General features: G+C 40.5%; 2 long non-coding RNA genes and 1 pseudogene across 2 annotated transcripts; 2 read left to right on the top strand and 1 right to left on the bottom strand.

The window, feature by feature from the left end:
* Nucleotides 1-105118: 105118 nt before the first annotated feature.
* Nucleotides 105119-219695, bottom strand: LOC107129871 (uncharacterized). The gene is made up of 3 exons (XR_006698414.2): nucleotides 219016-219695; nucleotides 114759-114954; nucleotides 105119-105267 (listed from the first exon to the last, which is right to left on the bottom strand). It is a non-coding gene; the product is annotated as an uncharacterized lncRNA (long non-coding RNA).
* Nucleotides 163203-164241, top strand: LOC102120387 (little elongation complex subunit 2 pseudogene; annotated as a pseudogene).
* Nucleotides 219696-260091: 40396 nt separating the features above from the next.
* Nucleotides 260092-284379, top strand: LOC135970836 (uncharacterized). The gene is made up of 3 exons (XR_010586689.1): nucleotides 260092-260203; nucleotides 282893-283047; nucleotides 284027-284379. It is a non-coding gene; the product is annotated as an uncharacterized lncRNA (long non-coding RNA).
* Nucleotides 284380-288358: the final 3979 nt, after the last annotated feature.

The raw sequence follows: 288358 nt of genomic DNA, 5'->3' as shown, positions 1-288358 counted from the left end.
GCTTGGATGCTAGTAAGCACGTTACGAGAGCAAGTGTGAGACCATGGGTACAAGGAGAGTGACTTCCATGCCTAATTAGCAAAATGTGATGTGCAGTTTGAACAAAGGCCTTTCTCTATGCCTTTGAGTAGAATCCTCCAGTGAACTGGATCCCTGAGTATCTTAAAATTTTGGATCATCTGGAATTAGTAGACTTGGCGTGGGTGTTGACATTCTCATAATGAGCAGTATCTTAGCTTTAATTCCTAAGACAACAGAGCTAAGGCAAAGGCTTAAGGGCGAGTATTTTATCGAGGAGTGGAATCCAGGAGGCAGGAGAACAAAACAGGGTAGAAGGGAGCATGAATATAAAGATGCATTTTTAAGTTAGCCACAACTATTGGCAACTGGTTTCTTCGTTTCATTGATATCCTAAGGAAGTCTATGGACTATGTCTCAAGACTTTCTGGAGAAGCTATAGGAAAATGTGTATCCATTTTCTCCCAAGTTCCTTTGGTCAAAAGATTTCCCTAAAGGTTTAACTTCGCAAACCTCCAGGTAGCACATTCTTGAGTGCACAGCATCTCACCATGACATTACTCTCAGTATGACAACAGAAAAGTCTGGAACAGGAAGTCAGAGACGAACCGTCTACGGTTAACGAGAGCAGTTCCGGTGTCACTCACAGGAAGAACGACAGATCACTTTGTCTGGTCTGGGTTGCTGGTCTCTTGTGATGACTCACACCATCACCTCTAAAGAGTTGAACCCATACTTTCCTCCTCTTACTGGACCATCACTGCTGTAAGTGCCTGTTCATTGTTCTCACTGAGCAGATAAGTAACAGGAGATGACATGTTAGTCTTTTGGATACCACAACATTTGTCACTGTCTCTCATAATAACCTGAACTAATTACCTCCTTAGCCTAGTAGCTTCTTTCCTTGCCTCTGAGTACATTGTTATGAGAAACTCAAGGTAATCAGAAGGCAGTTCCAACTTGAAGTAACTTTATGTTGTGTGGAATTCTTTCTATATTCCCTATAGAAGCAGTTCCTTCTTGGGAACCATTATCCCTAATCCAGGAGAGCCTAATGTTGTGAGACTGGAAAACACAGTGATTCTTCCAGTGAAAACTCACATGTGATGGTGAGGGGGCAACTCTTTCACCCTGTGTCCTGAGACCTGTGTTTTCTGGACATGTCAGTCTCAGCACCATGTATTGACTGCTGGCTCAGTGAATATTCTGTTTTCTGGAGGAGAGAGTCTCGAACATATAGAGCAGTGTCCCAAGTTCCACATGAGCCAAACCTATTACAGGTATTTGACCTTTCTAGCAGTTGCTTCTTAGCCCTGGGCATCTGATGGTCGTGCACACATGTTGCCACACCTCCTTTATTCTAAAATGCACTCTTTGCCCTGAGCCTACATGCAGAATACCACAAATTGTTTCTTCCTCTGTAGGTTGATCGTAAGATGTCTCTCCTGATGCCTTCCTTAGCTGAGGAGAAGACACTGGCACTACAGAGGTATATGATACTGCACCTGGGCTGCTCATGGCTATAACTTACTTGTGTCTTCTGGATCTTTTCAGGCCTAAATCTGAATTTGTCTGTAGCAGGCAGACTCTAAGATGCCCCCATGATCTCCACCTCTTGGTGCTGAATGCCTTGTGTCATTCCATCCCCTGGAATGTCATTGGGACCTTGACTTGATTTTAATCAGTAGAATTTGGTGAATGTGATGAGATGTCACTCACATGATAGTTACAGTATATTACCCTGTTTTGCAGGCTGGCTTGTCCCAGAGGTTCTCCTTGTTGGCTTGATGACGTGTAAGTGACCATGTGGCAGGAATTGCAGGTGGCTTCTCAGAACTACTGGCAGCCTCCAGAAGCTGAAGATGGCCCCCAGTCCCAGCTGGCAAGAAGCTGGAGACCTTAACCCTGTGACTGCAAGGAAATGAATTTTTCCAACTTGGAAGTGGATTTTCTCCAGTAAACTCTAGATGAGAAAACAGTCTGGTCAACATCTTGATTTCTCAGCCATTGAAACCCTAAGCAGAGGACCCGGTTAATCTGTGCCCACACTCTTCACCCATAGAATCTGTGAAATAATACATGTGTGTTAAGATATTAAATTTATGGTGATTTGTTACACAACTATAAACATTAATACAATACCTTTTCCATCAAATATTGTATGATATATTGATGTTGCAAACCCTCAGTATCATAAATTAACAGATCTCAACATATCCAACTCATGATGAAAAGCTATGACTGGAAAATCACTTGCTATCCCGCGTTAGGGTGCTCAGTCTGTCAGGGGACAGTGCACGCTAAGGAAGGCATGGCTTTTATCTAAAACCCGATGGGTCTGTCCTGCAACCCTTATATTTGGGCTTGTCAGAGACTCCATGTAGCTTCATTTTCTGTTACAGATACATCTAGCATCTCTCGATTTACTGAGACATGTGGGCTAAGAGGCAGAACAGATTGTGCTACAGAGCCCTCTGTTTCTCTAGACTCCACTTAAAACTGATAGTTTCCAAGTTCTCAGTGTATTAGTCTGCTTTAATGCTGCTGAGAAAGACATACCGGAGACTGGGTATTTTATAAAGAAAAAGAGGTTTAATGGACTCACAGTTCCATGTGGCTAGGGAGGCCTCATAATCATGGTGGAAGGTGAAAGGCACGTCTTACATGGCAGCAGGCAAGAGAGAATGAGAGACAAGAGAAAGGGAAAACCCCTTATAAAACCGTCAGATCTCCTGAGACTTATTCACTACATGAGAACAGTGTGGGGGAAAACTGCCCCCATGATTCAATTACCTCAATTACCTCCCATAGGTCCCTCCTACAACACGTGGGAATTATGGGAGCTACAATTCAACATGAGATTTGGGTGGGGACACAGCCAAACCATATGACCCAATAAATAATGCTTCCTCCAAAATCCATGAAGATCTGGGCTTCTGCCTTAGTAACTGGAGCTGCAACATACAACACTTTCTTCCCTACCTGTGGCATACCTCAGTCCTCTAAGGATATCAATTTGTCAAGCCCCTGATTCTCCATGAGGTTTACCTACTATCTTCCATGATGCATGTATATTTCCAGGATATTTTTGGATTATTTATACTTTATCTTATCAAGGCTCACAAAGATGATGTCATCATCTAGTGAATCAGCATGATGCCTGCCTAATATCCAGATTAACGAAGTTCTCTGTAAATTGTATTTTGATAAGGAACAAGATTGTTAACACAGAACAGTTATTTTTTACTTCTGTCCTTACCAAGTACAGACAATTTGTTTTTGAACCTCCTTATTGATATACGTTTCTCCTTCCTGGGAACTACCCTCTGGACTCACTAATCAGTAGCTCCTCCCACTTGGAAACTATCTTCATCATCATGCCCCAGGCTTTTGTTTCACACCTGATAAAATTCCTTCACTTCTTTATCTTTATGTCCTTCTACCTCTAACTCGTCCTCATTCCAAAATACATCATCTCTTTTAATTTCATATTGTATGTTTAAAATTTATTAAATCCAGAACTCAAATCGTTAATAAAACAAAATGTGTTTTGCTCTATCCTCTTTCCTAGAGGGAAAGGAAACATTAATCTTAGAAAGCTGCAAGGAGTTTTTCTAATATAGCAAGAAAAATAAAGAAAAAAGACAAATTTCCATATTATACATATTGAACATTCATAGGCTGTCACTGTTGTTTTAAATATTTTCTCTGAAGAAGAAATAGTTTTACAGAGTAGAAATGGTCTAGGCTTTGGACTCAGACAGCCTTGGATTTGGTTTGTAGCTATTGTACAGATTTCATAACAGAAAGTTATGTTACACAATATCCCTGTTGAGTGGTTGCAAGAATAAATGAGATATATATGAAAATCCTATATCACATGGTAACATTTCATCAAACTTGCCATCTACCTGTGCATGTGTTCCCAATCCATATTATAATTAATTATCAAAGTTATACTGCTTTGTGTTTTTATAAGGAAAAAAATATCATTTCTTAGGGAAAATATGATTTTATTCTCAAATACCATGGAAGCTGTATAATTCAGTATTTTCAATCTAAAACAGATTAATAATCCACAATGCTTAGAAATGACCCTGAAAAAGTAGATCCAGAAATGTGACTCCTAGGATATCATTATACAGAGCATATATGTCTTCTCAAAAAGCAAAAACAAAAAAACAGGAGCCACCTACTGCATCTGAAATAAGGATTAATTTTTATTTTTACAGATTTAGAAGGTACAGGTGCAGTTTTGTTACATGGATATATTATGTGGAGGTGAAGCCTGAGCTTTTAGTGTAGTTTTCACCCAAATAGTGCACGTTGTACCCAAGAGGTAATTCCTCATCCTTCACCCCACTCCCACCCTCCCACCTTTCTGAGCCTCCAATGTCTATTATTCCACTCTCCATGTCCATGTGTACACATTGTTTAGCTCCCACTTATAAGCGAGGACATGCCATATTTGATTTTCATTTCTGAGTTACTTTACTTAAAGGCCTCCAGTTCCACTTAAGTTTCCGAAAAAGACATAATTTCATTATTTTTTATATCTGAGTAGTTTTTCATGGCATATATAAATATGTAAAGATATATATATATATATATATAACATTTTCTTTATCCAATCATCCTTTGATGGACACTCAGGTTGATTCCACATCTTTGCTGTCTTGAGTGGTACACATATGAGTGCAGGTATATTTTGATGTAATGCTTACTTTTCTTTGGTGTAGATACCCAGTACTGGGATGACTGGGTCAAATGGTACATCTATTTTTAGTTCTTTGAAAAATCTCCACACTGTTTTCCATAGAGGTTGCACTAATTTACACTCCCAACAACAGTGTATAAAGCATTCCCTTGTCTCCACATCCTCACCAACATATCTTTTTAATGTTGTAAGATAGTGTCTTATTATGGCTTTAATTTGGTTTTTCTCTGATTAGTGATATTCAGCAGTTTTTCATATGCTTGTTGACTATTTGCATGTCTTCTTTTGAAAAGTATGTGTTCATGTCATTTGCCTACTTTTCAATGGGGCTATTTGTGTTTTTTCTTCTTGAGTTGTTTGAGTTCCCTAGACAAGAATAATTTGGAGTTGGGGACTGGCTGCAAAGGTAATGGAAGGGCTGAAACACCAGCGAAATCACTGAGAGGAAACCCAGGTATCAGGAACCCCAGCAAGGAATTATTTCTCCAAGGCTAGAGTAGCAAAGAGAAGAGACATTTACCAGAGCTCAGGGGCAGGGATTATCTGGTTAAAACTGAAGTAACAGTGGACCTTTCTGGATGGAGCCATGGACAGATGTAGCCACTGTCTCAGACAGTGGGGAGAGGATAGGGTCAGGGTGGGTGGGCGGGAAGGAGTAGGGAATCTTTACCTCTTTGCCCTCTCCCCCTGTGCTTCACAATATGAAACGAGATTGAAGTAAACATTATGAAACCAGATTGAACTCTGGGCAATGCAGCCTTCAAAGACTGCATGAGAATAAACGCATTCCTAAACACAACCAGGAAATTCCCGTTAAGTGGCAATTGCATAGAGAGAAGGTAAGTAGTTTTAATTCCAGATGATGGGTTTAGAAATGTGCATGGTGGACAAATATGTGGACCTAAAATCAATTAACAGAGAGTTGATACTAAAGTTGGAGACCTGAATGTAGCAGTTGATGTTTTGATTTGTTTATGTTTATGTTCTGATTTTTCAATACAGAAATAAATGCTGACATTCTTGACACTTCACCGGGGCTTAAATTTTAAAGACAATTAAATTATCCATCTTTATATTTGGAAATGAGTATCTAGACGATCTTTTTTATTAGCTAATTTTAAAAATTATTTTAAATTGTGGTAAGAACGCTTTTAAGATCTATCTTCTTAACAAAATTTTCAGTGTACAATACAATATGGTTTCCTATAGGTGGAATGCTGTACAAAAGATGTCTAGAATTTATTCATCTTGCTTAACAGAAAATTTTCATCCATTAGTTAGTAACTCCACACAATATGGAGAGCAAGACTAAGTAAGTATCTGGAACCGTTGTGCTGTGCTGCTACAAATGAACACTGGACTTGGTGGTATGGGTAAGCTTTGATCATTACTGGTCAACATCTCTTTTATTGATTGATCAATATGTTTTTGATTTTGGCTATATAGTATTGATTATTTCATATTTTAGATTAAATCTATAACCATGATACTCACATATAGGGTACTATTTTACCATCAGAGCATTATTTTTAGGACTTTTATGGTGCGAAAATATTAGTGCTTTTCCTTCTCCAGATAATAAAAGATTTCAGCAACAGTTTTATATGTGTGCAAAGTTTTTGCAGACACTGACTGATGCCTATTAAAATGGTAAAACTCTCAACAGAATTTGGTGCAACCAAAAGGACTCTACTGTATACAGCAAGTGTACACTTTGTGGTTCTGCAGTTTCAAACTTTAAAGGTGGTTTATTAGAGAGAAAACTTCACAAAGGCAGTGTAGGAAAAGAAGTTATGAGGAATAAACCCAAATACCGGAAAGCTTAGTTTTATCATACACATTTAAAGAGTTTTGAAACAAAATCTAAATATATTAATTAATTATTAAATTTTCTTAGTGGCCAAGTAAATGTTTACACTAGTGCTTACAATCTGAGATGCTTATTTTTCTTTCAACAAATGCTTCTTGAATTCATGCTAATAGCCAGGTAAAATGCTTGGGAATTCAAAAATATAGACCATATTTCCATTCTAGACTGTTGTATATTGGAGAAAGTATAACAAAAGACTGAAATGCAAAGATTAAAATAATAATGAATGGTGAGCCAGCATTTTGGGACATCTATTATATTTCAAAAATTTTAATTGATAGTTGCATTAAAATATTTTAGCTAACACCCACAATAATACTGTGGATTGTCTTTATACTCCCTGGTTTACTGATGAGAAGCTGACAGGCAATAATTTAGTTAACTTGTGCAAGGACATACAGCTGGTAAGCAGAAGAGCCCAGAAACAACCCACACACATTCTGTTGTACTTCAACACGTATGTGACTGACCTCACTGCATTTCACAGCAAGACTTCTTAACACCATTACTTGGGTACAGATAAATTCAGTGAGAGTTTATATGAGAGATAACTGAGGTCTCAAATGTATCAGGTATTTTTCTATGTGAAAATAACACCATATTACAAAATAGAAAAATTTTTAATCACCATAGAAATCCTTTAAAATATGCTTTACTATCAATAATGGCTCATTTTAATAGTAAAAGTTGAGAATATCAATAATAACCACAAAGATTTAAAAATGATTAATACCCAAACTAGAAAATAGGAAACAGATAGATAGAAAACCCATTGGCTTGGATGTAAAGGGCAGTGCCTGGGGGAAAAAAAAGTACTTGTCAAATAACAAGCTGATAAAATTTAAAGTTTAGTATTAATTTTCTAGTTTGATATAAAAATAATAATTGATTTTGAAGAACCAATAATTTCTTGTTCACTCTGTTCAATAAAAAACAAACTGAAGCTACAAAAAAAGCAGAAAAAAGTAGAATTCAAAACTAAAAGCAAAGAACAAGGGCAACAAATGGAAAACAATAAAAAATATTATAGACAATAATCCAACTATATCAATAATCGCTTGGAGTATCAGTGGTCTAAATGCACCAACGAAAAGTCAGAAATTGGCAGAGTGGATCAAAAAATAAGACTCTATATTGTTTGCAAGAAATCCAATTTAAATACAAAGATACATATAGATTAAAAGTAAATAAATAGATAAAAATACACCATACTGACATTAGTCAAGAGAAAGCATGGGTGGTTATATGAATTCAGAGCAGACATTAGAGCTCTGAGGCAAACACTGATAGAACTGTAAAGAGAAATAAGTAAATTCACTATTATAGTTGAAGACTTTAACGTCCCTCTACCACAAATGTATAGAACCTGCAAGCAGAAAATTACTAAGGACATAATTAAATTTTAAAACACCATTAATCAACTGTATATAATGATCTATACATGTATAGATGTATAGACTATTTAATCTAATAACAGCAGAATACGCTCTTCTCAGACCCACATAAAATATTCACCAAAATAGATCATCTTCTGTCATAAAATACACCTTAGAAATTTTAAATAGTAGAAATTATATATCTGCTCTCAGACTGCAATAAAATTAAACCAGAAGTTAATAACAAAAATATTATACATGGAGAAATTCCCCAAATATGTAAATATTGAAGACACACTTCTAAATAACTTGTGAGCTAAAAGAGACTCTCAAGAAAATTTTTAAAATATTTTGAACTAAATAAAAATGACAACAGAACTTGTCAAAATTTGTGAGATGCAGCAAAAGCCGTACTCAGAGGGAAACTGATAGCATTGAATGTATGGATTAGAAAAGAACATTGTGGCTGATGCCTGTATGGGGAGGCCAAGGTGGGAGGATCACTTGAGACCAGAAGTTCAAGACCAGTCTGGGCAACATAGCAACATCCTGTCTCTACAAAATAGCCCTAACTATTTGGGATGATGCAGCAGGAGAATTGCTTGAGCCCAGGAGTTCAAGGTTAGAGTTAGCTATGACCATGCCACTGCACTCCAGCCTGGGTGACAGAGTGAGACCCTGTCTCTGAAAAATAAAATATTTTTTATTTTATAAATATTTTTTATAAGAAAAAGAAAAAAATAGAATAAAGGTCAAAATGAATCATCTCAGCTTTCACCTTAGGAAACCAGAAAAAGAAGAGCAAATTAAACACAAAGTAAGCAGGAAAAAAAAGGAAAGAATACAAACTAGGGTAGAAATCAATGGCATTGAAAACAAAATCAATAAAGAAAATCAATAAACCAAAAGCTGATTTTCTGGAAAAAAATCAATAAGAGTAATAATCCTCTGGCCAAGCTAACTAAGGACACAAGAGAGAGAAGACAAAATGCTATGATCAAGAATGAAGGAGGAAACATCACTTCAGATCCCATGGTCAGTAAAAGGATAAAAGTGGAATAATATTAATAACTCTATGTCCACATATTTAATAACCCAGATGAAATGAGCAAATTCCTTCAAAGACACAGTTTTCCAAAACTCACACAAGAAGAAATAGACAACCTGAATAGGACTATTTATTAAGAAAGTTTAAAAAATAATTTATAACCTTCTAAAACAAAAAGAATCAGGCCTAAGTAAGTTCACAGGTGAAATCTACCAAACACAAGGAATAAATTATACCAATTTTTTACACTCTCTTTTAAAATATAGAGGAAGAGGGAGTATTTTCTACCTCATTATGTGAGGCTAACATGATCTTAATACAAATATCAAAGATATTATAAGAAAAGAAAACTCCAGATCAATAGCTTTCATTAACGTAGATGCAAAATCCTTAACAAAATGTTAGAAAATCAAATCAAAGAGTGCATAAAAAGAATGACACACCACAACCAACTGGGATTTATCCCAGTTATGCCAGGATAATTTAATATTTTAAAATCAATTTATGTAATCTACCGCATCAAAAGGCTACAAAAAATCACATGATCATATCAATAGATGCAGAAAAAGCATGTGATGTAAGTAAATACCCACTCACAATAAAAACTCTCAGTATACTAGGAATAATAGGGGAATCTTTTCAGACTAATAATGATATTTACAAAAACATACAGCTAACATTATATTTAATGGTGAGAAAGTGGAAGCTTTTGTGCTAAGATGAAAAACAAGACAAGGATATTACCTCTCACCACTCCTTTTCAACACCATACTGGAAGCCCTAACTAATGCAACGAGAAAATAAATAAATAAATAAAACACACCGATAGAGTAAAAAAGCTGTCTTTGTTTGCAGTTGACATGATTATTTACGTAGAAAATCGAAAATAATCAACAACAATAACTTAATAACACCAACAAAACCTCCTGAAACTAACTTATCACAATGTTGCAAAACATAAAGTTAATATACGAAACCCTATTGCTTTCCTACATACCAGTCATGAACAAGTACAATTTTAAATTATAAGCGTAATACCATTTACATGAGCATACCCAAAATGAAATACTTAGATATAAATCCAAGAAAATATGTACAAGATTTTAGGAGGAAAATGACAAAACTCTGATGAAAAAATAATCAAAGAAGTAAATAAATAGAGAGATAGCTCATGTTCACGGATAGAGAGGCTAAATATTGACAGTTCTTCCCGTCTGAATCTATACATTAAATGCAACCCCAATCAAAATTCCAGCAAGTTATTTCAGTGTATATTGACAAACTGATTCTACGGAAAGGCCAAAGACCCACAATGACCATCACGATATGGAAGGAGAATAACGAAGCTGGAGGACTGATACCACCAGATTTCAAGACTTACTATAAAGCTGCAGTAATCAAGGCAGTGTGGTATTGGTAAAAGAACAGACAAATATGTCAAAGAAACAGAATGGGGAGCCCAGAAGTAGACCTACACAGAGCCAACTGATCTTTGACAAAGAAGCAAAGGCAAGACAATGGAGCAAAAACAGTCTTTTCTACAAACAGTACTATAACAACTGAACATCCACATGCAAAAATAAATAAAACTAGACACAGATCTTATACTCTTCACAAAAATTAACTCAAAATGGATTCTAACACAAAATTATAAAACTCCTAGAAGATAACATAGGAGAAAATCTAGATTAGCATGAGCTTGGCAATGACTTTTTAGATATACCAAAAGCATAATCTCTGAGAGAAATAATTGAAGAACTGAACTTCATTATAATAAAAAAGTTCTGCTCCATGAGAAGCACTGTTAGAAGAATCACAAGAGAAACCACAGATGGGAGGCCATATCTGGTAAGCGACTGCTATTCAAAATATAGAAAGAATCCTTAGATCTAAACTATAAAAAAACAAACAACTTAATTAAAAAATGGTCGAAAGACCTAAATAGACACCTAACCAAAGAAAATGTACAGATGGCAAATAAACATGCGAAAGGTGCTCCATATCATACTTCCTCAGGGAAATGCAAATTAAAACAATGAGATATTACTACTCACCTATTGTAATGGCCAAGCTTCATATCCATAACACCAAATGCTAGTGAGAATAAAGAACAAAGAACTCTTTCATTGCTGGTGGGAATGCAAAATGGTAGAGTCACTTTGGAAGACAGTTTGGCCGTTGCTTACCAAACTAAACATTCTTTTATTATTTGATACAATAATCACTCTCCTTGGTATTTACCCAAAGAAGATGAAAACATGTCTACATAAAAACTTGTACTTAAAGCAAGTCTATTCATAATTGGTAAAACTTAGAAGAAATTTAGAGAGCCTAGAGTAGGTGAATGGATAAACTGTGGTACATCCAGACAATGGAAATTTTTTCAACGTTAAAAAGAAATAAGCTATCAAGTCATAACATACGCAGGAAACTTAAATGCATATTACTAAGTGAAAAAAAAGCCAATCTGAAAAGGCTACATACTACATGATTCCAAGTATATGACTTTTTTTTTTTTTGAGACAGAATATCGCGCTCTTGCCAGGCTGGAGTGCAATGGCACATTCTCAGTTCACTGTAACCTCCGACTCCCTGGTTCAAGCAAGTCTCCTGCATCAGCCCTCTGAGTAGCTGGGATTACAAGCACGCACCACCACACCCAGCTAATTTTTGTATTTTTGGCAGAGACGAGGTTTCACTGTGTTGACCAGGATGGTCTCGAACTCCTGACCTCATTGATCTGGCTGTCTCAGTCTCCCAAAGTGCTGGGATTCCAGGCACCAGCCACTATATGACATTTTTTAAAGGCAAACTATGGAGACAGTAAAAATAATCAATGGTTGCCCGGGCTTAAGAGAGAGGGAGACTGAACAGGTGGAGCACAGAGAACGTTTAGTACAAGAAACCTACCCTGTATAATGCTGTGATTGTGGGTACACATCATTATACATTTTTCCGAGCCCATAGAATGTCTAACACCTAAGGTAAATTTGGGGTGAGAATGATGTGTCAATGGAGGTCACATTTACCACTCTTGTGGGGGCTTTTGATAACAGGGGAGGCTATGCCTGTATGGGGGGCAGTGGATATATAGGAAATCTCTATACCTCTGCTTAATTTTGCTGTAATCCTAAAACTGGTCTAAAAAATAAAGTCTGTCAAAAATAAAAAGCAAAGGCATCCAAGAGATGATGTTGAATTTCACAATCACAGTTTTCTCCCCTTTGGCAATTTGTTTGTGTCGGGTTTCACACCACGTTCTGGAAAACATCAATAATGACAGCCCTGAGGCTTTGATGAAATATGCAGTATCTTCTGCAGTCAGACGCAGATTTGCAGCTGTGAGTTTGCACATCACTGATATTTTCTTTATTTCTACAGAAATGGATTTAGTAAGAGCATTTTTAGATTAATTTAGCAAAAGTCACTAAAAGTTAGTAGCACAGTGTGTCATTTGAAAGTTCATGTCATGCCTGATGCTAGGTTTCAGGGTTGTTGTTTTTTTTTTAAAGTTCACTACCAGTTTCTTAGAAATATCAGCCCTCTTCATCAGTCACAGAAGATCAGAAATATCTACCAAATGCTTATTTACTGGGTTGAGCAAGTGTTAACCTCCAATCTTATAATTTTGTCTTCCTAAGAGAACACTACTGTTGCCTCTCTTGCATGACTGTGTGAATTCTTCACATTCATCAACCAAAAAACAGAGTAATAAGGTAGACCACATGCTCATTTTACTAAGTACTAAATTGTTTTTCCTGTGCTCTAAAGAATAGCTGATAATTAGCTGTCTCTAAATTTAATACTTGAGAAATGCTTAGTGCGAGGAAAAAAGGCAGATTTTGGTTTTACAAAAAAATAATTCTTCAATTATACATTCTTGTTTTGCCAGAGAACAGGCCAGGACAATTTACATTCTCGAAAGCCCTGGGCCTTCCATCTAAATAGCAAAGGTTAGACAGAAGGTTGTGACCCTTTTTGCTTGCTTTAGCACAATCTGCCCATGTGATAGAATTACAGCCTTACAAAAAAAATCTACAGGGAAAATAGCTCCAATGTGGAGCAGATGCTCTGAAGGACAGAGTGAAATTGCTTTTCAATATGTGCCGTTATTATAAAAAATAACTTCATTAATATCAGGTTGAGAAAATAATAATCATAATAAACTAATTTTGCTTTTTCTAACTCTAGGCAATTTTATAATTTAACTTAAACATATCAATACAAATTCTTATGCTTTTTTCTATATGTCAACTACATATTAGAATTATGATTTATATCTGATTATGGCCATTGATATATTTTACTTGACACAAAGGTTATTTTTTCTCTGATTTTGAGTTTTACAGAATAGTCTACATGCACATAAGCTCACACGTGTGAATATATGCACACATACATGTATCTACACACACATATGGAAATATATACATATATACATTTGATCCTTGAACAACATGGGGGTTACAAGCACACAGTTGAAACTTTTGACTCCTCAAAAATTTAACTACTGATGGTCTCCTGTTGACCTGTAGCCTTACTGATAACATAGCTGACTAATGCATATTTTGCATGTTATACGTATTATATACTACATTCACTATACTCTTACAAAAAACATGAGACTAGAGAAAAGAAAGTGTTATTTTAAAAAATCACAAGGAAGCCAGGCATGATGTCATGTGGCCTGCTTCAACATCCCAGCTACTTGAGAGGCTGAGGCAGGAGGATCGTTTGAGCCCAGGAGTTTGAGGCCAGCCTCAGCAAAATTGAGAGACCCCCATCTCAAAAAAAAAAAAAAAAAAAAAGAGAGTGAGAGAGAGAGAGAGAGACAAAGGAAATACATTTACTATTAAGTGGAAGTGGATCATCACAACGGTCTTAATTCTCATCCTCTTCACATTGAGTAGAAGAGGAGGAAGAAGAGGGCTTGGTCTTGCTGTCTCAGGGGTGGCAGAGGTGGAAAAAATCTGCATATTAGTGGACTATGCAATTGAAACCCATGTTGTTCAAGGGTCAACTGTTGGTAAATATACATATATATAAATGTGTATCTGTTGATGATTTCTTATAAACAACCATGTTCTCATACCACGTGCCTTCATTGACATTCAGCCAAGTAATGGTTAAAAAAAGTAGGATTTTCTACTTGGACAAATTCCAATCTTTTAGATGCTGCCATTAAAAAAAGGGCAGCAAGAACTCAAATGTATTTTATAAATGTATATTTACATATACAATATTTTGTAAATGTATATTTTATAGTTTATAGCTATATATATATATATATAACTATATGATATTTATATATATTTGAGATAGAGCCTTGCTCTGTCACCCAGGCTGGAGTGCAGTTGTATGATCACAGCTCACTGCAGCCTTGAACTCCTGGGCTCAAGCAAAACTCCTGCCTCAGCCTCCAGAGTAGCTGGGATCACAGGCGCGCCACCATGCCTGGCTATTATATTTTTATTTATAGTTTACAGGAATTTTGTGTGTTCTGGATTTTTGTTGTTGTTTTAAATTACTTTTTATTGTACATACTATGGGATACAACATGATGTTTTGACATGTGTGTACATTCTGAAATAATTAAATCAAGCTAATTAACATATCACATATACTTATTTTTGTGTTGTGGGAACATGTAAAACCCACTTTCAGCAATTTTCAAGGGTACAGTACATTATTGTTACTACATCCGCCAAATAGGTCTCCAGAATATATTTCTCCTAACTGAAACTTTGTACACTTCCACCAACACATTCCTATACCATTCTACTTTCTGCTTCTATGCGTTCGACTTGTTTCCATTCCACATGTAAGTGGGATCATGCAGTACTTCTGTTTCTATGCCTGGCTTACTTCTCTTAGAATAATGTCCTCCAGGATCATCTATGGTTTTGTGACTGACAGGATTTTCTCCTTCTTTCAGCTGAATTGTATCCCACTGTGACAAAGGGGCAAGGCCAGGGCTGAGTGGTATATGACAGTGTCCTGGGGGACCTGTCAGCAGAAGCATGCAAGGAATGGAAACGAAATATAGTTTGAAATGTACATAATTAAAAATTCTTCCAGTATTGAACGAATAAAGTATGAGTTGAAAATTTCCTCTCAAGTAATGGAAATTCTCTCTTTTCAGAAATATATGGTATAATAAAGCATATACAAAAATAAATACATTATCTAACTTTGGGGAAGATTTCATAAATTAGAATTTATCAGAATTCCTGCATGTGTAGGGCACAAATCTGGAGCAGTTCCAAAAACAGCGAGCATGTAAGTAACAAACCCTGTGTGAAAAAACGAGATCAGCCTGGTGTGGTGGCTCACGCCTGTTAATCTCAGCGCTTTGGGAGGCTGAGGCGGGGGATCACCTGAGGTCAAAAGTTCAAGACCAGCCTGGACAACATGGTGAAACCCCGTCTCTACTAAAAATACAAAATTTAGCTGGGCGTGGTGGCACATGCCTATAGTCCCAGCTACTCAGGAGGTTGAGGCAGAAGAATCGCTTAAACCCCTGAGGCAGAAGTTGCAGTGAGCCGAGACTGCACCACTGCTCTCCAGCCTGGGTGACAGAGCGAGATTCCGTCTCAAAAGCAACAACAACAACAACGAAGAAAAAATGAAATTTTCCTAAATTTGCAAACAATCCTTGAAATTTTTATGTTTCATTAACAAAGTATAATGTTAAAAGTACTTTTCTAAACAAGCACCGTTTAAAATAAATCAACCATACTAGTAGAAAAATAGAATTACCTTTCCTTTTTATAGAAAGTGACATTACAAAAGCGCTGCCATTGGAAGAGGAGATTAAATACTACTCAGCCAAAAACATAGGAAAAGAAGGATTATGGAACAATATCCGGCATAAACAACATAAAAACACATTATTTTCTAGGCTTCGTGAAGATTAGGTATTTGTTATCTTTTTAAAACCTATAATTTATTATTATTTCTCTTCTCATTCTAAAAAAATGTGCATTTCTCTATATAATTTGGCATTTATGGTTTTGTATGTTGCAAACTGTGTAAATACATCCTATTGAAACCAAATTGAACGTATTCTAATTCAATGTCTCATTAGCTGTATTCCAAACACACTTTTTCATATCAACTAACATGAGATGGGTGGAAGAGGGGAAGTCAGAGTGAAAAAACCAATTGTGGTTGAAGTATCTTATTTTGTAAATTTTGTAGCATTATCTGACTACGTGAAGGCGCTTGAACAGTGGAAGCACGTCCATGCGCTCCTCCTGCTCTGCCGACCTGCGCATCCGCCGGGTCTCTCCACAGTCCGCCGCCAGGTGCACCGTCACTCACCCGTCAGCGCGGTTAGTGCACATCAGGCTCTGTGCTAGGGGCGGGCTCGCAACGGCAAGCGAAACCAACTCTCTATGCTCACAGAGCCTTTCCGTCAAGTAGAGAGCAAGTAAACACGAAAATAACCGCGAGCTTTGTAAATAGTTGTAGAAGCTTTGCGGAAAATAAAACGTGGCGTGACAGAAACGACCAGGGTCATGCAACTTCGGATGGTCTCAGAAGGTGGCTCTGCTAAGATGATCTTCAGAGACTCCGTAAACTGAGGCTAAACACATAGACACCAGCCCTGGAGATGTTTGAGGAGAAATTGTTGCCAGTGGAGGAAACGGCAAGTGCAAAAGCTCAGGGGTGGGCTAGTTTTAGTGGGTCAGGGGGTGCAGGAACGGTGGAGTGGCCCCGGGCAGGAGATGAGGGCTGAGCACCAGCAGTTGGCTTTCAAGGCCAGGCTAGTAAGGTTTATGGATGTTATTCTAAATGCAGTGGGCTATTCCTTCTGAATGCCCCAAAGGCACTTCAAATTCAATCTATTTAAAACCAAATTCATCATCTTTCTACCACAGGTATATTTATGTTTCCATGTGGCTGGTGATCTGTCAAGAAAATCATCTCCCCTCACTTTGACAACCTAAAAAAGTTCCTATTCTTCCCTGATGTTCGATGCTACTCTATTACCAAATGCTATCGATGGATTCTTCCTTCTAAATGTCCTTCACTAGGGGCTCTTTTACAGGCCACGGCCCCAGCTCCAGCTTACCTGTCTCTTGCCTCCCTCTCTCACCTGGATCTCACCTCGCCTTGCTCTCAAGAGGCCACAGCTCCTAGTTTTACTGCCTTGAGTTCCGCCTTCCACAGCAGCTGCCTTGAGCTTCCAAAACTAGCATCTGTCACCTCTGTCTGAGTGTGGACTGTAGTCTGCACCCTCAGGCCTGGAATCCAGGAGCCTTTAGGTCTGCCTCTCACCTGCAGCTCCAGTCTCCAACCTGTCATACACATAAATTCTCCAACAAAACCTAAGTGCTTCCAATTTTCTTTATGCCCCTACTGTTTCTAAACCCGATTTTTTTGTGCATGCTGTTTCTGACATTTGGAATGACCAACCCCATAACACTTCCCGGCTGTGCCCCTGCAAAATTCATCCTTAAAAACTGAGTTTCAGTGTCACGTTTTACCAATTCTTCCCCTGAACAGTCACACTTGCTCTCCATTTCTCTCTCTCTTTCTCTCCATCTCTCTCTCATTCTGTCTCTCTCCTCTCACACACACACACGCACACACACACCACCACCACCTCCACTTGAGTCCTCTCTGCCTCTCTACCACCTCTGCTGTGTTCCGCAAACAGCATGACCAGAATCACAATCTCTCAGTGCTGATATCCCTTATAATGATTCTATACCCCTGCCTCAAGCTGTTTGTGATGAGGACCCTGCAGAGCTTGTGCCTGAGCAGTACAACTATCAATCATCATAATAAAATGTTAAGCTTACAGGGAATTTAAAGACCATTACAGTGATCCCTTTATATTACAAATGAGGAAACTGATAACCAGAAAGTTTAAGCAGCTAAGGTCACCACAGTGTTTTTAGAGCCTAGAATGGCCTCAAATCCCATAACTGCTGAGCTTTCAGGCACCACTTCCTTGTCTCTTATCTTTACTCCCATGGATGACACCTTAAATGAAGGGCTGATGGACAGCTATGGATCCAATTATTTTATTTATACCAAGAACTCGATCAATATTTGTAGAATGAATGAAAGAAACAACAGGATTTGCTTGTAATAATCTAGTTGATCCCATCAACAACTGAGGGTTACTATGAACTCACTTACTGCTTCCCTCATTAATTCTTTTGTGAAACGCTCGTTCACCACTTTTAACGTGTTTATATGCCAAATACCATACTTTGTGTAGAAAAGGAAAATCCAACAAGGAACATGGTCTTTGCACTCCAGAAAACCACAGAGAAATAGATACATAATCCAAACATTAAAGCAGAGTTAGAAGGGTTATAATAGAAGTGTGAATAAACCAAGTACACGAGTATTTTTAGAAAAGAGCAACAAAGTTTTCTAGAGAAAATAATATCTGAGCTACCCGTTTATTATTGCCAAGCACTAAGCTTGTTAACAAAAAGGAAAAAGAGGGAAACAAAAGCATAAATAATGAAACGATAAACCATTGTTGTTTACAGTCAGCTTGAATTAATCTCATCACTTATAACACTAATTTTTTATCATTCTATACAATTAAAGATGAGTCAGTGATATTCACATGCCCCTAACATTTAGAATTACTTAATTTTCCACTTTACACATTATTAGTCTAGTTTAGTGTTGAGCACTTCAGCTTTGAAGTTTAATTTTAATTTTCTTTCTGAACCCCTTAAAATTGGAATATGTCCAGAGTCTGTTTCTGATCCGCCTCTACTGATAGGAACAATATGATGACTTTACTTGCCACAAGAATGTTGCTATGATGAGGTTCTACAAAAATCGGTTCAGCAAATTGAAATAAAATACAAATTTTCTTCTGCACTTAAAATAAGACTGTATCCTGTTTCAGCATTTAACAAAGCCAGACAAACATTTTTCACTTGGTTTTTTATATTTGTTTGCTTGGTCGGTGTCCAAAGGTAATATGCACATGAGCTAAACCATTCTTGGTCATGAATTTCTGGAAATCTAAAAAAGAAATGATTTTTGGACATCACTAGCTTGATTTCCCAACATAAAAGTTTATAGTATGTGCATAAACAACCAGAAACTCTCTCCATATATTTGAGTTTGGCTTGTTTATTGTACAGAGAGCCTCTCATCATTCTTCAACAGTCATTTTAAAACAATTAATTCTCTCCCTTGTTCTTACTACTGAAGAGAAAGATGTTATGGCATTTTTCTTCCTTTAATGTGAGAACCTTTTCATAAAATTAAGAAATATTGTTGGTTCTAGTAATTAAACTTTTCAAAAGAACACATATAAATATATTTAATGTAGAAATAGAAAAGTATAACCATCATTAGATATGCAGCTAAGCTATATATACATATATAAAGCACATGTATATAATGTAAGCATTTATAATCATGTTCAAAATCATGTATCATAAATTTGCTTTATTATTTAAAGTCCTATGAAATGTATGGCTCAATATACCCTCACAACTCAGTTATTTATGTGAAGACACCGCAACTACATGACTTACCCAAGGTCACACAGCTAAGTTATTTACTAAACCGGGCTATGTTAAGACAATGTTTAGACCATGTTGTAGGTCATTTTTATATATGCAGATTTACTCCTTATGCACAATCTTTTGTTTTGTGATTAAATTTCCAAAGGGCATTTTTGACTTTTATGTTGGCTTAGTTCAAGTAGAAATTAATTTCCTCTTGACAAGTATTACGAGTTTTAAAATATTCCCTGTATACACATTTGCCAAAAAGATTATTTGGATTACATATGTTCATGGCAGAGATATCTAAGCTATTTTTTTTTATTGAGATGGAGTCTCGCTCTGTTGCCAGGCTGGAGCGCTCACTGCAACCTCTGACTCCATGGTTCAAGGGATTCTTCTGCCTCAGCCTCCCGAGTAGCTGGGATTACAGACACGTGCCACCGCACCCAGCTAATTTGTATTTTTAGTAGAGATGGGGTTTCACCACCTTGGCCAGGATGGTCTCAATCTCTTGACCTTGTGATCTGCCCACCTCGGCCTCCCAAAGTGCTGGGATTACAGGTGTGAGCCGCCGCGCCCGACCCTAAGCTTTGATCATGCGTGCATATCTTTATATAACTAGCACCGTTTGAAGTTAATGAGATCAGTATTCTATCATGACTTTGGGAAACGAGTTTACAACTTGTGGTTTTGCTGTGTTTTACATCTTACTTAAATATTATTTTGGTCTTATATTTTTAATCCTATGCGTTTGATAACTGTGTGAGACAATTTTATATAAATAGCCATATCAAAAAAAATCTCAAAACGCAACCAAATGGTACTAATTCGTGTAACTAAAAGTAGCTATTTTAATCTTTGCTATCGTGATCAGTATTTTAAAACCCAAGCCCAAGTGTGTGATTGACAGAGCTCCTCTGGACACGTCCCATGTGAGGCCACAGCTGTCGAAAGCCGTCAGAACGTGGCGACAGCACTTCTGGGGAGTAAGTTTCTTCATTCCTCAACGGTGGAACAGACCAAAACGCTGAAGCGTCTGGCAGGATATGTGGCAGCTGGAAAGTCCTCTAACCACACATTATAAAGCCCTTAAGAAGCTTGTGGTTTAACACACATATATCATTATTCTAACATCCACTAAAATAAAATTCAATTATACGTTACTGAATATTGACTTCATTCCATATCGGGATGATTTTGTCAAAATGTCCTCAAATAGTGTCCTAGAACTTCTTGGTATGCTAACCAGAAAAGCTGGAGAACAATTTACCTTGTTTTCTAGTTCAGTAAAGATTTAAATAAACTCAAAAACTTAAAAAGGGAAAATTCCCCAAAAGTGATTATTCTTCTCATTTTAGACTGAATTCTTCTTTTGTTAAAAACAATTTACTATTCAAAGAGTGCTTTATCTTTGCTTACAAAATGTAGTCTTCCTTTCCAGAGCAGCTTTGCTTCTAGAAAGGGAAAAGATTACAACGAAATAAGTAAAATATGCAAATATATGTACATGTGTGAGCATATGCATTCAGTATTTTGTTGCTCATTTTTTTGATGAGGAAGAGAAAGTAGATGAGTGTGTTTTAATCTTTTCAGCATCTCCACGGAAACACTTGATTTTCACCTAAGAAATCGTATCCATCCTTCATCCACCCAGATAAGGATATTTCCATTAAAAAAAAATAGAGGAAGACTTGGCATGTCCAGCGTAATGCCTTGTTTCACACGAGTGTTAAAGAAATCTGCACGGATGTGTGCAGCTGTTTTCCTTCAGTGCGTGTGGTTCTCAGCAGGGGCCTCCTGCAGTCTCCTTGCTGCTGACTTCAGAGGCCATAAATCACTCAGAGAGATGACAGTGCCATGAGTGAGCACTGCACACTGGGATGTCACTGCAAAGCTGAGGTGGCCGAGACGACGGCTTTGGAGATGAACTCTTAAGACTCAAGGCAGCCCTAATGAATCTGACCCTTACACCTTGTTACTCAGCTTTGGTGGCATGTTTACGCTGGTTGAGTCATCTAACTTTATTTTACCTTGAGTGCTTTTAGTATAACATGAAACAGTAGTTAAGCACTGTTAATTCTACGAAATAGTTCCTTATTCCATTTCCCTTCTAGTGGTTATATAACAGTTATTATAGTCTGTTTCTAAGATGCCTTGCTTTCCTCTTCATTTTTATTGGAATAACTAGGATGATAAACCCGGGCTTTTTCAATGAAAGAAATTCCTAAAATTTTAGGTAGCCTTATAAAGTTCAAAATAAGTAACTAAATAAAGGGTAGCATACGAAAATAGAAAAGGAAAGAGATAGTCATTGATAGAAAAATGTGTGCATACGTACACACACGCATAAATACACAGCCACAGTGTTACTAAAAGTCACCTTCTAGCTTAGGGTAGCTTTCCAAAAGAAAATAGAAACATTTGCTACTCATTCTATATACATAGCAGTTTTTCTTTTTTTAATATTAAAATTGTAGAGTTTTCTCAAAAGAATTACTGAAAACCAGTATCAAGACAGTTTCCTTTATAAGAGCAACTGAAATCTTCATGCCTGAATTGTCTGTAGCCAAATCATTCTATTTTCGATTTGCATATTGAGTCAACACAACAGTTAGCTCAGGGCTGTTTTATCTCAATGAAGCATGGGAAAGACAGGGTTTCTTTCCCTTAGACAAAGTGAGTCTGGCTGAGAGTAAGACTTTGTTTTAGTTTCATTATTAAGCAATTGAGAGAATTCCCTGTGACCTCTGTATCTCAGGAATAAAACAGACCTTCTCAGAAGACGACTATTCCCCAAAAGCGATACCTGGCTACACAGTCGTTCTAAAGCGCAGGAACCATATTTGTGTTCTTTGTAGCTCCTAGATGCCCAGTTCAGCTTCTAATAGATAGAAAGAGTGCAATTCAAAGTATTCCGATGATACTATACTTCCTGAACTTTCTCTGCTAGTTCAATAACAGTCAAGCTCTTTATGTCCTCGGGAAGCTCTGTTAAAAAGGCTTTTGCCATTACAGATGGACCTTCCAAGGCGGAGCTCCCCAGCCACCCTGGAAAATAATCATGACCACCTCTCTGTTACTGTCGATGACTATCCCATTTGTCTGTCTTCTGCAACATCATTTCATTCATTTTGTTTACGGATTATCTAACACTTCACACCCAATTCTCAGCTCTGAAAATAACAAAGATGAATGAGATACATTCTCTGAGTTTAAGGCATTCCTGGACCAAGGGACAGTCAGACCAAAACACATGACCAAAATCCAGTATTGTAAGTAAGGTGGCAAGCGTCAATCAAAAGACAGGAGGCAAAAAGACACAGAATACAAACCAAGATCTGAACTAGTGAGATGACTAGTTCTGTGTTAAAGGATGAAGAGTGATTATCCAATTAAGGCAGGAGAATGAGATAAGACATTCGAAATTAAGGAGAGAGCATTAGAATAAACGACACAAACAGGACCCTGTGAATCTGAAGTACAGACACAGTATTGAGTATAGAAAATCACAAATGTAACTGGCATATCGAACCAGCCACCCTTGGGATGAAAGTATCACACAGCCTCTTTACTGCTCATGAGTCCTTACGTTGACCTGGTGGGCCTAGTTCTTCCTCTGCTAACTGAAACTCAGATGGACCTCCTGATTTTCCCAGTCAGTTCTTTCAGTTAGTTATTCAAATGACATAACATAATCAAAATTTCCTGCTTGATTGACAGTTAAAACTTCTTCCTGTCCCCACCTTTGCTTGCAGATAAGGAGAGGGGTGTGCCAGCTTCTTCTCACACACGAGGTAAGGAAGATTGGAGTTACTTTTGAAGAAAATGTAGAGCCGTTGAAAAAAACACTTCAGAGTCATATCATGAGCTTTGAATTGATACATACGACTTCTTTGGAAAATGGATTTGGAGAAAATAAGACTAGAGGCAGAAAGAGAACTGAGGAAACTTTCCCACCTATTATCCATGCTAGATTTAGTGAGGGCCCGCCTCAGCAAGGCAGCAGTCATGATGGAAAGAAAGAAAAGTTAAGAAAATTGAAGGAAGCAAAATCTATGGACACTGGGTAAGTGTTTGGATGAGGGGAAACAAATATAATTTGAGATCGAAGGTAAATCTCAGGTTCCCAGTGTGGATGAATGGGTGGAATCTGCTGCCATCCACTTCTGGGGAAGCATAGCCAGAGGCAGAGTGAGCTCAATTTTAAACATGTTGAATTTGAGGGCACATGGAACAGAAGTAATAAAAGCCACTGGACACTTGTATGTATTAGAATAAACTACATAGTGGAAAATGCAGGCTGAGAGTACTGTATCAGTAAAACTGTAGTACAAATATATGTTTAAGGAGTAGCGAGAGATCGAGTGGTCTAAAAAAAAAAAGAAAAATGAGAATAATTAGAGGTTATGTTATCATACAAACCACACAATTAACTCCAACTTAGAAATTTATTGATTTTTAAAAAATCTTTAGCATCTCAATTCTATCAACAAGATTATTTATTCATTTTCATTTCACTGTAAATATCCTACATGTGTGATAAAACATTTTTTGTGAACAGATTCATCATTCCATAACTTTAAAAAATATATTGCAGTGTAAATAACGCAAGGAAAAATAACCTTGCTTTTTAAAAAACTTCCATGACTGCCTGATAAATATAAATTACCACCTTTTTTGGAGGGTGAGGGGAGTGTTAGTAACTGTTTTGTGCTCAGCACCTTTCCATCCTCTACTCTTTACCAGACATGAATTAAGCTATTTGAGAAGCTGGGATTTTTGTTTTTGCTTTCGTTTGCTTTCAGTTATAGGAAATCTGATTTTCTTTCCGGTGTTCTCTTGCACATCCTCATTCCATGGTTATATGTGAAGACCTTGGATTTATTTCCTTTTCTGGAATTCTATGTCATTAGGAACATAGGCTGCCTTGAAATCCTCACTGTAAAGTGTCATGTTGGTGGTGCCTGTTTGCTTTGTTTTGTTTTTTGAGACAGAGTCTTGCTCTGTCACCCAGGCTGGAGTCAGTGGCACAATTTCAGCTCACTGCAACCTCCAACTCCTGGGTTCAAGCGATTCTCCTGCCTCAGTCTCCCAACTAGCTGTGACTACAGGTGGGTGCCCAGCTAATTTTTGTATTTTTAGTAGAGATGGGGTTCCACCATACTGGCCAGGCTGGTCTCGAACTCCTGACCTTGTGATCCACCCAACTCAGCCTCCCAAAGGGCTGGGATTGCAGGCGTGAGCCACTGCACCTGGCCACTTGTTCGTTTTAAATAGTCTTTAGTGTTTTCTTTTATAAAAGAAAATCGAAAGCCTCTTTATCTGAGTAATTAAATGAGGTACAAGTTGCTGGTTATGAGAAGAGACATTTAAACTCTACAATTAAAAGCCTTTCTGGGATGAGTCAATTATTTTTCGGGTTGAATAAGTGTTGTAGGCTTTATTGCTATTAATGAGAATGTTATCAGCTTAGCACTTGAATTTTGATTCTAACTGTGTTTGTAAAAGAAATTCTTATCTTTTTCTTTATAATTTATTTGAATGAATTAATCGTTGTGAATAGAAACCGAAGCATTTATTTTATAATAGAACCTAAAAGGTTTATTTATCCAATGAGCTATAATAATGAGCCTCTACTATTTATATAAAACCTACTATTATTTTGTTCAGAGTATTCAAGGAATAATATACCAAATTTAACCATACATCCAGAAATGTTGAAGTACATTTCTATGTATATTATGGTATATTATGGTAATTTCTATCTATATTATGGTATGGTATTATGGTACATAGTATATGGTATCTATCTATATTATGGTATAGAATGCCTGGAGTGGATGAATGGATAGATAGACCAATAGACAGACAGATACAGATTAACCAGTATCAATCTATTATGGTATAGAATGCCTGGAGTGGATGAATGGATAGATAGGCCGATAGACAGACAGATACAGATTAACCAGTATCAATCTATTATGGTATAGAATGCCTGGAGTGGATGAATGGATAGATAGACCAATAGACAGACAGATGTAGATTAACCAGTATCAATCTATTATGGTATAGAATGCCTGGAGTGGATGAATGGATAGATAGACCGATAGACAGACAGATGTAGATTAACCAGTATCAATCTATTATGGTGTAGAATGCCTGGAGTTAAGGGGTTTAAGGACCCACTCCACTCCACTACAGCCTCATCTTGGCTAATGACATCTGCAGTGACCCTAATTCCAAATAAAGGCCCTATTCGCAAATGAGAAACAGGGTTTAACATATCTCGTGAGGGACGTAATTCAACCCATTATATGTGCATTTATCGAAGCTCGTCAAACTGTGCACTTTACCATGTGTGGTTTATTGTAGGTCAGCTTGACCAAAATAAGTGTGATAGGAATTTTTGAAAAAACACAAAGTTTTTATAAGCAAAATATATAATAGTAGGACAAACTCTAAATCAGATTTTTTAAAAGCCCTACCCTGCAGTGTAAGAGCATCACGTATATCACACAGAAGAAACTGAAAAAACAAAAAAAACATACAGGGCACAAAAAAAGAGTGACGCTATCAGAGATTTCCCCAGGAAACAAAGGAAATCTGTCAGGAAGACGGAGTCTCATGATTTTGTCCATGGGTGTCCCAGTACGTGTGTGATATAGGACAGGCTTACTGCTTGAAAAATCTTCAGCTAAAACACAACGCAAAGTTTTGAAAGCACGTAACAATACTTTATGTGTTCAAATCTCAAAGCGTCCTCTCAGGGCATAGGAATGGATTTCAAACTTCTACATAAAGGAAAGAAATAGGCATACTTAAGTATCTTTAAACATTAGCACCAGTAAAATAAGAAAGTAAATTTATATAGATAAGTTGGGCCCACAGTGACCATTAAAATAGTTGTATATAACTTTCTGAATACATTTTAGAATTTGGAAGAGTAAACTTTAAAATAATTGAGAGTTTTTCTTTGATCCAAAAATTTTAAATTTTTTTAGATACAGTATATTTAGAGAATGACTCATATCACTGAATGTGCCTTAATTAGACACCACCTGGAAAGATTAAGATTATTTTACACCAAACAATACAGAAATCACAAGAAAAATTAAATATAGGTAGTTTAAAGCATATTCCAAGCATTCTCTAGATTCTATTTCTAAGAAATATTTTACATCATAAATGATCGCTCACTTCCAAACTGGATTTGTTTTTTCTTCTTGGTCATTATTAGCCATATCTTTCCAGGTATAATTCCCAAGCCTTTTTTCTCCCCAAGACCAACTCTGTTCTAGTTTTACGACATGTTTGCATGTCTGCTGACTTAGTTCCTGACTGGTAGTTAATTTCTTATCTTACTACAGTCAGTCTGGCTTGGCTCAGTCATTACCGAGTCTGCGTCTGTACTCTGAGTCGGAAGGAAAGCCTGGTTATCTCCCTATCCCTACATTCAGCGCAGTGTGAGGCCTGGAGACACACTTTCTTCTGCATGAGGTGGCGCCGGGCTGAGCAGCGCTGGCTCTCGCCTGATTGCAGGCCGAGGGTAGAGCTAGTCAGGCTGGCCTAGGGGAGCCCGTGTGAGGGGCCAGCGGGGTGGGACTTCAGCACTCATCTCTGGATTTATCTTTATGAAACATCATTCCATGTTCCACGTGCCACTTTCACTGGGCAAAAATCTTGTAAGTGTTGTCTAAGAGTAAATGAAAAGAATATATATGTTATCTTCATCAGTCTTAGGAGACTAATTTTTAATTTATCATTCTTTTCTCTGTTCCTAGTTCTCCCAACGAAGCTTCAGTGATCATGAAAGTCAATTTGCTCCGATTCTTATGTGTTTACCAATGGTAAATAGTCCTGGGGGCTCTTTTAAGATTACATTAACTGTAATTATCTGGTCTCAAGTCAGGAAGACCTTAATTACTTTTGAAATAAGGTTCCTGAATTATACACATTGAACATACATCCAATTTATTTTACACACAAAACAACTAAGGAAAACATTCAGTGACAGACATACAATGTATAGTCGAATTTGGTATGCAGTGAATATTTTCAGCCAAGCTGATCCAGTCTCCTAGAGAAGACTCATCTTCTTTTGTCACCAGCACAATAGGTCAATGACCATATTTACATTTCTCATAAGGCCCCTGCTATGCTCTCCAAGAATCAAATCACCAGGAGATAGTAAACACTTACGCATAATGAGGTTTAAAAATATAATATTCTATTTATCTATTTCTTAAAGCAAGCTCGTAAGCTATTTCTGTGTTTTTTCACTAATTAAAAAAAAAATTAGGTACAGAGAGCTCAGGAATTTGTCTAAGCATAACATAAATTACAGCCAGTATTAAAACTAAGAGTTGTGGTAAGTCCTTGTATGAAGCCTGCAGTTTAATGTAGAACTAGAATTACACCTGTTGCTATAGGATACATAGGAAAGCAATTTTGTCTTTTTTTTTTTTTTTTTTTTTTTTTTTTGCCATCTTCATTGGGTTTCTAGTCCTCGTCTGCTTGTCTGATAAAAAGTTTGAAATTGAAAGATTAAATTTTATATTTTTCTGTTTTATTTTTGCCTGCTTCTTTTCTTTTTGTTTTCTCTTTCTGACTGCCTGATTTAGTCTGATAGCCGGCTATCATACATGCGTATGCCTGTGTGATAGCAAATGAGTGACTTTTCCTTCCTCTGGGTAGCAAGCATTTTCCCATTTGTTTTGTAGAAATGGGTCTCATGATGCTGCCCAGGTTGGTCTCCATCACCTGTCCTTAAGTAATCCTCCTGACTCAGTCCCCCGAAGTGCTGGGATTACAGACATGAGCCACTGCGCCCGGCCAGTATTAACCTTCACGTGTTTCATTTTAGATTTCCGTTCTCCCTTGGGCCACGTTTTCTGTACATACTCTGACTCAGTCACTTTGAAGTCTGCAAAGTGTCTTACAAAACTGCATGTGGCTCCTTTCAGACTGAGTCTTTCTTCCCCACGTCTCCCAGGGATAATTTCAAAACACTGATCAGAAGTCATAAGCTGGTGGCCCATGAGCCAAACCCATTCATCAGATGTATTTCTATTGCATGGTCACTGTAAATTGTATAGTTTTTTTTTTTCATAGTATGTTTGGTTGAATAATTTCACACTTAAAAATTAGGAAATTTCCCGTAGTAACCTGGCTTTTTCTGGAAATTTGTGAGATTCAGCAATACAGATTTTACTTCCCATGAGGCAGGAATCTTCTGCGGGTGAGTAGTGACTGACTCACAGCAAGTACGCATCACCTTATCACATTTATCACATACTCCAACAATCGCTATTTTTCTGACCTTGGCCCACTTCATTCACACATGACATGCCTGTTCAAGCAGCCAGTGGAAAGTGCACCGTGTGATTAATATGCATCTTGTAAGTGTTGTCTAAGCAGGTGTGTGGCAAATTCTCAAAGTTCTCTCTCCTCACTCTGAGTTTCACACTGGGAACTCATTTCCTAGGAAACGTGCCTTTACTCAGCCTCTCTTCTTTCTGCTGAGATGTGGTTATTGTTAAGCTCAGGGCTGGTTTCTGGCAAAATTCTGAACCTGTTTAAGTTTATATTATCCCCCTTCCAATTTCTATACCCCTTTGCAAACTATTTTAGTGTATGTGTATATATATATTACATAGACGTATGTATTTCATGTGTATACAAACTCACATTTTTTGTTTCTGTGTCCTAATATTTGAATTATAAAATAATGTTGGACCAGGAAAATACTTGATGAAAAGAGATAAATCACTAATAAACCTGAAGAAATATGGCAAGAGACAAAATGGTGGAGAGAGGACAATAGGTCTTCTGGAGTCTGTAAATGGTACATAAGACGTGAGTGCAGTTGACTACCTTGCTCTGAGTTTAAATCTATTATTGAAATATGTGGTTAAATAGGGTTAAATTAACCCAAAGGAAGCATCATAGCAACGTTGATGACCCAAATGTCGACATAAATAGTGCCCAACTTGTTTCCTGAGGTCAAGGTCCCTGATACCCATTCAAAAATTGTATTTAATGAAATGGAGTCTGGGGCCCTCTGAGGCCTTGAGTTTGCCATCGTTCCCTAGAAATGTCAATATAGGAGGAGCTTTAGAATGAAATGATCTTCGATTTGATTCTGAGAGTCATCCTCCTGCCCTGGTGCAGTCAGGAAATTCAGAAATGTCACAGAAATGATTGAAAGGTTCTGAAGTCGATTGAGGTTGAGATGTGCCGGGGTGGAACTCAGGCTCAACCATGCTCTGAAGGAACTCTGCCTCGGATGACTGTCCACTTTTAATTCAAAGGAGGTTTTCTCAGAGAGCTGATTTTCATTGTTCATCAGGCAGGCACATCATTTAGTGGAAACCAAGTGAAATTGTATCTGTGAGTCCAAGCATAGTCCTCCAGTGTTTTCTAGGATTCATCTAAAGACTTAAATTTAACATTAATGCAATTCCCTCTAGGATATACAGTTCCTCAATCTCGCAGAATTAGTCCAGTACCTGCTCTTCTGGGTGCCAGGATGCCATAGACACCCTGTAGTTCCTTTATCCAAATCCCATTACTCAGCAAAAGAGCTCAGAAATCACAAAGAGGGCTGGGCGCTGAGTGTGCAGGTCCACTGGATTGGGTTTAGAGGATGGGGATGGTGTCATGAGGCCATGAACAATAAGTCACAGGGAACAAGGAGGACAATCAGTAGTGATTACAGGAAATACCTCCTATGTCACGGGATCATGGGATGGGGTTTGTGTAGATGAGCCACTTAACCAGAAGCTTAAGGGACTTAAAGCCACATGCAAATTTCCTCCTCTTCCTAATCCTTCTCCTATTCCCCTGTTCCTATTCCTCCTAATTCTTCTCCTCCTAATTCTCCTCTTCCTCCTAATCCTTCTTCTCCTCCTCCTATTCCTTTTCCTCCCCACCCCCTGTTTCTTCTTTTCCTGTTTTTTCTTCCATATTGAGACCTCAGCGTTTATACAAATACTATACGAAAAGCCTAGGTTCCTTAATGAATTAGAATCCCAAACCTGAAGAGTAATGGGATTTGGATAAAGGAACTACAGGGTGTCTATGGCATCCTGGCACCCAGAAGAGCAGGTACTGGACTAATTCTGCGAGATTGAGGAACTGTATATCCTAGAGGGAATTGCATTAATGTTAAATTTAAGTCTTTAGATGAATCCTAGAAAACACTGGAGGACTATGCTTGGACTCACAGATACAATTTCACTTGGTTTCCACTAAATGATGTGCCTGCCTGATGAACAATGAAAATCAGCTCTCTGAGAAAACCTCCTTTGAATTAAAATGTGAAGGCTTTTATCGGTGTAAAACTAGCGGTTTATTAATTAGAAAGGTAAATATGGATTAAACATATCTACATTTAGATTACAAGACAAAATGACATCAAAGTAAGATAGGAGAAAGGAAAGTTCATAAAGCTCAGTTTGATTTTCCTTACGTGACTGAAATTTGTTTTTCTTACAGAATGATGAGGCCTCTTTTACTTTCCCATACACCGTGGCTGTGACTAGCAGAAGCCGGAGTCAGCCCTCTCCTATCTGAAGTTCTGCTCTTGGCCATGCGTCACACCGCATCACGGCAGGGTGCAGCAGCATCAGTTTCACCTGCCAGCCTCAGAGCCAGAGACCAAACCATTCCAGAATCTGCAGGGACTGAGTGTCTCTCCTTTTCCCAAGTCTGCCGTAGATCTGCCCGCCAGGATGAAGGTGGTCTGCCTTCCCGGACGGCCGGCCTCCTGCTGGCTCCCTCAGGCTGGCTTCTTTTAGCTTTTCCCAATGCTCACTTCTCTTTACTCTGAATGTTCAGGTGCACACCTAAACCCTCCCAACCTCATCTCCCCCTGGCCCTGCATTCTAAGTAGCAAAGCGTCAGCACTCAGCTGCTCTCAAGAGAGTTTTTCATGGGATCCTCTTTGATGCTTTTGATGAGATTTAAACAGTGTATAACAGTTTTTTAATTTTCTGTACAATTTGCATACAGCATTTATCTCCTCTTCTTTCCCTTGCCCTAAGGAACATGCAGTCCCGGCTGCAGTCTACACTGGCTCTAAATCTACCTTCTTGTTTCCCAAGGCGCTTCCTCCTGTCTACAATGGCTCTTATTACTACTTCTTTGGGATTTGACTGTAGATGATTTTGTAGAGCACTCGTGTAAGCAACTTGAGAAGAAACGAATGGAAGGAGACGATGTCTGAGGTGCAGGAAAAGGAAACGGCACAGAAGTTAGTGATGGCTATTAAACAAGTGATGGCTATTGAAACTTTCTTTAATTAACTGTTGAAAAAAAGCACCATCAGCTAAGAAAAGCAAAGGAGAGGAGAATATTGATTATAATCCTTTATTAAAATTATAAAATACTAGGTACAAATAAAATTTTATTTTCATCAGGACAAAGTGTACATAGAAATAACACATCATCTCTGACATCTTGCAGGCTAGGGAAGCAAAATGGACCTGCGTTCAAAGCATTCCCCTTCTATGTGTCTTTTTCATACATTTCATCTAGAATGTACATGTCCCGAAATAGAGATTTCAGGAAGTAGAGACCAAGATTTCAAGAATAGAGACCAAGAAGAATGATTAATTAGCTCAGATTATTAAGGGGTGGACTTCAGGCAACTTGGTTAATATTTTTTGATGATTACTTTTATTTAAATGTAGATTTACAATAGCAATGTGAACTGGAAGAAGAGGAGAACTTAATTTAGCATATTTTAAAAATCTAACACATCTATTCTTTACATGAATGACTTTTTCCAGTATTGGAAATTAAATTTTTATCTGTGGGGTGCAGTGAAACAGTCTAGAGCACAGTAGATAAGACTTCAGACGCTTTGCCAACTCAAATTCCCTGGATTTTATTTTTTTTCTTTTATAGTTTTTATTTTAGGTTTGGGGGTACATGTAAAGGTTTGTTACATAGATAAACATGTGAATGGGGCTTTGTTGTACATATGATTACGTCACCCAGGTATTAAGCCCAGTACCCAATAGCTATCTTTCCTGCTGCTCTCCCTCCTCCCACACTTCCCCATCAAGTGGACCCGTGTCTGTTGTTTCCTTCTTTGTGTTCATAAGTTCTCATCACGTAGTTCCCACTTATAAGTGAGAACATGTGGTGTTTCATTTTCTTCTCTTTTCTTTTCTTTTTTTTTTTTTTGAGACTAGTCTCAGCTCACTGCAACCTCTGCCTCCTGGGTTCAAGCAATTCTCCTGCCTCAGCCTCCCGAGTAGCTGGGACCACAGGCATGCGGCACCACACCTGGCTAATTTTTTTTTTGTATTTTAGCAGAGACGTGGTTTCACCGTGTTCATCAGGCTGGTCTCGAACTCCTGACCTCAGGTGTTCCTCGGGCTCCTAAAGTGCTGGCATTACAGGTGTGAGCCACTGCACCCAGCCTACTTTTATGTGTTTTTGTTTGTTCGTTTCTTCCAAGCTACCATTTCTCTTAATTATCTCCCTATTTTCCAGTTGAGATATATATACGTATATATACACATACATACGTGAGCCACTGTGTCCAGCCTCTAGTTGATATTTTTACTGATTTCCAATCGCTTACTTACTTAATCTCAACGGTCAGATCTAACTGGAAGTCAAATAGAGCCCGTGGACTTGGCAGCAAGCAGGGGCTACTAGCCACACCTTGGAGAAAAGTCAGCGGCCTTGTGCTTACAGAAGCATGTGACCAGGAAGCAGGGAAAAGATGCTTCATATCATGGCTGAGAAGATCCTGCCTAGTAGGCCTGGCGCGGTGGCTCACGCCTGTAATCCCAGCACTGTTGGGAGGCGGTGGTGGGCTGATCACAAGGTCAGGAGTTCGAGACCAGCCTGGCCAACATGGAGAAATCCCATCTCTACTAAAAATACAAACATTACCTGGGCATGGTGGTGCACGCTGGTAATTCCAGCTACTAGGGAGTCTGAGGCAGGAGAATCACTTGAACCTGGGAGGCGGAGGTTGCAGTGAGCCGAGATTATGCCACTGCACCCCAGCCTGGGCGACAAGAGTGAAACTTCATCTCAAAAAAAGAAAAAAAAGGGAAAAAGAAAATCCTACCTAGTAAAGTTCCTCGGTATTAGTACTAACCATCTTGATGGAGATCTGAGACAGAGAACTTAAAATCAGTGTTTCTCTACAGCATGTGAGGTTAGAGAGAAGCTGCCCTGTGCCCGCTTCTCCTGCTCTCTCCACCTCACATTGAAAGTCCTAGGGAAGAATTCTCATTAATAAGCCATGCCATTGGCAGTTACTCTTCAGTACTCTATATTTTTCTAAATTTTTAAATTTTACCCCTTTTGTTGTTTTAGGTCTTACCTCTATTCATAATACATAAAAATAGAAACAAAAATAAACATTATCTTGAATATCCATTTATATATCTCTGACATTTGGAATTTGCTTCTTTGAAAGCAATTAATGACATAAAAGGGCATTTGAAGTCTTATTTGGTTTTCCCTATATTGCTCCATGTGGACTAAATGTTCTAGTTTCCCTTTTATTTTCCACATCATTTCAAGGGCATCAAGTGAAATTGAAATATTGATTAAAAGTACATCATTTAAGTCCATTATAGAGACTAGTTACCTTTGCGGGTAGAATTACTCATTTTAAGTAGCTGAAGACAATCAGTACAGGAGACCATTTAGATGACTAAATTAAAATTTTAAAAATCGGAATCCCATATTCACATACAAATCTTACTCCTTTTATAAGTCAAGACTTACTTATATGCTTCAACTTGCCCTAAAGGTCTACATTTAGTTCATAGATTTTAAATAATTATTTCATTTTACCAATATCTCCCAAGAGGTCTAGCACTGCAAGAATATTTGGGGGTCTGTCCTGTAAAAGTCCGAACTTTACTACATATTCTTTTTCTGATTTAACCGCACAGATAGAGTTTTCTCTCTTTGAAACGGAGTAGAGTTCTTTCTTTCCCATAGCCAGGCTGGAGTACAGTGGCGCAATCTCAGCTCACTGCAATGTCTGCCTCCCAGGTTCAGGTGATTCTCCTGCTTCAGCCTCCCAGGGAGCTGGGACTACAGGTGCCCACCACCACGCCTGGCTAATTTTTGTATTTTTAGTAGAAGTGGTGGTTCACCATGTTGGCCAGCATGGTCTCGATCTCTGGACCTTATGATCCACCCACCTCGGCCTCCCAAAGTGCTGGAATTACAGGTGTGAGCCTCCACACCTGGCATATAGAGTTCTTTCAGAGAGGAATGTGAGTGTAGTTTTTTTATTTTAAAAGGGGAAAACCTACTATCACAGAATAACCAAGTCATGAGTCTATAGAATATTCCCTCAAAATATCACTATTGGTTAACTCTCATAATAACATTTAAATTAAATCTCTATATTAATGAGATATTATAAAGGAACACACAGATCTCTGTGCAGATAAATCACTTACATAGATTTTTCATGTCACCAGGAAAATAAGGAAAATCTTTCCTAACATATATAATTTAATTATGAGGCTTTGAGTCCACGAATAGAAATCAACTACCAAAAAACTATACTATCCCAGTAAAGTTACAATACCACAAAAGCTTTTACACAGTAAGCTTCATAATATAGCAGCCAGAATAAGCATACGTAAAATATTTTGACAAATAAAATTCCAATTCTCAATCACATTCAAAAGAATGTACCTACATTTTTTATGTCTTAATTTTAGTTGAGTGCTTTAGGATAACTATTGGGTAACTGGGATGCATGCCACTTTCTACTGAAAATGAGAACAAAGTATCCTACATGCCAGAGATGGCTCTATCACTTAAAACCGGAAAAAGCCTTAGACACAATAGACCTTTTTTCTAATGCCTGTGCATTGAATATCAACCACAAAAAAAGCTGAATTTTTACAAAATTTAAATAGGAAATACTAAGTATTCCAATAGGACACTTTATTTACCTGCATGATAATATATTTTATTTGTTATCGTATCATTAACTGACTTAAGAAGACAAAACCCAACTGATAATGAAATGCTTCAGAAAAGCCGTATCGGCCAGTAAAAGAAAGCTATTGGCAAACTTTTCAGAAACAGTTATTAGACAAAATTTTTTTCTTTCATATTCTGGTAATCAAATTAAATATTTGTTTAAGAAAATTCAGTTAATCTTTGAGAAAGTACCCGAAGGCAGGTCTATAGCCCACTCTGCAGAAATCAAATTACTCTGACTGAGAATCTGTCACAGTTTTCACATTTTTAATCATCCACAAACATTACTGACTCTTTGAACTTTATCAGTATTTCATATTTGACAGGTGCATTTTTTTTTAATTTTGGAAAGAGTCTAAAAGATATATAATCTTCTTTCCAGTAAGAGACATAGCTACATGATGCTGCGTTGTGGCCTGAAGACATTTTACTGATGCTTCTTCTGTGTTACTTGCTCAACTTATATAAAGAAGAAACATTTGAAAAGTCCATTTGAAGATACTTTTGTTTGTTCGTTTTTTGTTTTTGTTTGTTTGTTTGTTTTTTGAGACGGAGTCTCGCTCTGTCGCCCAGGCTGGAGTGCAGTGGCCGGATCTCAGCTCACTGCAAGCTCCGCCTCCCGGGTTCACGCCATTCTCCTGCCTCAGCCTCCCGAGTAGCTGGGACTGCAGGTGCCGCCACGCCCGGCTAATTTTTTATATTTTTAGTAGAGACGGGGTTTCGCCGTGTTAGTCAGGATGGTCTCGATCCCCTGACCTCGTGATCCACCGGCCTCGGTCTCCCAAAGTGCTGGGATTACAGGCGTGAGCCACCGTGCCTGGCCTGAAGACACTTCTAAACATTTAATTTTTGGGAAAAGCTAACTTATTTATGCTATTCATCACCATTTGTATAGGCCCAGCATCCTACTTAGAATTAACTACTAGGAAATGAACTTTCTTTATCACAATAAATGTCAACATGTTTCGTCTTTACGTTCATTATTAGAAAACTTGGAGCGAAATAAGGTATTAACTACAATAAAAGAATCTAAAATAATGAACTCGTTTATTTGCTTTTTGAAAAAGAATTTTCTTGTTTTTACCCAAAAGGCATATGTAGCTTCAAATATACTTTAAATTTTTAATCTATCCTAACACTTTTTGTGATGTGGACAGGAACAGTGTAATTCATTTTGGTATGTATTGATCCCCAATTCTTACATAGTACATACATCATAAATAAGTGCAAACATGCATACGTAAATAAACAGGACTATATTTCTGTAATGGGTATCTTTAGAGAACAGTTCAAAATATTAGGCTGACAATAACTAGAAAGAACAATAGAGCTACATACAAGTAGGAATTATGACGTAGTTTTGATAAACAGTAAAATATTGCTAATGTGCAGAAATTTATTATACAATAAAAGTGGCATTTCAAATCAGTGGAAGAAATGGTTTATTTTATAAGATAGATTGTAATAAACGAATTACCATCTGGAAAAGAAATAAAGTGAGATACATACCTCACACCTTGCCCTAAAATAAATTACAGATGTTAAATACAAAATATAAAGCTAAAAGAAATTGCAAAAAAAGAATTTTAAAGTTTGGAATTGGAGAAGGATTTTGTAATATGACAAAATGCTCCAATATATAAAATAAACGTGTTTAATTGCATAAAAATTAAAATCTATATAAAAATAATTCTATAAACAATAGGAAAAAATAAAACTTCGAAAAAATTACAACTTTTACAGCTATGGGGTTCATATTCTTAACGTGTCCAGCTTTCATGAATCATTTGGGAAAACACTAGTAGTCTGGTGAACAAATAGGAAGACCACATAGGAAACCTCAATCTCACTTATAAAGGAAAAGTTACAAATTAAAACTCAATTATATAACATATTTTATCTATCAGGTTAATACAGTTCACAAATATTGATGACATAGTGTGTTGGTGGCAGTTTGAGGAAAGCATGCACTTACATATTACTATGAAAATACAGATTTATATACTATCCACTGAAGCAATTTAGGAATATTTCTTAAAGTTAAAAATGCATGATTTCTTTTGCCTAATAATTTTGCTTCTAGGAATTTATCCTATGGATATACTACACACATTCTAAATGATGTCTGCACAAGATTCACTTGCAAATACTTTAAATGTTCAACTGGTCAAATCACTTATGATATATTTTTATAGCCATTTAAAAGTCTATGGTAACTCTTTCTGTGCTGTTGTGGAATAAAGAGAGAGAAGAAAAAAGTGTGTGTGCATGCACATGTGCTTGTCTTTGTGTAAACAGATAAGTGATAAAAGAAAGGCTGAAACTAACGTGTAGGATGAAATCATTTGTGTAAAAAAAGAAAGGAAAACAGAACGAAATCATGCTCAATATCTTCTCTAGGATGTAATTGTTTGGCTGGACTGTTCACCTGGCTACCAGACACAAGGAGAAAACATATTTTTTTTTTTTGACGGAGTCTTGCTCTGTCGCCCAGGCTAGAGTAAGTGGCGCGATCTCAGCTCACTGCAAGCTCCGCCCCCCGGGTTCCCGCCATTCTCCTGCCTCAGCCTCCCGAGTAGCTGGGACCACAGGTGCCGCCACCGCACCCCGCTAATTTTTTTGTATTTTTAGTAGAGATGGGGTTTCACCGTGTCAGCCAGGATGGTCTCCGTTTCCACCCGCCTCAGCCTCCCAAAGTGCTGGGATTATAGGCGTGAGCCACTATGGTTGGCCCTGGAAAACATACTTTTCAATTATGTGTTTTTATATCTTTAAAAATGTGTGCCATGTGTGAGTGTAGGCATGTGGGTATTAACTTTAGTAGTATTTCTGATCCTTACTTTTAGATATTTACTAAATGTTGTTTATTGGAATTTGAAATACATTATTCTTACTTGACTACATTTGTTTTGTTGTATACTGAAAGAAAATTTGATGCATATCCATACTAATAAGTCTTACGTATCAAAGGGTATCAAAATATTTTTATAGTAGAACAGATTTTTTTGTTTTACATGATACCTACGTAACTCAGGGAAACATAGCATAGAATACATTACCCAGTTATTGTTTATTATGTATGTTAACTACGGCAGGTCGCTGAAGCTCCATTTCCTTATTGTTAAATAGTTAAAACTTGCTCTAACACTTAATATTGTAGAGTTCAATGATAAATGTCTGTAAAACATCTTCATCATCTAAAAAGACATACAAATGAAAACTATTGTCATGAAAAATGTAAATTTTGTAGAAGGAAAATGTAATAAAGTGTATTAGCTTGTTTTCACACTGCTGATAAAGACATATCCAAAACTGGGAAGAAAAAGAGGTTTAATGGACTCAGTGACACATGGCTAGGGAGGCCTCACAATCATGGCAGCAGACAAGAAGGAGCAAGTCACATCTTACATGGACGGTAGCCGGCAAAGAGAGAGCTTGTGCAGGGAAACTCCCCTTTTGAAACCATCAGCTCTCAAGAGACTCATTCACTATCGTGAGACAGCACAGGTAAGACCTGCCCCCATGATCCCATCACCTCCCAACAGGTCCCTCCCACAACACATCGGAATTCAAAATGAGATTTAGGTGGAGACACAGCCAAACCATGTCATTCTGCCTCTGGGCCCTCCCAAATCTCATATCCTCACATTTCAAAGCCAATCATGCCTTCCCAACAGTCCCCCAAAGTTGTAACTCATTTCGGCATTAATTCAAAAGTCCACAGTCCAAAGGCTCATCCAAAACAAGGCAAGTCCCGTCCACCCATGAGCCTGTAAAATCAAAAGCAAGTTAGTTACTTCCTAGATACAAGGAGGTACAGGCATTGGGTAAATACAGTCATTCCAAATGGGAGAAATTGGCCAAAATAAAGGGGCTACAGGCCCCATGCAAGTCTAAAATCCAGCAGGGCACTCAGATCTTTAAGCTCCAAAATGACCTCCTTTGACTCTGTGTCTCACATCCAGGTCACGCTGATGCAGGAGGTGGGTTCCCATGGCCTTGGGCAGCTCCACCCCTGTGACTCTGCAGGATACAGCCTCCCTCCCAGCTCCTTTCATGGGCTGGTGTTGAGTGTCTGTGGCTTTTCCAGGCACACAGTGCAAGCTGTCAGTGGATCTACCATTCTGAGGCTTGGAGGACTGTGGCCCTCTTTTCACAGCTCCACTAGGCAGTGCCCCAGTAGGGACTCTGTGTGGGGGCTCTGACCCCACATTGCCCTTTCACATTGCCCTAGCAAAGGTTCTTCATGAGAGCCCCACCCCTGCTGCAAACTTCTGCCTGGACAACCAGGCATTTCCATACATGCTTTGAAATCTAGGTGGAGGTTCCCACACCTCAATTCTTGACTTCTGTGCACCCGCAGGCTCAACACCACGTGGAAGATGCCAAGGCTTGGGGCTTGCACCATCTGAAGCTATGGCCCAAGCTGTACCTTGACCCCTTTTACTCACAGCTGGAGCATCTGGGAAGCAGGGCACCAAGTCTCTACACTGCACACAACACAGGGACCCTGGATCTGGCCCAGAAAACCACTTTTTCCTCCTAGGCCTCCTGGCCAGTGATGAGAGGGGCTGCCATGAAGACCTCTGACATGCCCTGGAGACAGTTTCCCCATTGTCTTAGGGATTAACATTTGTCTCCTCATTACTTATGCAAATTTCTGCAGCCAGTTTGAATTTCTCCTCAGAAAATGCGGTGTTTTTTTTTTTTTTTTTTTTGAGACAGAATCTCACACTGTTGCCTGGGCTGGAGTGCAGTGGCGTGATCTCAACTCACTGCAACCTCTGCCTTCCAGGTTCAAACAATTCTCCTGCCTCAGCCTCCTGAGTAGCTGGGATTGCAGGCACCTGCCACCAGGCCTGGCTAATTTTTTGTATTTTTACTAGAGACGGGGTTTCATTATGTTGGCCAGGCTGGTCTCGAATATCTGACCTCGTGATCTATCCACTTCAGCCTCCCAAAGTGCTGGGACTACAGGCATAAGCCACTGCACCTGGCCAGGGCCTTCTTTTCTATTGTTTTGTCAGGCTGCAAATTTTCTGAACTTTTATACTCTGCTTCCCTTTTAAAACTGAATGCCTCAACAGCACCTAAGTCACCTCTTGAATGCTTTGCTGCTTAGAAATTTCTTCTGCCAGATAATCTAAATCACCTCTCTCAAGTTCAAAGTTCAACAAATCTCTAGGGCAGGGGCAAAACACCACCAGTGTCTTTGCTAAAACATAACAAGAGTAATCTTTGCTCCAGTTCCCAACAAGTTCCTCATTTCCTTCTGGGACCACTTTGACCTGGACTTCATTGTCTATATCACTATCAGCAATTGGGGCAAAGCCATTAAACAAATCTCTAGGGAGTTCCAAACTTTCCCACGCTTTCCTGTCTTCTTCTGAGCCCTCCACATTTTTCCAACCTCAGGCGGTTACCCAGTTCCCAAGTTGCTTCCACATTTTTGGGTATCTTTTGAGCAGTGCCCTACTCTACTGGCACCAATATACTGTATTGGACCATTTTCACACTGCTGGTAAATACATACCCAAAAATGGGAAGAAAAAGAGGTTTAATGCACTCACAGTTCCACATGGTTGGGGAGGCCTCACAATCATGGTGAAGGCAAGGAGGAGCAAGTCACATCTTACATGGATGGCAGCAGGCAAAGAGAGAGCTTGTGCAGGGAAACTCTCCCTTTTCAAACCATCAGATCTCATGAGACTTACTCACTATCATGAGAACAGCATAGGAAAGACCTGCCCCCATGATTCAATCACCTCCCACCAGGTCCCTCCCACAACACATGGGAAATCAAGAAGAGATTTGGGTGGGGACACAGCCAAATCATAACGTAAAGCATGTGTTCAGGATAGATCATGAGCAAAATTAATACAGATGTTCCTATTTCCCAGTTCCCTGATTCTGCCTCTAGGCATGCGTCCTCACACTGGCCATGCATCAGATGGAATCTTCACTGCACTACCTCTCTCTCTGTCTCTGTCTTAGGAGATCCTGAAGAACTTGGCTAATAAATTAATTGTACCTCTGTGTTTCTTTCAAACCTCTGTGTTAGGAAAAATAAAACAGGTTAATTCTATACTCAAGAAAAATGCATATTTTATTAGTCTGTTTTCACACTGCTGATAAAGACATAACTGAGACTGGGCAATTTTGAAAAGAAAGAAGCTTATTGGCCTTACAGTTCCACATGGCTGGGGAGGCCTCACAATCATAGTGGAAGACAAAGAGGAACAAGTCACATCTTACATGGATGGCAGCAGGCAAAGAGAGAGCTTGTGCAGGGGAACTCTCATTTTTGAAACCATAGATCTCATGAAACCCATTCACTATCATGAGAACAGCACAGGAAAGACCTGCCCCATGATTCAATCATCTCCCACCAGGTCCCTCCCACAACACATGGAATTATGGGAGCTACAAGATGAGATTTGGGAGGGGACACAGAGCCAAACCATATCACATATTTACTTATTAATAATGATGAGATTAAACTTCTTAATAAGACATAGTATCCCTTCTTCTATAATCGTGTCAGACTTCCAGGGGAGCTATTTTAGTGCAGGGGAGTCTTAAAGAATGAAGGAAGATGCGTGATTACCTTAGCTGACTTAAGAGGAACTACTTGCATGAAAGTAGTTAAGTTCTAAAATTGAAGCACATGTAGATAATTTTTGATACAAAAAATTTCTATATGAATATCAAATTTTCTAAATGGAAATGACCCAATGTGATGAAAGATTGAAACAGTATCACTATTTAAGTGTAACATGATTTTTAATGTCTTCCACGAAAATCTCATCTTACTAGTAATGGCCCTGGGGCTATGAGAAAGCCATACACAGTATTTAAAGTAAAATAATGTCTAAGTAATCTTATAATGTCTATTAGGACAAATTTTAACATAAGCTATACCATTTTAGAAAATCTGCAGAATAGGCTATGCACAGTGGCTCACACTTGTAATCCCAGCACTTTGGGAGGCCAAGGTGGGCAGATCACAAGGTCGGTAGTTCAAGACCAGCCTGGCCAACGTGGTGAAACTCGGTCTCTACTAAAAAACTACAAAAGTTAGCTGGGCATGGTGGCGTGTGCCTATAATCCTAGCTACTCAGGCGGCTGAGGCAGGAGAATTGCTTGAACCCGATAGATGGAGGTTGCAATGAGCCGAGATGGTGCCACTGCACAACAGCCTGTGCAACAGAGCAAGACTCCATCAAAAAAAGAAGAGAAGAGAGGAGAGGGGAGGATGGGAGGGGAGCGGAGGGGAGGGGAGGGGAGCGGAGGGGAGGGGAGGGGAGCGGAGGGGAGAGGAGGGGAGGGGGGAGGGGAGGGGAGGGGGGAGGGGAGGGGAGGGTAGAGGAGGGAGAGGAGAGGAGAGGAGAGAGGAGAAGAGAAAATGTGTAGTATATTACCAAGCTCTTAGAATAGTACTACTCCGTGAGTGCAAGCAGTATTACCATTGACTGGCGGCAACAGAGCTTCCTTTTGGTAGACAGAACACATCATAGAGTTCAGAACAGAATAAATGTGATTACATTGATCAGGTACATTCAAATTAAGTTTTAAAGTTTTAAATGTTTACTTTTCAGGATTGGCAGCATTTATCTGATGTGTGGAAGTTTTGTTTTAGGCAGAAGGGTCCTTGGAAAGAAATTGGTGATGATGTCCAAATGCAGGATGACAGAGACGCACTCTGGCAGAAACGCTGAGGTTAGCGCTCCACCAGCTTCATATACTGTTATGATATACGTTGTGTCCCAATGACAGCCTCCTTTTCCCTCATTCTTATATGCACAACCCAACTGCTTTTTACAACACCAGGCCAGAAAGGTCAGAAGAGCAACATTTAATGTGATCTAATGGTAGCAATTTAGATACTTAGCTAGTTTTCTTTGAAGGGAATGGGAATTGGGGGTCAAGGACGTTTAGCCTTTTTTTTCCACTTATATGATGCTACACCAGAGGTAAAACCCTGCCCCAGAGGATATAGACTCATTCGTGTAATAGTTACTGATCTCTGTAACTTAGATTATTGATTTCTGAATCACGTAAGACTTGGTTACGAAGACTACTGTGCTTATATTGTTATTTTCATCGTATCTAGTACCTCAGGTCAGTTTCTAAACAATCTCTGGCATTCCATTTTCCAGGTGATCCTTAGAACCACCAGCCAGCCCAGCATTGTTACTTATTTAATGTTCCTCTCTCAAGCAGGTGGGAAGATGAACATCTGAGTTGGTGTTAAACAGAAACAGAAAATAGAGAGTTAAGTTGGTGCTATCTGTATTTTGCTGTTGTATGGTAAGCGTTTGCTATTCATGAAAGATGTGTCTTGAATTTGTACATGCCATTATTTTAGAGCCCTACGATGAGTCCCTAAGAGCTTAACATGATTCACCGATGTAATGGGTCCCACCTACAGACCAGCCCATGGGTCACACCTACTTGGGGCATTCACATACATTATCACAAGAAACTTATTTAAAAAAAAAAACCTTGAGGCAAATAGTTTTAATACTATCCCAATTTACTTTGCAACATAGATCTTGGTGCTGCCTGTGAGAAGTAGAAAAGGAATTTTACATCCTAAAATCAAAGAATGTGTAACAGACTCAATATTCATTTTTTATTTTCAGAGTAAAGCAGTTATTTAGCTTCTTCTAGTGATGAACACTTTGAGAATCTGATGAACTAAAGTTATCAGATGGTCTGATGCTCAGAGCCCATTACCTCTAAATTATAAAGATCGATAAATATCCCCAAAGCTTAGCAGTTGACATTTGTATAACATTTTCTACTCTTGGAGGGCCCTAGGTCTTTGTTCTTCCACTAAATATCAGTGTGACCTCCAGCAAATCATTGAACTTCTATTTGTCTCCTTTTTCTTATCAAGAAAAGTATGTGTTAAATCCTTTTGGCTCTAACATTCTATGGTGTTATCTGCACTATCTTATTTGATCCAACATCCTTCCACTCCGCACCACTGTTGCGATTTCTGCAGATCCTGCTGACAATAACTCTTCCCTCTCTACGTCTGGTTCACTCTGTATAATTGAGAAATGACAGGATAGAAGCGAGTACTCGCACTCACACAGTCTCACACCGTGTTCCCTGGCCCTCATTTAATACATACTTTTTTCATTACTTGGCCTTATTAATAAACACATTTGTTTTTACCTTTTCTCAGCAACCCTAAAAGTTTTGCAGAATATTTCTCATTGAAATCTCGAATCCTGCTAGACTTCTGTGAGATAGTCACCTAGCTAGCAAGTAAGCCTGGCTATCAGCTCAGTATTCATTCCTTCACTAGCTAATGTCTGTATATTCAGTATATGAACAGTAAAAAGAGAATTTTTTTAAAAAAGGAAAATTTTGTTTCATTAGGAAGAAATAATAATCAGTCGATAAAGCTTAATACTTAAAAAATTTTAATGAACTACCATGTGAAAAATAACTTTTTTTTTTTTTTTGAGACGGGGTCTCTCTGTCTCAGGGCCTAGAGTGCAGCGTCTTGATCTCGGCTCACTGCAACCTCCACCTCTAGGACTCAAGCAGTTCTCCTGCCTCAGCCTCCCGAGTAACTGGAATTACAGGTGCACGCCACCACATCTGGCTACTTTTTGTGTTTTTAGTAGAGATGGGGTTTCACCATGTTGGCCAAGCTGGTCTCGAACTTCTGACCTCAAGTGATCCACCCACCTCGGCCTCCCAAAGTGCTGGGATTACAGGCGTGAACCACCGTGTCTGGCAAAAGTAACCTTTTTTTTTTTTTTTTTTTTTTGAGACAGAGTTTCACTCTTGTTGCCCGGGCTGGATGCAATGGTGCAATCTCTGCTCACTGCAACTTCCGCCTCCCAGATTCAAGCAATTCTCCTGCCTCAGCCTCCCGAATAGCTAGGATTACAGGCACGCACTACCATGCTTGGCTAATTTTTTATATTTTTAGTAGAGACGTGGTTTCACCATGTTGGTCAGGCTGGTCTCGAACTCCTGACCTCCAGTGATCCGCCCACCTCGGCCTCCCAAAGTGCTGGGATTACAGGTGTGAGCCACCGCGCCCGGACTTGTTTTTCACAGGCACTGGGATTACAGGCGTGAGCCACCGCACCTGGCCTTGTTTTTTACGGGCATAGCAGCATTGTGCACGTCTGCATTTTAGTTACCTGCAAATATATCTTGGCCTGCTTTCTATATCCTTACACAGAGAGGGGCCTTAACAATGTTTTGGCCCCTTTTTATATTCCAAGTAGGAAATGAATATGCTGTGATTTATGCAACCAGATTTTTTCTTCCCAGTGTGGGTACGGAAGCCGGCAGAGGCCTCTTTGGTGCTGTGATGCTCCCAGATAGTCAGTACGTTTGTAGGAGACACTAGATATCCCCTGCTAGACTGCAAGCTGGTATCGTGAAAGACAAAGCACCAAACCATAAAACGACATGTGGTCCACTCTGACAGCTTCCTCTCTTCTTGTACCATATTTGTATCCCTTCCTGGTGCAGAGTGTGTGCTGTCATGTCGTCATCCTGAATGTCAGTATGAATGTCATTCACGTTGTCATGAATGACATGTCATCCTGCGTGAAATCTCTGGCTGTGAGAAAGAGGGAGGAGTTGTAGCAAGTGCAGAGAGACACAACCGGGCTCTAGGAAGCCTCCCAACTTCTTTAAAGTGACCCAAACTGAGGATATGTTTCTGGTCCTGCTGGCTCCCACCAGACTCTGCTGGTCAGTGCCGACCCAGTAGCGAGGAGAGAACGCCAATGCTGATGTTACCCATTGTACACTCACCCGATTCATATGCTTTCGAGGATGCATTTTCCAGTCTCTCTGCTGTGCTGACACTTTGTTTATCACCCCCAGTTCTCACTAAGTTCTTATTGTTTCACTCTGAATTAACATCTTGGCAATAGGTTAAACAGGAAATAGAGTACAACACTGTAAACCCTGCTTCTGACACCAGCTCAAGGAAACATTCAGTAGCAGGAGGGTATGGGAACAAAAAAATTACTTTTGAGTATTTGCATATTTAAACTATACAAGTTTTCTGAGTTCCCCATTTGGACAAGCAATCCAGAATTATTGACATTTGACTCTTTGAATATTAAATCTAATCTTTTCTGGCCTAAATGGTCTCAAGATGTGAATGAAGTGTCATAGCAGTGATATAATAAATTTAGATGATTTCTATATTCAAAAGGCTAGAATTACTATGTGAGAATTACAATGTAATTGCAAGAATGTGGTATCAATGTGTGAGGCTAAATTTTATTGACAGACCTGGAAAACAGTTACAATAACCATGTAAATGTATATAATGAAAACGTTGACCTTGTTTGTAAAACAGAGAACATGTGTGACACATATGTGTACCAGGAATGTGCAAAATATGAAGAAAGTTGTTCTGACTACAAATGTTTAGAATGCATAACTTTACAGATTCATGTATTCAACAGAAGTTTCACGGGTTCAGGTACTGTACTCATATATAATTAGATATTGTTGTATTCTTAAAAGGCTAACATTTCAGTAAAGTGTTTTCTTTTTCATTTAGTTGGAATAAATTTTGTTTCCTTTGCCCCTTCTTGACTCCTAAAAAAAAGTCATTCCTTACAGTGAATCCATCCCTTGCACATTTTTTTCAAAGCTATTTTCAATACTATCATCTCATTTTAGACATTTACATGTGATATACATAGTAGGGTGTGTGTTTTCATTTTACAGATATAGAAATTGATGCCCAAAAAGTTATGTGTCTTGCCTGAGGCACTAAAATCAGTATTAGAACCTTATTTTCTCTTTTTTCTGCCTGAATAAATTTTCCACTGGGTTATACTGCGTTTTGGAATAGCATTTCATTATATATATAGAGAATTAGAATAGTATATGTATAGAGACCTTACATGTCTATCAAATATTATAGTTAAAATCTACTATTTGAGCTATTGCAATAAATAGTTTAGATTTTATTTATTCACTTCTCTTTCTCTCTTCTTGTATTTCTCATGTATGCCCCTTATACCTATATTTCTCTTAAACAATCCATTTTTCAGATAACATCTATGTTTCACTGTATACAATTTTATTTTCTTGGTTTCTTTCCCTCTCCTTCTGCTTTATCATTTTTTAAAGAAAAATCAAATATCCCAGCCTGTGTCTTATCTTTCAGCACAAAAAAAAAAAACTAAACAGTTGCACAACTATGGAATATTATGTGACTTTGATTGGGGATAGTATTTAGTCATATTTTAGAAGACAAAGATAAATGTTTTATCAGATCAAACAACCCAGGAAGTTGAGATAATATGCAGAGAAGTGTGCTTGAGATAAACACAATACATATTGTTACTAATGATACAACTAGATCCACAAGGAAATGCCTCCTCAGAATCACAAGATATTTTAAAAATCACACCTGTAATCTCCATTAGAAACAGATACCCATAACAGGATAAGCTGAGCTTTCAGTGAATTTTATGTATTTTTTCTCTTCAGTCACCTCCAACATCTAGGACAATATCATTTTTTACCTGAACTGGTTTCCCTAATTTCATTATTACTTGTCTCTAAAATATTTTTTATACTGGCCCTAGGATGACCTTTGTAAATTGAAAGGTGATCCTGTCACTCTTCTTCAGTTATACATCTCAGCATCAGGCCTAACTCCGTATTCAACTTTCCATCAGAATGACTAAATGTGTGTTGTGGTCATCCTGAACCAATGGCTTCCGCTGACTGGAACACCCTCTCTCTTCCAGGACCTTATGCTATCACCTCCTACGTGGACATCAGGTAATCTACAACCTTCTCTCTTCCAGGACCTTATGCTATCACCTCCTACGTGGACATCAGGTAATCTACAACACCTTTCTCTGAAAAATACAGCGCGGGTAGAGTGTGCTGGTAACACACAGAGTGATTCCCTGTCTTACTTTATCTCACTAATTGGGATTATTTGCTTGTCTTTGTACCCACTTGGCTATAAGCTCCTCATGAATACGCAATGACTTGCTCATCCATATATCATGGGATCTAACAAATACACATTCAATAAATATTAGATTAATGAATGAATGTCTATAGCTACATTTTATTTCACTGTTATGAACTGGGAAACCCTTAGCAATTACACTTGCTCTCAGCATCATGGACATTGTGTGTAGAGAATGTAGGTCACTTCTGGGCAGTTAAATTTGTGTGTATTTATGAGACAGAGAGAGAGAGAGAGAGAGGGAGAGAAAATGAGGAAGGGGTAAAATTAAAATAATACATATATAGATACCTTGTTTCATATGTATACCAAATATTATAGTTCAACTCTACTATTTGAGCTATAGAAATACATAAAATAGTTGTAGATTTATTCTAACTCTCAACTTTAGATGTATGTTATATACATTACATTTCCCAATATATATATATATTTTTTTTGAGATGGAGTTTTGCTCTTGTTGCCCAGGCTGGAGTGCAATCGTGTGATCTCATCTCACTGCAACCTCCGCCTCCCGGGTTGGAGCCATTCTCCTGCCTCAGCCTCCGGAGTAGCTGGGATTACAGGCATGAGCCACCATGCCTGGCTAATTTTGTATTTTTAGTAGAGATGGGGTTTCTCCATGTTGGTCAGGCTGGTCTCAAACTCCCGACCTCAGGTGATCCACCTGCCTCAGCCTCCCAAAGTGCTGGGATTACAGGCGTGAGCCACCGCGCCCAGCCTATTTCAGTTTTAATTATAACACAGAAGACACTAAAACCAAAGGTAATATTACATGAATTAATAATATAATACAATGAAATAGCATAAGACAATATATTTTAAAACAGGTATTTATGGCTTAATAATAGTATTCCTCGTCAGGTTTCTGTCAGGGCTGAACTGAAACTAGTAAAATAATGTCTAATTTATGGTAGAGCACTGATAAAACATTTTCGTGACTGATGATAAATTTGAGCTAGCTTCCTAAAAAACAAATTATTCAGCTACACAGTGATGTTCCCTAAGACCACGTTTGCGTGATCCTCGAGTTCACTACTAGAGAGACGCTAAATAATAATCAGGTCCTAAAGCCAGAGAAAGGCACTTAGGTTGCCATATATTAATAATTGGAGAACTTTAAGAATTACAGTAGAGGCTGAGCTTTAGTCATCCTTCTTGGGTAGGAATGGAAAGGATAATTAGGAAGGCTTCAAACAGTCTGTCTCTGTAAAAGTTTAGTGTCCTAAATGGGGGAGAGCAAGAGCATCGAAAGCTGTTTAATAGCTTCGGTGAACAGATCTAATCAAGCAAGTTTCACCCTCTGACACAAATCGGGTTTTGCTGATGAAAATTGAAGCTCCTTTTGCAAAGAGCATTTTGATTCTTGCATACTTTTCACCTGTTTGAACAAATCATATTGCTAAGTAGTGATGTACCTGCTTTAAATCACTTGGCCTTTCAAATTTCTTATTCATTTAGAAGCAAACTGGAAACCTTTTCAAAGTGAGCCGAAAGATAACATTTCAAATGTTTATATTAATTTTATAACTTTTCCATAAGTTATATACAGAAATAATAATATTCTAATATATATTATATATATATATATATATTCAAGGCAGAATCTTGATTTTATTTGAAAAACTAAGTCATTCAATTGTCAGAGGAGCCTTGAACCTTGCAACTGAATTTCTGAAATCTTGAATCTGAATTTCTGAAACGTATCACTATAGCTTCTACTGAATTATGTATGTCTTTCAGATATTTTCAACTAAACATGTTTACAGAATTTTCATTTTATTAGAGCAAATAAAACCCCTTATCTGAAGCTTTGCTTTTTGAGGTTTCAGTTGCCAGAAATCAGCATGGGCCACAAATAGGTGAGGACAGTACAATAGTATACTTTGAGAGAGGGAGACCACATTCATATAATTTTATTACAGTTTTTTATAATCATCCAATTTATTAGATACTGTTAGTCTCCTCCTGTGCCCAATTTGTAAATTAAACTGTATCATAGACATGTATGTATGAGAAAAAAGATAGTACACATAGGGTTCAATACTATCCGGGATTTCAGACAATTACTGAGGGTCTTGGGATGTATCCCCATAGATAACAGGGGGCTACTGTATTCTACTCCAAAATAATACTTATCAGCATTAGGAAGAACAAAATCAATTTGAGCTAATGGAAGGAAATCACTCACCTTCAAAATCTGGTTATCTGCTTTTTTACACTATTGGCAACTTTAGAAGTATGCTCCTGGTTTGTGAGCAAGACAGCAGTAAAATCAATTCCAACTAGTACTTGACATAACTCAGACCCAACCTGGAAATCTTACGAAGAGCATCCAGTCACCTCGAGCCAGGCCAGCTGCTAAGGGACCTTATCTGAGCACCAGAGTCACACTCACGTCCACGGGTCCCGGGTTCCGAAAAGTGTCTCTGCTACCTTGCGTGATCCACTCAGCACGCTCAGGAGCTCAGACCTATGAAGAAGGAAGCATCTTAAAAAGTCTTAAAAGGACTATTCATTCAAACTAACCAATGCTGGCCATTTGACTATTACACTTTAAGCTCTCTAATAATTTTGGATGATGTACAGAATGTTCAGACTTACTACATTTATTTAAAAGTTGTAGAAGGGCTTTCCACAGGTCCTCAAAAATAGGACAAGGCGATTTTGCAGAACCACTTCAGTAATTTTCACCACGGCACTTACTGAAAATATTCAGGTTGAGAATTGTTCCTGTGCTTTTCTAATAAACAGTAGTCTCTAGTACATAAGTGTATCCTTCTTTTCTTCTTCTGAAAAATATAGGCAGGAAGAGACCCTTAACAAACTCTGTGTGTGTGTGTGTGTGTGTGTGTGTGTGTGTGTCTGCATACACCTTAGAAACACCTATTGGTTTTAGTTTCCAGGAGTAAACTAACGCTGTGGAAATCAGTAAGTGATACTGTGGCATTCCCGTCTGACATGGGATGTCAGTTGAAAGCTTATTGGATTAAGCAACGATTCAAAGAAACACAAACACACGTGCAAAACACACTAAGGGAAAGAAGTAAAAAAGAAAAGAAGAGCAGAAATTGCTTTTCTGTCATATTTCCCATATAAATTAATGAGCTATTGTAAAGTTCCTAATGGATCTTTGGATAGTAGGTCTTATAATCCCAATAAAATATTTATTTCACTACGAGATTTGTTATTATTTTCCAAATTTACCAAGATTTTGCAATGGTGCTTTCTCTTGCTGCTTCTTGAATGTGACTTATGGCCTCTTTATTAAATTTCATGTATTTCAAATACATTGATAATTAACATTCAACTGATACCTGACCAAAATCTCTAAGTGTGATTGTCTATAGGAATAAGAATAGTATTTATTCTAGATCAATTATTTTTCACAGGATGTGATCTATTAAATGTTTGTTATTGCATTTCTTCCAAAATTATGAACGAAATGCCTGGAGATTTCCTGTTAGTCCAATTTTAAGAGTTGTGAATGTTTTATAAGCTACTTATTCTCTGCCTTTCTAATGCTACTAAATAGCTTCAGAGCACACTCAAGAATATTATCCTTCTCTTACTTCTGAGTTAGGATTGCTTAAACAAAGAGCTACACAGAGCAGTTTCGGAAGTACTAAAATCCTCCTTTTTTAAATTATTTATTTATTTATTTATTTATTTATTTATTTATTTATTTGGACAGAGTCTCACTCTGTCAACCAGGCTGGAGTACAGTGGCACAATCTCAGATCACTGCAACCTCTGCCTCCTGGGTTCAAGTGATTCTCCTGCCTCACCCTCCTGAGTAGCTGGGATTACAGGCGCACGCCACCACACTTGGCTAATTTTTGTATTTTTAGTAGAGACAGGGTTTCACTATGTTGGCCAGGCTGGTGTCGAACTCCTGACCACATGATCCACCCACCTCGGCCTCCCAAAGTGCTGGGATTACAGGCGTGAGCGACCGTCCCCAGCCTAAAATGTTCCTTGAGGCTAAAAATACTTCACCCTGCCCCATGTTGTTTTGAAGCTAAAATAAACTTCCTTAGCAGATCTGAAATGTCAGCATTGGTATGAGTCTTTCGAGAAAACAGGACATAGTGTCTCTAGAATGTTATCTAAGTAGAATAGATAGTGTATATGGGGATATCTGTATAAACTCTTCACCCAGATAGCCCACTCTAGCCGGGGGTGAGTCTAGCAATTAGAAAGCTTTTTGATATTTTGAATATAAATCCTCACATTTTCTTTTACATTCTCTATGTCTTTCTGTCTTACTTCCCTCTTTTTCTCCTTCTGTCTCCTAGTTCAGCGCTGTCCAGTCCTTCATTCCACCACCATGTGGCAAAACCCTGTCTCTACTAAAAAAAAAAAAAAAAAAAAAAAGTTAGCAGGGCGTGGTGGCAGGTGCCTGTAATCCCAGTTACTCGGGAGGCTGAGACAGGAGAACCTCTTGAACTCGGGAGGCTGAGGTTGCAGTGAGCCAAGATTGCGCCATTGCACTCCAGCTTGGGAGACAGAGTGAAACTCTGTCTCAAAAAAAAAAAAAAAAAAAGAAAGAAAGAAAGAAAGAAAGAAAAAGAAAAAAAGAAATGATAAGGGCAATGTATGGATTAAACTGAATGCTTAGGGATCCAGTTCCAGGAAGAAATGCAGGGAACAGAGACTGGAGGGCTCTGAAAACTGGGTGGTAGTTGACGCATTAAGGAAGACGGCAAGATTTTGAAGTACTACCAAAGTGGAGGAGAGCATCCTGTTTGCCTCCAGAATTCTCCGGCTTGGATTGAAGGCAACTTGGAGACGGGAGCCGCCCTTCTAGCTCTGGCCCCAAAAGCTCAGAGCTGGGAGGGCCATCCACCATCCCAAGTTCGCATTCGTCCCTCTCCTCTCTCAAGCCACGTTCTGCAGGGTGGGGACAGTGAACGCAGCAGGTGGAGGGAGCCTGAGCTCCAGGGCTGGGGACCTTTCTTTCTGCTGAGGTGGTGAGGAAAAGCCTGGCTTCCTCTTCTCTGTATCTCCTTCTCAGAGCAGCCGCAGTTGCAGGATGTGTACAGCAGAGCTGAGTAACTAGAAGCCCAGCTTTCTGGCTAGAGGATCAAAATGAGGAAAGGAGAAGCTCTGGCTGGGCAGATCCCAGAAAGGGAGGAGCTTGGGAAGACAGCCTCACAGTGTGGCTTGGGCAGAGGAACGGATCAATGGCACAGGATAAAGGAACTGGAAATAGACCTGCACAGGTGCATTCAACTGAATTTTTTAAAACGAAAATGCAAAGCAATCCCATAGAGGAAGATTAGTGTTTGCAACAAAAGATGCTGGGAAAATTAAACACTGTAGGCCAAAAAAGAAAACATACAAACAAAAAGCTAGACCTAAACTTCACCCTTTCTATAAAAATTAACTCAAAATAGATCATAGATCTAAATGTAAAATGTGAAACTACAACATTCCTAGAAGAAAACTCAGGAAAAAAATCTTCCTGTGCGAGAGTTAGACAAAAAGTTTTTAGACTTGACACCAAATGCACTGAAAGAAAAAAATTGGTAATACGGACTTCATCAAACTTTCAAACTTCAGTTCTAAGTAGGGCTTTGTTAGGAGGATAAAAAGTTAGCTATTGCTTGGAAGAAATATTTACAAATCACATATCTAAGAAAGAATTTTTATCCAGACCATATAAAGAATTCTGCAACCTCAACAACAAGAAAACAGGCCAAACATTTGTTGACACCTCGTCAAGGAAGGTATAGAGATAGCAAATAAGCACAGAAAAAGATATTCACCATCATTAGCCATCAGGGAAATGCAAATTAAAGCTACAATGGGACATAAATGCACACCTAATAAGTGGCTAAAATAAAAATACTGACAGTACCGTGTGCTGACAAGCACGCAGAGCAGCAGGCTTTCTCATGCACTGCTGATGGAAATGGAAAACGGCATAACCATTTTAGAAAGTGGTATGGCTGTTTCCTACAAAGTTAAAAACATACTTACAGTGCAATCCAGGCCTCCCGGGTATTTATGCTACAGAAGTGAAACACACAGTCACACGGGAATGGGAACACAGATGTTCATTGCTGCTTCACGTGTAGCAGCCCACAACTTGAAACCACTCAAACATCCTTCAACATGTGAATAAACAGACAAATTGTGATACAAAACAAAACAAACTATCAATGCAGACAACAACTTACGTGGATTTGTAGGGCTTTATGCTGAATGAAAAAAAAAAAATCTCAGAATGGTGCTGCCTGTATTACTCTACTTATGTACTTTTTTTTTTTTTTTTTCAGAGACAGAGTCTCTCTCTCTCTCCCCCAGGCTGGAGTGCAGTGGCATGATCTCAGCTCACTGCAAGCTCTGCCTCCCGGATTCACACCATTCTCCTGCCTCTGCCTTTCGAGTAGCTGGGACTACAGGCGTCTGCCACCACGCCCGGCTAATTTTTTGTATTTTTAGTAGAGACGGGGTTTCACTGTGTTAGCCAGCATGGTCTCGATCCCCCGACCTTGTGATCCGCCCGCCTTGGCCTCCCAAAGTGCTGGGATTCCAGGCGTGAGCCACTGTGCCTGGCCCTTACATACCATTCTTAAAGTGTAAAATTAGAGTGTGAACACCTAGCAGCTGGTGCCAAAGGTCAGAGTCAGGGAGGAGGTGTGACTGAAAGGACAAAGGATTATCTTTGTGCTGCTCCTTTCAGTCACACCTTCTCCTGAGACTGATAAAGCAGTTCTGTGCCCTGATTCTAACTGGGACCGGGTGGTGGCGGCTGAACAAATCTACAGAAATCTGTGGAAACATCTTTATCCAGAAAGATTTTCAATGGAAGACAGAAAAAGAACTATCCACGCAACACAAAAGACAGAAAGAAAAAACTGAACTTAAATGCTGTTGAAATCTGTATGTACATGTGTTAATAGTATTGTACCTATTAACAGCTTCCTCATTTGGACCATGCACTGAGGTCCTGGAAGATATTTTCATTAGGGGACATTGGCTTAAGAATACGCCAGAATTAAGTCTGGGCACAGTGGCTCATGCTTGTAATCCCAGCACTTTGGGAGACTGAAGCAGGAGGATCATTTGAGGCCAGGAGTTCTAGATCAGCCTGGGCAACATAGCAGACCTCATCTCTACAAAAAAATTGAAAATTAGCTGGGCGCGGTGATGAGTGATTGTAGTTCTAGCTACTCAGGAGGCTGAGGCTAGAGGATCACTTGTTCCTGGGAGGTTGAGGCAACCGTGAGCCATGATCACACACTGCACTCCAGCCTGGGAGACAGAACAAGTCAGTTTCTTAAAAAAAACAAAAAAAAGAATACACCAGAACTCAGTATAACATTTTGCAATGTCTGGGAGGCAACATATATTTCAAAAGAAACGCTACAATTTAAAAAAAAAAAAAAAAGGGAAAATGAATACTTAGGGACAAGTGAGAGTCTACCACACTCAATAAAAATGACTTTACTGAACAACAAGGTCACATTTTCAATTTTCATATTCCCCTAACACTTAGTACAGCAGCTTGAACAAAATTGCATTTAATAATATGTGAATATCAGAGAAGACCAGGTAATTTAAAATTAAATTGCCAACTAAATATCTTAGTAGGATACCAAATAGTAATTATCCTATTATCACCTTTTTATTACTTAAGTTTAGTTTTTTAAGTTTTACTACTTAAAATTATTAGCTTAATTATTAGGTTCCTTAAAGTCAGTATGTTACTACATGCTTTTCCATTTCTGAAAGAATTCTTCTTAAGAAAAAAAATTAGTTGAAAATTTAATATGTCTGCATTAACTAATCAGATAAGATAATCAAATTTTGTGAGGAACAGTTTACTCCTAAGATTCTAATGCATCATGTTAAGCTTTATCCACAAAGATTTTCAAAGGAAGACAGAAAAAAATCTATTTCATATTCAATATTCTGTCAATGACTCCATATAAACTCTGAAATGAAACATTTTCATTTTCAGACCATGTGAATAACTGGTTGAATATGGACACTAAACCCTGACCTCTGGTCCTTAGGTGTATTTCACGTGTTTCAGATGTGATGGATTGCCTGTTGAGTTCAATTATTCCTCCAACGCCTGTGGGATTCTTAAGAACCCTAACATTTGCAGGAAGTGACCTTACTCCCACTCCACCATGCAACAGCTGTCAGCGATGTTTCTGTGGCCCACTCTGTCAGACGAGAAGAGGATTTATCAGGTAAAACCTCTGTTGTTGGACAGTGAAATTGCAGGGCTTCATTCTTTTGAGACTCTTATTTTGGCATTAAAGAAGATTCCAGGCGACAATAACAAAGACAAGTGTTAGTGGTTACAATGTGAGATTTATAGATGGTGTCTACGTCCTGCAGTAGTGGAGACAGTTGGAAGATATATAAATCCTACAAATCCCACATTTTTGCTGTATTAATAAATATTTGAATGGGAACTAGGAAACATTTTCATTGTCAATTACTTGACATTAGACTGAAAATTCCTCATGGACAAAACCTCTTATGAATCCAATTGCCCCAGCCTTATGCACACAAAACGGCACTAGCTTGGGGGCCTGAATGGGGTTACAGTGGTGATCAAACTAATGAGAGGAAACCTGAGGGGAAGGGGGTCATCAGTGGCTTTTTCTCCCCAGCACATGAAATGTACATTTAGATCATACTGTTCAGTTTCAACTCAGGTAAGGAAGAGTAGCCTAGGTGAATATGTACCATTTCCATTAAAAAGTAATCTTAATGCTTCTCTTTCCTACCCCTGGTTTTCCTCAAGCATTTGGTGTTCTCTGTCTACCTGTCACATTGATAACTAAGCGATTGAAATGTATGGCACATGTAACTGGCACAGGTTTCCTTGACAACAGAGTAGGTCTCCTTCCTCATAGTCCATTCCCAGAATGAGGGTTCAGGCAGCAGCTCTCTAAAAATGGGAGTGGGGAGAGCAGGGGCTGTCACCTGTAGGGTGACTGACTGAAGAGCGGCAGCCTGCAGGCTGGGAGTCCACAGAGTTTCCAGTTTCAGGAGCACTTTTCTCTGCGGGCCAAGGCCTTGAGTGCATTTCCTCTTCAAAGAGAGTTGCTCTTCACGTGTTTTATTTTTGCCTTCTTGCCTTTTGAGGAAGTTCTGCATTACCTGAGGCTGTGCTCAGCCTTCTCTCAGAGTCCAACATCCGCACCAGGAGCTTTCTACACGTAGAGCACCTGCTTTACTTAGAGGACAATTCTCCAGGCTTCATTCTGCGGACACAGGCCAGTGGTAGCCAGGCACCATTTTGAATCAGTACCAGTCTTTGTCCTGTAATTTCTTTCTACAAATTTGAGTTATACTGCTTTACAAATTACATCTATATCCGCATGCCATTGACTTTATTTTCTGAAAGGCATTTCTAATAGATGCCTGGTATTCTATTTACTCTCAGTACCAAAGGTTATTTAGTCATGCTCCTGTTAGTGAGCACTTAGGACTATCCCCAATTGTATCATATTCAACATTGTAATGAAAAGCTTTTTATAGAAATAGTTGCCCATCTATAACTATTTCCTAGAAATGGAACTGTTGTTACAAAGTGAATGAACAATTTGATTGTAACACAGATTGACAAATTGTATTCTAAGAGTTTATACAAAGTTACCCTCCCACTAGCAGTCTAAGAGGCTCCCTTGTTCCCCATTTTCTTCTGTTCACTTCAGTTTGGATTTTCTCCCCATCAATTGTATCAGTAGAAAATAATATCACTTTATTTAGACTTTTTTATTTAGACTTTTTTATTACTTATGCAATTAACATTTTTGCATTTATAGGCCACTTATATACAATTTGTGAATTGGCAATGCTATCTCCTTTTTTAAATGGATAAATTATAGTTCTTTATACTGGTTTGTAAGAGCTCCTTATGGAAAAGAATATTGACACTCTCAGTCTTGTTTATAATAATGTTTGTTTAGTCAAGTCTATTTTTTTTTTTTTTTGCTTTTCTGTTTTAAAAATACGTATTTCACCAACATCCAGGCTGAGAGTGAAATCAAGAGCATAACCCCAGTTACAATAGCCACAAAGAAAATAAAATACCTATAGGCATACAACCAACCAAGGAGATGAACGATCTCTACAAGAAATACAAAACACTGCTGAAAGAAAGAAGGGATGAGACGACACAAATAAATGGAAAAATATCCCATACTCAAGGACTGGAAAAACTAACACTGACCCAATTGTCCTACAGACAGTGTTTTTTTTTTTTGTTGCTGTTGTTTTATTTTTTTTGAGATGGAGTCTCTGTCGCCCAGGCTGGAGTGCACTGGTGCGAGCTCAGCTCACTGCAACCTTTGCTTTCTGGGTTCAAGTGATTCTCCTGCCTCAGCCTCCCAAGTAGCTGGGACTACAGGTGCCACCACACCCAGATAATTTTTGTATTTTTAGTAGAGACGGGGTTTCACCATGTTGGCCAGGATGGTCTTGATCTCTTGACCTCTTGAACTGCCCATCTCAGCCTCCCAAAGTGCTAGGATTACAGGCGTGAGCCACCATGCCTGGCCTAACAGTTTTTTTGTTTTTTTGTTTGTTTGTTTTTAATAAACATAGTAATTGACCCTTCTGGGCTTAGAGCTTGAAACTTGTATTTGTTTTATCTGAGTTCCTTCCTGAGAAAATGACTGTCAGGCCTGTCACAAAAAGTATCAAAGAACTGAAACTCACTAGATCATGACATCCAGATAATGAGATGCTTGACCCCTCATTCATCACGGTTGCTTCCTGACACCTCCCTAGTTCCTGTTTTCTTACACAATATTACATTCCTTCCCTGCTATATAAACCCCTGGTTTTAGTAGGTCAGAGAGATGGATTTGAGACTGAGTTCTTCTCTCCTCTGCTGCAGCACAGGATTAAAGCTTCTTCCCTGGAATATTCGTTGTCTCAGTCATTGGCTTTCTGTGCAGCGAGCAGCATGACCTAGACTGAGCACCTGGTGTTTTGGTACCAAAACCACTACTGTCAAAATGGCCATATTTCCTAAAACACTACAGATTCAATGCCATACCTATCAAACTACCAACGTCACTCTTCACAGAATTAGAACATTCACTTAGAAAATTTACTAAAATTAGAAAACTATTCTAAAATTTGTATCGAACCAAAAAGAGCCTGAACAGCCAACGCAAGCCTAAGCAAAAAGAACAATGCCAGAGGCATCACTCTTTCCAACCTCATACTATACGATAAAGCCACAGTAACCAAAACAGCATGGTGCTGTAGCAGAAACAGACACATAGACCAATGCAACAGAATAGAAAACAAGCAAATAAAGCTACATACCTACAACCATCTGATCTTTGACAAGACCCACAAAAACAAGCCACAGGAAAGAACTCCCTATTCAATAAATACAGCCAGGATAACTGACTAGCCATATGTAGAAGAATGAAACTGGACCCCTACCTTTCACCTCATATAAAAATTAACTCAAAATACATTAAAGATTTAAATGTAAGACCTCAAACTGTAAAAATTCTGGAAGGCAACCCAGGAAACATTCTTCTGGACATCAGCCTTGGCAAATAAATTTTAGCTAAGTCCTCAAAAGCACTTGCAACAAAAACAAAAAATGGACAAGTGGGACCTAATTAAACTCAAGAACTTTTACAAAGCAAAATAAACAGAGAGTAAAAATCAGCAGAGTAAATGGACAGTCTAGGAAATGGGAGGAGATATTCGCAAAGTATGCACCTGACAAAGGCCTAATATCCAGAATCTACAAGGAACTTAAACAGTTGAACAAACAAAACCCAATTAATTCCGTTAAAACACGGGCAGACATGAACAGACACTTCTCAAAGAAGACATACATCAAATGCATGAAAAAATGCTCAGCATCGCTAATCAGCAGAGAAATCCAAATCAAAGCCACAATGAGACACCATCTCATACCAGTCAGAATGTCTATTACAAAAAGTCAAAAAAACAGATGCTGGCGAGATTGCGGAGAAAAGGGAACGCTATACGCTGTTAGTGGGAAGGTAAATTAGTCCAATCCACTGTGAAAAGTAGTCCGGAGATTTCTCAAAACTTAAAGCCACCATTTGACTCAGCAACCCCATTACTGGGTGTACACTCAAACGAAAATAAATCATTCTGCCAAAAACACATGTACACTCCCATGTCCACGGCATCAGTATTCACAATGGAATCCACACAGGTGCCCGTCAGTAGGAAACTGGACAAAGAACATGTGGTACATACACACCCTGAAATACCATACACCATAAAGATGAATAAAATCATATTCTTCACAGCAACATAGATGGAGCTGGAGGCCATCTAAGCGAATAAATGCAGAAACAGGAAACCAAATACCACATGTTCTCACTTATAAATGGAAGCTAAGCATTGAGCACATATGGACATAGATATGAAAAGCAGTAGACACTGGGGACTACTAGATGGTGGAGGAAGGAAGAGAGGAAGCGAGATTAGGTTAAAAAAGACCATCTACTGGGTACTACGCTCACCACCAGGGTGACGGGATCCACACTTCAAACCTCAGCGTCATGCAATAGTCCATTGCAACAAATCTGCCTATGTACTTCCTATATCTAAATTGCAAGTTGAAATTTTTTCAAAAAAGAAAAAACCCTATACAATAAAAAAGACATATTTAGTTTGAGATAAGTCAAATATTTTCTGGTATGTTAGTTAATTTAGAAAAATGTTTCACTGATTAAGCCATTCAAGTATTATTTTAGTTTTGCATGTGATATAAAAAAGGGACTCTGATGTATGTGTATCTTAAATATTTATCCAATTTCCTCTCACAGTTTATTAAATTTGTCATCATTTTCCACATGTCTAAAATGCCACCTGCACACTATACATATGGCATACATATTAATATTTTTCTAAACTGTATCTTAGGTTCCATTGACCTATCTATTCTCCAACTAATGACACTTTTAATATTGTAGGTTTTAAAGTATATTTTGCTAATTGCTTTTTGTTTTTGTTTTTGGAGATGGAGTTTCGTTCTGTCACCCAGGCTGGAGTGCAGTGGTACAGTCTCAGCTCACTGCAACCTCCACCTCCTGGCTTCAGGTGATTCTCCTGTCTCAGCCTCCTGTACTGAGTGCACGCCACCCTGCCTGGCTAATTTTTGTATTTTTAGTAGAGACCGGGTTTCACCATGTTGGTCAGGCTGTTCTTAACTTCTGATTTCAAGTGATCCACCCTCCTCGGCCTCCCAAAGTGTGGGATTACAGGTGTGAGCCACCATGCCCAGCCTACTAACTGGTTTATAATTCTTCTTTTATTATTCATCTTTTCCACATTTTTTCTCAGTTATCCTCTATTTTTTTCCACTTAATTTTGAGATTAGTTTGTCATCTTAAAGATCTAGTGTAGATATGAATTAGAATTGCATAAATATTAATTAATTTGGAAATAATTTACATCTTTAAAATATTGTCACATAATTTAATGGTGTGTCTCTCAATTTGTTTTACTAGTTGCATTTTTGTTATTAAAATCAGCTATTTTTTATATGTCTCAACATATTTCTTGTAAGATTTGTATGTATTTTATAATTTTACTACTATTGCAAAAACAGTTTCTATTCTCCCTTTATATTTTCTATTTCCTAAAATTTCCCACAAATTATAGTAATCTGCTTAAAATCTTGTCATGTGATATAGTTTGACTGTGTTACCCGAATCTCATCTTGAATTTTTACATGTTGTGGGAGGGACCTGGTGGGAGGTAATTGAATTATGGGGGCAGGTCTTTCTCATGCTGTTCTCATGATAGCGAATAAATCTCATGAGGTCTGATGGTTTATAAAGGGGAGTTTCCCTGCACAAGCTCTCTTCTCTTGTCCACCGCCATGTGAGATGTGCCTTTCACCTTCTGCCATTATTGTGAGGCCTACCCAGCCCTGTGGAACTGTAAGTCCAATAAACTTCTTTCTTTTGTAAATTGCCCAGTCTCAGGTATATGTTTATCAGCAGTTTGAAGATGGATTAATATATCATGGTTTTCCACTGCAGTTAGGAAATGATCCAAACTTCTTCCCAAAGAATGAACCCTGCCCACCTCTTCATTCTCAGACAACACTGATCTTCTCACTTACTGCTTCCAAACACAATAACCCACTGTGGGGCTGTACAACTCTTTTCCTTCAGGGTCTGTGCACCCCCCACACCTTAAGCCCAGTTGATCTTTTCCTAGTTCCTGTGGGTGTAACTCTCTCTCACCCAATGTCTCAACTTACAAGCATCTCACTATCAAAGTCTTTCCTGGCCACCTGCCTATATTAAACTTATTCCCCCAGTAATTCTTCATTATATCACTCTGTTTTTCTTCACAGTAACTTTTCAGAACTGGTAACTATAGGTTTACTTGCATATTTTCTTTCTCCTCCTACAGTTCACGATAAATGAAGCTAGCATTGAAAATAGGATTTGTGGAAAAGAACAAGACAGAGCAGGGGATATGGGGGGACAATAAAGCAAGACAGCCAGAATCTACAAAAATTAAAAGAAGAAAAAGTCAAATTATAGCAACACTAGTGCTACTCTATTAACTGTTCTTATGTTTTGCATGGTTTTATTGATGTTAGCATTGTTGGTCTGTATTTGGATTTGCTTCCTTAGTTTGAGTGTCTAGTTTTCCTTTTTTTTTCTTTTTGAGATGGAGTCTCACTCTGTCGCCAGGCTAGAGTGCAGTGGTGTGATCTCAGCTCACTGCAACCTCTGCCTCCCGGGTTCCAGTGATTCTCCTGCCTCAGCCTCCTCAGTAGCTGGGACTACAGGCGACTGCCACCACGCCCGGCTAATTTTTGTATTTTTAGTAGAGACGGTGTTTCACCATGTTGGCCAGGATGGTCTCGATTTCTTGACCTTGTGATCCACCTGCCTCGGCCTCCGAAAGTGCTGGGATTACAGGCATGAGCCACTGCACCCAGCCTTGGGTGTCTAGTTTTTCTCAGATGTTCTCAAGGGTCTTGTGGTTGGCAAAGCATCCACAGTTGCACACTCCCATACCTGCATGGCACACTCACGTAACTACACACAGACTCACTCCGAGCAAGAGAAAGAAGCGCAAAAGAAGGATGAAAACAACCAACAGAACAGAAGAAAGTACTATAATTAGGAAAGGAGAAGTAAGGAAGGAAGCAAGATGAGGCCAGTATGGATGAAATAAATGGGTGGAGAAAATTATGTGGGGGCGGGGGGTGGATTCATGATTCCAGTTCATCGTCAAAGGCCTGGAACAAGTCGTTGAATTCTGACTTCTGTCACTGAAGTCTATACTCTTAATAGATATGCTATTCTAGTTGTACATTTATTGATTTATTTATTTAGCAATATTTACGCATGGTATACTATCAAACTGTATAAAAAAAGACACTAATAAGGACCCATCCTGCCTTCCAAAAACTCAACTTGCCATGACGGAACTTTATAGAAAAAATGTTTAGGATGTTCGGTTATCATTTTACAGACATGTTTTGAGAACCTTGTGTTCTAGGCACTATGCAGGGCAGTAGAAATACAAAATGATAGATGACAGATGATAGACACATAGATAGATAGATAGATAGATAGATAGATAGATAGATAGATAGATAGATAGATTATACATACATACATAGATCATAGATAGATACATAGATGCATAGAGAGATGATAGATGATAGAAGATAGATAGATGATAGATAATAGATGATAGATCAATGACAGATGATAGACTATACATACATACATACATACATAGATCATAGATAGATAGATGCATAGAGAGATGATAGATAGATGATAGATGATAGTAGACAGATAGATGATAGATAATAGATGAGAGATCAATGATAGATGATAGATAGGTAGACAGATAGAATATAGATGATAAGATATAATTCCTGTCTTCAAATGACATACAGAGTGGCAAGAGCATAGATCAGGTTACACAGGAGAGATGAGAGCTCATGGGAGGAGCTGGGTGTGTGCTGGGTGGTATCCTCAGTGGCTTTCTTTAAAATAAGGGCTTTCTTTAGAATAAGGGCCTTTCTGACTCCGCAGTGTGACTTTCAAGGTCAGCAGGGTGATAACAGCATTGCAGAAGGAGGGGGAAGAGATGGCAAAAAATATACAGAAAATATAGTACACCGGGGACACAGAGGTATTTATTATTGCTAGAGACAGTTCCATGCATGATTTTAGGACAAACCAATGCACTAGAAATGAAGGCAGTGTCAGATGACGGACCCTCTTGCTGGACACACACAGAAATTCTGCCCTAACGTCTACTTATTAGTGAGACATTGAAGTCTTTAAAAAGTCTACCATTATGATCAGTGTTGCGTGAAACTTACCTCAAATCTTTCTCTGATAGCAGTGGGACGGTGTGTATCAAAAGGCTAAGACCAGGTCGGAAAGCAGGAAGCAAAGTTGTAAACATCATCAGACATTCGGGAGCTGGTCAGAGGGTGTGCACGTCTGAACTCAATGTCCACCCTCCCTTGCAGGCTGCAACAGTCTTAAAACGGTGCCAGTGGGTTCTCCAGAGCTACAGGTAAATGTGGTTTTGCCCTACACTCAAAACCCACTTGATATGTCTCCCTTTGTCTGTTAACTCATGTGTCATTTCTGTATCTCTGCTCAGACCTTTGAATAGCTGTTTGGCTGCACTGTGTTCTCCATCTTGCCTTTGCTCCGTAGATATCCCTTTGAATAATCTGTAGTTCTATGCGACCTCCAGGTAGTACCCTCTTACCCAATATCCCATTTCAGGAGGGAAACCTTATAGGTAATAGCATATAAAATTTTTTTTTAAAGAGAAGATCATTTCTTAAAAAGATACTAATGATTGGGGTATGAGGAGGTTGGTGAATGAAAAATGGTAATTTTTATAGGGAGGGTAGAGAAAGTAGTTACCTCCTGCAATTCTGCCCAGGACAACAGGATAAGAGATGGTATCACTCATTGAATTAGAAAATGCGTAAGAAAGAATTGGCCTCATATTTAAGGATCAGAAGTTAAGATTGAATTGCCTTTTGGTGATTCCCTAAAAGGCAGTTAAATACGTGAAACTCTAGAAACAGAATTGGGAGTAAAAAACATGTTAGCGGTAGTTGAACCCATAGCAATGGATGAAATCACTTAGATAAATCTCATGGAATAAGAAGAGGGGAAAGCCATATATAGAAATCAAACTGTGCAAGTGTGGGCAAAGGAAAGGGAGTGCAATAAAGTGTCTGACAAGCAGTGGTCAGAAACTCAGGAGTAGGAAAGCGATTACCATCATAAAAGCCAACCAAGAAGAGAGTCCTCAGAAGGAGGGAGTGACAAACAGCATCAAATGCAAACAGCATGTAAACTGCCACGTGTTCCTCAGAATAGGCCACTAGAGAGTTCCATCGGTGACACGGGAGAAAGGGCTTTCTGCAAAATCACTCAGCGAGGAAGCTGGATTAAACGAGAAATGATGGAAGGAGGTCTTGCAGGCTATTCTTTAGATTAGATTGCCCGCATTAGTAGGTTAAAAGGTTGAGGGGGAAAATGTTTATTGTTAAAAAATAAAAAAGATGTTGTTTCTATATTGAGTAGCATAATCTATCTATGAAGCAGAGACTGAAGATTTGGAAGAAAGTGAGTACCATGAGAGGGGCTATTCTCCAGGAAGTCCAGATGAGATACGCAGAGAACAGGGTTGGAAGTGACCCAAAGGCGAAGTGAAGGATGGCAGCTCCTCTCAGGCACAAGGAGTGATTTGGCGCTGATGAATGGAACGATGGTAGCCTCTTAAAGAAGAAGGATTTGATCTTTAGCAATATGGGGTAAAAGAAAAAATATTTTATCAGTCTTAAATAAAAAATAAGTTACAGTGATGAGAAGCATGTCATTAACAGACTTATTCATTTATTCAAGTAACATTGATTATCTACCACATACTAGACACTACTATTTAGACATAACAGTTAAAATCTCACCTATAAAATTAATGAGAATAATGAAAAATAACATTTTAAGATAATAAGTCTTTCGTGTGATGAGTGTTAACAAAAAAGTAATATGAGAAATCAGATTTGATGACATATTTTTTATAATTTTTTTATTGAAAAATAAAAGTTGTATACATTTATCATGTACCACATGATGTTTTAAAATATACACACATTTTACAATGGCTGTATTGAACGAAAATAATTCCGATACTATCTCTTTCTTTCATATTGTTACCACAAGGAGGAGAGTTGGAGCTGAATGCTTGCTATTTGCACGGAACTCTGTGCGTCCGGTCCTCAAGTACAACATACAGTCATAGGCAGAGTGAGACATCTGAAATTGTAGAAATGTCTGAAATAGTTGCTGGCCCAAAACTACTCTGATGAGAGAACAGATGGGTGACAGCCTGGAGTTTCTATAAGCAGTTAGGAAAAATAGTCAATGTTAGCAAACAACATCCATAGTAACAAGCCTGAAATCGCCAAGAGAATATTTTTCATTACTGATGTGTAAACATTTGCCGAAGTTATGACGAGCAGAAGCTGCTTCTCCTAACCTTGTGGTGCCCACTCTGCTGAGTGTCTTTCCGAAAGCATTTCACTGAGCTCAGGGTACCCGTAAAACATCTCGTCCAGGAGCCTTACTTTATCAAAGAGTATACGACACTTTATCTAATGGGGTGTGCTTCCAGGAAACGTGTCCCCAGTCGTACACGCTACTTCCTTTCAGGTTCCTGAGGGAGACAACAGAAGACAACAAAATATTAGTGGATTCATAAGAATTATCACAAAAGCCCCGAAAAACAAAAATTCATTTTGTTTACAAGGTAGGATTTGAGAACAGAAGAACAGTAAGTAATCATTCCTGTTTGTAATGATACTATGTGAATTCCCCTTCTACCGGTTTTCTACTGATACTGGAACAAAGTACTACAGACCTCGTGACACAAACCACCAGAAATGTGTTATCTTCCAGTACTGTAAGTCGGAAGCCCAGCAAGGATCTCCTGGGCTAACATAAATGAATTAGTTGGACTGTGTTCCCTTCGAGGGGCTTTAGGGAGAGTCAATTTTCTTGCATTTTGTTTCTGAAGGCCAACAGTGATCCTTGGCTCAAGGCCCCTTTCCTCTATCTTTAAAGTCAGGACTGTTGTATCTCTCTGACCATTCTCACATCAGCACGTTTCCTTCTGACTCTGTACTCTGATTCCTTCTCATACCTTTAAGGACCCTCGTGATTCCACTGGCAGGACCATCTCCCTATCTCAATGTCATTAAGTTTAATTACATCTGAAAGTCCCTTCTGTCATGTAGGGTAACATATGCACACGTTCTACGGAATACCCTGCCTACCACGGCCCCATTGCTTAATTAAAAAGTTGATAACAGGTGAAATGGAAAACATACAAAAATAATTTAGTCAGTCTCAATTATTTTAACACGTATGTTAAATGTAGATTTTTATCACTGGCATCAAACCAAGCTGTATATTCTACATGGCCTTTCAATACTCTTCTACTCAAATAACAACTACAGAAGGTAAAAAGCATACAAAAAGATGGTGTAGGAAATGGTCAGTGCACAAGACCAGAAATTGCACACCTGTGTAGTGGTATTGGCTTTCTTATGTGCTGTGAAATCTCAGAAAAGTCATAATTTTAAAGGTCTTTTAAATATGGAAAGTGGGGGGTATTATGCATCATTATCAGCATATACAAAGATACTTTATAAATATAATTTCTCACTCTGCCCACTCAAAACATTATAAAACTCACATGAGAAATCTGCATGTGAAAGTTCGTTGTAAATTGTAAAACACCATCTAATTATGAGGGATTTGTAAAAATCCCTTGTAAATGTTTTTGAAAGCTTTTCACATGTATTAATTATCATTGATTCAAAGAGAGTTATAATGTATGTAGGACAATTGTTATTATTCTCTTTTCAATTATACAGCAATTGAGACTGACAGGATGTTTGCTGTCCCCAGCCAAAATAGTAACAGATTTGAGATTCCAGTGCTCCCTCAACGGGATTCTTCACCTCACCTCCTGGGTGTGCATTCCCACATCCGCTTGTAAAGTAAGGGATTAAGCACTCAGGAAAAAAGCACACAATATAATTTCAGCCATGCTTGAAAGCTTGGCCTCTAACAAAATGAAGATTTAAAGAATCATGAGAAGGAAAGGGACTGCCAATGTGAGCAGAGGAAACTCATCAAGAATGACTTGACAGGAAAGAAAAAATTTTAGATGTAATTAATTTCAAAGATTTATAATCAGCCTATGGGTGGGCAGAGGAGTGGACCAGTAATCCTGACAATTTGAAGTTGGATGTAGTGTTTGCTTTGGTGTAGTGTTAGAAAAAATTGTGTAAAGTGTAGAATTATGCCAGTATAATGGTATCTGTTGTACAATGAAGAAAAATTCCCACATGTTGTCACAGAAGTATAAGATGCTCAATAATAATGAGTGACTAATTATCAGAGAAATGCAAATCAAAACTACAATGGTATATCACCTTACTCCCATTCAGATGAATACTACCAAAATAAATAAGTAAAATCACAAGTATTGACAAGAATATGGACAAATGGGGACTCTTGTGCACTGTGGGGGTTGTAAAATGGTTAAAATGGTGCAACAGCTGTGGCAAGTGAAGTATTGAGGATTTACCTAAAAAGATTCAGTTACTTCTTTTTTTTTTTTGAGACGGAGTCTTGCTCTGTCGCCCAGGCTGGAGTGAGCAGCGCGATCTCGGCTCCCTGCAAGCTCCGCCTCACGGGTTCCCGCCATTCTCCTGCCTCAGCCTCCCGAGTAGCTGGGACCACAGGCGCCGCCACCACGCCCGGCTAATTTTTGTGTTTTTAGTAGAGATGGGGTTTCTCCATATTGGTCAGGCTGGTCTTGAACTCCCGATCTCAGGTGATCCTCCTGCCCCAGCCTCCCAAAGTGCTGGGATTGCAGACATGAGCCACCGCGCCTGGACTTTTTTTTTTTTTTTTTTTTTTTTTTTTTGAGACGGAGTCTCGCTCTGTGGCCCAGGCTGGAGTGAGCGGCGCCATCTTGGCTCCCTGCAAGCTCCGCCCCCGGGTTCCCGCCATTCTCCTGCCTCAGCCTCCCGAGTAGCTGGGACCACAGGCGCCGCCACCACGCCCGGCTCGTTTTTTGTATTTTTAGTAGAGACGGGGTTTCACCGTGTTAGCCAGGATGGTCTGATCTCCTGACCTCGTGGTCCGCCCGCCTCTGCCTCCCAAAGTGCTGGGATTACAGACGTGAGCCACCGCTCCTGGCCAAGACTCAGTTTCATTTAAAATCGAATGGGGGGTGTATTTTAAGTAGACTCCCTATTTAAACTGAAGGGAGATAGTTGAAACTGGAAGAAACTGTAATATTGTTCATTGAAAATTCTAAATTATTCAGCTATCTGTTGAAACATTGGCTCAAAAGCTATAGTGGTTTTCGAAAAATTGAATATGATCTAGCAATCTCACTCCTGAATATATGCCCAAAACAATTAAAAACAGGGTCTTGAGGTATTTCACACCTATGTTCATAGCTGTACTATTCACAACAGCCAAAAGGTAGAAGCAACCTGAACGTTCATCAGCAGATGAGTAGATAAACAAAATGTGATAAAGGCACACAGTGTGATATTATTCAACATCAAAAATGAAGTAAATTATTTCACATGCTATAACATAAATGAACCTTGAGGACTCTGTGCTAAATGAAATAAGTCACTTACAAAAAGGCAAATACTATATGATTCCACTTATATAAGGTATTTAAAGTAGCAAACTTTATTGAAACACAAGGTAGAATAGTGGTTACCAGGGTTTGGGGAAAGTTGAAAAGTGGGAATTGTTGTTCAATGACTATAAAGTTTTACTTTGGCAAGATTATTCACATGAATATACTTAACATTACTGAACTACACACTTTAAAAAGAGCTCAAATAGCCAAGGCAATCCTAAGCAAAAATGACAAAGCTGGAGGCATCACATTACCAGACTTTAAACTATACTACAAGGCTACAGTAACTAAAACAGCACAATACTGGTACAAAAACAGACACATAGACCAATAGAACCAAATAGATAATCCAGAAATAAGACCAGACACCTAAATCATCTGACCTTTGACAAATATGACAAAAACAAGCAATGGGGGAAAGAACTCTTATTCAATAAATAGTGCTGGGATGACTGGCTAGCCATATGCAGAACTGAAACTGGATTCCTTCTGTACAGCATACACAAAAATCAACTCAAAATGTATTAAAGTCTTAAATATAAAACCCAAAACTATAAAAACCCTGGGAAATAACCTAGGAAATATTATTCTGAACATAGGAAGTGGCAAAGATTTCATGACAAAGACACCAAAAGCAATTGCAACAAAGCACAAATTAACAAATGGGATGTAATTAAACTTAACGCCGGGCGCGGTGGCTCAAGCCTGTAATCCCAGCACTTTGGGAGCCTGAGGTGGGCGGATCACGAGGTCAGGAGATCAAGACCATCCTGGCGAACACGGTGAAACCCTGTCTCTACTAAAAAATACAAAAAATTAGCCGGGCGAGGTGGCGGCGCCTGTAGTCCCCGCTACTCGGGAGGCTGAGGCAGGAGAATGGCGGGAACCCGGGAGGTGGAGCTTGCAGTGAGCTGAGATCCGGCCACTGCGCTCCAGCCTGGGCAACAGAGCGAGACTCCGTCTCAAAAAAAAAAAAAAAAAAAGAAACTATCGGCTGGGTGTGGTGGGCTCACGCCTGTAATCCCAGCACCTTGGGAGGCCGAGGCAGGCAGATCACGAGGTCAGGAGATCGAGACCATCCTGGCCAACGCAGTGAAACCCCATCTCTACTAAAAATACAAAAATTAGCTGGGTGTGGTGGCACATGCCTGTAGTCCCAGTTACTTCGGAGGCTGAGGCAGGAGAGTGTCCAGAGTGACACTCCAGGCTGCTGTGTGGATGCAAGGACTCACTCTCCTCCTATTGCAGACATAGAAAGGGTCCTCCTCATAGACACAGCCACCAATCTGGAGAAGTAAAGGAGAGTGAGGCTGGGCACGGTGGCTCACACCTGTAATTTCAGCACTTTGGGAGGCCAAGGTGGGTCATGTCTCTATTAAAAATACCAAAAAATATTAGCCAGGTGTAGTGGCACATGCCTGTAATCCCAGCTACTCTGGAGGTTGAGGCACGAGAATCACTTAAACCCAAGAAGCAGAGGTTGCAGTGAGGCAAGGTCACATCATTGCACTCTAACTCCAGCCTGGGTGACAAAGTGAGACTCTGTCTCAAAAAAAAAAAAAAAAAAAAAAAAAAAAAAAAAAAAAAAAGAGAGAGAAATGAGAGAAAAGTAGAATATTGAAGATTTATCTGAAAAGACTCAGTTGTTCCAAAACAATCCTTTAATATCTAATAGGGAGCTGTATTTATTTTAAATACACTCAGTATTTAAACTGAAAGGAGACAGTTGAAACTGAAATATTATTAACTGGAAATTCTAAATTATGCAGCTATCTGCTGAAACATTGGCAAGAGCAGGCCCATGGTTGAGAATAACAAAACTGTATCTTCTGTGGATACCTAAGTGGAGTGCATGTTAAATGAGTATTCTCTGTCTCAGTTTTGACTGAGGCCCCAGGATAGGAACCATCAATGCTACTCATATTGCAGAACCATCTGTGAATCCATCAAAGCAGACCTTGCCAAGGAGGTGGCTGGGAATAATTTGGGGACCCCTAAAAGACCACTTGCCTCCATTCTTTTAGAAATATTGGAGAGGAAATTAGAAAGTTTTTTTGTGGGGAAGATATCGGTATGCTGCTGTTCCACTACTGGGCCTCCAGGACTTTTCTGAGGGACAAAGGTGCCTGCTAGGGATTCACTTTACATCTGTGTCAGGAGATGATGGGTGTGTGTTAGTCTGTTTTATGCTGCTGTAACAAAGTACTACAGACCGGGTAAATTACGATGAACAGAAGTTTATGTGGTTCATGGTTCTGGAGGCTGGAAGTCTCAGTGCATGATGCTGGCATCTGACAGGAGCCTTCATGCTACATTATCTCATGATGGAAAGTGGAAAGGCAAGACAGGGCAAGAGCAAGAGGAGGCTGAGCTTGCTTTTATAACAAACCTACTTTCTTGATAATGAACCTGTCTCCACGATAATGACACTAGTCCATTTATGAGGGCTCTGCCCTCTTGAAGGTCCTATGTCTCAAAACTGTTGCACTGGCAAGTAAGTTTCCAACACATTCAGACCAAAGAAGAGTCCTCAGATCCACCCAGAGATGCCCACTGTGGAGTGGGCAGATACGTCTCATTTAACCCTTTGTTGTGGCTTGCTGGCACCTGTTCCTAGAGCCCATGACCCTGACCATTTGACATGCATTTGAAGTCCTTACCAGTGGCGTCCTCTTTATTGTGATTCTAGATGTGGCAGACAGGAAGAGACAGAAAGTGTGACAGTTTGGGGTTCATTTTAGATGTGCTACCCAGGAAGACTACCCAGAAGGACTTGTCAAGAAAAGGGTGAGTCAGCAGCTTCCTAGGAGCAGAGGGAGGAGACAGAAATGGTTGAGGTAAAGAGACACAACCCTGCATTTCTAGCACCATGACCAGAATGGAAGCAATACTTGATTTCCTGACTGTTCAAGGGCATATGCTCTATGTGACATGAGGGGCAAAAAGAAAGGGTTCAATTGTGAAAATTCAGTAGTCATTGGAGTTGAGCATCATGGCTTACTCGGCTCCTGGGAGGAGAGGTGTGCTCGCCTGCCAGGCTTGCATTGCACAACTAGCATTTCCTGGTCTCTCTGCCCACTAAGAAAGAGCTAGAAGAAGAAAGGAAAACTGCAGCATTCAGAAAGTGGAAACATTTACGGAAGCAGAGATTTTACTATGTCCCCCAAAGAAAAAATTGGTAGACTGAAAATAGCTGCCAATGTCCGCCATGTGAATTAGCATGAACCACCCCAATTAAATAGAGAAATATTTCAATGGTGATTCCAAACATACATATTACATCGAATGTGTTCATATAAATTTTAAGTAGTCTGCTCTCCAGAAGGCACTAAGGGCTGCTTTGTACAGCACAAGAAATGGCCCTGAATGCCAAAAAGTTCTTTCAAAAACCACAAAACTACTTGATATACAGCTTATCTGAGAAAGATTCCCACAAGGTATAAACTGAATTCCTTAAACACGCTGCCAATAGACGAAGCAAAATAGTGGTTTAATAAATGCTGCATTCTTTTCTATAAAAGTATATCCAAAAGAAAAAAGTTGGAAATTAAAGATGTTATATTAAAATATGCCATTGTAAGTTGAAACATTTTTGCATTAAATTAAAGAAATTCTCATATTCAGAGAAAGAAGTATGTGAGATATTATCCATAAAGTGGCTGATATGGCATTTTGAATTTTAAAATTGGGTATAAAGAAAACAAGTTATTTTAACTTCAAAATGACTATTCTTAAAATTAAGCCCACCTTATACACAGAAGACTTGGAAATTTAGGGCCCATCAACAAAAATGGAAAAGTAGATTTATTCAATCAGTCCACTGGTTGCATTTGATTTTTTTACAAATATTTAAAAATCATTAAGAATTGAGGTCGTCTTTTAAAAAATCATTCCTGCAAATGTGTGTAGAATTGTGATGCTATCATGCTACCTAACTTCAAACTATACTACAAGGCTACTGTAACCAAAACAGCATGGTACTGGTATGAAAACAAATATATAAACCAATGGAACAGAACAGAGGCCTCAGAAATAACACCACACATCTACAACCATCTGATCTTCGACAAACCTGACAAAAACAAGAAATGGGGAAGGATTCCCTATTTAATAAATGGTGCTGGGAAAACTGGGTAACATATGTAGAAAGCTGAAACTGGATCCCTTTCTTATACCTTATACAAAAATTAATTCAAGATGGATTAAAGACTTAAATGTAAGACCTAAAACTATAAAATCCCTAGAAGAAAACCTAGACAATACCATTCAGGACACAGGCATGGGCAAAGACTGAAACACCAAAAGCAATGGCAACAAAAGCCAAAATAGACAAACAGGATCAATTAAACTAAATGGCTTCTGCACAGCAAAAGAAACTACCATCAGAGTGAATAGGCAACCTACAGAATGGGAGAAAATTTTTGCAATCTACCCATCTGACAAAGGAGTAATATCCAGAATCGACAAAGAACTTAAACAAATTTACAAGAAAAAAACAAAACCCCATCAAAAAGTGGGCAAAGGATATGAACAGACAATTCTCAAAAGAAGAATTTATGCAGCCAACAGACACATGAAAAAATGCTCATCATCACTGGTCATTAGAGAAACGCAAATCAAAACCACAATGAGATACCATCTCACGCCAGTTAGAATGACAATCATTAAAAAGTCAGGAAACAACAGATGCTGGAGAGGATGTGGAAAAATAGGAACGCTTTTACACTGTTAGTGGGAGTGTAAATTAGTTCAACCACTGTAGAAGATAGTGTGGCGATTCTTCAAGGATCTACAACCAGAAATACCATTTGACTCAGCGATCCAATTACTGGGTATATATCCAAAGGATTATAAATCATGCTACTATAAAGACACATGCAAATGTATTCTATTCTGGCACTATTCACAATAGCAAAGATTTGGAACCAACCCAAATGTCCATCAAAGATAGACTGGATTAAGAAAATGTAGCACATATACACCATGGAATACTATGCAGCCATAAAAAAGGATGAGTTCATGTCCTTTGCAGGGAAATGGATGAAGCTGGAAAACATCATTCTGAGCAAACTATCGCAAGGACAGAAACCAAACACCACATGTTCTCGCTAATAGGTGGGAATTGAACAATGAGAACACTTGAACACAGGGCAGGGAACATCACACGTGGGGGCCTGTCATGGGGTGGGGAGCTGAGGGAGGGAGAGCATTAGGAGAAATACCTAATGTAAATGACGAGTTGATGGGTGCAGCAAACCAACATGGCACATGTATACCTATGTAACAAACCTGCATGTTGTGCACATGTACACCTATGTAACAAACCTGCATGTTGTGCACATGTACCCTAGAAATTAAAGTAAAATAAAATGAAATAAAATAAAAAGGAATTGTGATGCTAAAAGAACTTCCAGATGTAGTTCTGGACTTACGCTTCCATGCATGCCAGCACCGCATAATAAGAATTTCCATCTAGTGCAGATTTGTTTACAACAATGCTTTCTCGGGGACTGCATATGCGTTTGTCTTTTATGGACTTCCGGAATGCCAATGTGGACAGGCTCCTTCCAGGACTGTGAATGTGCAGGAGTCCACTGCCATGGGGACATCATTCAGATAACTATCCTGAGACTTACACGAATCATACCAGAGTCTCAGCAAATACTTAGCAGATACTCACTGTATCTACTGCCTTGATCATTTTGATGTCCCAAGGGTAACCTGACTGATTTTTCTGAAATACAATTCAACACTCACATCCTCTTCTGTCTCCAAAAATAAGGATAAAACTCTTGGCATGCAAAAGAAACAAATATTTAGAGGCCCTAAAGCAAGTCTGTAGCAAGCCTGAGTTCTGGAAAGTTAATATACAAAGCCCAAGACCAGTAGGGTACCGTGGTACAGACCAGCTGAGAGATTCCAGAGAGATTTCACAGCAGACCTTCAATACATAGAGAAACACACCGATGACCAAATTCTCCTCTATGAAGAGTTTTATCATTTATTACCTAGAAAGCAAGCTATGCATTTCCATAATAGCATAGTCCTCTGAGACTGGGATCACTGTGGAAGCATGTTGGATGAGATTCAAGTTCTCTGAACTGGGTGTGCATTGAAAGCTGTGGGACATTTCATTTAAAATTTAAAAAGCATAAAAGTATAATTTTATACTTTTAAGAACCATGGATTGGAAGAGTTACTTTCCTTCCACAGTAAGTTATCTTGGCTAAAGGAAGCCTTCAGTTGGCAGGACCCATGGTATCACAGATCCATTCCCTTTGGCGTAAATATCTAAAATGTTTCCACTACCCTTGGAAACCAAAAAATCTGTGAAGGCAGGATGGAGTGGAGAAGAGGAAAGAACTGAGGAGATTCTGCTATTATGTGGAGAAGAGGAAAGAACTGAGGAGATTCTGCTATTGTTAGTTTTTAAATCTTGGTTGATTGCTTTCCTTGATTTTGTTTTGTTTTAAAGTAACTTCACAATAAGTAATAGAAGAAAAAGTATATAACTTAGGACAAAAGAAATAAAAACGATATTTAAAATAAAATTTTGATCAGAAGCAGATTTCCCCTCCTAGTACCAACCTATATTGCATATTTTCATATTTTAAACATGGAAAATAACTATATCGAATAATTATACTTACCAATAACTGTCTTGTGTCAAACAGAAAAAGATGTAAGTAAACTGCATTGTTCAGTGTTACTATGAATAGTTAGAGAAAAATACTTTTAATAGAACAATGATTCCTAGTTTCATAATTTAAAAAAAATTGACAGTAGTCTTGAGCACTAAATAAACTTAAGTTTAAAGTATGACATTAGGTTCTAAGGCAAGTGAGATACTCCAATCTGCCTTCGTGAAGAGAATCTTTAAAGCATGTTTCTATGATTTTTCTTAATGTGACTGATAATATTTTAGAGAATAAACATAACTTAAGTAACTTCACTAAAAATTAAAAATTCATACAAAAGTTACCTTGTTCACATAATTTTTCATTCAAAAAATCTGATGAGTAAAAAACATAACTTTGCTCTTGAACTGTAATTTTTCCAAATATTTAACCAACAACAATCAAGACTTTCATTTCATAAACTTGGAAACAAAATCAGCACACCCCAAATTGGTGATGAGAATACAACTTCTGTTATTTATTGCATAAGATTATACTCAGATATTGAGACACATGTAAAGTTCCACCTTAATGAACATAATGGATTAAGAGACACAGCATTCTTATGGCATAATGCACCAAATTTCATAATGTTAACCCAAATTATATTTCAGATTCTGTCTCTAATTAAAGTCACATGGGATAAGCAATTTACCACTCTTACTTACTTTAAAGAATTTATTATCTCTTCTTCAGCAACCCAATCCCAGAGTCACACTTTGGGTAATTTCATCACCTACTTTGCCTTGCCTCTTCTCAGTCTCCTTCTACCTTCCATATTTCCATTTGTTCTCCATGAATCCACTAAGTCCTCCAACCTCTTGCCTCCCTCCATTTTCTCCTAAGCTGTCAAGCCCCATTGCGTTCCCTTGTTTCTGCACTCAGCCAGGACCAACACACTACATATTATTTCATCCAAGCACACCCAAGAACCCTCGATATCCTTAGTCCTTGCCTATACTACTTCTGAAAATTTCCAGTCCTGGAGCCAGTAAAGTGTATTACAAATGGAGAGTCTTCTGATTCACTTAGGCCAGGTTTATATTTGCCTCACCATTCAGCAGAGTACTTTTCTGCCACGATTCTCATTGATTCCCCATAGAGTGGTGACAATACTGTATCGATTGCAAGGGGGCAGAAATGAACCAACCATGTGAGCTTGTGCCCACATTCTCCAGTGTCGGATATGACAGCTGCTTAATCAAGAATAGCACTTTTCTACTTCTTTTTAAAATTCTCAGGCTGGGCGCGGAGGCTGACACCTGAAATTCCAGCACTTTGGGGGGCAGAGGCGGTGGATCATGGGATCAGGAATTCAAGACCAGCCTGGCCAAGATAGTGAAACCCCATCTCTACTAAAAATACAAAAAAATTAGCCAGGCGTGGTGGTGGGCGCCTGTAGTCCCAGCTCCTCAGGAGGCTGAGGCAGAGAATTGCTTGAACCCGGGAGGTGGAGGTTGCAGTGAGCCGAGATTGCGCCACTGCATTCCAGCCTGGGTGACAGAGCAAAACTCTGTCTCAAACAAACAAACAAAAATTCTCCAAACCCGAAGCACAAGAGGAGCAAGGCACACACCCTACGGCTAACAGCGCTATGACAAAGGCATTGTTTCCAGAGCTGCATTCTTGACACTGTGCACGGAAGAGGATGTTTATTTCATTAGTTACCATCTTTTCTGAAGGTCTTCAGCTATCTTATCAAAGCTTTTCCTTCTCTAGTCTCTTACCCTCTGTCAGCGTTCTGTAAGTCTCAGCAGGTGTGTTTGACATATATTTTATAAAGATGACCAGGACAACCTTCAAAGCATCATAATATCTTCCTGTAACCAGCCCTAGCCATTGATGAATCCTACAACCTTCCACTGCTGGTGTCTTCTGAAGCTGCAGGAAAGGGTCCATGTTAAGGAATCTGTGTTTATTGAGAAATATATTTCTTTCTCTTATAATGATTGTCATTCTCCCTATTTTTTATATCAAAATAGTTGAATGTATGTAATATTAGGAGTTAGGAATTTTCCATCTGAAGTTTAGATGTTGTTTGGATAGCTCTACAGTATTTGCAGGGTCCATGGTAGGAATGAATACAGCCCAGCAGAAGGGCCTACATTTACATGCGTGAGGTTTATATTTGTGCATTGAAAACACAGAACACTATGTACATTTCTGGTTTGTAAAATACCATTTTCAAAGACATAAGTACATTGAAACTTAAGGTATAATTTTGATGATAGCCAAAACATTTGAGTGTTTGGTTCTCTTACGTGCGTGCATCATTACATACCAAATGAACACATTATGCAGAGCGGGGACTGCAAATACAGCCTGGGGGCTGCCCACGGTCTTCTGACATGCTACCTTCTGTTATTCTACTCATTTCACAACTCTAGACTCTAATGACTCTCTAAATGCCCTTTTGAGGGATGATTGATCAAAATGAAAATGGCAGCCCCCATTCCCAGCTGCATGGGATGATACAAGCACGTACGGCCAGAGTAACAGGGCTAGGAGGAAGAGTTCTGTGCTGCCTTTTGGAATTTGACCCTATTTGAACTTTACTCATGCTTTACATACCATGGGCTTCTCCACTATTGAAAAGGAAGAAAAGAATGCTGAGTAATGACTTCATGTGGAAAAACAGAAAAGCAGACACTTCTTGGGTCTGCATTGCCACCCGGCACCTGATTTCTTCTCTGATCATTGAGAAGCTTGGCATGTAACAGTACACAAGCAGCAGATAAGCTGTAATAATACATGAAGCAAGTAGAGCCAATTAACCAGCACATACTCTGTGTTTCTGCTACTGTGGCCACATGCTGGGTTATCATCTAATCACAGAAGGATCAAGGCCACCACCATTAAGTAAGTACATCTCTAAGGTCATTTTGGAAGCCAATTCAAATATCTATTTATGGAGATAACCTGTCATAAATGGTGTGATTATATTTCTGCTTGAAGTCTGTACAAATTGTAATAATCTAAATATATTTATAGCTTCCTGAAAGAATAAAATACTATTATATATATCCTGTCTCTGATATCTCCTATGTAGACAAAAAGTTAAAATAGGTGAGAGAACTGACTTTAAAATAACGTAGGAATCACTGTGAAAAATATCTGACAAATACAAGGACATCTGGGCCAAACTGAAGAAGTACAAAGAGCAAAAACCTTACCTTTTAGACACTGAACATGGCACCAATGTCCCTGAGACCTCCAGGGACCTGAGAGCCCAGAGAAGAATATCCTAATTAGAAGAGAGATTTAGGGGTGTCATGATGCCGTGGGAGAAGTGGAGAACATTGCTCTGGAGTACTCCATTCTGAGAGAGAAAGAGAAAGAGGAGGTATCGGATTTAAGGGAGACTCCGCAGGTTATTATAATTCTTTACCTCAACACAAATCCCAATTCAGAGGTCAAGCACAGAGAAGAAAAATTGCAAAATTGAAAAGAGAACAAAAACTGCAGTCAGCTTTGCATTGACCAGAAAAAACTGAGCTGAAAAAAAAAAAAAAGGCTGTGGATTGAAGAGCTTCTCTGAGAGACATGCTGACATTTTGTCTGAGGGCGATATGCACAAACCGAAGGAGGCTGTAGCAATCTGCAGAGAGACCTGTCCCTGGAAAACCGACCCAAGTCACTGTGCCCATCACTGACAGACTGGATGAAGAAAATGTGGCACATGTACACCACGGAATACTATGCAGCCATCAAAAAGGATGAGTTCATGTCCTTTGAAGGGACATGGATGAAGCTGGAAACCATCATTCTCAGCAAACTAATACAAGAACAGAAAACCACACACCACATGTTCTCACTCATAAGTGGGAGTTGAACAAGGAGACACATGGACACAGAGAGGGGAACATCCCACACTGGGGCCTGTCAGAAGGTGGGGGGCTGGGGGAGGGAGAGCATTAGGAGAAATACCTAATGTAGATGATGGGTTGATGGGTGCAGCAAACCACCATGGTACGTGTATACCTATTTTGTAACAAATCTGCACGTTTTGCACATGTATCCCAGAACTTAAAGTATAATAAAAGAAAGAAAAAATAGACCCAGATCATTCCTACGTCCCACTGAAGTATCTATATATTAAAAAATAAAACTTTTTTTTTTTTTTTTTCCGAGACAGGCTCTTGCTCTGTCACCCAGGCTGGAGTGCAGTGGTGCGGTCTCCGCTCACTGCAACCTCCACCTCCCGGGTTCAAACAATTCCTCTGCCTCAGCCTCCTGAGTAGCTGGGATTACAGGTACGCACCATTACACCTGGCTAGTTTTTGTTTTTTGTAGAGACGGGGTTTCACCATGTTGGCCAGGTGGTCTTGAACTCCTGACCTCAGGTGCTCCCAAACTGCTGGGATTACAGGCATGAGCCACCACGTCTGGTGAAGAAACAAAACATTTTAAAAGAGATAGAGTAAATATGTACAACATATATTAACAACAGAACTAATTTTCGTGATAAATTAAAATTTCCTGAAAGTAAGGAAAAAAAGGTTATTTAATTATAAATCTGGTCAGAAGAAAAAATCAGGCAAGACATATAAAGGTAGTACAAGGGGGCCAGACGCGGTGGCTCACATCTGCAATCCCAGCACTTTGGGAAGCTGAGGCGGGCAGATCATTTGAAGTCAGGTGTTCAAAACTATCCTGGCCAACACGGTGAGACCCCATCTCTACTATAAAAAAATACAAAAATTAGCCGGGCATGGTGATGCTCGCCCATAATCCAGCCTACTCGGGAGGCTGAGGCAGGAGAATCACTTGAGCCCCGGAGATGGACGTTGCAGTGAGCAGAGATTGCACCACTGCACTCCAGCCTGGGTAACAAAGCGAGACTCCATCTCAAAAAAGGAAAAAAAAAAAAAAATGTAGTGTAAGGATGGGCACAGTGGCTCATGCCCGATTCCCAGCACTTTGGGAAGCTGAGGCAGGATGATCACTTGAGCCCAAGAGTTCGAGACCAGTCTGGTGTTCTCTAAAACAAACAAACAAACACACGATTAGCTGGGTGTGGCGGCTCATACCTGTAGTCCCAGCTACTCAGGAGGCTGAGGTGGAAGGGTAGCTTGAGCCCAGGAGTTCCAGACTGGTTGCAGTGAGCTATGATCATGCCATCGCACTCTAACCTGGGCAACAGAGTGAGACCCTGTTTCAAAAAAAAAGGTGGTAGTATATGAGAAGATGATCCCCATTCAGAAAGTGAGATACGTTCAGTAGTCGTGTATGAGAGGATGGTAATCCTCATTCATAAACTGAGATCCATTCATTTAAACATTCATGAAGCTTATTGAAGTAAGCCATTTGGCAAAGAATCCCGCTGCGTGACCATGTTAAACAGGTTGTGGTACAATGGGCACTTTGCTCTTCTACTGATATTACCATGTGGGGATGGAAACTGAAACAGTTTTGGAGAATCGACTTTGGAGACAAGTTGGTTATCTTTTATCCAGGATTTCACTCCTAATAGAAGCTGGAGCTACCCTTGCAAAGAGATTTGTTATTAAAAATTATGGTACATTTTTGCATTTGTATAATATAATATATTGTCACCAAAAACTAATTAGGCAAGTATATATGTAATATATACGTAATACTTGTGAGAGTATAGATATGTGAGATATTTGAGATACTGTTTAACTTAAAAAGTAACTGTCAGAGTGTGCATAGAGTAGTTCATTCATGACAAATTTTATATTGCTATATATAATATACTTTCTATGTATAGAAAATAACTGGAAGTCCGGGCAAGAAACTGTTTCCTCTGAGAACTGGAATAAGAGTAAAAGGGGACATTTGTTTTTCACTTAATCCTTCTCTATTCTGTTCCAAAAATATTTCTTACCAGCATACAAAACCCTCAGAAGAAAAACACATTTTTGGAAATATTTGATGTACTTAAGATAATTTTAGGAAGACATCCTTAAATATTACTATCTTTCAGTTTTAGAATTTTTGTCTGAAGTCAAACTTTGAGAAAATAAAACACATTAATGTTGAAGTTGGTTGTCTCTACTTAGACATATAGATGCATATGAACTAGTTAACTTATGTAAGTGATGAAAGTAATAAATTTGATATTTAGATAAACTTTTTTCTCTTAAAGAAAAATATATTTTGCCGTGACAAAATATTTAACAATAAACTTTTATTTCTAATAATCTTCTGTGAATCTGCAGCCATTGCAAGCCTGTTTTTATGGTAATAATATCCAAACAAACAAACCAAAAAATATAGAGCAGGACCAGGATTTGAAACTTAGCACACTAATGATGAAAGTCTATTAAACTATAAAATCCCAGAGAAAAATGATACTATATTAAAACATGGTACTGTATAAAAATTTGTATTTATTTTACTTTAAAAGGGAAAACATGTTAAACCAATTGATTTGCTAGGGGCACTGGACTCTTGCTTTCTTCTGTTCCAGATAGGTTATTTTAGAAACCCCTTTTACAAGTGACATTATTTCTTCATTACTTTAGAAATCATGGCAAGAAGAGTTTTTGTTTTGTTTTTCTTTCATTTCTTCTACTTTTTTTAAACCACCTTCATTGTGACTAGGTGTGACATGAATCAAAGAGGAGTCGTGCTGAATGAAACTCCTGGCACGGGCCTCTGGATTTTACAAAAAACGTAATAAATAATAATCCTACTTCTCACTGGTAGCACTTGCCGTATGATGAAATATACTACATTATTCCAAACAGCAGAAAGTCTAAGTGTCTGAATCTGCTGAATAATGAAATTGAGAAAGATACATTAAGAAATACAAAACAAGTGATGACATTTAAAACATATTTTTATTTAGTTCACATATATCTATTACCCTCACCAGTTTTTTGGGTTTTTTTTTGTTTTTTTTTTGAGACAGAGTCTTGCTCTGTCGCCCAGGCTGGGGTGCAGTGGCCGGATCTCAGCTCACTGCAAGCTCCGCCTCCCGGGTTTAGACCATTCTCCTGCCTCAGCCTCCCCAGTAGCTGGGACTGCAGGCGCCGCCACCACGCCCGGCTAGTTTTTTGTATTTTTAGTAGAGACGGGGTTTCACTGTGTTAGTCAGGATGGTCTGATCTCCTGACCTCATAATCCGCCTGCCTCAGCCTCCCAAAGTGCTGGGATTACAGGCAAGAGCCACCATGCCTGGCCCTCACCAGTCTTAATAATTATTATTCCACAAAATGAGTAAGTTGAGGTTTTGAGCATGTCTGATGTTACACAACTAACAAATAGCAGGACTGGGTCTGTCTGACCCCAAGCCATCTTAATCACAGGGCCACATTCATGGAGGTGAAGCCTTGGTCTACAAACCAGTAAAATTCCACCTTAGTTAATAGGAAAACAAGAACTCAAAAATGCTTGTATATATTCTGATTATATGCTAATTAAAGTTACTTTTTTTTCTTAAAGATCTTTTCTCTTTATCTATTGGGTGATCAATTTTTATCTCCCATGTCCCATATTGGTATGTTATTTACTATGCCTTATACTTTTTTCAGAATAAATGATGCTTAAATGTCCAAATTTTGGTATGTTTTGCAAATAATGCAAATTTAAGTATGAATTAGAGAAAAATGCTTTAATCATATTTATAACTAAACCAAACTTTTAATTAATTACATTTAAATTTCCAGGATTTTTTTAAATTTAACAAGTCCATATAATTCTGGACTAATTATGCTAGCTGATTACCAAAATCTACACTGCTATTAACATGCCTATGCTAATTTTTTTAAAAGTTCATTCACATGGACTATCACATAACATTCTTCTTGAAATAATCCATTGTTGCTTCTTCCTTTAAAGAAACTGGATAAATTCATTGCAACAAAACATTTCTATATAATCTGAGTAATAGTTGACACCAAACCGTGTCAAATATGTACAGAAGTGAAAGGGGTATTTAAGTGTGATTTTCCTAAAAAGTAGATATCTAAGTCTGTACAAATAAAATGAATATTTCAAAGACTTACTTATTTGCTTCCAGGCATCAGAATTAATTACCACAGTCCATTTTATGAAGAGTAAGAGTTAACACCTTTCTTGATGTATAAAAGTATACATTCACAGTGTGAATAAAGTACCCAGTGTATACAGAACATTGACACTTGAGCCAGACAGAAGTGACCAGCATGATTTCCAAATGATCATTTTTATTAGATAACTGAAGTATTATTAAAGAGCGTTCCAGTCTTTGAAGTGTGTCTGCCAAACCAGAAGCCCTGCCCCTTTAATCTGCATTTAATTATATTTTCTTAATGGCCCCTTGGTCTGCTCTTTCTCATAATTAAATAATTTTATTAGTTGTAATGCATCATGAATCTAAGCGTAATTCTGGATGTGAAAGTATCACTAAGAGGTATCTCAGCTTCATTCTTTTCCAGGTTGACTCAACATAATTTTAGCAGTTGTGTTTGTTTTCAAAATACATCCTGAATACATTTTTATAACTTCTGGAATTGCATATTTGTCTTTATTTTCTATTCCTACTTTACTAAGCACACCTTTAGATAAAAAAAAAAAATCATGGCAATTTCTTCTGCAGCATCCTCACAGTCACCCTATATTCCATTACAGTGGGCCTCTCTATTGCTGTCTAATGAGTATAACTTATCACACTCTGTATTTGGTTTTGATTTTGGAAATTTCTGCACGGTGAAAGTTCTTGTATTTGGGTTTGCTTATTTGAAATCACCAAATATTCACTTAAAATAATAAAAGTCAAAGTATGTTTTATGAGTATTCAGAATGATGGAATATACTTGATAATTTGGACTAATCTTATGGAGTAAATTTGTCTTTGGCATAATGATCTCAAGATTTTCCTTTACAGTTAGTGCTGTCTTAAAAAATAACACTCTATAACAAAATAAGATTAATCAAAATTAATACAAATTGGCCTAAACTTATTAAACTGAACATTTTACTGTTAAGTAAATTATACTTCAATGCTAAATTCATCCATTCTTCCACCCACCCATCCATCCACCCATCCCAAGTCTTCTTCACTGGAGACCAGTCTTTGATCACAAGCCATCTGGGAATTCCACTCAAACCTGCCTCTGCGTGTTGGACAGTGTACACTACTGGTGGCAAGTTACTAGCATCTGGGGAGTCTGCTGTTGGCTGTGTAAGCTTTATTCTACTCAAGGGAAACCCCTCTTTCCTCTTGGCCACACACGTCCCCAAGTAAAGGCAGCCTCTGCATCTGGAGTCAGGTTGGGTGTAGTTCAAGGGAGGGGAGGATCTTCTATTGGCTGCATTTTCATAGACTTTTTTCTTTTCTTCAAGGGCCTCTATGAAAATTCGTATGTGAGAACTGCATGCACCTTAAAACCTGGGACTCAGTCACAACACCTTATAAACCAGTTGGCCTCATTGGTATGTTTCTTGTTTTCTGTCTTTCCTAGTCAAAATTGTTCTTTTTTATAGAAACAATATACCTTCTTAATTTCTAGCTTCATGCTAGATTTCTCTATTTATCTGTCTTATTGAGCATGGGGTACATAAGAGCACTTAATGATCAAAAATATAAGTTAAATAAAAGATAATGCAGGTTTTCAGATGAGAAAACTAAGAGTCAAGTACTTGAAGTGCATATACATAACTAGAGTAGCATTTAGAGAGAAAAAATACTAATTGACCTGATATTATAAATGTATTTTTACACTTTTCAAAGTGTGCACACACCACACTTATGCACATAAAATTTAACCGACATTTGCATATGTGCCAAATGTTACATGCTTCATAAATATTAACTCATTTAATCCTCATGATAAACTAGAACACAGATACTATTATTAGGCAGCTTTACAGATGGAAGTGTGAAGAGATTTGCCTATGGTTATGAAAACAGTAAGTGATTTGAACTACTATGTCATACTGAGTATCATGATCTAGAAAAAGGAAGCTCACAACATAGGCCATATAAATATTATCATCTCCATTGGGGAAATGTAGAAATCCAGGCAGGGAGCATTTAAACGTTTGGCTCAAGGGTACTTGAATAGATCGGAGCTAATCCAGGAACCCATAATGAAGGTTAGTTCTGATTTCTGTCCAATTTCTTTTCCCAGTATGTTATATTGCCAAAGATTCTGCAGTTTTGATAATCACGCCAAGCAAATATGAGTTTGTTAAATTATTTCTCCAAGATGTAATTTATTGATATTAAATTTTAGCATTAGAATAAATGTTTATGAAAACACAATCAGGATTCAAAATAAAAAAACTTAATTTAGTACATAAATGATATGAACAAAATGCATGAAGTACCAAGCTTCAAATGCAGTATTTCAGATCAATAGTTTATAACATTTTAATTCAACAAATGTCTGTTGAATGCTTAATATACTCATGGGCTATAGAATAAAACTAAAAAACAGAGGAAATATAATCCCTGACTTAAAGTTACGAATCATCAGACAAGCACATAGAATTCTATCATTTTTTTTTAATCTTGGGAAGGAAAATGATTTTGAAGACACTCAGCAACAGGTATGGTTTAATATAGGGCTTGGATTATTTTTTTCCTTTCCTAGTTGTACCGTATAAATAACAAGGAAATTGACGTAAGAAAATATGGTGTTGAATCACAATATATGATCTTAATCAAATCCTGTAATCTCTTTTATATTCAGATCATCCATTGTTAAAATATGATTCATAACGCTTACCTCAAAAGTTAGGAAAATAAAATACTATATAAAGGATTGTGTAAACCATAGCATACTGTGGAAACTAAATTTGATCATCTACGGGAAATTAATATTTATATTTAAAGCATAGAGACCTATTTGTAGTCAATTACACCTTGCTATTACCTGAGGAAAACGCAAAGGAAGATTCATTGCAGTGTACCTGTGGAGAGTCACAGGCCATGCCGGGAGACCGTAAATACACAACCTCAATTACTCGTCATCATACCTCTACAAATGGTCATCGCATAATATGAGGAAGCTGAGTGTCAACGTGACTCTATGACATCTCTGAGGCCATAGCATTAAAACATAGCAGAACTTAGGTCTCATTTCAAACTTAGGTCTTTCTAGCTTGAAAAGCTCTTTTCCATACCTCCATGCCGTCTCAGCAATTTGTGTTGGCTGAATTTCTTAAGACGTGTTAATATTTTAAGTGTGATAAAATATACCTATATAAAAGTTACATAAGTTATCTGAGGTCAGGAGTTTGAGAACAGCCTGGGCAAAATGATGAAACCTCATCTCTACTAAAAATACAAAAATTAGCCGGACATGGTGGCAGGTGCCTGTAGTCCCAGCTACTCAGGAGGCTGAGGCAGGAGAATCGCTTGCACCTAGGATGCAGAGGTTGTAGTGAGCTAAGATCGCACCACCGCACTACAGTCTAGGCGACAAAGCGAGACTCTGTTTCAAAAAAAACACAAAAAAACAAAGTTATAAGCTGGGCGCAGTGCCTCACGCCTATAATCCCAGCACTTTGGAGGCTGAGGCGGGCAGATCATGAGATCAGGAGTTCAAGATCAGCCTGGCCAACATGGTAAAACCCCGTCTTGAACTAAAAGTACAAAAATTCACCGGGCATGGTGGCATATGCCACTCGGGAAGCTGAGGCAGGAGAATCTCTTGACCCAGGAGGTGGGGGTTGTAGTGAGCCAAGATGACATCACTTCACTCCAGCCTGGGTGACAGAGACTCCATCTCAAAAAAAATAAGTTATATACGTTATCATCCTAACCATTTTTAAAAGTACAGTTCAGTGAACATTACATTGTTGTGCAACCATCATAAATATCCATCTCCAGAACCCTTTCAATTTTGTAAAACTGAAACTCTAACCATTAAACTTAAGAACCCACCATTGCTTCTCCACCAGCTGCTGACAACCCCATTCTATTTTCTGTCTCTATGAATGTGACTACTCTAAGTACACTGTGTAAGCGGGATAATTAGCCAAACACCAGGAGTTCAGTCTAGGTTCTTCTACTGGCTGCACAGAAAGCCAAGAACTGAGACGATGAGTATTGCTAAGGACGAAGGCTTTAATAGGGTGCTGCGGCCAAGGAGATGGGAGCTCAGTCTCAAATCCCTCTCTGACCAACTGAAACTAGGAGTTTATATAGCAGGGAAGGAATGTAACAATGTGTAAGCAACAATGTGTAAGGAAACAGGAACTAGTGAGGGGCAAGGAAGTGATCATGATGAATGAGGGGTCTGGCATCTCATTGTCTGGATGTGGTAACTGGGTGAGTTTCAGTTCTTTTTTTTGAGACCGAATCTGGCTCTGTCGCCCAGGCTGGAGTGCAGTGGTGCGATCTGGGCTTACTGCAAGCTCTGCCTCCCGGGTTTACGCCATTCTCCCGCCTCAGCCTCCCATGTAGCTGGGACTACAGGCACCGCCACCTCGTCTGGCTAGTTTTTTGGGTTTTTTTTTGTTTTTTTTTTTTGTATTTTTTAGTAGAGACGGGGTTTCACCCAGTTAGCCAGGATGGTCTCGATCTCCTGACCTCGTGATCCGCACGTCTCAGCCTCCCAAAGTGCTGGCATTACAGGCTTGAGCCACCGCACCCGGCCGAGTTTCAGTTCTTTAATACTTTTTTTTTTGAGAGGCCTGAAGGTCATTTCTCGAAGAAGGAACTCAGAAAAAACAAATACAAGTTTCAAACTTTATTTGTTTGAAAACAAATTTCTATGTTCATCGAAAAATTTAAAAAATATATATGGGACTACTGGGTCTGTTTCAGAATCATACGGTATTTATCCTTTTATGACTGGCTTATTTCACTTACCATAATGACCTGCACTTGTAGCATGCATCAGAATTTCCTTCCATTTTAAGGCTGAAAAATATTTTATTGCAAGTAAATGTCATATTTTGTTTATTCCTCCAGCAACGAACACTTGGCTTACTTCCACCTTTTGATTATTGTTAGTAATGCTGCTTATGAACATAGGTGCAAAAATATCTGCATGAATGCTTCTTTTTAATTATTTTTGATATATACCCAGGAGTGAAATCACTGAATCATATGGTAATTCTATTTTTAATTTTTTGAGTAACCACCGTACTGTTTTCCATAGTGGCTGCACCATTTTATCTCCCACCAAAAATGCAAAAGTTTTCCAGTTTATGCACATCCTTGCCAACGCTTATTTTCTGATTTTTTTTAATAGTAGCAATCCTAATGGGTATAAAGTGGTATCTTAGTGTTTTGCAAGTCACGGTTTTGACTCGCATTTCTCTAACAAATAGTGATATCAAGCATCTCTCCATGTGCTAATTAGCTATGTGTGTATCTTCTTTGTAAAAATGTCTATTCAAGGCTTTTGTCGATCGTTTAATTGGGTTGTGTGTTGTGTGTATGTTTTAAGAGTTCTTTATATATTCTTAATATTAACTCTAATCAGTTATATTATTTGCAAATGTTTCCCATTTTGTGGGTTGCCTTTTCACTCCGCTGATTATAGCCTGTTCTGCACAGAAGTTTTTAACTTTGGTGTAGTCCAATTTACTTTTCTCTGTTATCTATGCTTTTATTGTCATACCAAAAAAAATCATTGCCAAATCCAGTGTCACGAAGCTTTCCCCTTATATTTTTGTTTAAGAGTTTTATAGTGTTATCTCTTATGGGTTAGGTCTTTGATCCATTTTTAGTTAATTTTTTGTATATGGTCTATGGTAATGGTCCAACTTAACTTTTGCATGTGATTACCTTATTTACTCAGGACCAGTGGTTGAAAAGACTGCCCTTTCCCTATTGAATGTTCTTGGCACCCTTGTTGAAATCATTTGACCATGTATGTCAAAGTTTATTTCTAGGCTCTCTATTCCATTTCATTGGTCTATATTCCTGTCTTTATGAGAATAACCACTGTTTTGATTACTGTAGCTTTGCAGTGAGTTTTTAAATCAAGAAGTATGAGACCTCTAAACTTTGTTTTTCTATTTCAAGATTATTTTGGCTATTATAGATTCCTTTAATTTCCATTTGAATTTAACAATGAATTTTTCCATGTCTGCAAAACAGGTTTGAGATTTTGATAGGGATTGCATTGAATCTGTAGATCATTTTGGGGAAGACTAACATCTTAACAACATAACTGTTCTAAGTCATGAATATTGATGTCTTTCCACTTATGTATATCTTTCTTTTATAGTTTTCAGTGTACAAGTCTTTTGCCTCAGTGGTTAAGTTTGTTCTTAAGTATTTTATTCTTTTTAATGCTATTGTAAATTGAATTGTTCTTAATTTCCTTTGAGTTACTCATCATTAATATATATAAATGCAATTGATTTTTATGTGTTGATTTTGGATTCTGCAACTTTGCTGAATTCATTTTTATGTAACAGTTATGGTTTTCTACACATAAGATTATGTGATCTGTGAACAGAGATAAATTTACTTCTTCCTTTCTCATGTGGATGACTTTTATTTCTTTTTCTTACCTGATTACTCCAGGTAGGACTTGTAGTCCTAATACTAATTAGAATAGAAATGGTGAAAGAGGGCATCCTTGTCTTGCTCCTCTTAATCTTAGAGGGAGACCATTCAGTCTTTAACCATTGAGTAGGATGTTAGTTGTGGAGTGTTTATATTTGGCCTTTACTGTGTTGACAAAGTTTCCTTCCATTACTAGTTCGTTGAGTGTTTTGCAGTAAGAGCATCTTGTCAAATTTTTTTTTCTGCATCAGTTGAGATTATCACGTGGTTTTTGTTCTTCATTCTGTGAAAGTAGGGTGTTACTTTGATTTTCATATATTGAACCATTCTTGCATTCCAGGACTAAAGCCCACTTTGTAATAATGTAAAATCTTTTTAATGTCTTGTGAATTCAGATTACTAGTATTTTATTGAGGATTTCTGTATCAGTATTAATCAGGGATATTGGTCTGTACTTTCTTTTCTTGTAGTGTATTTGTCTGATTTTGGTATCAGGGTAAATCTGGTCTCATAGATTGAGTTTGGCAGTACTCCCTCCACTTTGCTTTTTATTAAGAGTTTGAGAAGGATTTGTTTTAATTGTTCTTTAAATGTTTGCTAGAATTATCCAGTGAAGCCATCTAACCCTTAGCTTTTCTTTGCTGGGAGGTTATTACAGAGTTAATCTCCTTACTGTTAAGTCTGTTTAGATATTCTGTTTCTTCATGATTCAATCTTGGCCATTTGTTTCTAGGAATTTGTCCATCTCACCGAAGATGTTGTTTGTATAAAATTATTCATAGTCCTCTTTTATAATCCTTTTTATTTCTGTAAAATTGATAGTAATGTCTCCTCTTTCACTTCTGATTTTCAGTTTTTTGAGTCTTCTTTCTTCCTTAATCATTCTAGCAAAAAATTTCTCAATTTTGTTAACCTTTTTGAAGAACCAATTCTTTGTGTAAAAAGTTTTTTATTTAACTTTACTATTTTGTTTTTATTCAAATTTATTATCTTGAAAATACATTTGCATATTAAAATATACAGCCAGATGCAGCAGCCTATGCCTGTAATCCCAGCACTTTGGGAGGCTGAGGCAGGCAGATCGTCTGAGGTCATGAGTTCAAGACCAGCCTGGCCAATGTGGCCAAATCCTGCCTCCACTAAAAATCAAAAAAAAAAAAAAAAAAAAAAAAAAGCTGGATATGTAGTCACAGTTACTCAGGAGGCTGAGGCAGGAGAATTGCTTGAACCCAGGAGGCAAAGGCTGTAGTAAGCCGAGACTGCACCATGGCACTCCAGCCTGGATGACACAGTGAGACTCTGTCTCAGAAAATGTGTGTGTATATATCTATAGTAGAACTAACCATGCATTTAGTAAATGGCACATCCATGATAAAATACAAGCTTTCCTAACTTAAATACCATGATCTGTTCACCCAATATGTGTTTGGAATTTATTTCTTCCCATGGGTTCCTGGTCTTGCTGACTTCAAGAATGAAGCTGTGGACGCTCACAACAAGTCATACAGCTCTCAAAGCTGGCACCTCCAGAGTTGTTTGTTCCTCCTGGTGGGTTAGTATCTCGCTGACTTCCGGAATGAAGCTGCAGACCCTGGCGGTGAGTGTTACAGCTCATAAAGGTAGTACAGACCCAAAGAGTGAGCAGCAGCAATATTTATTGTGAAGAGTGAAAGAACAAAGCTTCCACACCATGAAAGGGAACCCCAGAGGGTTGCCTCTGCAGGCGCCAGTGGTCAGCTTTTATTCCCTTATTTGGCCCCACCCATGTCATGCTGACTGGGCATTTTACAGAGCGCTGATTGGTCCGTTTTTACAGAGTGCTGATTGGTGCATTTACAAATCTTTAGCTAGACACAGAGTGCTGATGGGTGTGTTTATAATCCTCAAAGTCCCCACACGACTCAGAAGCCCAGCTGGCTTCTCCTCAGTATGTAGTTAGTTCTAACTCCACTTTTAGAACCTTAAATATCATATTTAATATAACTGATGGTAAGGTAAAAGATGAGGTTGTTTAAAATGTAAAATCACTACTCAGTGAACATGCTCACTTTTAACACATAACTGGGACAACAGAGAATTATGAAACTACCCTGATATGTAGATCCCAGGGAAGAGGAGGGACCAACAAGTTAGAAAGCAGGTCAGTAAAAATGTTCCTAAAGACAGACTAAGTGTAGACTAATATGTACATAGGGGGATGGGAGAGGTTGATAGGACTGTGTTTGCCTCTGCCATTTTGGGGCTCCATCCCCAGTACCACTTTTCTTAGCAATTGTGGATATATTCCTGTGAAATGTGAGTTTGTTCTATAGAGCAATTTCTCTCCAAAACTTTATAGACATCATTTTCCAGGATAAAATGAATAGTTACAGAATAAGTATTATAAGGCCAAATCTGTTAAACGCCTCTTAAAAATCAGGCAAGCCTCCGTCTATATGTGTATGTGCCAGACCTGTCATTTCTATCTGTATTTGTCAAAGGATTTCCAGACTATTAGCATACTTGGCATTCGTTTAATTAACACTGGAGCTTGTAAATCAAAGTGAAGACTTAAATGTATCCTGTGAGACTCATGTTTCTCACTGCTGAGAATAACTGCACTTTATAAAGAACTGAAAATTGGCAACTAAGAGTACAAATTTGGATAATTTGACAATAGTCGTTATGCCTATTAATTATCTTTTAAAAAATACATAAAATATTTTATTATCTACAGTTAGGTGACACAAATTTTATAGAATTGAGAATATTGATCTTTTTATCTTAAATTTTACGGATTTGGTTTATTTTCATATTACCCAGCAATTATATTTAAAAGCAGAACTTAATCCTCACTCACAAAATCATACAATCATTTAGTAAGGAGGAAGACTAGTGGTTTTCTTGTTCTGCTTTAGAGAGATCTACCCACTGTTTTAATAGAATCTTATTTAAAAACCTCTTTAGTAACCAAAATTTTGCTGCCTTTTTTTTTTTTTTTCCAGTGCTAAGTCATTTTAAGGTCAGTTTTGTACCTTTTATCAGATGGGCATTCTTTGTTTCTATTAATAACATGTTCTCTAGTTTTGTGTTTTTTTTGTTTTTTTTGTTTTTTTTTTTTTTTTTTTTTTTTTTGCCACAGTCTCGCTCTGTCACCCAGGATGCAGTGCAGTGGTGCAATCTCTGGTCACTGCAAGCTCCACCTCCCAGCTTAAGGCGATTCTCCTGCCTCGGCCTCCCGAGTAGCCAGGACTACAGGCATCCACCACCACGCCTAGCTAATTTTTTGTATTTTTAGTAGAGATGGGGCTTCATTATGTTGACCAGTGTGGTCTCAATCTCCTGACATGTGATCCACCCGCCTCCGCTTTCCAAAGTGCTGGGATTACAGGCGTGAGCCACCAGGCCCGGTCCACGTTGTCTAGTTTTTTGAGATTTCATAAATGTATCAGCCTATCCAGTTTCGAAGCCTTTGTGCTGCTCTGTGCCAGCAGGGGGCGCCAGTGAACCTGATCCAGGGGTATCATTCAGTCCCGGAGCCTGGCGTGAAACAGCCTGGAACGTGTGAGGGAGGGAGAGGAGCTTGCTCAAAGATCACTGTCCCTTAGATCTGTTCTTAGGGTTCAGTGGGGCAAATCACGGGACCACCATTCTCCCAATCATGGAGCTTGGGCTCAGCGTCCTCTCTTCTCCTTTGGACTCATATGTCGTCGGCTCTAATTTACCGGATATTGCCTTCCTCCTAGCTGTTCACATTGCCATTGTCTTCACCAGCCCCTGCTTGGCACATAGCAGTAAACACTGAACACATCTCCCTTCTTCAGCTCTATACTAACAGAGTTCTATCTGTATTTGTCTCTAATCAAGTCTTCATGCTTCTTGGTGTGGATTCTTTCTTACTCTTAATTTTTGCCTTTATTGGTTGGTTGGTCTTATTGTTCTTTGCAAAACACAATATGTTTACATTTGAAAATTAATTACCAAGTTGAAAATCAAGAGTTTCGCATGAAATTCTAGATTTTTAGGTTCTTAAAATGTAACCAATTACCCCCGTTTTTCTGTTTTTTTTTTTTTTTTTTTTTTTTTTTTTGAGACAGTTTTGCTCTTGTTGCCCAGGCTGGAGTGCAGTGGCACAATCTCAGCTCACTGCAACCTCCACCTCCCAGGTTCAAGCGATTCTCCTGCCTCAGCCTCCTGAGTAGTTGGGATTACAGGCACCTGCCTGTAATTTTTGTATTTTTAGTAGAGACAGAGTTTCACCATGTTGACCAGGCTGCTCTCTAACTCCTGACCTCATTATCCGCCCACCTTGGCCTCCCAAAGTGCTGGGATTACAGGCATGAGCCACTGCACCCGGCCCCAAGTACCCCTATTTTTCTACGGGTGATTTAATTATATTTTTCCCTCTCTGCTTTTAGTTAGCTCTGCTGAAATGCAAATATAATCTCTCACTTCTCCCTCACCGGACATTGCCTGCACGGCAAGTTCCTCTAACTTCGTGCTCCAAGACAGATGTCTCCTCCAGAGCTGAGGGTGGATTTACAGACCGAAGCATGCCCCCATGGGACTCTCACCTCCAGGGGCGTGCCGCAGAACTGCCATCCTCCAGTGGTGACCTAGGAACTCACACCCACCAGGACAGCATGTCGAAAGCATGCCCACTTGGCTAGTTTTACAACTTAACTCTGCACAGGAAGGTGCCAGCTCAACTGCCTGGTAGTGATAGGTGACAAAGTGCTAGCTGCCCTCACTCTCAGGGCCTCCGGCCTTGGCTTCCATACTGGCAGCGCTTGAGGAGCCCTTCAGCCCGCCACGGTACCATGGGAGCCCCTCTCTGAGCTGGCTGAGGCCGGAGCCTCCTCCCTCTGTTGCGCGGAGGTGTGGAGGGAGAGGCACAGGTGGGAACCTGGGCGGCGCTCACAGGACGGTGTGAGTTCCGGCGGGCGCGGGCGCAGGCTCCGCAGGCCCTGCACACTGAGCGGCCTTCAGGCACTGCGGGCCCAGGGCAGTGAGGGGCTCAGCAGCTGGGGAGGTTGCGCAGGGTCCCCCAGCAGGGCCTGCCCGCCTGCGCTGCACTCAAGTTCTCCAGGGGTTTAGCTGCCTCCCTATGGGGCAGGGCTCTGGACCTGCAGCCTGCCCTGTCTGAGCTCCTTCCCCTGTGGTGGGCTCCCATGCGACCTGAGCTCCACCTGACCTGCTTCGGGGCACCCAGTTCCATCCACAGCCCAGGGGCTGAGGAGAGCAGGCCAGTGGCTTGGGACTGGCAGGCAGCTCCACCTGCAGCCCCACTGCAGGATCCACTGGGTGAAGCCAGCTGGACTCCTGAAGGGGATGGGGACTTGGAGAACTTTTATATCTAGCTAGAGGATTGTAAATGCACCAATCAGCACACTGTCTAACTCAAGGTTTGTGAATACACCAATTGGTACTCTGTATCTAGCTAACTCTGTAGCTAGCTAGCACTCAGTGACTCTGTGTCTAGCTCAAGTATTGTAAACACACCAATCAGCACTCTGTCAAAACAAACCAATCAGCTCTTCGTAAAATGGACCAATCAGCACTCTGTGTCTAGCTCAGGGTTTGTGAATAAACCAATTGGTACTCTGTATCTAGCTAACCTAGTGGGGATTTGGAGGACTAGCACTCTGTGACTTTGTGTCTAGCTCAAGAATTGTAAATGCACCAATCAGCACTCTGTATCTATCTCAAGGTTTGTAAATACACCAATCAGCACTCTGTGTCTAGCTCAAGGTTTGTAAACACACCAATTGGTACACTGTATCTAGCTAACTCTGTATCTAGCTAACTAGCACTCTGTGACTCTGTGTCTAGCTCAAGGATTGTAAATGTACCAATCAGCACTCTGTCAAATCGGACCAATCAGCTCTCTGTAAAGCGGACCAATCAGCCGGACGTGGGTGGGGCCAGATAAGGGAATAAAAGCATGCTGCCATAGCCAGCCAAGAGCAACCTGCTCCGGTTCCCTTCCACACTGTGGAAACTTTATTCTTTCGCTCTCTGCAGTAAATGTTGCTGCTGCTCAATCTTTGGGTCCATGCTGCTGTTCTGAGCTGTAGAGCTGTAACACTCACCGTGAAGGTGTGCAGCTTCATTCCTAAAGCCAGGGAGACCACTAACCCACCTGGAAGAACGAACAGCTCCAGACGCGCTGCCTTTAAGACCTGAGACACTCATCCCGAAGGTCTGCAGCTTCACTCCTGACAGCAAGACCACGAACCCACCAGAAGGAAGCAGCTCTAGACACATTTGAATGTCTGAAGGAACAAACTCCGGACACACTATCTTTAAGAACTGTAACACTCACCCTGAGGGTCCGTGGTTTCATTCTTGAAGTCAGTGAGACCCAGAACCCACCAATTCAGGACACAGTAGGTAACTGACCAGAGCAGGGGGACCCTGCCCTTGCTCGTTTCCTCCCTTACCATATGAAAATGCCCACTTTTTGTAACAGAGGAGAAGCAGCACATTCAAGGGCAGGATGCTTTGCCCCTTCCCCCAAGCTAGCTTCAGAATAAATTCACTTATTTTGGATCAGATATCCCTCTTGTGAACTGGACTGTACGTGCAGTGAGCAAATAACGTGCATTTCAATTACAAATTATAGAAGACCTGGCCACTCAGAGTAGATGGCCTCATCTAGTTTCCTATCAGAGAGAGCAATGAAAGTTTCTGCTTTTTAAAGAAATAAATAAACGGCTTGTCTTGAGACTAGGAGAATTGGGCATTCTACCCGTTTTCGGCATGACTTAAACTTACTACCAATGTAAAGACTTACCTCGTTCTTGGATACAAACAAGCTCTGAAGAGCAAAGGCTGCCTGAGCAGCTTATTGCACGGAGGAAGCAGGAGAAAAGATTATGTGAATATCATGCAGGTTGCGATGCAGAATAAAAACAGGAAAGTATCAATCGAAGATGTGATTTTCCCTATGTAATCAATAATTTAGTCATTCTTACTCCATGAGGCAGGGTAAGTACAGAAGAAGGTATCAGTGGCTAGAAGATTCCCTTTAGTAGACATCTCCTCAGGGATCTGTGAAGACAGGAATCTCAGCCCGTGTTACGAATCAAAGGCCATTGATGACCATGGTGTCTGAAGTTGCCAATAGCCCACCCCTTTAATTCTCATAATCACTTCAATTGTTGCGCACATTGTATGTAGTTACTGCTTGTCTCCTCCCACAGAATGTTAAGACCCATGACAGAAGAGACCATATCCATCTTTTTAGAAAAGTCCTTGACCTTATAATACTCATTCAAAAATGGTTATGGAATTGATGAATCCTACAATCTGGAAAAAAGTTAATACTCTGTCTTCTGAAAAACAAAAACAATACAAAACAAGTACATTATCTTCAATGGCCTGCAGTATAATCAATGGCCTGTAGTATAATAATATTAAAAATTCTAGCATTACTTTCCAGGTCTTGAGGACCTGAATGATCTGTTCCAAATCTAGTATCCTATGTTTCTTTCCAAATCCTTCTGTCTAGACATCCTGTGCTCCAGCTGCAGAGAGCACTTTCATTCCCTTGGCTTACTCTTTTTTTTTTTTTTTTTTGAGAGGGAGTCTCTCTGTCACCCAGGCTGGAGTGCTGTGGTGTGATCTTGGCTCACTGCAACCTCTGCCTCCCAAGTAGCTGGGACTACAGGCACGTGCCACCACGCCCGGTTAATTTTTTGTATTTTTAGTACAGACGGGGTTTCACCATGTTGGCCAGGATGGTCTCGATCTGACCTTGTGATCTGCCCACCTCGACCTCCCAAAGTGCTGGGATTACAGGCATGAGCCACCGTGCCCGGCCCAGGTTATTCTTCTAAACTGTTCAGATCATCTCACATTGCATCTTTTGGTCATGCACTCTTTCGCTTAATCTTTACCTTTTCTCTTCCACATCATCTTACAAAAACCACCCAGATGGCATGTTCTCACTGACATTTCCACCATTCCCCTTAGAATGAACCTCTCTCCTCTGATTTCCTGTGGTATATCACAACATGCATTTTAATCTTTCCCACACTTACTGCGGTGTATTACTCTCTCCTCCACCTAACTGGAAACTCATTGTGAAGAGAGAGATTTGGATATCCACCTTCCTATTTACTTGCCGAGATGTCTATCATGGTACCTTCCTTATCCCAGGAGGATGATGAACATTGGCAGGCATGCCCAGCTGAAAGCTGATGCAGCGAGAACACTGGCAGGCATGCCCAGCTGAAAGCTGATACAGCGAGAACATTGGCAGGCATGCCTGGCTGAAAGCTGATGCACCGAGGCCTGCTCCATGCTAAGGCTGTAATTCTCCCCAGGAATCTTCATTCTGGTCTTCAAGTATTCAAGGTAAACAGTCAGTTGTAGGCAATAATGTCATGTGACTTCTTCTGTAATTCCTCCTCCTTTTGTATCTATTTTTGTCTGGGTGGGGGAGGGAGAAAGGTGTGTGAGAAACTCAGGCCCTGATGTCACGGTTTGCTCTTCCTTTTCAACACCACTCATAGACCCCAGGTCCCAGTGCCCAAAGAGTCTCTTTCTTTTGTCTACTAATTATTAACTGGGGATGCAAAGCAGAATCTCCAGCTTGGGGCACCCAGACAGGTGTCTCCTGTCAGAGCGACATTTCAATAGTACATGTTATGGTTTGAACGTGTCCCCAAATGTTTATGTGTTGAACACAGGAGTAAATTCATTATGGGGTGAGTGGGTTTGTTATAAAAGTGAGTTCAGCTCTCTCTTGCAGTCTCTCTTACGTGCTTTCCTGCACTGCCGCCTGGCACCGTGGAAGGATGCAGCGAGAAGCCCCTCACCAGGTGCTGGCCCCTAAATCCTGAACTCCCAGCCTTCAGAACTGTGAGAAAGCAAATTTCTGTTTATTATAAATTGCCCAGTCTGTGGTATTCTGATATAGCAGCACCAAGCACAGACAGCGACAGCACTCCTCTGAGCGTCCACATTCTCCTCCCTGAATCCTGATGAGCATATTGTCTGTCCTCCCTCAGGCACGAGTGAAGCAGCCTACACTGTGACACAGGGGCTCCTGGAGGGAAACATGGAGCAGGGAGCCCCTGCGTGTGCTGGGAAGCACTGACAAGTAAGATCAGAGGGACAAATGAGAACATGGGGACAAGCTGTCAGATGAGGGACCTATAGCTCTGGAATTGTATTTCTGGGAAACTGCAAGCAAGCTGTGTGTGTGTGTGTGTGCGTGCACGCGTGTGTCTGTGCGCATGTATTTGAAAGAAAATAATAATAGAGAAATTCAATCATACTGGTATCTCCAACTGCTTCAGAGTCTGTAACTAGACCAATGATAATAAATGATAAAGAACTACCATGCATTTATTTATTCAAGAAACATTTACTGAACACCTGCCCTCATTCAAGTAAAAAGCTTAGTGGTAGGAAAGTCATATATTAAATAAATTCAATTTTTGTTACAAAGAAATACAAGACTGCCATTAGAGAATACACAGGGGACCTGATGTGTCTGCCCTGTGAGGGAAGATTCTCCCTAAATGTAATGTCTAAGATGAAACCTGATGGACAAGTAGCTGTTATGAGAGGGAGGATTAGAGGAACATTACAGTGTAGAGGAAATCTTTGTATCAAGAGACATTTTGAGGCCAGGCAAGGTGGCACACGCATGTAATCCCAGCACTTTGGGAGGCTAAGGCGGGTGGATCACCTGAGGCCAGGAGTTCACAAACAGCCTGACTAACATGGTGAAACCCCATCTCCACTAAATACAAAAAAATTAGCTGGGCGTGGTGGTGCATGCCTGTAATCCGAGCTACTTGGGAGGCTGAGAGTAACTGGGAGGCGGAGGTTGCAGTGAGCGGAGATGGTGCCATTGCACTCCAGCCTGGGCAACAAGAGCAAAACTCCCTCAAGGAAAGAAAAGGAAAGGGGAAAGCAGAAAGGAAAACACATGTTGATCAACCAATAGAATTTTACTGTGGTTGGAGCAGAAAATAAGAAGAGTGATAGGATTAATGCAGTGGGTAGGACTGGAGCACGGAAGCTGTTCTGGAATGGACTTGGTCTGTATCCTCAAGGAGATAGGGGCCAACAGAGGATGCTTAGCAGGGAAATTAGAGGTGCAGGCTTGCATTTTTAAAGCTAAATCACTATAGCAAGGCAAGAGAGGCAAGAGGACAAAACTAAAATTATGTTTCAGAAGTTGAATAGCAACATAATGGCAGAGTCTGTGTGAACTGCAATGCCATTCGAGCCTATTTGCTTTATCATATTGTAAGTTATGTGTGTCCTTTTATATATATATATATATATATATATATATCAGATTAACAGTATGCTTGCTTGCTTGGCTGCAGTACTAACCTCTGAAAATGTGTACTCAGTCTGCATACATAATATGGTAATGGCAAGGTATTAACAGAACTAGGTGTAGGTGAAATGTTTTCTGAATTTTCCTCTTGCTTCCTCTCAAGATTATGATCCAGTTTCCCTCATCTAATTTACCTGCTCCACTCATTCATATGGATGAGAAATCTATTTAATTTTTGAGCCTATGCATTACTGATTATTTGTACGCTTAAGGAACCTGTCCCAGAAACTCTTCTGCTCAGTGTAAGGGTCAGATAACAGCTATGAAAACATTACTGACTGCAAAGAAGTACATGTTTCCTGCCCAAGAGAAAGAGCGCAGTGGCCCCAATTCCATCTCCTAATATAGCTATTAGAAAAAGAAGAATGAGTTTTCTGCTCAGAAAGTATTCTTTCTTCTCAGTCGCTCACTCCATGGCTAACTGTCCACTTTGCACAGCAAAAGTTAGTTCTATCCAAGTACTTCAATTTGGCAGAACAGACTTTAAGGCCAAAATAATTTAGTAAAAAACTTCACTAATCTTCCATTTAATGGCAGGGAATATTGAAGATCAATTGATAAAAAGAAACATTATAAATGTCAGGTAACAACTATCAGGAATTGAACTGTGTGATTTGTTAAGGGAATTCATATATGCCTTATTTCTTCTTATAAACTGAAATTCAGCCACATCTCAGACTTGTAAAAATAGAATTTTAAAGATTACAAGATTTATAATAAACAGAAATTTCAGAATAGGAAATATAGAATCTCGAGACTGAAACAAATGACCACTAGTCCAACACTACCTGATATTTCAGTCTTCTTACAGGCATTCTAATCAATCGGTAGTTTTTCCTGCGTTTAAGGATTTGAAGTGTCAGAGGTCTCAGTAACTTCAGAAAAGGACTTCTAGAGAGAGCTGCTATCTCTCCAGTTACCCCCGAGATCAAGCGAATCGAGTCAGCTTCCTCTGGACCAAACAGTCTCGTGGCAGACACACCCCACTCTCCACCTGGGCCACACTGGACACGGTAGTTACTTCTCGTTTCATCCTGGCTGTGCTCCTGCGCATAGAAACTTCATCTCTTCCCTTCAGCTTCCTTGATTTCGCCAGGCCTGACTTTTAATGCTTACTGTAAAAGCAATTAACAGGATTTGAAAGGTCAATGGGAAGCAGAACTTCAAGAGCATTCTCTAAATACCAGCACCCCGTGAAGCGGTTTGAAAATGTGCAGGGTCGCCCTAGAGACACTGTGACCCCAGTCAATTATTAGGGGGATTATAAGAGTCCAAACAGCATTTATCAAACTGACAGAAAAAAACAAAACCCTGAACTAGTACATACCTTTTATAACAAGTTATTTTAGTAGAAGAAATTTTGCTTTTGAAAATGTGGAATGAAACTACAGGTTCATTTCTCTGCTTGGTCAGAATATGGGATAATAATGAAGGGGCCACTTTTTACAGAAGCTTTCCAATAGCCTCACTTGCTACTGCTCCTCCTTTTCACCCTGACTCCTAAACCAACTCCAAAGATGAATTCCCAGCCCTGGGCAAACAGTCTTCCAGAGGGTAGCACCGTTACAAGAAGCTAGAACATATCATAAGTGCTTCCTCATAGCGTGGCCCTCGGGGACACCTGATGTGTGCCTTTAGTGTCAATTAAAAATTCCCCTTCCATCCTATAGCACCCATAGCCTTGGATTATTTCAAATTAGACCTGCTATTTTCCCAGTTGAAAATGGAGTACCATCTATAGACACTTTTTTGTCTTGTTAGCATGGTATAATGATTTAATGAGAATCGCTGGGTTACAAATGCATAGATTCCTTTTATTCTTTTTTTCTATTTGATAAAATTATCTCAAGAGAACGTCACTAACACTTTTATTTCCTTTGGGGGAAATAGTTTATCTTTTTACTGATCAGAATAGCTAATTTCAACTTTACTTTGTCATCGTCCTAGTGTTTCTTTAAGCTACTACAATCCAGTACGTCCCTGATACCCTCAGTTTACTCAGTAATTGTGATAAGTTGAATAGAAACAGTGCCTTCATCTCAAAAACTGTTTAACATTTTACTGTTCAATATACTACTCATGGGAGTACCAAGAAATAAGATTTTAGAAATCATTATCAGAAGAAAGATACTCATCAAATATATAACCGTTCTTAAGGAGAAATGGTGGATTGATTTTTTTCTCATTTGAAGCATTGACTCTAGACTCATTTATAACAAAATGATTTATTTATCATTGCTGAGCAGAGGAAATTGCTTTTTAAAAAATCAGCACTCCTTTATTTTCTAAAATAATCACAGTAGCACACAAGACACTGAGACTTTGCACTGTCACCTGAATTCTCATCTCCAACCTCCAAACCTGCCATTTCCCTGGGAGCTTTAAGATCAGCTTGAATTGACATTCTCAAGAGTTGTTTTTCTGTCTTTTCCCTAATTTCCTGAGGTTTCTGTATGTATGCCTAAAAGCCAATAATTGTCTTGAACAGACCGACGTAAAAATAAATGAGATGTCTAAAATTCATTTTTATCTCATAAATGTTACACCTTGTCAATTAAAACAAATATTCCTTTTCTGTGCCAAGAAAACATTTTCTGTTACATTCACAATCTGCTTCAACTGCCATCGGGTACAAGAAAAACCTCTAACAGATGGAAATTGGTAAATGGCAATTGCAACCAGAGCTGATTACATGAATAACAAATGGAAGATGTATTCTGTGGGTTACCTTGGAAGGCAAATATGGTTATGAGAGCTTTGTACCATGTTGTGACATCGGTTCTGAGAATAAGATTGAGGCCTGCAAATCGAATCAAAGGAAATGTTATATATATGTAAATAGATGTAATATATATACACATGCACACACACATACACATCGTGTGTGTATATATGTATATGTATGTATATATATATGTGCATATGTGTGTGTGTGTGTATATGTGATGTGTATATATATCGCCCTTTAGCTCACATTCCATAGTCATCAAGGTTGTCAAGACCTTTCCGTTGTTTTTAGAAATATTTTGAATGAGTAAAAAAGGTATGACAGTGTTCAAAGCAGGAAGGATTATACAGTCATCCTAAATTTATGGGCTGCAATGTTTTTACATTAATCTTTAACCTCACTTTTCATGAGAAAGGGACAGAAATATTTAGTTGGGTAAATGCAGTGATTATTCTTTTTCTAGGAGCACAAACTGCTGTAAACTTGGGGCCTAGAGAAAGGCTTAGATCACAGCCGTTCTCGGCTTTGATTCCGGATGTTTGAACAGACTTAGTAAAGTGAAGTCTCTGTCCTCTTTCAGGGCAAAAACCGTAAGATTGTCCATCTCTGCTTTTCATTCCTCCCCAAACCTGCTGCCTGTTGCTCCTCTGACGCTTTTCTTTCGAGTCTTCCCAGTACTTGCCTAAGAATGCCAGTGGCAAGAGGCGTGCATCCCATGAAGAACAGTCCTGGGTGAAAGCTGGACTGGTCAGGGAAGAAAGCGCAGGATGTATTTCCTCCATTTTTTTTTTCCTCCATTCCTTTTGCTTTTCCCCATTCACCTGTGCTTCTGTAATCACAGCCTGGAGGTTTTAGGAATAAAGCAAGTAGTTATCACTGCTGGTTACACAGACTGGTCCCAACCCGAATTCTTTCCTACCCTTTCAATGAGAGACGCATGTCTGGGAGAAGGGACTTGACAGGAGACACAGGTTTACTTTTCTCCTAGGACCTTTTGTTTGTTTTCAGAAATTAAAAAAAAAAAAAATGCTATTATTTTCATTGACCTTTAAAATGGATTCAGTACACTCCTATGAAGTAATGGAACACAATTTGGGATGAAAATTTCTCCAAGTGAGATTCAAATTATCATTATGGCTGTCAAGGATTTAGAAATTAGGTTTTTGCTGATTGCTGTTCAATCGTTCAATCAACAAAAAGGTATGCTGGGAACATAATGAGTTTTCTCAACCTCAAACTGATGATGAACATCAGTTTGTTTTTTATGTTTTTGGTTTCACACAACATCATAATTGAAGAGATCATCACAATCAAAGTATTTTTGCATTCAAAATCATCATCATCAACATCATCATCATCAACACTTAAGAATACTTTTTCAAACTTTATCATGCTTTTCTATCCATGCAGTACCCATGTATGCTGAGTCACACTGATAACTCAACAGAGCAAGCCCCTGATTTTCCGTCATCTCCCTATGCTGAGTCACACAGATTAACTCAACAGAGCCCCTGATTTTGCCTGTCATCTCCCTATGCTGAGTCACACAGATTAACTCAACAGAGCCCCTGATTTTGCCTGTCATCTCCCTATGCTGAGTCACACAGATAACTAAGCAGAGCCGCAGATTTTCCCTGTCATCTCCTTATGCTGAGTCACACAGATTAACTCAACAGAGCCCCTGATTTTCCCTCTCATCTTCCTTGGGTTTTGTTTTTCAGTTTCTTCCCTTGAACAAGTCTCCTTCTATTTGCAGGGGCCCCTCCTGTCCTCAAGCTGTTTCCTACCTCCCCAGATGCCCTCTGTGTGCCTCATCCCATCCCTCTGTGCCCCTCACAGGGTATTGCCCAATGGCTCAGCAGATAATGCTAAACCAACCTGTGCTTTGTAGAGCTTCATAAATGTGCAACCTTGCTCAATTGTATGGTCCCAAGTGAATATTTTTAGGAACCTCCTTATATTCTATGTTATGTTTCCACCACTGCATCTGGGAATGATCTGCTAGACGGTGTAGGCAATATTTTTTATCCAGCATCCTCCCCCATGTACAGCATATGTGCACCTGCTCACACACCTCACAAGCACACTTAACTATAGGCCATAGGAAAAACTTTAATTCGTAGAAATGTGGACACGTGTTATAAAGATTCCATGTGTTGATTACATGTAGACAACAACATGCCCATAAATCACGTCTCCATCTTGAAGTGACCTAGCAGCAGCACTGCTCATCCTCAAGTGACAGAGTCTGCCTTGTCCTCAGTACCTTATCCGCAGGCCTCTGCTCTGTTCCGTGACTGCGTATCCTACTCTTCACAACTTCTGAAAAGGTTTTGCTGATGGTCCCCTGGAGCTGGTGCTCAGTTGTCCTTTGTCTGTGAATGGCCTCACTTTCTTAAAGTTAGCCAGGAGCAAAAAGCACTTACTCTTAGGCTAGAAAAGAATGAAATGCCTCGGACCTCATTTTTCTTCCCATTGAATCCCAAAAACAGACAAAAACGCAGCCTACGGATTATGTCTTCTTTTCTTTGTTTCTTTTCTTTCAAGTTTGTTGTTCAATACCCAATATTGAACAGCTCCCACTTGCAATCTGCCCAGCACTGTTTTACCAGAAAATTCCTTACGTGTAGATTGATAAAGACATTGCGGCCGGGCACGGTGGCTCATGCCTGTAATCTCAGCACTTTGCGGGGGCCAAGGCAGGTAGATCACCTGAGGTCAGGAGTTCGAGACAAGCCTGACCAACATGGAGAAACCCTGTCTCTACTAAAAATACAAAATTAGCCGGGCGTGGTGACACATGCCTGTAATCCCAGCTACTCGGGAGGCTGAGGCAGGAGAATCACTTGAACCCGGGAAGCGAAGGTTGTAGTGAGCCAAGATCATGCCATTGCACCCCAGCCTGGGCGACAGGGCGAAACTCTGTCTCAAAAAAAAAAAAAAGAAGACATTGTGCTATTGCTATTCTCCCTAATAAATCCCTGTTATTTTAACAAGGACTTTCTTGAAATACATAACTTGAAACACAGAGGCGTGTCACTAATGGTGGATATTAGTTATCACTTCCAGATAACGGGAAGTTAGATATCCACTTCTGGATAATGATGGGAAATTAGATACCCACTTCCAGATAATGGGGAGATGTTAGATATCACTTCCAGATAATGGAGAGATGTTAGATATCACTTTCAGATAATGGGGGGATGTTAGATATCACTTCCAGATAGTGGGGAAGATGTCAGATATCACTTCCAGATAATGGGGGAATGTTAGATATCCCTTCCAGATAATGGGGAGATGTTAGACCTCACTTCCGGATAATGGGGAGATGTTAGATATCACTTCCAGGTAATGGGGGGGATGTTAGATATCACTTCCAGATAGTGGGGAAGATGTCAGATATCACTTCCAGATAATGGGGGAATGTTAGATATCCCTTCCAGATAATGGGGAGATGTTAGACCTCACTTCCGGATAATGGGGAGATGTTAGATATCACTTCCAGATAATGGGGAAATCTTAGATATCACTTCGGGATAATGGGGAGATGTTAGATATCACTTCCAGATAATGGGGGATGTTAGACCTCACTTCCAGATAATGGGGAAATGTTAGATATCACTTCAGGATAATGGGGAGATGTTAGATATCACTTCCGGATAATGGGGGACGTTAGATATCACTTCCAGATAATGGGGAGATGTTAGATATCACTTCCGGATAATGGGGAGATGTTAGATATCACTTCCAGATAATGGGGAAGATGTCAGAGATCACTTCCGGATAATGGGGGGATGTTAGATATCACTTCCAGATAATGGGGGATGTTAGACATCACTTCCAGATAATGGGGGAATGTTAGATATCCCTTCCAGATAATGGGGAGATGTTAGACCTCACTTCCGGATAATGGGGAGATGTTAGATATCACTTCCAGATAATGGGGAAATCTTAGATATCACTTCGGGATAATGGGGAGATGTTAGATATCACTTCCAGATAATGGGGAGATGTTAGACCTCACTTCCGGATAATGGGGAGATGTTAGATATCACTTCCAGATAATGGGGGATGTTAGACCTCACTTCCAGATAATGGGGAGATGTTAGATATCACTTCAGGATAATGGGGAGATGTTAGATATCACTTCCGGATAATGGGGGACGTTAGCTATCACTTCCGGATAATGGGGAGATGTTAGATATCACTTCCGGATAATGGGGAGATATTAGATATCACTTCCAGATAATGGGAGGATGTTAGATATCACTTCCAGATAATGGGGAGATGTTAGATATCACTTCCGGATAATGGGGGATGTTAGATATCACTTCCAGGTAATGGGGGGGATGTTAGATATCACTTCCAGGTAATGGGGGGGATGTTAGATATCACTTCCAGATAATGGGGGGGATGTTAGATATCACTTCCGGATAATGGGGGATGTTAGACCTCACTTCCGGATAATGGGGGATGTTAGACCTCACTTCCAGATAATGGGGGATGTTAGACCTCACTTCTGCATAATAGGGGGATGTTAGACCTCACTTCCGGATAATGGGGGGATGTTAGACTTCACTTCCGGATAATGGGGGATGTTAGGCATCACTTCCGGATAATGGGGTGATGTTAGATATCACCTCCGGATAATGGAGGATGTTAGATATCACTTCCGGATAATGGGGGGGATGTTAGCTATCACTTCCAGAACAGGATCCCTCCAGTGAGGGTGCGTCTAACCCTCCCCTGCCCAGCATGTTGCCATGGCGCCCTCTGAACCTTCACCTACAGAATTCTCCTGAATGGGAAATTTCTTGACACATATGATAAAGATTCCATGTGTTGATTACATATGGACAAGACCATTCCCATAAATCACATCTCCATTTTTAAGTGACCTAGCAGCATTCTCTCTCTCTCTCATGTCTGTAATATTTATTAAAGATAGCAACCATATTCCTCTGTGACATCACATCATCATTTTGGTTGCTGTTGTGGTTTAAAACCAACTTTTATAACCATCCTTTAAACTAATATATAAAAATTAACAATCTATAAATATATAATATAAATAATATGATATAACGATACCAAAGAGAGAGAGAGAGAGATGTCCCTCTGTATCCATGTGCGATTTGTTCCAGGACCTCCTGCTAATATCAAAGTCCGTGGACGCTCAAGACCCTGATATAAAATGGCCCAGTATTTGCATATAACCTATGCATATCCCCTTGTATATTTTAAATCATCCTTAGATTACTTATAATACCTAATACAATGTGAATGCTATGTAAATAGTTCTTATACTGTGTTTAGGGAATGTTGACCAAAAAGGTCTATAGATATTCAGTAAAAATGAATTCTTTTTTTTACAAACTAACAGTTAGCAAAGAAAATAAACGTTTTACACCAAAAAAGAGTATTTTTCGCCACACATAAAAAATGGTATATATATGGTGTGTATATGTATATATACATGCACATACCATATGTATACCAAATATATATGCACCATAAATATATCAAATACATATATACATACACACCATATATATGCACATATATGCACCATATATAAATACAAATAAATATATATGGTGCATATATAAATATATATGGTGCATATATGTGCATAAATATATATGGTGATAAATATATATACAAATATATATATGGTGAGGATATACAAATCCTTCCGTATGAGGCCAGTAAGAAAATCTCAACAATTAAAAAGCTCATTTTCAGTGGCCAATTAATCACAGAGCAATTTTAAAACTATATAAAATTAAACCTACACACATATTAGAAATACAGTCCAATTCACTTATAAACCCAACAAACTTTAAAGTGGATACAGAAAAATTTTATTTACAGGCTTAAAAAAATACATATTAAACCGATGTACTGTTGTTTAAAGAGTATCCACAAAATTCTCACCTCAATGTTTCTTTGCAAAAGAAGTGGAAATCTATAATCCAAAGACCCTTTTCAAAAATGAGCGACTGATAAACCCGATAGATTTATAGCTTCTGTAACATTTCATTCATGTTGTGAATTTTCTTGAGCATTATATTTTAATTAACTTGCAAATGCAATTTTTAAAAAATATTTTTATCCTTGGTTGGTTGAATCCATGGATGCAGAACCATATGGAGGGCCGACTGTGTTTTTTTCATTACAGAATATGCACCTGTTAAATTTAATCGCTATTTGAGGCAGATAGATACCTTCACACCTTCAAATCACACTGTGGAGGTGGCCTCCTGACTTACCTACGTGCTCAAGCACTACACAGGAAGTGCTTGTACTGAGAAGGCAACATAATGAATTCTAATACGAAAATGCACAGCCACTTAATTAGAATAGTCATATTTATATTCACCATATACCCTAAGAAAACTGACACAATAGAAATATAAACTGACATATTCCAGGACCCCCCCCCCAACACACACACACTGGTCTTTCTATATTGTCAGTTTCATGGAAACAGCAGAAATGGATGAATAATGTAAAACTGGGTCGTATTTTTTAACAGCATGACGTAGAAGTATCTCGTAGTGCTTGTGTCTCTTGTGCCCAGTTAGGAAAACAAAACCAATTCTAAGCATTTCAAACACACTGGATTTGAACATTGATTTTAAATATTACAAAAAAGCAACCAGGCAGGAACAAGAGGGGATGAGGCTCCCCAGAGATTGGCACCCGAGGAGCTCCTGTTAGTAACTGCAGGATGCCACAACCACTCCTTGAGCCAAAAACAACCCCAAAGAGCAATGGTGTGACCCTAAGTCCACGCGGCTGTGGGCTGAGGATGCTGGAGCTCCTGCTCTAGCCGCTGCCGGCTGCAGTGAGCACTGCCGCTGCCACTTCGCAGGAAGCCGGGAGCCGGGAGCTCGCGCTCCTGATACAGCAAGAGCCAGGGCCCAGGAGCGCTGGGGCTTACGAAGCTGTCAGAGCGGCCGCTGCTGCCCTTGGAACTGTGCCGCCTTAGAGGGAACCCGGGCTTGCCTCCACTTATCACTGTGGTTACTGCTGCCAAAGGCACTACCAGGAAAAAAAAAAAAATGACTAACAATACGGATTTGCCCTTCCTCCCACCTTCCCATTTCTTGCCAGTGCCTCCCATGATCAAAATCTTATTAAATATCAGTCAGAAGGGAGTCTGGAAAAGGTAGCTTGCGGATATCCAGTCCCCCGTGATAAAGAAAGAGCACAGAAGGAGGGTGCGCCGACAGACCAGTCACTGCCCTGCCGCTGTGGGTGCAGAGCTCTGCAAGCAGACAGCTCGGTAAGAAGCCTGGACACGGGCCCCTGTGCCCAGATTCCAACTCATGTCACTGCTAGATGCTTTTTTCTATTTCTGTGCTCCTTACTTTTCTCTCTCTTTTCTCTCTCTTTTTGTTACCATGCTCTATCCCTGAATCCACCTAGATTTCCACTCTTTTTTTTTTTTTTTTTTTTTTTTTTTTTTTGAGACAGAGTCACTCTGTGGCCCAGGCTGGAGTGAGCCGGCGCGATCTCTACTCACTGCAAGCTCCGCCCCCCGGGTTCCCGCCATTCTCCTGCCTCAGCCTCCCGAGGAGCTGGGACCACAGGCGCCGCCACCTCGCCCGGCTAGTTTTTGTATTTTTAGTAGAGACGGGGTTTCACCGTGTTAGCCAGGCTGGTCTCAATCTCCTGACCTCGTGATCCGCCCGCCTTGGCCTCCTAAAGTGCTGGGATTACAGGCAGAAGCCACTGCACCCGGCTGGATTTCCACCCTTGTTCAGGAACTATGTCAACCACTCTAAGACCCCTGGAGGCCCACTGGCCACTTGCCACATTTTCTCTTACTCTGTTGTCAAGAAAGTAGGTGGATCCTCATAGTAACTGTAGTTTTTGTGGATCCTCATGGAAACTGTAGTTTTTTTTTACTTTATCTGGTTGGTTCCCTCACAAGAAATCCACCTTATTATAGTAAGAAAACTGGAATTGGAGATCAAAGACTGGCTCTAGTATCATATCCACTGATCATGTGTAATATTAACTTGGGAAAATCTTTTCACATTTTAAGCATCAGTTTATTTATGTGTAAGAGCAAGGAGTTGACAGTGATATCTAAATTTTTTTCCCACTCAATGTTATGAGGTTTTATAAAATTCAGTTGTTTAAAATACCTGATTACTGTCTCGTTAATTTTAAAACCTTTTCACAACTAGGTCTATAATGAGGTATTGCTCCCCACACTTGAGGGCATTCGCTGCGGGGGTCGGCCCGCAGACCCCGACCCAAACGATGGATGAATTAAACGTACACTGACACACAGATACTCTGCTTTGCCAGTCCTGCTTGTCCGACCGTCTGCACACCAAGAGAGGTTTGTTACTGTGGCCCTGAGCAGCTCACACTCCAGGCATTTATTTGGTATACAATTAACAACAGAAGCTTTGGGTCAACACACTTGCGGATAATTAACATGGTTAAGAGAGTAGTTCTAGGAATGACTAAAGCTCAGGTACCGAGGTCTAAGGTAAATAACATTACAGGGCAATATCCCTAGTTGACCTCCCCGCAAGAGGGGCCATCTGGCTCAAAGGTTAGTTAATGGATGTAGGGTAAACAGACTTAACTGGGGAAGCCTCTATTGTCGCTAGTATTTACCCTATGACCTAATGCTCTAAGGTAAGTATCGGCTGCCTCAGCCTGTTCAATTATTACAAGTTATGTAACATTTTGGCCTTCCAAAAGGTTTATGACTATTCCCTATAACTTTCCCTAATATTTCCCTTTAATACTTCTGCCACCATCTCAGTGAATCCCAACACTATAACATATAAGAAGAAGAAAAAACAAAACAAGAGACCCAGACCAAGAATAAAAACTATAAACCCATTGTATGATGGAATACATGCATGAGGTCCAAACCATGGTGCAAAATATCCTTTACTGAGTTTCCTCATGTTCTCTATCATTCCCCTGAAAGTATACTGTTATTACTTTACTGAGTTTCCTCATGTTCTCTATCATTCCCCCGAAAGTATACTGTTATTACTTTACTGAGTTTCCTCAAGTTCTCTATCACTCCACTGAAAGTCTACTGTCATGGCCACAGAGGACCTGTCTCTCTGGGCTCCCGCATTCTTTCCTCTCTACCTTACAGTTCCTAAGTATCTTTGGCCTTTTACACTTACTATAAGATTTCATGTTTTTCTTTTTCTGTCCATCTCAGAAGGCTTGTCCTTCAGTTTCGCCTGGACTTCCCCTTGGAAGGCCTAGTGAATGGTCTCAGGTGATTGTGTCTGGAGGATAAGGGGAGTATGACAGCCACCTGCCCTTTCTTTTAGGGCTTATAGGAGCGCATCTACCAAGCAAAGGAGTTCCTGCCAATGTGGAACATACCTTATAGCACAACCTCAGGGCATTATTATTTCTCTGGCTCTTTCCTCATCTTTTCAGAAACCTTATGTATTAGCTTACATTTCTATGACTCATGATGCAAAAGAACAGGTCATGTTAGAAGGGGAAAAGTGTGAGAAGAAATTCTGACCTACCTCAGTACACAATGTGAATAGGGCTAACTACATCATAAATTGTAAAAGTAAGAACAATAGAGTTCGAAAGTTTTCTTTGTGAGTGCATGGCACGAGTAAAGGAGTGGGAGAACAAGTTTAGTTTCTGTAACTCTTTGGCCTGTAAGCCATACATTTCAGTACACGTGGTTATGTTATTTTTTCTCTTGATGGTAAATGAATGCTTCAAACAAATGTATCACTCAAGGGAGTTGAGAAAAGGAAATTAAGACTGTTAGAAAAGGACATTAATATTTACTGGTAACACTGAAATCAGAATTATATATTAAAATGAAGTTTCTAAACTAATTTCCATATTTGACTAGAACAAAAACAGCTTCTCTGCAAGATAATACCACACATTTCCGGAGCTCGTCCAGGATTCATAACAGCTGCATGTTTTGTTGTTTAGAATCAGTATTTTGGTCACTGCATAATTCAATACTTTAAAAAATTGTTTCTATTAAGCAACATAATAACACAAATGCTCATTTTTTTTACATATCCAAAGGCCTTGAAGAATTTTAAGCAAAAATAGAAGGAAGCAAAATTATAATAAACAATGGCAATATGTTCATTTCCCATATTTTGAGGTCCACCTGTTTAAATGTTTCCAAAGCCATTAAACACATCTGTTATTTTTTCCTCTAGATAAACAAATTATATGAAAAAGTAAATATATGGTTTCTAAAGCCAATTCAGATGGGATTTTCACACTGGGCACTTCACTTCCCTGTGTGCTTCACTTTCATCCTCTACAAAAATAGGTTTCTCTTATTTACCTCTCTGAGTCCTGCGAAGTGTTCTTGGTCCGTGTAATGCAAAGACAAGGCCCACAGCCATCCCTCAGTTAATAATGGGCATGATCATTAGAGTGGGAGCAGCAGCAAGGGTGGTTCTCCATGCAGGCATTCATGCATATGTCCTCTTTTCATATCTTTCATCTTGTGGAGTCTCAACAGGCTGCAGCTTCTCTCACTAGAATATTCAAAAGAGCATTTAAAATTAGGAGGTGGTCTCTAACGTGCCTCGTAGCTCTAATATTCTGGGAATCTTTGAGGCTGTATCCTACACATGGTTATTTTTGTTTTATTTCTATATAACTATTACCTGCCTTCTACCTGTAAAGATATTCCACAATCAGGAACACATCATTTTTTTAGGTATAAAGCAAGACTCCTGAATGGCATGCTTGCATCAGCATTTAATAAGTGTCACCTTGATACTAATTGCATTAAACTTCTGTGAGGAAACCCTGCTCTACTAAAAGTACAAAAAAAATAAAAATAAAATAAGCCAGGCAGGGTGGCGGGCACCTGTAATCCCAGCTACTTAGGAGGCCGAGGCAGGAGAATTGCTTGAACCCAGGAGGCAGAAGTTGCAGTGAGCCGAGATGGCGCCACTGCACTCCAGCCTGGGTGACACAGCGAGACTATCTCCCCCCGCAAAAAAAGAAAAAAAACGAAGACCTACTCCAAACAGCATTAGTGAGAAATGGGTATTTTACTGAATATATCTTGAAGAAACGTGTGATAGAAGGGTACAATACTAACAACACAGTAATTCACCTCCCTTCAAAAATAAAAATACCCATTAGATATTATATTGGTCTGGACTCTGAGAAGCTGATACCAGCACAGAATTAAACATGCAAGGATTTTATTAAGAAAACTACTGTGAAAGAAAATGGTGAAGGAGCCAGAGGAGTCTGCAAGAAAACATCTTAGGCGCTTTCCAGTCTATGGAAGGTTCAGCAAAGCTACTGGAGGTCCATGAGTCAACCTCAGCCATCAGAGGAGCTCATGGCTCCCAGAACAGGCATCCCTGCTTCCACCTCAGTCATTGACTGGAAAGCAGCCCATGGGAATGTGGTTACAGCCCAAATGCATGGTAGATTTCAGCTCAATGGCCAGGCTCTTGGTCACTAACTCCTCTGTAAGTGGAGATCTGCAGGGTGTAGTCTCTGGGCCAAATCTCTCTTCCCAAACTCTGCTCTGGTATCCACTGCAAATCCCACCCAGTGTCCCAGTGAACTGCCCGTTGGTCTAGTCTTTCAAACATCACACACTCAAGAATTCTCCCTTCAGAGCTTTTCTTTTCTTTTCTTTTAGACAAAGTCTCACTCTGTCACCCAGGCTGGAGTGCGGTGGTGCCATCTCAGTTCACAGCAACCTTTGCTTCCCAGGTTCAGGCAATTCTCCTGCCTCAACCTCCCCAGTAGCTGGGATTACAGGTGCGTGCCAACATGCCCGGCTAATTTTTGTATTTTTAGTAGAGATGGGGTTTCACCATGTTGGTCAGGCTGGTCTCGAACTCCTGACCTCACTATCCACCCACCTCGACCTCCCAAAGTGCTAGGATTACAGCCACCATGCCCGGCCCCCTTCAGAGCTTTTCTACACCTGTTCCTTTCTCTCGTCTCTTCTACAGGCTTATCCAAAGTTGCGTCATCCCTCATTATTCTCAGGCATATTAAAGCCATGACTTTGCTTGCCCTCAGAAAATTAAACATCCATCAGTCACCAGGAGTCACAATCCACAGAAGACAGCGAGTAGGAGGACGCCACAGAACGCATCGTGTTTCCTGCCGTGTTAAAGCAGGGCTGTGCTGTCATCAAGCCGTGGTGTGCCACTGATTACACGGCACCCCATCATCTGGCTTCTGTCGCCACCAGTATACTGAAACTGCTTCATAAAGTCATCAGTGTGTTTTTAATTGCCAAGTTGATTGGACATTTCACAGCCATTATTCCTGACTTTTATAAGCATTTGACATGACTGATCATTCATTTCTTGAAATTGTATTTTTCCCAGACAGCCGTGATAAATACTCTGAATATTGTTCTGGCGCTTTCACAGCTATCTCATTTCTCTTTTTTCTTATGTCTTTTGTTCCTCCCCATTCCTTAAACATGGGTGTTCCCCAGACCTCTTGCTTTAGTCGTGTGGTCTAAATACATACTTTCCCTAGGAACTGTATTCTCTAGTATAGAAGAATAATTTTCCTTTACATTTGTATGTTTTATTTATCAAATTTTAATATGACAACATGCACTATATTAAGTTCTGAGGATAATATTATGGGGAAAAATCTCTGGCTTGAAGGAATGTTGTCCAATGGGAGAAACATAAAAAGCAAACAAGCAATTACAAGGCAAGGAACCACTGTGATGATGGGGATGTACAGGGCTCAGGGCGCACACAGGAGGATATCTAACTTATAACCTGGGAAATTAGGGAAGAGTCTCATAGGAAGGAAATCACCAGTGTGTCATCATAATAATAACAGGAGCAGCAGGGCATTCCAAACGAAGAGAGCACCACGTTTGAGGAGCTGTAATTCAGTTACATAGTTCAGTAGATCAGCTATTGAATCAAGGACAATAGGAGAGGCTGGGTCACAAAGATGCTGAACAATCAAGCTACTGAGATGAAGGACATTGTGTGCACTACTGCAGCCTTTGGTTCTCACGCTGACAGCTGTGAGGATTCACAGACTTCAAAGAAGAGCATGACTTAATGTTTCAGAAGGTTTTTGGAGCTTCCACAATGTCCTTCATCTCAGTAGCTTGATTGTTCAGCATCTTTGTGACCCAACCTCTCCTATTTTCCTTGATTCAACAGCTGATCTACTGAACTATGGATATACAGTTAGCGATCAGCACCCATGGGCTCTGCATCCATGGGTTCAACCATGTGCAGATTGAAAAGGCAGTTAGGCCTGTAATCATTGCATCTCTACTGAAAAATGTACAGACTTGATGTCATTCCCCAAACAATACAGTAAAACAACGGTTCCCGTAGCATTTATTCATGTTAGGTATTATAGGGAGTCTAGAGATGATTTCAGTACATGGAGTATGTGTGTCAGTGACATGCAAACACAACACCGTTTTGTATAAGGGACTTGAGCATCTGTGGATTTTGGTTAAAAAGCAAGGGGTTCCTGGAAGCAATCCCTAGCAGATACTCAGGGATGACTGAATTTGAGGTAAGAACAATATCTAAGAACTCTCCAGCTCAGTTTGATAAAATATTACTTAAGCCTACTATGTACCAAGCTCTTTAAAGTGCTGAGTGTTAAAGGCTTGCTTAAGAGTAATGTGTATAGTACAATCCCATTAAATCAAAGCCAAACATCAAAGATAAACAAAAAAGAACTCTTATGTTCCCTTTAAGTGTGTATGTAACCTATGTTTATACATGTAGTATTATTCTGGAGTAAACTACCGTAACTGGGCCGGACGCGGTGGCTCACGCCTGTAATCCCAGCACCGTGGGAGGCCAAGGTGGGCAGATCACGAGGTCAAGAGATTGAGACCATCCTGGCCAACATGGTGAAACCTGGGCTCTACTAAAAACACAAAAATTAGCTGTGTGTGGTGGTGCACGCCTGTAGTCCCAACTACTCGGGGGGGTGAGGCAGGAGAATCGCTTGAACCGGGAGGTGGAGGATGCAGTGAGCTGAGATTGTGCCATTGCACTCCAGCCTGAGTGACAGAGTGGTCTCAAAAAAAAAAAAAAAAACCTACTGTAACTCAGTTACCAAACCAAAAATGTTTCACTCTTTATTTTCCTCTTCCTCATATCCAGTTATCCCATCTGTTCCAATTCTAAAGGAGCTCTTGTAAACGCTTATTTTTCCATCTGCATTGCCACCATCCCAATCTACACCACCACCATCCCTTGCCTAACCTCTGCCATTAGTTTCTTAACCTGCTCTCGGGTGTCTACTCTTCTTCCCCGATGATCTCTTCTCCACATGGTAGACAGAAGAATCTTTATGTGAGTGAGTCTGACTGTGTCATTCCACATCTGAAATTATCCAATGACTTCTCACGGGATTTAAAATGAAGCGAAACTCTTGTCCCACGCCCTATAAGGCCTCATGTAATCTGACCCCGCACGCTTCTTTACTCTCTTCTTAGGCTGCTCTGCTCCACCCACTTCCCCAACTATATTCACTCAGTGATTCGCAGTCTTTAGACTAGGCTGTGATTTTCTCACATATTTCTATCTACAAGATACATACTTTTCACTGCCTCCACCGTTACCACCCTGATCCATAACACTACCATTTCGTGACTGGCTACCCAATTTCTTATCTGGGCTTCCTGCTTCTATTTTCCCACATAGCAGCCAAAGTGACTCTTTCAAAATGTAAACCAATTTATGTTGCTCTCCTGCTAAAATCCCTCAATAGCTCCTCATCACATTTAAAATAAGATTCAGTACCCTGACCCTAATTAACCAAACCTCACAGACCTCACTGGCTCCTCCCGGCCTCCGCTTCCTCCTGTGGCCCCCGTTCCGCCACCCTGCAGCCACCTGGACTCCCCACGGTTCTTCCACATAGCAAGGCACCTAAGAACCCCACTGCTCCCCCGCCAGGAGCCCTCTGTCCCAAGACATCTTCAGGGCTCTCGCCTTCATGTCAGTTTTCTATTCAAATAGCATCTCATTAAAAAGACCTTCCCTGGCCTCCCCAAAATCCTTACACTTCCCCCAATCACTTCATCTTTTTTTTTTTAAAAGATCTTTATCAAGGCTGGGCACGGTGGCTCTTGACTGTAATCCCAGCACTTTGGGAGGCTGTGGCAGGCAGATTACTTGAGGACAGGAGATCAAGACCAGCTTGGCCAACATGGTAAAATCCCATCTCTACTAAAAATACAAAATCAGCCAAGCGTGGTGGTGTACATCTGTAGTTTCAGCTACTTGGGAGGCTAAGGCAGGAGAATCGCTTGAACCCAGGAGGCAGAGGTTGCAGTGAGCTGAGATCGTGCCACCGCACTCCAGTCTGGGCAACAGAGCAAGACACTGTCTCAAAAAGACAAAAATAAAATAAAAAGATCTTTACTGAGATGTAATTTACATATCATAAAATTCATCTAATTTTAACATATGATTCAATGATTTTAGTAAACTTGCTAAGTCTGCAACCATTACCAGAATCCAGTTTTAGAACATTTCCATCTTTGCAGTAAGTTCCCTCAGGCCAGTCAGCAGTGAATCCCCATTCCCTTTCTCAGCCCTGGGTAAATGACACTGACCCAGGGGTCTCACAGATATTTTTTGATAAATATAGGAATTGACCCTTCTAATCTTAAAGCTTGAAACTTAAATTTGTTTAATCTGAGTTCCTCCCTCAGAAAATGATCATCAGGTCTCTCAAAAAAAAGTGTCAAACAACTGAAACTCACCAGATCATCGCATCCAGACGACGAGATGCCAGACCCCGCATTCACCGTGATGGCTTCCTTGCGTCTCCCTAGTTCCTGTTTCCTTACACACAGTTGCATTTTTTCCCTGCTATATAAACTCCTGGTTTTAGTGGGCCAGGGAGATGGATTTGGGACTGAGTTTCCATCTCCTCAGCTGCAGCACTTGATTAAAGGTTCTTCCTTGGCAATACTCATGGTCTCAATCACTGGCTTTCTGTGCAGTGAGTAGCAGGACCTTGACCGAACCCCTGGTGCTTCGGTAACATAAACACTCATCTGCCTTCTTTTTCCATAGATTTGCCTTTTCTAAACATCCCGTATAAATAGAACGGTTAACATATGTGGTCTTTAGAACCTGACTTCTTGGTATACTATACTTAAATAACGTGTTCAACTAATTCTATTGAACATCCACTTTATGCCATATATATACAATAAAATATATATAAAATATTACATATATATAATCCCATGCTCTACTGAGGAGAATAGAGTGAGCAAATAATCATACAAACAGTGTCAAATTTCATGGAAGTTTCATGATGCTCTGGGAACATGGCTGGGAGTGGGCAAGGCTTGCCTGTGGAGCAGTATTTGACTATGACTGAAGAATAGCAGTTAGCTAGGCAAAGAGCAAAGTGTTTCAGATAGAGGGATCAGGACATGCCTAGTAACAGAAGGGAGTGTGTTTAACACGACTCTGGAGAAAATACTTGGCTGGAGCACTGACAGGAAACGAAGGACGGTGGAGACAAGGCTTTCTCACCACTTTCTATCCCTGTATGTTTGTTATTTCACTATTGTTTCTAAAGTTATCACTAGCAGACATTGCAGTGTGTATATACTGTTTATATCCTTCACTACAACATAAGCTCGAGGGTATAAACTTTGATTTATCACTATTATTCCAATATTTAGAAGAGGGTTTGCCATAATAAGCATTCAATAAATACTTGTTGAATGAAATATTCAAATAAGAGACTGGGGAGCCCTAATAATTAACACATTAAGAATGCAGACATTTGTTAATTAGAATAAATTAAATAACTACTGAGAGCCATTTTATGCAACATCTTAATACATCTAAGCTATGTTCAGATGAGAGGAATTCAGTGAAATAATGAATTTGGGGGAAAAATACTAGCAGATTTACTTTTTAACTAATAATAGACTGGAAATATTTAAAGTATAATGAACTACTTAACATTGGTATATGTTAATAACTTATTTAAATTTATCAATGATTTTTGTTAGTGATAGCTCTTGAATACTATAGTTATTTCACTCTTTTTTAACCTCATAGATTAATTTCATAAATGCAATCAGCTGAATGTAACTTAATAAAGATGTGGCTTCCAACATTTATATGTTGTCAGGAAGAAAAAAATGACTTTCTCAGTTATTTTTATAAAACAAGATGACTTTCTGTGGAGTAATTCTCATGAAAGAATAAGTACTGGGTGAATAAAATATGCTAGAAATACGTATCTATTTCAAACATATATTTAAATAGGTTTTTTTAAATAATAGGCCACATTTTAGGTCCATGGATTTCAATAGATTTTTTCTTTAGAAAAAAAATCAAATTTTTATGACTTCATTTAGTTTTAATAAAAATACTTTAATAAAATCATATTGTATAAGGTCATTCACACTATATTGATGATTGCTCCAATTATGAAACCTAGCCGAATTTAGACAGGTTTCAAATAAATCAGTGCTTTTAAAAAAGTAAGCCTCAGTTGTACATTGTGTTATAAACTGAAGGTCTTATGTTATGGAAACAAAGATGTTACTTCTCAAAAACAATGTAATTATCGCTTCAAGGTGGCAAGTAAATCTAGAAATCAGATTCCACTGAGATGCTGTAAAAGTTCTGCTTATCACAAAATAAGTCAATATACTCAAAATAGTCTGTAAACAACAGATCAATAAAAATGCCTAAAAATGCCATTTAATTTACTCCAAAGTATTTCCTGAGGACATTCTTCTTGGGAAAAGCTGCTTGCTTTAGGATTCCAAACAAAGGAAGCCCGGAAGCTGCCCGGAAATCCCTGAAGGTACTCCTGGAAGAACGTGCTCTCCGCGGCTGGGTAAACAACGATGAAGAACGTGCTCTCCGTGGCTGGGTGAACAACGATGTTGATGCAGAATTGGAAATGCTCATTTTTGAAAGGGACCTGCAACCAACCATTTGATACCAGCACATTCCCTGATATTCCCACTAAATATCTAGTTAGTAAATTCTAGTAAGAAAAATATCTTCCTCCAAAGGACAAGTTAGACCTTTGTATAGTGTCAATAGTTAAAAGTTTTTCTGTATAACCGCAAATCATGTCGTCTCCAACTATCCAATCTATTTTTACCCCTTAGGGTCATTCAGGAAGAAAAATAAACTCACCTTGGGGACGGACTAGTCACTGGAGGTAAAGGAGAGAATGGAATCTAGGGTGGCTCTTAGATTTACAGCTTGTATTTATATGAGACTGTGCATGGTAAATACAGTTTTTTTAAGCGGCATGTGTTATAGTTGTCAAATTTGTATAAACATACAGATTGATGCATTATAATTCTGCCTTTAAACAAAGTGCTTAATGCCACATTTAAATTGCAAATGTTGACTTCAATCGAATCTCCTCATGTTAATAAAATATTAGGAACTCTATCAAATATAATTCTGATTATGATAATATAGTTTTTCAGAAGCCAAATTTTCTTCAGGTCCAAGAATCCTACAGCACGTGTATGAGGAATAGTTCTATCTTAATAGATACCTTTGTATCCAGCAGAAAAGCATCCACATGCCACTTTGCAGTAAGTATCAAATAAAAATATAAAGATGCAAACACTTCACACAATGCAAAGTCCTTCCCTTGATTTTCTGTGAAGAAAACTATACATGTGTTTGTGGACTAGCTGTGTATATAATCAGGTTCTAAAATTAACAGAAAACAAAAGAACTGAGGTGCAAACAGGGAAAAGGGAAAACAGACAATGCAAGAAAAAGCTGAGGATGACAGCAGGGAAGGCTGTCCAAAGTGACACAAAGTGATAGCATGCCTCGGTAAGAATGCTGAGAACCGTAGACTTTAAAAACAGAGAGAGCGTCTTCTGAAGTATACAACTTGAGTATCTGTAAGAGTGTGCGTGTGAATGTGTTTGTGTGTCATGACAGTGAATGAGGAGAGTTCACACACAAAAATTTGAAATTAATTGTCCCTATAGTATATATTAGCCTGCTATTGCTGCCATCATACATTAACACAACACCTATTTATTATCTTATAGTTTCCATGAGTGAGAAGTCTGAGTACAGCATGGCTTGACTGGGTTCTCCATATAGGGGCACACAAGGTGCAAGTCAAGCTGTCAGCTGCCCTGGACTCTTCTTTGGAGCGTCTGAGGGACAACCTGCTTCCAGGCTCATTGAGATTGTTGGCAGAATTCAGCTCCATGGTGCTAAAGGAGTGAGTGTCCTCATGATTTTGCTAGCTATTGGCTCAGCTTTTGAAGCTACCCACTTTCTGTGGCTTTTGGCCCCCTGTATCTTAAATGCCAGTAATGACATCTCCAACCTTTTCACTTATAATCTCTGATTTTCTCTTCTACCCTCCTCTTCTGATGTTTAACGAACTCGTGAGATTAGATCCAGCTCACCTGGATAATCTAGGTTAATCTCCCTATCCTAAAGTCAACTGAGGAGTAACATTAATTACATCTGCAAAGCCTCTTTGCCATGTAACACAACAGGACGTAACACTAGGTGGCTGAGATCACGAGGACCAAAGCTCTACCTACCACAAGGTAGCAATACAATATGTTAAAGATAAATCAGCATGTTCGTCAAAGGATGCAAAATGTCATCCAGACAGCAGGGACAGGTCTAAGAGATCTGTTGTACCCCATGCTGATATACTTCAAAATTGCTGAAAGAGTAGGCTTTAAGTGGTCTCACCACAAACAAAAAAATAAGTATGTGTTTAGCTAGATTTATCCATTTCACAATATATATGTATTTCAAAACATCATGTTAGGCCAGGTGCAGTGGTTCATATCTGTAATCCCAGGGCTTTTGGGAGGCCAAGGCAGGAGGATTGCTTAACCCAGGAGTTTGAGACCAGCCTGGGAAATATAGGGAGACTTCTATAAAAGGGCTCTACAAAAAATAAATAAATACATAAATAAATAAATAAATTATCCAGACACAGTGGTGCATGCCTGGATGGCCCCAGCTACTTGGAAGGTTAAGACAGGAGAATCGCTTGAGCCCAGCAGGCAGAGGCTGCCGTGAGCTGAGATCATGCCACTGTACTCCAGCCTCAGCGACAGAGCAATACTCTGTCTCAAAATTAAAAAAAAGAAAAGAAAAAAGAAAAAAACACACACTGTGTTGAATGCCATAAATAGACACAATTATTATTTGTCAATTGCAGTAAATAAAGCACATGTATATTAAAAAAAGACAAATCAACAGTGCAACAGAAGGGACTGAGAAGGGACACAAACATAGAGGCACGGTAGGACAGTGAATAAGAAAAGCAAAAAGCAAGACTGACCTCGACTCAAGTGCTGCCTGGGCCACTTGTTATCCATGGGACTCTGAGCGAGTTACGCGACTTCTGTGAGACAGTTTTCTCAGGTATCAATAAAGCGTAATGAGAACTATCTCACAGGACTATTGAACACCAAGCAATAAAAGCTCAAGAAATAATAAATACTGCATCGCTAGGTATGCCGCATGGTTGCCTGACTGCTCTTCACTGGGGGCACAAAGCTATCTTTTACAGTTTTGCTTATAATATCTAGAGAACGGAAGCATGCTTTCATTTGACATGGATTATTTGGATAAATTGTCTTAGATAGCTGTTTGGTTTGAAATGTACAGAAGACTCATTTTCTTACTTGTGGTTTGATTGTTTCATGGTCTCCTAAGATCATGGTGTGGTAAACGATCAACTATAGATATGGGCAGCATGAAGTAGCAAATAAAAATTGACTTGGATAGATTTAGATTTCAGTCCTAGCATACAATTATTTTCCTAGTATGTTTGAATAACTGATTTATTTTCTGAGCCTCACACCTCATATCTTTAAGACAGAAATAACCAAGCATCAGTGAGCGTAAAATCTGTTAATATATATAAAAGCAATTATAGTCTTAAAAGTGCTATGAAACACTGTTGTGACGATGTTGATAATGGTGGTGGTGGTACACTTTATCTGTGTATCAATAGTTGGGAACTAAAGAATACAATTTTTTTTGCACGGGGACGGAATTTCACTCTTGTTGCCCAGGCTGGAGTGCAATGGCTTGAGCTTGGCTCACTGCAACCTCTGCCTCCTGGGTTCGAGCGATTCTCCTGCCTCAGCCTCCAGAGTAGCTGGGATTACAGGCATGTGCCACCACTCATTTTGTATTTTTGGTAGAGACGGGGTTTCTCCATGTTGGTCAGGCTGGTCTCTAACTCCTGACCTCAGGTGATCTGCCCTCCTTGGCCTCCCAAAGCCCTGGGATTACAGGCATGAGTCACCGCACCCAGCCCAGAATACAATATTTAAATTGAAAAATTCACTGGATTTAAGAGCATACTCAAAACTGTGAAAGGAAAGATCGACGTACTTGAAAATATTGCAACAGAAACTATCCAAACTGAAGCAAAGTGAGGAAAAAAAAGACTAAAAATAAAATACAAACTCAGTGAACGGTGGAAAAACAGCCAGCAATCTAACATACATGCAAGTAGAGTCTGAGAGAAAGCAAGAGTAGGATGGGGAGGAAGGAGATAGGAAGATACGTAAAAGAAAATAGCTAAACATTTTACTGGTTTAATGAAAGCTATACACTCACCAATCCAACAAATTCAGCTGACTAAAATCAGGACAAACCACAAAGAGAAGCACCACAAGCTATATCAAAATGAAACTACTGTAACCTAGTCGTGAAGAAAAAGCTTGAAAACTGGAGGAAAAAAACGTACTACACACAGTGGAACAAAAATGAGAATGACTGAAATTTATCAGAAATGAAGCAAAAACAAGGGATTAGAATTTTACTTTAAAAATATAAAAACTGTCAACCTAGAACTGCAAATTCAGCAAACAGCAACACCATCATTCAAAAATAAGGATAAAACAAACTTTTTAGAAAAATAAAGCTGGAGTAATTTATCAACAGCAGACTTAACACTACAATAAATGCAGAAACAAATTATTTATAATAAAAGAAAATATTATCAAATAGATACTTGGATTTACGATATACAAAAAAGATAGAACACAAGAATGCTACCTTGGGGGTAAATGTAATTTTTTTATCATTTTAAAAAAATTATTTAAAATAAAATTAACAGTTAAAGCAAGACAAAAATCTAATGTGAAATTTATAACATATGCAGAAATAAAATGCATGGTAATTCTCAAAAAAAGATAAGAGAAAAATGGAAACATACTCATAAATTTCTTAATTATTTTCAAAATGGGTAATACTATTTGAAGGTACATTGTGATAAATTAAGAATGGGCAGGAGACAGAAAGTACACTGTTTAATGGTCTTATGTGCAAATTGGTAAAATATTATTTGAAAGTATATTGTGATGGGTTAAAGATTGTAAACCCAAAAACAACATTTATAAAATAAAATAAAGAGCTGTAGCTAATAAGGCCATAATGTACAAACATTAAATAATATTCAGTTAACATGAAAAAAGGCGGACACCCAAAAGAAATAAGAAAAATATTGAACAAATAGAAAATGAATAGCAAGATGGTAGATTTAAACCCTACTATGCCCATAATTACATTAAAGGTGAATATTCTAAATACTAAATTTGAAAACATAGATTTTTTTTTTCATAGACACAACAACATTCCATCTAAAAGAAATTCACTTTAAAAGAGGAAGAACAAAAGTGTACTACATAAGTTCTAATAATAAGAAATCTAATTAAATCAGGAAAAGGAGGGATGCCAGGGTACAGAAAGCCATTTTATAATCGTAAAAGTGTTAATGCACCAAGAGGACACAAGAATCCTAAATGCAAGCATCACATTAACAGCTTCAAAATATATAAAACATTTGATAGAAATGAAAATAAAAATAGACAAATCCAAAATTATAGCAACAGAGGGCAGAGAATGCAGAAAAAAACAGTTAAGAAGAATTAATATATTTCTTTTATGCTTTCCAACTTCCTTCTGGCATAAGTTTTCAAGATTTTGTAGTTCCATTGATGTACATGGTATCTCTTCCCAGAGCAGATCTTCAAGCCAAGAACAATTTAGGCAGAGGTGATTCTGGCTACAAAGAGCTTTCAGGAGATTGGTGGGCTAGATTTCTTAACTTTATCTCAGTTTGCCATACTAAATCTTAAGGTCCCTTTCCTTTATAATCAGTTGCTCAGCCATTGCCAAACTAAATCAATGGAATTACGCATTTAACAGGTACTGAAACGACACAATCAATGCAATTAGTTTTGATGTTTTCTCCTTTGTGTAGCTGACTTTCAGATATACAACATATCTTTTAAGATCACCACAGTGGCTTTCTAATTTTCCACCTGCATCTTGAGTGGAGATTTTAAATCCTAAAGCTTACCTTTTGGTTTTCCTTTCTATATGTTTTCCAGCATAGCCAAAAGCAAGCCTTCTACCACATCATGCAGTAGAAAGTAAAGAGAAATTAGACGATGTCTTCTCTGCTCCATTGCTCCTCTGCCATTGTTTCTCTGTGGACAGCTGCATCCCTCTGCTAATTCAGGTACTCCTGGGTAGACCCTCACAATTCCGGTCTTATGGAACTTCAGTAATTCTATTTCCACATGCTGTCACTGCAGCTCTGAGTAGCTCAACATCCCCTGTGTCTTTCCTCAACCCTGCTTCACTTCTGTAAGTAGTCCCTTTATTACATTCTCTTTATTGAACTATTTGAGTGAATCCAGTCTCCTGTTGTAGCCATGACTGACAATCAGTTGGCATCAGGAGTTGCTATTCTCCAGATGGAATTTGCATCTGAGTCACTCATATATTAAATAAGTATATAAATAACTTCCTTGTTGAGGAAGTCAGCACTGACAATTTGTGGCATGCAGTGACATCTTTACTAGTCAAATTATTGGCAGAAACAAGGAATGGGATGCGGATAGAGGGCGAGTGTTTGATGATGAAGGGGCTGTTGAATTTGGTAACTGGCCAGGCCAACAAAGGTGATTTAACAGCAGAATCTAGATAGGATGCTTTTGGAAAGATCCTCCTTATGGTGTAGAGCAGAGTAGAGAATTACAAGATATAAAACGTGAAAGGGCCAGGCGCGGTGGCTCACACCTGTAATCCCAGCACTATGGGAGGCTGAGGTGGGCGGATCATGAGGTCGGGAGATTGAGACCATCCTGTCCATCATGGTGTAACCTCATCTCTACTAAAAAGACAAAAATTAGCTAGGCATGATGGTGTGTGCCTGTAGTCCCAGCTACTTGGGAGGCTGACGCAAGAGAATCTCCTGAACCTGGGAGGCAGAGGTTGCAGTGAGCTGAGATTGGGCCACTGCACTCCAGCCTGGGCAACAGAGTGAGACTGTGTTTCAAAAACAAAACAAAAAAATGTGAAAGGCTTTAATATTTTTGCCATGTTGTTAATTGAAACAATTCAATAGACTTTTTCATAGCATCAGCAAAAACTAATATATGTATATAGTCAATGGCCCTTTGATATTTAGCTACACATTAGACAAAAAGGGTAAGAATATATTTACAAGAACTTGTGAAAACAATACATTTCTTTCTCACAGTCTATGTGACCTTTTATCTTTATCACATTTTCCACATGAAAATAGTCTTTAATCCAAATTTTACTGGTGGAAAATCATATTCATGTAATTTTGCATTGTCGTTTTGCCTCATAGATGTAAAAGGAATGAATAAAAACTCATTTTAGGTATCTTTTAATACCAAATAATTATGAACTATAATTTTTTCACCGTAGAATTGGTATGGTAACTCCCAAGTTAGAGATATTGTTTCTAGGACTAACCAAACTTGCTTATTTGTTAAGACATTTTCCTCAAACTGGATAAATTCAAATGGATGAAAAAACGTGTGTGGGGTTTCGATTTCCACAAACATGACTGACTAGGTATCTTGCATCTCTTCTGATTTTTATTCATGTAACAAATCAAAATGCTAAGTTGGGACACACAAATGGGCTTGCATAACATGTAAAGCATGGATGAGCCTGCATGAAGGTGAAGGAAGTCCATGTGGGCAGGACCTAGGCAGGGCCACAGCATGAGGAGGAAAGCGAGCATTGAAGCCACCAGACTCCCTGGGACCACACCCAGTGTCCTGTGGCCTAGAGTTCAGACCTGAGACCATCTGCACAAAGCCAGACCCCTGAGAATGGAAGAACAATCTACCTAACTCCTGTCTCCATTTTCATAAAGATGGAGAAAAAGTAAAAACTTCACCCCTGCTGATGTGGTACCCACTGGGCTGCCGTGGTTGGGAACCTCAGTCCATACTGTTTATGTGGACCTCAGTCCATACTGTTTATGTGGACCTCAATACACAAGCCAAAATTGTAGTATAAAGAGGACCTGCGTCTACAGTGCCCAAAGGGACCGAGAAGAAACAAGCGCAAATCCTACGAAGGAACATTCCGACTGACAGCTAGCTGAACTACAAAAACAATGAACAAAGCAAGAACACAGTGGAACACCCTCAATGTATTCAGAGAAATAATGGGCAATGACGAATAGTTTATACGGTGCTAAAGTATCCTTCAAGAATGAGGACAAAAAAAAAAAAGGACAAATGAGCAGATTTTGAAAGCGTTTACTTCTAAATAACCCTCAATAAAACAGTTTCTAAAGGCTGGGCTTCAAAAACAAAGAATAGGGTCCCATAAGGAAGGTCTGAAATGTATCAAGGAAGGGAGATAAGGAACACAGAGTAGATCTAACTGACTCTTGCTTTTGTTCAATATTAAACAATGTCTAATTTGTGGGTTATAAAAGCAAGGCAGAAATTTTAAAAATACAACAATTGCAAACGTGATTTGAAAGGAATGATAAGAAATAAATCATTCTAAGGTCCTTGAATCTGAGGGTGAAGAAAGTAAAGACACTGATCAACTTTAGGACTTACGTTTTATACACACATTCAAATTTTAAGAGTGACTATTATAATAGTATAACAAAGGACATAGCTTCCAAACAGTGATGGAGATGTAAATTAAATACTCTCTTCAAAAGGAGCCATGAGGAAGGGGAACGAGGGGACAAGAAATACAGGAAAAGCAAGATACACAGAAGGTTCAGTAATCTCATAACCAAGACTCATATATATAGTGCTCTGAACATACAGTGCTCTGAATTTTTCAGACAATGTTTGAGACGTGTTAAATAAACCAATTCATTTAATGCTCACAATGAACTTGTGAGGTGGGTACTATGTCCAGTTTTCTAGAGAATTTGTCTTACTGGATTGGAAAATAAAAACCTGTCCACTTAGAAGAGACTTACCTAAAAGAACATGACATCTATGTTGTTGATTCATTTGCCCATGTCTGTGATTTGATGGACATTTGGATTGTCTCCTTTGGGGCTATGATGAATCAAGCTGCTGTGACCATTTCTAAGCAAGTATTTTTGTGAACCTGTGTTTCAATTCTTTGGGACAAATATCGAAGCCTGAGAAACCGCCAAACAATTCTCCTAAGTGGCTGCACCGTTTTATAAACCTGGTCAGCAGCATATGAGAAGTTTTGCTGTCCCATATTTTTGCCAAATCTTATTACTATTGGGTTTTAAATTGTAATTATTTTAGTGTGTGAATGGATAAATTGCTGTGATTTTAATTTTCATTTTCCTGATAACTGATGATGTTTAATCTGCTTGTGGGTCATAAATCTTCTATTGTCAAATGTATCTCAATCTTTTCCATATTTGTAATTTTTCTTTATATTGTTATTATTTAATTGTAAAAGTTATTTATACTTTTTGGATACAAGTTCTTTGTCAGACATATGTTTTACAAATAATATCTCCCATTGGTGGTTTGAATTTTCTTATGAATGTGAACTTTAAATATTTATGTAAGAACATCAAGAATATGTCATATTTAGGCCACAGGTGGTGGCTCACGCCTGTAATCCCAGCACTTTGGGAGGCTGAAGCGGGCAGATCACGATGTCAGGAGATCGAGACCATCCTGGCCAAAATGCTGAAACCCCATCTCTACTAAAAGTACAAAAATTAGCCAGGCGAGGTGGCGGCGCCTGTAGTCCCAGCTACTCGGGAGGCTGAGGCAGGAGAACGGCGGGAACCCGGGAGGCGGAACTTGCAGTGAGCCGAAATCGTGCCATTGCACTCCAGCCTGGGCGACAGAGCGAGACTCCGTCTCAAAAAAAAAAAAAAAAAGAATATGTCATATTTAGAGATAAATTTAAGAAAATAGGTGGAAAATGTCCATATTGAAAACTACAAACATCGCTGAGAAAATTAAATTTCTACATAAATTGTGAAATATACCTTTGTGATTGGGTTGGAAAACTCAATATTTTTAAATATTAATTTTCCACAAATTAATGTAATAGATTCAATGCAATTCCAATCAAAATATCAGCAGGATTTTTGTGTGGAATGTGGCAAGGTGATTCTAATATTTAAATAGAAACACAAACAATGATAGAATAGCTAGAACCTTATTTTTTTAAGTAACAGATTTCCATCTTTATTAATTTTACTTATAAAAATTCCATTCAGTGTATTAACTATATTCTTTGAACAATATTCTTTGATTAATTAAAAACTATTTTACGGAAGCTCTATGGAGGTATACGTTCTTTAACAGATAGAGCAAAAGGGCATAAAAGTTCAAGCAGCCAATAACTGGAAATTGAGTAACTTATGGATGCTTTTGTTGAAGCTAATGCACAGTAAATTACATCTTTGTGTACATGTAAAATTATTTTTATGAATATAATATTATACTATTTTGTCTTTTTTTTTTTTTTTTTTTTAATGAGATGGAGTTTTGCTTTTGTTGACCAGGCTGAAGTGCAATGTTGCAGTCCAGGCTCACTGCAACCTCAACCTCCCGGGTTCAAGCGATTCTCCTGCCTCAGCCTCCCAAGTAGCCAGGATTACAGGTGCCTGCCACCACTTTTGTATTTTTTAGTAGAGATGGGGGTCTCACCATGTTGGTCAGGCTGGTCTCAAACTCCTGATCTCAAGTGATCTCAAGTGATCCACCCACCTCAGCCTGCCAAAGTGCTGGGATTACAGGTGTGAGTCAATGCACCTGGCCTATTTTTTCATTTTCAACTTTAGCTTTTGTTTAATATTTTTATTGAAACAATGTGATTTAATTATCAAATATTTAGATAGCTATATGAAACCAAATCAGATGTGGCCCCACAGCTCCTCTTCATGCTGCTGCTGGTCGCCATGTACAATTCAGGGAGGAGGGAAAAGAGATTAGAGACAATGAGTGCTTTTCCTTTTGCTCAATACCATTGATCAAATAATTTGTCTGCGCCCATATAACAGGCCTGAGAAAATAGTGTAGTTTTATTAGTGGTAACTTTCCAGAATCAATAACTTTGCTAATGAATATAAAAGCCTGGGTGCCTTGCAGCCCAAATTCATGCAATCGGATGGCTTGTTGTAATCAAGCACTGGCATTAGCGCTCTGTTGGGATGAAGTAACTGCTCCGTAATTTAGTCCTCAAGTGCTTCTGGCATTTCAACTCTTTGTTGGCATATAAAGCATACATTTCTCCTGTAGTAGTAAAAAGTAATTTATTGACTTTAAAAAAAAAAACTTTATCACCTGTGATGAACAGACTACTGGCCTCATAAGCCTTTCTATTCAAACATTACTAGGCAGAAGTTGGCTTACTCAAATCTTAGCAAATTGAAATTCAATCCAGATCAATAAGGTTTTTTTTTTTTTATTCAGTTTGGTTCTGGAATGGAAATAATCACATTTTATAATAAGTGTGTCTAATTTCAATTTTCATACTCTGCATTTGTTCTGTATAATCAAGCATAACTGCTGTCCTTGTTCCTTTGCGCTGACAAATTCATAGATGTGTGCCTAGCAGGTAACTGTTTGGGAGGTAGTAGGGAAAGACTGCTTAGACATAATAATGAAAATTTGATAAATGTCAACCTAGAACTTACATGTGTCCCTAGGAATTTAAAACAATTCTATTTTCTCATCGTCTACATAGGTAACAAAAATGTATGCATAATGGTGCATTATTTTACTTAAATAGCAACTAGTTTGTCTCTATGAAATGCTTCCAACAGAGAAAAATATAAAGGACTATAAATTAGATGAAGTTGTTCTTACCTAAAATATTCTATGATGGGCTGTCAGAATTGAAGTAGTTACATTGTGTCAGTTAGCTTTTGCTGTGTAACAAACCACTTCACCTTACTGGTTTAACATGACGACCATTTATTAGCTCATTCTATGAAAGCAATTTCAGCTGCACTCTGCTTGGATGTTCTCGTCTGGGCTAGACTCACGTGAGCATCTGTGATAACCTTGGTCAGCTTGTGGATCATCAAAGACCACCTGGCCACTCAGATCACTGGTGGTTAAACCAAGATTGGCTCAGGGTTGGGTACAGTGGCTCACACTTGTAACCCCAGCACTTTGGGAGGCCAAGGAGGGCGGATCACCTGAGGTTAAGAGTTTGAGACCAGCCTGACCAACATGGTGAAACCTTGTCTCTACTAAAAATACAAAAATTAGCTGGGCATGGTGACGGGCACCTGTAATCCCAGCTACTCAGGAGACCGAAACAGAAGAATTGCTTGAACCCGGGAGGCAAAGGTTGCAGTGAGCCAAGATCTCACCACTGCACTCCAGTCTGGGCAAAAAACCGAGACTTCATCTGAAAACAAAAACAAAAACAAAACAAAACAAAACAACGCTTGGCTCAGTTGTTGGGGGCAGTCATCTCATCCTCCAGAGGGCTGGTCGGAGCATATTTGCGTAGTGGTCTTGGGTCTCTAAGTGTGTCAATAAACAGCCTCAGTGCATGGTGCTTCTCAAGTTGCTGCATGTCTCATATTTGCTAATGCCTCATTTGTCAAAGCAATTTGGTTTCCAATCCCAGCGTCTGTAAGAGGATACCACCAAAGTGAATGGAGACAGAGTGAGAGCAAACTGGAGTCACTGCTGCCATCAACCTGCCTCTCTGCCTGCACTGTCGCATGAGCTGTTCTTTCAGCACTCCCTCCTGGATATCCGTAGATGCACCACTTCCTCATTTCTAGAGTTGGGTCGTATTTGTGAATATTTCAGCAGCCATTGCCTAATTCCTGATAACAAAATAAAGGTACCTTTATGAAAATATTTTAATTACCTTGCTATAATTTAAAAGTTCCAAAATTTTTCTAATATATTAATTTTGAATTTTCCGTTTATTCTCTAGCTATTTTTCTAATTCTGGATTTATGTGACTGTTACAAGATTTTCTACTTATTTTAGATATATTTGCAACATTCTAAAATTATTTCAAGTTTTTACTCTAATTAAAATTGCGATCCCAAACGATGTAGTTCCTCTCCTCCTTACCTTTTACTATTTTCTTCTCATGACACTCACCCTCCTTTAAATTCTCTGTAAACTATTGTGTTTATTGTCTGGTTTCCTCACATTGGGATGTATGTTATTTATACAGCCCAAAGCCTGAAATGCGGCCATTATTTGGTATGTGCTCACTGGATGCTTTTAGAGATGAATTAAATTGAGCTCTGCCAGAACACCATATACAAACCAGATGTACTCAAAATTCATTCTTAAATTTAACTTAGATTGGATAGAGTCAGGCGTTGTAACTCAGAAGCTTATGAAGACAGTTGACTTCCTCTAGAGAAGTCTTGATAACTATTCTTTCCCCAAATAAACACACAAATTATAAGAGTGATAAGGAAAGAGAAATCCAGGGTAAGGAACATATATATATTCAGACATACATGTACATGATGTTTACCTTTATGTGTCCACTTGACTGGGCTAAAGGATGCCTAGATAACCGGTAAATCATAATTTTTGTGTGTGTCTGTGAGTGTGTTCCCAGAAAAGATGAGCTTTTGACTTGGTAGACCAACTAGAGAAAATCACCATCACTAAGCAGCTGGGCGCATCCCATCCAATCCACTGAGGGCCCAAATAGAGCAAAAAGACAGAGAAAGGGAGAATTTTCTCTCTGTTTGAGCTGGGACATCCCTCTTCTTCTGCCCTAGAGCACTGGTGCTCCTGATTTTCTTTTTTTCTGTTTTAGAGCTAGGGTCTCTCTATGTTGCTCAGGCTGGTCTCAAACTCCTGGCTCAAGTGATCCTCCCACTTCAGCCCCCCAAACAGGTGGGATTACAGACACCAACACCACACCCAGCTAGTGTGGTCGTCCTAATTTGTGGGCCTTTGGACTCAGACCAAATTATATCACCGGCTTTCCTAGTTCTTCTGCAGATCATGGGACCTCTCAGTCTTTAGAATTATGGGAGCCAATTCCCATAATAATCCTATAATAAATCTCTCTCTCCGTCATTCTTATGTGTGCTCTCTCTCTCTCTGTATATATACATGGAGTCATGTGTCACTTAACAAGGGGGGATACATTCTGAGAAATGCGACGTTAAGCAATTTTGCCTTTGTGTGAACATTCTAGAGTGCACTTACGCACATCCAGCTAGCACAGCCTCCTACACACCTGGACTATACAGTATAGCCTATTGTTCTAGGCTGCAAACTTGTACAGCAGGTTGCTGTGCTGAACACTGCATGCAATGGGAACACAATAGTATCTGTGTACCCAAACATAGAAAAGGGACGGTAAAATTGTGGTATAAAATATAAAAACTAGTACACCTGTGTAGTTCACCTCACACGAATAGAGCTTGCAGGACTGGAAGCTACTCTGGGTGAGTCAGTGAGTGAGTAGTGAGCACCTATGAAGGCCTGGGTAACAACTGCAAACTTCACAAAAACTATGTAGAGGCTACACTACGTCGTCAAAAAAGAAAGGTTCTTTCTTCAGTAATAAGGTTGGCTGACGTAACATTTTCACTTCATAAACTTCTAATTTTAACCTTTTGACTGCTTTATAATAACACTTAGCTTGAAACACAGGTATATTATACAGCTGCACAAAACTATTTTCTTTCTTTATATCTCTAAGTTTTCCTCTATGTTTATTTTTAGTTTTTAAAACTAATACACAAACACACGTTAACCTAGGCCTACACAGGGTCAGCATCATGAATGTCACTGTCTTTCATCTCCATCTTGTCCCACTGGAAGGGCTTCAGGGGCCAAACACACATGAAGCTGTCATCTCCTGTGATAGCAATGCCTTCTGGAGGAGCTCCTGAAGGAGGTACCTGAGGCTGTTTCACAGTTAATACTGTTTTTATAAGTAGAAATATACTCTACCATAATGATAAAACACATGATGTAGTAAACACGTAAACAGGTAACAGCCACTTATTGTCAAATATGTACTGTACATAATTACATGTGTTACATATTTTTTTTAGATGGGGTCTTGCTCTGTTGCCCAGGCTGGAGAGCAATGGTGTGATCTCAGCTCACCACAAGCTCCACATCCCAGGTTCAAGCCATTCTCCTGCCGCAGCCTCCAGAGTAGCTGGGATAACAGGCGCCCGCCACCACGCCTGGCTAATTTTTGTATTTTTAGTAGAGGCGGGGTTCCACTATGTTGGCCAGGCTAGTCTCAAACTCCTGAACTGAGGTAATCCACTAACCTTGGCTTCCCAAAGTGCTGGGATTACAGGAGTGAGCAACCACGCCCAGCCTGTGCTATGCATTTATATGACCGGCAGCACGATTTGTTTACATGAGCATCACCACAAACACGTGAGTAATGTGCCACACTATGACTTTATTCTGGCCACAGCATCACCAGGCAACAGGAATTTTCCAGCTCCACTAGAATCTCATGTCATGGTACCACCATTGTCTATGTGGTCTCCTGTTAACTGAAACATTATTACAAGGTGCTTGACAGGGTGTGTGTGTGTATGTATGCGTGTGTGGATGTGTGGATGTGGATGTGTGTGTATATCGGGGGATGTGTGTATATGTGTGTGTGTGTATGTATGTATGTTCTCTCTGGAGAACTCTCCCTAATACATTGTATATAACATACACATTTATGGGTATATCTATGTAAAGATGTGCATATATACAGATGCGTGTATATATAATATACACGACATTCATATCTGTAGAAGATGTATTTTGGACGAAATTCAATTTTTCCATTTTTATTTCATAATTAACTTCATCATTCCAAAAAGGCCTCACCCAGGAAACAACATTTGTAAAAAGTAATGATATAGATTTAATCTGGTTGAAATTGGGATTAGATCCAATAGTTTAAAGAGCCCTTGTTACCAATTCTTAGTGTTCTGGAATAACAGCTCTGTGTCTGGCCATATGCATCGTGGTTAAATGCACAGATTCTAGAACTGAATGGCCAAGGGCACATCCCTTGCTCTTTTACTCACTAGTGTGACCTGGAGCGAGTCATTTACCACCTCAATACATTCATCCCTCCGATTCACAGGGGAGTGGCTCTAGGACCCCCAAAGACATCAAAAACTACAGATGCTCAAGTCCCTGATATAAAAGGGCACACTATTTGTATACAAGCTACACACATCCTCGCTTTTTCCTTAGCCATCTCTAGATTACTTAGAATACCTAATACAATGTAAATGCTATGTGAATAGTTGTTACACGATATGTTATTACACTATATGTTATTCATATAGTTGTAACAACTATATGAATTAGTTGTTACACATAATGACAAGAAAAAAGTCTGTACCTGCTCAGTACAGGTGCGATTATTTTTAATTTTTGAATATTTTCAATCTACAGTTGGTTGAATCCAAGGATACGGAGCCCCTGGATCCAGAGAGCCAGCTGTACTCAATATGAATTTTTACAGATTCTTCCATATTTCAAGCACTGTGCAAGGCTCTAGAATAGAACAACAGACAAGACCTACAACAAGCCTCTTGGGGCTGTGCGCAGTAGCTCACGCCTGTAATCCCAGCACTTTGGGAAGCTGAGACAGGCGGATCACAAGGTCAGGAGTTTGAGACCAGTCTGGCCAACACAGTGAAACCCCATCTCTACTAAAAATACAAGAAGTTAGCCAGCGTGGTGGCATGCACCTGTAATCCCACCTACTCGGGAGGTTGAGGTAAGAGAATCACGTGAATCCAGGAGGCGGAGGTTGCAGTGAGCCGAGGTCACGCTACTGCACTCCAGCCTGGGTGACACTGTAAGACTCCATCTCAAACAAACAACAACAAAAAAGAAGCCTCTGGGACTTAATCTGGTGGTAAATAGACAACGACGAGGCAATGATACAAGTGTTATGAAAACGCAGTCCCGAGCGCTATGGGATACTACAGACACACACGTAAGGGTTTCTTCACTTAAACTTACGAATTTATGGAAGACTTTTCCCAAGTCTATTACTCAAAATGAAGAAAAAAATGAGGAATAGAAGTTAATTATATAAAGCATTGGCTGTAGGTAGGAAGGAAGAATGTTGTAGACAAAAATGCTTGATGCTTGAGATCACATGGTGTAGTTTAGGAACTGAAAACAGGGCACCTGGATTGGAACTAGCCTGAGGGTGAGCAGGAAGAATGGAAGGAGTCAAGACTGAATAGTACAGAAACAGTGTGTAACATAGAAAAGTTCATTTGAGTTTTATACATTCTGACTTGCCTTTCAGAATCAATTACTTTAAAAATAGCTAATTTGAGCTGGGCACACTGGCTGATGCCTGTCATCCCAGTACTTGGAGAGGCCAAGGTGGGAGGAATGCTTGAGTCCAGGAGTTTGAGACACCGCCCGGGCAACATAGTAGGACCCCATCTCTACAGAAAAAGAAAAAAAAGAAAAAAAAAAAATTAAGTGAGTGTGGTGACATGCACCCATAGTCTCAGGTACTCAGGAGGCTGAGATGACGGGATCCCTTGAATGGGGGAGATGGACGCTGGAGTGAGCCATCATCACACCACACCCAGTCTCAAAAAAAAAAGACAAGTTTAATTTATTTACATATTTGCCTATGTACACGCCTGTGCACACACGTGCACACACACACACACACACATAGTTACCTCGGCTACACACGCTGCTTTTGGAAGGGTACAATCTTTTAAAAGAAAAAAGGTGGGACGCCGTGGCTCATGCCTGTAACCCCAGCGCTTTGAGAGGCTGAGGCGGCAGGATCACCAGGTCAGGAGATAGAGACCATCCTTGGCTAACACAGTGAAACCCCGTATCTACTAAAAAAAAACACACACACACACAAAACAAACTAGCCGGGCATGGTGGCGGCGCCTGCAGTCCCAGCTACTCGAGAGGCTGAGGCAGGAGAATGGCGGGAACCCGGGAGGCGGAGCTTGCAGTGAGCCGAGATCGCGCCTCTGCACTCCAGCCTGGGCGACAGAGCGAGACTCCGTCTCAAAAAAAAAAAAAAATACACACACACACACACACACACACACACACACACACACACACACCCGCCTTGTCTGTTTCAGCCGTCAGGTGCCAGGTTCACACAGCCCCGTACCTGGTAGCCCGAGAACCCTAGAGGGCCAGGGACGTCGTCGAGTACTTCAGCTTGCCAGAGAGGGATGGAGAAGCCGCTGACGGAGGCGTGCGACCATGAAGCGGGCCTGCGGCCAGCAGAGAGGGTTCCTCTGGCAACCGGCAGCTGAGACCAAACAAAATGGCGGACACCTCCACAGACGCCCCTGTGCGGAGCAGACGAGGCCGGGCGAGAAACCTCCTCCTCCCCTCACACAGGTGGCGCCAGGCGGGCCGCCAAGAATCTGACTTGACTCTGGCCAAGAGGGTGCTTAAATGGCCAGAGGAGACTCTGAATATTTGTGAGTTTTCACTACTTGATGGAAAAATCCACAAAATAAAAATGACATCCAGCTATATAAGAAATAAATTGGCCATCTTTCACTCATGAAATTTGTCTGGGAATTTTTATCTGCTCTACCCACAAAGCCTCTGCTTATGCATTTGCTCACGCGCTCTGTCTCTCTCCCACTGTCTCATAACCAGGACCCCGCTCCACCAAAGCAGAAGGCAAATACAGACAGTAGGATGAGATACACAGAAGATCACCTTGTCAAAAGCAATTTTGAGGGATGGAAAAAGGAGTATTCTTATGATCATTATTGCAGGTATGTTTTTGTATCATATCCAAAAGCGTATGTTGGCTACAATAATTAATGTAAAGAATTACATTACATTATTAGGAAAAGAAAACCTCAACATGCCTCCTCTTCCTTTCTTTACTCACAGAATAACGGAATAAAAATGTCTGTGAATAAACTCATTGTCTTCTCAATGATAAGAAAGCATTTTTTCTTAAAAAAAATTAGAATCCTCCATTTTCCATTCCTGCTAATTATTCGAATTTAACTCTTGGATCTGCTTTCTAAACTTAAGTCTACTAGGATGTACTGACGACAAATGTAAGGATTTAACAAAAAATATCATTAAATTACAAAGAGCAGAACTTTGTTGGAGAAATTAACAGTTAAAGAAATATCCTATCAAAAGTATTTTTAATTTCAAAATGCTGAAGTCAAAAAACCGATTATGTCCTAAAAGGAAATAAAGACTCATCAGTAGGTTTAGCTGCTTTTTCTTAAATTTCATTATCGTTTCGAAGAACTTTTCTATATACATTATTGTACCCAGAATTGGTGGGTTCTTGATCTTGCTGACTTAAAGAATGAAGCCGTGGAGCTTCATGGTGAGTGTTACAGTTCTTAAAGATGCTGTGTCCAGAGTTTGTTCCTTGAGACTTTCAGATATATCTGGAGCTTCTTCCTTCTGCTGGGTTTGTAGTCTCACTGACAGCAAAGCTGCAGACCTTCCTGGTGAATGTTACAGCTCTTAAAAGCAGCACATCTGGAGTTCTTCATTCTTCCTGGTGGGTTCGTGGTCTTTCTGGCTTCAAGAGTGAAGCTGCAAACCGTTGCAGTGAGTGTTACAGCTCATAAAGGCAGCATGGACTCAAAGAGTGAGCAGCAACCAGAGTCACCACAAAGAGCAAACTAAGAAACCTTCCAGTGTGTTGAAGGTGACCAGAGCGAATTGCAGCTGGCTGGCCCCCCGCAAACTCCTTTTATTTCCTTATCTGGCCCCACCCACATCCTGCTGATTGGTCCACTTTACAGAGAGCTGATTGGACTGTTTTGACAGGGTGCTGATTGGTGCATTTACAATCCTATAGCTAGAGGTAAAGTTCTCCAAGTCTCCACTAGGTTAGCTAGATAGAGAGTAACAATTGATGTATTTACAAACCTTGAGCTAGACAGGGAGTACTGATTGGTGTATTTACAAACCCTGAGCTAGACACAGTGTGCTGATTGGTGCGTTTATGATCCCTTAGACATAAAAGTTAACCCAAGTCCCCACCAGACTCAGGATCCCATTTGGCTTCACCCAGTGGATCCCTCACCTGGACTGCAGGTGGAGTTGCTTGCCAGTCCGGAGCCATGGGCCTGCACTCCTCAGCCCGTGGGCAGTGGATAGGACCAGAGGGGGCGGTGCCTGTGGGGAGGCTTGGGCTACGGGGGAGCCCACAGCATGGACGGGGTGAGGGGTGGGGCTTGGGGATGGCAGGCTGCAGTTCCTGAGCCCTGCCCGACGGGGAGGCAGCTGAGGCCGGGCAAGAATTTGAGCACAGCACCGGCAGTGCTGGGGGACCCAGCCCAACCTCCGCAGCTGCTGGCCCGGGTGCTAAGCCCCTCACTGCCCTGGGCCTGCGGCACCAGCTGGCCGCTCCGAGTGTGGGGACTGCCCGGCCCGGGCCCATGCCAGCCAGAACTCACACTGGCCCGCAAGTGCCATGCACAGTCCGGGTTCCCGCCTGCACCTCTCCCTCCACACCTTCCTGCAAGCAGAGGGAGGCAGCTCTGGCCTCAGCCAGCCCAGAGAGGGGCTCCCACAGTGTGGTGGCGGGCTGAAGGGCTCCTCAAGCGCTGCCAGAGTGGTCTCCGAGACCGAGGAGGCGTGGAGAGCGAGGGCTGCTAGCACATTGCCACCTCTCATTATCAGAATTTGAGAGAAAATACTGATTTATTATCTTGACCCACTCAAGCTAAAAATATATTACTGAAACTATTTTAATGAAATGTTTGCAAGTTATATATTGCTTGAATTTTCAAATGACATTTGCTTTAATAAATATTGATTTTTAACAAAAGCTTATTTCTTGAAAGTTGACAGATACTTTTAGTTTATTTTCTTAAAGACAATTAAATACAACAACAAGCTTTGTGGAAAGAAAACATTGGCAAAATTCAAATAACTATAAATACAACCAACCTCCTGAAAGGAATATTATGGAGACTAACAAAGTCAGAAACAAGCAAATGCACAGTGGTTATTATTCCAGTCCAAATTATGATTAGAATTGTGTACAATTTCCTAGTCAAAACAAATTTCTTATTTGTTCCCAATTCTGGATAGAAACCATAAAGTAAATCACAAGTATGAGCTAAGTTTACTTTGCCAGTAGTGTTTGCCAGTAGTGTTTCGCCTTGTGATCACTGTGGCTGATCAATTTAATTAGATGTCAGAATCAATGAGCCACAGGTGAGTGAGGTGAATTGCAACCATGAAGTCTAACCCTTTTTCCAAGGCAAAAATACACTGAATTTGAGGTGTTTATTGTTTTAGCTTTCCATGATTTAAGACTATCATCAGAAGGCATAGCCTTCTCTCTTTCGAATCTACGGTTCTACAGTGCCTACAAACTGTGAATGACATATGAAGCTTTCACAGATTTGCTCTGAATTACTGGGTATATAATCCAAGCCCATGTGAAACTTTCCCTTATAGAACTCCTCAGGGCTGAGCGCGCCCCACATACCTGCCAGCGTGATTGAACTGGGGTTGTACAGAGAAGTGAGGGCCTAGAAATATAATGGATGGACTTTAGCCACAACGTATCTGATATGAGCACACAATTCCAGAGTCAGTAAGTCAGGCTGATTAATGGAACTGAGCAGCTCAGAATAAGTGGCAGTTCAAAGACAATAAATCTCACAGTGTAGCCAAGCTCTAGCCCACTTTTTTTTTTTTTTTGATGGAGTCTCTCGCTCTGTTACCCAGGCTGCAGTGCAGTGGCGTGATCTCAGCTCACTGCAACCTCCGCCTCCCGGGTTCCAGTGATTCTCCTGTCTTAGCCTTCCAAGTACCTGGGACTATAGGTGAGCACCACCACGCCTGGCTAATTTTTTGTATTTTCAGTAGAGACAGAGTTTCGCTATGTTGGCCAGGATGGTCTCCATCTCCTGGCCTCGGGATCCACCCACCTCGGTCTCCCAAAGCGTCAGCATTACAGGCATGAACCACCGTGCCTGGCCTTAGCCCAATCTTTTGAAGACGACGGGGAGGCAATATGTGGCACAGTGATGACTGTGAGAAATAGAACTGTCTCAGACAAGTGTGCGTACTCTAAATACAAGTACAGAAAACATCCAAGACTACTAACAGAAATCATGAAAAATATCAAATCAGAACATGGAACACTGCAACTTCTCATTTTAGAAAAAGACAATGTAGTTATTTGAAGTAAAAACATTTTCAAATTTTCAATGTATTGCTTTGAAACATGAATGCACTGAAGACAAATATAAGCATTTAACAAAAAATCTCAATCTGATTCCAAAAAGCTGAACTTTTCTGGAGAAATTAACAATCGAAGGAATATTGTATCAAAGATATGTTTAATTTTAAAATGCTGAAGCCCAAAGACAGATTATGTCCTAAAATGAAATGAGCTATACTTCTTTTCATCTTGAGGGAGGAAACGCTTTTTAGAGAATCTTTTCTGAAAAACTACTATGTCTAATATTCAAATAGCACACACACATGCACACCTGGTAACTCTTTTTTGTTGATCTTGGCTTCTTCAAATGCTATGATGATTGTAATAATCCATCTGGGGAAACAGGATCTTCAGTTTCATTCCACTCTAAACACGGATTGATAGATTTCACTTGGTTTCCTCATCGCTGATATTGGGAGATGCAAACTTTTAGTGAAAGTGATCTCGTTGAAGGGGCAGAATGCAATACTCAGCACTAGAGGAAACGTGTTAACTGTGTGAAAGGCCAGAAGCCCAGGGATATTGGAAAGGAGGAAGACTGGAAGTTCTGACTTTGCCAAGCCTGTGGCCCTCTCCCTCTCTTCCTAGATAATGATGTATCCTGTGGTTATTGGGAGTCATAGATGGGAGGTTGGTAGGGTCTCCCCTCAGACACAGAGAATAAAGAGCAAGAAAAAAAGAGTTAATTCTCTTTTAAAAATCTATTTTTTTTTTAAGAACCAGAACAGCTGGAAAATATTTAACCAGGGCTCAGTCAGCCCTGAAAAATCTTTTCTCAGTGTCCTAGGGTAGTTTTATCAGAGCAAATGTATGAAAGCAGCACGGGATTGCAGAGTAGATAATCCTAGAATATCCTGGCAAACTTTAACATCTACACAGATGATAAAAATGGCCACTACTTCTGGAGTGCTTCTTATCTACCAGGAACGTTAAGTACACTGTATCATTTAATCCTTTCAACAACCCCTGGGGATAGGATCCCTGTCCCAGAGATAAAGAAGTAAAGTGAGTTTCCTACTGTCCGAAGATTATACAGCTGGTGAGAGGTGAGGCCTACATTTAGGATCAGAGCAGCTGATTTCAAAGACTGTGTGAAGGGATGCTTACGTGGGGGGAGCCATGCTCGGGTCAGAAACATCTCCAACCTAAAGCACTTGGAACTAACATTTTAAAATCAAGCCAAAGAAAAATTAGTTCTGTACTTATTTTTTACATTTTAATTTAATTTTAATTTTGTGTTATTATTATTTCTGTACTACTACTTTCCTTCACCTTTAAAACAATCAGATGACAGAGAAACAGGCAAACAAAGAAGAGAAAAAAGTGAATCTGTTGCTGGTCTGACTGAAGTCCAGATCCAAGGGCTGCAGGCAGTGTTCTAACATGGCAGAAGCAGGTGCCATCAGACTCAATGATGCCAACGTACCCTCCAGGACGGAGTGATCATTGCAAAAGGCAGATTGCAGGCTATTCAGTGAGCAAGCAGTTGGGGTTTGTCTCCAAAACAATTTACATTTGAATTACCTACACTAAATAAAATGAGTACAAATGGAGGGAGAAGGGAACATAATATAAGGTTAATAACCTCAACTTGAGATGTCCCCAAAAGATAGGTGGAACAGACAGAATTAAGGTGACGGTAGGGAGGATAGTGCTGGTGGCTAACACCTCAGGAACTCTTGGTTTTAGAATCAGATTTCATTAACTGAAAGCAATAAAATGGGGCAGTAAAACAAATGCTTCAGGAAGAAAGAAACCAGTATTGGGTAAAGCTCAAAATCCTAGTGATGCCAATATACTGAGTTAATTAGGTTAGGAAAAAAGTATTCATGAATAAGGTAATTGAACTCTACAACTTTGTACCTTTTTTTTTTCTTTGAGAGTATCTGATCTACAGTGTATCATTTGCAAAATCTCTGTATCTACCAGTGGAAACGAAACAGTAGAGTTCCCTGACCCCCCTCACAGGACATGCGACAGGGGTGTGGCTCGTATGTTCTGCCCCTGCACACTCAAACCCCTATGGGAGGGGGGCACACACGCAGGTGCAGGAGCCAGGCTGAATGTGTTTTGGGCTCCGGCCCTACAGTAGCATCTAAGGGTGGGTACTTACAACTCCCAAAGCCCAAGTGGGTGTGTGTTACAGCGCACTCTTTTAGCTTTGCTGTCTGCAGACGGCTTCAGTGTTAACCAGCTCAGTGTCCTGTCAGTACCCAGGTCCTTGTCCAGAATCCAGGAAGAATCAGGTTGTACACAGACTTGAAGGATGAATGCGGGGGTTTTACTGAGTGGTGGAGGTGGCTCTCAGTGGGATGGATGGGGAGCTGGAAGGGGGATGGAGTAGGAAGATATCTTTCCCCAGAGTTTGGCTGTCCAGCAGCCGATCTCGTCTCCAACCATCCCAAGCTGAACTACTCTCAATGTTCAGATGTTCCTTCTCTTCTCTCTGCCACACTGTTCTGCTGCTCTTCTACTCTTCTGCTGGTCACTTCCTCACCTGCTTCTGGAGCCTGGGGATTGGGGTTTACATGGGTACAGGATAGTGGGGCATGGCAGGTGAAAAGGCAACTTTTGGGCAGGAAAACAGGAATGCCTGTTCCCACTTAGGGCCGTGGGCTTCCAGGCTTGAAGGCGGGGCCTTTGCCAGGGCACCATCATTTTCTACCCAGTATTTCCCTGTCTCCTGTCTGTATCAGAAATATCAATTTTTGTTCTGTATTAATTCAATGGGGGAGAAGGCATTAGCTAAATCTTCCAACCTTACAGTTGAATGTTAACATTTAATTTCACTGCTAAAATAAATGATTAATATCACCAACCTGAAACTTGATAAATTTTAATATTATATCTCTGCACTCACACACACAGTTTCAAGTAATAAAAACACTAAAAAACAAAACAAAACAAAACAAAATTCTAGAAAGAGAATGGAGGAAATGTGAAACTCTGATATAAAGTTTTATTTAAACTATCCCCGATTGAAATTTTGGTTAAATGTGGTAGTAGAAGCACAAACGTTATCTGCTCTCCCTTAAGAAAATCAACTAAGGCCAGGCGTGGTGGCTCACACCTATAATCCCAGCACTTTGGGAGGCCAAGGAGGGCAGATCTCCTGAGGTCAGGAGTTCGAGAGCAGCCTGGTCAAGATGGTGAAACCCCATCTCTAATAAAAATATAAAAATTAGCCAGGCGTGGTGGCGGGTGCCTATAATCCCAGCCGCTCAGGAGGCTGAGGCAGGAGAATCACTTGAACCCAGGAGGCGGAGGTTGCAGTGAGCCAAGATCGTGCCACTGCACTCCAGCCTGGGCAACAGAGCAAGACTCTGTCTCAAAAAAGGAAAAAAAAAAAAAAAAAGAAGAAGAAGAAAAGAAAGAAGAAAGAAAGAAAATCAACTAAGAGGAGAGCAAATAAATTAAAACATCCATAAGCCTACTGGGACAAAAGAATGGGAGAAGTAGTATTAGAAGATATAAAATTTAATATTTCTTTGACGTTTAACAGACTAGTAGGTATTGGTTTAGTAGAATAAAGAAAAGCTGAAAGCTAAGAAGAAAAGAAATGTGATTCACTCAGAGAATCTCAGAAAGTTTCATAGCTTGGAGTCAGCAAAGAAGCAACCATGGGGGACTCGGTGAGGCTAAAATTCAGAAATAAAGTGATTACATGCATTCTAATTGCAGGGACACAAGACCGTTTCTGTGACTCCCAGGCGGCTGCGGTCAGACGTTATCTCCAAGGAGGAAATTCTCCTTTAGACGCTGGAGTCAGGTGATGACCAACAACAAAGGCCCACTCCATTAAGGGGACCACTGGCCAATACACACCCTCCCATGAGACTCCCAGTCATCTCCCAGTGCATCACACTTACTCATGAATGCAGAGCCACAGATCAGGAGGCATTTGGGAGAGAGTTTTCACATGAGTGGAACAAAATCAATCTGACAGATTAAAGGAAACACAGAAGAAGGGAGAGTGCAGAAACAGAAAAAGTTTTATTCGGAACCCTATTTCTAATAGCTCTGAAGATACAAGACCTACAGCAAGAAAGAGATAGCAAGAAGCAGCAGCTCTTTCATAATGCATATATAGGAGGTAAAATTATAAACACAGCTAAGACATGATGACACTGAAGGCAGAAAAGGGTTTGACTCCTGGGGTTACTGGCACCCCACCGGAGCATGAGGAGGAACACCTGGGGGACTGTTAGGTTTCAGTAAGACTTTATTTCTTCACCTGTGTGGTTGTTGCACATAATATGGCTTTATAACCACTTGTTAAATATACATTTACATTTTGCACATCTTTCTATATGTGTGCTGTATGTCTCTCTCTCTCTCTCACACACACACACACACACACAGTGATAAAGCGCAAAAATGGAGAAATTCAAAGGATTCTTGGAAATACAACTCTGAAAATATCCCACCTCCTTCCAAAAAAAGAAAAGATTGAAAGTGGAAGATGAAAGTCGAGGTGGGAAATAAGGGAGCATATTTGCAGATTATATATATATATATTAAAAAAAAAAAGAAAAAAAGAACGTTCTCCCAAAATCATCCACAGAACTTGAAACAGAAAGAATTCTACGCTGAACGAAAACGCAGTGAGGTAAAACGCCAAACCACAGGACAGGGAAAAGCCCGCCAGCCCAGGGCAAACGGAGCACGGCCGCTCGTGGGGAGGAACCAAGCGAGGACACTGAGGCCACAGACACCAGAAAGCCCAGTGTGAGGGGCCCGTCCCACAGGGCTCGCCACAGTGGCACTGGAGGCACGGGCTGGCTACTAATTTCCCCTGATCCCGGGTCACAGTCTAGGAACAGAGGTAGAGTTAGACGTGGGCCACCAAACCCACCACAGCCAAACAGCAGGCTGGGGCAGAATAATGGCTGCTGGAGACCGAATATGACTCTGTGGCTCTATCTTGTCCTAGCCAGGGACCTGGCCCTCCGTGAAATGCTGCCTCTACCTACAAGGAAAGAGATGGTTCAGGAAAAACAAAACATAGTCTGAAATGAGGAATCAGAATTAATTATAAATGCCTTCAAACAATGCAAAATAAGCAGAGTTACACCAGTCCAGTCCAGAAAGTGCATCCGAAACTGTAAAATGTGGCCATTGAGAAGCTGAACCAAATATTTTATCATTATTAACAACAACAGGCCAGGCGTGGTGGGTCACGCCTGTAATCCCAGCACTTTGGGAAGGTGAGGCGGCTGGATCATTTGAGGCCAGAGGTTCGAGACCACCCGGGCCAACATGGTGAAACCCCATCTAGACTAAAAAGACAAAAAGTAGCTGGGCGGTGGTGGCACTTGCCTGTAATCCCAGCTACTTGGGAGGCAGAGGCAGGAGAATTACTTGAGCCTGAGAGACAGAGGTTGCTGTAAGCTGAGTCAGCATCACTGCACTCCAGTCTGGGTGACAGAGTGAAACCCTGTCTCAAAAAAAAAAAAAGAAAAAAAAAAAAAAACCCACAACAAAAAACAACAACAGAAGAATGCAAAATAATGAAACAATCACCACGCTGAGCCAGAGGCAAATGGCCAACCACCAGATCACAGGCAGGCTACGAGGGGCTAGTCGCCCTCTGCCATCTGCTATGGCACTGCAGACACGTGAGCAAGCCTGGGCGAGATTAGCGGGAACCAGTCTAGACCACGGGAACTCTTCAGCAGATCCTTAGGTTAACAAACTGTTGCTGTTTTAAGTGACTAAAGTGGGGATAATTTCCTAATCAACAGAAGCTAACAGACACACTTGGAAATGACAGATTTGAAATAGATGTGGAATGTCTCCCTCATCACCTATGTTCCATTGCCCTTGGAACAGGGGGGCTATTAATTAATATGTGGCTTGTAGCTTGGTGTCTAGAAACAGTATAAAAAATTGTTGGGAAATCAAGGCTGTGGTTTCTGATTATCCAGGTGGCCCACAAGCACCCTGACTCTTGTTTGTGGCAGCCACACAGGCCCTGGATAGGTGAGAGGGCAAAGGGAGCTGTGGGTGCCCCAGGGCACCAGCTGTGTCTCCTGGCCTGTGTCCTCCTTTAAAGTCCAGTAAATGTGGCATCAGATTAAAGTTGTCTGTGTCTTGCAAGGCTGATGGCAGCTTGAATCTGCAATCACAAGGTCAGTGTGTAGCAGTATTCAATATTGGAAGAGCTGAGACCTGTGAAATTTTGCACCAAGAAACTGCAACCCAGAGATGTTATACTAACTATTCTTTCAATCAAGTCTAAAAGCAACACAAACTGATTTTTGAATGTTTAAAAATATGGGAACATTGTTTATATGGAACTGCTTGAAAAATCTCGCAAACAACAAACATCAGTGAACCAAATGTTGATAGGGTATGAAAAGTTGCAGCCAGGGGCCTGGTGATGAGCATGGAACCTGCCTGATGGTGGGAGAACTCAGTGAAAGAACAGGAACAGAAGGTCAGTACCACAAATGTTAAAACCATCGCTGTGATCTGACTACTACGGAGTGTTTTGTATGGCATCACTGATTTTCTTCTCTTTAATACACAGGGCAGAAAAAGCACAGAAGTAAGAAAAAGGAACAGAAAAGAAAAATTAAGTGTGTGATTCACAATGAAGATATGCCAGTTATGAACTGTAGAGATTAAATAACAGAACATCAGTGCTCTTAAAACAAAAAGTAGGCTGGGCGCAGTGGCTCACACCTGTAATCCCAGCACTTTGGGAGGCTGAGGCGGGCAGATCATGAGGTCAGGAGATCAAGACCATCCTGGCTAACACGGTGAAACTCCGTCTCTACTAAAAATACAAAAAATTAGCCGGGCGCAGTGGGCGCCTGTAGTCCCAGCTACTCGGGAGGCTGAGGCAGGAGAATGGCATGAACCCGGGAGGCGGAGTTTGCAGGGAGCCGAGATCACACCACTGCACTCCACCCTGGGCAACAGAGCAAGACTCTGCCTCAAAATATATATAGATATAGATCTAGATCTACAGATCTATAGATAGGGTATGAAAAGTTGCAGCCAGGGGCCTGGTGCAACTATATATACATATACATATATATAGATATAGATCTATATCTGTATATAAATATAGAATGCTTTTTTCTTCAGATTCCACAGATCATAAAAAAGACTATATTTCAGACCACAAAACTTCAATGATTTCTAAAAACTATTTTTTTATTCTTTAATTAAAATGCAGTGAAGTTAAATAAGCATTAAAACTCCAAAACGCTATAAAACATAAAGTTTTTGAAAGTTTTCTTGTATCATTAAGGGCCAAAGAGAAAGACGTTGAATATTTGTAAAACTGACCACATATGAAAACTTCTGTATGACCCAGGTAGATCTGCACTCAGAAGAAATTCTAGAGCCTTAAATAATCATATTAATAAAAACAAGAAAAAGCTTTAAAATATCAACAAAATATAGACAAAAACATAAAAGACAAAAAAATCAAGGCAGAACTTAGTGATTAAAGCAAAATGGTAGTAGTAGTAGTACTTTTTAATTCAAGAGCTGCATCTTTAGGGAAGAATTTAATAAGTAAACTACCTTATTCAAGAGAAAAACAGAGAATATAGTGTCAGGTCTCTAAGCTGAAGCTCAGCCATTATAACCCCCTGTGACCTGCACATACACATCCAGGTGGCCTGCAGGAGCCAAGAAGTCTGGAACAGCCAAAGTAAAACACTACAAAGAAGTGCAACAGCCAGTTCTTGCCTTAACTGATTAACTAACATTATAATATTTTACTATTGTGACTTGTCCCTGCCCTACCTTAGCTGATCAATCGACCTTGTGACATCCTTCTTCTGGACACTGAGACTTACGATCTTCCCACCATGTACCCTGTAACCCCCTCCTCTGCTAACAATAGATAACCACCTTTGGCTGTAATTTTCCGTTACCTACCCAACTCCTATAAAGCAACCCCTTCCCCATCTCCCGTTGCTGACTCTCTGTTCGGACTCAGCCCACTTGCACCCAAGTGAATCCTGTTTGGTGATCTCTTTGCACGGACACGCCTGACATATAGATAAGTACATAAAGCAAGAAATACGTAAAGGTCAATCACAAATAGAGACCCCTGCAATGGACCACTAAGACTACTTAATTTCATGCAAAGAACAAACACAGGCTTTGCCTAATCTCCAGGACCTGGGGGTCTGAACCTGAGAGAGGGAGGAGTCCCTTCTCCTGGACCAGACAGTCCTGGAGAATCTGTGGGTTGAAGGTTCCGTTCACATGTTCCTATCTCATGTCTCAGAGACCTTCTTTCCATTGAGTGCCCTCACTTTGTGTAGGACCCTCTTTAGGGCTGAGAATTTAGCCTATAGTGAGTTAAATCACAGTCTCCAAAAAGATATATCTATATTCTAGTCCCCCAAAACTGTGCCTGTGACCTTATTTAGGAAAATGTTCTTTGCAGATATAATTAAGGATGTCAGGATGAGATCATCTCGGGTTATCTAGGTGGGCCCAACATTCAATGACATACAGAAGAGAAGGCAGAGAGTGTACGGCCATGTGAATATCCAGGCAGAGAAGACTGTTGCAATCAAGAATCCAAAGAAGAGAAGACAAGGGTATGTTCCAAGCACATTTACCCAGTTTCTTGTTCCAGGCAATTCTCTGTGTTGAGCTCCTCTGGGGCAGAACCAAAGAGTACTGAAAGTATTGTTGTCTCTCCTGGACCAAAGCCTGTACTGACCACAACACAAAGTCCTTCTTGGATTCACCCTCAGCCCACACATGTGGGTCCATGGCAAGAAGAGACATGAAAAGATAAAATGAAAGAAAAGGGGCCTCTTTGTCTCAAATCCCAGAGAGCTGAAATCATGGCCTTCCTTCCGGATCAGGCTGAATGGTGGCCCCTAGGGAGGTAAGTCCGTGTCTTATTCCAGGAACCTCTAATTAGACCTTATTTGGAAAAAGGGTCATCAAAGATATAATTAAGGCTTTGAGATTAGATCATCTTGGATTATCTGGATGGGCCTTACCTCTTTTGAAGACACACAGGAGAGAGTGATGTGGTCAGTTTTAACATGTAGGTTGTAATTTTTATTCAAGTATGGTGAGGCTGTGAAAGGAACATAAATACCTCAGGACCCCAAACTCACTACACCAAAGGGAAAAGTGAAGCTCAGTAACTGCGTCTTGCAAAAAACTGCCTTCCATTTTGTTCCTAAGTAGATAGCTGTGAAGACAGAAGGCCTACATGTCTCCGCCAGCGGCCTCCTTCACAAATTGCTCACAAGGAAATTCCACGTGGGCCCCAAGATCTTTACCCTAAAACAGAATTCTATTCTATTTCACCTTGGCATGCAAACTAACAGCTTATCTTCAAAGGTACCTTGACAAACACAGGCCTAGAGGGCATCCCTTGGCTCACCTGAGAGAAATGTATATTTGAGCGCCTCCTCGATGTTTACTTTATCTTATGCAAAAATGCAGACACACTGAGCACGAGCCAAATGCACAATTCACTGTTCCACTACCCACTGGTTTCACAGGTAAAATGTAGATCCAGAAAGTGTTAATCAAAGCCTCCGAAAACTGTAACCACTTACCGCTTTTGTCTACCTTCTCTCTTTTTTTCCCCTTTCCTCCACTGCCCACCCCTTTTCCCTTTAAATCAAGAGTGTCCAATCTTTTGGCTTCCCTGGACCATACTGGAAGAATTGTCTTGGGTCACACATAAAATACACTAACAAAGCTGATGAGCTAAAAACCAAACAAAGCAAAAAATGGCAAAAATAAAAATTTAAATTTAAAAAATCCCATCATTTTAAGTAAGTTTACTAATTTGCTAATTTGTGTTGGGCCTCTCTCAAAGCCATCTGGCTGCATGAGGCCCATGGGCTGTGGGTTGGACAAGCTTGCTGTAAATATGGGAATCCTCAAACCCTGTTTGCATGGCCACACTGGTGATTTACCTTGCTTTATATATGAAGTTAAGTTTGTAAATATTAGTGAACATACCTAATAATTTATTTATAGCATTTGCATCTAGAAAATGCTTTAAGTCTCAGTTTGTTAGCCAATGGTGTAGTCACTAGCTGTATTTTTAAAATAAAAAATGCTATTGGTAAGTTGTGACTACTGACCTGGCACTAAAAATGTTTAAACTTACATATTTTTGTCCCAGGAAAATGGTGATACTTTTCTGATTATGAAACAGAGACATGTGTATCCATGTCCTGCTTGTTATAAAGACCCACACAAGGCTGGTGATAGAGGCAAACTCTTCAGGAGCTGTTAATGCTGTTACTGCCTAAGTCCATGCAGTTGGGTCTAGAACTGATGAGCAACTCCTATTCTAAGTGGAGGTTTCCCTGCAGTCACATCCCTCTCCTATCCCTATCACAGCTCTCTGTGAAAGGCCAATCTTTCTCTTTTACAGGGAAGAGCGTGATTAAAGTGTCCTTGTCTCCGTACTGGAAACTGGCCCTGACCAGTGGGGCAGCACGTTGAATTATGTGATAAATAATTTATGAACCTCGGAGGTCTGGTGTGGGGAGATATTCACCTTTTCTCCTTTCGTGCACCACAGGTCATGCGTCGGCACCAACACAGGCACACGCAGTTCTGCCTCAAGGTGGGTAAAGCTACACGTTAAACAAACCCAGCGGGAAAGTGCGGCAGTGGAGCTCTGCTGCCACCAAGACCACGTCTGGGAATTTGGGAGCAAACTGCTTTGACCAGGAACGTTGGGAGATTATCACAGACAAGAGGTGTTGGGGGCCGGGGGTGGTGGCTCAAGCCTGTAATCCCAGCACTTTGGGAGGCCGAGGCGGGCGGATCGCGAAGTCAGGAGATCGAGACCATCCTAACACGGTGAAACCTGGGAGATGGAAGTTGCAGTGAGCCGAGATCGCGCCACTCACTCCAGCCTGGGCGGCAGAGCGAGACTCCATCTCAAAAAAGAAAAAGGTGTTGGAATTCCTTTTTATAAATGATAGATATTACCACAAAATGACAAAAATGGAAGGTGGTTTTGAACGTCGGCAAAACTGCCCGAGAACTTTAATTAGGACAATGTTGCCCCAACGACTGCCTTCAAAACCGTAACTTTCAGAAGAATGCTCTGGGCACCACATGTGCTGCATGAGGCTTGTTAATGCAATTTCCACTGTAACAAATAGCCTCAAAAAAAATAAAGTTGCACATGCATCAAATTTGCTTTTTAAATTATACAGGATATAAAAGAATTTTATGGCCAGATATATTGACCAGAGCAAAAACTTTTAACAGAATACAGAGAATAAACAGAAACCATTCATTTATACATTATTCACAAATATTCCAAGTTCTTGTTTATATTATTTGCCTTTCATAAAAAGGTTAAATAATAACACACTATTAACAGAAAAACTTTAGCTGAATTAAATTTTGGGGTTTTTTGAGATGGAGTTTTGCTTTTGTTGCCCAGGCTGGAGTGCAGTGGCGCAATCTCGCCTCACTGTGACCTCCATCTCCCAGGTTCAAGCGATTCTCCTGCCTCAGCCTCCCGAGTAGCTGGGATTACAGGTGTGCACCACCACACCCAGCTAATTTTGTATTTTTAGTAGAGACGGGGTTTCACCCATGTTGGTCAGGCTGGTCTCGAACTCCTGACCTCAGGTGATCTGCTCTCCTCAGACTCCCAAAGTGCTGAGATTACAGGCGTGAGCCACCGCACCCAGCCAACTGAATTAAATTTAAAGGAGTTTAATTGAGCAATTAATGATTCGTGGATCAGCCCCCGGAATCGGAGCAGATTCAGAGAGACCAGCACAGCCACATGGTGGAAGAAGATTCATAGACAAAAAAAAAAGGAAGATGATGTACAGAAACCGGAAGTGAGTTACAGAAACAACTGGATTGGTTACAAGTTTGCCTTACTTGAACAGTTTGAACACTCAAGCAACGTATGAGTGGCTGAAGTATGGCTGCTGGCTGGATTGGCGATTGTTCCATCAGCGATTGTTACAGGTGCATACTCCTAAATTAATTTTCAACCTTGTCGACCTATTAAGTTAGGTTATGGTTCATCTACAAGGACTCAAATGTGGAAGTATAGAGTCCTTCCCAGGCCATATTTAGTTCGCTTTAACAATAGATAACTCTTTTTTACAATTTGAAGTGGATGTGTTCTTATGAACTATTCCTTACATTTCTTTATATTAGAAATTCCTAGCCTTTAAAGTAACAAATGATACCATTAATTTATTTTTATTAGTGCTTTCTGGGCAGCAATACTGTAATATTTATTAGAAACTCATAAATTTTATCTTAAAAAATTATTTGATAGTTTGATGTGATTTTATGTCTACACATTAAAATTGTAAGTGCTTTAACATACATAATAAGAATGGTCTGTATTTATAAAAACATAGTTATTAAGAAATGTCCAAAAGTACATTGAAAAATGTGGGGCATTTATGATTTTTTTCAAAGAAAGATTCACTTTCATAATTGTAAGAAATCAGAAATTGTAAGAAATTGTAAGAAAATCAGACATGTCTATTTAGGTATTTGCTTATTATGTGAGTAAACCTTTATTGTGACAACTGCAGGATAAGTAAAAAGGAGTAAGACAGAAATTATCTTAACGATGTATTTTTTTATATATATATATATATATATATTTTTTTTTTTTTTAAAGACAGAGTCTTGCTCTGTCACCCAGGCTGGAGTGCAGTGGCATGATCTCGGCTCACTGCAACCTCCACCTCCCGGGTTTAAGCTATTCTCCTGCCCCAGCCTCCCGAGTAGTTGGGACTACAGGCACCCGCCACCACGCCTGGCTAATTTTTTGTATTTTTAGTAGAGACAAGGTTTCACCATGTTAGCCAGGATGGTCTCGATCTCCTGACCTCATTGCCCACCTTGGCCTCCCAAAGTGCTGGGATTACAGGTGTGAGCCACCGAACCCAGCCCTGTTCACAATATGTTAACAGACAGATTGTAAATAATAATATAACGTGATAAGATGACAAAACAAAACTATAGACAAAATTCTACAGGAGCAGCCAGTAGAAAGTGATAGATTCTAACTAAAGTTTAGGAAAGATTTTATTGTAAAAATATCATTTGAGGTAGCTTTTGACAAGTCAGTCGAGCTTCATACACAGAGAAATTGGGGAAAAGGGAGGGAATAGCAGAGAGATGAAAAACAAGGCATGGTTTAGTTACTACAAATATTGAACTTGAGTTAATGCACACTGTAAAATTTGCACACTACCTACCTAATGTACACAAGTAGATGACTGAATAAAAAGGCTAAAGAAACAGTGGTAAAATAAAAGTATTAACTTATCTCAACAGTGTTTTTTTTTTCCTATTTTATTTATTACTGGATGGATTTAGTGGATTCCTCTCTATGTCCTTTTATTCCACCCACATCAATGCATATCTGACTGATTTGTAAATGCCAGCATGTACATTTTCTGCATGAGGGCTTTCTCCGACTCTGAAACCTTCTTGGCTACTTTTCCTAGGCCCAAAATGCTGGAGAGTGATCACGCATAGGTAGAGCCACAACCAATGGCTGACGGAAATTGGTGTGTAGATATTACAATTCCCTCACTCAGCTACACATTTTACCCTGGCTCCTCGGTTTCCACAGGAGGATTAAGCTCCTGTTGTCCATAGTGATGACGCCCTTGAAAATAAAGCCTTTTTTGTCATTATTTTCTCCCTATCTCACTTCCTGTTCTTCTCAGATCATTGACAAAATAAACCATTTGCACTTGAATGCCTATTTTGGTCTGGGTCCCAAATTGAAATGTACGTTGGGATAAAAGTACATGAAATAAAATTAAATTACAACAGCAAGAAATAAAGTTTATTTATTGTCAGCCAGTGAAACTTTGAGGTCGTTTGCTTGGAAGAATAACAGGGTCTGTAATGACTAAACAATAATATATTAGAGAAAAGAAGTCAACTACAAAATTGGAATAAAAAGCATTGTGTTATAAATAACAAAGACGACACTTGGAAAACAGGTGCTTGTATTTACTGTCTGAATTCACCATGGACACAGGTTGGGCCGAAATGTGGAGATTTGGAAAAGAAAGGAGAACACCACAGGTTGTTCAGCAGAAAAACAACACAACCAAATTTTGGATGAGTGTGTTGAAAGAAAATTAAAAGGAAGTGAATCTATATAAAGATGAGCTCAATTTCTTAACTGAACCCACCACTAAAATCTGCTTATCCACTGAATCTTCTGTGTCAAACATAACCACTGTTCTCCCAGTCACCCGAAGCACAATTGCACCATTTGCTTCTCCCATCCCTTTACTCCGGCTCACTCCGGCCTCTCAGGGCCACTCCCCACCCCTACTCAATGGATTTGCTTCTCCCATCCCTTTACTCCGGCTCACTCCAGCCTCTCAGAGCCACTCCCTACCCCTACTCAATGAGCAGATCTTACCAATTCCACTACCTCGGTATTTCTCAAATCTAGCCCTCCCTTTCACTCCATGCCTGCTCTCTCAGTCAGATCCTGACTTTCTCTTGTTTGATCCGTTATAATATCTTGGTTCCTACTCTTTTCTCCTTGAATCCTGTGTACATCAACTCTATGTTCCACTGTGAGGAGTGACTGAAAACATAAATCTGACCAAATCATTCCCCGTGTTAGCACCTGGAAGCAGCCTAAATGACGGTCCTCAAGGAGAGTGAGAAAGACAATCAGTTGAGATGTAGCAGAAAATATTAGCAACTTTATCTTTTTTTGTTGTTTTTTTTTAGACCGAATTGCTCTGTCACTCAGGCTGCAGTCCAGTGGTGTGATCTCGGCTCACTGCAAGCTCTGCCTCCCGGGTTCAGGCCATTGTCCTGCCACAGCCTCCTGAGTAGCTGGGACTACAGGCACCCACCACCATGCCCAGCTAATTTTTTTGTATTTTTAGTAGAGACGGGGTTTCACCATGTTAGCCAGAATGGTCTCAATCTCCTGATCTCGTGATCTGTTGGCCTTGGCCTCCCAAAGTGTCAGGATTACAGGCGTGAGCCACTGCGCCCGACCAACTTTATTTTTATTTCATTCTATAAAACAAAATAATATACTTACATGCAATACATGGAGAGACCACACAACGTGCAGAGAAATTTATAAAGACATACAGATACATTAGAGGTGACTGCTTGAGAAAGTTTTACTGAATAAGTGTATAATCAAAAAAGTCTGAGGCCTGCTACTCACACCTGCAATCCCAGCACTTTGGGAGGCCAAGACAGGTAGGTCACAAGGTCAGGAGTTCAAGACCAGCCTGGCCAAGAGGGTGAAACCCCGTTGGTACTAAAACTACAAAAATTAGCTGAGCATGGTGGCGGGCACCTGTAATCCCAGCTACTCAGGAGGCTGAGGAAGAAAATTGCTTGAACCTAGGAGGCATAGGTTCCAATGAGCTGAGATCGCGCCACTGCACTCCAGCCTGGGCAACAGATCGAGGCTCCGTCTCAAAAAAAAAAAAAAAAAAAAAAAAAGTCTGGAGCAACTAGTATAAAGGCTAAAATCTGAGTTCCTTAACACGGCATGCATAGCAACCTCCAGCTTCAGCTTCCTGTCGCTCCACACAAGGAACTCTACAAACTAGTAACAGCAGTTTGTGTTTAGTTCCTTGATTCACATCGCGCTATCTTATATTTCTCTTTGTGTCCTTCCATCAGAAACACTCTTTTCACGTGTTTTTGAATGATCTTTTCAAGGATATTTGCATTGTGAACAACCTCGGAAGGTAAGGTAGCTTTTAAAATTCAATCTCCTGCAAAACTACATTCAGTGACCATCATCTTCAAGAACCCTCTCCTGAACTTTCATGACAGGCTGAGTGCACCTCAGTGTGCCCGCAGAGCACTTGAATGTTGCTATCATTGGCTGGCTGCGGTGGCTCACACCTGTAATCCCAGCAGTTTGGGAAGCCGAGGCAGGCAGATCACCAGGTCAGGAGTTTGAGAACAGTCTGGGCAATATGGTAAAACCCCATCTCTACTAAAAATACAAAAATTAGCCAGCATGTTGGTGGCGGGCACCTATAATCCTAGCTATTCGGGAGGCTGAGGAACCAGAATCACTTGAACCCTGGAGGTGGAGGTTGCAGTGAGCCAAGATCACACCACTGCACTCCAGCCTGGGCAACCAAGCAAGACTCTAAAAAAAAAAAAAGGTTGCTGTTGCTGTCATCGCTTTTATATCCCATGCTATGAAAAATACTGTTTATACCAGGCACAGTGGCTCATGCCTGTAATCCCGACACTTTGGGAAGCCAAGGCAGGCAGATATCCTGAGATCAGGAGTTTGAGACCACCCTGGCCAACATGGCGAAACCCTGTCTCTACTAAAAATACAAAAAATGTGGCCAGGCGTGGTGGCGCATGCCTGTAATCCAGCTACTCGGGAGGCTGAGGCAGGAGAATCGCTTGAACTCGGAGTCAGAGGTTGCAGTGAGCCAAGTTCGTACCACTGCACTCCAGCCTGGGTGACAGAGTGAGAGTGCGAGAAGGAAGGAAGGGAGGGAGGAAGGGAGGGAGGGAGGGAGGAAGGAAGGGAGAGAGAAAGAAAGAAAAGAGAGGAGAGAAAGAAGAAGAAAGAAAGAAAGAAAAAGAAAGAAAGAAAGAGAGAGAGAGAGAAAGAAAGAAAGAAAGAAAGAGAAAGAAAGAAAGAAAAAGAAAGAAAGAAAGAAAGGAAAGAAAGAGAAAGAAAGAAAGAAAGAAAGAAAGAAAGAAAGAAAGAAAGAAAGAAAGAAAAAGAAAGAAAGAAAGAAAAAGACAGACAGACTCTGTGTCATGTGTCTTATGCATTGTTTCTTCTATTCATTGGAAGCATTTTGGGTCAAGAATCATGTTTTATTTATCTTGGGATTTCTAGGATCTATAAGAGTATATCTGTTAGAAGATTGGGACCCAGTAAATGTTTGCTGAACTCTTATATGCTAAAGAAGAAATAGTTAGAAAGCTATTATAAAACCCAGATGTGAAATATAAGGAGAAAAAAACAAAATTCTAGGTGCCTTGATTTTTCAATTTCATGTAAACAGTGAGAAACACCATTAATTGTAAAGGGTCTGAGGTTTACTCTGCTTGCAATCTAATTAGCTACATTATCATTGCTTCATAGATGTTGGCAAAAGACACAAGACTCCTAGGTTAAAAAAGGGAAAAGTTGTACACTGAGTGGATTTTCTTCACAGCTGCAGAAGCTGGAGCTTAGGAAACTCTGATCTTTTATAATGGACATTTTATTAGTCTGTTTTCATGCTGTTGATAAAGACACACCTGAGACCGGGCAATATACAAAAGAAAGAGTTTTAATGAACTCACAGTTCCACATGGCTGGGGAGGCCTCACAATCATGGCTGAAGGAGAAAGGTACATCTCACATGGCGGCAGACAAGAGAAGAGAACTTGTGCAGGGAAACTCCCCTTTATGAAACCACCAGATCTCGTGAGACTTACTCACTATCACGAGAATAGCATAAGACCCACCCCCATGATTCAATTACCTCCCACCAGGTATCTCCCACAACACATGGGAATTCTGAGAACTATAATTCAAGATGAGATTTGGGTGGGGTCACTGCCAAACCACATCAGGCCTCAAGTAAGTTTGCTCAGACTTTGCTCTAAAAGTAGTCATCATTTTAATTTTCCTAGACACCAAGAAAACTGCCCTCTACTGCAGCGGGAAAAGCTACCTTAACTTCCAAAGCTGTTCACAATGGCAATGTCCTTGAAAAGATCATTTGAAAGAAAAGCTGCCACAGCCTCTGTTTACACAACATGTGAATATATTAAACACTCCGGAGGAATCATCTCCCAAATACAAGTAAAGAATCCTAAAATATACCAGAAGGTCCTAGAGCATTTGATTTGACTAAGCCTGTGAGAGTCTACTTAAAATGAACTGTTCTTATTTTTTCACTTTAACTGGACTTTCACTCATTTATTAAGTTGAAAAATGATCCTCCCAGAGATCCAAAATTAATTTGAAGCTTTGAAAAATGAATTACTTTTATGCTAGAGAACAACTATTTTTACTTTCCTCGAACCCAAGTTATTCAATAACTATATTATCTGTGTATATATTTACATTCTTAAGAATAGGGATCTTTGACTCTCCCACCATGCATACAAAAGAGGCTTTCCCTGAAGAGTTATCTGAAATGGACATGTCTTGTGAAATCAGTGAGTGCCGAAAAACTGAGACTCTTGAAAACTTGTATCTGGATTTTGATGGTGATGTTGCAAAACTTGGAACTTTTGGAGTAACCACCACCAAAGCATCAAAGGCACCAAGTCCAGCAAGTACCTCCACAGCACCTAACATGACAGACGCTCCCACAGCCCCCAAAGCAGGAACTACACCTGTGGTACCAAGTGCACCAGACATTTCTGCTAATTCTAGAAGTTTATCTCAGATTCTCACAGAACAATTGCAAAAGGAGAAACAACTGGTCACTGGTATGGATGGTGGCCCTGAAGAGTGCAAAAATAAAGATGATCAGGGATTCGAATCATGTGGTGAACAGGTATCAAATTCTGACAAGCCTTTGATGCAAAGTAGTGACTTGAAAACATCTGACGCCTTAGTTAGAAAATTCTCAGGAAACTGAAACTTCTAATAAAAATGATATGACTATAGATATGGTACATGCTAATGCTGAAGACTTGACGTTCTGGAAAACCTAGACAACTCAAAGGAAAAAGCTGTGACATCAGAAGCAGCTAAAACTGAAGATACCGTTACCTGCGCAGTGATACAGATGAGGAGTGCTTAATTATTGATACAGAGTATAAAAATAATAGTGATGGAAAGATAGCTGTTGAGGGTTCTAACTTAAGTTCTTGACCAGCTAGTCCAAATTCTTCCTCAGGACAGGCTTCTGTAGGAAGCCAGACTAATACTACTTATAGTCCAGAAGAGTCATGTGTTTTTATTTTTTTTAGTTTTATTTTTTTGAGGAGGAGTTTCGCTCTTGTTGCCCAGCCTGGAGTGTGGTGGTGCGATCTCAGGTCACTGCAACCTCCGTCTCCCAGGTTCAAGCAATTCTCCTGCTTCAGCCTCCCAAGTAGCTGGGATTACAGGCGTGTGCCACTACGCCTGGCCAATTTTTGTGGTTGTTGTTGTTGTTATTTTTAGTAGAGACGGGGTTCTCCATGTTGGTCAGGCTGGTCTCAAACTCCTGATCTCAGGTGATCCTCCGGCTTGGCCTCCCAAAGTGCTGGGATTACACGTGTGAACCACTGCGCCTGGTGAGTCTTGTATTTTTTTAAAAAAACCTATCAAATGAGTATACAAAAAATTTGATCCAGTTGGAGAGATTTTTAAAATGCAGGATGAGCTCTTAAAGCCAATTTCCAGAAAAGTAGCCAAATTGCCCTTAATGAATTCAGAAAATTCTAAACAGTCTTCTGTTTCTGAGCAATTGTCTGTTCCTTCAGATGCCTCCAGTTGGCCAAAACTGGATGGCCTTCTGCATTTCAGAAGCCACAAGGACGACCGCCATGTGCACTTCAGGACTGTGTTGAAGACACGTCGGAACACCTAGCTCCTCAGGAAGGAAATTTTATTCGTAAGTTATTTAGCCTGCAAGACCTGTTGTTACTCATGCGCCCAGTGTCGAGAGGATGGAGACAAGACCACGTTCTAAAAACGGAAGAAACTCGGAAGACCATTTCCAGTTTATGTACTACCAGAAGCAGAGAATCAAGCTGGTCACGGAGTTGAAGCTCTGACTGAAGGTGACGTCGTTGCTCATGGACTGAAAGTTGACTGCATTCCAACAGCTATTTTATGCTGACCATATCAATGCATTTACTTCAAAGCTTTTTCTACTGGAAGGAATTACCTCAGAAGCACTAAAAGAAAAGCTTTCAGCACTCAAGATTTCCAATGTATTTAACATCCTCCAACACATTCTAAAGAAATTAAGTAGCTTACAGGAGGGTTCCTACTTGTTATCCCATGCAGCAGAAGATTCTTCACTCCTGATCCATAAGGCCTCTGATGGAAAAGTTACTAGGACAGCATACAATTCGCATAACACACATTGCAGCCTTCCTGGTGCACCTTCCAGTCTCTCAGTTCCCTGCGTCCCATTAGATCCCAGCCTGTCATGACCGTATCATATCCATCATGAAAGAATACCTTGTACGTCTGCACCTAAATCACCGGATACCACAACACAACAAAAGGTTGGTGGACCGAGAATGCCTACGGGAGGCCACAGGAATCCAGTTTCCATAGAAACCAAAAGCAGTTGCTTGCCTGCTCAGCAAGTTGAAACTGAAGGAGTGGCTCCGAATAAAAGAAAAATAACTTGAGGACTGCACCATGGAAAATTAAATTTAAAAGAAAAACAGTTATAACAATGTTTAATTGAGAAAAGTTTGAGGGAAAATATGACTAAAAGCTCAGCAGGCAAGAGGAACATTTTTCCTGTAGCATCCTCAAGAGTTCTTAGAGTGTCTGAAAAAACCTGTTGGCTCTGTGAAGGAATGCTTCAACTGAAATGGAACGTTGGCCGGGCGCGGTGGCTCATGCCTGTAATCCCAGCACTTTGGGAGGCCGAGGCAGGCGGATCATGAAGTCAGGAGATCAAGGCCATCCTGGCTAACATGGTGAAACCCCGTCTCTACTAAAAATACAAAAAAACTAGCCGGCCGTGGTGGCGGCGCCTGTAGTCCCAGCTACTCCGGAGGCTGAGGCAGGAGAATGGCATGAACCTGGGAGGCAGAGCTGGCAGTGAGCCGAGATCGCGCCACTGCACTCCAGCCTGGGCGACAGAGCGAAACTCCGTTTCAAAAAAAAACAAAAAAAGGAATGTTATGTTGTTCACTCTTAAAGTTTAAGGAGCATCTTGATATGTTTTAACATTATCATGGCAGGGAAATCTATAAAGAAGAAAAATATTTTTACATTAAACCTTTTCTAGAAATTATAAATAGAAAAATAATTTGATTTTTTTATCAAGAATGACACATCAAAATATATTATGTTATATTGCCAATCCGTTGAGACTGACTCAAAGGATTAAATATTGCCACTGTTGAAGATAATTATGAGCAACGCAAACCTTGTTTCTGACCCATTTTGATAGTTTTTATATACTCCTTTAAAATGATGAATGTTGCAGGTTAATAAAGTTAGTACCTTTAAAACTTGTTGAAATACCATTACAGAAGCCAAAACTAAAGACTCCCTGCCTCTGAAAAAAAGGGGATGTTTTTCTTCCTTTCCTTTTATTTTTGGTTTACATATTTAATTATAACCTGTAACACTATATTATTTATTCAAAATTGCTTCTAGACATATCATTGATCAATATTGTCCTATCCAGATGTCATCAAAAACGCTGATTAGAGGTGCCTAGTGCTCTCCTACTCCACAAAGGACCAAAACAATTAGAAAAGAACACATCAAATAGAGTATAATAGGAGAAAACACTGGAATTCAGCAAGAAAGCGATAAAGACCTTCTGATGCATGGAGACTGGAGATGGCAGCATAAAGAGGGAAGTGAAGGGCCTGGCTGGAATTGGCTCATCCCAAGAGACACTCCTCACCACAGAGAAAGAGGTAAGTTGAGCCCCAGGAATAAGTTTATAGAAATAAATGCCTGCATTAAAAAAGTAGAAAGATTTCAAATAAACAATCTAACAAGGCACATCAATGAACTAGTAAAGGAAGAACAAACTAAACCCAAAATTTAAAACTAGAAAATAAATAAAGATCAGAGCAGAATTAAACATAGTAGAGACTTAAAAAAATTATAAAATATCGATGAAATGAAAAGTTGACATTTTGAAAAGATAAACAAAAATTGATAAATTATTAGCTAAACTGGGAGAAGACCCAAGTAAATAAAATCAGAAACAAAAAAGAAGACTAACAACTGAGACCACAGAAATACAGACAATCATCAGAGACTATTATGAACAATCATCCACCAGCAAATGAGAAAAACTAGAAGAAATGAATAAATCCCTGCACACATAGAACCTACCAACATGAAACCATGAAGAAAAAGAAAAACCTCAGCAAACTAATAATGGGCAATATGACTGAAGCCATCATCAAAAGTCTCCCATCAAAGAAAAGCCCGGGACCTGGGGGCTCCACTGCTGAATTCTACCAAAGATTTAAAGAAGAACTAACATCAATTTGACACAAGCGCTTCAAAAAAATGGAAGGGAAAGGAACTTTTCCAAACTTATTCTAGAAAGTCAGCATTACTCAGCTACCCAAACCAGGTCAGGACACAACAACAACAGCGACAAAACTGCAGGTCAGTATCCCTGATGCACACAAATGCAAAAATCCTGAACAAAATACCAGCACACTGAATCTAACAGCACATCAAAAAAATGATACACCCATGTTCAAATGGGATTAGTCCTAAAAACGCAAGGATGTTTCAGTACATCCAAATCAATAAATGTGATACATCATATCAACAGAATTAAGGTCAAAAGCCAGAGAATCATCTCAATAGATGCAGAAAAAGCACCTGATAAAACTCAACATCCCTTCATGATAAAAAAACTCTCAATAAATTAGACATAGAAGGAGTGTACCTCAACATACTAAAGGCCATGTAACAAATGCACAGCTGACAGCATACTGAATGGGGAAAACCTTTTCCTTTAGGAACTGGAACCAGACAAGAATGTCCATTTTCAATACTCTTATTTAACACTGTACTGGAATTTCTAGCCCCGGCAGTTAAGCAAGACAAAGAAATACAATACAGCAAAATTGGAAAACAGAAAATGAAATTGTCCCTCTTTGCAGATAACGTAATCTTATATAGAGAAAAACCTAGAGACTTCACCACAGAACTCTTGGAACTGATCAATAAGTTTGGTAAAATTGCAGAATATAAAATCAACATATAAGAACTAATAGCAAGTCTATATACGAATAACAAACTAGCTGAAGAAATCAAAAAAGCAATCCCATTTATAATAGTGACAAAAAATAAAATAAAGTACGTAGAAATAAACTTAACCAAGGAGATAAAAGACCTCTACGATGAAAACTACAAAACACCAATGAGATAAATTGAAGACGACACACCCACCAAAAAAAGAAAACTTCCATGTTCAGATTGGGACAGTCAATATCGTTAAAATGACCATCTTAATCAAAGCAAGATATACTTTTTTTTTTTTTTTTTTGAGATGGAGTCTCACTCTGTCACCCAGGTTGGAGTGCAGTGGCATGCTCCTGGCTCACTGCAAGCTCCACCTCCCGATTTCACGCCATTCTCCCGCCTCAGCCTCCCAAGTAGCTGGGACTACAGGCGCCGCCACTATGCCTGGCTAATTTTTTTGCATTTTTAATAGAGATGGGGTTTCACTGTGTTAGCCAGCATGGACTCGATCTCCTGACCTTGTGATCTGCCCACCTCGGCCTCCCAAAGTGCTGGGATTCCAGGCGTGAGCCACTGCGCCCGGCCAAAGCAAGCTATACATTTAGTGCAATTCCTATTGCTACCAAAGCACAGGGGTTCAGTCTCGGTCCTGCTGCTGCCACACAGAAAGCCAATCACTGAGACAGTGAGTATTGCCAAGGAAGAAGGCTTTTAACTGAGTGCTGCAGCAAAAGAGATGGGAGATTAGTCTCAAATCCAGCTCCCTGACTGGCTATAACTAGTGGTTTATATAAGCAAGGAAGAAATGTGACAATGTCTAAGAAAAGGGAGGAACTAGGGAGGGGCACGAAAGTAATCATGAAGTATGAGGGGTTTGGCATCTCACTGTCTGGATGTGGTGATCAGGTGAGTTTCAGTTCTTCGATACTTTTCTTGAGAGCCCTGAATGTCATTCCTGAGGAAGGAACACAGATAAATGCAAGCTTCAAGCTTTAAGAACAGAAGGATCAAATTCTATGCTTATCCGAAACAAACTATCTGTGAGACTGTTGGACTGGTTTCTCTAGCAAAATACCAATAATATTCTTCACAGAAATAGAGAAAATATTCTAAAACTTGTATGGAACCACAAAATACCCTGAATAGCTAATGCAATTCTAAGCAAAAGGAACAAAGCTGGAAGTATTATACCACCTGTCCTCAAAATATACTACAAAGCTCTAGTAATCAAAACACCATGACACTGGTATAAAAGCAGACACACAAACCAATGGAACAGACTAAAAATCCCAGAAATAAATTCCCTTATTTACTGTCACCTGACTTTTTTACAAAGTCACCAAAAATGTCAAAAAGTGGATATCCATGTGCAGAAGAATAAATCTAGACCCCCCCCCACCATACATAAAAATAAATTCAAAATGGATTAAAGACTCAAGTTTAACACCCAAAACTATACAATTCCTAGAAGAAAACATAGGGGAAACACTTCAGGATATGAGACTGGGTGAAGATTTTATAGGTAAGACTTTACAAGTACAAGCCACAAAAATAAAAATAGACAAATGAGATTATATCAAACTGAAAATCTTATGTACAGCAAAAGAAGTAATCAACAGAATAGAAAGACAACCTGTAGGATGGGAGAAAATATTTGCAAACTATTCATCCAACAAAAGATTAATGTTCAGAATATACAAGGAATTCAAACAACAGCAAAAGAATTAAAAAGTCAAAAAAATCTGATTTTACAGTGGTCAAAAAATCTGAAAGACATTTCTCAAAAAGGGACGTACAAATGGGCAAAAAGAACATTTAAAAAATTAACATCACTAATCATTATGGGAATGCAAATCGAAACCACAATGAGATATTCTCTTATCCCAGTTAAAATGGCTACTATCAAAAAGACAAAAATAACAGATGCTGGTGAAGATGCAGAGAAAAGGGAGCTCCTACATACTGTTGGTGGGATTGTAAATTAGTATGGCCATTATAGAAAACCGTATGGAGTTTCCTCAAAAAACTAAGAATAGAACTACCATATGATCTAGCAATCCCTCTACTGGCTATTCATCCAAAAGAAAGAAAATCAGTATCTCAAAGAGATATCTGCACTCCCATGTCTACTGAAGCACTATCCACAACCGCCAAGATATGGAGTCAGCCTAAAAGTGTATCATCAAATGAATGGATAAAGTGTGGTAACTACACACAATGATATACTATTCAGTCATAAAAAAAGAATGAAGTCTTGTCACAGCAACAAGGATGAGCCTGGAGGACATTATGTTAAATGAAATAAGTCAGACACAAAAAGATAAATACCACATGTTCTCAACCATATATGGGAGCTAAAACATTGAGCTCTAGAAGCAGAGAGTAGAATTTATTGTATATTTTCAAATAGCTAGAAAAGAGGATTTTGAATATTCCCAACACAAATGATAAATTCTTTGTGTCACAGATGCTAGATATGCTAATTACCATAATATGATAATTATACATCATATCCATGTATGGAAATATCACTTTTTATTCTGAAATATGCACAATAATTACATGTCAATTAAAAATGATTTTTAAAAATACAACTAAATTTGAGAGCGGGGGTGGAAATACAGGTTGCAAGTGACTGGAGCTGAAGTCCCACGGAAGGAAATTCAGTGGCGAGAGGATCCATGAAGATTCGCTGCCAAGGCACCTGGAGTTGCTCCAGTCCCTCCTGCTTCTCTATTTTACCACATCTCTGTGAGAGAGCTTAGTGTTCTTTCAACAGGTTCACTCAGATTCGCTTTTTGTTTAAATCTAGTCAGAGTTGGTTCTTTTGCTTTAAACCAAAAGCAAAACTAAAATACACAGCAAGTTGGAATGAAGCAAACTGAAAATGAATAGTAGACTTTGATAAAATGCCTTCCTGGGTTTTGCAAATAGCTGTCAATAATACCTAATCTAATATCTTGAAATAAAGTGTGGTATTTAATTAACAAAAAGTATCCTCTCTGCTGCCCAGGATTATGGTTCTCTCACTTTAGTGTATATGAGAACCACGTGAAGTGATGGGTAAAGCACAGGTTCCCAAGCCTCCAAAGGCTCTGATTCCCCGATCTTAAGTGGGGTCTGTGTCTTTAACAAGATCCCAGCTGGGCTCGGTGGCTCATGCCTGTAATCCCAGCACTCTGGGGAGGCCGAGGTGGGCAAATCATTAGGTCAGGAGATCAACACCATCCTGGCCAACATGGTGAAACCCTGTCTCTACTGGAAATACAGATATTAGCTGGGCATGGTGGCATGGGTGCCTGTAAATCACAGCTACTTGGGAGGCTGAGGCAGGAGAATCGCTTGAACCAGGGAGTAGAAGGTTGCAGTGAGCCGAGATCACGCCACTGCACTCCAGCCTGGCGACAGAGCAAGACTCCATCTCAAAAACAAAAATCAAAAAAAAAAAAACAAAAAAAAGATACCTATATGATTCTGAGTTAGCATTGTGCTTTTAAGACTACAGACACAATTATTACAAATTAAAAAATAATAATGTGCCTTGTTTTAGGTGAAATAACTCTTAACAGATTTTTTCTTAATGGAAAAGTCACAAATGGTAACACAGACTCTAGAAGCCTTGGGAAGGAAGGAGGGGAATGGTCAAAGTACAGAACTGTTGGTTCAAATATTCAAAAAGAAATGTCCAGAAGACAGCTTGGAAATTCTAGATCTGATCACAGCATGGAGGTCCTGCTGGCTACTTTGATTTGAGAGTCATGCGTGTGAATGTCACCCTGAGAACAGGAATCTTCTAGCAACTGTAGTGATGGATGAGCGAGGAAAGGTGGACCTCAGCAACACCATATAGAGGCAGGAGCATGGGAGAAAGGAGCCTGGGATTGGTAACGGTGGGTAACAAGAGAGGCAGAAATAAAACACAGCAGTATGTTTTCACGGAAGCCACAACAGGACCTGCAATCAAGAATGGATGATAGGGCCGGGCGCGGTGTGTCACGCCTGTAATCCCAGCACTTTCGGAGGCTGAGCCAGGTGGATCACGAGGTCAGGAGATCAAGACCAGCTTGGCCAAGATGGCAAAACCCCGTCTCCACTAAAAACACAAAAAAATTAGCTGGTGTGGTGATGGGTGCCTGTAATCCCAGCTACTGGGGAGGCTGAGGCAGAGAACTGCTTGAACCCAGGAGGTGGAGGTTGCAGTGAGCCGAGACTGTGCCACTGCACTCCATTCTGGGAGACAGAGCAAGACTCAGTCTCAAAAAAAAAAAAAAGAATGAGTGATACCTGTAGCCTGTCATTAAATGAATAACTAAATAGGTGGGAAGGAACATCTCTTTCCTACAGTGGTTTCTAGCCCTGGACCACGCTCTTTACACCTATGAATACATTTCAAAAATGCAATTCCTGTAGGATGCATATAAAATTAGAATTCCTATTTACAGTTGATGAAACAGAAGCAAAAAGGAAGATTAAATAAACTGCCCAAGTTTACCTAGAAAATAAGTGTTGGGGCCAGGATCAGAGCCCAGGCAGTCTGGCTTTGGAGATAGAGCTCTGAAGACAGATCTAGGCTGCCTCTCATCTGCAGAGAAGTCTCAGGAAGAGGAGAAGAGGGCACGTGCTGTTGGCTCCAGGAGAATAGGTGTGTGCAAGTCAGAGCACACACAGGCCCTTGGGGACTCAATGGTAAAAGGTAGGAGATGGTGCGGACTGCTTCGTGAAATCTGTGGTGAGGTAGAAAAGAGAGATGAGTGTAACACTGTAGGCTGTGGGGCCTGAACAAGCTTAAAGAGTAAGAAAAAGGAGCCAGAAGGCGGAGGGAGAAAAGCTGAGGTGAAGAGGAGGAGGAGATAATTATACAAAGTTTCTGAAGTGGTGGAAGGAGAAAGATTGGAAGTCACAGATGGAAGAGTTATTCTTGAAATGAAGGATCAACATCTCCATTGTAAAGTGGAAAGGAAAGAAGTTAAAAGACTTATGGGGGACACCATTTTCTTGTCCTCAGTAATTTAAAAGCATCAATCGATCATCTTACAGCAGATACATAGATAGATAGATAGATAGATAGATAGATAGATAGATAGATTAGATAGATTAGATAGATAGATGATAGGTAGATAATAGATGAGATAGATGATAGATGATAGATACATTGATAGATGATAGATAAGATAGATGACAAATAGATGATATACAAGTAGATAGGTGATAGATACATAATAGGTGATAGATGATAAAGAGATAGATGATAGATAAGATGGATAAATACATGACAGATGATAAAGATATGACAGATTGATGATAAACAGATGATAGATAGACTATAGGTAAGAAAAAATGATGGACAGACAATAGATGATAGGTTGATAGCTGATAGAGACATGATTGAGGCAGATGACAGATAAATGAGAGATAATAGAGACATGATCAACAGGTGATAGATGATTGACATATAATAGATAGAGAGCTATAGAGATGTAGCCATAGATATAGATACAGACAGACATAGATACATGTGTAAACAATCAGAGCACAAACTATATGCAAGTGCTTTAATTTTAGGAAATTATATGACATTTACACCCAGTTACTAAGATAATTCAATTAAACTTTTCCACTCTTCCTATTCAAACTTTAAATTTATCACCTCTAACATCTTGTTATAAAGCTGTTTTTTTAAATCAAGTTTAGTTTTCTTCTGGGTTGAAAGGCACTCAAAAACTAATAACAAAAATATAACATTTCATTTCTTTTGATGCAATTAAGGTTTTCTTCTAATACACAGTTTAGGGCCTTGGAAATGTTCATCCATCTTAGATAATAGAATTCTAAACCAAACTTCCAGGGGTGCAATTTAATCAAGTAATTTCCCCCTTAAAATACCCAGTCTAATCAAGTGATATTTAATTTCCTCGCTTTGTATGAAAACATTTTCCTCCCATGCCACCTTTCTCTGTATTCCATGAACACATTATTCTAAAGCACTGTGAAGCCCCCAAATGAAAGCACGGCACAGACATGAGGAACAGGGACCACCCCCACCTGTGTTCTGGTGCACCTGTCCCTTTCTATGTGTGCCTTTCATCACTAGGTTGACTCTTCCCATCTCTTTGAAGACAGCTACTATTTTCTACATGGTTCACTCTGTACTATAAAAGTTAAAAAAGTAAACATGATGTTACGGAAAGTGTTTCCTTGGCCAAAGCAAATATATTGAACACAAAATACCCTCTGCATTCTTGGTTCACCCTGTTGTGTGACTGATGGTTACCAGCATGTTGAGTGAAATGGCTACGCTCAGTACCACAGTGAGATGCAAATGATTCCCTTTGTGAAAGACAGACAGACTTACTGTGTAATTTTCTTTGTTTTGATGGCCATTGGCGCCATTAAATTGATAGTTATTCCTAACAGACGACTGCTGTTTGAAAATAGAACAGCCAACAGCCTTGTCCATAACCAGTGGTCAAAGTACCTTAGGGGGCCAGGCAAAACAGGACATTAGAAACTGGGAAGTGGCCATTTGTAGTGACTTTTCCCTACTACACAACAAGGAAAGAGCAGATACTAACAAGCCTTGCCCAGAAAGGATCACACTGTAGGGATCATTACCTCTTCAGATGCATGCAGCAGGGTCAGTCCTAGTCCTTCTCCGGGGAAGCATGTGAGCATCATTTATCTCATGACCGGAATCCTGGAATGCACAGTTCCGGAGACATGCCACCCAGAATCACAGTGTGCATTCACAATGCGAGGTAAACGAGGGCTGGGAGCAGAGACTCTGCATAGTGCTCAGACAACATGCTGCACAAATACAGAGCACAGAGCAGGGCACAATGAGAAGGAAAAGTCCACTGTGAAAACCTAGAAGATCCAGAATCTTACTGAACCCAGAGAGAGGGCAGAGCAGGACTAGAGATGGAAGACTGAGGCCTTGAAGAGGATTCTCAGGCTCCGAGAAAGCCCAGGAGTGAACTTCTCCCTGAAGACTCTGCCGAGTGCAGGGGCCTTCTGTGCAGGCTAAGGTGCTCACCGAAGGGCTACAGGCTACACTCAGCAGAGCGGAAGGCCCCATCAGTGGCACCCTGACAGGAGACCAGACACAAAAATATCAGACCCTTGCATTTCAAACAATAAAAGTCAAAGCTCCGTACAAGCCTCTCTGACTTCAGTCTTTCTCCTTCCATTAGATTTAGAGAGGTCAAGCTGCGATATCAGAAAATACAGGGCAGTAGAACAAGACAGATCTGGTGGACACCTTCGCACTAAGGACGCAGCCATCCTTCACGGTGGGAGACACTGTTTCTTTCCCCTCGTGTTTGGGGAAGGAAATCCGAGATGAGGTACGTGCTCGCGCTCGTGCTCGCTTGCTGGCTTGGCACCCATTGAATAACAAGTCAAGATCGGCCATCTTAAAGATATAGGACTGGCTAAGAATATGGGCTAATGACAATTTATACTCAGCTCTCATTCCCTGAATATTTTTCAAAAGAAAAGAAATAGGGCGAAGGACCTTGGAAGTGAGTCCCTTGGTAATTAAGCGTGCAGTGGGAGGAAATAGGAAGAGCTAGTGCATGTTTTGTGGTAATTAAGTTACGCAGTATAGGGGCCTGGGTGCAGTGGCTCACGCCTGTAATCCCACCACTTTGGGAGGCTGAAGCAGGAGGATCACCTGAGGTCAGGAGTTCAAGACAAGCCTGGCCAACATGGTAAAACCCCATCTTTACTAAAAATGCAAAAATTAGCAAGGCATGGTGGCGGGTGCCTGGAATCCCAGCTTCTAGGGAGGCTGAGGCAGGAGAATTGCTTGAACCTGGGAGGCAGAGGTTGCAGTGAGCCAAGATCATGCCACTGCACTCCAGCCTGGGCGACAAAGTGAGATTCCGTCTCAAAAAACAAATTAAAAAAAAAAGTTATTCACTATAGAAAAACAATGTGCAGGAACCATCTTGAGTTTTGCTCTAATGTAATGACTAATTATCACTCTCTTTCTCCTTCCGCATGCTTCGGAAGTCCAATATCCCATAGCTAGAGCCTCTGTGACACTGTACGTCGTGTGTGTGTGTGTGCGCACGCATGCACGCACATCTTTCAGTTAGTGTCTTATGAACAGCTGCTTAAATAAAATTTTCTATCCATATTGTAGATCCTGAATGTGAAAGGGCACCACCAGGAAGACGTTTGTTGGTAGGACACATCTATGGCATATTCAGAGTGGTTGGAAAGGTGGTTTACTGACCCACAACAGAGCAGGCGGTCGGGGTGAGACACAGGGCTGGAAAACGCTAACAGATAAAGCAAAGTCAGATGGGAGGCGGGATGTTCCGTTTCAGAATTTTAGGTGGAGTTTCCATGAATTCAGCATTGTTCATTCATTTGGGTCACAAAGTGATATGCCAGCTCCGAAGTTTCCCCTGCCATCTCCCTTCCACGCTACAGAATGTTAAAGGAATAATACATATCAACTTTGTGAGGATGCCTAAATTTCAAATCCAACTTTCCACTGTGATTTTCCAATAACTTCTTTACATTAGAAATGCCATCCATTTTTATTCATTTATTTATTTAGAAACAATGTCAAACGCCGACTATGTTCCAAGTACTGTTGTAGCAGCTGAGAACACTGCAATGAACAAAACAGATAAAATAGGGAAATGGGTTTCAGCTCATCGATGACTACATAAAAATCTATAGCGCTGATTTCTTTCATACGTCCCTTCTGTTTCTGATCGAACCCTAACCTCAGTTCCCCCTTGAGGACCCTGCTGATGTTTCATAACTCCCTGTGGTAGGCTGGACCCTACCCCCCACCCCACGATAGCCAGTTCCTAATCCCTAGAGCCCTAGAACCTGGGGAAATTTCCTTACATGGTGTGATGAGTAGACTGGACTCCCTCCTTTTTTTTTTTTTTTTTTTTTTGAGGCAGGGTCTCACTCTGTCACCCAGGCTGGAGTGCAGCGGTGTGAGCTCGGCTCACTGCAGCCTCTGCCTCCTGGGCTCAAGTGATTCTCCTGCCTCAGCCTCCCAAGTAACTGGGACTGCAGGCATGTGCCACCACCCCTGGCTAATGTGTGTATTTTGGTAGAGACAGGGTTTCACCATGTTGGTCAGGGTGGTCTCGGACTCCTGGCCTCAAGTGCTGGGCCCCACAAAGTTCTGGGCCTCAGCTTCCCAGCTAGGATTACAGGCATGAGCCACCAGGACCAGGCTGGCCCCATTTCTTGATGTTTGACTACTGACAGCTTCTAGACCTCACCCCTTGGAATCCCTTTATGCCCACATCTGGATAAGCCAACAGGAAAGGCAGGGAGTCCCCTCCCTTTGCACTGGTGGGAGAGTCAAACCGTACAAGCCCTTCCCACACATGGGAACTCTGACCCCACCCCAGCCCCACCCCTAACCATTATAACACCTCGGGCCAGTCTTCCCTTGCTTTCTTAGGTCACATTGGATCTGCTTATGAGGCCAACCTGCTATCTCCAGAAGCCTGAAGTATGTGAGTAATGAACCTTTCATACCCCCTTAGCTTGTGTGTGGCATCATCAGCCTCAATATTCAAATCAAACCTCAGGGGCCCATATGTCTTTGCAGGTGACCATAATATATGGCAAGAAAACAAAGCCTTTGCAGATGTGATTAAGTTCTCAAGATGCGGAAATTGTCCTGGATTGTTCACATGGACCCTAAATGCAATCACACATATTCTGTTACGAGATGAGGAGGGAGATTTTAGGGCACACAGAGGAGAAAGGGACATGAAGACAGAGCAGAGGGAGATCAAAAAATGTTGACCTTAAAGATTGGAGTGATGTGGCCACAAGCCAAAGAATGCTGGCAGTCACCAGATGCTGAGACACAAGGAACCAGTTTCCTTATGGAGCCACCAAGGGAGGGTGACAGTGCTGACACATTGATTTTGGCCCAGTGATACTGACTGCAGACTTCTGGCTTCCATAATTGTGAGAGAATAAATGTTTGTTGATTGAAGCCATCAAGTTCGTGGTGTTTTGCTACAGAAGCCCTAGGAAAGTACTACACTGTCAACCAATGGCCGTTTTTCCCTTTCACACCCTGCACACTACTGGGCTGCCTCAAGCCCATTTGCCCTGGTTCCCGCTAAAAGCTCCATCAAAGCTCATGTCAGGGGACTGGGCCTTCTGTCACTCTCCCTAGTCATTTGCCATCCCCTTCATTATGGGTGGTTCTTGTGTCTAGCTTGCTGTTTTTCTCGCCGTCACTATTCCTGGTGATTTTCCTACCCAGGTAAACAATCTGTCTTAGTCCACTCTGGCTGCTGTAACAAAATACCATAGATTGGGTGGTTTGTGAACAACAGAAATGTCTTCCTCACAGTTCTGGAGGCTGAAGAGTTTGAGATCCAGGTGCCCACTCCCTTTGTCCTTCACAGTTACGTAGATGGACCTTGCACATCACATCTTGCTTGGCATCTGCCTCTCAAACACAAATATGGTTCACCTGTGCCTGATGCTAATATTTCTCCTTCCTCCCACTATAGCAGCGAGAGGTTGCTGTGTTTAAAACAGAAGACCAGTGGTGTCCTATGACCCTTATAACCAAGTCTAAACATGGCCACAAAAGCTTTAATATATGGCAACTTCTCCAAATGTCTCCTTTGCTTCTCTACCCCTGTTACATTGGCCTCCTTGCTGTTACTGGGATTCCCATGGCATAGACCAGACCCACCTGTGCACATCTTTCTTCCTACAGAGATCAGCCACATTCTTCTCTGAGATACACATACTCCATGTGGCCAGTCCTTCATTTGCGTCCCTGCCTTCCCCCGTAGAGACCTCCCTGATGCCGACTCTTTCTAAAACAGGAAGTGTTTTCCACAAATGTCACTTGAGACATAAATCAAATGTATTTAAATATCCAAATATGCAGGCACTTTTCCAATCAAATAATCCTTGAATAAACCCCAACTAAATGTCAAGCAAGGACATAAAATAAAGGGATAGGACTTTTGATAGCACAACATATTAGATATTCACATTCTCTGGGAAATATTTTCTTCTGAGATTAAAGTTGCGCTTTTCTTCAAATCGTAAGAGATTGAATATTATTTCCACTATCTATCAGTTATTTGTAAAGTAAAACAAAAGCACTGTGCAAATGGATGCAAATGAACTGTGACTATTTGTGTTTGTTTTGTATCCTGACTATACACTGACCATAGTTTTCATTTTAATAACCTTTCTGGTAGCTCTCTGAGAGCACTGTTAGAGACAAAAGTTCTTCAGAAAAGCACACATTATTAAGATAAAGATTTGATAAAGTGTTTATTATCTTTGTGGCCAAACTTTAAGGATTCATGCCTGACATTGATTTAAGAGTATTTGTTAAAAGTGGTCAAAATGTGATTTATTTCCAAATGTCTTCTATTGTGTCATCTGATATTATCTATAATTTTTAAAAATCGTATTATGGAACTATGTGCTTGGCATGTACTATCAAGAGTCAAATTTCAATACATGGATTACCAAGAAAATACCCTCAGGCACTGAAGTGTACTAAAGATGAGTCGTTTTATAACCTGATATGTACCCAGAACATTCAAGCAGAGAAAACGTTCAAGCATCAAAAAGGAATTGATTTAATAGTGCTCTTTATGAATAAGATTTGCTTTAACTTTCACCTCTGTTTTGTATTTGGGCAAATTCAGACTTTGAGTCATATTTTCTTTCTTAGAATAGACTTTCTTATTGAAAAGTGATACAACTTTAAAAGGGAGAATACTGGAGACGTCACCTGACCCAGTCACCCTGTTGTAAAGTGAATTAAATAAGGTCTTGAGAAGTAGGGAACTTGCTTAAAGCCACAGAGCTAATGGAACTTAATCAACATGCACTGTTTGGAGATTGAACCCCCGTGTAATAACTTCTAGTTAATGTGTTTTCATGAAGCTGTGGTGTTTTGATATAACAGTTTTATGAAAGAATGAGTCACTCAATTTTCCCTCCAAATATTTACATAGCAAACCTCATACAAGACAAAGTTTCTGGCTCAAAGAGCTTTGGATTTAATTTAAAAGATAAGACACATTCACAGAAACTAGTAACAATAAAGTAATGTGACGTGATTAGTATAGATATTGTAACATCTAAGTTGTCTGATTACCATTCTAATGACATTTCAAACACAAAGAAAATACACGTACATATAATATCAAGAATATTGAGAGGCTGGGTGCGGTGGCTCACGCCTGTAATCCCAGCACTTTGGGAGGCCAAGGCGGGTTGATCACCTGAGATCAGGAGCTTGAGACCAGCCTGGCCAACATGGCGAAACCCCATCTCTACTAAAAATACAAAAAGTTAGCCAGGCGTGGTGGCGGGCACCTGTAATCCCAGATACTCAGGAGACTGAGGCAGAGAATTGCTTGAACCCTGGAGGCAGGGGTTGCAGTGAACCAAGATCGCACCACTGCACCCCAACCTGGACTGGACAGAGCGAGACTCAGTCTCAAAAAAAAACAAAAAAAAAAAAAACAAAAAAAAAAACCACTCTGGAAACTTGTAACAAATAGTTTCGCTGATTCTAAATATGAAATCAAATTTCTATCCACTGACAGATTCAGGCCAAGTTTCATGAGGGGTTGAGCCCTGAAGCTCACAGAACACCTATGCTAAGACTTTACTCTGCTGAGACTCTGAAATTGTTGCATGGAAGTTCAGGAGGCAGGTTGGGGACTGGCCATACAAACCAGAGAAGACCCCAGAGGAAAGAGCTGGGGACATTTGTTATAGACCAGAGAAGGGCAAGCTGAGCTGCATTTGCAGAAGTGAGAGAGGGAATGGCTGGGCTTCAGTTTTAACCCTTTCAGTCTCACTAAAGCTGCAGCAATCATTGATGATTTAAAAGGCAAGCACGTGCTCTGGGAGGAAGGCCTGATAGAATGGAAGGAGTTCCCTGGTTAGGTGAGACGGTTTTTGTGTGCTAATACATAATGTATTTGTGCAGCCAGTCAGCGTTTTTATTCTCATTTGTAGCACACTTTCTCCTTTTTCAGGTGCATTTTACAAGAGTTGCTAATTTTTTTCCAAGAAAAACAAGTTATTTTGTAATCATTCACATTTTATATTCTAACCCACTGATTAAGGAAAGAGATACTATGTCATCTGATCAAAAAAACTGCATTTATGTTCACAAATATATTGATAAACAAAGTATCAAATGCTTTTTCTAATGATGCAATTTTTTTAGATTTGATCAATATTTCTTATTGCCTGAAGTAGAAATACTCCGAAATCTATTCCTCAAATGTAATAAAGTACTTTCTCAGGTTTTTAACCAGAACATATATGGTAACATCTATTAACATAATTTTATTTATTTTATTTTTTATTTATTTATTTTTGAGATGGAGTCTTGCTCTGTCACCCAGGCTGGCTCGTTCTCAGCTCACTGCAACCTCCGCCTCCAAGGTTCAAGCGATTCCCCTGTGTCAGCCCCCCGAGTAGCTGGGATTACAGGCATTCACCACCATGCCCGGCTAATTTTTGTGTTTTTAGTAGAGACAGGGTTTCACTGCGTTGGCCAGGCTGGCCTTGAACTCCTGACCTCAGGTGATCCACCTGCCTCAACCTCCCAAAGTGCTGGGATTACAGCCGTGAGCCACCACGCCCAGCCTACAATTTTTAAAAATACATAGACAGTAGACTATGTAAAAGCAAGCAACCCTCACTCATTAAACTTTCAACGAAAATGCTTTCAGTTGAGAGGCTACGCATGTTTGGAGGTGGGGATATATTGAAACTCTAGTTTCTGATCAATTTTGCTATGAACACAAAACTGCTTTAAAAATAAAGGCTGTTTTAAAATATCTTAAAAATGATATTTACATTTAAAGTTAAACCTCAGGTCAGATAATAAATCATGTAGTTGTTGAATTATCATTATCGTTCACTTATTAGCCAAGAGAAGAAACACTGGTTGTATATTTAAATGGTATGCTAGATTAGTAAGGTAAAAATATGTTACATATTTTGATTTTTAAAAGTGCATCAAATAGCAGATATCCAGAAAAGTCACAAGACTGTTGAAAGATATAATCATTTCCTTCAAAATGTTGAATATTTTCTTAACAATAAATAGTAAGAGCTAAAATTCATAAAGTATTAACTTTTTATTTATTTATTTATTTGAGACTAAATCTTGCTCTGTTGCTCAGGTTGGAGTTCAGTGGTGCAATCTCGGCTCACTTCAAGCTCCACCTCCCGGGTTCAAGCAATTCTCCTGCCTCAGCCTCCTGAGTAGCTGGGATTACAGGTGCACGCCACCATGCCTGGATAATTTTTGTATTTTTAGTAGAGATGGGGTTTCATCATGTTGGCCAGGCTGGTCTTGAACTTCTGACTTCAGGTGATCTGCTCACCTCGGCCTCCTAAAGTGCTGGGATTACAGGCGTGAGCCACTGTGTCCAGCCTATAGAGTATTAACTTTGAGGTAAGTAGAATTATTATGCCTATTTTACTATTGAGGAAGTCAGGGCTTAGACAAAGATTAAGGCTTCTGTGCCATCCAAGGTCACAGAAATACGGACCCTAGAGACTGAGTTCAAACCTCCCACCTGCCTTCAGAGACTACACACTTAAGCACTGCAGATATGCTGCTCTCCTGGACAGGTAAAATATGTTGAAAAGATAACCGGTGATTAATTTTAAATTATAACAGACTATTATAATTGGCTGATCTTATCATTGATAACCTTTGTTAACATAAAAATATTATTGAAATAGTTGACTTTAGTGAATTCTCTATAAATAATTTCAAAAGTAACAGCATTTTCTGACAGAATTTTCCAGCACCAACACCTTACTGCTTCTTTTCTTTGATTTTGTTTTAAGTTACTTCAGACAGCAGATGAAGATGAGGCATGAGATTCTTACCTCCTTGTCAAATTATATTAATAGTTAAACCTAATCCAAAGGAGATGGTCTATGTTCATTGAAAAATAGCTATTAAAATTCCCTTTAGAGTAAACCCAGCTCCCCTGAATCCAGTCATTTAAAGAGACTATATTTCCACTTCGGAACATACACACAACCTTGCGCTAAGGAAACCTGTGCTCTGCACATCAGGATTCTTGTGAAACTACATTTTCAGCAAATTGGTAACTAGGTGGTAAAATGGTATGAGAAGAAATGAAGAAAAAGCATATCTGTAATGCTGAAATTATTTTTTTAAAGGATGAGTTTTTAAGATACGGTTGCAACATCAGCTGTATCTGCACATATTCCGTGCAGCGGTCAGTGAAATCTATTACATACATACCTCAAGCAAATGTGTCACTTTTCCTTCAATCAGATGCATATTGCTAACTTTTAAATCTGCCTTTTCTTGCCTTGAAATTTGAGGCAGTTTCTGATCTTCACCTCTTTACAGCCCTTTTGCCATCTTCCATTTGCAGAAATATAAAAGTGAATACAAAATTCAAAACTCACAGAAAAAATATAATGGGGTAGGATGTGCACTTACACTAACCTATGTCTGTTACTGCTTCCAGTTTAAGTGCATTTCTACGTTTAGCCTTACAACGGTCTGTTTTTGTACCAGTAGACACAGCATTGGCTGGCTCCGAATAAAAGCTGGAAACTTGTGAAAGGCACACACAGTTGAAGAAAGCAGCCTCTGGATTTAGAAAGACTATTCCAAGCTACAGCATTCCTTGTTCTGGGTTCAGAGAATCTTCATGTATTCCCTGAACACTGAAAAGAAAGCTGACCAACAGTGAGAAGACTAAGTGCAATGAAAAAGATATAAATATATACCATGCGAATGAAGAAAAAAAGAGGACTTTCAGTCAGAATGACCAGAATACTTCATAAATAAGAGATGTATGATCAGTTTCACGCCAGATAAATCCAATGTGGATGAATGAGAAGAAAAGCATCTTGGAGAGGGAAGCAGAGGTGGGAGCATGAGCAAAGTGATGTTAATCACAGAGCGGTGATCGTTCAGTCTTGTTTGTCATTGGGTAAGACACTTAAACTAGAACCAGCCTTCCAGGAACACTTCATTACAGAGTCACTGAATGAAAGAGCATTAAGTACTATGCAGATCCTTTACACTCTAGGAGGTGTGAAAGAAAATGGCAGATGACCACACCGGAAACATTATCTGAAAGCAGAAGACTGAGGTTCTTCAGTGTCACATGAAGGACTGTGAACTTCATTCAGCGGGCAATGGGGACTTGGAAGCTTGTGAGAAGTTGTGTAAACAGAACGATGCTTTAAAAAATAAACTGGTTGCCACAGATAAGATGAATTATAGTAAGAAGAAAAAGTTGAGCATCTAGAGAAGAATCCCAGTGAAATGAAATGAGTTTAAACCAAAGTCAATGGGATCCACATGGAGAAGAGAAAATGAATACAAGAGATGTAACAGAGGTTGGTAAGAAATTAACGGTGGTTCAATGCAGAGCATAAAAGGAAGAATGACAAGTATGAGAGTGGGAACTATGAATTTACATTAAAAAACATACACATAAGGATTGAAACATTTGGTTATATGATTTTGATTTACTCTGAGGCAACCTAATAGAAACATAAGAATAATGATAATATAATAATGATATTGATGATGATATAACAGTAATAGCTGAAATTTTCATATCAGTTAGTATGTACCAAGCCAACTATTAAAATGCCTTTCACTTATTAGCTCACTTAGAACATATGACTGAGTTCAGTAAACATGGATTTGGTTGTAATCAACATTAAGAGATGTAGCTGAGATAACAAGATTGATGAGAGAAAATTATTTTCACAGTAAGAAATGTCAGGCTTGATTATCAGGAGAAGAAACGATGATCTAAAGCAAATGCAAATGTGTTGAAAGCAAGGCTTCTGGCATGATATACTGTTCATCTATTGGATGTTATTTTCAATTTCAAAAACCATAAATTGCTAATTTGAAAAATACATGAAGAAGGCTGGGCATGGTGGCTCATGTCTGTAATCCCTGCACTCTGGGAGGCCAAGGTGGGTGGATCACAAGGTCAGGAGTTCAAGACCAGCCTGGCCAACATGTTGAAACCCCACCTCTACTAAAAATAAAAAATAAAACATGTATGTATATATATATTAGCTGGGCATGATGGTAGGCGCCTGTAGTCCCAACTACTCAGGAGGCTGCGTCAGGAGAATGGCTTGAACCTGGGAGGCAGAGGTTGCAGTGAGCTGAGATTGCGCCACTGCACTCCAGCCTGAGTGACAGAGCAAGACTCTGTCTCAAAAAAAAAAAAAAAAAAAAAAAAAGGAAAGAAAAGAAAAGAAAAGAAAATTACGGGAAGAAAATATGGAAAGGGAGGAGAAAGTATTTTTGAGAGTTTCAGAGAGAATATGGAAACAAGAGCAGAAACAGGGGAACAGAGGTGAAAGAGCTGGAGGGATGGCCACAGTGATGGAAAGTGCTTCCTGAATCGCATAGGAAGGAGGCTCTATGTTTCATGCTAAGATGAAGCTTAAGGTTGGCTGTGCTCTATTTAGAAATACTGTGGCTTGCCAGCTTCTATTCTACCCATCAACTAATGTCCATTCAAAGTGAAGCAGTGTTTCTAAAACCTCTTTTCCCGTCTTCGGCTATCTTTAAGGAGCTCAAGAAGGAGCTCACAGATAAAGTAGAATGTGAATCATACTCATTGATAAACAATTAGGAGGCTTTGGTTGAAAAAAATATCCCTCGAGCATAGATTTAATTAAGCAATTAGATTAATTAGAAGCATGTCACCAAAGGCTGGTCAGTTCTAAACTGAAGATACCACTTTGCCATCTGAACAAAATGTTCTGATTATTTACAAAACAGATGCTTGTTGCTGCATGAACATAGTTTAAATCACTTTCTGACAATACGTTAGTTGTTTAAGGGATAGCCTTTGCCAAAGTAAGGAAATTCAACTTAGTTACTCTTAATCTTTTGTCTCTCAAGATAGTGCCTAGAAATCCATCCACCCATTTATTTGGTCATTCATACCTAAATAGATTAAAAATAGTTATTGAGTACATCCCATTCATTCCAACTCCCATGTTATCGAACAACTTTGGACAAAATCCTATAAAGAAGCTAATTTACACCATAATAAATGTATGGTGTCCAGCTTTAAATCCATGTTAAATGTTACTCAGCAATATTTTATAGTAAAACATCCAACATGTAGATTCTTGATTATCGGAAAAAAATTGAAAAAGTTTAGAACTTAAACATCTCAGATTTTGAGGTAACATTACCTTTGACACTAGCCTTTTATAGAGGCAGTAATTAATGGCATCTCATAAATATATTAGTGATGCTTATTAAAGAATTTTATAAATACAGCATATGAGATTGGCATATTGAACTAAATGCAAATGAAATAGTAAATTTTCCTGAATGATCTTCATTTTAGTTTTTTAAATTTTCAGTATTTACAATATAGCTAAAAAGTTGCCTTAAAAATAGTTGCATCTGCAGTGGAACTGGGGGCTGAGATGGATGTTGAAGGCTGAGGAATTGAAAGCATTTTAAAATACTTTCAATGAGAGTAAAATTGTGGTGAAGGTATTTTAAACACCTTCAATGAGAGTAAAAGAAGGTATTTTAAAGTTACTTATGTTAGAAAAGAATAGGCAAAGTTCATTGCTACTTGACCATTCATCCAACAGATAGGTATTTCTTTATCTTCTACTATGTAGCAAACACTGTGATCATAATTGAAGAATAAGACTTGATTAAAGGCCTCAAGATATCACGAGCCAGGCCGACAAGTCAGCAGATGGTGTGGTGCTATGATACAGGCCGAGACACAGTGCTGGGGAGGGAGCAACTGACTAGGGAGTAATAAGGCAGAGCTCCACAAGGGAGTAAATTAAGCCGAGCCTTAAATAATGAATGGGAATTGCCAAATGAGGAAGGGAAAGGTCCAGATGGAAGGGATAATCAGAGGGAAGGTCTAAGGAAGGCATAATATAAGGAATGAAACATTCCAAGTCATGGTCAATGACATAAACATTGGGAATATGAGGTCAGAGGATTGGGTAGGCAACAGACAACTAAAAACCATGCATAAGGTAAGTAATTTAGACTTTATCAAATAGATGGGAAGCAAAGGCAATTTTAAGGAAGAGATTAACATTCTTGCTTTCTAGTATAGGATTGGGGAGCAAAGGAGAGGAGAAATTAGCAGGAGATTTTATGAGTCCTTATGTGTTAGGTGAGTCTCTTGAAGGCAGATGGTTGCTGAAGGCTTATCCATTCTGCACTTCTGTATCTTTTAAGTGGAGCATTTAGGCCATTTATATTCGATGCTAGTATTGAGATGTGAGGTATCATTCCATTCATTGTGTTATTGTCACCTGTATACCTCGGTTTTTCGTTTTGCTTTGTTTTGTTAGTTGTATTTTTGTTTCATAGGTCCTGTGAGATGTATGCTTTAAAGAGGTTCTGTTTTGATGTGTTTCCAGGATTTGTTTCAAGATTTAGAGCTCCTTTTAGCAGTTCTTGTAGTGCTGGCTTGGTAGCGGCAAATTCTCTCAGCATTTGTTTGTCTGAAAAGTACTGTATCCTTCCTTCATTTATGAAGCTTAGATTTGCTGGATACAAAATTCTTGGCTGATAATTGTTTTGTTTAAGGAGGCTTAAGATAGGGCCACAATCCTTTCTAGCCTGTAGGGTTTCTGCTGAGAAATCTGCTGTTAATCTGGTAAGTTTTCCTTTAGAGGTTATCTGTTTTTTTGTTGTTGTTGTTTGTTTGTTTGTTTTGCCTCACAGCTCTTAGGATTCTTTCCTTTGTCTTAACTTTAGATAACCTGATGACGATGTGTCTGGGCAATCATCTTTTTGTGATGAATCTCCCAGGTGTTCTTTGTGCTTCTTGTATTTGGATGTCCAGGTCTCTAGCAAGGCTGGGGAAGTTTTCCTCAATTATTCCCCCAAATATGTTTTCCAAACTTTTATTTTTCTCTTCTTCCTCTGGAATACCAATTTTTCTTAGGTTTGGTCATTTAACAAAATCCCAGACTTCTTGGAGGCTTTGTTCATATATTCTTATTCTTTTTTCTTTGTCTTTGTTGGATTGGGTTAATTCGAAAACCTTGTCTTTGAGCTCTGAAGTTCTTTCTTCTGCTTGTTCCAGTCTACTGCAGAAACTCTCCAGAGCATTTTGCATTTCTGTGTGCCCGTTGTTTCCTGAAGTTTTGATTCTTTTTTATTTATGCTATCCATTTCATTGAAAATTCCTGCCCTCATTTCTTGTTTTTTGTTTTTTTGTTTTTTGTTTTTTTGGCTACCTTAAATTGGGCTTTGCCTTTCCCTGGAGCCCTACCTGGTTAGCTTAATAACTAACCTTCTGAATTCCTTTCAGGTTAATCAGGGATTTCTTCTCGGTTTGGATCCGTTGCTGGTGACCTAGTGTGATTTTGGGGGGTGTTAAAGGACCTTGTTTTGTCATATTACCAGAGTTGGTTTTCTGGTACCTTCTCGTTTGTGAAGGCTCTGTCAGAGGGAAGGTCTAGGGCTGAAGGCTGTTGTTCAGAGTCTTTCATCCCATGCGTGTTCCCTTGATGTAGCACTCTCCCCCTTTTCCTAGAGATGTGGCTTCCTGGGAGCTGAGCTGCAGTGATTGTTGTCTCTCTTCTGTATGTAGCCACCCAGCAAGTCTACCAGGCTCCAGGCTGGTAAAGGGGGTTGTCTGCACAGAGTCCTGTGATGTGAACCATCTGTGGGTCTCCCAGCCACAGACGCCAGCACCTGCTCTGGTGGAAGTGGCATGGGGGTGAAATGGACTCTGTGAGAGTCCTTAGCTTTAGTTGTTTAATGCACTATTTTTGTGCTGGTTGGTCTCCTGCTGGGAGGTGGTGCTTTGAAGACAGCATCAGCTCTGGTAGGATGGGGAGGATCGCACACAACCCAGAGGGCCGGTCTCACTCCCACCATGCCCCCCACAACAGCCCTGAGTCTGTTTCCAAGTTGGGGGCAAACATGGCTGAGAACCTGCCTCCCAGCTGTGATAAGACTAGAAGCAGAGATCAGTTTCCTGGAAAAAAAGGCAGCAACTGATGAGGGTCTGAAGTGAAGCAGTGGAAGTCAGAGCAGTGGCTCTGCCCTGAGACGGAATAGCCTGAAACTCAGCAACTACATGGATGTGCAGGTGAACAAGAGGACATGTGACAGAACGGAGCAGACTGGATCAGAATGAAAATGCAACTGATAAGGCCATTGGTTTCCTTCATTCAAACAGGAAGTGAAATAAATGTATGTGGTTATAAAAATGATCTTTTTTGGGGGGGACGGAGTCTCACTCTGTCGCCCAGGCTGGAGTGCAATGGCACCATTTTGGCTTACTGCAACCTCCACCTCCCGGGTTCTGTTAGCCCCTTTAACACATATATCCCAATTTCTAATTTTTTCTAAAAACCCACTTATTTTTATTTATTTATCTATTTTTTTTTTTTAGATGGAGTCTTGCTCTATCACCCAGAGTGGAGGGCAGTGGTGAGATCTCGGCTCACTGCAAGCTCCGCCTCCCGGGTTCACACCATTCTCCTGCCTCAGCCTCCTGAGTAGCTGGGACTACAGGCGCCGCCACCACACCTGGCTAATTTTTGTATTTTTAGTAAAGATGGGGTTTCGCCTTGTTGGCCAGGATGGTCTTGAACTCCTGACCTCATGATCCGCCCACTTCAGCCAGAACTTTGGGATTACAGGCGTGAACCACTGCGCCTGGCCATAAAAATGAATTTTCTAGCCATATTAAGATGCCTCTGGGGAATCCAGTAGACACATCAATATGGAACTGAATCTCAAATAAAATATTAAGCATGGAGACATGAATTTAGAAGTAATCAATGCAGAGATAATTAATGTCATAAAAACAGATGAGATTATGCTGGAAAGTGAAAAGAGAAGACCTGGAAGGAACAGTAAGAAACTTCAACATTCAGGGAGCAATTAAAGGACTTTTAAGGACCAAATATACTACAGCACAAAGCTGACTGAGTAACATACTTTTCTTCAACATACTAGGAAATCAAGGATAAAATGATCATATTAATAATAAACAGCACTAATGACTACTATCAGAAATACATGAAGGCAACCGACCCTCACATATGTTGATATTAATGAAGAATTAGGACTTTAACCAATGTAATCGTATGACATTTAGCAGGGCATCCAGGAAGACCTGAATCTTGCTCCAGTCTCTAGTCACCTCTTTCTACAAGATCCACAAAGCCTATTTATGTGCAAAAAATAATAGAAAGACACATTGTTAGCTGGGTATGAGCTGGCAGATTCCATTGCAGAAAACTTAGATAAGATGGGCTATTTATAGTCCTTTATCCTAAACTCATTAGGTCTAAATGATTTTTAACTAAAAACAGCAATCAAAATATGCACAGGCTCCACACCACAAGGTGTCATTTTGTAACTAAAGGGAGCACCCTGAGCCCAGTGGCGGAGACAGCGGGCCTGAGTCCTGGCAAAATCAGAAGCTTCATGCTCCCGGCTGCCACACTGGCTAAAGCCATCCACTGACTGGGCTTTTGTGGTGGCACTGCAGGGACAGGAGAAAGTCACAGCTATGGAAAAAAGCATTTTAACACAGAGTTACTCACTAGCAAATGTAATCCAATCTATATCCTGCACTAATGAGTTAATGAGGTACGGGGAACAAGAAAATCTTGCCTACCCACAGTTGTAAATGACTCATCGCCTCAGTGCATCTTCTTTTTAGATGCAGTTTTTATGATAACAGTATTAAATTCATGTTGCAGATAAGCAGGTAAAGTTCCAAAACACTAAATCGTACCCAAAGTTTTAAAAACACTGGTGAACAAAGGTGGTTCACTTTTTGTTTTTAAAAACATTTTAAACACATTTTTAAGCATTTTTAAACATTTTAAAACATTTTTAAACATTTTTTTAAAAATGTTTTAAAAACATTGAGTGAACAGAGCTGCTCATGGTTCTGACTCCCTATGCAGTCTGTTTTCCACTGTGTTACTCTACCTTATATTAAAACAACTTAATGTATCAGGAATGCACATTTTAGGCCTCCTGAGTCCTGCTGCAGTGTGACAGCTGATTTCCATGGATCTTCTAAAAAAGGTTTTTAAAAAGTTAACTTGGTACCGAACGTTTGCTATGACTAGGGAAAGTGACCCTATATTTCTGGCATATAAATTTATAGTACCGGCTTAAAAAATAATTTCACACCTTTCAACTTGACGTGCACTTTTCAATTGAAATACAGTCTAGCCGGGCGTGGTGGCTCAAGCCTGTAATCCCAGCACTTTGGGAGGCCGAGACGGGCGGATCACGAGGTCAGGAGATCGAGACCATCCTGGCTAACACAGTGAAACCCCGTCTCTACTAAAAAATACAAAAAACTAGCCGGGCAAGGTGGCGGGCGCCTGTAGTCCCAGCTACTCGGGAGGCTGAGGCAGGAGAATGGCGTAGACCCGGGAGGCGGAGCTTGCAGTGAGCTGAGATCCGGCCACTGCACTCCAGCCTGGGCAACAGAGCGAGACTCCGTCTCCAAAAAAAAAAAAAAAAAAAAAGAAATACAGTCTAAATGTGCAATAGGATAAAACCTTGAATAATTTTAGAAATTGTGTTTAAATATTTGGTAAAGAATTGTGCCTACAAATTACTTATATTTAAAGCCTTCTCATGTAAAGACACCTATTGCATATATTTAAATATAAAATGGGGATGATTAACCAGCTGCATAGAACTTGGAATGATCATCTAGATCCTCTTTTGCTAGATCCCATGAAATGAATGCTGCCCTGTGATTCTAGGCTTCACGGGCTCATCATATGATAGGTTTCGGGTCTTTCTGCTTTCCTCAAAGATGAGTGCTCAAGTATTTCAAGGTTATCATTTCCGTTATACAAGCAGAATTTTCTCCTCTTGTACCATGACTGGATGTGAAATTTCTGCCTGTTTGCATGTGCCTCTGTGTAAGTGGAAGCTTATTTAGGAGCATCATTTGAATGTGCTCTAGGCCATGTGGACAGTCCATCAATTTCAGAAATACAGCTCAGTTCTAACTGTTCAGAGCTTTAAAAGCCATCGGCTGACATTCAAAGTAACTGGTTTAAAACACATGGTAGACTGCTCTTTTATTACAGTTCTAGAAGACGCAAGTCCCTTCAAAATGTATCTAATAAAGTCATATTTATTAAAAAGTCATAACCACTATAATTTGAAGTTTTTAAAAGTCTTTATGTTTAGTCCAAGAAGAAGATCTTTCCTAAGTATCTCACTGTTCCAAGTGAGATCATTAGAAAATACCACATCAACTCTTCTGTTAGCAAAGAGCATTGTTTCCTTTCGAAAAAGTATTGACAGCATCATTTGCAAGTTATTGAATAATCAATCATACAAATGCCCATGTATTGTGACTGTATATGAAAATCACCTTTCATAAAAAAATTAAAGGCCGGGCACAGTGGCTCACGCCTGTAACCCCAGTGCTTTGGGTGGTCAAAGAGGGTGGATCACCTGAGGTCAGGAGATCGAGACCATCCTGGCTAACACGGTGAAACCCCGTCTCTACTAAAAATACAAAAATTAGCCGGGCATGGTGATGGGCGCCTGTGGTCCCAGCTACTCAGGAGGCTGAGGCAGGAGAATGGAGTGAACCCAGGAAGCGGAGCTTGCAGTGAGCCGAGATCACGCCACTGCACTCCAGCCTGGGTGACACAGCGAGATTTTGTCTGGAAAAAATAGATAAATAAAAATAAATGGGTTTTTAGAAAAAATTAGAAGTCGGGATATATGTGTTAAAGGTGCTAACAGAAATTTCATGCAGTGTTTGGTCACATGTCACCTTCTTTATTCCTAAGTTTTATTTGCATATATTTATTTGTTATTACCCTGTTTTAATCAAAGTTTTGGACTGAATTTTCTGCAAGATAGTCCCTTATAATTTGTTTATAAAATGGCCAATGGTGAATTCCCATGTCAAATTAATTCACTTACTGAAAAGCAGTAGCATTATTATTCTATACCCACTTATACCTCAGAAGTATGTCTTAATTACTATAGTCTATGACCATAGCCTATTCCATTAGAGTAACAGAAGAAAACAGTAAATACAAAATCTAACGTAATGTACTTGAAATAAGACAGATGTGGGTTCAAATCCAACTCTGTGTTTGATCTTAGTGAAGTCAGTGACACAGTGTCAGCCTCAGGGATAAGCAGCTCATACAGTGTCCAGAGGCGGTCTCTGGTCATTTTCCAGCTATCTCTCAATTTTCTCATTTTTATAGGTAGAAAAGTGAAAATCCAGTAGAAACCTACATCAACCTGATTCAACTCATTCACTATTCAACTGTCACCTCTTAAATGAGAAACGGTTCTGCTAATCCGTGAGGTGGCGCTCATACACACTAAAACCAATCTGGAGTGTTGGGGAAACAGTGTTTTTTTGGGGGTTTTGTTTTTGTTTTTGTTTTTTGAGACGGAGTCTCACGCTGTCGCCCAGGCTGGAGTGCAGTGGCGCGATCTCGGCTCACTGCAAGCTCCGCCTCCCGGGTTCACGCCATTCTCCTGCCTCAGCCTCCTGAGTAGCTGGGACTACAGGCGCCCGCCACCGCGCCCGGCTAATTTTTTGTATTTTTAGTAGAGACGGGGTTTCACTGTGGTCTCGATCTCCTGACCTTGTGATCTGCCCGCCTCGGCCTCCCAAACTGATATTGACACGGACTCAGAAGAGGAGGCGGCGGCCTGGGACAAATCACCACAGGAGGAGGAACGAGAAGGAGAGCATTTGTAAGTTACATTTAAATTCCTACTCCGTCTATGGCTTTGGCTGCTCGCAGGAAAAATGATGGGGTGGAGTGGGGATGGAGGGCATAAAAATATGTGTTTTCAAGTGAAACTAAGTTCTTAGTAGTATTGGCACACACACAAAAGACATACTCCAGAGGCTAAAGATTTGTTAAAATCGTATCAGACATATTCTTAAAACCTATGGAGACCTATTTAAACATACAAAAACCAGAAACTAGACTTCCATCCGTAATAAAACTGAGAAGTGGCTCCAATCCTAAACTGCAAATTGTGAAAAAATATTTATTAAATATAGTGATATTTGATCAAAAGAGAAAATAGAAAGCTGATACAGCACAGAATTGCTTTCATAACCCATTATAATTTTTCTGCAGCATAAATAATTAACTTGAAAAATTATCAGGTGGAACAGAAAAAAAGTGAAAAAGTAAATAGCAGCCACCTTCGAAACTTCTTACCAGAGTTAGCTGATCTGCAACAAACATGACTGATGCTGCTACCACCACAACACACAGACACACAAATACACCCAGCCACAGCTGGCGGAGCTCACTGTGAGCCTAACTCACCTTGCCTGAAAGAGGGACGGGTACTGAAAGCTGAGGGGAGAAGTGTCCTTAGCAAAGCTGGAGAGAAAATGTTCTGAGACAACATATTCAAAATCTGAAAGTACCAACTTTTTCAGGTCACTGCCCGGGGTCCAGCACAAATTATAGACCTAGATTAGACCACCATTCTGAGAAGAACAGTATAAAGAAATTATGCAACTTGGAATTAATTTATATAATATATGGTGTATTAGTTTTAATATTGCAACTATGAGGTATGAAAGATATTGCATTTTCTTGTTTTCTTTAAATTAATTCTGCATTAACTTGGCACCAAGTTTACATATTGCAAAGCTAGCAGGAAATTCTAGTTCATTCTTGGGGTTCTATGATCAAACCAAGTTCCTGCCCATCAGGGAGGCCCCCTCATCTTCAGATCTGAGTTCATGCTAGTTAAGTAACTAAGACTGAGATGTTTGTTGGCTTAGCCTTTGTGATTCCTTAAAAGTGGCCAGTTCTGCTGCCATTTCCCTGTATCTCTGGGAACTGAAAATGGCTAGGCCTTGATAGTAGCCTCTTTTTTTTTTTGTTTGTTTTTTGAGGCAGAGTCTTGCTCTCCAGGATGGAGTGCAGTGTCACGACCTCAGCTCACTGCAACCTCTGCCTCCCGGGTTCAAGTAATTCTCCTGTCTCAGCCTCCAAGTAGCTGGGATTACACAGGTGTGTGCCACCATGTCCAGGTAATTTTTCTGTATTTTTAGTAGACAGGGTTTTGCCATGTTGGCCAGGATGATCTCGAAATCCTGACCTCAGGTGATCCGCCCGCCTCGGCCTCCCAAAGTGCTGGGATTACAGGCCTGAGCCACTGCACCCAGCCAGTTGTAGCCTCTTAAACAGCACCAAGTGGTCAAAGGAATTCCTTCTGAGTTGTTCACACATCCCCAGAGCACCGCTGATGATCATTTTGAAAAAGACCCCTGATCTTTCCAGAACCCCCACCAATCCTCTTTGCAGCCTCAGCCAAATATAACCCCATCACTATTTCTCTAGGATCTTTGTTCTCCCTCCACCTCCCGAAGACTAAGCCAAATCCCTTAAAAATTCCAGGAAAAAAAAAGAAAAAAACAAACCTCGGTGATCTTGGATAAGGTAACAATATCTTACAGATGACAAAATGATGAGCCATAAAGAAAGTAGTAATAAATTGTACTTTAACAAAACATAAAACTCCTGCTCTTCAAAAGACATTATTAAGAAAATTAAGGCCAGGCACAGTGGCTCAAATTTGTAATCCCAGCACTTTGGGAGGCCATGGTAGGAGACTCATTTGAGCCCAAGCGTTGAAGACCAACCTGAGCAACATAGTGAGACCCTGTCTCTACAAAAAATAACAACATCAGCCATGCAGGCATGGTGGTGTGAACCTGTGGTCCCAGCTACTCAGGAGGCTGAGGTGGGAGGATCACTTGAGCTCAGGAGGTTGAGGCTTCCATGAGTTGTGATCACACCACTGCACTCCAGCCTGGGTGACAAAGCAAGACCCTGTCTACCCCCCCCAAAAAAAATTAATTAAATAAAATTAAAATATAAACCACAGACTGAAAACATTTTGAAAATTATATATATGATATAGGAAATGGACCCAGAATATATGAATAGCTCCTAAATTTCAATAATACGAAAAGAAAAAAAAAACAACCCAATTGAAATCATGGTCAAAAGTTTTGAATATGGACTTTACCACAGAAGATCTATGAATGACAAAAAATGCTATACGTATTTGGTCACAAAAGAAGTGCAAATTAAAACTACAAGGAATTACCACCATTCACCTGTTAGACTATATGAGTGTTTTTTAAACTGACCATGCAAGTGCTGGAGAGGATGTGGTGTGATATGCATTCGCATATACTGCTGATGGGAATGTAAGATGGCACAGCCACTTTGGAAAACATTTTGACAGCTTTTTAAGTTTGATGTATACCTACCATATACCTACCAACTGCTCCATTTCTAAGTATTACCCAATAAATATTAAAACGCCTGTCCACATAAAAGCTTGTACATAAACATTCATAGCAGCCTTATTTGTAATAGCCAAAAACAAAACAACCCAAATATCCATCAATGGTCTAACCATTCAATGCAATACCACACAACACCAAAGAACAATAAACTATCAATAACATGCTACAACTTGGATAAGTCTCCAAATATTTATTCTGAATGATAAAAATAAAAGAATCCAGAAAAAGAAAGAGTATATACTGTTTTTGGAAGGGAGAGGTGGCAGGAAAGGTCAGGTGCAAGAGACTACCAGGGGCAAGAGAAAACTTTCGGGAAATGGATATTCTCATTTTTTTACTGTAGTGATGTTTGTGTGTGTGTGTGTGTGTGTGTGTGTGTGTGTGTGTGTGTGTGTATGTCAAAATTTGTCAAATGTTTGAGTTTAGTGTATGTCGATCATAGTTTAGTAAAGCTGCTTAAAATACAACTAAATACAAGAAACAATCGTGGATAAAAATTATGAAAAAATAACATTTAAGAAAGGCCCCCTGCAGACGTTTTCTTTTTTCTGAATTGATCCTTACGTTGCAAAAGAAAAAAATATTTTGGAGCATATATTTGACCTCATAATTTATTTAAAGTAGTTTTTCTTTTCTTCTTTCTTTTGATGTGACTCCAAGTTTATATTTTTGCAATATAATATACCCTTCACATTTAGAAGCAATTAACCTAGGGAACAGCTTTATATTAAACATTTTGAAACAAAGGGAATGATATCAGCAAGATGGCAGAATAGGACATCTCAGGTCTTCCCTTCCAAAAGAAAGGTCAACTAGCAACTATTTACATACAAGACCATCTTGGTGAAAACTCCAAAATTGTAAACAAACCTGAGACAGAACTGCATAAAAACTACATTAGATGGGTAACAGAACAGTGTCACTCTGACTGTGCTACCCCTCGGTCTCCCCTAATGGGCACAATGCCACAGAGAGGATTCCCCTGGGTCTGCAGTTTCTAAAGTGGAAAAATAAAACCTAAGGTGGCCATCCAGCTTAACTAGCATTCCAAGATGCCTCTCAGGAAGCCCAGTCTGGTCTCATCTCATGGGAAACATGGGATTATGGCATGACTATGCCAGCTGGGGTCAAATACAAGCAAAGAAAGGAGGTGTTGCTCACAGTGGCCAGCTTGTATCTTGGGGGTAGCTCTGTGTTACTGTCAGCAGAGGCACCTGATAAGAGGTACCAGTACCATAGCCCACCTCCAAAGCTAAGTTGGTTACCCCAGGAGCACAGTAGAAAGATCAATCTAGCTTAAATCCCTAGATGCTCAGCCCCCATGCTCAGCTTCAGGCTTCACCCAACTTCCTCCCACTGAGGAGAGAGACACCTACCACAGAGTATTTTGGCAAAGCACAGGGACTATACTTGCACCACCAGGGCATTTAAGAGCAGCTTGGCTTGCCCTCAAAGCCTACCCCAAGAAGCAGACCTAAGAAGACCCTGCTCATGGAGTGAGACAACCACCATGGCATATCTTGGCTAAGCACAGGGACTAGGCCACCCCAGTCTGGGAGTTCAAATAGCTGCTCACCTCAACCTCAAATCCCACAACAAGGCTACATCCAGGCAAGGAAGCAAACCTCAATATTGTGTATTTCTGTCAAACTTAGCAGCTGATCCTGACTCTCCCAATCAATGACTCAGCCTTAACTTTAGGACCCAACCTGCAGTCCTACCCAAATTCCAAAAGTCCAACAGCAGTACCATTTAGCTAGAGAATACACATTGTGTCTTCATCCAATCAGAGGACCCAGCTACCATCTCTGCCTGACTGCAGAACCCAGCCAGGGGTCTCACCAAATAGAAGAGCTCAGATCCATCTGATCTCAAAGCACAGGCAGAGACTCAGCAAGCTAGAGAGTCTAACACCAAGCTCTACCTGCTTAGCGTCATTACCAGGTAGTCCAGCTAGAATCACAGGCTAGAGTTCCAAGCTCTGCCTGCTTAGCATCGTTACCAGATACCCACCTAGAATCACAGGCTGGACTTCCAAGCTCTGCTTGCTTAGCGTCATTACCGGGTAGCCCATATAGACTTACAGGCTAGACTTCAGTGAGAGTATAACTTTGCCAAAGAATACCTGTCAAGAACAAAAGAGGTGACCATTTCTTCAAATGCACAAGCACCAATGTAAGGACACAAAGATTATGAAGAATCAGAATAATGACATCTCCAGAAGAAAGAAACAAAGCTTCAACAATAGACCCTAAAGAAATGGAGATCTATGAAATGACTAACAAAAACTTCATATAGTTCTCTTAAAGAAGTTCAGTCAACTATAAGAATATAAGGATAGAAGATTAAATAAAATATGAAAAATAATACAAAATGAGAAGTTTGACAAAGAAATACGATGTATAAAAACAAGATCCAACTATATGTACCTACAAGAGACTTACCTCACTATTAAAGATGCAAATAGACTAAAAGTGAAGTGACAGAAAAAGATATTTCATGCAAATGGAAACCAAAAGACAGCAGGGATAGCTATACTTATATCAGACATAATAGACTTTGAATCAAAACTACAAAAGAAGACCACCAATCATGAACCATTTCAATTTACCAAGAAGATGTAACAATTTTAAGTATATATGAACCCAGCATCAGAGCACCTAAATACATAAAGCAAATATTAACAGATCTAAAAGGAAAGGTAGACTATAATACAATAATAGTAGAGAACATCAATACTCCACTTTCGGGAATGAACAGATAATCCAGAAAGAAAATTAATAAGGAAATATTGGACTTGAACTATAGTTTAGACCAAATAGACCTAACAGATGCATACAAAACATTCTATTCAACTGCAACAGATAACACATTCTTCTCAAGGACACATGGAATTTTCTCCAGGATTGATCATATATTAGGCCACAAAACAAGTCTGAATAAACTTAAGAGTATTGAAATCATATGAAGTATCTCTTCTGATCACAATGGTATGAAACTAGAAATCAATAACAGATAAAATCTTGTAATACCCACAAATATGTAAAAATTAAGCAACAGACTACTAAACAATGAGGGAGTAAAAAAAATCAAAAAATAAATCATAAATACTTGAGGTAAACAAAAATAAAAATACAACATACCAAAACTTACAGGGTACAGCAAAAGCAGTTAGTTCTAAGAGGAAAATGTGTAGCAATAAAACAAAGATTTCAAATAAACAACCTAATGTTACATCTCAAGGAACTAGAAAAAAAAAAAAGGCCAGGGTTAGCAGGAGGAGGAAAATATATATCACAGCAGGAATTGATGAAATAGAAACCAGAATATCAATGCAACTAAGATCTGTTTTTTGAAAATATAAACAAAATTAAATCCTTAACTAAACTAAGAAAAATAGAAAGAAGACTCAATAAGATAAAAAATGAAAAAAAGACATTACAACTGATACCACAGAGATACAAAGGATCATAAGAGGTTATGATGAATAATTACATGACAAAAAATTGGATAACCTAAAAGAAATGGATATAGTTCTAGAAACATATAACCAATGGACACTGAAGAAGGAAGAAACAGGAAATCTGAACAGATCAATAATGAATAAAGAGATTGAATTAATAATAAAAATATCTTTCATTGAAGAAAAGCCCAGGACCTGATGGCTTCACAAGTGAATTCTACCAAACATTTAAAGAAGAATTAATGCTAATTCTTCCCAAACTCTTCCAAGAAATTGAAGAAGAGAGACTATTTCTGAATTCTTTGTATTAAGCAAGTACTGCCTTGATATCAAAATCAGACAAGAACACTGTAAGAAAAGAAAATTACATTCTGATGAACATATGTACCAAAATCCTAGCAAACCTAATCCAACAGCACATTAAAAAGTTTATAGGCTGGGCATGGTGGCTCATCCCTGTAATCCCAACACTTTGGGAGGCCAAGGAAGGGGGATCATGAGGTCAAGAGATCGAGACCATCCTGGCCAAAATGGTGAAACCCTGTCTCTACTAAAAACACAAATCAAGTTGAGATTCATTCCAGGGATGCAAGGATGGTTCAACATACACAAATCTGTAACTGTGAGATATCACATTAACAGAATAAAAGGAAAAAACCATATGATCATGTTATTAGATGCAAAAAAAAAAAAAAAAGGTATTTGACAAATTTCAACATCTTTTCTGATTAAAACTCTTAAAAAATTAGGTATACCAGGAATGCACCTCAACACAATAAAGACCATATATATCTAATTTTTGGAGAGATATTGCCATGTAATTTTTTTCTCACTCAATAGTGTAAAGTTAGAAGTTTTTCCTCTAAGAACTAGAAGACGACAGCCAGGCGTGGTGGCTCATGCCTGTAATCCCAGCACTTTGGGAGGCCGAGGTGGATGGATCATGAGGTCAAGAGATCAAGACCATCCTGGCTAACATGGTGAAACCTAGTCTCCACTGAAAATACAAAAAAAAATAGCCAGGCATGGTGGCACGTGCCTGTAGTCCCAGCTACTTGAGAGGCTGAAGCAGGAGGTGGCATGAACCTGGCAGCAGAGGTTGCAGTTAGCCAAGATTGCGCCACTGAATTCCAGCCTGAGCAACAGAGTGAGATTCCGTCTCAAAAAAAAAAACAAAACTGGAAGACGACAAGGATGCCCACACTCACCACTTCTATACAATATTGTGCTAGGTCCTTACTAGAGCAATTAGGCAAGAGAAAGAAATAAAAGATAAAAAGTAGTAAAATTGACATTTACAGATGACATGATCTTCTATGTCGAAAACTTATTGGCAAACAAAAATCTATAAATTTACAAAAATCTACAAAACAAAAAAAGACAAATTGAGAAACAAAAATCAATAGTATTTCTGTACACTAAAGAAGAACTAACAAAAAAGAAATCAAGGAAACAATCCCATTTGTAATAGCTTAAAAAATACTTAGGAGTCAAGGTAACCAAGGAAATGAAAGATCTGTACACAAAAATACTATAAAACATTAATATAAATTGCAGAATACATAAATAGAAAGATAGTCTATGTTAACGAATTGAAGAAATACTGTTGACATTTTCATGCTACCACAAGCTATCTTTACCAAAATTCCTGTGTCATTTTTAACAGAAAGAGAAAAAAAATCTTAAAATTCATACAGAAACACAGAGAAAAAAGCCTGACTAGCCAAGGCAGTCTTGAACAAAATGAACAAAGCTAGAGGCCTTCCACTGCTTGACTTCAAACTATATTACAAAGCCACAGTAATTAGAACAGCATGGCACTAGTATAAAAATAGAAACACTAACCAATGGAACAGAATAGAGAGCACAAAAATGAACCCATGCCTTTAGTCAATTGACTTTGATAAAAATGCCAAGAACATACACAATGGGTAAAGAACAATCTCTCCCATGAAGGACATTGAGAAAACGAGATATTCACATGCAGAAGAATAATATTAGCCCCACCCTATTTCACACAGTGTACAAAAATAAACCCAAAATGAATTAAAGATTTAAATGACCTGAAACTATAAAAGTATTCGAAAAAATAGAATAAAAGTATTAGAAAAAAAGAATTAGAAAAACACAGAGGAGAAAACTACACAACACTGGTTTGGGCAATTATTATTATTATTTTTATTTAATCCCCAAAAGCTCAAATAACAGGCTGGGCACAGTGGCTCATGCCTGTAATCCAAGCATTCTGGGAGGTCAAGGTGGGCAGATTACGAGGTCAAGAGATCGAGACCATTCTGGCTAACATAGTGAAATCCCATCTCTACTTAAAAATACAAAAACTTAGCCAGGTGTGGTGGTGGGTGCCTGTAGTCCCACCTACTTAGGAGGCTGAGGCAGGAGAATGGCATGAACCTGAGAGGCGGAGCTTGCAGTGAGTCGAGATCATGCCACTGCACTCCAGCCTGGGCGACAGAGCAAGACTCCATCTTAAAAAAAAAAAAAAAAAAAAAAAAAAAAAAAAAAAAAAAAAAAAAAAAAAAAAGCTCAAATAACAAAAATAGACAAATAGAATTACAGTAAACTGAAAAACGTTTGCACAACGTTTGCACAACATAGAAAACAACTACAAGTGAAGAGACAACCTGCAGATCAGAAAAAAACTGCAAGCATTACATTTTATAAGGAACTAATATCCCAAATGTATAAGGAACTCAGAAAACTTAATAGCAAAAAAAAAAAAAAAAATTTTAATTTAGAAATGGGCAAAGAATCTGAATATTTTTCAAAAGAAGACATACAAATGACCAACACATATATATAAAAATATATACAATGCTCAGTATCACTAATTATTAGGGAAATGGAAATTAAAACTATGATATATCTTTCAGAAGAGCAAGCATCAAACAGAGGAAAGATAACAACTGTGTTGGTGAGGATGTGAAGAAAAGGGAACACTGTACACTGGTGGGAATATAAATTAGCACAGCCATTACAGAAAACTGTGGAGTTTCCTTAGAAAACTAAAAATAGGATTACCATATGTTCCAGCAACCCCATTCTAACTATATACCCCCTAGGACTTGAAATTACTATGTCTAAGAGATATAAGCACTTCCATGTTCATTGTGGCATTGTTTACAATAGCCAAGTCATGGAATCAATCTAAGTGTCAATCAATGGATAAATGGATAAAGAAAATGAGATATATACACATCATGGAATGTTCCTCAGCCTTAAAAAGAGAGAGACAAAGAAAAAGAAAGAAATTATTTCATTTACAACATGGATGAACCTGGAGGACATTATGCTAAGTAAAATAAGTGCAGCACGGAGACAAATACCCAGTGATCTCACTCATGTGGAATTTTAAAAAGTTAAATGCGCAGGAGCAGAGGGTAGAACTGCGGTTACCAGAGGCGGGAAGGTAGGGAAAATGAGAGATGTGGTCAAAGAATATTAAGCTTTAAACAGGATAAATGATATATATTTAAAATGAGGAACTGGGCGCACTGGCTCACACCTGTAATCCCAGCACTTTGGGAGGCCGAGGCAGCCAGATCACACGGTCAAGAGATCAAGACCATCCTGGCAAACATGGTGAAACCCTATCTCTATTAAAATATACCAAAAAAAAAAAAAATTATATCTGGGCGTGGTGGAGTGAGCCTATAGTCTCAGCTACTTGGGAGGCTGAGGCAGGAGAATCACTTGAACCCAGGAAGTGGAGGTTGCAGTGAGTTGAGATTCTGTACCCCACAATTATATACAATTATAAGTTGTCCTAAATAAACACAGTTTAAACATTTATGCTTCAACATTTAAGCCTAAGAGCATTTGGGAAATAGTCTATTTTAGCTCCATCTTTTATATTCCATGAATTCCCTTAAGTCTCACTTGAGGAAAATCAAGAAATTTCACAGAAGTTAGTCACACAAGCACTGAAAAGCTTGAGGTCATGAAAAACCCATGTACCTCCTAAGCCTCTCTTCTCTGTGAACATGAGGGGCTACCTTAGTGCCAGCAAGATGGAAACCAGGGAGACATGCACAGCGGTCAGTGTGGATAAGAGGAGAGATATCTTTTCCTTGAGAGACAGAAAGTGGTATGGACATATACCATAATATCACAATATGATATGAGTGGTATCCTGAGAAGCCTTAGGCAAGTAAAGGATGAAAACCAAGAAATACTGTTTCACCCAATAACATAACAGTATCCAAATCAAAATAGCCTTCTAAAATTATATTTAATTCTGGATTTTGTAAACATATTTTAAACTTGCAATGCAAGTTAGATTTTTAGAAATATGTATTTCATGTAAATTGACATCCCCATTGCCTATTTGAGTATTGCAAATACTTAAAAAGTTTAGTGAAGAATATTTACTTAGAAGGTAATTAAGGAAATCATTTTTTAATGAATGCAATTAATGTATTCACAGTGCTTTGAGTTAATATAATTGCTTAATATTAATGTGCAGCAGAGATGGCTTAGTTAAATTAGTTTTCACTTGATACAGAGAATCAAAGCTTTCCGTTGAGATTCGATTTCACCAAGTAACCTGCATCTCTAGACACATAAAGTGTTTAAGGACAGTTATTGTAGAAACATTTCAACATAATTGAAAATTATAGTAGACAATCCCTTCATTGGTCTTTGTAGTCAAAGTTAAACTGTTAAGTTGTTATGATGCAAGTATGCCTAAATGTTAGCAATCCCTAGTAAGTCGGTATCACTGTAGAGGTAGACATACAGTAATCACAGAAACATCAAATGAAGGTAGCCTCTTCTTGTATTATGCAGCATCGCTTTGAGAACTAATAATGTTCAAGCTTTTCTACAGATTCAGAGCTGCTTCCTGAAAATAAGTTTGGTCCAGCCAGAAGGAACTCTTGTAGTCCACCTTGTACAGAAAGAGGGATGAACTTCCACAAGGAGAAACATGAGTTTTCAACTTTCTTTAAAAATCGTGTTTGCAGACTGCATGAAAAGCATTTAGAAGCCATGAGTCTGCTTTCAACCAGACAGAAATGCCTTGCTTCAAGGGAAAACTGTGTGTGCTATCTAGTGCACCTACCAAAAGTCCTTGGGAGAGAGAGGCAAGAAAGAAAAAGGGCGTCTCTCTCTTTCCGCCGTTCAAGATGCCGAAAGGAAGGAAGTCTAAGGGGAAGAAGGTGGCTCCGGCCCCTGCTGTCACAAAGAAATAGGAGGCCAAGAAAGTGGTGAATCCCCCGTTTCAGAAATGGCCTAAGAATGTTGGCATTGGACAGGACATCCAACCCAAAAGAGACCTCGCCCACCTTGTGAAAAGGCCCTGCTATATCAGGATGCAGCAGCAGAGAGTCATCCTCTGTAAGCGACTAAAAATGCCTCCTGCGATTAACCAGTTCACCCAGGCACTGAACCACCAAACAGCCACTCAGCTGCTTAAGCTGACCCACAAGTACAGACTAAAGCAAAGCAAGAGAAGAAGCAGAGGCTGTCTGTCAGCCCCAGCTGAGAAGAAAGCTGCCGGCAAAGGGGACATCCCCACTAAGAGACCACCTGCCCTTCGAGCAGGAGTTAACACCGTCACCACCTTGGTGGAGAACGTGAAAGCTCAGCTGGTGGTGACTGATGGCACATGACGTGGATCCCATTGAGCTGGTTGTCTTTCTGCCTACCCTGTGTCATAAAATGGGGGTCCCTTACTGCATTATCCATGGGAAGCCAGACTGGGACGTCTAGTCCACAGGAAGACTAGCACCAAAGCTCAAAAAGCAAAGGCTAAAGAACTTCCTACTAAACTGGATTAAATGTACACTGTTGAGTTTTCTGTACATAAAAGTAATTAAAATAATACAAATTTTCCTTAAAAAAAAAAAGAAAAGAAAAGAAAAGAAAAAACTAAAGCACACCGAGCTCTAGGCATTTCACCGGGCTCCGATATAGGATGCTCTGATAGTAACTGTAATATATTGAATTGCAGTTATTTGCAAATTTGCAATATGTCAATCTTTTCTTAGACTAAAATGCTTCTTAAGAGTGCAGGCTTTGAGGCCGGGTGCAGTGGCTCATGCCTGTAATCCCAGCACTTTGGGAGGTTGAGGCAGGTGGATCATGAGGTCAGGAGTTCATAACCAGCCTGGCCAACATGGTGAACCCGCGTCTCTACTAAAAATCCAAAAATCAGCCAGTGTTGTGGCAGGCACCTGTAATCCCAGCTAGTTGGAAGGCTGAGGCAGGGAATTGTTTGAACCTGGGAGGCGGAGGTTGCAGTGAGCCAAGATCGCGCCATTGCACTCCATCCTAGGCAACAGAGCAAGACTTTGTCTCAAAAGAAAAAGACTGCATGCTTCGGGCCCAGACACCAAGTATTTGTATGTTAGGCCTGTCATTAGCTATGAGGGAGATCAGGAAGATCTGTGCAAGCTACTTCTATTTCTGTTCCTGTTTCCTCACCTTTAGATGGTCAATAACAGTAACTCCTTCATACAGTTGTTGTGAGGATTAAACAAATCAATAGAAGTAAGGTATTTAATAACACCTAGCACATAATGAGCATTCAGTAAATTTAGATAATATTCTCATTTTTACTGAATTGCAAATTCTGTAAGTGCAGATTTATCATTTACAACTCTCTCTACTGCAGTGTTTAATACTGTGTCTTGTACCAAGTAAACTAAACTACCTTCCCTCACTGCTTTACCTAACTCTGATTCATACTTCAGACTCAGAAAGACCTGTCCTGACTGCAGGGACACAGAAACCCCTTCTACTACATGTTCCAATAACAAGTGATGCCTGTCACACTCAACTTGATTACTTGCTTTTTAAAAAAAAAAAAAAAATCTTCCTTACAAATATATAAGCATCAGGAGAAATCGTTTATGGATTGATTCACCATTGTGTCATTAACAAATATCTTAGCGTCTAATATGAGTGGTAGTCAATAGATATTTGTTGAATTATTGAAATCATTAAACAAAGCAGACCCAGCTGTCTAGATGCTAGTTGCTCATATTCATAATTTTTTTATTTTTAATTTTTGAATACATAATAGTTGTACATATTTTGGGGTACATGTGAAACTTTGATGTAAGAATACAACACGTAATGATGAAATCAGGGTAACTGGGATATCCATCACCTCAAGCATTTATCATTTCTTTGTGTAAGGAACATTCCAATTCCAATCTTCTAGTTACTGTGAAATACACAATAAATTACTATTAACTATGGATACCCTATTGAGCTACCGAACATTACATCTTATTCCTTCTATCTAAATGTATTTTTGTACCTGTTAACAATTCTTTATCTCCCCCTGCCCACTACCCTTCCAGACTCTGATAACCACAATTCTACTCTCTATTTCCATAAGATCATCTTTTTACTTCCCAAATACAAGTGAGAACATGCAGTATTTGTCCTTCTGTTTTTGGCTTAATATGCTCCAGTTCCATTTACATTGTTGCAAATGACATGATGGCATGATTTCATTCTTTTTATGGTTGAAGAATATTCCATTCTCTCTCTATAGATGTACCACATTTCATTCACCCATTTGTCTGCTGATGGACACGCAGATTCCATATCTTGACTATTGTGAACAGTGCTGCAATAAACATGGAAGTGCAGACACCTCTTCAATAGACTGATTGCTTTTCTTTTGTGTATATACCCGGTGGGATTGCTGGATCATATGGTAGGTCTATTTTTAGTTTTTTGAGGAACCTCGAAGCCGTTCTCCATAGTAGTTGTACTAGTTTAATTCCCACCAACAGTGTACAATGGTTCCCCTTTTGCCACATTCTTGCAGCATCCCATATTGCCTGTCTTTTTGATAAAAGCCATTTTAAGTGGGATGGGATGATAGCTCATGATTATTTTGATTTGAATTTCTCTGATTGGTGATGTTGAACATTTTTTAAATACCTGTTGGCCATTTGTATCTCTTCTTTTGAGAAATGTCTGTCCAGATCTTTTGGCTATTTTAAAATCAGATTATTTGGTTTTTTTGTTTTTGAGTTGTTTGGACTCCTTCTATATTCTTAGTTACCAATCACCTGTCAGTTAGATAGTCTGCAAATATTTTCTCCCATTCCGTGGGCTATCTCTTCACCTTGTTGTTTCCTTTGCTAATTAAAAAAAAAAAAAAAAAAAATTAAGGCCAGGCATAGTGGCTTACGCCTGTAATCCCAGCACTTTTGGAGGCCAAGGCAAGTGGATCATGGATCATGAGGTCAAGGGATCAAGACCATCCTGGTCAATATGGTGAAATCCCATCTCTACTAAAAATACAAAAATTAGCTGAGAATGGTGGCACATGCCTATAGTTCCAGCTACTCGGGAGGCTGAGGCAGAAGAATCGCTTGAACCTGGGAGGTGGAGGTTGCAGTGAGCCGAGAAGTCGAGATCATGCCACTGCACTCCAGTCTGGGTGACAGAGTGAGAATCTGGTCTCAAAAAAAAAAAAAAAAAAAACATAGAAAAAAAATAAATTAAAAAGCAAACCTGACATGTTAACTGAGTAAATTTAAAGAGAAGCAGTGAATAATTCATATTTGCATACTTAGCAATATTTTCAATGAATAGGAAAATTAGCTACTTTCATGTCATTAAGTAGCCATATCATTTGTATAAATCAGGAATGTGTATAAATGAAAGCAAAGACCGCTGTGAAACAAAAGCGCTAATCTCCACTTGTTCTGCCTTAAAGCCTTTTCCTTCAACTCTTGAAAAGTCCTTTCGTTTTTTTCCCTCACCCTGATTACAGGTAAAACATGACAATCAGTCTTGCTTTGTGCTCCATCCTGTACTCGAAGTAGAAAGACTTCACTGCTCCTTTGATATCAGCCATCCCTTGAGATTACTCCTACTCAACAATGCGGCTCTTGCCTTGAGAATGGCCTTCAAAATCCGTATTCCTTTGTTAGTGATAATTCCTTGTACAATGTGATTTTTCTTAATGCTAGCTAGGATTGTGGTCTGGGTATTGCAGTATTTTGAAATTAAAATTGTGCTGAAGGGAGATTTATTTTCTCAACAGACATCTTTCTACAGTGGAAATACTTTTCCTTTTGAAAAATGAGTAAATGGCCTTATAAAGACTCAAACTTAACACCAAAATACTAATTGCACAGACATTTCTCTTAGATAAAGGACTGTATTTTGTTAAGGTAAGAAATCCAAATAAAAGCACACGTTAACAACTCTACAATTACAAATAACTGAAAATGCTCTCTCTTCATTGGTGTGATGATACTTTGAAATGTATACTGTAGAGCAGACTTACCTATTACAATTTTATAAACAACACTGCATTATATACATAAAATGATAGTCAAGTTATGTTCTCTCAATAGGCTTACCTTGTTGCTTCTCTATTTATTTTCTATAAAATTGTTACTGATTTTTGTAATCGGACCTTGACGTAATCTAGCTTAAAGAAATACAGTAAGTCACCCATTCTCCCAAATAACTTCTCACTTGTGTAGTTTCTAGTCATCATTTCCTTAATTTTTTTTTCAGATCTATTTTATTATTTATTTATTTATTGAGATGGAGTCTTGCTTTGTCACCCAGGCTGGAGTGCAGTGGTGCAATCTCGGCTCACTGCAAACTCCACCTCCCAGGTTCAAGGACTTCTCCTGCCTCAGCCTCCCAAGTAGCTGGGATTACAGGCACCCACCAACAAACCCAGCTAATTTTTTGTATTTTTTAGTAGAGACGGAGTTTCACCATGTTGGCCAGTCTGGTCATGACTCTTGACCTCAGGTGATCCTCCCGCCTTGGCCTCCCAAAGTGCTGGGATTACAGGTGTGAGCCACTGCACCCGGCCACCTATAGGAATTTTTCTGTGAATGAGAGAACCTCACTTCAATTCCTTTCAGAGAAAACATAATCAGAGGTCTGGACCATCAGCAGGAAGAGAATAAAAGTAATTGACTACAGATACCAATGAGCTCTGAAATGCAAGACAAAACGGTTGATGTTTTGTCCTTAGTGTTTTTGTTTGTTTCTTTTTTTTTTTTTTTTTATGAGATGAATCTTGCTCTGTTGCCCAGGCTGGAGTGTAACGGTACGATCTCAGCTCACTGCAACCTCTGCCTTCCAGGTTCACGAGAATCTCCTGCCTCGGTCTCCTGAGTAGCTGGGACTACAGACACCCAACACCTCGCCCAGCTAATTTTTTGTATTTTTAGTACAGACGAGGTTTCACCATGTTAGCCAGGATGGTCTCGATCTCCTGACCTCATGATCTGCCTGCCTCGGCCTGCCAAAGTGCTGGGATTACAGGCACGAGCCACCATGTCTCGTCAGTTTCTTTTAATCTCAATCATGTCTTCTCTTTCTCCCTGTCCTCTGTCCTATTGGGTGTTCCCTACAGTTCCTTCTTGCTCTCACTCTCTTCTCCCTCTTCATACTGCCTAACACACCTCGTCGATGTTCAAACAAATCAAACAACACGTGTCTTTTCCCATCTTCCCTCTAACTACTATGCTCCACATTTCCTTAAATTCCCTTCTCCTGTGTGGTGTGGCCAAAAGAGGAAGAGAAGAGAAATATCACAGCCTTCTACCACTGATGCAAAAACAGAAAAAGTTCAAATATTTGTCTTTGGGTAAGCAGAGATATATATGCTCTTCCCTTCCTTGTAAGAAAGTTTGTGTAGCTTCCCTGACATCTTGCCTTTGCTAACATCACAGAGGCCTTGATTCCTCGTGGGGGTTACTGGCAGAAATCACCCTGACAGAAGCTATTTAAGTGACATGGTAATACAATTAGGATGGAAGTTATCTTTATGGAGGAGAACTTCCTCCAGAACCTGAGATAGCATCTGTGTAACACAGTAAACGTCTACTTGGAGTTATGACAGGCTGAGTAGAAACTCTAGAAAGCGCATAAACATCCCTCTTTCTCACATCCTTCTTTTCTTTCCCCCTCACGCAGTGCCTTAGGGAGTGCATTTTCACAGTGAATTCTCAATAAACACATTTGAGGATCTTCATTGAGTGCACAAAATATCGACGAAAGCCAAGTCATAAAGGATCCAGGCTTCACTGGTGGAAAGGCCAAAGACATTTTCCTCTGCTAATCTCCCTCCTAGAGTGTTCAGGTAGCATGCTTTATTAAAGAGTTTTTTCCAATAATTGTTTCTAGCATCCAGTGACACAGAAAATAATATCTAAGTTTTCACCAGCATCTTACTCTTTCTTTGGCTTTAAGATGTTCAACCACGTAAATCAATACCTGAATAAAAAGCAACCCTGAAATAATCCATCATTTCTCCTAACCCCTTTGATATGAACTTTAAGAACGCTGACAAGCGCAGTTGGTATTTAGATAACCCATCATTGTCAACACATTTTAGTTCATATTTCTTTATTCTTATGACATATTTGCGAAACAGATCAAGAATTATTAACTGCACTTTGTAGCTAAGAAAACTAACGCTCAGGCAGATTAAGGGTATTGCACAAGGCTTCATATCTTACAAAAGACTGAGTTAGGATGGATCAAAGACACGTTTTCTTCCGAGTCTGTGACCCTTCCACCACAGCGTGCTGCCGATTTCTGGCAAAGGATGACACTGACCATAAATCTGTATTGAGTTTGGACTGAATAATATTCTCAATTAGTGGAGTTGACCTTCCATTCCCCCTTCCTCTTCAGGGTGAGACCTCGGCTGTCCTCACTTTTTAGCTCCTACCTGCCCTCTAGAATCGTATGTGTCCTCACGCTGGCCATGGCTGAATAGGCTGCCCATTACAAGGCCATTCTTACGCTTTCTACCCTGTGGCCCAAAAATTCTCTTCATTCTGTCCCATTCAGTGTTACTGAGACTGAATTAGCCTTGTGCATGGAACACCAGTTTCAGAGCCTTACTCACGGTAGGCACGTGCAGGTATGGGTTGAATGGAATTGAACTAACCCATTGCCTCGGGGCACACTGAAATCTTGTAAGAAAATTTTGAAACTATATAGAGAGAAGTTGTTTTAATTTTGGCTTTCTATAATGCTACTTTTCCTTTTTCCTCCACTCCGTAGCACTACTGATTGATAAGACGCATTTTCAGTAATGTTGACTCACTGAGGGTATATCTCACTGTGATTATATCAGAAAACTCAGAATCAAGTATGAAACTTGAAAACATTTCTTCCCTCACTCATTGTAACTACAAGGAGAAAGACCATCTCTGCTTCTTTAGAGTGGTTCCCCCACTGCTGGTATTTGTATTTCAACAGGCACATTTAGTATCTTCACCCGAGGTGGCTTCAGACAGAGCGATAAGTTAATTGTGGGATACGCAGGTCAGGTAGAAACACTTCAAAGATGGGCTTTCCATGCACGTAACTACTTTAATTTCACCACTTCCAGATTTACAACAAATGAGCCGCTGATGAATGTTTGTTTTAAATAATATGGAATCATGCACCAAGGAAAAGAGGCTACTAGAATGAAAGAGTGCAAAGATAGAGGGAACGGGGAGAGAAGGAAATTAACCTTGACTGAGCAGTTACTCTATTGTCAAGTAATTTATATGCACTAATTCTCATTAAATGCTGGAAATCGTTAACAGTACTTTTATGATGTAGGTGACAGAATTGGGCTTGGGGATGTTAAGTGTTTTCTCCCATGCTCACTGCACACTACACCACTTCGCACTTGAGCAAGCTCATTAAACAGGTGCACTCTACGTGCTTCAGGCGCAGTAGTGGACAGATTTGAATCCCAAGCCCCTCGTCCTCCCACTGGAGATTTCTGGTTGTATAAAGAATGCCATGAGGCCAGGCACGGTGGCTCATACCTGTAATCCCAGCACTCTGGGAAGCAGAGGCGGGCAGATCACAAGGTCAGAAGATTGAGACCATCCTGGCTAACACGGTGAAACCCCATCTCTACTAAAAATACAAAGAAAAAAATTAGCCGGGCATAGTGGTGGGTGACTGTAGTCCCAGCTACTCAGGAGGCTGAGGCAGGAGAATGGCATGAACCCTGGTGGCAGAGTTTGCAGTGAGCCGAGATCATGCCACTGCACGCCAGCCTGGGTGACAGAGCGAGACTCCGTCTCAAAAAAAAAAAAAAAGAATGCCATGAGGCTGGGCACAGTGGCTAACGCCTTTAATTCCAGCACTTTGGGAGGCCGAGGTGGGCAGATCAGGAGGTTAGGAGTTCGAGACCATCCTGACAAACATGCTGAAACCCCGTCTTTACTAAAAGTACAAAAATTAGCCAGGCGTGGAGGTGCATGCCTGTAATCCCAGCTAGTCAGGAGGCTGAGGCAGGAGAATCGCTTGAACCTAGGAGGCGGGGTTTGCAGTGAGCCGAGACTGTGCCACGGCACTCCAGCCTGGGCTGGGCAAGACTCTGTCCAAAAAAAAAAAAAAAAAAGTGCCATGTGTGTGTTGTACGTAGATAGGGACAAAGAACTGCGCTGGACTCTTGCTACCCTGAACACTACGCCAGTGGGACCCATTTTATAAGAAAGAATATTTGCTCTGCAATATCTAGTCTACTAAAATGGGGTGAAACATAAAGATACGTCAAATAGTACATATTGCAATCTAGTCAGATTCTGTAATACAAACCTTAAAAGTGAATGAAACCTAGAAACCTAAAATTATTGTCTAAACTTAAAAGAATGTTTAAAATATAAATGGCTATGGATGATTAAGTTTCTGAATTTCTATTCCAACAGCTGAGCATCTATTTCCTTTCTTAACCAGGAACTGAGGAACTAAAAAGTAAATTGAAGCCGGGCGCGGTGGCTCCCGCCTGTAATCCCAGCACTTTGGGAGGCCGAGACGGGCGGATCACGAGGTCAGGAGATCGAGACCATCCTGGTTAACCCGGTGAAACCCCGTGTCTACTAAAAAATACAAAAAATTAGCCTGGCGAGGTGGCGGCGCCTGTAGTCCCAGCTACTCGGGAGGCTGAGGCAGGAGAATGGCAGGAACCCGGGAGGCGGAGCTTGCAGTGGGCCGACATGGCGCCACTGCACTGCAGCCCAGGCGACAGAGCCAGACTCCGTCTGAAAAAAAAAAAAAAGTGAAATGATTTGCCTTAACATACAGTTGTATCTGCCACACACACACATATTTTCAAAGCAGATTTCCCTGGGATGTCAAGGTGCCCTTCAATAATTGTGGGTCTACCTGTGGAAGCTATCATTATGAAGATTAGTTATTTAACACTGACGGATCTGGCACCCTATCAGGCATGAAGAATATGTGCTCAGGGCTCAGAAGACACACAATCTAGATTAGAAAGACAAATCACTGTTTTAAGAGCTCAAGTGGTGATCAGAACCTTGAATTGCAAGTCACCACGTGTACATTTATGAAAAATGTTCTCTCCACTTTCCCTGCCTTAACAGCTCATAAATATCACAGAGATGCGCATGTGAGAATAAGAACATTCGTGAAACTGCATGCAATTCTTAGAAAATATTACTCGTTTTAGTGACTTTATTACTGGACAGTTGTTTACAAATTTAGGAGCAGATTAGCCCACAGATGAATGAATTTTGGTTGAAGGAACAAGAACATGAGAGAGCTTTGAGGTCCTTGTTGGTAATGTTTATACTAACCAATGTTCCATCCTTTCCCATAGGGAGCAGTTGGATTTTTTCACACCAGTTGATTGGTGGTAAATATTTTCTGAATTACCCTGACAAAAGATAAGATAGGAAACATCTCTTCGGGGCACTGAAAGCTCAGGACTACATATGGAGCCAGAAACAAGTTTTTGAACTTCAGCATTGAAATGCAGCCTGGTTTAAAGTTCCTGAAGGCTATTTTCTACCTGCCATCAAACACACTGTATTCATCTGGCCCATGTTAATGCCAAATAATCCCAGAAGAGCCATTTTTTAAAAATTGTTAAGAGCATAGATTTATCATCATCTCAACTGATTTCAAATCCTAGCTCTCTTACTGCCTGGATGACTTTGATCAAGTTACTGAAATGTGAGGAGCCTCGATGTCCCATTACACAAAATGAGAACGATAAGGCCAATACTTTAGAGTCGTTTTAGGATAAGATTGGTTTGTTTTTGTAAAGGAGCCAACATAATGCTTGGCACAGCACAGTTGCTCAATAAATAATAGATACAGTTATTATTAGTGTTCTCACTTATGCACCTTAATTAGTTTGCGCTGCTCTCTACCCACGGAGAGTTAAAACTGCAGTTTTTAGTAATGTGCGATAAACGAAAAAGTGTTTGCTTTGAAATCAGACTTATGACTGAACAATGGACTAATTTTTTCACTGAGCCTCAGTTTTTTCATTGGGAAAAGAAAAAGAGAATAAAGCATGATTAGGACGACAGTTGTGAAAAATCAAGTAAGAAAGTATATGTGCACAAAGGGACTGGAATATCATAAGAATCCAGAAAATGTTATCTTGCAAATGCATAACGTTGTCTTAATACATCACATTTTCTTGTAATTGGGTGTCAATCTCATTCACACCATTGTACATGCTTGAAAGGCATGAGCTGTTTTATCTCCATAATCCCAGTACCTGAGTAGTAAGCGATCATTGATTTTGCTGAGTGAATGAATAATTAAATGTGTATTTTACTTATTCCTCGAAAATGACCACTAATTAGCATTCGTCAGTTTCAGAAAAAAAAATTAAAAACAAAACAAAAATGAACACTAAGAACAGTTTAAAATTTTAAGTTAATAGACTATCCGATGTTTGCATTTTAGTTAATAAAAAAAGAATTCGTACTTACATGCAATATACAAGAATTACTTCTTTTTTTTTTTTTTTTTTTTTTTTTGTGAGATGGAGTCTCACTCTGCCGCCCAGGCTGGAGTGAGTGGCGCAATCTCGGCTCACTGCAAGCTCCACCTCCCGGGTTCACGCCGTTCTCCTGCCTCAGCCTCCCGAGGAGCTGGGACCACAGGTGCCCACCACCACGCCCAGCTAATTTTTGTATTTTTAGTAGAGACGGGGTTTCACCGTGTTAGCCAGGATGGTCTCCATCTCCTGACCTCATGATCTGCGCGCCTCGGCCTCCTAAAGTGCTGGGATTACAGGCCTGAGCCACGGTGCCCGGCTTATCTGATCATTTATTTAAAAATGCCTCATGTCAGACTTTGCGTGTCAGACCTTAGGAATATAATAGTGAGCAAAACAAAAACGGCCCGACCTTCATGGAGTTCCAGCACAGTGGAGCAGGCAGGCATTGGCCAAATGATGGCCACAATAAATCCAAAACTACCGCTTTGGTCATTGCTATGTTCACATGTTCAAAATGCCATGGAAGCACATGTAAAAGAACGCCCAATGAGACTTTTTTCTTTTGCTTCCATGTTTTGACTGAGATCCTCTCAGTTAATGACTATATGGAAGATAAATAACCCCTTCCTCCGAGCAAGGCTCAGCAAGAGGAAGCCCAGAATTCTCTGTCAATCCAAATCATCTACCTTCAGGCCTTGAGAGAGGACTAGAAAGTATTTTTGAGAAGGTTCATTGAAAGCCAGCTTTCCTGTACTGGAATTCCCAAGAGTAATAATTCCGCTGCAGCTTCAGTGACTGCCCTGCTCCCCACAAATTCCAGTCACGTATTCGCCTCTGTTGGAGCTGGGGTTGTCCGCATCAGAACAAGTTCAAAGCTCACTGCAGGCTTGGGTGCTGAGGGGCAGAAGCCTGCGGACTTGCTCCATCCACTCCAGAGCGTCGGCTGCATTCTCCAGTTTCGGGGTTTCCGTGGAGTGGCCGCCGGTGCCGAGTCTTGACAGCAGATGGGAAAGGTGGGCGGCCAGAGCCAGAACCGCCCTCCCCGGCGGGGCGAGCCCCTGCGACTCCCGCAGGTGCTGCGCAGCTAAGCTGGGGTCGCCCTGCGAGGATCCCGCTCAACACGGTGGGCTGGGGGCGCCTCCAGAGCAGGAACCGAGGATTTTCAAGGGGTCGTACGGAAAAGAAATGGCCTTTGTTAGGGGTCCCATATAGGACATCAGAGAACTCCTACGGGGACAACCAGGACGCCTATCATGGCAGGAAAAAGGAACGTAACAGAATGCGAGTTTGAAGGAATGCTAGGAAAGCACATTAGCAACGCCTTCTGCCTTAGCTTAAGTAACACAATCCTTCCCCATTCGCGGTCATGCCTTTCCTGGGTCCGATTGTGTTTGGCCAAGTTGTTTTTTAAGGGAGAAGGTGACTGACTTAAAACACCTGTTAATCGAAGGAAAGCTCCAGTGAAGCTGAACTACAAGGACAGAAGTAGGTGGGGGGCTGAACACCGGGGCAGAGGAAAATGTCTCATTGGCGATTGGAAAGTGTGGAACGAGGGGCCGGGTGCGGGGGCTCACGCCTGTAATCCCAGCACTTTGGAAGGCCGAGACGGGCGGATCACGAGGTCAGGAGATCGAGACCATCCTGGCTAACACAGTGAAACCCCGTCTCTACTAAAAATACAAAAAATTAGCCGGGCGTGGTGGCGGCGCCTGTGGTCCCAGCTCCTCGGGAGGCTGAGGCAGGACAATGGCGGGAACCCGGGGGGCGGAGCTTGCAGGGAGCCGAGATTCCGCCACTCACTCCAGCCTGGGCGACAGAGCGAGACTCCGTCATAAAATTTAAAATAACATAACATAACATAACATAACACAGAATAGAATAGAATAGAATAGAATAGAATAGAATAGAATAGAATAGAATAGAATAGACAAAAAACAAAACAAAACAAAACTAGCCAGATGAGATGGCGCATGCCTGCAAACCTAGCTTTTTGTCGAAGGCTGTGGTGGGAGGATTGCTTGAACCCGGGAGGTGGAGCTTGCAGTGAGCCCAGATCGCACCACCGCACTCCAGCCTGGGTGACAGACTGAGACTCTGTCTCAAAAAAAAAAAAAAAAAAAAAGTGTTGAATGCAAACAAGGTCCAGAGGTAAAAAGAAAACGCAGACAGGGAGGTCGATCCTAATAAAAGCTTAGAGGATCAGAAAATTATCACAACTGTCCAAACTCTCTCTCAAGGAAAGATGAGGACCCTATTACTGATACTCTTAGTGAAAGTATTCTGGGTCCCATTAACCAGAAAGTTGATTTAAAAAAATAAAAATCTTGCATTTTAAAATTTAATGTACAATTTGCAAAATACATTTGCATACATATTTAATTCACTTTTAAGCATGGGGTAAGGAGAGCTGGGGAGAAGCCTGAGGGCAACCCTCTGTGTCCAGGATAAAGCGGAGCGTCGGGGGTATGGGGAGAATTCACCGCCAACGGGAGGGGCCTGATGTACACGGGTTTCCCTGGAAGGCTCTGTCCGCCGATGACCTTGTAGTTCCCAAATGAACACCTTTGTGGAGCCTCAGTTCTATCCCAGGCCGTTTATCTAAAGAATCCCCCAGTACTTGGGCCTTTTTGTGGAACAAACGGCCTGTGACAGTGACACCGCTAGGCATCAGATTTCCTAGCAGCCCGCTTCACATCTGGAGCAGCTCCTGGTTCCATGCCCTGTGTGATTTCCGTATCCAAATGGTGTTAGTTTCTTGGACTAACTTGCCTATTGATCAGCTCTCTCACAAGTGCAGAAATGGGAATCCATTATAGGCATATATGAAACCTGACAACTGGCTACGTGCATGGAACTCGGCACAGTAACCTGCTTTATACCCAGATGACTGCTGTATACATTTAAAAATCAAAACTATTCCCAGCATACATCCAACCTAGCTCAGTGTTCAATCGCAACTCTATCAGGAAAATCACACATTCCCTGTCATACAATTTCTTTTACTGACTTCACACTGTATTTTCACAGTATCTTTAAGATATGTATCTTTTTCTTTCCTCCCTGTATTTGCACCAGGGCTAGGGCTATGGCTTTGAGTGGTCCTCTATTATCTTGAACTCTGTTCCTGTTCATGCCCTCCCTCCTGCTCTCCAGGCTGTCCTCAGAGTCTCAGCCATCAGCAGGCGCTTCCCCATCCTGGGCCCTTCTACCCCTGGAAACTTGCTCTGCAATCACTCTCATTTTCTGTATCCTTGGGCAGCCCTACTGAACCCTCAAACTTCCACACTTCACAATTTTTTCTTGCCTAGGAGATTTGAAAGCAGAGTAACATATGATTAATCACATGCAAATTCATGCACGTCTTTTCCTTCAAGTGCTCTTTCATCGAGCAACCACAGATTTCCAAATAGAAGGCATTGTAGCAGCTTAAACTATATTGGTCTGTTATTTTTTAAATATATATATATTGACTGACAGTAGACTATGCTCAATATAGTAACGAGAGAGATTTTTTAAAAATAAGACACAGTCCTTACTACAAGGAGAATACCATATGGGGTACAGATAAGAAAATGTCAAAATATAATACACACAGAACAGGATAAGTCTCAAGAGAAGTCCAAACTGGGGGTTATGGGATATTGAAAGGAGCATATTCAAAAAGCTAGATCAGAGCATCCTTTAGAGAAAGGGTACATTTGAGATGGGTGAAATGAATGGCAAAGGGGGTTGGGAGGCGGCTAAAAAGGTTGGAGAAGGCATGCCAAGGAAAAGGAAGAAGGAAAATAACAAATCGTGATGTACAGGGTTATTGGGGAATAACCAGCCCATCTGGAATTTCGAATGATCATTGGAGCCATGAGTCCAATATGCATGGGCCAGGAATTCACAAAATTCGTAGGCAGTGATAGCCTCTGAAAGTGTTATAACAAAGTGGCATGATCAAAGTTCATCAATGAGCCTGTTTAAATGAATTCCCCTTTGAGAAAAACATTGTATTATTAACGGAGCTCTATCAAAATAATTCTGTTCGTGGAGTTGTTGGGAAATATTACATGTAACCAAATGTCCTAACAGGATATGTGTATTACCCATTAAAATGACTACAGTAGAGAAATATCCACTTACCACAGCACATGGTACACATACCATGAACATACCATATATACATATCAAGAACATAACACGGCTTTTTTAGGATTCAGAAAGAACTTCTGAAACTTGTAGCACATGTGAATTACTATAATGAATAGAGACTTGACAAGCTTATTTGGACTGTTTCATGAAGTAGTTTAAATACCGGCAGCAATCTTTTGTTTCATTATAGATATTAGTCAATCCCTGCAACTGGGTCAACGTTACAGTCACAATTTGGTTATGCAGAAGTAACATTTTAATTTTCCTATAATTGAGCTCAGTTTCCTGATTCTACACAGGGTTATCGTCTGCTCATGTGGACTGACCTGAAAATTTATAGATGCTTACGTACATACTTAAATATTTTGATTTCTTAATGAAAAATTTAAACCTTATATCTGAACTGATTCTCACTCCACACACCCCTCCCTCCCTTAGTCTGAGCAAAAGAACTATAAAAACACACATGTATTAGGAAAGAGGCCCCTGGCCTTCCGTCTTGACTGGCTTTCCCAGAGACGTTTAATCTTACCGGGTTTAAGGAGCTCCTCCTTTAATACCAGTCAATCTGCCGCTAACAGGCATCTTTCCAGGTGTGGCCTATTCCACCATCGCCAGCGACCGCTTACTCACATTTTCCCCAAAATGCAGCACCTTCGGTCACACATTTTGCCTCATGTCTTAAATACTCTTTGAGGGTCTACAGCAGACCTTTATACCCATCTCGCAGCAAAGGAGGATCTGAAAGCTTCACGTTCTAAAACAACGGGGCACATACTTCTAATTAAAGGAGCTGCCCATTTTGTGTCCAGAATTGGTGGATTCTCGGTTTTGCTAACTTCAAGAATGAAACCACGGACTCTCCCGGGAAGCATTACAGTCTTTTAAGACGATGTGTGCAGAATTTCTTCCTTCTGGTGGGTTTCTGGTCTCGCTAACTTTCGGAGTGAAACTTCAAGCCTTCCCGGTGAGCGTTAACAGTTCACACAGGCTTTGGGACTGAAGTTGCTCCTTTTTTTCTTTCAGAGGTGGGGTCCCTCCTGGTGGGTTCAGTGGTCTTCCTGGTTTCAGGAATGAAATTGCAGACGTCTGTGGTGAGTATTACAGCTCAAAAAACCAGCTCAAACCCAAGCAATAAACAGCAATAACACTTATTCGTAAGAGCATAAGAAGCTATAACTCCACTAAAGCAGAAGACTCCACAAAGTGGTTGAAGCTTGGGCGGAAAGCCTGCTTTTATTCCCTTATTTGACCCCACCCACATCCTGCTGATTGGTCCATTTTACAAAGAGCTGATTGGCCCATTTTACAAAGTGCTGATTGGTCTGTTTTACAGAGTGCTGATTGGTCTGTTTTTACAGAGTGCTGATTGGTGCATTTACAAACCTTTAGCTAGACACAGAGTGCTGATTGGTGCATTTACAATCCTTTAGCTAGAGGAAAACTTCTTCAAGTCCCCACCCGACCCAGAAGCCCAGCTGACTTCACTTCTTAATATCATTAAGGTCCTCTGCAGGACTGTCCTTAGGGTGCAGCCCTTGCTGTCCTGGCTCCTGTGGTTTCCTTTTCCTGCCAACTTCCACCTCCAACCAAGGCAGAAGAGTGAGAGTGCTCTGGCATTACCTAGGGGCCCAGCGAACCTCCACAACCCAGGTCCGCTTAGGGGGCCCCGCCAACGTCCCAGACCCAGGCGCACTTAGGGGCCCGGCCAACCTCTGCGACCCAGGTCCACTTAGGGGCCTGGCCAACCTCCGCAACCCAGACCCACGTCCAATCCCCAACTCCTTCTCCCATTCCAGGAAATCCTCCTAGTTTCTTTGCTCTGTCATGGAAACCTCTCCTTAGTTCATAGCCTCTATCCTTCCATAGCCTCTGACATACACCTAGACTTGGTGTTCAAAGCTTATAAAATCTGGCTCTTGCTATTTAAACCTGGAATTCAGAAAAGTCTATTTTCTCTCAAGTGCTTGGCTCTTGCAGTTTTTTTTAAAGCCTAACTTTCAAAACTGTTGTTTGCTTTTTGTTTCTTTTCCAAAGTTTATTTTGAAAGTCAAAGCTGATCAATGAGGTATGTAAGTCAAAAATTCTCATGAAGCTTTATTTTTATCCAAAGAAAGAATATATAGAAAACTGTTGACAGTATTTGACTAATGGGCTTAAGGATAAGGTAAGAGGTACCAACAAAGGCTTACTAGCAAACTATTATCATACCCGTATATGGAATATATTAGTCTGCTCAGGCTGCAAAAACAAAGTATCAGTCTCGTGACTTAGACAACAGAAAGCTATTTTCTCAGTTCTCACGGTTCTGAAGGCGAGGAAGACCCAACATCCGGGTGCCAGCATACTTGGTTCTTGCTGAGGGCCCTCTCTGACTTGGAGATGGCTCCCTCCTAGCTGTGTCTCCACATGACCTTTCTCCTGTAAGTGCAGAGAGAGCGAGGTCTCTGGTGCCTCCTCCTTTTTTTTTTTTTTTTTTAGTCAGGGTTTTCTTCTTTCCCCCAGGCTGCAGTGCAGTGGTGCCATCTTTGCTCACTGCAGCCTTGACCTCCTGGGTTCAAGTGGTCCCACCACCTCAGCTTCCTTAGTAGTTTGGACTACAAGCGTGTGCCACCACACCCGGCTAATTTTTTGCATTTTTTGTAGAGACCAAGTTTTGCCTTGCTGCCGAAGCTGGTCTCAAATTCCTGGTCTCAAGCAATCCTCCTGCCTTGGCCTCCCAAAGTGCTGGGATTACAGGCTTGAGCCACCATGCCCAGCCCCTCTTTCTTTTCCTGTGAGGACATTGGTTCTATCAAATTAGGCCCCCACACTATGAGCTCATTTAATCTAAATTACCTCCTTAAATGCTTTATCTCCAAATATGTCTCATTGGGGCTTAGGACTTCAATAATACAAATTTTAGGGGAACAATTCCATCCGTAATGATGGATAATAAGTAAATTATTCGTAAGTAACTTATGAGGAAGAGATAATCCTTATATATTTCTTCTAAAAAGAAAAAGTTCTAACTCATTGAAATGATTATAAAAACACCTTGAGGTGTCCCTAGTATGCTCTTAAAAATGTCTTGGCAGGTCCATCTCCATGCAAGGAATCAAAGTTGTTAAGGAAAGGAGGGCAAGAGGGAAGCAAAGGAGAAAAAAGTGGGCAGCTTATCCTGCCTCCATGCCCTAGCATCAACAGAGAAAGGAGAAGCATCCAAAGGAATGGAGAATAATACAAATGGCAGAGATCGTCTAAAATTTAGAGTTAAGGCTAAGCTAATCTAATAGCCAAGATCTCAGAATTATTTTTAAAAAACAGAAGTTTATTTTTCCCCCACGAAATTGTGTAACCCAGAATTTGGTAAACTGCAGACCATGAGCCAAATATGACGTGTATGTCCTGCAAGCTAAAAATGACTTTTGTGGCTGGGTGTGGTGCTCACGCCTGTAGTCCCAGCTACTTGGGAGGCTGAGGCAGGAGAATTGCTTGAAGCTGGCAGGTGGAGGTTGCAGTGAGCCAAGATGGCGCCACTGCACTCCGGCCTGGGTAACAAGAGTGAGAGACTCCGTCTCAGGAAAAAAAAAAAAAAAAAAAGGACTTTTCTATTTTTTTAATATTGGGGAAAAAAAGAAGGCTGCTTTGCAACACGTGGAAATGATATGAAATTCAAATTTCTGTGTTCACCAATAAAGTTTTATTGGAACACAACCACACTCATGCATTCACATATTGTCTATGGTTGCTTTTGCCTTACAAGGGCAGATAAGAGGAGTTGTGAGCAACACTGAATGGCCCACAAAGGCTGATATGTACCCTCTGACCCTTAAGAAGTTTGCTGACTTTCGTTCTAACCAGCTCAGGCTGATGCAGCAGCTGTGCCCCAGGAAGTCAACCAGAAGCCCTAGCTGCTCACGGAAGCTTCCCCAACTTAAACCCAGGATTCTAAGTTTGCTGCAGTCGTCAGGTTTCCAAGTATCAGAAGTGTGGGACTGGTGTGCATTATTTATTAAGATGAGACCATGCGTTGAAGTTCACAGCAGAGAATTTTATTGCATGGTGTCATCTCATTGTGAAGGACAGAGGCGAATGCAGTCTCTAGTGCGGAGGTCAAGTACCCAGCGCCAGCTCCATTTCTGACAGAAGGAGAAGCCGTGTTGATGCTCTCTAGGCCGGCTCTCCAGGGCACCCTGACTCTAGGTTCTGACCCTGAACTCATCTCCATACACTGACGTTTTTTCTTACAAAAGACGGAATGAAGAGAGACATAAACTAAAATCGAAAAATGTGTCTTAATTGTTGATTTACAAACATTACTTGCCAGGCGTGGCGGCTTACACCTGTAATTCCAGAACTTTGGGAAGCTGAGGCGGCCAGAGCACTTGAGGTCAAGAGTTCGAGACCAGCCTGGCCAACATGGTGAAACCCCATCTCTACTAACAATAAAAAAATTAGCCAGGGGGTAGTGGCAGGCACCTGTAATTCCAGCTACTTGGGAGGCTGAGGCAGGAGAATCCCTTGAACCTGGGAGGTGGAGGTTGCAGTGAACCGAGATCGCACCATTGCACTCCAGCCTGGGTGACAGAGCAAAACTCCGTCCCCCCAAAAAATAAAAAACAAAAAACAAACAAACACAAAAAACTGCATTTTTCCTGAAAACACTCTTATTAGATAAACTGAGATTAATGTATCTTATACATTCACAGGCTTAAGAAACTAGCTCTAAAAATGACATTTTAAAGAAGTATTCTTTGTTTTAAAATTGTGGGCCAGGCGCGGTGGTTCACGTTTGTAATCCCAGCACTCTGGGAGACTGGGACAGGCGGATCACGAGGTCAGGAGATCGAGACCATCTTGGCTAACACGATGAAACCCTGTCTCTACTAAAAATACGAAAAATTAGCCGGGCATGGTGGTGGGCGCCTGTAGTCCCAGCTACTCGGGAGACTGAGGCAGGAGAATGGCACGAACCCAGGAGGCGGAGATTGCAGTGAGCTGAGATCGTGCCACTGCACTCCAGCCTGGGCAACACAGTGAGACTGCATCTCAAAAAAAAAAAAAAAAACTGTGAAGGAAAAATTAATCTCGAGTAAACCAAATATAAAATCTAAGACCACCCCAACCATCTGAATGGACTTCCTTGTCAGCCAGGGCACTCTTGAAATTTAACCTGAGACACTGGTTCAGGCCATGATGGGGAGTCCGTTCACACATGCCTCATTCTACCTCTCCAGCACTAACACCAACACAGACTTTAAATCTGATAAGAAACATTCTGCAACCTATTCTCTCTGAAGGCCACTACCTGAAGGCTTCCTCTGCAAATGAGAACTTTGGTCTCCACAAGCCTTTATCTTAACCCAGACATTCCTTTCTAATGATCTCAGGTCTTGAGATAAATTCAACCGTCATCCAGAAAATGTTTTACTCTACCTATAAGCTGGAAGTCCCCACTTCAAGTTGTCGCACCTTTCTGAGGACCAAACCAATGCATTTCCTAAATGTGTCTGATTGAAGCCTCATGCCTCTCTAAAGTGTCGAAGACCAAGCTGCATGCCGACCACCGTGGGCACTCATTCTCAGAACCTCCTGAGGGCCGTGTCATAGGCCATGGGCACTTGAATTTGGCTCAGAATAAATCTCTTCAAATATTTTACAAAGTCTGACTCTTTGTCAATACTCAGCACCCCAAACTCACTAAGTCAAAGGGAAAAGTCAAGGTGAAAACTGGGTTCTGCAAACCTGCCTCCCATTTTGATTCCTAAAAGATGGCTATGAAGATGAAAAGCTGCATACCTCCCTTACATTCTGCCGTCAGGAAAATTCCTTGTGGGCCCAAGATCTAAATATTTCTGTTAAAATTCACCAGGGCAATGTAAATCGATAGCTCATTTTCACAGGTGTGGGGACATATCATGGAACTCAGCCGTCCCTTTGCCCAGCTGAGACAAATGCATATCTGATTGTTTCCTCTGCCCTATTGTCTACCTTAGTTTATGTAAAAATACAGATTCGACCGAGCACGGTGTGCCTGTAACCCCTGCACTTTGGGAGGCTGAGGCGGGAGGATCATGAGGCCAAGAGATGGAGACCATCCTGGCCAACGTGGTGAAACCCCGTCTCTATCATAAACACAAAAATTAGCTGGGTGTGGTGGCGCACACCTGTAGTCCCAGCTACTCAGGAGGCTGAGGCAGGAGAATCGCTTGAACCCAGGAGGTGGAGGTGCAGTGAGCTAAGATCGTGCCACTGCTCTCCAGCCTGGTGACAGAGACAGAGCAAGACTCTGTCTCAAAAAAAAAAAAAAAAAATGCGGCTTCACTGAACCAGGCAAAGGCATGAATGGCTGTTTTCCCCTGCCGCCCTCTCCCATGAAAACTGTGTATTTCTCAATATCTCACCCTCCCCCCTTTAAATACTGAAGCCCTCAAAATCCTCTTTGAAGAAAGGCATAGACCTGTCTCCCGAGTACATGTGCTTAACTTTGGCAAATAAATCTTCTAAAATAATTGAGACTTTCCTTGGAAATTTTTCCTTGATTGACAATGCTAACTGATATCTCACAGTTTTTCATCAATTGAGAAGTTTCTTCCATTTCCCAACTGCTTCTGTGCAACTATTGAATCTGAGTTCACCCTGTGGAAAGACACACAAAGATTATTAAAGCAAAACTGTTTAATTAGTTTATGCCTCCACAGGATTATGTAGGATAAGAGCTGGGCTCATTGTCTTCATTCCACTTCCAGGCTGGCTTTCGTTCCTACTGGACTGGCAATATTAATAATCTTATTTTTCTTGATAATTTTCATTAATTATGCATTATTCAAACACATGCTTAAGTTTGACTTAATATGGACACTAAATAGAATCGCACACCAGAGAGTTACCATCCCTTGCTACTGAGCCACACAAAATGAAAATAATTGAGAACACATCTACCGTTAAACCAATCCCTGTAGTTACAGCCAGGGGTAAATTATTATTAATTTATATTTCACATTACCTAGATTTGCCCAGAGTAAGGCTAGCCATATTCCTCCACAGAGCATTCGCTTTAGCTGCTTTGTGACTCCTGTTCTGACTTCTAACAGAAAAATCTAGAATTCATATCCTTCAACGTAGAAACTCAGTGTCCACATTGATTGTTTGCAGAGACTAAAGGGAGACATTCAGTTACCACTTTGAAAGGAAAAGAGCAATAATACAATGCAAATTTTTTAAATCCCTTTATCCAAAAATATTCTTTGTAATCAAGCTGATGTGGAAGAACACAATTTGGAAAACAGAAATAGAATTAGAGTTCTAGGCCCGGCATGGTGGCTCACGCCTGTAATCCCAGCACTCTGGGAGGCCGAGGCGGGCAGATCACGAGGTCAGGAGATCGAGACCATCCTGGCTAACACACTGAAACCCCCTCTCTACTAAAAATACAAAAAAAATTAGCCGGGCATGGTGGCAGGCGCCTGTAGTCCCAGCTACTCAGGAGGCTGAGGCAGGAGAATGACGTGAACCTGGGAGGCGGAACTTGCAGCGAGCCGAGATCACGCCACTGCACTCCAGCCTGGGGGACAGAGTGAAACTTCGTCTCAAAAAAAAAAGAATGCTAGAGTTCTAAAATATGGATACGGAAGATTATCTTAGAGATGATCTAGTCCTAGGGTTGGTAAATGCAGCCTGCAGGTGACATCTCCCCTTGCCCATCTTTCTACAGATTGTCTGCGACAGCTTTGACACTACAGCAGCAGAGATGAGCAGCTGCAACAAAGACCAAGACCATATGGTGTGCGAAGTGGAAGACAGGTACTTTCTGTCTCTTTACAGAAAATGCCGGCCACTGATTAAGGCCACTCCCCTCATAAGGTACATGTGGCTATGAGTTCAGGAGAGGCAAGAGGATGAAATAAGAAATAGATTCTACATCTCTTGTCTCACAGGCTAGAGCCTCAAAAAACGAAGATTTTAAGTGAAATTATTTTCCCTGTTATGAATAATTCAATATCAGTCTAAGCTCTACTCAGACCAATTACTCACTGCCCCTGAAAATGCAGGTCCTGCACTTTAATGATTCTGGCACTGCTCGGGCGCTTCTCTCTATGTGAAGTGTCATTTTCTCTTATCTGTCTAGAAACGCCTACTTCTTCTGTAAGACCCAATTCGGATGTCATAGCATCTCAGGAGCTTTCCTGGATCTCCCTGAGCAGAAATAATGGCTCTCATCTCTTCTCTTACGGGAACTTATGTGTGCCTTTTAAAAACATGATGTCACTGTAGCATACTGAAGAAAAAATGGGTCATGCCAGTAAATAGTACATCTATAAATGGTTAAAATAGTAAATTGTATGTTTTGTATATTTCACCATAATTTTTTAAAGGAGAAGAAAGAATGGGCTTCATTCATGTACCATTCTGGGATTCTCGTGTGCATATTGTGGGAAACAGTTTTAACAGCAAATGTCATGAGTGTCTACCCTGTTCAGGAATTTTTCTGCAACAGTACGTGAATATGCTGAATGTGTTTTTTCTCAAAAATATACGCTAGTTGAGAATTATGTTAAGCATTGTTCTGTGCTGGTGTTAACAGTCATCTGATCCTTAACAAAAATAAGCTATTTACAATATCTGTTTGTCCAGATCTTGGTTCCCTCCATCATCCTGATAGTCTCTGTTGATCACCGATCTTTATTTGCATTTGTGCTGATGGATGCCTGCTCTAAAGCTTGTCTGTTGGAGTAAGGATCCTTAGCTGCTTTGCTTGAGGGATGATACAGCAATCACAGACTCATTTTCCCTGTCTGCAGTTGGCCACAGTTCAGACTTAGAAGAAAGAAAAGATTAATTATAAGATAACCAGCCCTGGCTATTTTTGTTTTCATTGGTAAGTTTGAACAAGTACAAAAGCATAATTTTTCTGCATTTCTCTCCATTCTTCCTGCTGACAGAGATGGAATATTGGTGTTACGGAAACACCAGGGGCTCCGTCTAGCTTCTGCTGCTCACTGCACACAAGGCCAATCACTGATACGACAAGTACTGCCAAGGAAGAAGGCATCCATCGGGTGCCGCACCCAAGAAGGTGATATAAACATTTGAATGTTTATCTCTTTTGCATAAATTGGCTTAACTTTTTATAAAGGAATTTGACTAAGTTTATCAAAAGCTTTAAATATATTTAGTGATTTAACTTCTGAAAAATCTGTCTAAAGTACAATGTTTAAAACACTTTACGTGCAAGTTGTTCGGTTTGGTATTGTTAATAATAGCAAAACATGGAGACCATTAAATGTTAAATATGCTTTAACAGTTAAATAAATCATGGTACATTTACTTGATAAATGATGATAATCAGTTAATCATATATTTATGATAGGTTTAAAGTAGCTTGGAAGCAGAATTAAATATAAATATAATATAACCACAGATATTAACACTAAGAAAACCAAAAGGACAGAAAGAACAGCAGAGAATGAAAAGAAAGAAAAAGAACACTGAAGAGGATTTCACGAAAGTACTGAGAGGCTTTCTTTAAATCATATCAATACTGTGGTTTTCTATCTTTCTTTCATTGTTTTCAAATTTATTCTAATCATCTTTATTACATATATAATGCGGAAAATGTAGTTTTTAAAAATTATTGAGTTATTTTCAAAATAATTACTGCAGTAGCTTTAAGTTATTGTTTAGATATTTGACAATTTAATATTTTGCTAAAGATCGATTATTTGGATAGCTGATTGTTTCTGTAGTTCGCCAGGTATGTACTAACTAGATCAACTTTTGGAAATGTTACAGAACATTCTTTTTCTGAACCTGTTTCCTCGTATGTAAAATGGTAACAGTAACTACCTCACAGGGCTTTTGTGAGGTTTTTGAGGAGATAACACAGATAACATTGAAAGCTGCTACTCTAGAATGTTAGTTCTTTTCTCCCTGCGGGAATATCTTTCTCACATCTGATAGCACAAACCACCATCACAGTCTTCAGTTGAGCAATCTACCTCATAGCCTCTTTGATTTAAGTTGGAAAAATTAACAATGTTGCATGAGACAGTGTATTGCATTTGCTTGATATTGAGGTAAAATGCATTAGTAAAAATAAGAAGTTTTTATCTAGTCTTATGGAAATTGTATGCTCTTGGGAAAGGTTTTAAAATAGTCTTTGGAATGAAATACACCATTTCAAATAGGATCCAAATACCATTAAATGTGTTAGACTGTTTGAGAATAATGGGACAAGTACATTTTGGAAAAACTGCGAGTCTTGTCAATATGCTAATTTTACAGGCATATTTCTACTTGACAACTGTGGGTATTATTTTAATTAGAGTCATACTTACATTCTAATATAAGAATTACTACTAAAAGCAGTCTTAATTCCCATCAAGAATAATTTATTGTATTCTTTTTCTCTTTATTCTTGAATCCACACCACTGCAAATTATCTTGTCTCTTTTAATTAGTAGCCTAAAGCAGTCTTCTTGTTTTCTACTCTTCTGTGCTATTTATATCAATTATCTCTCTTTCTTCTCCAATTTTCCCTTACTTTAAATTTTGGTGTGATAAAACTCAAGAAAAAATAATAATAAAAGAATTTTTGTTGTTTTTTCTTTTTTCTTTTCTTTTTTTTTTTTTTTTTTTTTTTTTTGAGACAGAGTCTCACTCTATCACCCAGGCTGTAGTGCAGTGGCGTGATCTCGGCTCACTGCAACCTCTGCTTCCTGGGTTCACGGCAGTCTCCTGCCTCAGCCTCCCGAGTAGCTGGGACTACAGGCGCCGCCACCATGCCTGGCTAATTGTGTTTTTGTATTTTTAGTAGAGACAGGGTTTCACTGTGTTAGCCAGGATGGTCTTGATCTCCTGACCTTGTGATCTGTCCGCCTCGGCTTCCCAAAGTGCTGGGATTACAGCATGAGCCACCACGCCTGGCCAAGAATTTTGTTGGTTTTAAATAAAAGTCTATTCAGTATTACTTTCATTTATTTACAAATAAATCTTAGTGAGGAACAATGAAAAAATAAGGAATAAACAAACCTAAATCATGACTATATTCTAAAACAAACCTAAATCATGGCTATATTCTATGTATAACCTCGTGAAATTTCTGAATGATGATAATTTAGTCTAAATTGTTTTATATTTTGCCATCTTTCCTATATAATTCCAATTCAGTCTAGTTATGTTATATATGTAAAATAAACCTTTTAAAAGAATATTCTCTCTCTTAAGCCATTAGCATTGCATCATAATAACGTATCCCCATTTACATGTACAGCTTGGCATATATAAATCTCAGATTTTTGGTAAACTAATCACTGAACAGGTACAACTAAATATTTCTAAAATTTTTTTCTCTTACTGTTTTGTAAATACATAATATTTAATTAAGGTAATCTATTAAATTTGTTTCTGATATTAGTAACTACTAATAATTTAGAGCAATATTCAATGATTATAAATATATAATACATGTCTTGGCAACAACTTATACATATATTGTGCCAATTTCCCAATTAAAAAAACAAACCTACTGGCATAATTAGGCCTGATGATTAATTTATATGCCAAATGTGTCAATTTTGCTGAAACTTCCACTTGAACATATCACTTTGGAGGAAAATTTAACTGAAATGTTAATAGAAAGGGACATTTAGTAGTGTTATTATGTGAGCTAAATCTGTAAAATACAGATATTAAAAGTCTCCCTATAATGGGAATTTGTGAATTTAATAGCATTCACCACTGTAAGACATTTCAGGTAGTCACTGGATGGCAGCCAGTAGCATTGGTATTTTGTCTGTGTGTTTGTTTCTTACTGAGCTCACAAAATGCCTTCTATTTGTTTATAGAAGTATTTATTTAACACACAATAATTTTATTTGTTTTTGTTTTTTATTTCAATAGGTTTTTGGGGAACAGGTGGTACTTGGTTAAGTTCTTTGGTGGTGAGCCAGGCTCCGTGGCTCACGCCTGTAATCCCAGCACTTTGGGAGGACGAGGCGGGCGGAACACCTGAGGTTGGGAGTTCGAGACCAGCCTGGTGAAACCCCATTTCTACTAAAACTACAAAACTAAGTGGGCGTGGTGGTGCATGCTTGTAATCCCAGCTACTCAGGAGGCTGGGACAGGAGAATCGCTTGAACCCGGGACGTGGAGGTTGCGCTGAGCCGAGATCGCACCACTGCACTCCAGCCTGGGTAACAACAGCAAAACTCCATCTCAAAAAAAAAAAAAAAAAAAAGTTATTCCGTGGTGATTTCTGAGATTTTGGTGCACCCATCACCCAAGCAATGTATACTGTACCCCGTATGTAGTCTTTTATCCCTCACCTCACGCCTGCCCTTCCCCGAGTTCCCAACCAAGTCCCCAAAGTCCACTGTGTCACTCTTGGTTTTGTTTTTTGTTTTTTTTGTTTTGTTTTATTTTGTGGTTTTTTGTTTTTTTTTTTTTTTTTTGAGACAGAGTCTTGCTCTGTCACCCAGGCTGGAGTGCAATAGCACAGTCTTCACTCACTGCAACCTCCACCTCCTGGGTTCAAGCAATTCTTAGGCCTCAGTCTCCCGAGGAGCTGGGATTACAGGGGCCCATGACCACGCCTGGCTAATTTTTGTATTTTTAGTAGAGACAGGGTTTCACTATGTTGGTCAGGCTGGTCTCAAACTCCTGACCTCAAGTGATCTGCCCACCTTGGCCTCCCAAACTGCTGGGATTACAGGCGTGAGCCACCATGCCGGGCCCCACTGTATCATTCTTAAGCCTTTATATCCTCATAGCTTAGATCCCACTTACTAGTGAGAACATACGATGTTTGGTTTGCCATTCCTGAGTTACTTCACTTAGAATAATGGTTTCCAGTTCTATACAGGTCACTGTGAATGCCATTATTTTGTTCCTTTTTATGGCTGAGTAGTATCCCATGGCATATATATATATACCACAATTTCTTTATCTTCTCGTTGACTGATGGGCATTTGGGCTGGTTCCATATTTTTGCAACTGTGGATTGTGCTGCTATACACATATGTGTGCAAGTATCTTTTTTCCTATAATGATTTCTTTTCTTCTGGATAGATACACAGTAGTGGGATTGCTGGATCAAATGGTAGTTCTACTTTCAGTTCTTTAAGGAATCACCACACTTTTCCACAGTGGTTGTACTTGTCTACCTTCCCACCAGCAGTGTAAAAGTGTTCCCTTTTCATCACATCCACACCAACATCTATTATTTTTTTATTTTTTGATGATGGCCATTCTTGTAGGAGTAAAGTGGTATCACATTGTAGTTTTAATTTGTATTTTCCTGATCATTAGTGATGCTGAGCATTTTTTCATGTTTGTTGGTAATTTGTATGTCTTCTTTTGAGAATTGTCTATTCATGTCCTTAGTCCACTTTTTGATGAGATTGTTTGTTTTTTTTCTTGTTGAACTGTTTGAGTTCCTTGTAAATTCTGGATATTAGTATTTTTTCAAATGTATAGATTACAAAGATTTTCTCCCACTTTGTGGGTTGTCTGTTTACTCTGCTGATTGCTTCTTGTGCAGAGGCCTTTTAGTTTAATTAAGTACCATCTATTTGTCTTTGTTTTGGTTGCATTTGCTTTTGGGTTGTTGGTTATAAAGTCTTTGCCTAAGTCAATGTCTAAAAGGGTTTTTCTAATGTTATCTTCTAGAATTTTTAGGGTTTAAATTTTTAGATTTAAGTCTTTGATCCATCTTGAGTAATTTTTGTATAAGGTGAGAGAGGAGGATCCAGTTTCATTATTTTACATATGGCTAACCAATTATCCTAGCACCATTTGTTGAATAGGGTGTCCTTTCCCCACTTTATGTTTTTGTTTGCTTTGTCAAAAATCAGTTGGCTGTAAGTATTTGGCTTTATTTCTGAGTTCTCTATTGTGTTCCATTGGTCTATGTGCCTATTTTCACACCAGTACCATGCTGTTTTGGTGTCTATGGCCTTATAGTATAGTTTGAAGTCGGGTACTGTAGTGTCTCCAGATTTGTTCTCTTTGCTTAGTCTTGCTTTGGGCATGCAGGCTCTTTTTTGGTTCCATATGAAATTTATGATATTTTTCTAGTTCTGTGAAGAATGATGGTGGTATTTTGATGGGAATTGTATTGAATTTATATATTGCTTTGGCAGATGGTAATTTTTACAATATTGATTCTACCCATCCATGAGCATAGGATGTGTTTCCACTTGTTTGTGTTGTGCATGATTTCATTCAGCAGTGTTTTGTAGTTTTCTTTGTAGAGATCTTTTTTCTCCCCTGTTAGGTATATTCCTATTTTATTTTATTTTACTTTTTCGCAGCTATTGTAAAAGAGATTGAGTTATTGATTTGATTCTCAGCTTGGTCACTGTTGGTGTATAGCAGAGCTACTAATTTGTGCATATTACTTTTGTATCCTGAAACTTTGCTGACTTTATTTATCAGTTCTCGGAGATTTTTGGAGGTGTCTTTAGAGTATTCCAGGTATATGCTGATAATGATCACATTATCAGCAAACAGTGAAAGTTTGACTTCCTCTACTGATTTGGATGCCCTTTATTTCTTTCTCTGTCTGATTGCTCTGGCTAAGACTTTCACTACTATGTTGAATAGAAGAGGTAAGATTGGGCATCCTTGTCTTGTTCTAGTTCTCAGGGAGAATGCTTTCAACTTTTCCCCATTCAGAATAATGTTGGCAGTGGGTTTATCATAGATGACTTTTATTACATTAAAGTATGTCCCTTCTATGCTGATTTTGCTGAGTGTTTTAATCATAAAGGGATGTTGGGTTTTGTCAAATGCTTTCTCTGCATCTATTGAGATGATCATGTGATTTTTGTTTTTAATTCTGTTTATGTGGTGTATGACTGTGGGGTTTTTTGGGGTTTTTTTTGTTTTGTTTTTTTCTTTGAGACAGAGTCTTGCTCTGTTGCCCAGGCTGGACTGCAGCGGCACGATCTTGGCTCACTGTGAGCTCCACCTCTGGTGTTCATGTCATTCTCCTGGCTCAGCCTCCCAAGTAGCTGGGACTACAGGTGCCTGCCACCACTCCCGGCTAATTTTTTGTATTTTTAGTAGAGATGGGTTTTCACCATGTTAGCCAGATGGTCTCGATCTCCTTACCTCGTGATCGGCCCGCCTCAGCCTCCCAAAGTGCTGGGATTACAGGCGTGAACCACTGCACCCGGCCAACATTTATTGACTTGGGTATGTTAAACCATCCCTGCATCCCTGATATGAAACCCACTTGATCATGGTTTCATAATCATGAATTATCTTTTTGATATGCTATTGGATTCTGTTAGATAGTATTTTGTCAAGAATGTTGCATCTATATTCATCAGGAATATTGGTCTGCAGCTTTTTTTCTTGTTATGTCCTTTCCTGGTTTTGATATTAGGGTGATATTGGCCTCATAGAATAATTTAGGGAGGATTTCCTCTTTCTCTCTCGTGGAATAGTGTCAATAGAATTGGTACCAGTTCTTACTTGGATGTCTGATAGAATTCATCTGTGAATCTGTCTGCTCCTGGACTTTCTTTTTGTTGGCAATTTTGTTTTTAATGTCTAATACTTTTTTTTTTTTTACTTTAAGTTCTGGGATACCTGTGCAGAATGTGCAGGTTTGTTACATAGGTATACGTGTGCCATGGTGGTTTGCTGCACCTATCAACCCATCATCTAGGTTTTAAGCCCTGCATGCTTTAGGTATTTGTCTTAATGCTCTCCTTCCCCTTGTCCCCTATGCCCCTGAGAGACCCAGAGGAAATTTTTTTTTTTTTTGATGGAGTCTCACTCTGTTGCCCAGGCTGGAGTGCAGTGGCATGATCTCGGCTCACTGCAACCTCTGCCTCCCAGCAATCTTTTTTTATTACTCTTTCAATCTCACTGCTTGTTATTGGTCTGTTCAGAGTTTCTGTTTCTTCCTGGTTAATCTAGGAGGGTTCTGTATTTCCAGGAATTTATGAATCTCCTTTAGGTTTTCTAGTTTATGCACATAAAGGTGTTCATAGTAACCTTGAATCATCTTTTGTATTTTCGTGATATTGGCAACATTCAATAATTAATTTTATGGTACCCAATTTCTCTTTCAACATTCAGAAAATGTTTTCTAATTTAATCACCTTCTATAGAAAGCAGGAGTGTCCAGAAGTAGAGATTAACTGTGAGTGGAATAGACATTTTCATCACATACAGAAAAATCAATGTTACACATTTGTTTGGCAGTTAAATTTCCCTCAAATGGAGGCTGCTGATGGTCTTCATCAATGTGGGATTGCCGGTCTTCCTTTGGTACACATATGTGCTCCCAGATATCATAATTTAATGACCATTCATACATATCCCGGGTTCACGCCATTCTCCTGCCTCAGCCTCCCGAGTAGCTGGGACTACAGGCACCTGCCACTCAGGAATTGCTGGGCACTGGGTCTGAGCTGATGCCTCTTCCCAGACACTATGATGTCTCCACAGTCCTTGGTCAGAGGAGGGCTTTGGAGTCAAGTGAGACATGCTTCTGGGTCACAGTCCATCGCACAATGGACACCGTGGGCGTCCATTGAGGATTCAGCAAGAATCCTCAAAGTCAAATGATTAAAAATTATTATATAGAGAAATTGGGATATTTAAGTTATCAAAAAAGAAGCATAGTAAAATGGCCAGGCTTTAAACATTTCAGATAAAATAACTTTTTGCTCAATTATATAATTAATGAAAGAAGGAACGCTTTTGAATGTACATGAAATGTTGATTATTTTTTAATAAAACTTAATCAGAATTGAATTGCTATCAACACTCATAATAATTCTTACAAAGGCCTGAAGAGGAGTGGTGTTTCCAATTGCAAAGCATATGAGCTAGAGTGAGTGCGTGTGTGTATGTGAGAGTGTGTGTGTGAGTGTGTGAGTGTGTGTGTTTGTGTGAGTGTGTGTGAGTGCGCGTGTGAGGCTGTGTGTGAGTGCGCGCGGGTGCGCATGGCCTAGCTCCTCAGGGTGGGAGTCAAACCAAATTTCCAACATTGTTATTAATGACAAATACAGAAAACAGCCATAGGTTAATGATATTTTCAGCCATGGCCAAGTTAGAAAGCAATAAACTCATCAGAGAACAGACGAAAAATTCCAAAGAGTTGAATTGAAGAGTGTATAATAATGAAGAGGAAATAACTAAACGAATTTCCATGAAAAATCAGGAGCTTAAGCTTCTAGAGAGCATTAGAGAGGGGGAGGATGTAATCATAAGGAATTCAGCTATTCAGCAGCTGGAGAAATGAAAAAATAGGACGATCCAATGCAAGCTGAGGATTAGAACAGACACCAACTGCACAGCAGCTTTCAATTGTTTTGGCAGCCAAAAAAGGCCAAAGCTGACTGAAGCAGAATACCAAGAGATGTATTTCAATCTTGAATAAAGAAATCAGGTCTTCTTAAGGGAGTCCCTTGGCTTGTGGGGAGAGTAGCTAGAAGTCTGAGAGCTAGATGATTAATTTCTATTAAAATCACAAGTGAAATTGATAAATTAAGGGCCAGAAATCTAGGAGTCTTCAACCTACATCTGTTCAACTGTCAGGGCCTATTGATTCTCCTCACTAAATATCTCTCTCATCTACTTGTCTTTCACCTTATGTCATCATCCTAATCCAAACCACCATCATGCCTCACACAGACAACGTAAGAGCCTCAGCCACCTCCTTCTTCTGATTCGCTCTCCAAATGTTCATGAGAGGGGTATTTTAAAATGCAAATGGTTACAGCCAGAGCCTGCTGCTAGCCGGATTCACTGCCTTTGTATAAATTTTTAAAGGGCCCTTTCCTCAAGACAATTTACTTCCATCTGTCAAAACATTGTCAGAAGTTACTTATTTTGTTAGAACAAGCCATTTTATCGCCATCCACCAGAAAACCACTCTAACAAATACATAAATATCAGATGTCCGCAATGTGAGTAGCACTCACTTAAATGAAGCACTCTTCTTTATGCATCCCAGGTACCCTCATGTGTACGATAAGGGTCGTAATGTGTGTGGAAACACGCAGCAGCCCTGCGTGCCACTCCCATGATGAAAACTTTCAATAGCATCTCTTTTTCCCCAAGATAAAGCCTTGAAACTCTAACGTGTCCTGTAAGGCTCTAGACTGTTCTCTGCCTATGCTGTTCTGTCTGTCTGAGATGTCTTCTCCAACCCCACCCCTACTGGCTTTGCTATCTCTTGCCCATCCTCCATTTTTCTCAGTGTGAATGCCATGAATGGCATCTCCTTTAGGGTACCTGTCCTGAAGACTGGATTAGGGACACCTGGGTCCTCTTTGTACCTTAGAGCATCACAGTTTCTTATCTAATGCTCACCTGGTAGAACGAAGGCCAAACTGCCAGACTGGTTCACTGCTTTTCAGTTCTTCATGCAGTGATTCACATACAGTACACATATCCGTAGAATGTGTAAATGAAAGTCAAAAATATGTTAGTGCTGCATAATAATAAGATATCTATTGAATTGTGAATTATAATGAAAAATATTTTAAAGAGAATAAAAATTAAAGGAAGAAACAACATGAAGTTAACGTTTGGAAAATTAGAACTGAGCTGTATTATATGCTCTGGTCTGTCCTGTTCTTGACTATGAATTCCAAATGGATAACCTTCCTTAAATTAAATTTGGTATCACAAAATATTATAGAAAAGTTCTTGCTTCTCCATGTAAATTTTAGATTCCTTCAAAACAGAGTTGTTATTTATGCTTTAAAAAAACATCTTGGTAGCATTACAAGTAAAATGTTACTTGTGGAAAGTACTAAACAGGTACAAATCAGCAAGGTTGTCCACTCACTTGTAGAAGCTTCATATTTAACTTCAAATATAAGAATTTGTGACTTTTCTTCAGTAAAGATTTCAAATAACCATATAATCAAGTCAGTATATCCATTTTTTCCTCAGAAATCAACAGGTTAATAAGCTCTATTGGCCTAAATAAATAAATAATTTTAACAAAAGTAGTTTAAAAATAAATACTATTTTTTCCTTGCAACTTTAGAAAATACAGAGTAAACAATGCATAAATAAAATTGACAGTTGCCATGGATTAAACACTTAAACATAAGACCTAAAATCATAAAAATTCTAGAAAAACCTATGCAATACCATTCAGGATGTAAGCATGGGCAAAGACTTCATGGCTAAAACACCAAAAGCAATTGCAACAAAAGCCAAAATTGACAAATGGGATCTAATTAAACTAAAGAGCTTCTGAACAGCAAACGAAACTATCATCAGAGTGAACAGGCAACCTACAGAATGGGAGAAAATTTTTGCAATCTATCCATCGGAAAAAGAGCTAATACCCAGAATCTACAAGGAATTGAAACAAATGTTTAAAAAATAATAAAAAAGTGGGCAAAGGATATGAACAGATACTTTTCAAAAGAAGACATTTATACAACCAGCGAACATATGAAAAAAAGCTCATCATCTCTGGTTATTAGAGAAATGCAAATCAAAACCACAATGAGATACCATCTCTCGCCAGTTAGAATGGCGATCATTAAAATGTCAGGAAACAGGCCAGGAGCCGTGGCTCATGCTTGTAATCCCAACACTTTGGGAGGCCAAGGTGGGCAGATCACGGGGTCAGGAGTTCGAGACCAGCCTGGCCAACATGGTGAAACGCCATCTCTACTAAAAATACAAAAATTAGCCAGGCGTGATGGTGATTGCCTGTAATCCTGGCTACTCAGGAGGCTGAGGTAGGAGAATCGCTTGAACTGGGAGGCAGAGGTTGCAGTGAGCCAAGATCGAACCATTGCACTCAAGCCTGGGTGACAGAGGGAGACTCCATCGCAAAAAAAAAAAAAAAAAAAAAAAAAAAGGAAATAACATGCTGGAGAGGATGGGGAGAAATAGTAACACTTTTACACTGTTGGTGGGAGTGTAAATTAGTTCAGTCATTGTGGAAGACAGTGTGGTGATTCCTCAAGGATCTACAACCAGAAATACCATTTGACCCAGCAATCCCATTACTGGGTATATACCCAAAGGATTATAAACCATTCTACTCTAAAGACACATGCACACATATGTTTATTGCAGCACTGTTCACAATAGCAAAGACTTGGAACCAACCCAAATGCCCATCAATGACAGACTGGATAAAGAAAATGTGGCACATATACACCATGGAATACTATGCAGCCATAAAAAAGAATGAGTTCATGTCCTTTGCAGGGACATGGATGATGCTGGAAATCATCATTCTCAGAAAACTAACACAGGAACAGAAAACCAAACACTGCATGTTCTCACTCATAAGTGGGAGTTGAACAGTGAGAACATATGGGCCCAGGGAGGGGAACATCACACACCGGGCCCTGTCAGGGGTTTGGGGGAAAGAGGAGGGACAGCATTAGGAGAAATGCCTAATGTAGATGGCGGGTTGACGGGTGCAGCAAACCACTGTGGCATGTGATACCTATGTAACAAACATGCATGTTCTGCACATGTATCCCAGAACTTAAAGTATTAAAAAAAAAAATTGACAGTTGCCTTCATGTTATATTAAAGACCAATGGATAACCAGAAAGATTTTGCCATGTGGCCTGGAAAATAAAATCATTTTTTTCTTTTCCCCAGGTCAGAAAAAGACAGAAAATCATGCAGTTGATAGGGAGGTGTTGAAAACACAAATCTGAAGGTCGGAGGAGTTTGTCCAGGCGGACAGCTTTCCCCACCAAATGCAGAGGGGAAAGTACGTGAAAAGAGGGAAGACAAGGGTGTAAAGTCCCCTTGATTTTGTCCAAGGTAAGTTTCACTTCCATTGTTCAAATCAGAAAGTATTGAAGCAAAGTTAGCATATTTGGCAGAGGATTTGTTTCTAATCTGTTCTAATTTCTTCCACAGAGATATGTGTTTCTGACAGGCTTGTCCTTTTCCAAGTAACAGGTTGAAGCCACATCAGTGCCTAAGACACTTCTCCTAGAAAACCGAATAACCAGGCCGGGCACTGTGGCTCACGCCTGTAATCCCACACTTTGGGAGGCCAAGGCAATAGGATCACTTAAGTCCAGGAGTTTCCGATTAGTCTGGGCAACATGGCAAAACTCCGTCTCTACAAAAAAATACAAAAATTAGCCTGGCCTGGTAGAGTGCACCTGTAGTCCCAGCTACTCAGGAGGCTAAGGTGGGAGAGTTGCCTGAGCCTGGCAGGTTGAGGCTGCAGTGAGCCTAGATCACACCACTGCACTCCAGCCTGGGGGACAGAGCAAGACCCTGTCTCAAAAAAAAAAAAAAAAAAAAAAAAAGAAAAAGAAAAAAGAGAAGAAAACCGAGTAACTAAGTAGACACATTAACTTTCCACAGGTACTTCTGCCTGAAAAGGACGACCACGGAGGAACTAGGAAACACGTGGATATTGTCAGAGGCAGGGGTTTCCTTGGCACTCAGGCCCCTCACCTGGAGGACAACTGGCCTCGCTCCGTCGCGGCAGTTACCCGCTTCGTGCTTCACCATGAAATGTGACAGCCATTGTGGGTTTCCGTGTGGAGCTGACTCTTCCTTGCTTAAAGGTATTTGAATGACTTTCTCCCTGTCTTTCATAATTTTTCAGGTTTTCAAATGCTTTCATGAGAACTGGGACTCTGTGGCTTTTTGTACCCTGTCCTTAGAGTTATCTCCTCCATAATAGGTAATGACTTTGTCCCCTTTAGTAGGCTTAGCCTCGCCTCAGAACCCAGGACAGTCCTGCTCTTAATGGGTGAGAAATTAAAATTGTTCATGTGACACCATTTAGGAAGCATTTATTGAGTTCCTTCAACAGACACAATCTTTTTTTTTTTTTTTTTTGAGACGGAGTCCCACTCTGTCACCAGGCTGCAGTGTAGTGGTGCGATCTCGGCTCACTGCAAGCTCCACCTCCCAGGTTTAAGCAATTCCCCTGCCTCAGCCTCCCAAGTAGCTGGGATTACAGGCGCCTGCCACCACGCCCGGCTAATTTTTTCTATTTTAGTAGAGACGGGGTTTCACCATGTTGGCCAAGAAAGTCTTGATCTCCTGACCTTGTGATCTGCCTGCCTCAGCCTCCCAAAGTGCTGAGATTACAGGCGTGAGCCACCGTGCCTGGCCACAATCTTTGCTAACCTCCTGAAACTCTACCTAATGAATCTAGCTTCTTTCATTACCAACCCTCTCATTTCTAATAAGGAGATCCCTGTCTAGGTCTTTGTCTGCATATCCTTTATGATACCTGAATTCTCGCTAGCCTGGGTCTTGCTTTGCTCCCATCATTCTCGCCAGACACTGAAGGCCTCTATGAGTTCTAGACTCAAAATGAAGTGCCTCAACTGAGAGCAGATCACTTGCAGTGTAGCTGTCTCTGCGTGGATTTCTGTCTCTTGCCTATTCCCCACTCTTCTCCATCCATCTTTGTTCCCATATGAAGTCTCCCTAACTTGGACTAAATGCCTCGAGTCCCACCTACAGGTTATTAGGATCACTCCTGGATTCCATACCCCTCCTAGCTGGAAAGCCTCTTGCTGCTTTCAGCTGAGCCTGTGCACATCTCAGTCCCTCCCCGTATGACCGAGTCTCAACTCATTTAAGCCTATTTGCTCCCTTCTAGGAAGGTGCTCTGTGTTGGATTAAAATTACATCTCTGGCTTCCTGAATGACATCCTTCCTGCCCATAAGCCTTTCTCCTCTTGTGCATCTCCCTCTCCACTGCCTCCCTCCAATCTGCTGCTGCTTCTTTCACAAGGCTATAAGTTACTAGTGCTTTCTATCTGCTGGGTCCTGGACTAAGTGTTTCATATGCATGACCTCATTTAATTCTTGGAACAGGCTGAGAATTCAATTTTTCATTCAAATTTTGAAGAAATAATAAACTAAGGCTTACAATATTTAATGACTTGCCTAATAATAAGAGATAGAACTGAGACTCAAAACTGGGTCTGTTTAACTCGGATGCCCACATTTTAATTACTAGATTAAAATGCTTTTCTTAGCTCAGGGGTGATTGAATGACTAACCTTCTTCGAACAGATGCCTCCTGCTAGCCTGAAGGAATCGAGATTAAAGTTCAGCCCGAAATGACTGGTCTTGGAAGTACTGTAGATCGGACACTTCATTGACTAAATCAAAGGAGAAATGCACTTGGAAGAATCAGGCAGGTTGGAAAGTCAACCATAGACTCAGCCACATCTGGGGAATCACCCACACAGCCAGTGTAGGACAGTTCTCAAAGGCTTAAGTGGGTCCAAAATATAGCAACAGCCCATTTCAAACATACGCAGTGTATCTGATCCAGGGATCTGGTTTGCTTGCTCAAGGCCTGTTTTACTGCCTGCACTTGGGAGACGAAGAAGGGAGAGCCAGACAGAGCTCACCAATGGGTAGTAAAATCCGGAGAGCCCTAGAGACTTAGAAACCTACAGGTGCCATTCATTCAATACCAATAGGCAATGGTGCAGATGTGCGGGCTTTCTTAGGAAACTTTTCCAAATTCCTCTTCTATTTGCAACAGATGGCTGTCCGTCTCTGCTGAAGTGTTTTCCATTGAGGAGGGATTCAGTACTGTCCTACTACCCAACAGAAAAGTTATTTGAATATTCTTTGAGTTTAGCTACAACTTTCATCAGTGAGCATTATTTGTTTTGTCCTGGAACGAGTGTTGACGGTGATTATCATTTTCACTTGATCTAGACTATCATTCTTGTAACGTAGGCTCTACTTGCTTTAATATTTTTAGTCATCACATCAATTTGTCAGCTTTTTAAAAGTTGTGGTTAATTAAACCCCTCAAAGCCTTTCCAGACACATTCTTGCCATTCAATCATTCAGTTAACTTTTTTCTGAGAGCAGTTTTTAACTTAATACAAAACTATGATTATCCCTGTGATGTTAATTTTCCCATCTTGGATTTGCTCAGTATATCCATCTGTGACGATTGCTGTTAAGGCGGATTGTGGCCTCTAAAATTCACATGCTGAAGCCCCAGCTCCCAGGACTTTAGAACGTGACCTTATTTGGCAGCAGGACCATTATGCATATAATTAGTTAAAATTAGATCATAGTGAGTAGGCTGGAACTCTAATCCAATATGACTGGTGTGGTTAGAAAAAGGAGAAATTTGAACACAGATGTCACACAGCAAGAACGCCATGTGAAGATAAAGGCAGATAATCAGGGATATGGAGGATGATGCTTACATACTCCAAGGAATCATAAAGATTGCCAGGAAAGGCAGGACACAGTGGCTCATGCCTGTAATCCCAGCACTTTAGGAGGCCGAGGCGGGCAGATCACAAGGTCAAGAGATTGAAATCATCCTGGCCAACACGGTGAAACCCTGCCTCTATTAAAAATACAAAAATTAGCTGGGAGTGGTGGCGCGTGCCTGTAGTCCCAGCTACTCAGGAGGCTGAGGCAGGAGAATCGCTTGAACCCAGGAGGTGGAGGTTGCAGTGAGCCAAGATTGTGCCACTGCACTCCAGCCTGGTGACAGAGTGAGACTCCATCTCAAAAAAAAAAAAAAAAAAAAAAAAAAGATTGCCAGCAAAACCAGAAGCTAGGAGAGCGACGTAGAATGGGTTTCTTCTTATAGCCCTCAATGGAAACCAACCCTGCCAACACCATGATCTCGGACTTCTGGCCTCCAGAACTGTGAGACAGTTTCTGTAGTTTAAGCCACCCAGTTGTGGAACTTAGCTACAACGGCCCTAGCAAACGAATGCAATTGTTTTTATTTTTGAATCTACCATTTAATCTGAAACATCGCATAGGATTTCTTCTTGGAATGTATCCTACACAAAGGCTAACTATGTAAAGCTGAGGTTTGTAAAGTCCCATTGCAAATGTTCTCTCTCTGAGAATCCTATCACCAGCACACTGTACGCTCTGCCCTCACTCTTTCCTTCCCTCACTTACTCTTTCTCACTCTGGTGTTGAAATGTTAGTAATACTTAAGAAGCCAAGACTTGAAAGTAACTGATAAACCTTTTGCTCTTGGAAAACCCTTCCAGTCTCGGAGCTCAAGATTCCAGGAGTCTTAAGAATTTTCTTTCTTTCCTTTTTATTAAAAAAAAAAAAAAAAAAAAAAAAAAAAACTTGGGTTTACATACATGCATCCATGCTAATAACACACAAACTAACTTAAAACATCGAGTACTTCCCTGGGCTAAATTTCGGTTTACTTTATGCCTGTAATAATATAAATACTTTTTGAAAATTTAAAATTTAAAAATTTCCAAGCACAGCACTAAACGCATTGTTTGCATTTTCCCACTGAAACTTTGTGAATGTATTCTAGGAGGCAATATTATTACTATACCTTTTAGAGATGAATACACCAAGAGTTAGAAAAGTAAATTTAAGTTTCTTTCTAATTTAGAAAAGTAAAATTAAGTATCTAGAGAAGTAAACTATGGAACCAGAATTCAAATCCAAATGTGTCTAACACCAGTGCTCAAACCAGTAACTATACATATTCTGCTATTAACTGAGAAATAAAGACACACATGGCTTCAGCCACTTAATAGATGCCCAGTGTTGGGCAAGCCCATTAACTTTCATTTTTTGCTCTATAAAATGAAAACCGTAATGACATTTACCTTCTAAGAAGACTGCATGAATTAAATACAACGATAACATGAAATTAGATATACAGTGTATGGCTAACTGAAAATTACTTTTTTTTAACTTATTAAATTCATTTGATTCAGCTGATTCAGTAGAAAAAATTTTTGTAACATCCAAAAAATAGTAAAATGAATAAAAATGTTTGGAAAAACAAATCTCCTGAATGCAGTCTAGAAGAAGTAGTCTTACTTCCTATATTTAGGCAAATAAACTCCATTGGAAAAAAAGTATGATACATTTGTTTCCAAATTTAATATTTGAAGAAAATATACACATATATATTCGTTCTTTTAAAAAGGCTCGCTGGGGCCAGGCATGGTGACTCATGCATATAATCCCAACATTTTAGGAGGCTGAAGTTGGAGGATGGCTTCAGACAGGAGTTGGAGACCAGCCTGGGCAATATAGCAAGACCCCATCTCTTTAAAAAAAAAAATTTTTTTAAGGCTGGGGATGGTGGTTCACGCCTGTAATCCCAGCACTTTGGGAGGCCGGAGTGGGTGGATCACGAGGTCAGGAGATCAAGACCATCCTGGCCAACATACTGGAACCCCATCTCTACTAAAAATACAAAAAATTAGCCAGGCGTGGTGGCGGCGCCTGTAGTCCCAGCTACTCGGGAGGCTAAGGCAGGAGAATGGTGGGAACCCGGGAGGCGGAGCCTGCAGTGAGCCAAGATCACGCCACTGCACTCCAGCCTGGGGGACAGAGCGAGACTCTGTCTCAAAAAAAAAAAAAACTTTTTAAAAATGTTCCTTGAAATCGTTGGATTAAAGGAACTCCTTAATGAAACAGTTCATGATATAGCATATTTAGAGTGGGCTGAGTTGGTGTATAGCATGTTCACACATGAACAAAGACTCAGGTAGAACAAAGACTCAGGTTGGAACCTGGAGAAGAACTAGGATGAAGAACTGTATCCTCTTCCATGCACTGATCACCTGCTATGAAAGATTAGACAATTCTCAGATTTTTAACAAATCCAAATATTTTTGCCAATAAGTATTTTCATTTTATTAAACTAGCAACCTTGCTAAATTGGCAATTCTGAAATGGATATTATTTTGTATTTCATAAACAAAAATTGCCAGGCTCCTGTTTTAATCTTGTCAGTCACTGCCACAGTCCAGAGCTTGCCATAAACTTAACTTCATTCGTTCATTATAAGAACCAAAGTGATCAGACTAATTATCTTGTGCTCCAGACACTGGGGATGTTTTAATGATTAGATAGAATTTGTTGTGTGTGAGAAAGCAACTGATTTATCAGTAATTAACTAGAGACAATCAGCTTGACCAAAACTGTCAAACTTTTATTATAACTCATGTTTTCTTTTCTATATTCTGACTATATTATCAATTCAACACATAGTACTAAAAATACACCCAAAAATTATCTCATCTTTTTCATTGTTTACAAAAAAGAGACAGAATACCTAAGAAAGCTATCTTCCTTTACTTTCTTTTTAAAGACTTGAAAGTTCTTTTTAAAAAGTTAACACTTTTTTTTTTTTTTTTTTTTGGTAAAAGAAAGACTATCTGGAATTAGTGTTTGGAAGTGTCTTGGATAATTCTACCCCCACTGACAGGTGAAAATAGAAGGAGCAAACCTGGGAAGCTTAGTACAATGTAAAGAACGAACCTGCTTTCTCGAGGTTCGTGTTCTCGATAATTGCCCTTAGTTAAGGCTCGAACAACCTAATTGCACTTTTATTTTTGCCCACATAATTACCTTAAGTGAACTCAAATCTGGTATGTTTATGGTCCCAGAATCATCATTAAGCTAAAAATTGAACATTCCATCTTACCCTGAAAAAGTTCAATTAAGCCTATTTGGAGATTTCCATTGAATGCCAGCACTGATTTCTTTCTGTAGAGATCAAGGGTGCGAGGATGTCACACCAGAGAGAGGCAATAGTCAGCTCATTAACAAGATTGATGACCTATACTAGTAGCTAGATCTTCCTGACGTGAGCCTCTCTCTGGTGTGGTCCCATCCTGTGAGGCTGTAGGAAGATCAGGGAGGTCACCTCTCGTTAAAAACAAGTTTATATGAATGGTTCAAAATAGAATGATCTAAAGAACTCAACTGGCTGGGCGTGGTGGCTCATGCCTGTAATCCCAGCACTTTGGAAGGTCGAAGCAGGCAGATCACTTGAGGTCAGGGGTTTGAGATGAGTCTGACCAACATGGTGAAACCCCATCTCTACTAAAAATACAAAAAAGTTAGCCAGGCGTAGTGCCAGGCACCTGTAGTTCCAGCAACTCAGGAGACTGAGGCAAGAGAATGGCATGAACCCAGGAGGTGGAGTGTGCAGTGAGCCGAAATTGCGCCACTGCACTCCAGCCTGGGCGACAGAGCGAGACTCCGTCTCAAAAAAAAAAAAAAAGAAAGAATTTAATTTTGGAATGATGCCCAATCTTTAAGCATTTGCTGTTAGTTACACTTTTGTTAAAATGGTTGATCTATTGATGTAAGCAACACAACTAAAACTCTTCTACCTATTTGGTTTCACTTCAACTGGAGATGCAATATGCAAACTGATTATTTTTACTTTCTGCCTAGCTTTTTCAATTATTGAGATATGATTTTGTTTCCTCTAAAGCCAACGTTAAGAATGGAAATTAGATTAGTGTGTCTGCTATTTAATCAGTGAGGGAACAAAATACTGACTAGGAGGATCCACTTTTTTTCATGTTCCTCAATGAATTTAGAACATGGACCTGTTAACTAAATTGGTGAGCAGGGTTGTCAATGTTTAAACATGGCAACACAAAAGAAGTATGTGAACCAAAAAAGCAAAATATTGTTTAAAAAACAAAACAAAACAAAAAAGGTATCGTTCAGGCTGCTAAGTTGCCATGGAGGAAACCTCACAGTTAACCTTGACGTCCCCCTCCCACCTCACTGGCTGTCCACTCCTTTGTGAGCTGATTCCCCGCAGATCAGTGACTATCCAAACAGCAAATATGTTCTTAGGAAACATAGCATTGAATAAACTCATTAAGACAGGCTACTCTAGTCAACTACTAGAGTTAAACTAAGAATGCAAATTTATCAATTTGTAGCTACTTGAATACTGATTTCTACTCTCCATTGTACTCGATGTACTGTAGAAATGGAATTCCTCTTCGAACTTTTCATGGATCAACATGGGCTCTGAGAAAATGAAGGTAGAGATGAAACTGACCCAGTTGTCCCGTATAATTGAAGTTTATGGTTTCTTTTGTGTTGGGAGCAAGACCCCCAAAATGTGGCCATAAACTGGCCCCAAAACTGGCCATAAACAAAATCTCCACAGCACTGTGACATGTTCATGATGGCCATAATGCCCGCTGGAAGGTTGTGGGTTTACGGGAATGAGGGCAAGGAACACCTGGCCCACCCAGGGTGGAAAACCGCTCAAAGGCGTTCTTAAGCCGCAAACAATAGCATGAGCGATTTATGCCTTAAGGGCATGTTCCTGCTGCAGTTAACTAGCCCAACCTATTCCTTTATTTCTTCCCATCCCTTCGTTTCCCATAAGGGATACTTTTAGTTAATTTAATATCTATAGAAACAATGCTAATGACTGGTTTGCTGTTAATAAATACATGGGTAAATCTCTGTTCAGGGCTCTCAGCTTTGAAGGCTGTGAGACTCCTGATTCCCCACTTCACACCTCTATACTTCTGTGTGTGTGTGTCTTTAATTCCTCTAGCGCCGCTGGGTTAGGGTCTCCCTGACCGCGCTGGTCTCAGCACTTTTGAGTAAACATATGCGATGGTTAATACTGAGTGTCAACTTGATTGGATCAAAGGATACAAAGTATTGATCCTAGGTGTGTCTGTGAGGGTGTTGCCAAAGGAGATTAACATCTGAGTCAGTGGGCTGGGAAAGGCAGACCCACCCTATATCTGGCTGGGCAAAATCTAATCTACCAGGGTGGCCAGACTATCAGCAGACAGAAAAATGTGAAAAGAGAGATTGGCCTAGCCTCCCAGCCTACATCTTTCTGCCATGCTGGACACTTCCTGCCCTCGAACATCGGACTCCGAGTTCTTCAGTTTTGGAACCTAGACTGGCTCTCCTTGCTCCTCAGCCTGCAGATGGCCTATTGTGGGACCTTGTCATCATGTGAGTTAATACTTAATAGACTCCCTTTATATATATATTTCATTAATTCTGTCACTCTAGAGAACCCTGACTAATACAACATAGAAATTTCCCTCCCAGTCTTGAAACTTGAGAAAGGTACATTTGTCTTACCTGAGTTCCCGTCTCAGGAAACCAACCATCAGGCCTCCCCATGTCAAGAAGCTGAAACTCACCAGATCACAGCCTCTGGATGATGAGACGGCAGACCCGTCACCCATCACGACTGTCTAACTGATCACCTGCTGCCTGTTGACCAACTCCTCTTCCTTACCCATCCCGAATTCCTGTTTTCCATTTCTTCCCTGCTATATAAACCCCTAATTTTAGTCAGCTAGGGAGGTGGATTTAAAACTGATCTACCATCTTTTCAGCTGCAATAACCAAAACGCGTTCTTCCCTGGCAGTACTCATCGTCTCTGTGATTGGCTTTCCATGCAGTGAGAAGTAAGACCTCAAGATTCTTGTCTTGAAGAATATTGAGTTCATGTCATGGTGAAATTTGAATTAGGAAAAAAAACAAACCTTCCCCCACAAAGGGCAATATACAGCTCTGCCAAAAGTAATGCACCCTACCAAAAACCCTCTGTGCCTACGCTGAATAGACATAAATTCGCCCCTTCTAAATCTTTGCTTTAAGCTTCCGTTCTCTGTGCACATGGCATCTGATTAAAAGGTCTTCCTTCCTTCCTCCCTCCCTCCCTCCCTCCCTTCCTCCCTCCCTCCCTCCCTTCCTTCCTTCCTCCTTTCAGACAGAGTCTCATTCTGTCGCCCAGGCAGGGGTGCAGTGGCGTGATCTCCGCTCACTGAAAGCTCCGCCTCCTGGGTTCACGCCATTCTCCTGCCTCAGCCTCCTGAGTAGCTGGGACTACAGGTGCCCACCACCGTGCCCGGCTCATTTTTTGTATTTTTAGTAGAGACGGCGTTTCACCGTGTTAACCAGGTTGGTCTGGATCTCCTGACCTTGTGATCCGCCTGCCTCGGCCACCCAAAGTGCTGGGATTACAAGTGTGAGCCACTGTACCCGGCCAAAACTTTTTTGTCTTAAGAAAGTTTACAACGAACTTGATGGAGTTGCAAAATATTATTTTTACTTTGGTCATATTTTGATGAGACACTACCTTAAATTAATTGGAACTAGGTATCTCCAATTAGTAAAAGATGAATCGATCTCTTTAAAATAAGTCACACTTTGGAAGCCCATCTAGTCCTGCTGTTTCTTTCTGTTTGAGCTTCACTTCCAAATTCTGGAGACGTGTTAACTCATCACTAAATAATGACTAAACGCCTTTGAACACTGAACCCTTTCAGAGGAAGGAAAGGTAACATCCCCCAAGTCCCAATTAACAGCACAATTACCTGTTTTAAACTTTGTTAAAGGTAGAGGGAGCCATGAGAAATGGTTAGCCACAGTGCCGCCAATGGAGTGAGTTATAGGGAGAAAAACAGTATCTTAAATTACAAAAAATCTTCCTGATTCCAACGATAGAGAAAGGAAAAAAGATTATTAGGAATGGAGTTCTACACATAAGGCTTGTGCACACAGTGCATTTTGTTCATGGACTATGACACATTGCAGTACTCAGAGTACAAAGTGATTTGGTTTTGCTTTGTATTTATTTCTATAAAAACAGATGTAGTCTTACATCTCCTTTTCTGTCACTTACTACTTTGTGTGTCTTTGGGCAGGGCATTATAATTCTCTTGAGTCTCATTTTCCTGCCTATAAAGCTGAATCAAAAATTACCTAGCTCGGGCAGGGTGCAGTGGCTCACGCCTCTAATCCTAGCACATTGTGAGGCTGAGGCGGGTGGATCACTTGAAGTCAGGAGTTAAAGGCCAGCCTTGCCAACATGGTGAAACCTTGTCTCTACTAAAAATACAAATATTCGCCAGAAATCTCTTGAACCCGGGAGGTGGAGGTTGCAGTGAGCCCAGAATGTGTCACTGAGAGGTGAAGCCAGCTGGACTTCCTGGGTCGAGGAGGCACTTGGAGAACTTTTCAGTCTAGCTAAAGGATTGTAAACACACCAGTGAGTGCTCTGTGTCTAGCTAAAGGTTTGTAAAACGCACCAATCAGCACTCTGTAAAAATGCACCAATCAGCACTCTGTTTCTAGCTAAAGGTTTGTAAACACAGCAATCAGCACTCTGTAGAAACAGACCTATCAGCACTCTGTAAAATGGACCAATCAGCAGGATGTGGGCGGGGCCAAATAAGGGACTAAAAGCTGGCCACTGGAGCCAGCAGTAGCAAGCCGGTCAGATCCCCTTAAAAGATATGGCAGGTTTGTTCTTTCACTCTTCATAATAAATCTTGTTGCTGCTAACTCTTTGGGTTAGCACTATCTTTAAGAGCTGTAACACTCGCCATGAATGTCTCAGGCTTCACAACTGAAGTCAGCAAGTCCATGAACCCACCAGAAGAAAGAAATTCTGGACCCAGCTTGAACATCTGAAGGAACAAACTGTGGACACACCATGTTTAAGAACTGTAACACTCACCACGAGAGTCTGGCATCATTCTTGAAGTCAGCCAGACCAAGAACCCATCAGAGGGAACCAATTCCGGACAAAGCACATAATCCAGCTTGGGTGGCAGAGTAAGACTCCGTCTAAAAAAATAAAATAAACTGAAAAAAGATTACGTAAGTTAGATGTAATGGAATAGGAACTCCAGGAAACACATTTAGCCATTTAGAACTTGCTAAAAAATAATACTTGAAAACAATGGGAAAAAGATGAATCATCACCAGTGTTTAGGGGGAGAAAGCAGGGCATACATTCAAACCATACATCAATATCTATTGCTGGTGTCTCTGCCTTCTCTGCAAACCTGTGAGAACTGGGCATGGGCAGAAAATTGTGTGGCAAAGGCGGGAGAGCTTGTCTGACATCGCAGGAAGTTTTCCTGGGAAGGAAAGAACATCTCAGGTCCCTAATGCCCTTGCAAATACAGATTAATCCAAAAATAGATTAATCTGACATGTCTTTGTGCATGACAGATAATCAAATCTATTTTAATAATAATAACATATATTCTGTTAGATTGTTGTGAAATTTCAATAACCATAAAAGCACCTGTTCAGTCTGGCCCGGTAGACCTGGGTAGGAGTTCTGATTACCGCACTCTTTAACTGTGTGCCACGAATAAGTTTCATGACCACTACAAACCTGTTTCTACTTCGATACATTTCATGATTTGTGATTAATCTACTGGAAAGTGTGGTTCTGAGCCTTTAATAAGGTGGTCTTGGGCTGGTACAGGGCTTGCTTCATGCTCCACATATGCTAGAAGTGATTATGTGAGTTGCTCACTAAAGGGGGTCATTACTATCATTATGTTATCACTTCATGTCTTCACATGTTCTTTCTTCCTGAAACAGCCTTTGTCTTTCCCCCTTCCATTGTGTTCCTAGGCATTCTATAGTTTTATTTGTTCCTCTACTGCAGTGCCTAGCACAAAGCTTGATAGTAAGCAAACAGTAAGTTTTTGACGGAAGAATGAATGAATGAATGAAGAAACTAGTGAACGAATGGCAAATTGAACAGGTTCTTGGTCAAGAGGAGTGTCCCTTACGGCTATTCTTACAAAGTGAAGGTCAACAAGCTTTATTCTGTAAAAGGCTGGGAGGCTTTGTGAGCCATCAGGTCTCTGAAACCACTACTCGGCTCTGCCCCTGTGGCATGTACACAGCCATAGATAACACATAAGTGATGTGAGGCTATGTTTCAATAAAACTTTATTTACAGCACTGAAATTTTAACTTCATGTAAATTTCGTGTATCATAAAACTTACTCTTGGCCAGGTGTGGTGGCTCACACCTGTAATCCTAGCACTTTGGGAGGCTGAGGTGGGCAGATTGCCTGAACTCAGGAGTTCAAGACCAGCTTGGGCAACGTGGTGAAACCCTGTCTCTACTAAAATACAAAAAAAAAAAAAAAAAAAAAAAAAGCCAGGCACGGTAGCTTATGCCTGTAATCCCAGCACTTTGGGAGGCCGAGGTCAGCGGATCACGAGGTCAGGAGCTCAAGACCGTCCTGGCTAACAGGGTGAAACCCCATCTCTACTAAAAATACAAAAAATTAGCCGGGCGTGGTGGCTGGTGCCTGTAGTCTCAGCTACTCAGGAGACTGAGGCAGGAGAATGGCAGGAACCCGGGAGGCGGAGCTTGCAGTGAGCTGAGATCGCACCACTGCAGCTCAGAGGCCATACACAAATAAGCAGAGGGTTGGATTTGGCCTGCAGCCATAGTTTGTCAGTCTCTGAGCTAGAAAACATAATGTGCAATTCAAGCTGGAGGGAATCTCTGGCTTATAAATCAATGTGCATTAGGCCCATCATGGTGGTAGGAAAACGGTGTCATGGAAACGTGAGAGGGCATCTCTAGTGATATGTTGTGTGTCAGCTTAGACTCAATTCTCATAAAATTCCTCAGTTTATTCTTCATGGTAGCAATGTCTAGAAAAGAACATGCATGTAGAGTTTGAATTTTACCAAATATCTTATGTTCTCACTTATAGGTGGGGCTAAACCTTGGGTATAAACATCCACAAAGATGGAAACGGTAGGCCAGGTGCAGTGGCTCACGCCTGTAATCCCAGCAGTTTGGGAGGCCGAGATGGGTGGATCACGAGGTCAGGAGTTAGAGACCAGCCTGGCCAACAGAGAGAAACCCCATCTCTAATAAAAATACAAAAATTAGCCGGGCTTGGTGGCAGGCGTCTGTAATCCCAGCTACTCAGGAGGCTGAGGCAGGAAACTGCCTGAACCCGGGAGGCAGAGCTTGCAGTGAGCCAAGATGGCGTCACTGCACTCCAGCCTGGGTGACAGAGCGAGACTCCGTCTCAAAAAAAAAAAAAGATGGAAAAAGATGGAAACGGTAAACACTGGCAACACCACAACACCAAAAGGGGAGAGAGAGGAAGGGAAGAGATCAAGGGCTACAGCACTTTCTACGGGTGACTTGATCAATAGCAGCCTAAATCTCAGCGTCACACAATATACCCTTTTAACAAATCTGCTCATGTTCCCCCGAATCTAAAATAAAGTTTAAAAAGAAAAAAAAAACTTGATTTTTAATCTCCTTCTATTAGCTATATACCCTTGGGCAAGGCATTTAACCATTCTACACCTTAGTTTTATCCTCGGTAAAATGAGCATAATAATCCCAATTTTTTAGTGCTGCTATTATGAGAGTGTATATAAAACTTAGCTATCTAGTAAGTACTTGCTCAATAAATTGTAGCAATCATTGCAAGATGAGATTTAGTTTTTGGAATCTATTGTTTCTCACATCAGTTCTGCTTTCTCCTGCCCTCCCTTCCTCCCTTCCTTCCCTCCCTCCCTCCCTCCCACCCTTCCCTCCTTTTTTTTGAGATAGAGCATTGCTCTGTCTCCCACACTGGAGTGCAATGGTGCGATCTCGGCTCACAGCAACCACTGCCTCCTGGGTTCAAGCGATTCTCCTGCCTCAGTCTCCCAAGTAGCTGGGACTACAGGTGCCCACCACCATGCCAGGCTAATTTTTGTATTTTGTTTGTTTTTTGTTTTGTTTTTTGGGTTTATTTTTTGTTTGTTTTTTGTTGTTGTTGTTTATTTATTTGAGATGGAGTCTCGCTCTGTTGCCCAGGCTGGAGTACAGTGGCCAGATCTCAGCTCACTGCAAACTCCGCCTCCCGGGTTCCCGCCATTCTCCTGCCTCAGCCTCCCGAGTAGCTGGGACTACAGGCGCCACCACCACACCCGGCTAATTTTTTGTATTTTTATTAGAGACGGGGTTTCAGCGTGTTAGCCAGGATGGTCTTCATCTCCTGACCTCGTGATCTGCCCACCTCGGCCTCCCAAAGTGCTGGGATTACAGGTGTGAGCCACCGTGCCTGTCCTTTCTCCTTCTCTTTCTAAGCTATCTGTAAATTGTAGTAATGTCCTTATAGCTACATAAAACAGAATTAACTCTTGAGATATTCATACTTTTCTTACTGCTACAATGGGAACTGGAAACAGTGAAAGGATAAATCTCTTAACATCACCCTCAACTCATAAAACCTCAAATTCAGCCAATTATTGCATTATAATGCTAAACATCAACTCTGCAAGAGTGGGATCTCGTCCACCTTGTGCCATGCCATATCCTTAGCACCTGGAGCAGCACCTGGCACAAACCAGGGCTAAAAAGCTGTTTGCTGAATGAATGGAGGCGCTAAGCCAGAAACCGCAATGGCTTAAAATACGAAGATGTCTCCCGTCTAGCTCACACGGTGATTCTAAAGTAATAATAATTAGCTGAAAACAAAAAAATGGGAGATAGGCCCAGTGCGGTGGCTCACGCCTGTAATCCCAGCACTTTGGGAGGCCAAGGTGGATGGATCACCTGAGGTCAGGAGTTCAAGACCAGCCTGGACAACACGGTGAAACCCCATCTCTACTATAAATACAAAAATTAGCCAGATGTAGAGGGTCGCACCTGTAGTCCCAGCTGCTCAGGAGGCTGAGGAAGGAGAATTGCTTGAACCCAGGAGGCAGAGATTGCAGTGAGCCAAGATCACACCACTGCACTCCAGCCTTGGCGACAGAGCTAGACTCCTTAAAAAAAAAAAAAAAAAGAGAGAGAGAGAGAGATACTTCATGTAAAAGAAATTTGGATTTTTATATTCAATTAGAACCTACAAACTCATATGACAACAGGATCTGAAACTAAGGTACGTTTATCTTCCAAGTGGCAGGCCTATTTATCAGCAGTAAAAACACCTTGGTTTGGTTTGGGAAAAAGAGGGAGCAGAGAGCCTGGTACTTTGTAAGCAGAAGAGAGCGGCCTAACTCAAAGGGATGGAGAGCAAGAAGACAGACGCTTTGCTGTCAAGGCCAGTGCCCGACGCCCCTACAGCATTCTGCAAGGTGTCTGCGTCCCTGAAGAGGAAGGACCATGCATGACAGAAACTGGGAACTCATCCGAGAGTGCTCAACCTAGACGGCAGCATTGCCGAGGGGCCCCTCTGAGACCACCGAGACAGTTCTTTGTTTTTGTGTGTTTTTTTGAGACGGAGTCTTGCTCTGTCCCCAGGCTGGAGTACAGTGGCCGGATCTCGGCTCACTGCAAGCTCCGCCTCCCGAGTTCATGCCATTATGCTGCCTCAGCCTCCCGAGTAGCTGGGACTACAGGCGCCGCCACCAAACCCAGCTAATTTTTTGTATTTTTAGTAGAGACGGGGTTTCACAGTGGTCTCGATCTCCTGACCTCGTGATCCGCCTGCCTCGGCCTCCCAAAGTGCTGGGATTACAGGCGTGAGCCACCGCGCCCAGCTCACCGAGACAGTTCTTAACGGGCCTAGAACACAGGTGCCTGGCAGGTAGTGAGATCTGTATCAGTAAACATAAAGCCGACTGTTGTAACAAAGTCCAATATGTGCCCAATATGTGTGTGTGTGCATATGTTTGGGTGTGTATATTCTATATTTCTAAACAGATTTATTTCCTGTCTATCCAAACACCTAATAGTAGTTTCTTTATTATTTCCTGTATATCCAACACAATAGTAGTTTTCTATCAAGTCCAAATAGCTCTTGGTGATTATGCATATGATCCTCCTTCAAACGCACAGACTCCTTCCTTCTTGGCTTCTGCCACCTCCTACACTGTCTTCTAAACTTTCATCTGAAACACCTAGGTGAATGCGAAGGAATGCATAGAACTACATGTGAGACGTTTTTTAGTTTGAGTTCTCCAGTGGATGGAAGATGTGGAGATGAAGGTTTGCATGAAGTGTTTTTTTGTGGGAGCATTTATGGAATCAAGTATTTTCTTTGTCATTGAATACACTGACAGGGAAATAAAGATACTGAGATAAAGCAAGTGACTCATTTGTTTTCAGTCTTCACAATGAATGAGAAAACGGCCTGGGCTGGGAGTGGTGACTCACGCCTGTAATCCCAACAGTTTGAGAAGCTGAGGCTGGCGGATCACAAGGTCAGGAGATCGAGATCATCCTGGCTAACACAGTGAAACCCCTTCTCTACTAAAAATACAAAGAAAATTAGCCGGGCGTGGCGGCGGCGCCTGTAGTCCCAGCTGCTCAGGAGGCTGAGGCAGGAGAATGGCGTGAACCCAGGGGGTGGAACTTGCAGTGAGCCGAGATCACGCAACTGCACTCCAGCCTGGGCGACAGAGCAAGACTCCGTCTCAAAAAAAAAAAAAAAGAAAGAAAGAAAAAAAGAAAACAGCATGCTATAGACTGAGTGTCTATGTTAAAATCTAACCCCTGGTCTGGCATGGTGTCTCACGCCTGTAATCCCAGCACTCGGGGAGGCCAAGGTGGGTGGATCAGGAGGTCAGGAGTTTGAGACCTGCCTGGGCAACATGGTGAAACCCCATCTCTACTAAAAATACCAAAAAGAATCAGCCAAGTGTGGTGGCACGTGCCTGTAATCCCAGCTACTCAGGAAGCTGAGACATGAGAATTGCTTGAACCTGGGAAGTGGAGGTTGCAGTGAACTGAGATTGCATCACTGCACTCCAGCCTAGGCGACAGTGAGACTTCATCTCAAAAAAACAAACAAACAAAAAAAAAACACTAACCCCCATTTTGATGGTATTAGGAGGTGGGGCCTTTGGGAGGTAATTTGGGTTACATGAGGTCACAAGGATGCGGCCCCTGAATGGGATTAGAGCCCTTCTAAAAGAGACCCAGAGATTCCCTCAACCTTTCTGCCATGTGAGGACACAGCAAGAAGACACTGTCTATGAACCAGGAAATGGGCCCTCACCAGACACAAAATCTGCCAGTGCCTTGATTTGGGACTTCCAGCCTTTGGAATTGTGATAAATAAATGTCTGTTGTTTATAAGCCATCCATTTATGGTATTTTGTTACAGCAACCCAAACATAGGAAGACATGGCATGATGCATCTTTATCGAACATACGAAGTGACTCAGAAAAAGCCACTCTTAACTTTAGCTGTGTATTTCTTTTACACAGTTATACTATTTAGTGGCCAAATAGAAAGGAGTCCCAAAAGCTAGAGTAGGAGGGAGTTTATCTTCCAAATTTCAGGACTCTCAAAAACAAATAATGGTTCAGCCTTAAGGAAGAACGTCAGACAGTCCTTAGCACATTCTGGAAGAAAAGCATTCATTCACTTTGAGATATGTCTGCTGGCCAGGGAGAGAGCCTTTAAGAGCTAGGAAGATCTGCTTCCACACTCTGATTAGAAGGAAAACCAGGGCTGGCCCTGTCTCATCTGTTCCAAGGAGGAAGGGAGGTGTGGGCAGCTCTACAGCTAAGCAGGGAAGAAGGAGGAGGGAGGGGGAAAATTGCGGGTTTGGGGTATAAACAGGAACTGTAATCGGGAAAGGCAGTTCCAGAAGATTTTGTTACTTAAATTCTAAGTAGAATGGACTTCATTACAATGCCATCAAGCCTATAAAAAAATCAGGTGTCGGGATTGAGTAATTATCTTAAAAGCTGGCGCTGGGAATCTTGCTTTCCTTTGTGGAAATTATCTTAATAAGCTGTTTGGGGTGAAAGGTGTTACTCTGAAAATATGGTAGCAGGAAGTGAAAAAAATAAAGTAATTGATCATGCTTTTCTACAAATTGATAGTAACTGAGGAGGAGAATCTGGGGAAGCAGAGGGAACAGGGCACACGCAAAAGAAAAATGGGAGCAGCAGAGTACAACAGGGTACTCTGAAAGACTGGACAGCTTCTCTCCTTAGAACAGTTGTTCACATCCCAGTGATAAAAATCCTCCTGTCTCACAAGATTAAAAAAAAAAAAAAAAGCATAGTTGTATTAAATAAAGGTCTCTGGTTCTTTGGTTTGGTTTGGTTTTTTGGTGGAAAAATCAAGGAATGGAGTGAATTAAACATACACATACATGCTAGGGTAGAGATAAAGGAATAACAGCAAAGAATGTAACAGAGACCAGAATTAGGGCCCTGAAATTAATCATATGTATCCCCTCCCCACCTCCCCAACACGCACACACACACTCATATCCACAGATTCGCAGAATTACTGAAGAGGGCATTGATCTTCACAGACAATATGAAACAGAGTGAATGTTAAGGTTAAAAGAAGACTCCAAGTGACATGTAGCTTACAGCTTTTTCATGCACTTATCAATCATACACACTGAAACAAAGTTCTACTTTCCATCTTCAAAACATCTTTTGCCCTGGTATTGGCCTTTTGAATTAGGAAAATGAACTGATTACCAAACAAAGGAACTATTGGCAGCACTGTGCCTTGACAAACTATCAAGAACTGAAATACACTCTTCCCCTGGGCTGCCTGCTCTTAAGGTAATGAATATGACTTTAACCAGGTGGTATCTTTCTAGCTTCCACCCACTGAACTGCACCTAGCGCTGCAATTGCCGCAGTCAATCCTAGGCTTTTCCAGCACTTGTAATCCAGCCAGCAGGGGACCGCGATACCTCCTCTTGGAAGGTTAGCAGTAAGGGATTCATCACACTCCAAGTGTCAACACCCCATCATTAAAGAACCCGGCGCTATTTGCCTAGCAGTGGAGTGATCCCATCTGGAGATGCTGGGATCACAGTATGTAGTGATCGCAGCACATAGCACAGGACCCGCTCTGCTGTATCTGCGCTGCAGAAGGCAGAAGCCAGACCCAGATTGCCCAGAAAGCTGTGATGTGTGGCCACTGGGGGAAAGACCTGCAGTCTCCCCGTAAATGCCTGGTACCTAGGACGATTTTTGTCCAACACTCCATCCTTTTGACTAACTACTACCCAAACTACCTTCGGGGAGAAGGTGATTGTGATAGGTTTTGGTTTGGGTTTTGTTTTTTGTTTTTGCTTTCAGTAAACTCATAAAGTGGGCAAGTCAACTCAGAGGTCTGAAGAGGAAGAAACGGACCAAGTTTTTAAAGTAGATTTCCATCTCTTCCCAGAAAGGCATTAGATGGCAGAGAAGGGCTATTGGGGAAGATCTCTCCCTGACTCTCCAAACAGACACAGCAGCCCGCTTCAGGAGCCGGGGAAGTGCTGCAGGGGGTGTCCAGTCCCGACTCCTCCTCTCCAGCGCCCCCTGGCTGGATTCTCAGAGAAGGTCCAGTCACAGGCTCACGGCCTCGCTTCTTCAGGGAAGCCTCAAGGAGACAAGGGTGCACAACGGCAGCAGCCGGGCCGGCGCGGGGGCTCACGCCTGTCATCCCAGCACTTTGGGAGGCCCAGGAGGGCGGATTACCTGAGGTCAGGAGATGGAGACCTGCCTGGCGAACACGGTGAAACCCCGTCTCTACCAAAAATACAGACAATGAGCCGGGCATGGCGGCGCCTGTGGTCCCAGCTACTCGGGAGGCTGAGGCAGGAGAATGGCGGGAACCCGGGGGGCGGAGCTTGCAGGGAGCCAAGATGGCGCCGCTCACTCCAGCCTGGGTGACAGAGCCAGACTCCGTCTAAAAAAAAAAATTCCAATCTTTTTCTTAAGTGTTGATCTGTTAAGCGGCGCTCTCAAATGGTGCCTGGTTATTTTCATGCTCTTTCCCCAGGAACGAGTTTTGCTTCCCTGCAGCTGATCAAAGCTTCCCGTTAGCCATGGTTCTTTTTTTTTTTTTTTTTTTTTTTTTTTTTTTTTTGAGACGGAGTCTCGCTGTGTCTCCCAGGCTGGAGTGCAGTGGCGTGATCTCGGCTCACTGCAAGCTCCGTCTCCCGGGTTCACGCCATTCTCCCGCCTCAGCCTCCCAAGTAGCTGAGACTACAGGCCCCGCCACCACGCCCGGCTAGTTTTTTGTATTTTTAGTAGAGACGGGGTTTCACCGTGTTAGCCAGGATGGTCTCGATCTCCTGACCTCGTGATCCGCCCGCCTCGGCCTCCCAAAGTGCTGGGATTACAGGCTTGAGCCACCGAACCCGGCCAGCCATGGTTCTTAAGAAGAAAGGGCCTGGAGTCTGGATTCCCTGACCGGCCTCTCCTATCAGGACGACACTGCTTGGGCATCTGAGGACACTCCAGGCAGACTCAGCACCGGTGAGCCCCTCAGTTCTAATGTGTCATTGTTATGCCCAGACCGTTTATTCCCCGAAGAAGACCACCAGAGTCCAGAGTCAAAGCTAAGCAGCAAGGATCTTTATTACAGGTTCGAACCTGGAACTCTCCCTCGCTCGTGAAACGAGACGGGCAGGAGAGCTCCCCCACTGAGCTCCGAGCAGTGTTATATAGTCTAAGAAAAGTGGGCATAGAGTTATTATACAAATCAGATATATGATTGGCTAGTGTTTGAACAAGGCGATTTGGCTAACTATGATTGGTTCCCACCATTTCTGATATTTTGGTTCAAATTTTGAGGCGGGAGAGCAGGTTTATGGCAGCAAGAGTTTATCTTACTTAAACACGTCTTGTGACCTTGCCTCAGAACTTACAAAATGTCTGGTATGTGCAAAACAAAATCTCTGGTATGTGCAGAAAACCAGGTACTCACAGAAGTTACGAAATCTCTGGTATGTACAAAGATTAGAGAGCAGAACAAGGGTGTAGCGGGTGGGGGGGTGGGTACACATCTATCTTTGTGTCCTTTCATTTCCCCCTTCTCATAAGTAACTGGATGTCCAATCTTGGATTTCCAGAGTCTTATAATATAGCCTCACTTTCTGGGTGCAGGAGAGGCTGGTGATGGCTACGGAGGACCATTAGTTGGATGGTATCAAACCTTTCTCTGACAAATTGTAAAATTTTATTTACCACACAGGGGCCTATAGTGAATAGAAGTAGTAAAGACATTAGGGGGCCTAAAAGGGGTGCCAGAAGGGAAAACATTGAAGAGCTCCACCAATTGTTAGCGGCTGTAGTGAATTGTTGCTTTTTCATTTCTAAGCTTAGTTCGTGTAGGCGTTGGACTCTTTCCTCAACTAACCCTGACTCATTTATATAGAAACAGCATTCTTCTTTGAGGAACATACAGGTACCTCCTTTCTCAGCCGTGAGTAAGTCTAAGGCTCTGCGGTTTTGAAGGGTGACCTGTGCTAGGGAGCTGAGCTGCCGCTGAAGGGAGGCTAGGGAATAGGCGGAGTCTTCCATAGCAACAGAGAACTGTTGTAACAGCTTGTTGTTTTCTATCATGGAGTGTTGTAGGGCCCCTCCTGCTAACCCCGCTGCGACGACAGAGGTGGTTAAGGATATTCCGGCAATTAGTGGTAGAAAAACTGCTCGTCTATGTCGCGCAGTTTCAGTTGGGGCAGTCCCTGCCCAGCCTATGAACTCTGCCGGGGTCAGCAGGGTCAGTCGGGGAACTAGTGTAACAGGGATGCACAACTGTCCGTCAGAGATGCTTTTGGACAGAGTTTTTAACAGAGTCATATTACACCAGAAGAACACACCAGGGGGAGCACGTATGGGGCTATTAGGGTATGTAGCCGTCTGGTTGCAGAGGCTGCTACTAAATGCTGAATAACAGTAGGGGTATTTCTCTTGGTATGGGTCACGGTACAGGGCTACATCAGGTATTGCTGTTGATGAATTAGAATCTGGCATATAGTTTGTGGGTGGGGAGGAAAGGGGAACAGCGGTTAATGGTGGTCTTCCTAAGGTTGCACACATAAAGCAAGAGGACAGGTCGCCTAAACCGGTGAGGTTGGCGAATGCTAGCCCTTCTTGTAATAGGGTTAGCCAGGAGAAGGGCTGCAAGTCTTGTGATAGCTTGGTTTCCTGTCTGTGGATTTGTGTATGGATTAAGGGTCGAATCTGGACTAGACTCCGCCACAAGTACAGGTGGCTACTAAGCCAGCTACTACTGGCATCGTAGTAGACTGCCCCATGTTGGGGCGATGTCCACTGGGAGTGCCCTGGATCTGTTATTATCCAAGTGAATATGTTGGGAGTCCCTGTCGGGTAGCGAGTCCTGAGGAGGTTAGACTTTCTCGGGTATTCGTCCCATACCCTGGCTGAGTGCATTTTACAATAGTGGTATGGGCAACCTGCATTCTGGTGCCACCAATAATTCTTACAATTATATTCAGTCTGATCATATTCAAAACAAATCATGGGTATCCCCGGTTGGGCAATTTGGAAATTAGTGAAATTGAGGTAAATTGGAGTATTGCACCCGGAGGGGGGGCAGTCTGCACTAGCTAGCAGTTTACCCGCTTGGGGGGTTTCCCCGGGGTGAGTTTTGTTCTCATAGAGCCAGAACCTCCAGACATAAGGATTAGACGGCGCAGCAGTTAGGAGAGTCAGATGTATAAGGCATAAAAGCATAGGCAAGCTAGACATGGTTACGGCTATGTGGGTGACGGCGCAGGGTTAGCTTTAAGGGATTGTTCTTAGCTTTGTCTACAGTCCATGTAACCGGTGCTCCAGACGGCTCGAGAAGGTTGGATGTTGGGTCCACTGGTTTGACGTGTGTGTAGTGGATCCACGAAGCGATGCCTTCTACTTTGAGAGCGGTGGGAGTAGTCAGGAGTACTTGCAGTGGTCCTTTCCACCTGGGTTGAAGAGTTTCTTGCCGGTGGCGCTTGACTAGGACCCAGTCTCCCGGCTGGAACGGATGAGGCGTCGGCGGAGGTCCTGCCTCGTACAGTTCTCGTAGTCTGGGCCAAATTTCCTGGTGAATTTTCTGTAAGGCTTGTAAGGAGAACAGGAGCTCAGAGACATTTTCAGTTTCAGGTTTGAGTAAGTCATCTTTTAGACTGGGGACCAGGGGTGGGGGTCTGCCATACATGATTTCATATGGTGTGAGGGCCAGTCTGTAAGGGGTATTTCGGGCCCGGAACAGAGCGTAGGGGAGAAGTACTACCCAATTAGCGCCAGTCTCCATGGTCAATTTAGTTAAGGTCTCCTTCAGAGTCCGATTCATCCTTTCTACCTGTCCTGAGCTTTGGGACCTATAAGCACAATGTAATTTCCAATTTGCCCCAAGAATGGAAGCCAAATCCTGACTTACCTTAGCAACGAAGGCTGGTCCATTGTCTGACCCTATTTGGATGGGAAAGTCATACCTGGGGAGGATTTCTTCCAAAATTTTCTTTGCTACAACCTGAGCAGTTTCTCTCTTAGTTGGGAACGCTTCTGTCCATCCTGAAAAAGTATATTCTGCCGTGTTGTAGTCCCATCTGGGCCGGGTCAAAGGAAAAGCCGCGTTAATGAGGTCAGGATTTGCAGTTGGCTGGCCGTCATCTCCTGGAACCAGCTTTCTGGCCTCAACTTGGATTCTTTCCCGCTCCTCCATTGTGAACAGGATTCGGAGGAGCTGTTGACAGTCATCCCAGGTTGGCTGGTGAGTAAACATGACACTGTCTAACAACGAGGTTAGATCTTTGGGATTATCGGAGAACCGAGCATTTTGGGACTTCCAATTGTATAAATCACTAGTGGAAAAAGGCCAATACATGAGACGGGAGAGCCCGGTATCATCGAGCGATCCTATTTCTCTGAGAGGCAGGGCTACGGTGGAGTCAGGGAGTCGGGAAGCTTGGTCCCGCAGTATGCGGCCTCGCGTTCGGCTGGCCGGCCCCCCCGGGTTACTTTCGCTCTCGGCTGCTTCCGCTTCTCGGTTTCCCTCTACGGAAGCACCACCCTGGGGGACTGGGTCCTGCGGGATAAGGTGCGGATATGGTGGGGGAAGTGTAGGTTCTAACGTTAGGGGGTCCTGGCTGTCTGGCAGCACAGGGGCCGAGGGAGCAGAGGGAGTCCTTTGTCTTGTAGGTCGCATTACTAGGACCTTGCAAGGCTCAAGGATGAATGGAGTTATCCAGGGCGGTGGGTCTTCCACAAGATTTTGCCACACTAGAATATAAGGAATTTGATCAGGATGTCCTGACTGCCCTGGCAGGAAAATCTTAGTTTTTACCTTAGTAATAATAGAGAGACAGAAAGTTCCTTCGGAGGGCCACCCTACGCCGAAAGAGGGCCACTCCGAATGGCAGAAAGTAACTAGCTTTCCCTTCTTTAGTTCTACGCTTAAGTTACGCCCCCGAGCCTTCACATCCTTAAAATTGGTAACAAGGAGTGAGAGCGGCGTGCTCTGGTTGTTGCCCATCTTTGGCCTGCTCCTACAAAGAGAAGGAGGGACGAAAATGAGTGTGAAGCAGAGGGGAGTATCCGACAGGTCCGGTCCTGGAAGGGGAAGAAAAGGTTTTATGTTTCGTTTTGGACTTACACTTAACACTTAACAATAACGGACAGACAGTGAGAAACGATGAGCCTTCGCGAGTGCGTGTCGGACTTCCGACCTGAGTCAGACGGGGCAACCAAGGATGGAGGCCCCCAGATGGGCACTGGGGGACGTCTCCCACCAGTCCCGAGTGGCTGTCTTTTAGCGCGTCCGCCAAGACCATGCCACTTATAAAACAGACCAATACAGATTACAGATTACGGATTTCGCGAAATTTCAGGGAGACAGACAGAGACAAAGACAGAGACAGTGACAAAGCCGGCTTACCTACAGATTAAGATCCATTGACTTGGGGGTCTGGTGGGCTTGGGGGAAATCCCAGACGAGCCCCCATTTGTTATCCCCAGACCGTTTATTCCCCGAAGAAGACCACCAGAGTCCAGAGTCAAAGCTAAGCAGCAAGGATCTTTATTACAGGTTCGAACCTGGAACTCTCCCTCGCTCGTGAAACGAGACGGGCAGGAGAGCTCCCCCACTGAGCTCCGAGCAGTGTTATATAGTCTAAGAAAAGTGGGCATAGAGTTATTATACAAATCAGATATATGATTGGCTAGTGTTTGAACAAGGCGATTTGGCTAACTATGATTGGTTCCCGCCATTTCTGATATTTTGGTTCAAACTTTGAGGCGGGAGAGCAGGTTTATGGCAGCAAGAGTTTATCTTACTTAAACACGTCTTGTGACCTTGCCTCAGAACTTACAAAATCTCTGGTATGTGCAAAACAAAATCTCTGGTACGTGCAGAAAACCAGGTACTCACAGAACTTACGAAATCTCTGGTATGTGCAAAGATTAGAGAGCAGAACAAGGGTGTAGCGGGTGGGGGGCGGGTACACATCTATCTTTGTGTCCTTTCATCATGTAGCAGTTTAGCTCATGAGCTGGAATGAATCACCTAGAAACTTTAAAAGCCTCATTTATTCTACGCTAAGCATCTAACCTACTCGGTGAATATTTTATTTTCCCTGACCTCTCCCAAGCCTCGCTTGATCTTTTAAAGATCCAAGACTTGAAAGAAACCCTCAGGTACATCTTACTGCACTTAGTGTACAAAATAAGAGAAAGAATCAGAAAAAAAAAACTTATTATGTTATAAATATATCTACAACATTTTTTATCTGAGTACTAAATTAATACTAATTTGTCACAGAGAATTGGATAAAAAACTAAAGGAACATTTAAAAAATACTCATATAGTCACATCACCTAATCTTAGTTGCTATTTGATAAATTATTCCTTTAATTATACTCTAACTGTATATTTGTTTTTACATCTTTATAAACCTTGTGCATGTACTAGTTTCAAATTTGTGGAAAGTTTTCCAAGCAAAATAGGAATGTGATTATAACTCTGCCTGAGAAAGCTATGTGTGGTGGTTGCATATATAAAACTGGGTTGAAGGAGGAGAATCTGGAGTCCAAAAAATCCACATGAGGCTGGGTTGGGTGGCTCACGCCTGTAATCCCAGCACTTTGGGAGGCTGAGGTGGGTGGATCACCTGAGGTCAGGAGTTCAAGACCAGCCTGGCCAACAGGGTGAAACCCCGTCTCTACTAAAAATACAAAAATTAGCTGGGCGTGGTGGTAGTTGCCTGTAATCCCAGCCACTCGGGAGGCTGCGGCAGGAGAATCACTTGAACCCCAGAGGAGGAGGTTGCAGTGAGCTGAGATCGCACTACTGCACTGCAGTCTGGGCAACACAGCAAGATTCTGTCTCAAAAACAAACAAACAAAAAATGAGAATGAAACAGGCATGGAGAAAGATTAATGCAGTAACAATGCAAAGAAGCTGCCAGGTGGAAGAAAAGTCTTTTCCAAAGAAGCATTTGTCTAAGTCAGTCTTTTCTGTAGAGTTCTGAAGGAAACCAGAGGGCAGCTGTCCCCAGATGGGTAGGAAACAGTTTCGTAGGTAACCAATTTTCTCTCTCTCTCTGTTTAATTAATTAATTTATTTATTTGAACTTAGGCAGAGTTGTAAATAAACACCTATCACTTATTTGCCTTCAATTTTCCCCTTCTTCTTCTACCAGCTTTCCTAACTTTAGCAACTAGAAAAATAAATGTACATAAAGAATAAAATTTATGATGCCAGTGTGAAGACTTTCCTGGCTGCCTTCTAATCATTTTGACCTGTGCTCCTACTTTGTGTGATTTCCTGGTAATGCCACTAGAAAGTGTTCATTGTTAAGTGCTCAAATATTAGCCGTATGCTCCTTGATGTCAACTTACTTCATAGGTTCCAGGTGTGGCATATACACATTCTTTATTGCTTACCAAAATTGAATTGTCAAGATTTTGGATTCATTGTCAAGTGGTGCATCTGACCATGTTTCTAGATTTGGGAGCAAATCTGGATTCTTCTTTGGAGGTTAAAACAATGCAGTGTCCACACTAGGAAATGACTAATTGCATTATGTGTGAATGTGTTACTGCAGAAACCATCATAACTAAACATTAGCACCAATTTTTAAATGCTATGTTTGAAAAGAAGAGGTTTCAAACCTGTTTATTAATATAAAACAGGATAAAGACTTGCACCATGTTCAATTAAGAGAAATTAATAGTTTCATTGATGTGTAGTATGAAGGTCTGCAGAAGTGAAAATTTGTTTTATAACTAATGAGATGATTGTTTAGAATTCCTTCGTGCCCTCTGAGCACTATGGGAAGGAAAAAGAAATCTTCCCTTATCTGTGATTCCCACTGCCTGCTTTCAACGGACTTACCCCGGGACTGAGTTGAGCTGATTGGCCCTGGGGAAATGACACACATTCCCTACTAGCCACTGCCTTCTGATGTAAACTGGCATCAAAAGGCAGCGGCTAATGCCCATGGACTTTCCTGGAAAATGAGCAGAAAGAAAATTATGCAATCAGTGAGCTAAATCTGGGAAGCAAGGGAAAAATAGAAAATTGCCAGAATTCATGCCTGCTTCTTCTTTTGGAAAATGATGGAGAAAAAAAATTACAACAAACCAATCAACAAATTTCCTATCTCATTCACAGCTGGCAATTTCCACAGCTCCCTTTTAAATAGACAGCATGGGCTCCAGCCAGCATTTTCCCAGTCTCAGCCAATAGATTGCTTTTTGTAAGCATGTATTTCATCTTTCTAAGGCAACCATGTGCCAGAATTAACTTACAACTACACATAGATACGTGGACAGATTTTTCAGGCTTTACCATAGGAAATAGCAGCCCAGTATATAATCAGTTGTGTCTCACCTGTCGGAGGAGGAAAGTTGAATTCACCATAAAGAGGACAGACAGACATTTCTTCACATGGTCTCAGCCCCTAGACCTTTTCACTTTCTCTTGCATGTTAAGGCTTTTTTCTGGGTCCCAGAAGAAAAGAAAACACTAGCAAATGTCTGATTAAACTAAAGCATTTTATGTTTGCCAGTTCAATTTGATTCTTCTTGTTGCTGTTCATAAGTAATTTTCACTAAAAGTATTATGTTTTAAAAAATATGTATCTTGAAAATGAAAAACATGTTTGCAATATATAAAAATTTACTTAGTACTTTTCTGCAACGCATTAGCACAAATACTGGGCTTGTGGAAGCGGTGACATGAGTATATAAAGAGGAATAAGGCATTGATACTGCATTTGGAAGAGAAGAAAATGCAACATGATACCAAGGAACTACCCTACCCAGATAACGGCAGGACCGCACAGTCAGACAGACCATGGGGAATGTTGCCTGATGTACCCAGCCTCAGGTCTCTAAGTGTAAATGCTCTGTTTGGGTAAAGAGCTGCCACTTCAACATCTATTATCCTGTCATTGCGTCCCAAGAGTATGGCAATGGTAGCGTGTCCTCCAATACCCATAGCAGCCTAGGGATAGGAAGTCGACAGGAAGGAAGGGGTTGTTTTCAATCTTGTTCTAGCATCATGAAAAGTATCTGTGGCTTTCAAGCCTTTGCTCAAATCTCACCTTCCTAAATAACCCTATTTGAAATAGCAATCTGTTATATTATCTACCTGCTGTACTATATACCTGCCTCGCAGCTGCGCTACTATCAACAGTACTTGACCTTGCGTCTTATTATTGTTTGCTTCTTCATTATACATATTTTATTGTCTGTTTCCCCTTAGAACATACACAAAACAAGGGGAAAGGCTTTGGGCAATTTTGTGCACTAAAAAACCGTGCCTGCCATAGAAAAGATGCTTGATGATAAGTATTTGTGGGAAAAGTGAAGGAGCAAAGAATATTAATAATTGTAAATCATTGTGTGCATGAGCAATTTGCAATTATTAACTTAGGAGTTTGGAGCAATGACTCTAATGTTAAAGAACTCAAATCCCACAGTCCAAGTTACTGAAATGTTCTACCCCTCCATGGGTCAGGATAAATAAATGAACTCAACACATGATGTAGTCGATGTATTGCACTCTCAGTGGATAGTAACTATTGCTGCTGCATTATCATTCTTAGGTGGTAAACATGCTATGCTGAAGACAAACTAAATCCCCCTCATTTGCAATATGATTTAAGATAAGCCACCAAGACTAAAGAAATCCTGCTCTGCATTGTTAAGTTTATCTCATTAGAAAAAAAAAAAGGCAAATAGATAATTTACTTGAACATCCCAACACGGTATGAATAATATGGTGATCTAAATGGAAAGCTTTTAAAAAGTCATTCAGCCAGGCACGGTGGCTGGTGCCTGTAATCCCAACTACTCAGGAGGCTGAAAAAAAAAAGCAATGTGAAAAATTTCCTTCAACCTGAAGATAACATTCAATTACTTGTTATATTATTTTCTACCATGACCACTGGGAAACCTTATTCTTCACACAGCACATCATCCTCTGTCTACTTTACTTTCTTTCTTTCTTTTTTTTTTTTTTTTTTTTGAGACAGAGTCTCGAACTGTCGCCAAAGCTGGAGTGCAGTGGGGTGATCTTGGCTCACTGCAACCTCCGCCTCCCAGGTTCAAGCAATTCTCCTGCCTCAGCCTCCGGAGTATCTGGGATTACAGGCACCCACCACCATGCCTGGCCAATTTTTTTGTATTTTTAATAGAGACGGGCTTCACCATGTTGACCAGGCTGCTCTGGAACTCCTGACCTCAGGAGATCCGCCCACTTCGGCCTCCCAAAGTGCTGAGATTACAGGCATGAGCCACCGCACCTGGCCTCCTCTCTCTACTTTTATGCCTCAGGTGGGCAAGAGCCTGAGACCAATTATTCAGGTTTCTCTTCGCAGCTTTGATTCCCGCCCCTCCGGAAGTACCAGCTCCAGCCACTTTGGAGAGAGAACCACCGCAGCAGCTATGCCTGTTGCTGGTTGAAGAAAAGAAACCACCTCAGCTACAAACGTAAACGTTCAGTAGTACTCTTGTTTAAAAGTGGTTCTAACTGAAACTGTCTGTAAAAGTACAAGACAGGTATATATGGCACCGCTCAAAGCAAATAAAAAGAAGTATGGTCTTCTGTCAAAGTTTTCATGTACCTGTTAGGACGGCTCAGGCCTCAGCATTAAATGGGTGCAACCTTTTGACTGTGGTGACGTATTTTGCTGTGTCGATCAAATCTCTTGTCATAGAAATCTATTCTGTAATGCTTTTTACATTTCAAATTTTGAATTATTCATTACATTTCAAATGTATATATGTGTGTGTGCATGTGTGTGTGCATATGTGTGTAGGTTAACTTGTGTTTTAGGTATTGGTCATTTACATAATTTATATTGATTTACTGAATTATTCAGAAATAGAAAAACAAATTCAGTGTGAAAGGTTAAGTAACATATGGGCTAACCCACAGACTTTTCACTACACCCAATCTAAGGCAAAGTTATGTTTTGTTTTTTGCTTTTTAATTGCCAAGTTTAAATTCACAAATCAGGTTAAAGGATATCACCTGAATAAGTGTGGCCATAAGATCAGCAAAAAATGGATCACAACTGGGTAATAAATAATCAATCGCCAATGAATGTCTTGAAGTTCTTAAAGAAAATACATTTATGATCAAATTTATGAGCTGTTATTAGAAATGTAGTTTACATCTGTGAAAGCTAAGTAAGCAAACACAAATAAAATGGACTGCAGATATGGCCACAGTATGTAAAAATCCAGATTCTGATTCTACGTGATCCTTTGTCTAGAATATTGCAGCTGTAGTTAGCCCTGTTTAACGATGCGACTGTCCTTTTGCATTCACATTTTACCAAATTCCTGCAATAATGTTACTAAAATGTCTCAGGAACAGAGATTTCACTTATAAGGAGAGATGTATGATTCAAGCATTTAACATCTTGCCTTTGAGGTATTTTTCTGGAGGTTTTAAACAGCCATCCAGGCAGTTCCTGTTTTAATTTATGTGGCTCTGTGAGTCGCCATGGCTGTATTCTATAATCAGCCAAAGGTCTACCAGCTCCCTTCAAAGGTGTAACTTTCCTTTCAAGGCAATGGCCACGGAGGCACACCAACAGGCACTCACTGCCTCCTTCATCTTCGTGGAAATGTAGACTTCGAGACACAGTCTGCTCATTTCTAACTTTATTCATCAGAAATGTTTGAAACCATGTTTTACCTTTTGCTGCATACACGGAGGTTTGGAGCAGCCCCCACTATTTTTTGTCAAATCCACTTCCAGACAGCCCACCTGGCCAGACTGTGTCAACACAACTGGGCAGGACTCACTTTTTGTCCTTAGATTCCATTTGAAATTTTTAATCACATGTTTATTAAACCTCTTATTCAGGAAAGAATTGACACTGTAGGTAATGCCAATCTGATTTAATATGATTGTTGTTTAACTCTATTTTACCAAAAAAATTAAAAATCTGTATTAGAACTTTATGTACCACCGTTTTTATACATCACTGGTTTTATAGTTATATTGAATATTACTGACTATTCCTCATTAAATTGTGCTTGAACTTACTATATTTAAAATGTGGTATCATTTTAATCTTCAAAATAAAAAATGGGTATCTATTAATAATTTACTACAAAAGATTTATCCTCATTTTCTTTTTTTTTTTTTTTTTTTTTTTTTTTGAGACAGAGTCTCGCTCTGCCGCCCAGGCTGGAGTGCAGTGGCCGGATCTCAGCTCACTGCAAGCTCCGCCTCCCGGGTTCACGCCATTCTCCTGCCTCAGCCTCCCGAGTAGCTGGGACTACAGGCGCCCGCCACCTCGCCCGGCTAGTTTTTTGTATTTTTTAGTAGAGACGGGGTTTCACCGGGTTAGCCAGGATGGTCTCGATCTCCTGACCTTGTGATCCGCCCGTCTCGGCCTCCCAAAGTGCTGGGATTACAGGCTTGAGCCACCGCGCCCGGCCTATCCTCATTTTCAAGTAACACTTTTTGTTTGCTTGTAACACTTTTCTTCCACTTAATTTTGGAAATGTTTCTAACTCATCTAAGCTGAATTGTTTATTTATTCATTTCATGAATCAGTTGTAATCGTGTGGAGTGTGTCAGTGGATAAGTATTGTAGATAGCGTAAATTATGTATCCTGCTTGACATTAAATCCACTGTTATTATTATTTTTACTTTATTTTACAGAAAACTATGTTACATTAAAAATAATTTTTAAAAGAGGAAGTTACGTTCAAGTTATGCAGCTATATCTGAATTTGACATTTTTCTCTTTCCCCAGATACCACACCCACATGATCCTTACTTTCGTGGCATAAAGACCGAGCACAAAGTCATCTCCACTAGAGGAAAACACTCTTTGCTCTACCCTTTCTACAGCACTGCCAGTTCAAGCAAACAGATTGCCAGCCAGGCGTGGTGGCTCACGCCTGTAATCTCAGCACTTTGGGACGTTGAGGAGGGCGGATCACCTAAGGTCGGGAGTTCGAGACCAGCCTGACCAACATGGAGAAACACTGTCTCTACTAAAAATACAAAATTAGCTGGGCATCGTGGCGCATGCCTGTAATTTCAGCTACTTGGGAGGCTGAGGCAGGAGAATCGCTTGAACCCAGGAGGCAGAGGTTGCGGTGAACCGAGATCCCACCACTGCGCTCCAGCCTGGGCAACAAGAGCAAAACTCCATCTCAAAAAAAAAAAGAAAAGAAAAAGAAAAGAAAACACACTGCCTACCCTTAAATAAGTATTTTTTAAAAAGAAAAGGACAATCTGTAAATATAAATTACAAAAGAATAAAAGCAGAGGTCTTTAGATCTCGACTCATTGCAACCTCTGCCTCCCAGGTTCGAGCAATTAATTCTCCTGCCTCAGCCTCCCAAGTAGCTGAGACTACAGGCATGCACCACCATGCCTGGTTGATTTTTGTGTTTTTAGTAGAGACGGGGTTTCATCATGTTGGCCAGGCCAGTCTTGAACTCCTGACCTCAGGTGATCAGCCTGCCTCAGCCTCCCAAAGTGCTGGGATTACAGAGGTGAGTCACCACGCCCAGCCACATGTACCACTCTTACACTCCAGCTACCCAGCTCTGTTTCTGTACAGTTCCTATTGTTTCATCTCTTTAGAATGGCTCCATCTTTCAATCACCAGTCCATGAAACAGTGAGCACAGCAAGGCTGAACACACAGGCCTGAGTACACTCTGCAGGCATCTGTCCAGGACAGCCATGAACCAGCAGCAGCATCTGAGAAAGAAGGCCTTCAGTCAATTACAAATTCACGTGGCTGACTATACAATCTACATGTCACTAGCTTGCCCAAAATACTCCCCAAAATGTCTTTGTCACATTTTTTATTGAAATTCATATATGACATGTTTATAGCATTTTCCAAATCTTCCTGTCTAAAAAGACTATTTTTAAAAGTATTTAATAATCTGGTATTTCTTAATCTTGGTTAATTTATCCTAACCTGATTACCATTTGCTTTGTGAAAGCTCATAAGCCATTATATAATTATTCACTCTAGAATTTTATTATAACTTCAAGCTCCCTGAAATGGTGCTCTATTTTGTAGAATCTATCATGTTTTTTTTAATTAAAAACCACTGCTCTCCCTTATTATAAATCACATTTCTCATAATTATATGCCTTTCTGACAAAAAGAAGGAAAATGTACTGTAATAGGCAAAGTTCAGTGAAATCATTAAGTTTAGGTCTTGGGATCTAGAAATTCCTAAAATGAGGAGTAGCCTGAATTAGGCTAGAAAAAAAAAAAAAAAAGGAAGAAGAAATAGAAGGCTGATGAGTGTTGGCATTTTTTTGACAGGTGTGGTCAGCTTTGTAAAGTTTTTATGACTTTAATTGAATTGACTGAGGAAGCATCACAATGCCTGCACGTCAATGCATGTATTTACACGAAAAGAGTTTATACCAGCCTAGTCTATCCCGCCTACACACCACCACTGTTTCTCTTTGTATACTCTGGAATAATAAAGTATGTAACGAGATTAAAATACCAGGCTATTGTGATAAAGACTAGAAGACACAGAGTCTATTCACATCTGATTTTTCTGTTGTTCTTGTTGCTGTTGTAATTATTGAGAACAAACTGTTGAAAGAAACCATATCAGAGTTAGTGTACTTAGAGAACATGTCTTTCTGGGTCTTATAGTATAGAGGAATTAATACCAAATACAAAAACCACTTATGAATATGGATTCCACAAGCAACGACAGCCTTTTCCTAAAAATAAATCCCTCTCCAGAGAACTTATAATACCTTATTTTGGATATTTGGATTACTTGGAAAATTTCAGACAAAGGTTTCCAAGGGAATGTGCAATAAAACCGTGGAATGCCCTTTCCACACTTCGGCAGATTTGCCTATTTTAGAATATGTTTTGGAAACCTAGTTGACATCAATCATTTTTAACATACGGATTTTGAAAACAGAACACAGATTCTCCTCAACTTGCGACGGAGTTGTGTGCACCCCCTACTCCCCATTAAACCCATCCTAAGTTGAAAATAACCTAAGTGGAAAGTGCATTTAATACACCTACCACACAGAACATCACAGCCATGCCTAACAAGCCTCAGATGTGCTCAGAGCATTTATATTGGCCTACAGTGGGGCAAAATCATCTGACACAAAGCCTATTTTGTAGTAAACAAAGGGCCAAATATCTCATGTAATTTATTAATGACTCTACTGAAGTGAAAAACAGAATGGTCGTAGTATGCTTTCTACTCAATGTCTATCATTTAAGCGCCATTGCAAAGTTGAAAAATCCTCAATCGAACCATTGTAAATCAGAGACTGTATATTTAATTTTAAAAGTTCATGTAACACCCTATGAGGTTTCTATTTCAAATTTATTAAATTATAGAAAACTGGGAAAACACTGATTTTATATTCATAGACCTACCCCTTGGCCTCTGAACTATGTATTTCTGTTACCCTATTTCTTTTTTCCATTTCCATTTATTTATCTGTTCATTTATTTGTTTAAAAGGTGAATGCCTAATATATGAGAACTAGTCTAGAATTAGTTTAGAATGCTAATTTTTTTAAAAATCACCACCCCATCTCAAATGTTCTTAATTATTTCAGAACTTGTATCAACAGAAATACAGATGTATAAACCTATAATTGTCTCACAATATGACAAGTGAATGTATGTGCCAGTTAAATTAAAAGTGAAAATGAAGACATGCCTATGTTTGCCAGGTGGGGATCATTAGACCGGTGTTAAATAAATGCTAGCATTTTCTTATGGCACATCACAGCTCCTCCATGTTTGGCACTCATAATAACTGATCCTTCTACTACTGTATCATCCATCATCTCTTTGTTTCTTTTCCTTTTTTTTTTTTTTTTTTTTTTTGAGGTGGAGTCTCGCTCTGTCGCCCAGGCTGCAGTGCAGTGGCGCAATCTCGGCTCACTGCAACCTCCACTTCCTGGGTTCAAGTGATTCTCCTGCCTCAGCCTCCCAAGTAGCTGGGACTACAGGCGCCCGCCACCACGCCCAGCTAATTTTTGTATTTTTAGTAGAGATGGGGTTTCACCTTGTTAGCCAGGATGGTCTCCATCTCTTCACTTCATGATATGCCCACCTCGGCCTCCCAAAGTGCTGGGATTACAGGCGTGAGCTGCCGCGCCCGGCCATAATCCATCATCTCTTAATTGATGTTGCAGGTTTGTGTTTCAGTTCTCAGGCCAGTGATAAACATCAATGATTATAAAGAGTGTGGAAAATACTTGAAAACTTGGGAGAGTATATCTGGTTGATTAACACTAATTAATGATAATAATGTTCATGCAATTAAGACTGTACTTTCTTCCACAAATTAAAAGGATCTAATAGGAATAAACTCGCACTTGAGATTTTCCAAACAGCAAGGTATTTATTTCTTCCATTCCTCTTAATATGGTGCTTACGTTTACTTTTTATAAAGTGCATTTTCATAACAACATGGGCACAATACCTCCTGCGGTTGTTTGTGGACAGCCGGGGAACAGGCAGAATCATTTCATCTATTGAAGACCTACTATCATGAAGTCCCTCTCAGCTCTCTTAATGACCATGAAATGAACTTGCTATAGCTCTATCTGGCTTACTGGTATTCATATTCCTCCAGCATTCTTGTACATCAGATGCAGGGCATCAAGCCAAAAGAGAAATGGCATTTTGATTGGATAAATCTTAAAGCTCATGGGTATAATGTCATGCTTCTATGACTTAGGTGTTTTTTTGCAGTACATGATAGTAAACACTCAAACATTATGATGTAGGCATTGCAGTCCTCAGCAAAGGACAACTCAAGCAAACAAAAGACACCATAACTCACAGGTGTTAGATATTGCCCATAAATTACCAGCAGCTATGGATGACAGTGAGGAGCTGACCCCCATCCATCTCCGCATTGCCATTCAGCTCTCAGAAAGTCTAAGAGCAAAGAAGTAAACGATGATTTATGGTAAGTTGCCAGAGACCATGCTTGGATATTACTGCGCGTGGAGCAGGGATCAATTCACGGCTTACAAATTTGTCACAGGACACTGCATCTTCCAGTCTGCCACCTTTAAATTAAGTGTCATGATGAGAGAAAAATATGGCACTGCCTCAGGAAAAAGACGCCACGTTCTGATTAGGCTACAGAAATGGTGTGTGACAGTGAAAGGCAGAATTTTGGGGTTCTCATTCGCTCACAGCTTTCAGTCTAGTATCTAGGGTATAGAAACAAGAGAGAAAACATGTGAAACACAGAGGAAAAATGAAAATCCTTACAACCAAAATGAAAATGGTGCCCACGTCTGTAGCATTAAAAAAATCACTGATCGCCAACAAGAGGACCGCCTCCCTCCAGCTCCTGGCCGTAGCCTCTCAGCACCTTAGAGGAAGCCAGACCGTAGCCTCTCAGTACCTTAGAGGAAGCCAGACCGTAGCCTCTCAGTACCTTAGAGGAAGCCAGACCGTAGCCTCTCAGCACCACGAGGAAGCCAGACCGTAGCCTCTCAGCACCACGAGGAAGCCAGACCGTAGCCTCTCAGCACCACGAGGAAGCCAGACCGTAGCCTCTCAGCACCTTAGAGGAAGCCAGACCGTAGCCTCTCAGCACCTTAGAGGAAGCCAGACCGTAGCCTCTCAGCACCTTAGAGGAAGCCAGACCGTAGCCTCTCAGCACCTTAGAGGAAGCCAGACCGTAGCCTCTCAGCACCTTAGAGGAAGCCAGACCGTAGCCTCTCAGTACTTTAGAGGAAGCCAGACCGTAGCCTCTCAGTACTTTAGAGGAAGCCAGACCGTAGCCTCTCAGTACTTTAGAGGAAGCCAGAGTGCAACTTTTCCACTCAGAGAAATTTGCTTAGACAGCACCAGGCCGTGAATATTTATTTGAAAACCTTAATTTATGTACTTTCTATTTTATGATCATGAGGGTAAGGCAGATCAAGGACACGTGATCAACAGTGGATAACTTTACTTCCTTCTCTATAACATCTGTAAATTATTTTTATTTTAAAGGCTTAGGCTTAAAATCTTTCTTGGGCTAGTGTGGTAAGACAATTAAATAATTAAAGCTCTGCTGACTAACATAAACATATTATTCTGCAGATATAGATCTGCCTTTAGAGAACATTCCAGAAGCATCGTGGACTTTATTTGCATTCATTCCAGTTGCTTATGTCAATACCTCAAGATAAAATCAGCACATATGAGCTTAGTCTTCAGATCTCTCCTGCTTTAGACAAACAGCAAAAGATATACATGATCTATATCTATACATATAAAATATCCATTATAAAATATATATAGGATCTACTATAAAAGATCTCTATATATGTAAGATCTATTTAGAGCTATCTATCTATCTATCTATAAATTAAGTGTGGGTTTTAAATTGATAAATAAGTATCCAGATATTCAGTATGATTAAATGTCTTCTTGGAGCTCACACAGCTTAATTTTTTTTTTTTTTTTTTTTTTTTTTTTTTTGAGACAGAGTCTTGCTCTGTCACCCAGGCTGGAGTACAGTGGCATGATCTTGGCTCACTGCAACCTCTGCCTCCCAGCTTTGAGCAATTCTCCTGCCTCACCCTCTCGAGTAGCTGAGATTACAGGTGCACACCACCACATCCACCTAATTTTTGCATTTTTAGTGGAGACAGGGTTTCACTATGTTAGCCAGGCTGTTCTTGAACTCCTGACCTCAGGTAATCCACCTGCCTCAGCCTCCCAAAGTGCTGGGATTACAGGCTTGAGACAATACTTCCAGCCACACATCTGAATTCTTAATCTTGATCCTAAATCTGTTTCTACTCCATCTCAGTAGACATCAACTCCAGCACGCTAGGGATCTGCCCGACATCACCCTCTCCATGGCCTCCTACACACCACACTTCCCCCAGTCCTATCAGTTATGCTTCCAAAATCCATTGCTGGTGCATCCTGTTCTTTTTGCGTTGCTCGTCTCCACTGTAAGCCACCTCCATCTTTTTCCTCGCCTATAACAATAGCTTCTCAATTGATCTCGCCATTTCCTCTCTCCATTCAAATGATCTTGTATAAAGCACATCTAATTGTTTTCTCTACTCTGTAAAGCCCTCAATGTTTTCCAATTTCAGGTAAGATTAAACTACAAGCCCTTGATACGACACATGAGGTTCTTCAGTTTCTGGCTACTACTGACACGAGAGGTGTCCAATCTTTTGGCTTCCCTGTGCCACAATGGAAGAAAAGGAATTGCCTTGGGCCACACATAAAATACATTAACACTAACGATAGCTGATGAGCTAAAGAAAGACAGATCACAAAGAAATCTCATAATGTTTTCAGAAAGCTTATGAATTTGTGTCGGGCTGCATTCAAAGCCATCTTGAGTGGCAAGTGGCCCACAGGTCACGGGCTGGACAGGACTGATGCGGGTCGGACACCATTGACTTACATCTTCAGCTGAATCTCATGTGCCCTTCTCTTACTATGCTCAGGCACCCAGGTGTCTTTTCAATTCTGTGACTATTTTCTACTCTTTGTGCTGTCTGTTCTCTGTGCTCAGAATCTCTCCTCTCCACCCTATGTTCCTAAGCGCCTCATCTCCACTTTCTGTATGAAGTTTTCAGACGGGACTTTCCGTGACCCCAGTCCTGGTGGATCCTCCCCATTATCTCCTCTCAGAGCATCCTACTTTCTTATAATGCACAATTTGTAGTTTTAAAATTTTGTAGTTACTTAATATTGGCTTTGCCCATTCAACTGTGGACTTACGGTTTTTTGGTCTGTTTTGTTTTGTTTTGTTTTGTTTTTTGAGACACAGTTTCACTCTTGTTGCCCAAGCTAGAGTGCAGTAGAGTGATCTCGGCTCACTGCAACCTCCACCTCCCAGGTTCAGGTGATTCTCCTGCCTCAGCCCCCAAAGTGGCTGGGATTATGGGCATGTGCTACCATGTCCAGCTAATTTTTATTTTTATTTTTAGTAGAGACAGGGTTTCACCATGTTGGTCAGCTGGTCTGGAACTCCTGACCTCAGGTGATCCACCCACCTCAGCCTCCCAAATTGCTGGGAATACAGGCGTGGGCCACCGCACCCAGCCAAGTCAGGCTTTTTTATTTTACTTTATTTTATTTTATTTTATTTTATTTTTTGAGACAGAGTCTCGCTCTGTTGCCAGACTGGAGTGCAGTGGCACCATCTCAGCTCACTGCAACCTCAGCCTCCCAGGCTCAAGCCCGGACCCTACTTGTCTCAGCCTCCCAAGTAGCTGGGATTACAGGTGTGTGCCACCACACCCAGCTGATTTTTGTATTTTTAGTAGACATGGGGTTTCACCACGTTGGCCAGGATGGTCTCAAACTCCTGACCTCATGATCTGCCCGCCTCGGCCTTCCAAAGTGATGGGATTACAGGCATGAGCCACCACGCCCGGCCCAAGTCAGGCTTTTTTATTCACCCCAGTGCATCGAGGAAATAGCACACCCCTTGACACAGGGTCTGTATTCATTGACATTTGTCGTGTTGTAGCTATGAATCAAACCATAAATACAGTGTGCAACACATGACCGTTTCTTTATCCCTTTAAAGAAAGCAATCATCATTCTGAGCCTCCATTCTCTGGGAATGTCAGGACATTTAAGTACAAACATGAGAGGTGACAGTATGCTGGCAGCCTTCGCTCACTCTCGGAGCCTCCTCGACCTCCACACCCACTCTGGCCGCGCTTGAGGAGTCCTTCAGCCCTCTGCTGCACTGTGGGAGCCCCTCGCTGGCCTGGCCAAAGCCGGAGCCGGCTCCCTCTGCTTGTGGGGAGGTGTGCAGGGATAGGCACGGGCAGGAGCCAGCCCGGAGCTTGCAGGCCAGTGAGAGTTCAGGGTGGACGTGGGCCCCCACACTCGGAGCCACCGGTCTGGGGCAGTGAGGGCCTTAGCACCCAGGCCAGCAGCTGCGGAGGGTGTGCTGAGTCCCCCAACAGTGCTGACCCGCAGGTGCTGCACTCAAATTCTCATCGGGCCTCAGCTGCCTCCCCATGGGGCAGTGCTCATGCCCCAGCCTCCTCCACCCCCTTCACCATGGGCTCCCCCACGGCCCAAGACTCCCCAGCAAGCGCTGCCCCCTGTGCTTTAGCACCCGGTCCCATCGACCACCCAAGGGCTGAGGACTGAGGGCCAATGGCACATGACTAGCGGCCAGCTCCGCCTGCAGCCCCAGTGTGGGATCCACTAGGTGAAGCCAACTGGGCTCCTGAATCTAGTGGGGACTTGGAGAACTTTTCTGTCTAGTGCTCTGTGTCTAGCTAAAGGATTGTAAACGCACCAATCAGCACTCTGTGTCTAGCTCAAGGTTTGTAAATACACCAATCAGTACTCTGTATCTAGCTCAGGGTTTGTAAATACACCAATCAGTACTCTGTACCTAGCTACCCTAATAGGGAGTTGGAGAACTTTTCTGTCTAGCACTCTGTGTCTAGCTAAAGGATTGTAAATGCACCAATCAGCACTCTGTGTCTAGCTCAGGGTTTGTAAATACACCAATCAGTACTCTGTGTCTAGCTCAAAGTTTGTAAATACACCAGTCAGTACTCTGTATCTAGCTAACCTAATGGGGACTTGGAGAACTTTTCTGTCTAGCACTCTGTGTCTAGCTAAAGGATTGTAAAGGCACCAATCAGCACTCTGTGTCTAGCTCAGGGATTGTAAATCCACCAATCAGTACTCTGTCAAAATGGACCAATGAGCTCTCTGTGAAGTAGACCAGTCAGCATTCTGTAAAATGGACCAATCAGCAGGATGTGGGTGGGGCCAGATAAGGGAATAAAAGCAGGCAGCCCAGCAAGCAGTGGTTACCGTTCTGCAGTCCAATTCTGGGCTGTGGGAGGTTGGCTCTTTTGCTCTTTGCTGTAACTCTTGCTGTTGGTCACTTTTTGGGTCCATGCGTTCTTTATGAGCTGTAACGCTTACTGCAAGGGTTTGCAGTTTCAGTTCTGAGGCCACTGAGACTGTGAACCCAGAAGAAGAATGAAACTTGGAGCAGGTCCGAACATCAAAAGGAACAAACTCCAGACACTCCATTTTAAAGAACTGTAACACTCATCCTGAGGGTTTGTGGCTTCATTCTTAGTTAGTGAGACCAAAACCCGCCAGTTGTGGACATAATTATAGGGCTCTGTTCTTCTCAAAGGCTCGTACTGGAACCCAGTTGTGACCACCTAGAAAAATGAGAGAAGACCATTATTCTTTAGCCTCATAGTTCACCACTGACAACTGCATGGTTCAACGTGAGGAGGACCCTTGTGTCTGATGGCTGTTTGTGTGCCACGTGTGATATGAGAGTTTTGGCCAGTGGTGAGAAGCTGACAGCCTGGAGTTGTCCTGGGCCCACTATCTCTTTCTGGGGTCGTGTCTACTTCGCAGGCACCACCAGAATGTGGCTTGTGGGTCTTCCCTGCTTACAAGCCTACTTTCCCTTCCCAGCACAAGGGAAATTGTTCTGGCCACGTCTCGATGTTTCACAGCTCCGTGCTTCCCTCCATGAAACCAGTGACTTGGCGAAAGGACCCAGGAAGACTGCTTAAGAGAAAACACTGAATCTGGCCCTTTTTACCCCCCACGTGGCCTTAAATCACTCGGAACCTGAGTGCTCTCATCTGTAAAATGGGATGGCATGAGTACCCACCTTGTGGGACTTTTAGAAGATTAAATTATAACTTTCACGAAGAGTCTGATTCATAGTAAATACAGAATAAATGTTTTTATTCCTATGATAGGTGCAATGCAGGCAATTTCTGTTTTTGACTCAGCAAATGTCTCCTGGAGCAAAGAGGCACAACAGGGCCGGGCTTTAAATCCTTTCTGTGCACACACTGGCTGGATGATAAGACTCATTTCTCTTTTTCACCACTGCATCTCTGACACATGGAGCGATTCCGAGCTTGTAGTAGGGACTCCATTAAAGATTTCATTGAAAGTAACAGCCTAGCTTCAGGTGAGACGAAGCCTTCCGGGCCCACCCCGAGGTGAAGTGAAGCAGAGACCGACGGCCCAGGCCCAGGGAGAGCGCCTGGCAGCACGGCAGCGACAGGTGCAAGGTGGCCGTCACAGCAGAGCAGCAAGCTACAAGACACACTGCGAGCGAAAGGAGCAGCCTGGCCACGGGCCAGCGCGAGGACAGAGGACTCCAGGGCCCTGGGGTTGAGCCAACGAGAAGCAAGTCCTTGGGAAATGGAAAGGGCCAGGGCTGCGTGAAGGCCACGTCCGTGTGTGGCATGTGCAGGTGGGGCCTGCGGCATCCCTGCTTCTTAACTGCGGAGGAGAACGGAGAACGGGCCCTACTGCGGAGGAGCTGGTCGTGGCGATGCGGGCCACCGAGTCCTGCCCCTCACTGCACCGAGCCTCGGGAGCGGGGCCAGCCCGCTTTGCAAAGCCTGGAGCCCGGGGCCCTGCACACTTGGCCGGTGCTCAGCCATCGCCTGTTTAATGACTGAGCGGGAGGGGAGTAGAGCCGGGACAGAAATCAGGGCGTGAGCGGCCCTGGGGGGAGTGCACCGTGCACGGGAGGCAGAGGGTGAGGCGGGCGTCCCGGGGACAGGGAAGGAGGAGGCAGCGCAGGCTGATGTGGGATCGCGGGGAGTTCCGGGCAGCAGGAGCGGGGGAGAGACAGGCAGGGGCAGAACACGCGGCTTTCCATGCCGTGCACATTAGCTGGCTTCTAAATGTGCTTTTTCTCCAGTCAATTAATTTGCTAACCACACTGAGGAAAAACAAAAACAAAAAGCAACCTTGTTAAGCAGTGCCCCGTGGGGTTGCAGCACACCTGATTCTACAACTCGGGCCTGGCAGTTTGTCTCTCTGATTGAACATCACCGTGCAGCAAACTGTTCCCCTGTAAGTATTCCTATTTGTACTGATGCCACAATCTTCATTAGACAGGAGCTCTAATGACACTTTCAAGGGACAAGGGACAGATTTGTTTCTGCCGGGCTAATTGCCATCATTTTGAATTTTTAAATGTTTGAAATATTTCTACGGAGTTTAAATTCTTAGTAAGAAGGCAATAGTAATTTATGAAACTAGTAAAAACTATTTTGAAACTCTTCATAATACATAATTTCTGTGCTTATCAACATATTTTTCTATTTCTTATTATATGTATATAGGAAATAGAAATATATCCACTACATACATTTTAGAGGAGATATATATATACATATATGTGTGTGTGTATATATATACACCAAATATATGTTGCTGTCACCAAAGTTTTCCAACTTTCTACCCCCCTCCCCACTCCTCCTGCCCAGACTTCCCACGTACTCTACGTGCATCTCTCAGGCATTTTGCATTTCCCACTGCATTTGAATTTATGAATGTGGTTTATCTGCCCACTAAACTGCAGCTTGCTGGAAAGGGATGCGTGTCCCATAAGGTATTCTGAAATACGACATGCAACAAAACGAAAACACACAAGAAAAAATAAGAAAATAAAAAATGCTCTTGAATGAATTCAACATGTTTGATAATATGTTTCTAAAAATATGTGGGGGTTAAATTAGAATATACGTTAGAATAGAAATATATAATAAATTATATTTCAGGTTACCAAACACAAATGCATTCACACAAGATATGGATATGGAAAATATAAAATAATTATATATGGGTACTCTACCCTCTGAGTGTCTTTTTAGTCTCATATCCTGAACATCTTTCTTCATGGTTTAAGCTTAAAAGTAAGGTTTCTGTGTGGGAGCCGAGAAGAAACAAGGTATGATTAGTCTCTTCTTTTTGCCTTGTCTTTTTAAAAACTTGGCTGAAATAACTGATTTTTGAAATAAACTACCTTTTATCCTTATTCCCTGCACAGAAAGTTGTTGCCAAGCCAGGGAATATGTTTCCCTGCTTCCCTGCATGTAGGCACAGCCATGTGACCACTGCTGTAGCATGTGACCCGGGCCACCTGTGTCACGGGGTTGATGCCTGTGTGCCCTCTCCTGGATGCCTTCTCATTCCCCTGGGGACTGCATTTCAGGTGGCAGCACCACAAGACCAAAGCAGCTTGGGCCCTCAGGAAGGGTGAGAGCCATCCCATCAGAAGGACCTTCACTGGCCTTTAAGATACTAGACTGAGAAAGAAGCATTCGGTGTGATCACTACGACTAGAGGTTGTCTGTGGCAGGGTTCACATTAACTCACCTAAAATGCCGGCAGACTCATGAATGCGTTCAAATATCATAATGTCATAAATACGATACAGAAAAGAACTTGGTACAGCCTGGAGCAAACTCTGAATATGTGGTATTGCAATGTTCTGGTTAAAGCAGGTGACCCTGGGTGAGTCAACCCTGCTTACTCCACTTGCCTGATGGGGATGTAACAAAAAAGCAAAAACTAATGAGATCATGTGCATGTGTGTGTGTGTGTACATTCCTCAAAATTCAAAAGCACTGTGTAACTTAAAGTAGTCTTATGGTTATGATAAAAATGAAAACATCAATAAACAATGACACCTGAGAACACACAGTAGAAAGGAGTGCAGTAGTGGCCATCAACAGCAACGCAGAATATAGACACTGGGGCCCACAGCATGAGTGAATATTTCACTGTGAAAACATGAAGTTTCTTTGGCTGTTATTCCTCTGGACCCAGTTCCTTCCCTCACCTATCTGAATGATTGGTTCTTCCGGCCAGGTCAGCTGTGAATCTAATCAAACTTAAGCTTCAGGACCATCTATTGCATAAGCAACTTCCAAAAGTCACCTATAGGCCTGGCGCGGTGGCTCACGCCTGTAATCCTAGCACTTTGGGAGGCTGAGGCAGGCAGATCACCTGGATTCAGGAGTTCAAGACTAGCCTGGTCAACATGGTGAAACCCCATCCCTACTAAAAATTTAAAAATTAGCTGAGTGTGGTGGCATATGCCTGTAATCCCAGCTATGCGGGAGGCTGAGGCAGGAGAGTCACTGGAACTCGGGAGGCGGAGGCTGCAGTGAGCTGAGATTGCACCACTGCACTCCGGCCTGGGCAACAGACAGAGACACTATCTCAGGGGGAAAAAAAAAAAGCCAACTATAATCAATATAAAAACATTTACGATTTCTTCTTGTAAAGGAATCAGGTGAAGCATAATTTCCTGAATTCTTGCAACTGTGAAGCACTATGACAATGCTACAATCAGCAGGCGTAGCTGCGCGACTCCGGGAGCACTCACGTGCTTTTCAGACCCCAGCGTTTCAGGTCACACATCGTCGCCTGTCTCATACGACGAGACGTGTAGAATTGTCACTAACCCTGCGAAAATGTTCCGGCCGAATCTTATAGTTCTTATGCAAAAGCAGCTTGATAGAGGTTTCCCAAACTTTGACAACAATCCTAAAAATTTCACATTACCAATAAAGAGTTAAGAAACTAAAAGAATTATTTCTAGGCTGGGCACAATGGTTCACTCCTGTTGTTCCAGCATTTTAGGAGATCGAGGTGGAAGGATTGTTTGAGCCCAAGAGGTCAACACCAGCCTGGACAACATAGTGAGATGTCATCTTTACAAAAAATAAAAAGACTAAACAGGCATGGTGGCACATGCCTATAGTCCCAGCTACTCAGAAGGCTGAGGTGGGAGGATGACTTGAGTCCAGGAGATCAAGTTGTAATTAAGTCATGACTGCAACAGTGAACTTCAGCCCAGGCTGTACAATTTTGGAGGTCCTCTTTAAGAAAGCTAATGCAAAATTATTTTTTTTAGAATGTCTCAAAAACAATTCTTTTTGAAATTCAAATTTCGATCAACCATACCAGAAGCAATGCATTTTTTTAATATTGTCCCTATAGAAAATAACAATTTAAAATTCGTATTTGAAATTAACTTTATTTATTTATTTATGTATTTATTTATCTATTTATTTATTTTTGAGACAGAGTCTCACTCTGTCGCCCAGACTGGAGTGCAGTGGCATGATCTCAGCTCACTGCAAGCTCCACCTCCTGGGTTCAAGCAATTCTCCTTCCTCAGCCTCCTGAGTAGCTGGGATTACAGGTGTGTGCCACCACACCCAGCTAATTTGTGTATTTTTAGTAGAGACAGAGTTTCACCATGTTGGCTAGGTTGGTTTCGAACTCCCGACCTCAGGTGGTCTGCCCACCTCAGCTACCCAAAGTGCTGGGATTACAGGCATGAACCCCCATACCCTGCCAAAGTTTGAAATTTAGAATAGAAACATTTACTCATTACACCCATTCATTTGTTCACACATTTCTAATCTATTTACTTCCTTTACCATTTAAGTTATAAGAATTCAGACTGTCTCAATTATTTATGTAAATATGAGAAATAGTTTTATTTGAAACTATCAAGATCTGTGGTTAAATGAATTGATTATTTTAAAAATATGTATCTACATTTCCTAAACATGTTATTTTAACTCAAAACAAATAAATTTGCATTCATTTGCCAAACATTTGCCACAGGGCTGAGGCCTTCTGCATATGTGATTCTGACTGGCAATAGGTATTATTTTTCTGACCTAAACTAAAATCATCATTCTTGATCTATGAATTCAACTTTAGCTTCCTTTGAAAAGGAGCCACTTGAGAAGCAATGTGAATGCAGAACCCATCTGGGGTTTGACCCTCCTTCGTAACATGTGCCTTCTACACGACTCATTATTTTCTTACCTACGTGCTTCATCAAATATTTCCAATGCATTTTACTTAGCTGGTATAGAAACAACTTTCTTTTTCACACTCATTTTATTACTTGTTTATTTATTTATATATTTTTTTGAGACAGGGTCTCACTCTGTCCCCCAGGCTGGAGTGCAGTAGCACAATCTCGGCTCACTATAAACTCCGCCTCCTGGGTTCAAGTGATTCTCCTGCCTCAGCCTACTAAGCAGTTGGGATTACAGGTGCCCACCACGACATCTGGCTAATTTCTGTATTTTTAGTGGAGACGGGGTTTTGCCATGTTGGTCAGGCTGGTCTCAAACTCCTGACCTCAAGTGATCCACCCACCTTGACCTCCCAAAGTGCTGGGATTACAGGCGTGAGCCACCACGCCCAGCCTACTTGCATAATATTTAATAACATTTTGTAATTATGAAATATAACCAATGTAAATCAGTTTGGGAACAACCATTCTTATTAAGCATTGTCACCAGGCAGGAATAGAAGGATATGGGAGTCTTAGAGAGGACGTGTTCTAGGAGCCACAGGCGTAAAAGACTGTGTAGACCCTGGTCAGTGTGTTGAGATCAGTATGTTTCATATCTCGAGCAAATGAAAGCTTTGATTCAATAAATCAGATTGCTGGAGGTTGAGTAAAGGGTTTCTAGTGTTATGATTTTTATTTCAAGTTTTCCCATCTATTCAATAGATGATCTACGATTATTTCTGGCTTTACTTCTGTTAACTACAATGAACTCTTCTGAGTCATCAATGCCCAGTAAAATTTTCCATTTCTGCATTTTGGATTCTTGCCTGTAGTAAGTAAATCAACAGGGAAATATCCCTTGTAGGTTCTGCCACCCATACGATGGCTATCATGTTTCCTTCCCACACAGGATGGGCTGTATTCACCTGTTTCCTGCGATGATGCTGTGTTTCCCTCAATTAATTCCTCATCACTTTTCTGGAATCCTCTAAAGATGGGGAAAGAGAGAAGAAAGACTTGCTCTTTACCATGATGATGTATTTTTCCTTTTGTTCTATATAAAAACAAGGAAAACAAAACAGATGTATACACTCCACTAGTTAATTATGGTAGGTAAATACACCACATTAGACTGATTTCCACAGAGGAAATTACAACTTTGCCTGTTTATTGACCATCGCGTAATACCCAGCACCTAGTCGACTGCTTGGCAATCATGGGCATACACGTATACCAGTTAAATGAATAAATAAATCTTATAACTTTTAATTAATTTTTATTTTGAATGAATTTAATAATGAGGAGCTAGTCTATATCCAAATTACCCAAAAAGAGTTGGTTAAAAGTTCAGCAAACTGTGAAGTTAGATTTTTATTCTCATTATATATTTAATTTTAAACTCCATTGTACATAATGAAAACACTAGATTTATTTTTTTTAGTTGGCTGACAGGCTTAGTCAAATGTTTCTGTATTTTATGACATTAGGTAACACAAAATTATACTTTGCAATAAGTATAATATTTGAAATAGCTGTTATTCACTAGAAGGG

This window comes from Macaca fascicularis, chromosome 5 (genome assembly GCF_037993035.2).
Source record: "Macaca fascicularis isolate 582-1 chromosome 5, T2T-MFA8v1.1".
Classification (NCBI taxonomy): Eukaryota; Metazoa; Chordata; class Mammalia; order Primates; family Cercopithecidae; genus Macaca; species Macaca fascicularis.
The sequence above is the reverse complement of the archived record's forward strand: the minus strand, read 5'-3'. Positions and strand labels throughout refer to the sequence as shown.